At 40.7% G+C, this 288,358-nt stretch overlaps 1 protein-coding gene and 1 pseudogene across 3 annotated transcripts; both read left to right on the top strand.

Annotated features, from left to right (window-relative positions):
- Positions 1 to 42,762: 42,762 nt before the first annotated feature.
- On the top strand, positions 42,763 to 43,497 carry LOC125409836 (nuclear distribution protein nudE homolog 1-like; annotated as a pseudogene).
- Positions 43,498 to 92,623: 49,126 nt separating this feature from the next.
- Positions 92,624 to 243,398, top strand: Cttnbp2 (cortactin binding protein 2). Of its 3 annotated transcripts, XM_087901736.1 has the most exons (24): positions 92,624 to 92,798; positions 105,948 to 106,055; positions 157,706 to 157,927; positions 172,390 to 173,859; positions 178,329 to 178,368; positions 179,805 to 180,008; positions 181,281 to 181,380; positions 183,293 to 183,443; positions 186,377 to 186,628; positions 197,308 to 197,425; positions 201,691 to 201,966; positions 203,855 to 203,950; positions 205,136 to 205,215; positions 212,204 to 212,290; positions 212,373 to 212,472; positions 219,207 to 219,359; positions 220,201 to 220,388; positions 226,431 to 226,609; positions 230,075 to 230,280; positions 230,620 to 230,796; positions 233,055 to 233,118; positions 234,745 to 234,877; positions 236,133 to 236,219; positions 242,486 to 243,398. In XM_087901736.1, the coding sequence occupies exons 1-24, from the start codon at positions 92,718 to 92,720 to the stop codon at positions 242,726 to 242,728; spliced, it is 4,815 nt and encodes a 1,604-aa protein (XP_087757862.1). In that variant the 5' UTR covers positions 92,624 to 92,717; the 3' UTR covers positions 242,729 to 243,398. The 3 variants fall into 3 exon arrangements, with proteins under 3 accessions (XP_087757862.1, XP_087757861.1, XP_087757863.1); XM_087901735.1 differs by lacking the exon at positions 178,329 to 178,368 and having other exon boundaries at positions 172,390 to 174,022; XM_087901737.1 differs by lacking the exons at positions 92,624 to 92,798; positions 105,948 to 106,055; positions 157,706 to 157,927; positions 178,329 to 178,368 and having other exon boundaries at positions 173,720 to 173,859.
- Positions 243,399 to 288,358: the final 44,960 nt, after the last annotated feature.

The following is a 288,358-nucleotide window of genomic DNA, read 5'->3' as shown; positions in this document are numbered from 1 at the left end:
TATGTGTCTAGAGTGATTCAGAAAGAAATTTCTTCTGTCTGTCTCACTTACACAGAGAGCACTGTGTGACTGCTTCAAAGATCCCAGTATGCCTGATGATCAGACATTCAGGAACTTTGGTGATGTTTCTTCAAGACATGCTGTGGATCTGAATAGAGTTTGATTGAAAAATGAAATTTTAAATTGTTACTGTGAAATAAACAAAACACCCATTGATGGGTAAAAAAAAAGAACAAAAGAGAGAGAGAAAGAGAAATTATAGACTAAATTTTCTATGAAAATAGACCCAAAAATCTCAATAAAATACTTACAAACCAAATTCAAGAATACATCAGAGATTATTCATCATAGTCAAGTCAGCTTCATTCTGGAGATTCGGGGATGGTTTAACACACATAAATAAATAAATGTAGTCAACTATATAGGCACAAGGATAGAATCCATAAAGCATGCCCACTGGTACAACGGTATCATGAACGTGATGAGAAAAACCAACCCCTTTCCAATTGGATTTAAAACCCAATCCATGAGATGAAACACATGCTTGTACCAACACTAACTATGACAGAAATCCCTGATTCGTTAGATCATGGTCCTTAGGGAAGCATCCAATACTGTTATTATACAAAATAGACATAGTGTTAAAAGCTGTACCTGCAAGCAGGAGGGAAAGAGAGTGCACTCTGGGGATGATATAGGACTTCCGAAACCTCAGAGTTTGCCCCCAGTAACACACCTCCTCCAACAAGGCCTCACTTCCTAATCTTTCCCAAATTGTCCCACCAATTGAGGATCAGTTATTCAAACATATGATCCTATGGGAGTCATTTTTGTTCAACCCACCACATTCCAATCCCTGTCCCTGTAAGTTTATGGCCATATCATAATGCAAAATACATGCAGCCCAACTTCAAAAGTCCCCATAGTCTTTCAATCTCGAGAGTATTTAAAAGCACCAAATTCAAAGTCTCTTCTCAGGCTCTAAAGAGCAACCCTTGTAAAGTCAAAAATCAAGCTACATGGTTACCACAATGTCACATAATATACATTATTATTTAAGGAAGGAGGAATTGGGGCATAGGGAAGAAATGCTTGGATCAAAGGAAGACCAGAACCCAGGAGAGAACATTTGAAATCCTGTAGCTCTGGATCTTATGGCAATTGTCTTAGATGTCTCTGCCTTCCCAATTTTTCAGACGGCAGTTCTCTCTTGGGCTGTTTCTACTCCATATGTGTAGTTTACCTTAGTGGATATCCCATGACTCTGGCATGTCTAACATCTTGTGGTCTCCAACACAATCCAAACCACACTTTCAGAGCTTCATGCAGTGGCCTCTCGGGACCTTCACGTGGGGACTTCTTTGACATATACCTGGACTCAGCAGCTCTCGATAATCATGGAGAAAATTTATCTGTCCTCATTACTAGTCCTTCCTCGGAACTCTAAATCCAGAGCCACATGGCCAATACTGTCAAGTTCAGTTGCCCACTTAACGTAGAGCCTGGCTCCCTGCATTTGTAGCAGATTTCCTTCGTTGTTGTTTTTAGGAGCTGAAAATTCTTTTACTTGCACAGGATGGAAGCTTTGCTGGGTGGGGTCTTGACCTTAAAGCACACCTCCCCTTATTACATTCAGGGCCAGGCATCTCCTTAATGTCCTCAACTCTTTCAGCGTAAACCTAAGATGCAGCATTCAATTTCTTGATGCTCTTTTTCTCTTTGAATTTTACATTTGTTATTTCCTTGTGTCCCACTTGCTCATTTTCAGTATAGACCTACAACAGACAAGTGATTACTAAGAACAATGTGACAGAGTGGGCATTACTCCGCCTTGAAATTACCTCTGCCAAAGAACTTAGTACATTGTTTTTTAATTGAACCTTGGGGAAAAAAATTCTCAGAACAAAGGCAGAAAACAACTACATTGTTAGCCCAAATATCACAAGAATGGTTTCTAACCTAGCTGCTAATGCTGTTTCCTTCTGAAACCTCCTGAACTGGGCCTCCACAGTCCAGATTGCTCTCAGCATTGCTACCTTGTAGGCTTCTATAAGGACAACCCATTAACCTCCACTTATAGCGTTCAACCACTTTTCTAGTCCAAAGTCCAAAAGTTGTCCACATTCCTCAAGCTAAAGAAATGAAAAGAAAACCAACAAAAGTTTCTGGTCAGGTATGTCACAGCAATAACCTTTTCCCTGGTACCAACTTCTGTCTCAGATAACTTTCTTCTGCATAAAATACCATGACCAAAGCAACTCATAAAATGAACCATTTAACTGAGCTTACAGTTTTAAAGAGTTAGAGTCCCTTGCCAAGGCAACATGAGCAGCAGAACTTGCATCTTGATCCATGAGCCTGAGACAGAGAGAACTAGCTTGCTGGGAATAGCACCGCTTCTGAAACCTCAAAACCTTCCCTCAGGGCCACACCTCTTCCCACAAGGCCACACTTTCAAATTCTTACTAAACAGCCCTACAAACCAAAGATCAAGTATCCAACATGTAGCCTATGAGGGCCATTTTCATTCAAACCACCTTAAGCACGTGCTGCTCTTGAGGAGGAGCCAAATTCAGGTCCTAAACCCTATGTGGGCAGTTCACAACCACCTGTAATTCCAGTTTCAATTTGGCATCCTTGGCTTCCACATGTACCTGTCTTTGCCCAGATAACCACACATACCCATAATTAAAATAAAAAATAAATAAATCTTTTCTTTTAAAGTTGGAGATTGCAGTAGTAGAGGATACAGGGTGAATTAGAGTCAGGAGTGAAGGGACTAAGGAGTGAAGTTGATCAAAACATTTCATGCGTGTACGAAGTTCTGAAACAATTTTAAAAAAACGATTAGATTTTTAATCTCCAAATAGGTCCTTTTGAGAAATGGCTAGTTTTCAAAATATGATCTTGTTTCAATTTCACCTATTGGGAAAAGAAGAAAGCAAGTATGTTCTGGTAAAGTCTGTATTATTCTTAAATTTTTTCCTAAATGTATTTCTAGAGGTTTAGGCAGCCTGTATTTCTTGTTCCAAGTCTAAGACACCTTCTGAAAATGTTTTGGTGGTGGTTTCAAAGGCCAGCTGCTTGGACTGTCTTCCTGGAAACATTTGAATAACAACACTTTCTTACTGCACCCTCACCTCTCGTCTTATGAACATTAAAACTACCCCTAGTAATTTCCTTGTTTTTCTTGCATTGACTGGAACCGAGGGACCATGTATTTATGGTGTAGAGACACATCTTAACTGTTATTTTGGCTGACAGAGCAGCTTTGTTCATGTGCTGTATAACCTCCTACTCTGATAGCGGACCTTGAGGGAGCTGCATATATCATGGCAGCAGAAGACCCAAGAACACTGTTATTGCTAGAATGTGACCTTAGTAGAAGTTTAATTAATTTTTCATTTCTTTGACTAAAGAAAATGAAAGCCGTATTAAAGCTTGAATGTTACTAGAGAAATCAATAGAGATCATGCTGCAGTTATCTTTGAGAAAGAATGGCAATCTTTCATCTGGTAATGGTAGCTTTAGGGCACCATCAGTTTTCTGTCATGATGTTTGCATGGCTTACAAAGAGTGCGAAAGTTAATAATGTGTGCCTGTCCTGAGGGAGGCTAGATAAACATGGCTAAACAGTAAATTGTTTTCTGGAAAAACCAGAATTACTAGATCACAATTTGCAGGCTCAAGCACTATGATTATACATATATGGAAGAAATAAAGTTGTAGGCATCTTTCCTTTACTGAAAATAGCTGTGAGTTTCAATTTTTGTTGATATGTGCTGAGGGACTTTTACTATGTAAAGACTTGTCACTTGTATTAATTTAGTAAAATGCTGATTGGTCAGTAGCCAGGTAGGAAGTATAGGCAGGGTGACCAGAACAGGAAGTATAGACGGGGTGGCCAGAAAACAAAAGATGTAGTCTTCAGTTGTGACCCAGCCACAGAGGAAGCAAGATGAGAATGCCTCACTGATAAAGGTACCAAGCCATGTGGCTAACATAGATAAGAATAATGGACAACTTTTAGATGTAAGAATTAGTTAATAAGAAGCCTGAGTTAAAAGGCCAACCAGTTTATAATTAATGTAGACCTCTGTGTGTTTCTTTGGGACTTAATGACTGTGGGATCTGGGCAGGACAGAAATATCAGTCAACAAATTAGGTAACTCGATTTTAAAAGAGACAAAAGTAACATTAAATCTCTTAACAACTAAATAAAAACCATAAATGCTAACATTTTGCTTCTTCTATACAACCATGCTGTTTGAGATATTTCTGGATATCTATGGGAAGCAACAAATGATTTCAAATGTTGCTGTTGGTCTACTACTCAATATGCTTATAGCTTATCCATGTCATTTTTTATGATTCTGTGCTAAGAACATAAAAATAGGTACAGCACACATTTTTTTATTCTTTTAATTTATATATTTTTTTCATACAATATATCCTGACAACAGTTTTATCTACCTCTACTTCTCCCAGATCCCTGCCCTTCACCTTCCCAGGGAACCACCCTCCGTCTCCCATAAGAAAAAAGCAGGCCTTCAATAGACAAAAACCAAACAAGACAAAGCAAAACACAATAAGACAAGGCAAAGCCCTCACAACAAAGCTGAATAAGACAGCCCAGTAGGAGGAAAAGTGTCCCAAGAACAGACAAAAGAGTTAGAGACACCTCTACAGCCACTGTCAGGAATTCCACAAAAGCACCATAAGACATTAGAGGGGAGTTAGCGTGGACCCTCACAGGCTCTGCAATTGTCACTTCAATCTCTATAATCACCCATGAGCTCTGCTTATTTGATATCTCAGTCCATGTTCTCCCTGTGTCTTCAACTCCCCTGGTTCCCACAGTCTGTCTCCCAACCCCCAACCCCACTTCCCCAGGATTCTTTAAAGTTGAGGGGACGGGGGACTGATGGAGATCTCCAATATGGTCTCAGTCTCTATCTAATGTTTGGCTGTTGGTCTCTGCATCTGCTTGGTGTGGGAGATCCCTCTGTCTATGTGTTACTTTTATTGGATAATAAATAAAGAAACTGCCTTGACCTGTTAATAGGGCAAAACTTAGGTAGGCGGGGAAAACTTAGGTATGCTGGGAGAAGAAAGGCAGAGACAGAGAGACAGAGACAGAGAGACAGAGACAGAGACAGAGACAGAGAGAAACCATGGAGCCACCAGAGACAGATGCTGGGAATTTTACCTGGTAAGCCACGTGGCAATATACAGATTAATATAAATGGGTTAAATTAATATAAGATTTAGCTAATAAGAAGCTAGAGCTAATGTGACAAGCAGTGATTTAATTAATACAGTTTCTGTGTGATTATTTCTGGTCTAAGCTAGCCGTGTGACCAGGAACCAACAAGCAGCTCTCTGTCCTCCAACATCTGATTTCATCAGCTGCTAGAGACACTCCCTCTGATGACAACTGGACAAGGCACCAATCTATGAACACAGTAGACCATCATTAGGAATAATTTCTTTCATTTGTTTGTTTTGGCAGTCATGTTTGTTTCCATCTTAGGTCTATGAACTATTCAGCCTCTGGTTCCTGGTCATCCAAGCAGTGTCTGGCATAGACTCTCTTTAATGGCATAGGCTTCAAGTTAGACTAGGGACCAGTTGACATCTCCCACAAGTTCTGTACCATCATTACCCCAGAACATCTTGCAGTCAGGAACAGACTGTAGATCAAAGGTTCTGCGGCTGAATTGGTGTACCAGTCCCACCAATGGGAGACTTGCTTGGTTACAGAGGAAGGACAGTTCAGTCTCCATGACTTTTATTACTAGAAGTCCACTATGGACACCCTCGTAGTGTCCAAGAAGTCTTCCACTGTACAAGCTTTACAAATCACCTACCAATTGCCCTCCAATCCCCAAGACACTAGGTTGTGAAAGAGTCAAAGCTAAAGGCTGGAGCACAATCATCCCTTTAAGGAAACATTCCTACAGCCTACCTTCTTCTCACCCAGGTCTTACCGTTTTTCAATAGCTTCACAAGGTGATAATCATGCTTTTAGCACAAAGAGCATTATGGGACAGTTATCCAACCCCTAGAAACTGTTCTCCAGGAATATAGGTTAGGAGAAGACATAGATACACGTCATTTCTTTCTAAGGAATATTGATGACACTTAATATAGAAAAACAGGAGAAAGGAACATATTAATCATCAGCTAGTATGCCCTGGGAAGCTATTCAGAGAAACTTTCTTCCACCTGATTTGATTCGGACCATTTCCCATCACTGCTGAGAAGCTCATTACCTTGGCTATAGATAAATTGAATTGTGTTGAAATTAAGATAAACCAGCATGACAACATCAAGTCTTAGACTATCTTTACTCCCAAGAAGCACAAACATTCTATACTCTTAGTCAATGTCTGGTTTTGTAAGTCAGGCCACCCCTCCCCTTGAAATGTCATAGTAAACAAACATTGCTCCTGGCACACCAGGTTCAGTTATTGTCCTCTTAGACCTGGATGTTTTAATGTCTTCTTTCCTCCTGGATATGTTTGTGAGTTAACCCAAAAGGGTAATGATACTTGTTATCTGCATTTATCATTACATGGGATTGTGCTGGGTGCCTGAATGATAAAGTCAAATCTGCCCTTGATGATATAAAAAATAAAGCTAGGTATGCAGCCAATAAGAAACTTGATGAGGACAGGACCTGCTACTAGGAATACTACCATCCTGGATGGTACTCAGATTGCGCATCAGGTATCTAAGTGGTGAATTTTTTTCTTCTAAAAATAATCAATAACAACCAAAACCAAACCAAACCAAAACAACAACTACAACAAAACAGTTCTTTATATAATGGGAAGAAAACTGGCAATGGCAAGAGCTCAGTACACTGATCTTCCCAGAATGAAACTTCTGTGCTTCTTAGCCCCACTCAGTGCTCTTGTCTATAAACAGAGAGGAAGCCTCTCGCCCGAAAACACACTGCTCCTGTCCCAGTGCTTCTGAAACCGCCAGACACAGAAAATTAAAAGCAACAGCAGCCATAATACTATTCAAGCAGATATCTTCTCTACAGAAGTTTCATTCCTTCTTCCTCTTTCTAAGCCTGGTATCCTTTTCTAAGGAAAGTAAGAAACAATCTATGCCTTAGAGACAAGGGCTTACTTGGGTGCCTTCTCGGTCTGACACTTCATACTTTGCATATAACCCATACATCTACTGGACAGGATCATTTCCAGTTCACGGGGGAGGGCCTAGAGGCTCAGAAAATGGGCGTCTTCAGTTCACACTTGAAATGTCTCACTCAAACCCTGAACACATTCCCAAAAGGCAGCCATGCCGTAGATAAATTCAGGATAATAGCTATTCCTGAATAACGTCTTACCACGAATGAAAAATATAATATCATCTCCTGTTAAATTTTGTGATGGGAGTGAGACACAATTCTGGAGAAATATAATGAAAGAAGCCAATTCAACCTACCAAAAGCAGAAATAAAGCCACGAGGGAGTGGCTGGTTAACATTCAATACTATGATGGTATGAAGCCATTGTGTAGCATTCTTATGCTTTTGTGGGCTAAAATGTTAAATACTATAATGTTCAAATCTACTGTAATTTTCTGTAGGCTTCTACACTTATTCTGGAACTTTTCTAATAGTACCTAATTGCCCTGATGTATGTGATATTTCCCTGGAGTCTGGCCAAGCTAGAGCTCACGAGCAGGTGGTTTCATCTATCCTTGATCCTGCTTGGAGTGGATTTGGTTTTCAGCCTCAAGTCCCATCTTCTCCAACACATATGTGTGCTGTCACAGAGACCACTTAAACTTTCATAACTCTGCTGTGGAATTCCTAAAATAGATTATAAATCATCTTCAAGTCTTTCAGAGCTATAACAGTTGGTGTATGTTGCGGTGTGGGACCATGGTCTGTATTCTGTCAATTATGTTTTAAATAAACACTGATTGGCCAGAAGCCAGGCAAGAAGTATAGGCAGGACAACCAGAAAGGAAGTAGAGGTGGGTCAAGGAGAACAGGAAAATTCTGCGAGGGAGGAAGCCCATTCCTCTACAGTCCAGACCAGCCACAGAAGAAGCAAGATGTGACTGCCTCGCTGAAAAAGGTACTGAGCCATGTGGCTAACATAGACAAGAATAATGGGCTAATATATGTTATAAGAGTTAATACAAAGCCTGAGCTAATGGGCCAATCAGTTTATAACTAATGTAGGCCTGTGTGTGGTTTCTTTGGGACTTAATGACTACAGGAACTGGCATGACAGAAAACTCAGACAACAGAAACCCTCAACAACAATGTTGTACTATAAACTTCTCTTTATGTTTGTTAAAACAGATATGTCTAGTTCATTTCAGTAAGTACAAAACAACTGTAAAGATTCTTTATAGCATGATTAATAAAAACCCAGAGACAGATATTAGAGTTTAACCTGAACACCAGAAAAGCAACACAACCAGCCACTGGATCTTACCTCTACCTTAGTTTGAAAATGGCAATCCTGCCTCTAGGAATTTCAGAATGAGACTGTGATTGAAACCTCTCTTCTCCTGTCTTATATTCCTCTCTAGTGCTGGGATTAAAGGCATGCAACACTACCACCTGGTTTCTATGGCAAACTAGCGTGGCTACTGGGATTTAAGGTGTGTGTTACCACTACCTGGTCTGTAAGGCTCACCAGTGGGGCTGATTTATTTTCTGATCTTCAGGCAAGCTTTAATTTATTAAAATACAAATGAAATATCAGTACATTTTCCCTTTTTGCCTAAAATAAAGGCAATAGCTAATTAAAAAAACTATATACAGGAAGTAAAATCACTAGCTCATTTGGTAGAGCATGAGACTCTTAATCTCAAAGTTGTGGGTTCAAACCCCATGTTGGGTGGCAAATGTAGCACGATTAATAAAAACCCAGAGACATACATAGGTGTTCAACGTGAAGATCAGAAAAGCACAGCAGCCAGTCACTGGCTATTACCTTTTCCTCATTCCAAAAATGGTGATCCTGCCTCCAGGAATCCTCAGAATGAGACTGTGCCTGAGAGCTGTCTCCTCACATTTTATATTCCTCTGTAGTGCTGGAATTAAAGCCGCGCACCACTACCACCTGGTTTCTATGGCAAACTAGTGCGGCTACTGGGATTAAAGGTGTGTGTTACCACAGGCTGCTCTGTAAGGCTGACCAGTGGGGCTGTTTTACTCTCTGATCTTCAGGCAAGCTTTATTTATTAAAATACAAATGCAATATCACTACAATTCTTATTTTTTTAATCAAGTACCTCCAAAATTTCTTATTTGATGGATTTTAAACACGGTTTTTAATAAAACAAAATATAATAAAAATAAAATAAAATAGTTATAATAAAGCTAACAAGTATGACTAGTAAATATGAGACATTGAAGTAAAATTAAGGAAGTAGGTGGGATTTGTCCCCTTTTCTTCCTTCTGTCCTTCCATTTTATTTCTTTCATGAAGTCAAAACAAAAAAATAGCATTACTAACTCTGTTTTCTGGTTTTTAAAATACAATTCTTCTAACTTTTAAAGCTGTTTTTAGTTGGCAAACTTTATTTTGTTTTCTTTTGTCACCTTGTTCTTGTCTTCAGAAGAACAGATCAAAATGGCCTATCTGTATCTGATGTTTTTGTCTGTCTCTTTCAAACCCCTTTCTGTCTGTCGCACCAATCTCTTGCATTTATTTGCCTTGGGGGTGTAAATATTTACTCATTATTTTGTGAGATGAAATGCTGGATTCTAGATTTGAATGTGACTAACTAAATCTTCAAATTCTAATTGTTCCTTTGACCCCCAGAAGTCCAAGTGCTGTGGCACCTTGTCATGTCATGACCTCAGGCCTCTTTTCCTTTGAATAGACAGGCTTTTGAGAATAACAGTTATTTACACCCCACGCCTTCCTCCCTATTAGTCTCACCTTACATGCCTTCAAATTCAGGGGCTCTTTTTAGTTGCCGTGTTTGTGTGCACGTATGTGTGCGTTCCTAAATGTACAAATACAACCTGCTCAGTCCATGTCACTTGTATGAATGTTTTCAGGGCTGAAAATTTGGTATTGGATAACTGATTGATGTGTCCTTCCCTTGGAAAGGTTATTTCTACCTTCTCACCATTCCTTGGTTGTCTATAGAAAGTAGATGTTATTCTGAGGACATGGTAATTTTAATTTTATTTTTGCTAGCTTAATAAATAGGTTTTGTATTTTCATTTTTCTTCTGTCATACAAAAGTAGTAAAATTAGGTAATTTGATGCACACAGACATGCATGTATTCCTTCAGTGTAAGTAAATAGCATTTCTTTGTGTTGAGGACCTTTAAACTTCTTTTTCCTAAATATTGATATATGTGTATTATAAACTATTATATAACACATATTATATAACATATATTATATATAGTTTATATATATATTTTATAGTTTATATATATAAATTATATGTGATGGTCACTTACTGTCCTATTCAACATTAGAACTTATTCTATATACCTAAATATATTTCTTTATTACCTAAATCTCTCTGTCTCTTCATATTCCTTCCTTTTCAAATCTTAATGTTTGCTATTTGTCTTAATGAATCTTCTTATTCTAATATATATATATATATATATATATATATATATATATATATATTTAAAATCCCATTTATTGTGACATAAAGGACAGGATCTCATTATTTTGTATTGAAGAACAATTTTCACTTTTTTTGATTCATCTATTGATAAACACCTCACTAAATTCCAAATTTTGATGATTGCAAATAGTGTTGCAATAAACATGGCACTACATATATTCAGTTTTGTTTGTTGTTTGAGACACTGTCATACACATGTATCTTAGGCTGGCTACAACTCACTATGTAGCCGAGACAGGTCTTGAACTTCTGAATCTTCTGCTCCCAAGTGCTGGGATTATTGGCATTGCCATTATGTCTGACCTTGTTTCATTTTGAAGCACTGTTTTCCAGACCTAAAAGTTTTATTTGTACATAAGCTATAGAATAGAAATCTACTTTTTAAGTCTTAAAGGCTGTACACAGGAACCTAGAATATTAATTCAATTAATACCAGGGATAAAGAGTAAAAATAAAATATGAAAATCTTAATGTTTTTATTTCTCTTTTTCTCCTTGCATTGTATTTTTTTACTTTCCTTATAAGTAAAATAAAAATATTAAGAATATATCCACACAGTCTTGGAATATTACAAATGTTTTATATCCTATGGAATTATAATTAGATGAGGACTACATTCCAAAATTTTGTCACATAGGACTATAGTTACCTATACTCCATAAAATGTTGCATGCATGATTTCATGTCAACGTACTAAAATAAACATCTGTATCCAGGTGCTATTTATAAGGGAAAACTAGTATGCAGTAAAGAATTAAAAATTATTTTTTTCTTTATGTAACTGAAGTTTAATAGACAAATTGAGGACTGTAGATTTTACTAAATTTCAATACAAATTTCAGATTAAATTATATATCTGCATGTACGCTACACAAACGCACAGAGAGTCTAGTTGCAATGTTATTTTATCTTATTGCAAGTCTGTTGTTCTCTTGTTTTACTTATTTTCTTTAATTTTTGTTCATCGGGGCGTTCTGATTAGTTTTATGACAGAAGCTGGAGTCAAAAGAGGATACATGGTACTGTATTTTATTGTCATGGGAAATGGAAAATGCACATTATTTGTATAGCAAGAATGCAAACATAATGCTGCTTACTGTATGAATTTTATGATGTCTTTTGTAATCTAGAGTGTATTGTTTTCATTCATAGTGGAAATTTACACTTAACAATCTTTTCAAAACTTGTTTAAAACCTCCATAATAGTAAATAAGCTGTAACTCCACCTTTTACCCATCAGTTCTCATTTATTTTTCTAAATCAATTTTCATTACATACAATCCTTTGCACATGGCTCTGTTTTCCTGGATATTTTCATGCGAGCATAAATTGTGTGTTGAGCATAGCTATACTTTCTCCTGTACTTTCAGTTGTCTACCTTCATTGCCTGGTAATTGGCATTGAGTTAATGTTCTGTGCTGCTAAAATATATAAACTAATTTTTAATTCATTGAATTGCCCTGGATATTTTTGAAATAGGTAACTTTTCCAAGATAAATTTCTCTTTCCCAAATTATTTATTTCCCAAGTGAAATGAGAGAAGAATGCTGTTGTTTAATTTGAAAAGTACATGTTGATTGGAAATAATTTAATGAGCTAGTGTTCTAAATTTACTACTAGGTTATATCATTATTGCTTTAGTTTTGATTTTTTTATATTTTTATTTTATTTTGTGTATGTGAGTGTTTTGCTTGTATGTAGATATGTATGTGTATCACAAGCCTGCTTGGTGCCCATAGAGATCAGAAAAGTGCATCAAATTCCCTGAATTGAAGATGGTGTTGAGCTGCCATGAGTTTGCTGCAAACTGAACCCAGTTTTCTTCAGAGCCATTTGCTTTCTTGATCATGTTCTTTTCTTAATGCTTGTTTCTCTAATATATAAAGCAGTTGTTGTGATCTGAGGTATACACTGTACTTAAAGATGGCTCCTGATAGCGAGTTCATACCAGCATGCCCATAGACACAATTATACCTTGACCTCAACGATGATGCAATTAACAGTCTAATTGTTAACATTGTTCCAGGTAAAGTTATATCTTAACTTTCTAGCGATGTCACTCAAAAAGAAATTTCATAGCGCTAGAGGTGTACAGGTAAAAGCAAGAAAAATGGGCGAGAGAAAGATAGAGGGGGTTTAAATGTGTTCCATGTAGATGCTATAGATAGTTAAAGAACTGAGCATGTTCTATATAGACATTTAGAAATTGTATTTACGTGATTACTCCCATTCTAACTGCTTGCATATTGTTTTCCTAAATCAGAAAAACCTGCTGGAAGTATTCTTTCATCATCTTCTAGTCTCCTCTCTTTAAATCCATTTTTTAATATTAAACCACAACCATTTTTATACTGAAAATTAGTTAGTTCATTATTTTTCAGAAATAAAATGGGACTTTTTCAATATTAAATGTTTTTCCCTAGGAACATTTAATACCGGGAACTAGAGTCGAGTTTTCATTGATTTATTGATATAAGAAGAAGTATTGAGAAACTAGAACATGCTGAGAATGCTTGCTCTTTTCACCATGCTGTCTCTATACAGTCAGGTAGGACTGTAGCTTCATTAAAAAACTATCTATGAAATGAATATGCTGATGGTATTGAGTAGGTTCGAGGTTGGGTCTTCATAACGCCATGAAAAAAATTTCCAGGAACTGGCTGGTAAGCGAGTAAATCTGAATCAAGTAAATCTTTACTGTTTTCTCAGGTGTTACCTTTGGAAAAAGGAGCATTTATTATTATTATTATTATTATTATTATTATTATTATTATTATTGCAAAAGCTAGCACTGAAATGGCAAGCAGTAGGAGAGTTAAAATAAGGTATGGGAAAGGAAACATATAATAGGCCATGACTTCTTGAAAGGTGAAGCATTCACATGAGATCCCATCTTCAAAGGGACAATATTTAATGCTCTGCAGCCACCACCTTGAAGTGCTGTTCTTTTTCTTTTTCTCTTTTAGATTTACGTGGTATATTTTTGTGTACTAGTGCTTTCCCTGAACGTATGTTTGTGCACCACTTTCATGTTCACCATGTGCATGCTCCAGAACCCACGGAACTGAGCTCACAGGTGGTTTGAAGTCATCATGTAGGTGCCAGGGACGAAAGTCAGGTCCTATGCAAGAGCAACAAGCTATCCTAACCACTAAGCCCCACATCTTGGAGTTCCCAATAAAATGTTAATAGGATGTCCCTACTTCCCATTTCTCACAGGACCATGCAAGTAGTGCTGTCTCTGCTGTCCCCACTTCTCTTCGCATATCTCCATGTTTTTCACTCCTCTCCAGTTGACTTTCCTCACCATCCCCCACAGTCTTCTCCTTGAGTCCACTGCTAGGACCTGTTTTTTTGTTTTTGGTTTTGTTTTTGTTTTTTTTTTCCCAGAACACATTTTGAGGGTAAATATGGTTTGCATGTTAAATTCTTCTGGATTCAATTTCCAACAGATGTATTAGGAAAAGCAAGGCAGGATTGCACAGCCTGCCCTTCCTGGCTTGTAGTATTTTTGAGGTCATGTTTTTATGTCAGCTAATATCGATCTACTCCCTTTTAAACATTTATTTGTGAGGTGGTGGTTGCAGGCTTGTCATGGCATGGGGGTTGAGGTCAGAGGATAACTTGCAGGAGTCAGGAATCTCCTTCTGCCATGAGGTTCTAGGGTTCAAACTCAGGTCGTTATCTTTTGGCCTCAGTGCTTTTGTGTGGGGCCATCTCACCAGTGCCCCTGCTTGTCCCCTCTTTTCTTAACGACTGAAAATTTTCCATGAAGCACAGATGCTCCGCTTAAAACCCCTTTACTCCCAGAAACTTGATTGTATCCAAACCCCAACTCCAGGCTGGTGTAGGAGGGTCTTCTGTCTGTGTGTTACTTTCATTGGTCAAATAAAGAAGCTGCCTTGGCCTTTTGATAGGCTAGCCCTTAGGTGGATGGAGTAGACAGAACAGAATTCTGGGAGAAAGAAAGCAGAGTCAAGCAGATGCCATGGCTCTCCTCTCCGAGATGTACGTAGGTTAGATTCATCCCAGTAAATCACAGTCACATGGTGATATACAGATTATTAGAAATGGGTTAATTAAGATGTGAGAGTTAGCCAAGAAGTGGCTAGATATAATGGGCCAGGCAGTGTTTAAATGAATACAGTTTCCGTGTAATTATTTCGGGTGTAAACTAGCTGGGAGCCGGGCAGCGAAAAGCAGGCCACTCCTTTTACAACAGATGAATGAGTGGTGTGGGATAATTGTCTATATTCTGTCAATCATGTTTTAAGTAAATGCTGATTGGCCAGGCAGGAAGTATAGGTGGGAAAACCAGACTGGAAGTAGAGGTGGAACAAAGAGAACAGGAGTATTCTGGGAAGCAGGAAGCTCCCCCCAGACTCCTGCCCAGATTACCGAAGAAGCAGCGTGTGACCTGCCCCTCTGAGAAAGGTACCCAGCCATGTGGCTAACATAGATAAGAATAATGGGTTGATATAAGTTATAAGAGTTAGTAAGAAGCTTGAGCTAATGGGCCAATCAGTTTATAACCTAATGTAGAATCTCTGTGTGATTTTCTTTGGGGGCTTGTCAGCTGTTCGGTACCGGGCAGGACAGAAACCCCAAAAAGCATGTCCCTCATGTTACACCAGGGCTTTGACAGAAATCCTGTGATGCTGGCTGGTTCTTCACTGATGTTCTCAGGCTCCTCTCATGACCTGTACATGCTGTCTACATAGGTGCCTCTGCTTATTTGTGCTGCTATGCAGCCTAGGATGGAAGACTTCCATGGGTTCAGTGACTCATAAAGTGCAGGTTACAAAACATTGGCCATTTTCGATACACATTTTACTGACAATTTGGGAATTCCAGGGCTGACAGGAAAATCTCATTTTGGGGGACTCAACCTTTGCAGCAACCTAGATTGTCCCTGCTTTTCCCACTGGTCTCAGAGCCTCCTTTCTCCCAAGGAACAGGTTCATTTGTGCTTGTTTTACAGTACAAAGTTTTCAGTAGCATGAGGGTCTCACGTTCAAACACAATCCACATCCTTAGGGAAATGTTGATTTGAATCATTTTATAGCAATGCTTTAAATTGTTGGCAATGGCTTTCCAAGAAAAGATGAAAAATCAGAAGTTTTTTCTTTCATGTTTTATACGTTTGAGTTGTAGAATTTTTATGCAACAGATAAAAATTGACATTCAAGTGGCTTACAGTTTTCAATCTTAATATTTATTCCAGATTTGGCTGCCTCACTGTGAAGTTCTTTGTTTTCATTATTATTGTTTCTGCCTGCTCCAGAAAAAATTTTCAGCTACAAAAGAAGTTTTGTTTTTCTAGGTCACAAAGAAACATATTCTCTATTTTATCTTAAAGGCAAGTGAAGTTATACTATTTTCAGCTGGAATCTTAGGTGCAAATGCATATTAAAACTTTAATGATGTCAGAAAACACTGGGCCCAAAACATGCCATCCTTGTGTGGATGGTAGCTGGTGTTTTATAAATATATTTTAAGAGATGATTTTATAAAATAACAGCATATTCTCAATTTACTAACCGCTTTTGCACGAATTTATTTAGACCACACAGATGTGAACTGCTTAATTACAAACATGCATTTGACGATATATGGTTTGAACCTCATTATGCAAACAACCTCCCCAGTGCAATTGTTGAGTAGAATCCAGCAGTCTGCCGAGAGTCAATATGAATGATTTACATACTGGTCTGCATTGAGCAATACTTCATGCATGGTCATTAATTTCTTTCACTTAATTAAAGAGTGGCCAATTATCCTATACATAATTAGTTTGAATATTAAACAAATGAAGTATTGATAGAAATACTATATAATATGCTACCAATTGAAATTAGCTTCTAGAATATAGAAGTTCATATTGTACCTTACCTCATATACAAATAAAAAGGAGAGGTTAAAATATTTTTGTTTGGTTTTAGACCTTTTTTGAAACAAAATATTTTACAGCTCTTAGATACAACATTGAAAGCATAAGAAATACAATTTCAAAAATCAATAAATTAAGCATCACTAAAATTTTACATTTTTGTTATCTGATGTTATCAATAAATGAAAAGATAAAGCATAGATGGAGAACATATTTTGAAATCTGTAGTCATTTATAGACTAGCATCTACCATTGAGGATACTAAAATTTTATAGTAAAAACACAAATAACAAACTCAATTCTTTTAGTATCAAGCAGAAGCTTTTTTTTTAAATTGCACATATACAAAGTGGTCTGTCTTCAAGTCATACACACACAAGAGCAGAAAATGTATATGTGTGTGCATGCACATTCACATATGTAATAAATATAATTAAACATAAAGCTATCTATTTGAAAGTAAGGTGGCATGGGAGGGGTTCAAGGGAAAAAGTAGCTGGGAAGGGCTGGAAGGAGAAAGAGGAGGGGGTGATGCAATTCTGTTCTAATTAACAATATTTTTTAAAAAAACAAGATGTTTAAATTTTTAAGTTGTACAGAATACAAAGGAGTACATATTAAGATGCTGAACATCACTTGTCAATGGGGAATGTCAATTAAAGCTTCAATGGGCTACCTCACATTGTATTCTTAAAGATGACTAAAGTTAAACTGTGTCCAACCAGAAATACTTCAAGATAATTATAAGCATAGTAGCATTGTATTTGCCTAAATATCTAGACCTTTTCTCTCTACATAGGTCAAAATTCCAAACTCCTTACCCAGACTTCCTAAACACATTCCTAAATACCTAAGGACCAGTGCTCTCACTGATAACTACTACTTAGTGGTAAGTGGGCATTTGATAGCAAATGGGCTAGATCTCATTATGCAAATAATTTCTTCCATGCAGTCTTTTAATAGAATCAGGCAGTCTGTTCAGAGCCATCATTAATGATTTACATGAGGGCTTTTTAGGCTTCCTAAAACTATAAAGAAAATGGCGTGTGTGTGTGTGTGTGTGTGTGTGTGTGTGTGTGTGTGTATGTGTGAATGCGCACGCTCATGTGCACTTCTTGCTGAAATAGAAAGAGAATTGCTTTCAAAGGAGTCACTTAATAATCAGTTAAGGATCTCCAATAACCAAATAGGCTAGCATGGTCAAATAGAACATAGGACTGAATGAAGCAACCATAACTCACTGAATATGAATCAATGTAGGTAAAAATAAGTTCCCTTGAAAGAGAAGCTGGTCACTGATTATTTTAAAGTCTGCAAGGAAATTCATGTCATGTGAGATCTCAGAAAGACTCATATTCTGAAAAGAATTCGCAAACGATAAAGTATCAACAAGATAACATTCTGTTTAAAATAAGTGTACTAAAATCAATCAAAAGTGTATTTAAATCTCAAACATCAGAGTAAGTAGAATCCAGATTCAAAACCATATCTACAGTGCTAATAAGTAATAAACTAGATGTTCAGAAAATGGAAATTATTAAAAACAAAGAAACAGTACAGCCTAGAATACATCACAGAAAGAGGAAATACTGGAATAGCATGAGTCCAGGTGAGTGTCAGATTCCTGGCCCTGTTGTTATAGGCAGTTGTGAGTTTGCCAGGAACTAAATTTTTGGGACTGAGCAGCACATGCTCATAATCCCGGAGCCATCTCTTCATCCATGAAGATATTTTCATTCGTGTGCATGACTACATGCATTCTTTTTCTTTTAAAGTTAGTTTATCTCAAAAAAAAAAAAACTTCTCATCCCTTCAAATCATTTCCCGCTCCATCTATGACACCTTAGCCAACTTCTGATTGCAATTATGTAGAATTGTGTGCTGCTGAATAATAAAGTAGGGAGAGGAAAGGAGGAAAGTTTTAGGGAAACCCCACAATTAGGAGTCTCTGTAATGTGACTTTATCATCACTGCTTTCTACAAGGAAAAATCTCTATATATGTACCATTGTCTCAAAATCATTTTCTATTAAAAAAGAGAACATTTTCCATCTTTGACCAGAGTTTAAAACTTTTCATCTGGCAGAACATTCTGACTGTCACATGTATGCATTTCCTATAAATTGGTTGGTTAAAATAGAAAATACAAAATCATCACATTGCATAGTCATTACAAATCAAGTAGAGAAGACAACATTTTCATGAACCAAGATGATCTACTAAACAGCCATGAAAAATAACAAAATTAACTTCAAAAATTACGGAGTGAAGCATTGAGCTGATGGTTCTCTGCCACTGTTTGTAGGATGGTAAGAGGACTGGCATTCAGGGAGGGCTTGTTAGCTGTTTCCCACCCACCCTCTCTTCCCTAAAGCTTTTGCAACCAGACGATTTAGAGAATACAGAATACCTAGGAATAAGAAAAGGAAAACAAAGAAACAGCAGACATTTTCTTCCAGATCTAGGACAGAATCCCCAAATTAAACACATTCATCATATTGCTATTTCTGCCAGGAAATGTATAAATAATTCACTTGAGTGGGAAAAATAAATACTATAATTAGATTCATATTCATCCAGACCTGGTTTTGTGATCAAGAAAGCTAGATCAGGTATTGGCACCACGTGAGTTATGAAAAACTCTGGTTCTCAAAATTGTGGGCAAGTTTGAAGCTCTGTGTTAGGTTTAGGGAAGTGTGGTTGAATATAGTCTGCATTTTTTAAGTTTAAAAAAAATACTCACTAATTGTCCCACCGCAGAACATTGATTACCCTTTTTCCTAAAATATGCCCTCAGCATAGTCTAGATCATCTTCAGTGGAAGTTTTAAGAAGCAACAATTTAATGAAACTGTTCTTCTTTCTATAGTTTTATTGCCTACCCATGAATCATGCTAATTATGTTCAAACTGATTTAGTAAATTAAATATAACAAAATTATATAAGTAAAATAAAAACAATGTATATGTGTAATATAACCATACTTATTGAAATTAAATATTTGTAACTATATTTATTGATATTTTCACTAAGTTACAGTTTCATTGTTCATATTAAACATTATAGTTTAACTGTGACCTTCTCTGGTCCTACCTCTTTTCAGTTGTTTTTTTTTTTTTGCCAAGTAATGGAAAGAACATCGAAGAGTCTATAGGAGATCTTTTTCCATTTAAGCCTGAATCGCTTCAATATTTAAACTCTCTCTAAGCATGATAAAGTGCCAAATAAGCATAGCTGTAGCATATATATTCTTAGGTTTATATTTCTGGTTTATAATAAGTACTTTATAAGCAAAGAAACCCTCAGCAATTCTTTCTACAGAGGATACTCTCCTATCTTAAGAATTTTATCCCCACAAAAAAAAAAAAAAAAACATGAACTCAAGTAGGTAAGTCTCATCAAGTAAGTTTTAATATTTTCAACCTAGGCACTAAAATTCTTTTTAGAATTGCTAAGAAGGTTATTATCTCATCCCATCATGAAGCAGAAAACAATACTCTGGAAAATTATACTCTTCACAAGCCCCTTGATCAACACAGGGAAGAAGAAAGACAATGCTCAAAAAAAAGCTGGTCTTTAGTCTTCTTTAGGTATTTTTTTTTTGTTTTTTAAGACAGGGTTTCTCTGTAGCTTCGGAGTCTGTCCTGGAACTAGCTCTTGTAGACCAGGCTGGCCTCGAACTCACAAAGATCTGCCTGCCTCTGCCTCCCGAGTGCTGAAATTAAAAGTGCGCACCATCACTGCACAGTTTTTAGTCTTATTTAATCCAAAAGTGTTCAAGAACTTAGGTTCAAAAAGTAATAGCCTGTGACACTGGTGTGGGATGGGTTTGCCAGAGCCATAGCTGACTTCTCAGAAGCTGGAGAAGAAACAGTTCTCTTCTTTAAGAGTAGATGTCTTGGTTACAAGACTCATTTCTGGTGCTTAATGAGTCTGTCATTTCCCCGGAGGAAGCATTCATCCGTGAGATTAATTAGGCACAAGGGCTTAGCATGAGATAGGTACAATTCTGTGATGAGACAATTATCTTGGACACTGGGTAATTTCTTTATGGCCCTCTCTTAGGCCCTAGTTAAACTCAAACTTAGGCCCTTGCCCTCTGAAGTTGCTTAAATTCTGAAAATTCTGGAAAAGTGTGTCTCTTCCAGTTAAGGTCTTATACTAGACACCATGATAACAAGAAGTAATGACCTACAGTTTCTTGACAATTTATGACAAATCATATTGGACCATATATGATAATGTGTTTATTTTAGTCTTGTATGTTTTTTTTAAAATTTTACTTATTTTACTTGAATTTTATGTGCATTGGTGTTTTGCCTGCGTTTGTACCTGTGTGAGTGTGTTAGATGCTCTGGAACTGGAGTTATACACAATTGTCAGATGCCATGTGGGCACTGGGAATTGATCCTGGGTCCTTTGGAACAATAGCCAGTGTTCGCCATTGAGCCATTTCTCAAACCAATACCTCCCCCCTCGCCACCCTGTTTGTTTTGTTCTAATGTCTTCATGCCTTTATTTACCTGACTGGCTGAAAGTCTTAAGGTAAACATGACAGAACTATGAACTCTGCTCAAGAGAATCGCTCCCAAAAGGAGTTATGAGCACATTTTAATATCATTACATATTTGAAAGCGTTTTCTTCATATTTCAGTTTCTCTTGGGAAAAGATTCATGTTCATTTTGTGTCTTTAATATATACATACATCCTACAGGAAATGAGAGTAAAAGAATAAAATTCCTCAAGGAAAGTTCAGTCTGGAGGGGACAAAGGATTCATAACTAAATTGTGTTATTACGTAATGGCTATAAGATAAGAATGTGTTTCCAAGGTCTAGAAAGGACAGAGAACATAGCAGGTGGGAGAAGATCAGGGCTCAGACTCAAAAGTAGGAAATCTTATAGTATGACTAGAGCATGGGGTGTTGGAAGGCTGCGGATGGTCCAGTGACCAGAGATGAGGAAGAAATCAACCAATAAAGCAAGTACAGCGTGTCACCCAGAAGTCCTCCACACACCAAAGTCGAGTAGTGAGGCTAAGGATGTGTGGTTTCGTGGCAGCTCTTTCAGATGGGTAAGTCAACTAAAAGCTAAGTAAAAAGTTTTGGGTTGGGGCAAGTACTTTTAAAGGCCTTCCTAAACAAAAACAGAACAATGGTTAATCAAATTGGTAAACAAGAAGCATATACAATTTATAATTTTACATGACAAAATAGCATTGTTATTTATGGACCTGGTTTCTGGAGTGGGTTGCTAGGGTTCACATTCTGGCTCCAATACCACCTGCTGTGTAAAGGGTCAGTGTTAAGTGTTTCGTGTGTTCTCTGCTGATCTATAAAGAAAAAAAAACAGCATGTCTCTCAGAGCTGTTAGGAGACTCCAAAAGTAAAGTATTGTGTCATATGTCATTCTCTGTCTGACAAATATTTAGCATGGCAGAAGCATGGCAAAGAGAAGGGGAGAAGGAAGGCGGTGGAGGGTCCAATCAGTTAGCTAAGAGAAAAGCTCACTGTCCCTGGGAAAGTCAGACAGAAATATCTAAAGGCATCGGTTCATTCTTCCTCCAAGTTCCACTTGCGTATGACTTCTCTAGATCACGTGTTGCCTCCACATGAGCAGTGCAAGGGGCCAAACCAAGTGACCCAGACAGCTCCAGATGCTTACCATGGTTTGATTCAGTTCATGGAAGCAGCTCCAGCTCTTGTGCTGTACTGTGTCAGTATTTTAGGGACTTTTGTCCCCACTCCCTGTGTGTGTTACTATTCTCAGAACTATTCAAGATTTTTCAGAGAATGAGAGCTATTTCAGCCTTTAGTGGGTTTCCTTTCTTTTTTCTCTTGAATGCTTGAAATTTCAGGAAGCTTGAAGACCCTGGAATCTTACCCAGAGAGATCTTGGTATGAGAAAAGCCAAGTGCCACTGACCCAAGTAGTGGTGTGGCAATTAGAAGTACTCCTTTTCTGGGTGTGATTACTCTAATAAAGCCAGCAGTTTGGATTTAAACAGATGACTAGGCTCTTATTTACTTGGAATAAGCCACTGTTTTACAATCTTTGATGTTTTAAATTTACTTAAAAGGAAAAGGAAATGGAACTAGGATATTAAGATAAAAACATGATTCCATTGTCCTTGGTTTCCGTATTCGTTAACTACTTTACTTCCAGAGAGTGAGACAGGTTTATGAGCATGATGTTTGCAATCTGAAGTCAGGTTTGGATTCCAAATGCAACTAATTATTAATCTAGACTTGTATAAGATCTAAACTTCTCAATTCATAGGTGAAATTATATCGACCTTATTGCGTTTTGTGAAAATTAATTAGTTAATTAGAGAAAATAATAAATGTGAGATCCGTAGGATATAATGGATATCCAGCAAAAGTTGAATCTCCAAACATACCTGTCTCTTTTGTGAGAGATGAGGCTTTAATGAGTACATCAGTTAATTCAACACTAATACTATCACTTCTTTATTAATCATTTCCTCTTAATGTGAAAGCTGATAGAGAACTCATATTTCCCTCTGGATCTACTTCAGGACTTGTAAAGTAAAGAAGATTATATCTAACCTCTCTGTCCTTCAAAGTCAAGAATAATTGGCTTCTTCCCAACCTTCCTCAGTGCAGGGAAATAAGTGCGGTTCATTCCAGCCATCACATTCTCTCCTCTAGTGAAGGAGAACATGCTAAAATGTTTGAGGTGACTGGGGGAGGGCTGTTCTGCAATTCCTTCTCTATGAAGAATTTTTGTCTGTTTTGCCAACTGCAAAACCTGATGCTGTCATATGCCTTCTTATTATTACCTCAGTTAGCCCTCTGAGGTACAAGTACTATATCCGCAGATTCTACCAAGCATGGATAGAAAATATTTGCAAAACAATTACAATTATATTAAACATACATGTATTTTTTATTCTTTGAGCAATACAGTATAAAATCTATTTCAGGGGGCTGGAGAGATGGTTCAGAGGTTAAGAGCACTGACTGCTCTTCCAGAGGTCCTGAGTTCAACTCCCAGCAACCACATGGTGGCTCACGGCCATCTATAATAAGATCTGGTGCCCTCTTCTGGCATGTAAGCATACATGGAAGGAATGTTGTATACATAATAATAAATAAATAAATCTTTAAAAAATCGATTTCATATGATGCATATTAGAAAGAGTTTTAGTAGCCATCCTTCAAAATTCTTGGGACAATAAATGTTTTTAATTTCATAAATGTGTATGTGTATCAAAAACCTAGTGTGTGTGTGTGTGTGTGTGTGTGTGTTTGGCATCTACATTTTTACTGCAATCCATCAAACCTATGTGATGTGGCTTTCCCTTGTGACATAATGTCCCTCCCTGAAAGTTTCAGCTTTTAGAATGTTTCAGAATGGAGAATTTTTTGATGATTTACAGTGTATGAAACATGTGGATCGGTTATGCAGAGATAATGCAACCCTTTCTATATGGACTTGATTTTAGTTTCTACAGGAATGGCCCTGGAACCAATTTCCCAAGAGGCAACTGTGTGACTATGACTCATCATGTTTGTTACCAATCTTATTACTCTGTTTCTACTCTTCCACAAGGGGAGGGGAAAGTAGGTACTTCATACACGAATAAACATATAGATACATCACAGAAAGTATTACCACACACACACACACACACACACACACACACACACACACACACCCCTCTGATTATTGTACTGCTCAGAGTTCATATTCCATCCTACCTCTATCAGCCCATTCTACCCACTCTCTTGTTGTCTTTTTTAATGTGTAGAGTAGTATTAATACCTCATGATAGTCAGGGGTGAGAAACTCAAACTACTGCTTCTACTTCTACTATCATTGAAAAGACCGCTTATGCGCTATTGCCTGACAAGAACTCCTTAAGACCTGATGTATTGTCTAATTGAACTGAAAATTATCTGGCTCCCCGGTGATCATCTGGCTTGGGTGAGTGGCCAACTTAGAAGAATGAAAAGTATTGTCCAATGGGACAGATTTTAAGCAATGGAAGGACAGAGGGGCCTTTTGTTCATCTCTTGCTCCAAGTCTTCCCTACGCCCAGTGATTCTCTTGAGGTGCAATCCCTTCATATCTCTCCAGAAATGTCCTCCAATAACTAAGAAAACAAGACTATCTGTTCTCCAGTGTGATCATCTTGAAGATACACTCTGTTTGTTTGAGTTTCATATGGTTATATTTCTTGTTATAGGTTATAGCCATTGGGAAGCAGACCTTGAGGCAAAAACTACGTATTGGCATGCAAAATTATTCCTGCAACCAACACCTGTAGAAGAAACAAGGAAAACATTATGAGCAGCAAAATAAAGCTGTAATGAGAACATGGTAAAACGAGCATAATAACAGAGCGCAAAATCACGAACCTAGTACCATCCACTCCTAAATGTCTTGATCAATTTCTTATTGATTTTTGCCAAGTGTCTAAGCTGTCATGTATACAGACAAACTATAAATGGTTCCAACATCTTCACTGAATAATCTATTTGTTGTCCTATTGTCTATGTTCTTCCTCAGGTCTGGATGAGTACATGCTCATTTTCACAGAAATAAACATGTTCTGATATGTTTATCTTTCTTGATGTGTTTTATATTTCCACATGATACACAGATGAAATTGTGTTTGATTCACTAGCATGAGTTATGATTCACTATTACGTGAGACCAAAGGGACCTATTTAACTGAAAAAGAAGTGCTAGAAATGGTATAGGACCATTGTCAAATATAATCCAGAAAGTGCTAGCCTCAAAGAGCAATGTATTAGCCTGGTACTGTATCTTCTGGGGAATTCACTTGGAGTAATACTGCATTGAGAGATTCAGAAGGCCTATGTCTCTTTCGACTATATGTAATGATAGAAGTCAGGAGAAATAACATAGCCTTGGTGCAGATTCAATATATAGTTTTCTGCCATGAATTTCTGAGGAAGCAGATTGAGACAGTGATCACCAAGAAGAAGGTTTAAGTGTGATCCTGAGTAGGGGAGGGAGAAGGGACAAGGGGTCAAGGGAGTAAGGAGGCAATGATAAACCACAATTGAGACCCAGCTGACTCCATGGTAGCTCAATTGAGATGAGCCTTTCAAAGCTACCTTGAACAGAACAAGGGAACAAAACCATTGCACTGCTTTTCTGTTGATTCCGTTTGTGGATAGCTCAAGAAAGACTACGTTACTGTCTTAGGCATCTGCCATCACCTGAGGCAATACCTACAAAGTGCCTGCAACCTAGGATTCCCTCCTAGTGGCAATTGTCGGCTAGAGGAGTGACCCTATCACTTCTGAAGCAGAGATCGAGGCACATCAATGTTTCCACTAAACATTCCTTCCTTTCCTGCCTTGTCATTTTCATTTACCTTTGTTTTTCTGAGGTTGCACAGACAGGAAAATATTAGCAGCTAAGACTTTTCCTCTGTTTTTTTTTTTTTTGGGGGGGGGAGCATAGGTTAAGAGATAAAAAAGAAATATATGTTTCTTTTCTGGGTATATGGGGGGGTTAAGTTTTATGGCTTTAAGTAGACTTGCTCCAAAAGGGGAACCCTCTACTACAAATAGTAAAATAACATTAATGACAATGAAAGTGCATTCACACACACACACACACATACATGAACACACACATGCACACATACACATACACACATTTTCAAACACATAAATATATCAAGAATATTTAAAAGAAAAATTTAGGTAAGAACACTTTGCAAAATCACAAAATTCCTATCAACAAATTCTGTTATTTTCTCACCTTATTATGCTCCAAGGATCATTTGTCATGGTCTTAGGATTCATGATCCTTTACAATATGGTGATACTACAGTTATAAACTACCAATTCAAATCATTTTTTCTTGCTCCCTGCCAGGCTTCTCAGTATTTGCCCCTGAGAGTGAGGCTCTTCTCCCAGAAAGGCTGTTTAATCTTTCAGGAAAAGCAACAGATTGCAGTGTTGCCCTGGCAACATAACCACTTGAATCTCTGACTGAGGTCTCATGGGTTAAGCTCATGGACCCACAGGTAAATAAGAGACCAACAATAAGCCGAGAAAAGAAGGAAAGCTATTGAGAGGAGGGGTAATGAGAGGGGAACATGCAGCATGAACCCAGGGATGGCGTCACCTATTTCTTGAATTCAATAAGATCTGACCATGATTAAACAATAGTCATGTGTCCACCGAGAAGCACAAAATCATACACTATATATCACAGATAATTTAATCATACCCGTGCCAATCCTGCCTGTGACATGTCCTTTCCTCCTTTCTTCTGAGACAACCATTGACTTCCTTCAGTGGGATTTGCTAAGGTCTCATTTGTGACCTGTATGTGAGATGGTAATGCTCATCATTATTAGAGTAAAATTTTAGTTCATTAACTTAAACCTTGCAATTAGAAAGACCTTCACTCTGACGAAGGACAAGAAACTAGAACATGACCCATTCTTGCTTAATTAGATCCCAATTTTTCTGCCATGATTTAATTCTGACAGTCTTTTGAAACACATCATATTAAAAATGAGTTCTCAAGAAATCTCGGGGGAAGGACAGAGTAAAATCTTTTTGTGAAAGGAAAAAAGTAATGGGAAAATAATTAGAGGAAGCATCTCTGACATACTAAAACTAAAACAAAACACATGTTGTAGCAGAGAACTTTTCCTAGAAGCCGAATAGAAGCTGCAAGGATGGGTCTGGTCTAGACCCAGAGGGCTAAGCAGGACTGGCCTGATCTGTCAGGGACTCCTGACCCCAATGCAATGAATGGCTGTCTGGTCCTCAGGGGCTGCCACTGAGTTTGCAACTGAGCCAGCAGCAATTACAGGAACATTGAGCACTGACCTACTTTCCAGTTTTGTGAACCAGTAAATCTAATGTAGTGCTCTCTTTTCAATAACCAGATTTCATTGATTTTTTTTCTCCAACAGTTCAATGCCTGCCACCCTGGACAAGGGGAACACTGAACAGTCCCCAAGCAGGTCTGCTAAACTGAACCCAGTTGCATGAAGCAAACTATGAGTTTCTATAATATATTCTGTATGGGATCTATGCATTCACCTGGAAAGGAAATCTCTAGAAACCACCATAGTGACAGAGCGCTGCTTATAACATATCAACTGGAAAGAAATGGTAAGATGACATGAAGCCAGACAGGGAACTAGATAGGTGATAGAAATTTTGAGGAAGTGTAGAACAACCAAATGTTAATTCTGAGTGAAGTGGAGAATCATAAAACGCATGTAGAAAGGACTTTGCAGAAGTGAGACTTTATACCACTATGAAACTGGGTAGAATTACAGGTTAATTCAATGCACTAGTCCATGTCATTGACATACATAAGACACTAACATGTGTTAAAGTGAACTGCAAGTACGTAAAAACTATAAAATTAAACTTTGTGTTAATGTCACTGAAATACACTTTTGAAATATTTCATAAACTTCATGAGATGAAGTCAACCCGCAACTGTGACATTCACTGTCAGTCGAGAAGCAGTTTTGTTCACGGTCAGACACAAATGATATCAGTTTGTCACTGAAAATGATTTATTGTTAATAGAAAACTCTTCAGTCCACATTAAACTGCTTGCATTCATTTAAAAAAGTCAGGAGCCTGTCCTCTATGTGGGTTACTACATACTTATTGCATCCACCATCTTAAATAAATTTTATGGAACTGGCCAGTTTAATAAACTACTTTATAGTTATGCAGTAGCTGTGTCAAAGTAAGAGTCTGGGACAGTGCAGAAATGTCATACATGCTTGCTGGCATGAACTACTGTTCACTCATTCCTTTGTTTATTCACTCATTGATGAAGACAGTAATCATACTTTAAAAAGGAGAATTGAGTGATCCAGGAATGCATTCAGCATACATGAATACTGCCATGTATGCTGAGGACTAAGGAGTTACTCACTCTTTGGAATCTGTGGGGAACATTCTCAAAATATAGATACAGGTTCACAAGAACCTCCTGTTTCACCCTGAGGGAGTATTAAAAGCTTGGAGGAGTTATAAGCCTTACAAACATTTTAAGCATTTATCAGGTAGCACTGATGCCCCCTCCGTGGTTTTCTTAAAGAAGTCACTGTTTAAGAAAAAAAATTGCTAAGTCTCATGGACATATAGCTTACAGAATGTCAGGTAGCTAGCAAAGTGGAGGACTGGTGGTTCTCACCCACACTCTGATTCCAGGTTCCCATCTCAGAATACAATCAATTTATCCTTACATCTAAGGATCAGGTATTCTAGTCGTGTCTTCACCTCAATGTCCCACTGAGCTGTTACTAGATTACAAGATTCTTCAAATATAAAGGCTTTATATACAAGGTTGTTTTCTTTAAAAATAAGTATGTAATTTGGTTGAGTGTGCAATTCAGTGGTAGAAGACTTAGTGTGCAACTTGTGCCCAGTCCCCAGTGCTGAAAAAAATACTTTAACTAATTAAGGGATTGGTCACGTTTTCTTGCAATCTGATAATTTATGCTGTATTACTGTATTGCAATGATGAATTGATGAATAACATTGCCAAACTTAAGTGTTCTAATTACACTATCCATTTTGTTTTATTTTGCTTTCTATACTTGCCCTTTGGAAAAAAGGAACAATAGTTTATTTATAAATTGTGCTTTCTATATCTTTCCACTTATTTATTATCTGTACTTTTTTACTCCTGATGTCCTCACGTGTTTTAAACAGTTGCTTAAACAGTGTCTAAATAAACAAATTAATTTTAAAGCATTTAAGTAAAGGAATACCCAATGTTTACCTACATATTTCCCATTGCTAAGATTTTTAAATTACTTTATGCAAATGCAAATTCCAGTTGTTCTCATTTTTCTTGTGCCTCAGCAATTTTCTCCAGTGCTTCTTGTCAAACAGTTAAGATGTGCTGCAGCCAGTTCACACAGGCTTGCAAGAGCCTATCGCATGCATTTCGTCCATTTTCTGTCTTCAGGGCTGCATTGTTAGTTGATATCATGAAATTAGTCATTGCTGGAACATTTCCCACATAGAAATCAGAAACTACCGTAGACCTGGTCTTTCCTAGTAAGGTGGGTTTTTTTTTTTGTTTTTGTTTTTTTTTTTTAAATTAACATCCCATAGTGCAAGTTCATGCCGGTTTGGAAATAAACTCTAAGATTTTATATACTCAAAAATACCTTTACATCACTTAAATTTTTGATAGAGCAATACAGCTCATATAAGAAAAATTTAAAGGACATAATATTATAGTTTATTATGTTTAAGTTACTAAACAGTTAGAATTCAAAGAAACTCCAAAAAGCTTCCAAAGTAAGAAAAAAACATAATAATAATGACAACAAATGATTCATCAAAATCATTATAAGCCTGAAGAAAATGGAGCATTGAACTAGATCATTTCTTTTTCCTTTTTAATATGCAACTATTGAATATATCAACCAATGAATCAACAAGAATTATTCTGTAAATTGCTGAAATAAATAACCTATAAGTCTAAGATTCTATATCCAGCAAAAGTTATCTTTCTAAATTTAAAATATATATACAATACAAAAGTAAAACTACTCTCTAAAAAAGAATTCAAAACTATATTGAACAGTCTGAAAATTTTTGCGCAAGTCATTGGATATGCTATTTGCAGGAGGGATGAAGAAATTTTGACCAAACACAGCATTTAAGAAAACATGAAAGTCATTTGATCCCGTAATAAAGCTAATGATAATGGGGGCTGTCTTAGTTTGAGTTTCTATTGCTGTGAGGAGACACAATGACCATGGAAAGTCATCAAGGAAAATGTTTGGTTGAGGTTGGCTTTCAGTTTCATAGGTTTAGCCCATTATCTTCTTAGCAGAAAGTATGGCAGATTCAGGCAGACATAGTGCTAGAGAAGATGTGAGTTCTGTATCCAGATCTCTGGATTAGCAGGCAGCAGGAAGTGAACTGGCTTGAGTTTCTGAGACCTCAAAGCTCACTCTCACAGTGACAGACTTCCTTCAACAAGGTTGCACCTCCTTATAACGCTACTCCCTGTGGTCCAGTTATTCAAACACATGAGTCTACAGTGGTCATTCCTAATCAAACCGCCACAGGGGCAAAGACAATATCTTAGATAGATACTTTTCTATTGCCATGATAAAATACCAACTTATAAAAGAAAACATTTAATTTGGAGGATCACGGTTCCAGAGTATTAAAGTCTATGACCATTCTGTCATAGTATAAGGGATCGGTAATGGAAGCAGGCGAGCATGTTGGTGAAAGATTACATCTAATCCAGAAGCATAATGGAGGGAGGGAGAGAGGGAGAGAGGGAGGAGAGAGAAGAGGAGAGGAGAGGAGAGGAGAGGAGAGGAGAGGAGAGGAGAGGAGAGGAGAGGAGAGGAGAGGAGAGGAGAGAAGAGAAGAGAAGAGAAGAGAAGAGAAGAGAAGAGAAGAGAAGAGAAGAGAAGAGAAGAGAAGAGAAGAGAAGAGACTAATTGAGGAAAAGTGTGAGCTTTTGAAACTTCAAAGTCTACCCCCAGTAACATGCCTCAACCAACAAAGTCACACCTTCTAATTCTTCCCAAACAATTACACCAACTGGGGAATCGAATATTCAAATATATGAGCCTATGGAGGGGCATTCTCATTCCAACCACCGCAGGCAGTAAAGATATCAAAGACACTTAGATTTTTCAATGGTACCATCCTTTTGGGGTTCATATCTGGTACCAGTAATAATAATATTGATCTAACTGTGACTTAAAACTGAGAGATACATTATCTCAAAATTACAGTGAGATTTAGGGATTAATAAGGCTCTTATTGACATTCTTTGAAAAGAGCAAAGAATACTAGAAGAACTGGTAAACATCTACCCTCATGTAATTGTGCCTCCAGTTTGTTTCCAAACATGTATGAGATTCACAAACAAGAACCTTTAATACTATTATCTGTCTTACCAATTATTTTCTCATGGATGCAGCCAACATCTACTGAGTGCTCAGATAACTAACTGAGATTATTATTCAGGGTGTTCCTTGAATTATGTTCCACCTGTCTAGGGTGGAAATCAGAAATTCCTTCTAACCTTTCATGGAGCTAGTATGTGATCAGACATACAAACATGGGACTTATAGATAGAAATAAATCAGAATAAAGAATCAGAAACCAATGGGGAATATCTAATGTCTGGAAACAACAGCAAAAGAGACAATGACTTAAAGAGATGACAGTAATGGAAGTTCCAGAATAGAAATGCCAAGTGTCACTAACTTTTGGATTAGTATCCAAGTGTGGTTTGAGCTTCTAAATCCCATTTTCTGGACTTCTCAGAAGAATACCAGCAGCCTGATCTAGCAAATTCCTGCATGTGTAAACTACTATGTTAATGTTTGTGTCATTTTCATCTAAGACGTTTAGCTGATAGTTCCTACTAGGTCTTCATTTTCATGACCATAATTACTATCGCCTCAAACATTACAACACTTATTCACCTAAATGCTAAAAGTTCAGTACTGAACTTTGCATACTCACTTGCAATCTAAGAAGACAAAGCCTGATCTATAAAACTCTAAAGAGCTTTATAAGTCCAACAAGTTCATGCTTTGCAAGCATGGGGAACTGAGTTCCATTGCCAACATATAAAATCCTAGTATGGTGACACATGCTTGCTATCCCAGTGTTTCGAAGGTAGAGACAGGAAGATCCTTGATGTTCACTATTCTAATTGGTCAGCCTATCCAATTGGTGAAGTTTAGCCTCCACATCGAAGTACACAGTTATTCATACCTACATACTACCGTGCATCTTTAGACACATATAAACATGGGCATAAAAATACTGTCTTCTCATCTATACTTTATGAAAAAGACATTTGACTAGTGAGAATTTTATTGTTCTCTTGTATATTCAGGGCACCTTGTCAAACATCCTTTCTCTAATACAAGAAGTACCAAAGGTACATTGAATAAAATATTTAATAATTTAGTCATTAAGCAGCTAATAACAGTCATTTCAACAAAATATTCTCCACATTAGAAAGAGAATAATTCATAATAAATTCATCTGGAGTTCTCCTATGGACAAGAAAGAATTTTTTACCAAACAAGCTATTGTGTTTTGTGCATTCATCTGTCATTTCTGATATTAAATTCTTACTCTATTTTTACAATTAGGAGATGTCTTTGACATGAGGCTTTCCTTGCCAGGTTTAAACTGGGTGATCATATTGTAGTTTTTACAACAATAAATAACTGAAGTTAATTTCATTTACGTCTTTAGCAGTGTTTATCCTTGGAATTGTCCTTCTGTAAAGACAATCATTTTTACTGAGTTGCCCTTTCTCTACCACTTAAGATACCTACTATTTACTAAATTAGACCCCTGGAAATTGAGGAATAGATGCATTCAATGCCTACATTTTTAACTGAAAATGCATAGCTACTAATGCTTTGATGGATGTTGGCATGTCAACTGTAAGGCAAATGATAAAATGATGTGAGCATGTGCTTATGGTTTTCTCATACGCTCTGTCATTTTATCCCTTATCAAATTGGTCTCTTCTAGATCATTATAAACCCTGGAGGGCAACGATTACACATTCTTAAAACCATCATGTCTTTTTAGGAGAGAGAAAGAGAATAGAATGTGTATAGAATTCCAGGAACAATTTTCTATAAGCAAATTGATAACCATTGAATAGAATGTTAATTTTGACCTCCATATATCACTGCGCCATGCCAACGTTATCACGTTTTCCTTATGTAACAAGAATTATCCACAAATGTGTGATGAGTTGGGACATTTGGTCTACTAAGATTTCTTGGACAAAACAAGACGTCATTATTTTTTCTGCAATGTAGTACTCCATTGTGTAAATTATCACATTTTCCTTATCCGTTCTTTGGTTGAGGGGCATCTACATTGTTTCCAGGTTATGGCTATGATGAACAATGCTGCTATGAATATAGTTGAGCACATGAACTTGTGGTATGATTGAACAGTCTTTGGATATATACCCAAAAGTGGTGTTCGCTGGGTCTTAAGGAAGGTTGTTTCCTAATATCTTGAGAAATCGCCACAATGACATCCAAAGGGGTTGTACCAGCTTGCATTCCCACCAGCCATGCAGGAGTGTTCCCTTTACCCCACAACCTCTCCAGCATAAGTTGTCATCAGTGTCTTTGATCCTTGCCATTCTTACAGATATAAGAAGGAATCTCAGAGTTATTTTGATTTGCATTTCTTTTGATGACTAAGGATGTTGAACATTTCCTTAAGTATCTTTCAGCCATTTTAGATTTCTCTGTTGAGAGTTCTCTGTTTAGGTCTGTACTCCATTTTTTTATTGGATTATTTGTTCTTTTGATGACCAATTTCTTGAGTTATTTGTATATTTTGAAGATCAGCCCTCTGTCTGATGTGGGGTTAGTGAAGATCTTCTCCCATTCTGTAGGCTGCCATTTTGTCTTGCTGACCATGTCCTTTGCTTTACAGAAGCTTTTTAGTTTCAGGAGGTTCCATTTATTAATTGTTTCTCTCAGTGTCTGTGCTACTGGGGATATATTTAGGAAGTGGTCTCCTGTGTCAATGCGTTCAAGTGTACTTCCCACTTTCTCTTCTATGAGGTTAAGTGTGGCTGGCTTTATGTTGAGATCCATTTGGTCTTGAGTTTTGTGCATGGTGATACATATGGATCTATTTTCATTCTTCTACATGTTGATATCCAGTTATGCCAACACCATTTGATAAATATGCTTTCTTTTGACCATTTAATGTTTTTTGCTTCTTTGTCAAAAATCAGGTGTTCGAAGGTGTATGGATTAATATTCGGGTCTTCGATTCGGCTCCATTGATCCTCCTGTCTGTTTTTATGCCAATACCAGGCTGTTTTCAGTACTGTAGCTCTGTAGTAGAGTTTGAAGTCAGAGAGTGTGATGCCTCCAGAAGTTTTTTTTATTTCACAGGATTGTTTTTTAGCCATTCTGAGTTTTTTGATTTTCCATATGAAGTTGAATTATGTTCTTTCCAGGTTTGTAAAAATTTTTGCTGGGATTTTGATGGGCATTGCATTGAATCTGTAATTTGCTTTTGGTAAGATTGCCATTTTTACTATGTTAATTCTACCTTCCCAAGAGCACGGGAGATCTTTCCATTTTCTGATGTCGTCTTCAATTTCTTTCTTCAAAGATTTAAAGTTCTTGTCATACAAGTCTTCCACTTGTTTGGTTAGAGTTACTCCGAGATATTTTAGCTACTTATGGCTATTGTGAAAGGTGATGTTTATCTGATTTCTTTCTTAGTGCATTTATTATCTGTAGGAGGGTTACTGATTTTTTTGAGTTAATCTCGTTTCCTGTTACATTACTGAAAGTGTTTATGAGTTATAGAAGTTCCTTGGTAGAATTTTTGGGGATCACTTATGTAAACTATCATATCATCAGCAAATAGTGAGAGTTTGACTTCTTTTCTGGTTTGTATCCCCCTTGATCTTCTTTTGGTGTCTTATTGCTCTAACTAGGACCTCAAGAACTATATTGAACAGATATGGAGAGAGTGGACAACCTTGTCTTCTTCCTGATTTCAGTGGGATCACTGTGAGTTTCTCTCCATTTAGTTTGATGTTGACTGTTGGCTTGCTGTATACTGCCTTTATTAAGTTTAGGTATGTTCCTTGTATCCCTGCTCTCTCCAAAACCCTTATCATAAAGGATGTTGTATTTTGTTGAAATTTTATTTTCTTTGTTTCTATTTTGTTGATTTCAGCTTTCAATTTGATTATTTCCTGCCATCTAGTTCTCTTGGGTGAGTTTGTTTCTCTTTGCTCTAAAGTTTTCAAATGGTCTGTTAATTCACTAGTGTGGAATTTTTCCAGCTTTTTATGTAGGCATTTAGTGCTATAAACTTTCCTATTAGCACTGCTTTCATTGTGTCCCATAGATTTGGGTATGTTGTGTGGTCATTTTTATTGAACTTTAGGAAGTCTTTAATTTCTCCCTTTATTCCTTCCTTGACCCATTAATGCTTCAGGTGAGCATAGTTTAATTTTTATGTGTTTGTGGACTTTCTGAAATTAGTGTTGCTGTTGAATTCTAATTTTGAGTCGTGGTGATCTGGTAAGATATATGAGGTTATTCCAATTCTTTTGTATCTGTTGAGGTTTGTTTTGTTGCCGAGTACGTGGTCAATTTTTTGAGAAGGTTCCATGAGGTACTGAGAAGAAGATATATTATTTTATGTTTGGATGAAATTTTCTATAGATGTTTGTTAAGTCCATTTGAGTCATAACATCTGTTAGTTCCCTTATTTCTCTGTTAATTTTTTGTTTGTCTGACTGACCCGTCTAGTAGTGAGAGTGGAGTGTTGATGCCTCCCACTATTAGTGTGTGAGGTTTAATGTATGATTTAAGCTTTAGAAGTGTTTCTTTTACATATGAGGGTATGCTTGTATTTGGGGCATAGATATTCAGTATTGAGATTTCCTCTTGATGGATTTTTCCTATGACTAATATGAAATGTCTTGAGATTTCCTCTTGATGGATTTTTCCTATGACTAATATGAAATGTCCTTCTTTGTCTCTTTTGATTGATTTTAGTTTGAAGTATATTTCATTAGATACTAGGATAGCTACACCAGCTTGTTTCTTAGGTTCACTTGATTGGAAACTTTTTTCCCAACCCTGTACTTGGAAGCAATATCTTTCATTGAGATTGAAGTGTGCTTCTTGTATGCAGCAGAAGAATGGATTCTATTTTCACATCCAATCTGTTAGCCTGAGTCAAGGTGAGTTGAGTCCATTTAAATTAAGGGATATCAATGACCAGTCATTGCTATCTCCTGTTAATTTAGTTTTTGTTGTTGCTGATGTTATTATGTGTGTTTTTCCCTTCTTTGGGATTTGCTGCTGTGAGATCATCAATTGTCTGTATAATTGTCGATGTAGCCAACTTCCTTGGGTTGGAGTTTTCCTTCTAGCACTTTGAGTAGGACTGGGTTTGTGACTAGGTATTCATTAAATCTGGTTTTGTCATGGAATATCTTGTTTTGTTCTTCTATTATGATTGAAAGTTTTTCTGGTTCTAGCAGTCTGGGCTGGCATCCATGGTCTCTTAATGTCTGCATAACGCTTGACCTGGAACTTCTGGCTTTGATTGTCTCCATTGAGCAGTCAGGTGTAATTCTGTTAGGTCTGCCTTTATATGTTACTTGGACTTTTTCCTTTGCAGATCTTAATATTCTTTCTTTATTCTGTATGGTTAGTGTTTTGATTATTATGCGGCAAGCGAACTTTTTATTTTTTGATCAAGTCTATTTGATGTTCTGTAAGCTTTTTGTATCTTCATAAGAATATCTTTCTTTAGGTTGGGAAAGTTTTTTTCTATAATTTGGTTGAATATATTTTCTGTGCTTTTGAATTTAACTTCTTCTCCTTCTTCTACACTTGTTATTCTTGGTTTCATCTTTTCATGGTGTCCCATATTTCCTAGATAATTTGCTTTAAGCTTTTGTTAGATTTAATGTTTTCGTTGACTAATGAGTCTGTTTCCTCTCTTGTATCTTCAGCACTTGAAATTCTCTTTCATCTCTTGTATTCTACTTTTTATGCTTGCATTTGTGGTTCCTGATCATTTTCTCATGATTTCTGTTTCTATAATTCCCTCGGCTTGTGTTTTCTTTATTGTCTTTATTTCAGTTTTCAAGTCCTGAATAGTTTCTAACATATGTTTGATTTCTTTTTCATGTTTTTTTAAGGGATTTGTTGATGTGTTCCAATTTTTTGTCTTTTCCTCCATTTCTTTGAGAGAATTTTTCATTTTCTCTTTAAGGGTTTCAAACATTCTCCTAAAGTTAAAGTTATTTTTATATCATTTTCTTTTGCTTCAGCTATATTTGGTTGTTCAAGTCTTGCTGTTGTAGGGTCACTAGTTTTTACTGGTGCCATATTGCTCTTTGTGGTGTTGCATGCGTTCTTATCTTATCTACTCATCTTTTTCTCTGATTGGTGTAGTTGGGGCTGTCTACGATTCTGGTGACCAATCTTCCAGGTGCCAGTGGATCCAAGGCTCAGATGGTGGCTCCTTGTGGTGTGGTCATGGCCACAGTTCCAGAGCTTCCACTTTCTAAGTACCCTTTTCATTCATCAGGGCTCAGCTCAGAAAGTCTTGTGAAAAGTTAACACTTGCTATTCTGTATGGCCATAGGACTCCAAACACTGCCATTCAACTTCTACATGTTTAACAATAAAGTGCAAGTATCTGTTTCTAATGCGTTTTCCCTCAGTAGACAAGGAATTTCTCAGGATAAGGAACAAGGGTTGATATAGCCTTTCTTTGTTCTTCACCTGTACAGCTTCCTACATGAAGAGCTGAGTTATAATCATATTAACTGAGGAATACCACGGACACAAACTACACTCAGAGATAACATGTACTACACTGAAAATTGAGCAGATTTTTAACAATGCTGAGTTAAACATTTCATGGTTAACTTCTATTTTATAAATGAGAAAACTGAGATGCATAAAGGTCAGATGGTTTGTGCACAGTCAGAAAACTAGTAAGAGATAAATACCTAGTAAATCAATAAGCTAATTTCTATTTGTTTATAAAAAGAATTTTGTGTATATATGTTCATCCTCACAATTAGCTGTGGCGATCAAATTCAAGGCCTCATGACTGGGAGGCAAATACCTGAGTTGCACCCCAGATGCATCAAAACATTTTTTATTTGAGCATCACTCACCATTATTACACTGCAAAAGTCAGTCACATGGTAAGTTTCATGGACCTGAGCAGTGTGTGTGTGTGTGTGTGTGTGTGTGTGTGTGTGTGTGTGTGTGTGTATATATATATCTTTAAAACTTATGAAGCAAGAATTGACCTGAAAGAGCTCACCTGAGTGAAAACTCTCATACTATTTCTATTTCTCATGGACACTTTGGCTTTTTTTCTTTTTTTTTTCAATTCAGTGACAGCTGTTAGAAGGAAATGAGACAAGGGATTTAGGGGCAGTCATGGACTTAAAAATAGAAAATTACATTTTTACAGTATGCAGTGCCTTGTTTCCTCCCACACTATGGGATACAACCTTTGTAATGACAGAGCTGTCACTTATCAGAATTGGACAGTCATCATAGAAATGGTAGCACCTGTTCATGCTTAACACAGAATAGTTGGATTAAAGATTGTCATATTATCTGGCACACTCAATTCGCCTACATTACAAAACCGCAGGATTTACTAAATCATGTTGCATTCTTGTAACTAATTGACTTTGAGTGGCTACAGAGACAAGGTCTGAATATTTATACTCACTGGTCTGGGGTACTATACTAAATTTCTTTATAATAAGCCAGGAAACTTATCTGCAAAGACCCAAAAACATAGACTACTGCTATGCTTCTTTTTAACAAATTCTTCCTGATATTTATTTCTTTGCAGTAAAATTACCTTCCCTTATATAGAGATAGAGGGTAGAGAAAAATTTCTGCCATTCTCTCTAGGGTCATTTTAATCAGCTGGCCGCCTTCATATTCACAATACCCACCGCAATCATTCTGGGAAGTTTCTTGTGGTCATACTAAATAAATGAACCATTCAAAATGCAATCAGGGATGATGAGCTTGGGTATTGTGGACAGCCATGCTGTGAATATTGATATTTTTTTATAAAATCATATTGCTCGGTTAGAAAAAGGCTATATATTAGCAATATTAAAATGATTATAACTTTAAATCTATGTAATTTCCCCTTTAATCTGAAAACATGTGAGAAAATTGTCAGTGACGAAGCGATCTCTCAAAGAAGACTGTTTTCATTAAACAAAAAGAAATCTATTATGTCTTCAGCCTTCAAATTGGTAATAACGGGCCTAAGGAAAGTAAAAAATGAATTTCAAGGGTGATTAGAGTCGTCCCTTCCTTAAATAAGTGAAAACCTCTGGCTTCAGACCAAGCTGGAACTGTCAGTCAAAAACCAAGGATGCAAAGAGGTTTTTTTGTTTGCTTGCTTATTTGTTTTTTCAATATACATTTATTGTTGATTTTTTATTCAATTTATTTATTCATTTTACATTCTGACTGCAGTTTCCTCTTCTTCCTTCTTTCCATCCTTTCCCCCACCTCTCATCTGCATCATAACTCCCTCCTAACCCCAATCCCCTCCTCCTCTCTTTCTGTTGAGAAAGGTACCGGCCTCCCATGGACATATCAAGTTGAGGTAGAACTAAGCTCCTCCCCTTGATTTAAAACTGGGCAAGGCAATCTCATTACTAAAATGAGGAATTGGTTCCCAAAAGACAGCCAAATTATTAGGGACAAGCCCTGTTCCCATTGCTAGGATTCCCACAAGTAGACCAAGCTACACAACTGTTACCAATATGTAGAGGGCCTAGGTCAGTCCCATGAAGGCTCCCTAGCTGTCAGTCCAGGCTCTGTGAGCTCTTATGAGCTAAAGTTAGTTGTTTCTGCGGGATCCCTTGTGATGACCTTGGCCCCCTTGACTCATACAAACCTTCCCTCCGTCTCTTCAACAGGATTCTGAGCTCTGCCCAGTGCTTGGCTGTCGGTCTCTGTATCTGTTTGCATTAGTTACCCGATGAAGGCTCTCTAATGACATTTGGAGTAGTCATTAATCTGATTACAGGAAATGGCCAGTTAAGTCTACCTATCCACTATTGCTAGGAGTCTTAGCTAGGGTCATCCTTGTAGATTCATAGGAGTTTCCCTTGCACCAGGTTTCTACCTGACTCCAAAATATCCCCGATATGAAGACATCACTTTCAGTACTCTCCCCACTCCATCTACTCCCAATCTGACCCCTCATGTTCCCATTCTTACCCGCCCCACAGCCTACATAGGAGATGGCTTCTCTTTCACCTTCCCAGGGAAATCCAAGCATCCCCCTTTGGACCCTCCTTGTTACCTAGCCTCTCTGAAGCTGTGGATTGTAGCCTGGTTATCTTTCACTTTACAGCTAAGGCAAACACGGTATGTACTCACCTGTGTGTGAAGAGTTTCACATCCATCTGCAAATGTTCTTAAAATCACTATGTAAGCCACATTTATTGTCTTTTTTCTGACTGTTGTTTGCTCTGTGTGATTAAAACCCTTAGAACTAGGTGAGAAGCATAGAAAGAAAGAAATAGGTACAGAAGAGTCCCAAAGAGACAACAAGTATTGGTAGTGTTAACTACTGCTGCGGCAAGCAAAGAATATAAACTTTATTTCCAAAACAAGACACCAAGAAAGGAAGGCTAGACACTCTGAAGCTGGAGCTAGTATTGGGTCACAGGTAGAATTTCTTCGGCACACTTGCCAATAGATACATAAATGTAATAAAAAAAATTAAATGCCCAATGTTTTCTTTAAAAATTAAGCCAGACTTGTAGGGTTGGCTTTGGGGTAGGGGCTAGACTTTTGAGGGTGATAAGAGAATTTTGAGAATCGCAGATTAAATAGAAAAGATGTTAATAATAAGAATTTTATATAGAAAAAAAATTATGTCCCAATTGCAGTTTACCTTTCCCCCCCACTCCTCTAAGTTCACCCCCCCCACGGCCCCACCTCACTGTTCTCCCAGATCAATTGCACCTCTGCTGCCTTTAAAAACAAAACCAAAAGCGAACAAACAAAAGGTTTAACTGAACATGGCCCTAACAAGATACAATAAGACTAGACACAAACCCTTATATCACAGCTGGGCATGGCAACCCATAAGGAGGAGAAGAGCCCCAAGTGCAGTCACCATAGTCAGAGACAGCACCCACTCCCACTGGTAGGAGTCCCCGCTACTCAACCATAAGATATGTGCAGAGGACCTAGCTCAGACCCACACCCGGGGTCCATGTGTGTTGTTTCAGTCTCCTTGAGCTCTTATGAGCTTTGCTTAGTTGATTTTGTGGCCTGTGTTCTCCTGGTGTCCTTGACCATTCTGGCTTCTCCTTCAGGGTTTCCTCTGGCTCTGCCTAGTGTTTGGCTAAATCTGTGCATCTGCTCCCATCAGTTGCTGGATGATACCCCTCTGATAACAATAGGGATGAGCATCCATCTATGAGTATAGCAGAATATCATTAGGAATCATTTCATTGACCTTTTGTTTTACCGGTTTTGTTTGGTTCTTTCCTGGGTCCTGGACTGTCCAGTATCCAAGCAGTGTGTCAGGAGTGGACTCCCTCTCCTGGCATGGGCCTCAAGGTGGACCAGTCATTTGTTGGCCTCCCCCACATGTTTTGTGCTACCATTGTCCCAGCAAGTCTTATGGACAGGACAGATTGTAGGCCAAAGGTTTTGTAGGGGGATTGGTGTCCCGGTCCCACCACTAGGAGCCTTGCCTGGATAGAGAAGGCAGCCAGTTCAGGCTCTTTATCCTCCATCACTAGGAGACTTCGCTAGAGTCACCGTCACAGATTCCAGGAAGTTTCCACTACACTAGGTTTCTGCATTGCTCCCAGATGCTCCCCTCCCCCCAGCTCCAATTTCACCTGCTGGCCTACACTTGACCTGTGATTGTGGCCCCTGGGTGGGACATCAAGCCACAGAAAGAGTAAGCTCTTGCCCATTTTACCATGAAGGACTGAAGAAAGAGCTTTGGATCAGGGGAGGAAGAAACAAGCTATTGGAGAGACCTAGCCAGGACCTACAGGCTCTGAAAGTTCCAGGAATGTTGACAGAGGTTTCTGTCCCGCCCAGTCTTACAGCTGTTAAGTCCCACAGAAACACAGAGAGATCTATATTAATTATAAACTGGTTGGCCTAATAGCTCAGGCTTCTTATTAACTCTTGCATCTTAAATTAGCCCATAATTCTTGTCTGTGTTAGCTGTGTGGCTTGGTATCGTTATCAGTGAGGCATTTTATCTTGCTTCCTTGTGACCACTACAGACTGAGCCTTTCCTCTTCCCAAAATTTTCCTGTTCTGGTTGCCCCACCTATACTTCCTGCCTGGCTACTGGCCAATCAGCATTTTATTAAAACAATGTAACTGATAAATCTTTACAAAGTACAAGCCCATTGTCCCACAGCACAGGAAGGAAGCTGGGAATAAGAAGTTGAATTGGAGACTCCGAAAAACAACTGCCTTCGAATGGAGATGGAGACTGTGGAGGAGACATTTGAAATGCAACATTTAGTTAGCAACTGGCAGATCTCAATCTTGGAGGACGACCTGGCTCTGACAAAAGCCGGTAAAGATCAAATCCCAAAACCATCTGGGAATTGAAACAAGCCGATGACAACCTGTAGAGATCCAAATGACTAGAGTCATGTCCCTAAAAGACTTTAAGCAGCACTGAACCAAGCCATCAAAAGAAATGCATTCCTGGAGAGCGAGTTGGAGGAGATTAATCTTCTAGAATCAGTTCAGAGGATGAAGGATAAAGCCAGATATCTGTGGCAGGAATTGGTTGTGCAGCAGACACAAGACAAGCCCCAGACACCTATGCCAGGCTCAGGGAAAACTGAAAGGGCAGACACAGCTATGCTGGTCACAGGCTCTGTGCCATCCTCTCCCATAGTTCATCGAGGACCCAGCCATGGCTTGAACACACTGGGAACATTCAGACGTGATCTGGACAGCTTCAACAGTGGGACCCTACTCACACCTGAACCGCAGACATCAGCCCTAAGCATTGTTGGAGTCCTGCTTTGGAAAGTCGGGGCCCTAGAGTCCAAACTAGCTTCATGCAGAAACAAGAGTGCCAGCCTGAGTGTGAGGAACCAAAAGCAGAGATGGTGTTGACAGACAGGCAAGCAGCCCCAGTGTGAGAGATAAAGGGAGAGAAAATTGACGCTCTGTGAGACTTGCTCCCACAGCTGACGTTCACTTTTAGAACCCTGGGGGCCCTGTGCTAGCCACTGGGATATGGCTGTCTCATCTGGTAAATAGGGTTTGCTCTGTCTGAAGGCCAGGGAAACACTTGGAGTTTGGGAAGTCAGCCTCACAGCTCTCAGCAGCAGCGCCGCCATCCACCCAGGGTGTGGTCAAGCTTTTGCTTTAGGCTCAGTGGGAACTGAACCCTCACTGTCTTCCCTCTATATTCATCTTTTTGTTGTTATATTTTCAAGTTGGTTTGGGAAATAAGAGCCAGCATCACCAGCATTCACTTTGTGTTATACAACCCAAGCTGACTAAGCCGGTGGCTGTGGACTCAGCATCATCCCTATGATATAGCCCAGTTCCCGGCAGTGCCTGTCACAGAAATGAACTGGTCCCCTGAGGCAGGTCTAAGATACAGATGATGAGGTCACTCTGTCATTGGCTACCTAGAGTTTTAATGGCCTTCAGACATGTCTTGAATACCCATAATCTTCTTCAGGGGGAAGTAGAGTTCAGCTCAGGAACTCTCCTCTTTAGTTTTCCAGCTGGAGCTTTCTTCTGGAACATTCTCCCAGTGGTTTTACAGTTTGATTCAATTGTGTCTAGGACTTGGAGATTACAGAGACATAGGGCTGTTTTAAACTATGGTCAGGCACCTTTGACACTTTTTTTTTTGTTTTTTAAGACAGGGTTTCTCTGTGTAACCCTGCCTGGCCTGGAACTCGCTTTGTAGACCAAGCTGGTCTTGAACTCAGAGATCCTCCTCCTCTGCCTATAGAATGATGAAATTAAAGACATGTACCACCACTGTCCAGCCCTTTGACACTTTGAATCTGCCTCCCATAAAGGTTTCCAGAGGCATTTCTGATTCTTAGGTAAGTGAGAGATTATGTACTATAGATAAACCCTGCTTCAGTCTTTATTGAATCCTCTGCCCTGATGTTGGGATGACATTTGCATCTGGGTCCTGAATGACTCAGGGTTGGAATGGTCTTTATTATGCCATCCCTAAGAAAAGAACTTCATCCATCCAGGCATGTGGAATAATCAGGCTGACTAAAGCATGAGATTGAGATGTGTGGAGGACGCTCCTTTCGGATGTGGAGAAATTGGCACTGGATTGGCAATGCCAGGCTCTCCGGTTTCTGTTTGGGGTGAAGCGCTTCCTCACACTTGGGTGCACAGGGAGAGGCACGCACTAATTTCCAGTCTTGGCACCCTTCACCTTGCTGCTAATTTATTTTCTAGTAGATGGCACAAACCTGGCCTGGAGTTGGACACAGAACTTCCCAAGTGCTGCTGACATTTCACAAGTTGATTTTCAGCTGTGTGACTATTTGTTCCCTTGAGACATCTATCCTGGGAAAGCATAGACTTGGTTTTTTATAAAAATTATAAAATCAAAAGAAATGCTTGCTCTGTCAGTGTGTGTCTGTCCTTCCACGTATGTGCATGTCACTGTGAAGTTTGGTTTTTGTTTAGTCAAGTAATAAAATAAGGGGGGGTGGGGCAGGGAAGATGGTGGTTTCTCTGAAGGAAGAAAAAAATAAACATAACATCCCTGGGCAGCAGAGAAGAGGGTGGCTGAACCAGCCTTGGCCCATAACCATACTGATGAATATTTTGCATGTCACCATAGAACCTTCATCTGGCGATGGATGGAGATAGAGACAGAGACCCACATTGGAGCACTGGACTGAGCCCCCAAGGTCCAAATGAGGAGCAGAAGGAGGGAGAACATGAAAAAGGAAGTCAGGACCACGAGGGGTGTGTTCACCCACTGATACAAGGGGACTGATCTAATGAGAGCTCACCAAGGCCAGCTGGACTGGGACTGAACGAGCATGTGATCAAATCGGATTCTCTGAATGTGGCTGACATGGGGGCTGACTGAGAAGCCATTGACAATGGCACTGGATCTTGTTTTGTCTGCATGTACTGGCTTTTTGGGATCCAGTCTGTTTGGAAGCTCACCTTCCTAGACCTGGAGGGAGGGGGGAGGAACTTGAACTTCTTACAGGGCAGGAAACCCTGACTGCTCTTAGGACTGGAGAGGGAGGAGGAGAGGGTGTGGGGGGAATGGGAGGGTATTGGGAGGAGGGGAGAAAGTGAAAATTTTTATAAATAAATAAATTTAAAAAAATAAACATAACAGAGAAAGACTTTGCGTTCTTTAAGAACTATATCACTGGAAACTGGAGCAAAAAATCTCTGTTACATAATATCAAAAATGATAAGGTCTGAATTTTCTGTGATTTTTTACACTTGTGTGAAAGGCAGAACCAAAAGTAGTGAACTCAAGTTTGGTGAAGGAGAATTCCATGAAAAGTGTTGATTGTGTAGCTTGGCTTTCTTCTTGCCACTTACAGTAAAAATGCGAGATGAGAGGGATAATTTCAGACAGTAACTAGCAGGCAAGCAGAAGCCAGCATCTGATGACTTGAGAGGTCTCCACCTATCCAGATATCAAACACCCCTACCACTAACACTTTACCATTGAAAACTCAGGCTTTGAAGAAAAATCTGAGTTTGACTAAACATTCTTTTGGTGACGTATTTGGCTGAATGTGTATAAACCATGACTCGACTTAATCATCTCAGCAAATCTAAAGAAAAAAGTCAAAGAAAGATCATGAAAAATTCTGTCATCTAACGGTCCAGATCCCTCACAACACATCCAACAAATCCACAATATTTTTTAAATTGCTGTCCAAACAAAAACACTTGTCAAGCTTGATTTAATGGGGGAGATGAGAAAAGGGGCCTAGAACTCCTCCAAACTTCAAACCTATAATAAATGGACTAGATGGAATGAATCTGACAAGATAGCAAATGTCAAATGTCGTGAAAATAAAAGTTTGATGTTCAGAGACTAGAACTGTGGTTCAGAGGCTTGCAGAGCTGCTATAGAGACAGAGGACTGATTCTTAAATCACCCACATTGGACAGAATTCTCTCTACTGGACTTCACACTTGTCTTAGCTGGATATGACTGTATTTCTTCCATTGGTGTTTTTTGGGGACACAAATGTCTTCTGGGCCTGTTCCACTAGTCCATCTCAGAAGCACACAAATTGTGTTCTGTATCACAGGCCCATCCATAACTAGGAATTTGGCTCCAGAATCCAGAATCTTACCTACACACGAGCAGAATTTTTTTCCATCATAAGATTAGAACTTCTGGAATTGATGATACACAGATGAGGGCTTCACATTAGAGTTTCTGGCATTAGTGGGCTAAGAGGCCGAAGACTGCTGGGAGAGGCGAAAGGTGCAATGTGTATGACACAGATGTGACTTTGAACAGAACACACAATGTGCTGCAGCAGATTGAATAGTGGACTCCAAAAGGGAATTGTTCGTATTTTGATACCTAGATTATTTAAATGTAACCTAATTCAGAAAAAGACTTTGTAGAACTGATTAATGGTTTTGAAATGATATCCTCTGTATTATGCAAGTGGGTCCTAAATTCACTGGCGTGATCCTGACCCTTTTAGGAAAGACATGGAAGAGAATCCCATAAAAGTAGAAGATGATATGAAGATGGGAACCTAGTGGGTGCTGCAGCCAGAATGAGAAACCACTAGAAGTTTGAGGCCAAGAAGGAAATAAACTCTCTAGCCTGGTCTTGCTGACACACTTCAGACTTCTTGCTACTAGAACTGTGAGAGTCTGGGTTGCCATCGTCTTGAAAGCTACCCCATTTGTGGCATTATGTTATAGCAACCCTATAAAGCCAGCGCAGCAACGACACTGAGAAAGACTATGCATATGCTGCTCCCTGGTGCACTAACCAGGATGTGCCAGAGCCACACAAATGAGAACTTCCCATTTAAATATGTTTACTACACATTCTTGAACCTATTTTTAAATTCTAATATTAATTGATTTTCAAAGGACAATAATTTCCCACATACACATGGAGAATATACAAAATATACGCACACTGTCTCTCTCACACACACAGAGAGACAGAGAATTAGAGGGGGGAGGAAAAAAGATAGATAGATAGATAGATAGATAGATAGATAGATAGATAGATAGATAGATGATGCATTGATAGATGGGCAGACAGTGGGGAGAGAGAGATTTTTCTCTTTGTTCCTAAATAAGGTTTGACAAAACTGTTTGGGCATTGAAAACATACATATAATATCCAAAGATGACTACTTTTAGTTTAACTTAACGAATACTTATTTAGCTTTTTATGTGGGAGGAACTATACAGGGCTTTAAGTAGGAGTGGTTACAAGGAAATGAAGAAAATATAAAAGTACAAAATAAGAATCATGTAACTTAAGAACAAAATATATTCGCGTGAAGTATATATAAACATAACAATTATAGAGAAAGAAGGCATGGGCTTGAGAGGAGGATATGGGTCGGTGGACACAGGAGGTTTTGGGGGTGGAGGAGGAGTGAGAATGATGAAATACATTGTACTCATGTGAAATTCTAAAAACAAACAATAAAAATAATCTTAAAATTCACGGGAGTCTTCATGGAGAAAGCAGACTTAGCCGTCGTGGACTTTTTTTAAATGATGAGATAGAATCTAATTACAGCTGTGTACTTCAATAAAAGGGACCATTCCGGATGGGAAGGACGGCATGGACGCAGGCTCAGGAAGAGGGACGCGTTCATGGGAACGCCAACGACTGTTTGACCAGAATATAGAGAAGAATGGGGTCACACCAGAAACAAAATCCCAGTTCTCTGTATGTCACAGACACAAAGTTGGCAGAGTCACGCTTCAGGGGGAATTAGTGGAGAGGTATTGAGTGTAGTGCTGGAGACCTTGTGTGAGCTCTGGACTCGCTTCTCCAGAAAGGGGCACATGTGTGGTAAACTTCGGCTGGGAGGACCACACCTGGAGCACCACACCTGGAGCACCACACCTGGAGCACCACACCTGGAGCACCACACCTGGAGCACCACACCTGGAGCACCGCACCCGGAGCACCACACCCGGAGCACCACCGGAGCTTCCTTCCCTGGAAATTCCCTAGACGTGAAACGTTTTGAGAGGTGCAGGAAACGGTTGTCTTGTCTTACTTTTTTATTTCTCCATCTATGATCAGAATGGCAAATTAGAGGGATGAAATTTCTGACCTCCTGAAGTTTATCAGAAAATATGAGCCATAATATGATGACCAATAGAGCTTAGACAGGAGGTACAGTCAAAGTCTCCAGTATTGGGACCAGGTGAAACGCAATTCTCATTATTCCTTTTATTTTTGAGAATATAATATAGTTATGCCCTTTTCCCTTCCTCTTCCTTCTTCCAACCCCTCCCATAGATGCCTGCTTGCTCACTTTCAAACTGACGGCTTAGTTTTTCATTGTTACATGTATACAGGTACGTGCAGGTACACATATATAACATATTCCTAAATACAACCTGCTCAGTCAGTATAATGTTACTTGTATATATTTTCCCTGGGCTGACAATTTGTCACTGGGCCAGCAGTGAATGCGCCCTTCTTTGGGCAAGGCTTTAACAGGTGCCCTGCTGACTGGGATGAGCTCAACTTGGGGAGAGAGAGTGATGACAGTGAACTTTGCTTTAGACTTTCCATCATCATATGAAACAGACATAACTGAAGCTGGTACGCATGTGTGCGCACGCTCACGCGCGTGCGCGCACATGTGTGTGTGTGTGTGTGTGTGTGCGCGCACACACACAAAAGGGTAGATTTAAAACTCCAAAATTTGACCAATTCTTCAATTCTCAAGTCATTCCTTATAGTTTGTACCAGTTTACATCAAGTTCAGCAACAAAATGTCAGGACTCCAGTTACCCTGGAGAAAGATGTCTTCTTTAAATTAACCAGAACATTTAAGAGGAACAGTGGTGTCATACGGTCCTGGTGCTAAAAGCCTCTGATGGGTCTCAACAGGATAGGATAAACAGTCATCCTCCCTCACCTTAAAATGAGCGCCTGCTGTAGTGCAGCCAGAGCAGCGTCTGTTCCGTTTCCCCCTGAAAATGGTCCAGGGTTTTAGTTACATGTCAGTCAGTCTTTCCAGGAAGGATTCTCTGAAATGACAGTAATTGGCAAAGCTCTGGAATTGGCAGGGGCTGCTGCTTGTCAGAGTTTATGGAGGTCTGTCATCTTTTTGTTTAGCAAAACAGCTGCCATGGCTGCTCTAAAGACTGCAATTGATTTCTGACAATCCGGTTCTCTTGTTCAGACATACCACACGTTCAATCCTGGTTAGGAAAGAATCTTTTGTGACCTAATATTAAACTGCCAAATCAATGTATTATGCTTGCTGATTATTGTTTAACAAGGGGGGGATGACATGCAGATTAATAAATGTTCTTAGACAAAGCTATCAGTCTTATTTTCCTGACATTTGAACCTGCCCACTGAATATTTATACAGCAGGCTCATGTTCTATCTGTATGCCAGTGTTTGCTTTATTTGCAAGTAAGCATTCACAGCCCGTGCATAAATAACTATTTTTTCCTTAGGCTTGGCAGTGTACATTTATTGCTGTGGACTTTCCCACTTCTCTGTTTCCTTCATCTTATTCCTGCACACTTTCTTCTTTCAGTGAGTTCTTCCTTCCCTACTCTAGCATTGGGTTTGAGAAGAACTTTTCCATCAGGGAACTCTTCCTTCCTCCCAAAGTTGTCAATCCCATTGTATTGCCTCATCAGCAGACCAACTGCTGATCTGGTAAAGACACAGTCATAGCTTTTTCCTAGAGATATTTTGAACTGGTGCTCAATTACCTAGGAGAGCCTTGACAGGGACATGCAGAGGAGGCCTCTCCTCTCTGATGCTGAAGCTAAGGATGGGACTCCAAGGAGGCTGGCAGCCGAGCAGGCACAGGGAGAATACAGGAAAGGACAGTGTGCCAGCAGCTTCCGTTCTAAGAGCCACCCTAACAAAAGTACTGACATGTGAAGCAACTGAAATGTGACTAGTCCATATTAAATTGCTCTGTATATGTAAAGTAATACCAGAGTTCAAAGACTGTCTGAAAAGAAAAATGAAAAATAAGTCAGTAATGATTTTCATAATTAATATATTCCATATTTTGAATGTTCATCTATATAATAAGCATGTTAAGTTAATTTTATCTTTTCCTTGTTTAAATATTTTATAATAGCTCAAATTTGGTATGAGTACATCATTTTCTCCTCTCATCTCTCCTTACCCTTCCTTATGCCCAATCTTGTTCTCTTTCTAATTCAGGGCCTATTTTGTTTCTTTAAGAAAGTACAACCTGCTTAGTTCATACACTACAGTGGCATGCATATGTTTTCAGATCTGGGTATTCTATCACTTGCCATGCTTTGTATTTCATAGGAAAACTTCCTGCACCAAAATCCAGTTAGCTGCAGCCGGAATGGGGAAGTCATATCCTCTCATTATCCCCAAGGGACTTCCATTGACAAAGGACACAATCCTTTCCTCAAATAACCACGCAAGCTCTGAGCATCTAGGGCAGAACAAAGCTTCATCCTTATCATCATTACCATCTGTGTATGGGTAGACATCAATGTCAAAGGCACACAGCTAGACTCCCTTAGAGTGACGTTTTTAACAAGTTATCTCCAAGGTGAGCTGGCACTTGAGAAGAAGGCAGGTCTCTGAAAACCTCACGCTTGCACTTCTGTATGCCCTTTCTCACAGCCGACAGGGCTGCAGAAGCTACAAAGACCACGTTGGATGTTTTGTGTTGAGGACAGTCTTCTTAAGCTATGATGGATACATGAATTTCTATCCTCTTGAGCCTTTGTGTGCTTGGTTCTATTTGATAACACTGCCTAACCTTGTTAGGCAGATCCTCTCAAAATACTCTGAGAATCAAAAGGATATAGGGCAAAGGAAATAGGAAGATACCAACCAGGGGGACCTAACTGAACTGATGACCACCCCTTGCTATAGGGAAATGTCCACAAGAGTAACAGGCTTCCTTGTCTAGCAGGACGGGATCGTGTCTTTTTGTTGCCTCCTTGCTCTCCTTCCTTTCTTAGGTAATAGTATTTTGAAAATGGAATGTTTTCATTAAACAGAGCAGGTGTATGTTAAAAACTTGATTTCTAGATATAGATATAATTTCTGGAAGATTTTAGAATTGTAACAGTACTAACTCAATTCCTTGAGGGCCCCATAGAGGGAAAAACAGTAAAGGGAGGGGAACACTTTGCTGGTGCATGAACCTTCAAACACTGGTGGTTCCCCTCATCTTGTTCTTAGAGATTTAGAGTCAGACTTAGAAACTCAAGTTCATTGAAGGAACTACATCTATATTAAAGATCTGTAAAGCCAAGTAGGATGACATAGATGGATCTTAAGTTGGAGGCCATTCTGGCCTCTGTGATAAAACTGTCTCAAAACAAAACCAAAAACTACTCTGCAATGCTTTTTGATAGTGGCAGACCACAGGAGTGTGATTGTGGTGAGATGGAAGTTGTAAATCACATGATAGAATTCTACTACATTGGCTTAGTCCTTTTAATAGCCTCACTATCTTTCTTTCTATTCTATTCTAGTTAAGTAGAGTCTGCTCACCTCTACTCTGTTCTGTTTTTTGTTGCTGCTGTTGTTAATTTTTGTTTGTTTTTTTGTTTATTTCTTTAGTTTTTTTTTTAGATAAGATCATGTTTGCAGTGCTGGCTAGTCTGGAACTCAATATTTAATTATGTCAGCTTCAAACTGATAAGTAGACCTCATGCCTTAATCTCCTGCATGCTAAGATTATCTTTAACATATCGCCCAACCATCTCAGAACTGTTTTTATCCCTTCTAAGGACTGTACATACATCAATATAATCACCTTCCACTTGGCCTTGCCTCTTAAGGTGCCACCTCAGAATCGTTACACTGAGGACCAAGTTTCCTATGCATGAACCACGAAACAATTCTGACAAACCATACCATCCAAAATCAGATTAAAGTAAATTCAAATAAAGGTAAACCTAAACAAAACGCATTGAAATCCAAAGATTCAAAAAATAAATCCTTAAGGCTGCCATGGGAAATAAATATAAAATGCACAACCACATGTTTATCATTAGAATGAATCTAGAAGACAGCGACACATCTTAAGAACAGAAAACAAAGGAGATCTCAACCTAGAACTTGATAGGCAATGAAAATATCCTTTACAGGTAACAGATAAATAAGCTTGCTCTCATTCATAGGAGAACCAAGAGAATCCATTGCATGTCCACCTGCTCTAAAAGAAATGCTGAAGTTACTAAGCCTGAACATAAAAAGAAAAAAAATGTTCCTTCAGGAATGAGGCCAGAGTGTCAGAAATAGGGTGAGGGCAATAGTTAATAATAGATGGCATTTCTTAAAATAGTTAAGACATTTTTGAGTAAAAAACTCATTATCTGGAGCATCATTAGTATATGGACAAGTCATAGATGCTACAATATACCCTACACTAGGTCAATAAATGCATGAAGTTAGGTGTTCCGTCTTTTACTAGAATGATAAAATATTAACTCTTTGTAAAGAAAGGCAAACTTTGTATTAAAATTTCTAGAACACCTTGCAATAAATGCAAAGAAAAGTAGTCTCAAAGAAATAGTTACATTGTGCTGGAATGTTCAAAATAAGTGAATAAGCGAAACTCACCATCGTTTAAGAGAATGCTGGACCTGAAGAGCAGAAAAAATACACAGCAAACAAAAATTTATTTTTAAATTGGTGATTGATTTAAATTCATCTGTAACAATAATTACATTAAATATAAATGACATGTAGACACTAAATAAGAGGCAGAGACTGTTGTGTTGAGTGTGTTTGTAAAAAGACTTGGTATAAGCTGGCATATGCTATCTATGGGAAATTTGCTTAAAATGTAACTATATGTATAGCTTCATAACAAAATGATGAAAAGATAATATATATATAAAACTTAATCTATGAAAAAACTAATCAAGATAAAGAAAGCTAGAGTTATTCTGTTAATACCAGAATGAAGATTTCAGAATAAGATAACAGCAAATATAAATATGGTACATCCTAATAATGTAAGACTTTATCCATCAAAGTCAGAACCATCTCACAAGCCTACAGTCAACAGCAGTTACAAAGCATATGAAACAAATACCAATGGAGGTGGCAGGAAAAACAGATCATTCCAAAATTCTTCTTCAAAACATCAGCGCTCACTCTCAGTATTTGATAAAACAAGTAGATGCAAAATTACAAAGCATATGGGAGACACGAACACTATCAGCCAACCTGACTTAATTGACATTTAAAGGCTGCTTCAGCCAAAACCAGCAGAACACGCATTATCTTTAAAGTGCATATGAAATATTCAAAAGAACACATCCATAATACATAATACAAACCCGAACAGATTTAAAGTAAGTGAAGTCATGCAAAGTATGAAACGAAAATAAAAACTCATTACTGAAAAATATTTTTGAAATCTCAAAATATTAAAAAAATTAACATATTTCTAAAGAAGTCTGAAGCAAAATAGGATGTCTCAAGGTAAATTTTAAAATATTTGAGCTGAATTTTAAAAAAATATGTTTCAAAATTGATAACTTATAGTTAAGGTTTTCCTCAAATGAAATTTTAGGGCAATAAAAGACTATTTTAGAAAATGAAAAAAAATTTCAAACCAATAATCTAGGCTTTCATCTTAGAGAATTCATAAAATCCAATTAAATGTAAGCTTATAGAACAAAATCAATGATAAAGATAAAGTTAAGAACCAATAAAATCTTTTAAAAAAAAGAATAATAAAGTAAATCAATACAAGCAAAAATTACTGTTTAACTTGATAAAAACTCTTGAACTCTACACAGGCTGACCAGGAAAAGGAGAGAAGCTGCAAATGCAGGATCATAAGTAAGGAGGCATCTCTATGAACAAGGTATTAAGGGACTAGAAGATTGACTGCATGCCTATATGTTTTTAACTTCGGTGAAATATAGCATTTTGTTTTTGTTGGTTTTTTGTTTGTTTGTTTGCTGGTTTTGTTTAAGACAAGGTCTCTCTACATAGTTCCGACTGTCCTGGACTCACTATGTAGACCATGCTGCCCTCAAACCCACAATGATACCTTCCTCTGCCTTGCAAATGATGGAATTAAAGGTGTGTGCCACCATGCCTGGTTGAAATACAGTATTTTCTTGAGAGGCTTAAGGTAATCAAGGTTACCTATCAGTGACTAACCTGGGCAGTCTTCTAGTTTTTAGATAACTGCAATGCATAGCTGTCTCAGTCACTGTTCTGTTGCTGTGAAGATGCCATGACCAAAGAAACTCTTAGAAGGGAGAAGGGTTCATTGAGTGAGTCTGCCTTAGAGGTTCAGCGCTCTGGTCCATTATCAGCAGCAGCATGGCAGGAAGCATGGCAGCGCACAGGCTGACTTGGTAGCTGAGAGTTCCACAACCGGATAAACAGGCAGCAGGAAGAGAGAGATGGTGGGTCTGGCCTGAGCATTAAAAACCCCAAAGCCCAGTAACAAAGCCCAGTGACACACTTCCTCCTACAAGGCCAAATCTACTCCAACAAGGCCACCGGTCTTAAGCCCCCAAGTAGCACCACTTCCTAAGGACCAAACATTCAAATGCATGAACCTATGGGGGCCATTCTTATTCAAACCGCCTCTGTAGTCGACAAGATTTCAAGAAATAAATTTAAACAATCAAATCCAGGTTATTTTTCCTAAGGGTGGGTTCACTAACATTTGAAAAGAGAAATGGCCAATTCCACAGGGTCTCTTCTAGAAGATAACAGAGAAGTACTTCTCAGGTCATTTAATGGGAGCAACATCGTCTCTTCTTTGCAACCCTGTGATTCTACTCCTGGGTCTCTACCCAAGTGGGAAAAAAAGGGTTATCAGTGCAAAACATTTACACATGTATACAGAATACCATTTGTAATCATCAAAACCAGAGAAAGCATTAGATGCCCTGCCATTGGGCAATAGACATAGAAGTTGTGCTGATTTCATATAATAGACTTAGAAATAAAAGAATACGTACATGCAATAATGTGATGAACCACAAACACGTTGTACTAAGCAGAAATTCATTGTTAAAAACAGATCTGGAAGGGATGGCACCAACCTATAATCTTGCGATTTAGGTGGCTGGACAGGAGAATGACAAGTTTAAGGCCAGCATGGATTATATAAGAGATACAAGGCAGACTGAGCTGTGTAAAGTCACCATGTCATAAATGACAAGAATGTGGGCTTGTCTTATTGGAAAGAAAGGGGTGTGTGTAGAACAAAGTGGGTGGGAGGGAAAGAGAAACCTGAACTGCAGGAATAGAGCATGGATCAGAGATTTCCAGTTCTCAAGAGAAAGAGATAGATTGAGCTAGACTCTATAAAGAGTCACCACAGTCAAAAGGAGAGTGTGAGGTGCACAAAAGAAAGAATGAGCTAGACCATAAAGAGTCATCACAGTCAAAAGGGGAGTGTGGAGTACACAAAAGAAAGACTGAGCTAGACCGTAAAGCACTATCACAGTCAAAAAAAGAATGTAATGTGCATAAGAGAATGACTGAGCTAGACCATAAAGACTTACCACAGTCAAAAACAGAGAGTGAGATGAGGAAAGGCACTAGCTAGAAAAACTGAGTTTGATCCTCAGGTCCCACAAATTAGAAAGAGACAACTGACTCATCAAGTTGTCCCCTGATTCCACACAGAAGCTTAAAACATATGCACACACACACACACACACAATTAATTAATCAATCAGTTAATTAATCAACTTATTAATGTAATGAGTTTTATTTAAAAATCATTATATAACTATTAGGAAGAGGCAATTTTATTAAATAAGGCCTCCAAATTAAAAATCGATGCTAAGAAATAAGAATTAAGATTAACAAATCTGACTTCCTCATAACTAGGAATCTAATTTATTAAAGGACACCAACTGAGTAGTAAAAATGCCAGTCACAAACTGTGGAAGATATTTATAAGACTTACAGTGTGAAAATGATTATGATCTGGAGCACATATATTTTTTAAGTTCTTCATAGCACAGTAAGTAAACAACAAGCAACCAACTGGAAATGAGCAAATACGTAGGTAAACATCTCTAATTGGAAAAGAAGACAAGTACCACGTATTTCTCTGTGTGTAATACTGTGTACTATTTATGCATAGTCTATAAAAATATACCTATGCAGCCGGGTGGTAGTGGTGGTGTACACCTTTAATCCCAGCACTCAAGAGGCAGAGGCAGGCAGATCTCTGTGAGTTCGAGGCCAGCCTGGTCTATAGTGCAAGTTCTAGGACAGGCTCCAAAGCTACAGTAAAACCCTGTTTCGAATATATATATTATTAAGGATAAAAGCTGCAAGAGGAAACCTAAGAAATCAGTTAAACACTGGCATCTGTGTGTTCTCTCCCTCCCTCCCTCCTTGCCTCCCTACCCTGCTTATACCTCCCTTTAGTACATACTCAAACATTCTCTCTCTCTCTCTCTCTCTCTCTCTCTCTCTCTCTCTCTCTCTCTCTCTCACACACACACACACACACACACACACACACAAACACACACACACACACACACAGGTAATATGCTCCCTTTGGTGTTGAATGCATGCATTAACTTTATCTGTGATTTATTTTTGACAGAAAGATTTCCTTTGCTTTCTATCACTACAGACTAAGGGGAAAGATTAGCTAGTAACAAATGAGTAAGAGATTCTGTCTACACGATCGATTATTTATCTGAAATTGTTAAAAAAAAAACTTTCTGCTTTGTTTTTGAGTCAGTGTGGGAGCTAAATATTCAGATTTAATTTTCCTTTTTTATTCCTTAAGTAGAACAGAGATTTGTACCTTAAGGCAGAGCAAGTCAGGGGAGACATGTCATCGTTTCTATAAACGTTTATTGGGAAGCTGCCAGGCCTGTACTGTGTGCTTTGTGCCGAAGCACGGGGAGGTTTGAGAGCACATCTGAGTAGTGGCAGAGCCCACAGCTGGACAAACTCCATCTCCAGGCACTGCTTGGTCCTTCTACATCTATCCAAAAAGAACAACGATATCTTCAACTGGGCTTGCCATTTTAAAAATCTAGAGGAACGTTTTAAAGAGCCAGGAAAGTGAAGCGCACTCGGGTCTGAAGTTTTCCTCGCTTGTGACTGTGATATTTTTGGAAGAGAAACATGCCGTTATTCAGTTTTGACAATGACCCTGCTGTGCTTGGCTTTGCTTGTTGCTTTCACTGCTGAGGTTCACAGTGGTCATGTTTTCATTACCTGTATTTGAGTCTGAACTGAGACACTGCAGACCAGGACTGCAATTCCAAACTGTGCCAGCACAATGCCAAAACTGTCCGAACCCTTTCTGAACCTTCCTTGTTTGGTGCCACAAATAACCAGACACCTTGCTTCCAGAGTTGAAGCAGCATTTACATAGATGCCCTCGCTCTTAACCCTTACAGTTTATACGGTGAGGCTTAGCTACGAAGTACAAAAGTAGTCTTGATGCCTCTAAAATGCCGTTGGTCTGCTGAAGTTTATCTTCACGCTGTACTAATGGCTTAAACCATTCCAAATATTTATATGAACCTCAAAATATATATCTAGATGCCTCAAATCAGAGAACAAAACACCGTGGCTCGTGGACCAAATTGGAACCCAGCGATGTACATTGGTTTGCACATCGTCTACTGCCGCTTCTGGGTCACAATACCACAATTAAATAATGGCCAAGAGAGATACAACACAACCACAAATCAGGGTTGCCCCTCTCCCCTCAGGTTTTATGAACCTTTGCAGAAGAGGAGGTGGAAAGATTGTAACACCCAGAGCCTTGGAAAGACAGACACACACAGGAGCTCACAGAGACTGTGGCCACATGAACATGCCCTGCACAGGCCTAAGCCAGATCAGGTCCCCGCTCTGAGAAGAGAAAGTGGACGTGAGTTCCCCTCCCTAACCTGAATCTGTCTTCAGTTAGCAAACAGCTCGCCCAGGTAGAATGGGTTTTCTCCAATGGAGGCTCACTGGGTATACAACCCACTCTGAAGCGCAGGCTCCGTGCTGAGCAGCAGATGGCCAACACCAAACAGGACTTGCATATTCTCTCAGAATATTTTGTGGGTTTTTTTTGCCTCTGTACTGGTCTTGTGCTTAAATATTATTCTTTCCCTTTTTGTGTTTTGGGGGTGTTCCTGTGTGGGGGTCTCTGTGTGCATATATGCTTCTCTTGCTTTTGCTTTGGTTATTTCGGTCCCCTCTGTTTGTTTGTTCTGTGTTATTCTGGTTTGCTTGTCTATTTGCCTGACTCTTCCCTAAACAGAGAGAGAGAGAAAGCATGTAGAGTTGGGTGGGTGGACAGGTGGGGAAGCTCTAGACAATAAGGGAAAGGAAACTGTGATCAGAATACTCTGTAAGCAAAAAATTCTATTTTGAGTTTATAAATTTTTTGTCTTTTGTTTTGTCTTCTGAGACAAAGTTTCTCTGTGTAGCTTTGGAGCCAGCCTGTCCTGGACGTCACTCTGTAGACCAGGCTGGCCTCGAACTGACAGGGATTCACCTGCCTCTGCCTCCCGAGTGCTGAGGTTAAAGGGGTATGCCACCACTGCCTGGCTATTTTCAATTTAAAAGGAAGAAAGGAAGATGGTTTGCCAAGACGATTTTATGTGAAATTGCTTTGTTTTCCCTTGTCTCTCAATAGCAAGCTTGGGAATTAGAAAGCGTTTCCCTGCTCTTTCATTCTCTGTGGAACGCTCAGCCTTTCCACACGATTGTTGAAGCTCACTCGCAAGCTCCAACCGCTCTCACCTGCTGGAAGTCTGCACAGCAACGCACACACAAGACATATATAATGACGACAAATAGAATTCTGAACACGCAGAGTGTGAGGCGATTCCCAAGGAGCCCGCCTGATTGACTTCCTTCCTCCCGCACTTTCAATCACGTTTGGGATGAGTTGGTACACCACGAATGACGGGCAAAGTTGTGGAATCCGACCTAAGTTCAACACTTATGAGTTGGCTGTGTGTTTATTCTCTGCCTGCTGCAGCTTCTTCCTGGATCACCTGGAAATGATAATGATCTGGTCATGGGGCTGATTGGATCAAATTTCATTTAAAATGCCTATATGCATGGAGCCTGTGGCCAGCACAAATCTTCACACTCTGCCGTCTCTCGTTTCAGATGAAAATTTTAAAGACCTCGGAAGACCCAGGTGGTGGTGGCACAGACCTTTAATTCCAGCACGAAGGAGGCAGAGGCAGGCGAATCTCTGTGAATTCGAGGCCAGCGTGGTCTACAAGAGCTAGAGCTAGTTCCAGGACAGGCTCCAAAGCTACAGGGAAACTGTCTCCAAAGACAAACAAACAAACAAACAAAAAGACCTTGTGTTAATGACATCTAAAGAAAGAAGGTACTCTTCTGCTTTGCTGAGTCACACTTCAATCACTAGGGTTAAGAAATATTTTGGAGAGATGGCTCAGCGGTTAAGAGCATTGCCTGCTCTTCCAAAGGTCCTGAGTTCAATTCCAACCACATGGGAACCATCTGTAATGAAGCCTGGTGTCTTCTTCTGGCCTGCAGACAGAATACTGTATGCACAATAAACAAATTAAAAAAAAGAAATATTTTGCTGCCTAGAAACAAGAGCAAAACTTCAATATGAGGGCTTTCATAAATTAAATTATTTAGAAACATAAGTGATAACATAAGTAATTGCTTCTTAATTTGAGCAAGTGAAATTTGTGGAGCTGCAGATGTCTGATTCCTACCCAGGGCTCCTTCAAACTTAGTGACTCCTGAATGGTGTGTGAACTCATTCACATTACACGTATAGACATAAGCAGCAGCTGATCCCACAAACTCTGGAAGAATATTTGCTTTTAATAGAAATGAGCTCCTGTTCGGAAAATTGTCCTGAAAACCTATTACCGAGGCGAACTCATTGTCATTTATCTCCCTCGAGGAAATGGAGGCTATTTGGAGCACGGAGGCCAGTGACTCTGAAAAACAGGTATTGTCTCATTTACATGTAGAAGATTCATTTTCATTTAGGCAAAATATAGCAATATTTTGTAAGGCTTGTCATGTGCCCAGAATTTAATAATTGATGTGTCTTTGTACAAGGAAGGTAAGTAAAAAAAACAGAAAAACTTCACATGGCATTGCAGAAATCACAAAACCCTAAGGCTCTTGGATATCTGTTATTTAGCTCATTTCTCCATTTGGTTCTTTGTTGAGTTAACAAATGGTTATTTTAATTCTTTCTGTGTGCTAGATGCCGTAAGCAATGCAGATCCATAGAGGGAAAAACATTCCTTCTGAGAATATAGCATCTCTGGGTGGAATAGAGGCCCACGGAAAAGGTCCTCCTTCTCTAGAGAGGACAAGCTGTAATGGTCTGCCGGTTAGAGACAAGCTAAGCTGTCCGTGATGAGAATCTCTCCCTGAGCCTTGTAAGGGTGGAAGGCAAGCAAAGCAGCGGGTTTCTAGCTCAGTGCAAATCGTGAAATGCTATGGGGGTGTGTTCTCTATACCTGGAGTATGAAATGTTAAGCCTGGAGAGGAACTCGGGGTGCAAGCACAGAAGAAAGCCAGAGGCTGGGCGGGGGCCGGGTCGTGGTAGAGGTGGTCAAGAAAAGCCCGTGATTTTGCCTGAGGGCAGACACAAATGCCTGACATACTCTAGAGATGCCGCTCCAGCGGCTCTCTCTCGGAGCAGTAAGGGAGACCAAAAACAAAGTCTCAGAAAGGCGGCTGCTATGATAGTAGGCAAATGAAACCATTCCCTAGGGCATGAGATGTATATATGATGTGGAGCTAGACATGGATGGTGGGGGTGGGGAGCAGGAAAAAGATTACCCAGGAGTAAGGGTAATGGAGCACGGGGAAGGGCCGCATGCGGCTCTGAAGGAGGAGCAAGTCTCAGGTTGAGGCAGTGGCGAGAGTATCATTTATGGCCCGGAGGTACGTGGGAGCCCACAGAAGTGGGTCCATTCCACTTCGACTTAAGGTCAAAGAGTTCGAGACTATTCTTGCTCTTTCAAGACCATTGACAGGAGATTTGACTTAAGGTATGGATACTAATAGGATTTCTTGACCTATGTCATTCTTTCTTAGCTACACAGCAAGTCTGGGACACGTGAGACCTTATCGAATTAAAAATAAATGAAAAGGTAAGGGAATAAAAATCACAAGATGACAAATTGAAGAAGAAAAGATTCATGGAAAGAGGATGTGGGATGACGCTAGAAGATGGATTTCCACTACTCTGGATTCTCTCAGCAGATGTGAGAACACAGAAATGAATTGTTGGGCATCAAGAAAGAGGATCGAGGCTATCAGGCAATTGAAGTACTATGAGCATCAATGGAAACACATGAGGAAAATATAATAAAAGGAGAGAAAAGGAAGTAAGCACTGAAAAGTTTCATAAAGAAAACAACACGGACAAGTAGCTGAAGAACTGTGCCTAGAACACCAGGTATGGTGTTAACATGCCTGTAGTTCCAGCATTTGGAGTCAAACATTTGTGGGATTTCCCACAGGTTCAAAGCCAGCCTACATAATGAGTTTTAGGTGGGTTCAGGCAACATAGTGAGGCTGGATCTCAGAAAGCAAGCAAGCAATCAAACAAAAAAATAGCCTCTAGGGTTCTACCACTGACTGGGGGAAGTTTTGTTTCTGGTTTGCTGTTCTTGATTTGGGGGATAGGGTCTTATGATTTATCTTTGTCTGGCCTTGAACCTGAGATCTGGAGCAAGGATATAATGACAGGTTAAGTGTGTGTGTAGAGTTGAAAGTAGCTCCAAGAAACAAGAGAGTAAGAAATGACTTTGAGTAGAGGATGTAAGGGAACATAGTATGAGAGAAGGGTAGTTTTTTAGGTGATAGAGGGTATGTCAGTGAAGAGAGAGATTGAAGGGTTAAAATAAATGTGTCATACTGATCAGTTCAAAGTCCTCCAAAGCATGTAAGTTAACTTATTTTTATTAAAAAGGCATAGCTAATTTAAAACTCAATAATTTCAGGGTGGGATGAATTGTGGGTTGTTGGACCTGATGTTACAATCACACCGAATGTCTTCATATTTTTGACTTGAAGGTTTTGCCAAACACCAGTAGCATTCTAAAATTAAATGAAATGAAGAGCCAGAAAGATGATCCAGTGGGTAAAAGTTTTGCTTTGCAAGCCTAATGACCTGAATTCAATCCCTACGATGCATGGTGAGAGGAGAGAACTTTCACATGTGCACCATGGCATGTGCAGGCTGCCACATAACACACACACACACACACACACACACACACACACAATTTCTTTTTAGTAAAAAATAAAAATAAAGGAATTGACAGTGTTGATTGGCCAGAGCATCTAAATGGAAGACATCTTCTGAGTTAAGAAGAGAGTGATCACATAGTTTGCTTTTTTTTTTTCCTGGAGCCCATAAACTGGTTTTATGTAACACAAGATCTAACATGATCTTGCTGAAGCATGACAAATTAGCTTTTGATTTAGAGTTACCCTTTAATGAGTGCGTTTAATGTGAGTGCTGATGCTTCCCTGTGAGGCCTCCAAGAAGTAATTCAACAAGCCAAAGACCTAAGCGAGAAGATGCTCAGGACATCTGCCTTGCCTTCTCAGACCCGCTGCTACTCCAGTCATGTCACAGTGCTTAGCCCTCCCAGAGCAGAGATACCAACGCATGAAGACCAGGGCAAACTGCATAGCCAAAGTCTTGATTTATTTTGTTTTCTGTTGCTGTAATAATATACGCTTACCAAAAGCCATTTAAGGGTTTGTTTCAGCTTAAGAATTGCAATCCATCATTGAGGCCAATCATGGCAGGAACTCAAGGCAGGAACCTGGAGGCAAGAAGCAAGGAAGAATACTGATTCCTGGTTGGCTCGCTGGTTCGTGTTCTATACCCCAGAACCACTTGTCTAGTGATGCTGCAACACGCAGTAAACTGGGACCTCTTGTGCCAGTTAATTAAGATAGCCCAAGCAAGGTGTGGCAGTACATGCCTTTAATCCCAGCATTCCGAAGGCACAGGCAGACAGATCTCTACGTGGTCAATGCTGGCACAGTCTACATAGGAAGACACTGTCTTAAACAAAACAGAACAGAACAAGAAAGCCCCCACAGAGAGGCCCACAGGGCAAATGGGTCTAGACAATTTCTCAATAAAGACTTTCCTTTCAGATGGCTTTACACAATTAAAGCTGACCAGGACAGCTTCCCAGGAGCCAGACTACTTACCCAGGTAGTTCCAAGCCCTGGAGGGAAAATTCAGCGAGGAATGAGTTACAGCTGGTGCAAAAAGGAGACAAGGAGAACCACGAAGGAAAGGCAGGAGCTATAATTCCTAGAAATCAGGAAAAGGACAGAGGTGCAGCTGAACCACAAAGGAGCAAGACAGAATAAACAAAGCCACTCAAACATCAGGAAGCCCGATAATGGGGGTGAAGTCACCTTCTGGGGTGGGCTCAATGCAACCACCTATAGCACAGTTGCAAGCCCAGAAAGGCAGACCAGATGTGGTAGGAAAAGGGACCTAAGATTTCTCGTGGAAATGCATTCAATGGTTGAATATATAGCATGCCTATATGGCCACCCCACAACAAAAAAAAAAGATTTGGGTATTGAATAATGGTGTCTATATCATTTAATATTCTTTATGAACTTAATATTTTGGATAACACTTGTCTGCATCTCCTGATAAATTTTTCTAGTAAGTTTAAAACCAGTTCACCATAAATAATGGAATCTTTTCCTCATTTAAGTTGGACTAAATATTCTTCTTCTTCTAAAATCTCTCTCTCTCTCTCTCTCTCTCTCTCTCTCTCTCTCTCTCTCTCTCTCTCTCGTGTGTGCGTGTGTGTGTGTGTGTTATTTTTGACAGATTAGATCAGGATTAGGATTCACAATTCACAGTCTAGTGACATTATTCTTTATGGCAGGCAAAAGAATGACTTCTTTTTGAGAAGAAAAACATAAATCTGGGTGAAGATCCTACTGTGCTTCCATCTAAACTTGATTAAATTCAATTTATTTTTGTAAATTGAATTCAAGGATATGAGAAAAATATATAAAAAAATTCTTGACTGCTAAGGGTGGGCCTCAAGCAATAAGAAAACCAAATTAATACACAGTTACATGTTTCTGGATGACATGCGATGTGGACGTTTGGTATTTCAGAAGCTGGAAATGGAGAACCAACTTTGAAAGTGACATCTGGAGCCTCTGAGGCCCAGGGAAATGAATGTAAAGTATTTGCATCTCTTTTTCTCAAAGTTTGGTCATGAAAACAGAAGGAAAGTACAAAAGGTCTTTGCTAACCAGTTCTGAGCATTTGGTGCTCCTGTAATAAATCATATCTCTAGGACATTTTTCTTATTCAAATTCTAAGAATCCAAGCATATGGAGAAAACCACTCTAATTAATGGAGAAAGTTAGAAAATCATGTGGTAGTGAGGGAAAGATGTGGGCTTGTGTCTGCTCACACATTCGCCTGTCTACGGTGATAAAGTGAGAAATATTCTATTAGGGCTACATGCAGAGTTTTAATTCTCATGAAAGGTCGCTCAAGTAATTTACAGTGCCAGGCAGTGTTGCTTGCTAGATTACCTGGACATATTTCCAGCTTGTCAACCAGCCTTCTGTCCTTTCTCATTCAGCTACTACTGTGTCAAGTGAATAGCTCTGCTTGCTTCATTTTTTTTTTCTTAGCATAAATGTTTCTTTTTCTCAATGTGTCTGGATGTTCTTCTCTTTAGTAAAGCCAACCTTGTAGGATTCTGGGCACATCATTGGAACTGCTCCATTATTGGAGACCACAGAACTTTAAGAGCAAATGGGTCCACCAACACGTGTGAAATTGATCTAGTGACTGATGCAGTGTTAAATGTGAGCCTTGCTTTGGAGTAATTCAAAGAGAAGAGAATATAAAAATACAAGCATGATAAAAATCAGTGGTAAGCTCATGCTCACAGAAACAAAAATACTAGAAAGCATTAAAACTGGATGGATAGCATGCAGCCAGCCGCTATCACCAAGCAACACAAAGCGTTTGAAATCAGCATGCTATCCCTGGGCCATGGGGCCATATTGTGCTGCGTTCAACCTAACTAGTGGAAAAGCGTTGGCTTTCGTGGATCTAAGAGAATTAGCTTCCATGTAAAGAAATAAGTCCTTTTGTAAACAAAAATGCACGACCCTCGTTCTGATAGACTCAATTGTACTTGAAACCAACCCTCTTATTTGGTCTGATATTCCAAATGTAATTAGCTTCCAAAGCTCTGCTGTTTTCACTATAACAAACACAGCCAAGAAACTGTATGTGTGAGTGTGTATGTATGTGTGTGACTAGGATGTATGTGGCTGTAGTGTGTATGGCATGTGCACACACGTGTGCACGCAGAGGAGGGCAGGGTTCTTGTTAGATCACTCTCTTAGCTTCCTCCCTTTAGCAGGGTCTCTCACTGAACCTAGAGTTAGATGGCAGCAAGCAAGCTTTGTTTCACCTCCCACCCCTTGGATTACGGCTGTATATTTGCCCATCTCACTAGCCCCTGGAGTTGCTTTTAAAAGTTTACATTATCATCAGTCAGCTAAAAATATTATTGGCAATGAGGCAGTTTCTAATCACACCAACCGTTGATACAGCAACCTCCTGAGATGAAGGAATGGAACTGTCACATTTTAAAGGCACAAGGTTTGCAAATGATGTCAAGGCCGGCACCCTCTTGTTTATTTTGGTCTTAATATCGACAAATCATACATGGGTAGTTGATTCCAGCTAACACTGTCCGTGGTCTCTTCGGTGCCTCCCAGCGACCCAGGTTCAGAAGTGAACAGTCTGCACAGGTTCACAAGCTGGGAATGGGAAACCTCTGCACATGGCCAAGTTACGACTCCTGATCTCATTGTCACCCTTCCAAGAGGTAACCAGAGAGCTGGCTGGAGCCAGGGAGCCAGCTAAGCTGTGCTAGGCGTCACAGAAGTCCCTGACGTCATTGGAGTGTGCTGTACTATGTTCAGTTTTAACAGATGGATACACTGAGGGACATCAAATACGGAATGTCATACCTGGACACCTTTTTGCGTCCTCTTTGCAATGGCCAGAGTCCTTGGCCCCTCAAGGTGCTGTTTTTCTGCTCCATTGCTCTGTTTTACTTGCAGAGGCTTCAGGCAAAACTCTCCCCGTGAGAGACCTCTTGGAGCACATGGGGTCCCAGTCTGGCTTTCTAGATGCCCTCTTTTGCTGACAGTTCTGCAGTTCAGAAAACAATCCCCAGTGACAAGATGGGGGTGGTCAAATGAGACAGGGTGGGGTTGGGGGCTTCATACGGCAAAGAAGCAACAAGGACCTGACGTGCTGGGGTGGGGGTTCAGAAAGGCGTAGGAAGTCCTGTAGGCAGAGCAGGGCATTGTGGATAAGGGAGCCTTCGTGACTTCTAACACTTTGTACTGTGCATTGTTCCTGCTTGTACAGTGTTTTACCGATAATGTGTGTCCCTGTAGGGTCCCAGACACCTGACAAGATGACAAGAGCACAGAGGGCGAAAGGGACCCACTGGGTTTAATGTATATGATTTAATTCTGTAGTTCATCTACTGGGAGTAGATGTCACGCAAGAATTCTGAAAGCCGTGAGTGGGAGTGTGAACACAAGAAATGAAGAAAAATTGACTCCCATGCTCAACAATTCCGTTCTCCACAGCCAGGAAGGCGGCTGGAAAGAACACAAAGCTCTGCTGTACCGTCACCCTGTTTTCTTTAAACCTGCAATCGTATAACTAGTGCACGTGGCTGTACTAGTCTAGAGGTCATGCTGGCTGCACCGGGCTTGACTCTTTACATAAATACACCGCACGGCACAGAACTTGGGAAGAGGAAATGACACCCTTAAATGAAGAAGCCTCTGGACACGCTATGTTCCTTCCTGGAACTTACCAGGTAACCCAGCAACAGAAACATGGTGGTGCCTATTTCCCTTCTGTGACAACATGCGAAAATCACCCCAGGACTCCCCTTCTCCGAGCAGGGAACATGGTAAAATCTCTGTGCTAAAGAACTAATCTAGGCAGAACAAAATAAAGGCATTCCTGGTGAACAGTACTTTTATAAAAAGGTTGTCAATCAATTTTCAGAAAGCGTGTGGTACGGGAATGCATCAGGAGAGGTTATTAGAAAGAAAGCTTCAGAAAATCTTTTGTGAATACAGGCATTTTCTGTCGGCACAAAGTCCTGTGTTTTCTGTTTTGAAATTCACCTTAGTCTGACTTTCTTTCTTTAGTTTTCTAATAGGAACGTGTGTTTGCCACTTTGTGATGATATTTTTATAATAAGTAATCCTTAAGGACCAAGAGTTGTCTGATTTAATTTTAGGCACTTCCCTGAAGCTACAGGGGATGATTGCATCATTGCTGGGGCATGGGCAGAAGGGCAGTTCCCTGGGCCTTGTGTCACACTGCAGTGCTAAGGTGTGACTGCAGAGGCGACTCACAAGCATATGGGCGGGTTCTCTATAGCTCTTCCCATTGCTCTACATCAGGATGTGTGGAGTCAACTCTGGTTTCTTTTTAAAACCTAAGAGCAAGGTGACGTGTCGAAGTGGAGGGCTCTGGTAGGAAATCTCTGGGATCTGTTGGTCAATCCACTTGGAAGATGTGAACCTAGGACAGGTTGAACTCAACATCTCTGAGCCTTGGTTTCTCACATTGGAAGTGAAGCAAACTGAGCCACGGATACTGGCATATACCTGCAATTCTAGCAATTGGAAGGCTGAAGCAGGAGGGTAGAAATTTTAAAGCCAACCTGGGCTACACAGCAAGACCTTGTGTCATTAAAAAAAAATAGTCAAGGGGTGACGGAACGAAGGAAAGAGGCAAGGAGAAAGGGAACAAGGAATGGAAGAAAGGAGGTAAGGAAGGAAAAAAAGATAATATTACTTAATTTGGATGCTGTAAGCATTGAATGAAGTTATATGCATGAATCCAGACCTAATGGACCCTCTATTTGCACCTGCATTGTAAAAGGTAGAATTATAGCCCCCAAAGATGCCCATATATGACAGAATTTGAGTATTAGTTCTCTCCCTCAAAACTCATATCTAATTTAATGTTCATTGTGTGTGTGATATTAAGGAAGAGAAGAACTTAATCCAAACATAGTGCTTGTGGCTGCTGGGAGCTAGCTAGGATAGGCAAAATCATTAACGCAGAACCTCCATAATAGAATACTCACAACTTCTGATGCAGAGGGAGAGAGATCCACGAAGACACAAACACAAAATTCATTGCTCTTGCTGTAAGTTCCTTTGCATTTCCTCAGGCCATGGGCCAGAACTATGACCCAACATAAACCACTTTTGGTTTTGATAAACTCAGTCTGTGGTACTGTGTTCTCAGCAACAACATGCAAACTAATACAACATCTCAACTCTGGAATCCTGTGAATATTTTACCTCACATAGAAAATAGACCTTGCGGCTCTGATTACGTTAGTGCTGCTGTGATGAGGACATCTTCCTCGAATATTAGGGTGAAGTCCATCATAGTCACAAAGCCCTTACAAGAAGAACAAATGAGACGGAGGGGAGAAGAATGTGGAGATGTTATTTTGCTGGCTTTTGTAGCATGAGGGCCGGCTTGTTGGGGTTTCTATCCCGCCCAGCACCCCACAGCCGGCAATTCCCAAGGAAAAATCACACACAAGACTCCATAAGATTATAAACTGATTGGCCCATTAGGTCAGGCTACTTATTAGTTCTTATAACTTATGTCACCCCATTATCCTTATCTATGTTAGCCACATGGCTCAGTACCTTTCTCAGCTGGGCAGTTTACATCCTGCCTCTTCGGTGGTCTGCGCAGGAATGGCAGAGGGAGCTTCCTCCTCTCTAGCCTTCTCCTCTTCTCATTGCCCCGCCTCTACTTCCTGTCTGGTTGACCCGCCTCTACTTCCTGCCTGGCCAACCAGCGTTTTATTAAAATACATGATTGACAGAATACAGATAATTCTCCCGCACCAGGCTTTAAATATAGAGAAACAAGGCAAAGGCCTCCAAAGAGTCAAAAGGGATGAGAAGCCGATTCCCTTTGAGAGACTGCAGAAGGAATGCAGCCTTGCTGGTCCTTCGGAAATCACTTCTGATTCCCAAAGCCGGAAGAGAATAGGTTTCCGTGATTTTAAGCTACCCAGCTTATGCGATTTGTCACAGCAGCCACTGGACACTGATGGACATTCTCCCGCTCTCCGCAGGAGATCACTCGCTTCTCTGCAGGAGATCACTCGCTTCTCTGACACACACCATCGGCTGCCACTGTGTTCTCTCTGATATTCCTCTCCCATAGTTGTCGCTTGATGGAGGGCTGTGCTCTGTCTTGATGAGACTAGTATATTTAGGAGACAGAGCTCATCATAGTTCTTTGTTCTGAGAAGTGCCTGGCACACAGTAGGTGCTCAAATGATGTCTGAGATGCATATTGAATCCAGGAAAATTCCGGGTTTCTGTGAGGCACACCATGCCTGTCTGGAACAAGGCGCAGGGCAAAGGCTACGTCGCAAACACCTTCCAGGCGCATCTGACGTACTGCTCTCCTCTGCCCTTGAGGTGAAAGTGCAAAAGCATCGTCTGCTTATCCAAGGATAACAGGCAATACCATTTACTCCCCATGGCATGATGTCAAATGATACTCTGTGGGGTGTCTCAACGATGTCTAAGCTGTAAAAACGCATCCTTTCTTTCCCAAAGATCAAGGATGCTATCTTCTCACCCCATTTATAGTGGTCAACAGAGTCTACATCAGGACCTTTGTGTCCACAAATACCATTTTCGATATAACATATCTTTAGGACTAAGAGATTAGCATTCCCGTTTCTGGTAGCAGACAAATGTTAACTACAGAGCTGGGATTTCATGGACAGCTTCCATTAGTATTTCTGGGGCTTCCTGTTTCTATAGATGGGGCTCTGTTGCCTCTGCTAAATTCTCACCGGCTTCCCCATTACCTGATTGCAACTTTCACTTTGGCCTACTCTCACAGTTATGTCAATGAGGTTGCCCATCACTAATACATGGATTTTTTTTTCACTTTATCCCTATTGCTTGGAATGTCCCAGGATTATTGCTCATTAGCAATTCATTCATTGTATTGTTACTGCTTTCGCCGGAAGAGCTGACTGCTCTCATCTGCAGGGCAGTTTATTCCTGGAATTTGCTGACAATGATGTCAGCAGTGAAGGAGACCAAAGCCATCTACATCCACTGCTGACCTCCCACTGTGACTCCCTAATCTATTCATTGGTCTGTTAATTCATTAAATGGTTGCTAAGCACATGCCAGCTTGGTCCAGGGGATAGATAGTAAGTCAGACCCATCCCCGTCTTAATGAATTGGACAGTCCAGAAAGAGATAAAGACAACAAACGATGAGCACACTGAGCCGACAAGAGAGAAAGGCAGGAACCTAACAGAAGGCGTAACCTCTTAGAACTCAGCAGTTATCTAATTAGCAGAGTTACTTTGTACAAGAGGTGTTTTATTAGAAGCAAGGATCTTGACAGAGAATAAGACGAAGTGTTCCCAAACTTCTAGAATGTGTGCTCTCTTAGAGGACTGGGAAGCAACAAGCAAACATTGTGTCAAAAGCTCTGATGAAGAAAAGACAGAAGGATGAAATGGTGAGCGGTAGCAACAGTCACCCACCCAGGGAGATCCTTGCTGCACTGGCCTCTTCCCAAGCTTATTGAAAAGCAGAAATGCCCATAAATGTTCAGGATGGTTAGAAATGCCACTGTTGTCATTAGCTTAAGACAGGGCTTCTCTCCATCCTGTACGTGCTGTTCAGGTTCCTACTGATACTAAGTTTGCGAATCCTGTGGTCACACAATAAAAACATAACAATTCTATTTCTCTAAAGAGCAATACTATAAGTTGTTTTTTTTAAAATCAACAACCAGGACATGAGAGGGGACACAGCAGTTAAAAGCATTTGCTGTTCAGACAGGGTTCTCTGTGTAGTTGTGGAGCCTGTCCTGGAACTTGCTCTGTTGACCAGGGTGGCCTCGAACTCACAGAGATCTGCCTGCCTCTGCCTCCCAAGTGATCTGATTAAAGGCATGCCCCACCACCGCCCAGCCGTATTTGCTGTTCTTACAGAGAACCAGAGTTCAGTTTCCAACACCCCTGTCAGGCAACTCACAGTCATCTGTAATCCAGATCCAGGGCATCTAATACCCTCTTCTGGCCTCCACCAGCACCATAGGCATACACAAACACACACACACACACACACACACACACACACACAAAGAGAGTAAGAGTGAGAGAGAGAGGCACATGCACATACATAAATAAAAATGAAAAGGCAATAAAATATATCTTTTAAAAACTAAACAGCTATCAGACAAGAGAGGACAAGTTACTCCTGAGAAAAAAATTAGAGTGAAATCTGAGTGGTAAAATGAGAGATAAAATCTTTCCTAATCTCTTGAGAAACTGCTCCCAAAACAAATTCCTTCCACGTTCATTTGAAGGTGACCAAGTGTGAAGTCCCGGACAAAGGAATCCTGTGATGAATGAGTGATGTGTTTGGGTAGATATGTAGATGCAGTAGATGTTTGGTGAACTCTTCTTTCCTAAATGTCCAAGGGTGGGTGTAGTGTGAATCCATGAGAGTCTTGCACAAGTTCTCAAGAATTGATTTAGGTATAAAGTAGAGGTGAACTTCTAAGTTTATCAGTTGTCATGCAGGCATACAAGACCACGCCTTTGGGTTTGTTGCCCCAAAAGTCATTGGCTAAGTGGATCGGAATCCCAGAACAGGTAAGACTATAGAAACAAGAACCTGTGAACTTTGACTACTACTCACCTTAGGGAATCTATGTCTTAGTGCCTGATCCCTGAGACAGTTATGTTTATGCTTCTAAATCCAGGACAGACACCATCTCTCATTTATGCCCTACTCTGGGAAATATTTTACCAATCAAAACCCATGGACTGCTTCCTCCTGTGTTCTGTGTTCCTATGAACCAGTAGCTGTGATCTTACATCACAAAATTGTAGCTGCTCGACAATTTGCCCCCTTGAAACAGCCAAGGCTTATTCAGCCCTTATTCCCCACCCTTCTCTAGCTCTTCCCAACCTTTCTTCATGATAAGAAAGACCTGGAGTTATTTATTAAGTATCTGGACCATCCTTACTCTCTCTGCAGTTTGACTGTGCTGTTCTGGGTTACATCTTTCTAATCTGTTGTCCCAGTAGGCATCCCAGGTGATCTTTATCAGAAAAAAAAGGAAACATTTGTACATAGTCCATCCAAAAAAAAAAAAAAATGTAACTGAGTATAAAAACTTAGAGATGAACGAAGCATTCTCATGCAGATTAATGAGCCAATAAATACAGTAGTCCAGAACTCCATGGCTCCCGATGTTGATGACATTAAGAAAATGTAAATGTAATGAGTCATTGCCCTTCCTAGGGTGTGAGCAGGATAAATAAGCTGAGAGTTGCTGCTGATAATGTCTAAACACACTGGGTATACATTAAGCCATGTTTTCACCTACGTAATTTTTCCTTGCAGGGAATATTTGGCAATGTCCGAAGACATTGGTTATAAAATCTATAGAACAGAAGTGAGATGCTAGTATACATTCTACGAGATCAGTCATCCTCAAAGAAAGGCTATTTGTCCCCAATGTCCGTCTCTCTGTGGTGGAGAAGCTTATCTGGAAGCTTTGGCAATCCTCACACAGGACCCACTCTCCATACCAATCGCCTAAGAGCAGCTGCAGAAGAGAGAGCTGGGTATCAGTATTCTATAAAGCTCCCAGGGAGGTCAGTTTGCACTCAGGCCTGAGAAGCATTATAGCCATGTAGGGTGCTAGGAAAAGATGGAGGTTCTAGAACTTGGTGTTAAGTTGAGGTCTATTTGCAGCATGCTCACTGGGAAGTAAGTTATTTAGCCTCCAAGTTACTGTTACGTCACCTGTAAAATAGAATAATGCCAACATCAGATGGTTACTATAGGGATTAAAAGGATAATGCAAGTGTCGGGACTTTGTAACTATAAAAATATAAGGTATCATTACTGCTCCCTGTTTGGGCAGCATTCCAGGTAGCAGAACTGGGCAGGTTACTTGTGCAACATCACAAATAAGTTCCAGCCTGTAAATTTGCCTTTACACGTTTTGCCTAAAGTACATGTGTATGTGCCAAAGAAATGAGAAAGTATGCACACTTAAGTGCGCTTTCAAATGTATGGAATAGTCTTCTCCTCCCTCTTCCCATTTGTTCTGTTTGATGTCCTTAAATTCATATAAGGTTTAATAAAGCAATTCCTGTGGCTTTTGAAAAAAATAAAAAACATTTCCTGCATGTTCAGTCCTCCGATGAGAAGTCTAACAACAGTGCACTCTTGGAACAGAGCCACTAATGATTTTGTATAGCTGAAGTTGAAATTAACAGAAGGAGAAGCTGGGACCAGTGAAAAGGCTCAGAGGGTAAAGGGTAAAGGGTGATTGCCACCACGCCTGATAATTTAAATTCAGTCCAATATTGGTGGGAGGGGAGAACTGAATCCTTCAGGTTGTCCTAAACATGTACTTGTCCCCCTTCCTAAATAAGAAAAAATTTTTTAAAAAATTAAAAATGTAAACACAGAAGAGGCTCCTAAATGGTGGAGCATGGAACACGGCTCAGATTGATAGGTTAAGACTAAGCATTATTTAACATGGTATTTCCCAAGAATGTGGTCCATGAAACATCAGTAGGTTGATGTTACAAATGCAGAATCTGAGGATCTATCTGACACTCCAATTTAATAATTTTAATAATTTTAATAAAATTTTTAATTATTAAATTAATAAGCTCCCATAGTGAATCGTTGGCACATTAAGTTGACAAGCATTATGCTAGCAAATCATACATGGAAAATTAGACAGTTCTCCCAAACATCAAATATGCCCTGGTCCTCCAAATCCATGCTACCTTAATTCCTTGCATTTCTCAAATGGAGTCATATGGCTGCCAAATGCATACAGAGAAAGGCCATCGATTAGTAATTGGACTGTGAGGTGTCACTGTAGAGTGTCAGGTAAAGATCTGAAGGATTTCCTTCATGGGTGTAGCCAAAAGATAATCATTCTTTTGTTTCTTGTTCCATCCAGTCACCACTTGAGATATAATATTTCTATTTTCATTACCACATAAATAAATAAATAAAACGAAAACAAAAAACATTTGGCAATAAACAGGTTAACTGATGAGCTGAAAAAACTGGTTTGTTTTGTGCTGAGAGAACTCATCCTTCTTGCTGAGAGAGGCGGTTAATCAGTGTATACAAACCTCTGATTGATGGGACTTAACTTCAAAAGTTGCATGGTTTATTTCTCAATGAGAGGAGAGCGTTTACTCCCTGAGAAGCAGGCCCTGGGAGGGCTGGCATGTAGCTTTATGAAGGCCGCTTTCTTTCATCTTTTCTTCTGCTTGCTTGGCTCTTTCGGTTTGAAAAGTCTACAACCCTAGGTCTACAGCTTCTAACTGCGGATTCTTGGTGTCTTTTCAAGGATATGCTTGTGTTCATGGGAGAGCTTGTCTTACACAAAGACTATAACCTGTAAAACAAACATTCTCCGTGCGCTTAAGGAGGAAAAGACCTTATTCAATGCGGTATTGGTGTCATAGTTGAAGAGAGCACCGTAATAATCTAGCAGCAAAGAAAGGGTACGGCATCAATAAAGACAAGTGAGGATTTACGCCCAAGGTGCATCTTGGGGGTCACCAAATAGAAAATTACCAAGAGAGTATATCTTGGGTAAGCAGGCTAAACTGAACTAACAGGATTTTTGATGATGGTAAGCCAGGATGAGTAGGCCTTATCCGGGGGACAGTGGAGGCTATCAAGGGAGGTCAGATGTAGAGGGAGATTCTGGTTAAACAGGTATAGCAGCATTCTTGTTAAAACTAGACTCTGCAGAGGTGAACATGGGAGTCCAAAGGTAAATCCTAGTCCAGGAGAGCTCAGAAGTTCGGACAGACACAGGATCCAGGGCTGTTTCCCTACCTAATATTTAGACCCATCTCAAACCAGTTAAGAACTCCCTCCTCTTCACATCATAAGTACCTGTGCATCATCCTATCAACAAACTGCTGTTATACGCCCATGCAGACTCAGATCTCTACCATTCAAATACATTTTCACGTTATTTGGTAGCTTGTTTCGAGATGGAATAGTTCTGGTGTGAAGAGAATGCATATTTTATTTGAGAGAGTCAATCTGAAAATGGCTGGTTCAAAGGGGAAGCATAAAGCATCGAAGAGCTTTGGGGGAAAATGAGGTTAAGTTTATCAGGAATTAAGGGCTAAAAACCAGACTAGATCTTTAAAAAACTCAGTTTGTGGGCGGTCTAGAAAAGGGGCTTTGCTTATCGTGGCACTGTTTGGTTTATTATAGCTTTTGGCTTTTGTGACAGTCACCTACTTATAGCCCAGGCAGGCCTTGAACTCCCATCAGCTTTTCTGCTTCAGCTTCTCAAATACAGGCACCAAGACTTTCATCCTTTCCTGAAGTAGCCTAGGCCCCCACGTTACTTATGAATTCAACCTCTGCTTAAATTCCTAGCTAATAAGCCAGTTTTAAAAAATGCCAGTGAGATTACCTTCTCCACGGATTACATGATTTTCAGTTTGTACAGTTCAGGAAACAACCAGCCTTTAAATATAATCAAGCCAGACATGGTGGACACCTATAACTCAGGAAGGGGAAGAGGAGGTAGGAGATCGGTAGTTCAAGGCCAGCTTTGGTTTTGTAGTATTCTGACTAAAAATACAACAACAAAAACCCACAATGAAGTCAACAATTTCTATGATGTAATTGTGTATTACCATTCAAATGAAAGGTTTTCTACATTGTAAGTAATATTAAAGTGTTAATAAGTATAACAGGTTACCTTAAAAGTCATACTTGAGTTTAAGAGTTGAGTCTCATTATTGTAAAGTCACAATTTACAACTGTTTTTTAAAAAAAACCACGAAGCCCCGAAACACAACCACTAAGTTGTTACATAGCAGAGTTCATCTTTTTATTTCTTGTTAATTTTGTTGAGTTTATTTGTTTTTAGACAGAGTCTCCCATAGCCCAGGTCAGCCTCAAAATCATTTTGTGTTCCAGAATGAACTAGCATGCACCATCACCCTGCCTCCATCTTCCAGGGCTGGGATTACAGGTCTGGTTGTCTCCACACACAATGTATGTGGTGTTGGGGATTCATTTCAGAGATTTGTGTTATTACTGGTATAAAAATGGGCATATATAGCAAGAAAATAAAATAGAGGACCTACACATAAACCCATATAGCTATAATATCTTATTTTTGACAAATATACTAAAAGTATACATGAGAGGAAATGAATGGTTTTAGCAAAACTAAATAACATATAGAGAATGATATTAGATATCTATCTTTGCACCTGCTTAAAAATCAACTGCAAATGAATAGATAATAATGATGGTGATAATAATTAAAATGATATGAGACCCAATACTCTGAAACTATTAGTAGAGAAAATACTTCAAGATATGTGCATAGACAAAGACTCAACTTTTAAGAGCTTTATTTATTCTGTGTGTGCACATGCACACCTGTGCCATAAACGTGTGGTCCTGTGGAGGTATGCGTGCCAGAGAACACATAGGAGTTCTCTCTTTCCACTTGGATTCTGGGAATCTAACTCAGGTCACCAGTCTTGGCAGCAAACTTATTTATGTTTGGAGCCATCTCACTAATCCATAGGCAAGGACCTATCGAATAGGACACCAGTTGCTTAAGAAATAATATTTAAAACTGTCAAATAGATTTTATGAAATTAAATTTTTCTGCATGACAAAAGAAACAGTTAACAAAGTAAATAATCAGTCTACAAAATGGGAGAAAATCTTAGCTGAATATATGCCTGGTAAAGGATTAGAATCTAAAATATATAAAGAACTCAAGAAACTAAACAGCAAGAAGCTGAACAATTCAGTCAGTAAATAGACTGAAAAGAACAGACAGTTCCTCAAAAGATGAAATGCATATGGTCAATAAATACGAAAAAGATAAACTCCACTATTCATAGGAGAAATGCAAATTAAAACTAAATTGAGATTTTATTTCATCCCAACCAAAATAATAGTCATTAAGAAAATGGAAAACTGTCTAGTCATAATGGCACATGACTTTAATTCTAATACTCTACAGGCAGAGGCAGGCAGATCTCTGAGTTCAAGGGCAGCCTCACCAACGGGGTGAGTTCCAGAAAACCTGGAAAGAACCCTGTCCCAAAACAAACAAACAAACAAATAACTAATTATAAAAATAAAAAAGGAGACAAAAACAGCATGCTGGGGAGGAGGTGGACAAAAGCAGGAACATTTACCTCTGGTGGGACTTCACACTAGTCCAGTAAGTATGAAATCAGTATGGACCTTCTTCAAAAACCAAAACTACACATGTCAGATGAACCAGCGCTACCCTCCTGGACACACTTTAAGGCAATATATGGCACAGATACTTGAACATCAACACTTATTGAAGTTGTAATCATACTTCAGTTATGGAACCAACCTAAGAGTTAATCAATAGAAAACTGGATAAAAAAAATGAGTTGCTTATTATTATCAGGTTCAATATATCTGGACTTATATTTAAGTCTTTGATCCATTTGAAGTTTTGTTCAGGGTGATAAGTATGAACCTGCTTGCATTTTTCAACACAAAATAAACTCAATGGCCTCTTTGGAGAATCTTTGCTTCATATTTTGCCAGGGCAATTTTTTTTTAAATTACGGGTCCTTTGGGTGTATATTATGGATTCCAGCTTTCTGTTTTTATGGAATTCCTGTGTATACAAATGTACATTTGTGTCTATATGTTTTTTTCTTTGGCTCTTTATCTTGTGTTTCCTTGTTTTGGCCTATTCTGTTTTTTATTTGCTTATTTTGTTTTTGTCTTAAATTATATCATTTTATTACTATTTTTTAGTTGCCTGGTTGTTTTCTAGTGAGTGACAGAAAGGGTGTGTGGCTGGAGATGGGGAGGAAGGTAGGCAAGATCTTGGAAGAATTGAGAAAGGGGAAACCATAATCAGAATATATTGCATCAAAAATATCTATTTTCAATAAAATAAAAGAAAGAAAATGTGGTAGCTATACACAATGGAAATTTTTTCATCCATGAAGGCTGACGTTTATATTCATCTGAAAGAAAATGAAGGCCACTGGAGACAATCAGTTTAAGTGACTTGAGCCAATTTCAAAAAGTTAACATCGCATGTTTCCTCTCATTTATAAGTACTGAATTTTACACACATACATAAAAATCTTACCTGTACACATGACATGTAGGATATAGAAATGCAGCATTATTCAAGAACATGACAGACTAACCCAATCAGGAGTGGGTGGATGTGGGAACAGGAAAAGTTAAGGAGTATTGGCTGAATAAACTCAAAGCACATTATTTACTTGCATGAGAAGTCCTTACGTGACTCACTACTATATATATACCCTTCTTTAAAAAGCTATTTATTGGAAACTCACTGGAGGGAAGCCTGATTGAGTGAAGTGAATGTGTGTTTTGGCATGGACATGGCCATGTGAAGGAAACCAAAGGTTTCAGACCCATAGAACAATTGACAAAGTCAATACCTATACGGCCCAGGCTCAAGAGAAATGGCAAAACTTTGCTCATCAGTCAAGGTATTAGTGCTTACAAACATGAATGATTGATCAGTGTGTGCAAAGATTAACAGCTAAAGCTTTCTCCTCCTACATGCTCACCTACAGAAACCTCCTACATAGGCTAGCTCATCCCCAACCCCCCACCTCCATGTTGTACCTGATCAGTTCACTGAGTTTCCAAGTTGTGGTGGTACCGGTAGCAGTAGAGGTTAGAGAATCCCACCTGATCCCAGCTTCATTACAAGTGGGTCCTTCCATCTGCCCTTTCTTTATTCCCTCACTGTCCAGCTAAGATTCTGGGATCCAAGCTGTGTAGCACACCACACCTCACTGATGGAAAATAAACTGCAGAGATAGATGCTCATGTTGAGGAGGAGCCTCGTGTACAGTAATTTAACATCCTTTTGTTTCTCCAACACAGAATTTGAGATAAGGGGACAAGTGACATGATTTTACACTTCATGCATGATACAGATTTAAGTCAGCATCAGCACATTGAGGTGGACTTTACATGGAGGAATGCCCCTGGAGTCTAAGCTGCTTCCATTTGCTTTTGGCTACCTGTTGTGATCTCTCTTTCAGGAAGCTGAGGTCAAAAATGTTGTCTATAAAGTCAAAGAGTAAGCATATTAGGCAATGTAGGCCACACGGTCTCTTACAAGTATGCAACTCAGTGCTGTGGACATAAGCAGCTGTGTAAATAAATATAAGTGGGGATGATTGTACATAGGATTTGTAATGTTTTAAAACAAAAGACCTACATAAAAAAGATTTCTTAAGATCAAAGGAATTTGCTTGGTATTCTCAAGGGTCTTGAGTGAATCCCTAGCACTAGAATATACACATACACATAAAAGGAAGAGCAGAAAAGAGAGAAAGAAAAATAAATACGTTCAAAAATGTACAATCCACTTCTGAAAATTCATTGCTTAACTAAATACTTTTTTGGCACTCTAAGATTAAGAATCATAAAATTGTATTTTAATATATTCCTTCATTCAAGTGATTATTTTTTTTTCTTTGAAACAGGTTTTTCTATTTAGTCCAGACTATCCTGGAGCTATGTAGCCCAGGCTGGCCTCAAACTCACAGTCCCCCAGCCTCAGCCTCCTAACTAATGGAATTATAGGAATGTGGTGTCATAACTTACGCAGACATCTAGTTATATTTTATTTAAAACTCAGCTTTGCTATTTTATAACTTTTTAAATGTTAGAAAATCTCATACATGTACATAATGTGTTTTGACCAAATCCACCCTCCATTCCCTCCACGCCAGTTTCTCCCATATCCTTACCACTACTTTTCCTTCCTAAGTCCGTGTGCGTTCTGCCTTTGTAGACATACTGCAGCTTTGTTATTTTATTTTAAGCATCAATTTTCATTTTCTTTGGAATAGATGCAGTAATACTGCAGTAAAATCTAACCCACATTTCAGACACAACACAGTCAGCTCCCTGGGGATGGCTCTCTGAGGCACAGTGACTCAAGGGTCCACTTTATGGATTTGGGATGTGAGTTATTGGTATTTAGATTCCTGGGAAAGGGAAGAGAGATGGATGGTTGCCACTTCCTATGCAGTGGCCTAGAAATTATGTGTGTCATTTCTCTTTATAGCCAAGTAACTAGCTGGTCACATAAGTCAAACTTAACTAGCCGTGAGGTACAGTCACCTTCCCAGGTAACCAAATATCACTCAGAGATGGATGAACAATATTTCCTCACCCATCCTTTCAGTATGAGAAAGGACCATGAAAACTTTAATTATGGTACTTGACTGAGGTTAAAGATTGATATAGGGCAAATAAAATATTCAATATAACTTTACCAGTACATAAAGACATAAGATAAACACATTAAAGAAGAAAGACTATTACCCAGTTTTCCCTCAGTTTAGACAGCTGTATCAGAAATAACATTAGGCCAGGGGAGATGTGTGGCACATGATTTAATCCCAGCACTCAAGAGGCAGGAGGACTTCTGAGTTCACAGCCAGTCTGGTCTACAAAGTGAGTTCCAGGATGGCCAAGACTACACAGAGAAACCATCTCAAAAAATTAAAAGCAACAAAACAAAAAGGAAATTTCACTTCTCATACCAGGTCCTTGATGACCAACCACAAATGCTACCTGGCAGGTAATGATATTTATTCTAAACAAATCAATATAAGAATTTAGTGGTCATCTTAGTTAGGCACAACTAAGAAAATAAATATCCTTTGTTCCTACTATTTTTTAAAAAATATTAAATCACAGTTTTGTTAAACCAGCTTAGATTCTCACACTTTGGCCGTCATCACCACTGATAGTACAGGGCTGTTGCTTTAGATGAGAGCTCTTCCTATTATTTTCAGGATCTTTGATACCTTCAAGTATGCTCATATTCTGAGATGACTTTAAGCCCCACATCTTTGTCAGTGGTCCTGGGGGTGTTTTCCTTCCCTCTTATGAAGTATGTAAGATTATCTGCCTGCTCTGGCTATGACTCGAGAAGGAGCCGAATGTTCCCATAATCTAGCCCCTCTCGCTAATCCGAGCCTCCTCACTCTGGACATTTACTTCAGGTTTTCTGCCAGTTTTACAGCTGCATTCAGTAACTTTGACTAAAGTTTCCACCAGGGAGACAAGGATTTCTGAGTTTGGCCGTGGGCGTAAAGCATTTATAGCAAGGGAAGGCAAATTTATTATAGCCATGCAAAGTGATATTTTACAAACAATTGTGTTTGCAATTTAAAGCCCTACTAGTAAATTTCTCCCGTGTTAGCTGTTGGGAATGCACAAATGTTTTAACTGCCATGGAGGTTGTGGCAGAATCCATTTCTGAACCAGCAAGTGATCATTGTATCTACGGCAGGTTGTTTATTTGCTTGCTTGCTTCTAATTGAGGAGGGCAAAAATCCAAGAAGAGCTCCTCCATTGAGCAGGAAAATAGGAAAGTGTGACGTGGTAGTGTGATCTGAGGAGAAGTGGATCCACAGAGCCAGCAAGAGGATAATGCCAGGCAGCTGAAAATACCCCAGGAAGCACTTCAGAGCAAGGAGGGTTTGAGCCGTCCCAAGTCTGCGTGGGATGGAAGGGCAGATTATTTTATTTGCATGTTAGCAGAAGGCTGATAATGTTGGAATCACTGGAATTGCATTTATGTTTGGAGAGATAACATGGGATCTGCCATGGAGCCAAGATAACAATCCCATCTGGGCCTTACTTGCTTCTGTATAGTCAGAGGGTGGATGGAAGCCAAGACCTGTTTTACTAAACACTGCTGGCATCTTCAGAGATCTTCCTCTGCAATAGGTGGAATGTGAAATATCCTTCACAAGCTCATGTGTTTGAACACTTGGTCTCCAGCTGCTCACACTGAGGAGGTTCCAGAACCTTCGGAACATGGTAGAAATAAGTCACTGGGGCTTTGGGGGAGTTACTGCTAACCTCTGCTCCCAGTCCCTCTCCCTCATTCCTCATCCACTGGGATGTAAAGCAGACCCACTGCCAGCTTCTACTGCCATGCCTTCTTCCCTGACATGACAGACAGATGTCCTCTGATCTTACAAGCTAAAATATTATTCTTCCCTTAAATTGTTTCTGTCTAGCATTTTGTCACAGAAATGAGAATCATAATTAATCTATTTCTCCTCTAAAAGAAACTGATTACCTAATAACCAATGAATAAACATTCACCCACTCCAACTGCTTGTCCCAACCTTGTGACTAACTTCTACAGGCATGGGGGCAAACAGAATATAGGCTTTTCTATCTGAAAAAAAGAAAATTATCCTGTCTTTGAGAAGACAAATTGTAAATAATGCCCCAAAGTAGATCATTTTATATCAGACGATAGCCAGGAAAATTAAATTCTTCACAACAATTTTGGCCCAACACCTGTTTTTATACATGAAATTCTACTAAAAGGCAACCACATGCCTTCATTTACATCAATATTTATTTCACATTGAGTGGCAGAGTTGAATAGAACTATGATAGAATAGTCTATCATCCTACTGGAAATATTTACTAATTAGAATCTTATAGGAAATGTTGGTCAATACTTGTATTAGAAAAGTCACAAAATGTCACTAGATAAACAAAGACATAGTCAGTGAAGTTCAAAGGACTAATCAACAAGAGGACAGACATGTCCTGGAGATACACCAAACACAAGGAGATCACAGGTAGTTTCCTCAGTGGAGGGTGAGGAAGGGGAAGATATTTACTATAATTTATAAAAAAAAATCTGAAAGTAGTTGTTGGTGCCCTTTTTCCCCTTTTCTTGATGGTTATAAACTATTACTGACCCCCAAGATGACAAATTTGAAAAAGTCTAATTTTTTAATATATTCTCTATAATGTTTTCCTCAAATCATTACTGGTTAAAAGTTCATCAGTCTTCTTCTGAGACACAAGAAATATTGCGTCACAGATACTTTTAATGGGTACAATTCAATCAGGGGAATGTATAAATGAGTTGCAAGAAAAAGTAAGAGAGGAAAAACCAGAGTCACAATTAAAGTATCAATATTACTGTGTTTTCTCGAAATAATTTTTCTTACTGTTTATATTTAACTTGTAAATAATAACTTAATGTGACAAATTGACTTGAAGATTATTGACAATTGCAACAGTTTCAGGACATAGTTCTTTTCCATTGTATATGAAAGGAGATCTTAAATCTTGACAGCCATAGGAAGAAAGTGAGTTAACCTACCTTTGTTGACTATCTTTTTAGGTTAAGATGGGGCATTGAGATACAGAGGGACACACCCCCTCAGAAGACGCCTGCATTTGCTGATGGGCTCTGCTCTGATGACTCTGAGCAGCGCTTGTTCAAATGTGTAAATGATTAATGCATGCTGCAGATTAAGCAACCCAAGAGTTAATTCTCTGGTTTGCAGCATGCAGTGTTTACAGTTTGAAAACTGATATCATGTTTAGATTTCACTGACATGTATTTTTAATTTGAAAACTTCACATGAACATTTAATTTCTTCTTTTTTTGAAAAAAAATGGGTGTTCTGATAGCACCAGGTTTGTATTTCTTCTTTCAATATATTGAGGGATTTTTTTTCCTTTCCTCTATGTCTGTCTTGGCCCACATCTTTTTGATTCCTCAGCCACTTAATCCTGACTATTGTTATTCACATATCCCAAGTACCTGGTCCTTGCAATCACTGATTCAATCATTCTGACCTAGATTCAAGCAGATAATCATATTTTTAAGGGAAAAACTCAGCAAATTTAATCCAGTTTATTTGTGCCCCAGGAAACATTTTCAGGCAGTGTTTCATCTGTGTCTAATTTCTGAGGAGGCTGACGATGTACAACTTGGCGTCCTTGAGCAGAGAGTAGTCAAGGGCTTTGGGGCAGATGGGACAACAGTCTTGTAGCTCACAGGGGTTCAGTTTAGGTTGCTGAGCAAAGATATTAGGAAGTAAAACTGAAATTGTATTCCTTTCTAAATCTAGCATTTCTATAGCAATTGTCACCATGGTATCTCAATGTGTTCTGACAGGGGAAATCTCTCTTTTAAAAAAAATGTGGGAATGAGGAAGAAAAAAACTCTATGTTTTAACCTGGGAACCATTTCCTTAATGAAGAACTCAGAATTGTGTATGTACTTAGGACAGAAGGTTCAGTGTAGCCTACCTCAACTCAGGGTGGTAGAATTCCTTAAGAATGAGACTGGCAGTGTTCGGCCAAAAGACTCTTGAATGTGAGGCTTCGAAACACATCACGTTAATAGCTGTGTATGCACGTAGCTCTTAAGTATCCGGGCACTTGTACTCATTCATCGTATTTACTCCTCTCAACTCTCCTGTAGAATAAGTAGTCAAATCATTATTTGCATTTTATACAGACAGAAACCAACTTGCTGAACATCAGGGATTTGCTTAGAAAACCACCACCACCAAGGGAGCAAGTCTTCCAGTACAAAATTCCCTTCACTTTGAATGATCAGAGTTTTTCAGGGTTTTTTTTTGTTTTTGTTTGTTTGTTTTTTTTTTTTTTTTTTTTTTTTTTTTTTTTTTTTTTTTTTTTTTTTTTTTTTGGCCAGCCTTCTAGTGAGCTTCTCAGGTAGAGGAATGCATGTCCATATCCATAGACAACCAAGGCGGATGGCAACCCCTGGAGCTACTGAGTGTAAGTGTTTCGCGTGCTGTGAGATTGATGGAGAATGTTGGGGTAGCAAGTGCACTGTTGGCACAAATGAGACCTGCTAAAAGCTCTGAGCAGCTCCGAGTAGTAACTCCACCTCATTAAAGCCTAATTGAAAATCGAGGTAAGGAAACGACACAGAAAAAATGATTTTCAATCTTCTCAGATTCAGAGTGTCCTCCTAAATCTGTATGTTGAAGTAGTTTCGAATGTGTCATTAATTGAGGAAAGAGCCATTGAGACTAACTAGGGTAAGATTAGGGTGGTGGTCCAAAAATGTGAGCCTGTTTCCATGCTGACCAAAAGTCAGAGTTAGAATTTACCTCTATTGCTTCAAGATTATTGTGTTTATACCACAAACAAAGGTCCCACCTGGATTTAGGTCAGAGAGTTCTGCTCTCTGAAGGTTATTGTCAATAGGTGTAGCTAATAGTCAGACCTTGTATTTCAGGAGTAGAGAAGTAGATATGTTTCTCCCTCAAATAAAAGTCTAAGGATCCAACTAAGGGACCAGTTCCTTTATGGAGATAACTTTGAATTCCACCCAGGGAGTGGTTTGCCTACAGAATGTTTGATCTAGGGTGTGAGCGTGACTTGTTTTGTTCTAGCAACAGAATGTTTAGCTATGGATGTAGCCCGCAACCTTCAACTGGTCTGTTCATTTCCTTGTGTCATATTAGTGCAGTTTTTTTGCCTTACTCCTACCTTTTGGGATCAGGGGTATTTTAAGCAATTGGAAATCAAACATGAGCAATTTCAGTATTCACTGGAACTCCCTCCTGGTACTATTCTATGTGTTTCTGTTTTATTATTATTAAACGTGTCTTAGTTAGCATTCTTTACTATATTTCTAAATCCCAGTGCACCTACCCTGGCAAGAGGAGGAACAAGCAGTTCCTCCTACTACACTCATATATAAATCCATAGTTCTGTTTTTAATCTCAAAAATCTGACTGGGATTCTGTAGTCGAAGCAGAACAATGCAGTGTGGTTTGAAGGTGAGATGCCTTCACCCACTACTCATGCTTAGGAATCTGGATCCAGTGGTAGAGGGATGATGCAAACAGAAAGGTGTTAGGCAAAGCCATGTTGTAATGGCACCATGTGGGCTGGATGCTCAGTAGGAGGGTGACATTGAAAGCTGACACAGGGAGAAAGCACAGAGACATCAAAGGGGAGGAAAAGTAGTGATGTCATCTATATTTCAATTGAATTGATTCCTTCGAAGACATTAATGTTGTAACTGACACACAATAAATGCTAGGTGATAATGATATCACAATAAAAGGGGGTTAATAGCTGGCAAAAGGTTAATCCTGATTTCCATAAACAACCATATATTATATTGCTAACATAAAACATTTTCAGGAGAAAAGTGTTGATTCCCTGGTATCAGCTTATTATCCTACAAATGAATTCATCTTCCCCAGAACCTAGAGATACCAATGCCATTTTTTCCTTTCAATTCTTGAATCACAAATATAGTTAAGTCTTCAATTCTAACTGTGACATTGTTTCATAAATATTATGAATTAAGTTGTATTTTTTATTCATTGATTATTCAACTTCTGTAAGAATATTTATGTGCTATTTCCTCTAAAATAGTGCCATAACATTTCCAAATGCTTTAAAATGAGACTGGTTAATATGAAATGCTTAACTTTTTGCTTTAAAATGAGACTGGTTAATATGAAATGCTTAACTTTTATTTGTTTGTTTGTGCCTTGAAGGATAAAAGTAAGTATTGCCATAAATTGAGATTTGGGGCAATGTACATTGAAATTTATGCCTCAAAAAATCCAACGTGTTAGAAATTCCATTAACTATAAATACACAAATTGTGTTATTCTAAACAGTACAAAGGTCTCGGTTCACTTTGTAATTTTGTGTAGAGCTATGTATCTGTAGCCCAAGCAAATAATTATTGAGTCAAGCACAAGCATTTTCTGCATAATCATTAATATTGAAAAGCATCATCTTTCATTTTCTTTTAAATTCTTTGAGCACTGCATTTGCTTTTGTATTGAATAGCACATATCCAGCATTAAAGGGAAATTTTAAGGTTTATTCTTTTTTAAAAAAAAAAAAACAGGCTCTGCACTTCTCAATCAAAGGCAAGAGAGGCCGGATCTCACAACATATTTATAAAGTTTTAAAACTTTCGAAGAAAAATACAGCTTTGCTATAATTAATGCCTAATGGTATAAACACTTCTGCTTTCATGGTTGCCTAGTAACTCCATACAACAAGCTTGTAGGGTGACTGAAGAGACTGAACAAGTGGAAAAGCTCAGATCCATTTCCAATTCAGATAGTTGAGGGGCAGCTGTGGGCAAGATTCTTTTGTTAAAATTGTTTTTGTACAACGGTTTTGCACTAAACATCCTTGTGCACCACAATTTGTAGATAGAAATGTAAACTAGCAAGTAATGATAGAAAAGAATTCAGTAGAATGGACCAACTCTACCTGTGTTTTCTGCATTGGTCCTGGTGCCTTTTAGAGGGACTAGATCAGGGGATGGCATTCCTTCATATCTATATTGTTTGTTATAGGACGTTGTTAGTTCATTTCCCAGCTGCCCAGACTTCAAAATAACCATACAGAAACTATATTAATAAAATCACTGCTTGACCAATCACTATAGCACATTCCTAGCAAGCTCTAACATATTAAATTAACCCATTTCTATTATTTTATATTTTACCATGAGGTTCATGGCCTACAGACAAGGTTCCACCTGGCAGCTCACGTCTTACCCCTTTGGCAACTACATAGAGTCTCCTAACTCTGCCTTCTTCTCCCAGCATTCAGTTTAGTTTTCCCCGCCTAGCTCTGTTCTGCCCTGCTATAGGTCCAACCAGATTCTTTATTCATTAACCAATAAAAGCAACATAGAGACAGAAGGACTTCCCACACCACTATACCTCAGTAAAATCTAGTTTCTGAACTGAGTATGAAGCTTACACCTGTAGTCCAAGCCCTTGGGAGGCTGTGGGTGGAGGATCAGAAGTTCAAAACCAGCCTGAATTGGAGGACAGTTTGAAAAACACAGTCAGGCCTCTTCTCAAAAGAAAAACAAACAATCAAACAACTGCTCCCACAAACCCTAGTATTTGTGTCAATTGAATGATCCCCAAATATAAATCCTGGTTTAAGATGGCATGATGACTGATCTTTGTTGTCAACAAACTACACCTGGATCAGTTAAAACCTAGCAGCAGGACATGCCTATAAGGGACCTTCCTTCCTTCCTTCCTCCCTTCCTCCCTCCCTCCCTCCCTCCCTTCCTCCCTCTCTCCCTCTCTCCCTCCTTCCTCCCTCTTCCCTCCCTCCCTCCTTCCCTCTCTCCCTCCTTCCTCCCTTCTTCCCTCCCTCCCTCCTTCCTCTCTTCTTCCCTCCCTCCCCCCCCCCTCTCTCTTTCTTTCTTTTATTTTTGTTTGTTTGTTTTTTGCTTGTTTTTTTGAGACAGGGTCCTTAGTGTATTAGCCTTGGCTGTTCTGGAACTTGTTTTGTAGACCAGACTTGCCTCAAACTCACAGAGATCTTCCTGCTTTTGTCTCCTGAGTGCTGAGTTTAAAGATGTGCTCCACCACATCTGGTGGTGGGGAGCTTTCTTGATTCAATCATTTGAGATAGGAAGACCCACCCTACACCTGGACCACATATTCTGGTTGTAGCCCACACAAAAGGACGTGGAAAAGGGAAGCTTTTGCTTTCTGTTTGCTTGACTTTACTCTTTCTAGTGAGTTCATCTGTTGCTAAAATCCTGTTCCTTTGCTGATATAAGAACCAACTTCTTAGGAATTCTAATGAAGATTGAAGACTGATGACTGGAAGTTCTCTGGGAATCCTTCGGAATCTCAAGAGCAATCAGGTTGGGATTGCTGAGATCTCCAGTTTTACACACTGAACAACTACCATATCCTTTGCCTTACAGTCAGAAGACAGTCATTGGTGGACTACCTGGACCATAGCCTATAGAAAGCTACGCTAATAAAACCTTTTTGTGTGCCTGTGTGCATGTGTCTACGTTATTCCGTCTGTTAGTTCTGTTCCTTTAGAGAACCCTAATATAAATAGTATTAAAAGGGCTAGGGGTGGTTACAATTTTCATTTAGCTTTCACTTGCTTCCTACACAGCAGATTTCATTCCCTAATTACATTTTGCTTTAGCTTAGGTAACATCAGCTTGCATTTCCTTGGCACACACCAACTACAGTTGGTAAGGTCAGATCTAAATCCATATGTGGTTGACAAGAATGGCTAACTAGATTCAAATTAAATTTACTGAACAAAATCTACAAAAGGCCTCTAGCACATGCAGATAATGACAAGTTATCTATGACGAAATGTACTTAGGTCATATCAAAACCCATTTCCAGCAATGCCTTGACTTCAAAACCATGTGTTAGATAGGGTGCTGGGGAGCTAGTCCTCATTCTTTCAGAGTTCCCGAAGTTAAGATTTGGGGCTCCCTATGTTGGTCGCTTCATGAAGACAGGAATAAACATGGGAGGGTCCTCTTAAATTGTCTAACTATAGTCTTTGGAGCATAGTCAGAAATGATTTGTTACTCGGTAATTTTGTCGTTTGGCAAAGCTAAGACATGCTAACATATGGTTTCCTCTCTGAGATTATCATAAATGTTGTCATTTGACTGAAGTAAAGGATTTTCTTCCATGGGGCTGGTTTTAGAATATTAGTATGTTCCTTTGTCTTTTCACATGAAAGGAAACCTTCCCTTGCATCATGATGTATAACTCTCTGAGCTCTTGGCTTTGTGGGTTGGAGGATGTGGCTGGTGAGACCAAGAACAGGGTTTAATCAGAAAAATCACTTGGTTTCCCAACCGCTGTCTCCATTCCTAGCCTCAACAACTTGTTTCTCTGGTCTTAAAAAGAATCCTTTAAAGCGTATCCTATAACCCAACACAAACACCTCTGTTCCACAGCTTGGTAAACAAGGAGCCTCGGATTCTGTTCTCAGGAAGATATCACCATTATGCACAAAGGAAAAAATTAATGTGAATTATTTTCCTACTTGCAATATATTCAGTGTCTTTCCTCCCATCTAATGTGGAAGAGAACCTGTGGGTTAAGAACCTGGTTCATTTCTAGTATAGGAGTTTCCTCTTCCTGTTATCCTTAAACTTTCTACTTCTCCCCTGCCTTCTGGAAGTTTTTATTCTGGCTTGAGATGTCTTCCATGGTTATTATTATTTAGCTGCTTAAGGAACTGTTAAAAGGCTTATGTTCAGGAGCCATCAAATTACTGTCTTTTTAGATCTATTTGCTCTAACTGCAATAGAGACAGTCTTTGTGCAGAGTTAATCTACAATAGCAATGAAAGCTAATTCTCAGGAGAGAATTTAAAGCAAGTGTTCTCCAGTGGAGAGGCAGCTGCAGGCCAGGTCACTGGTGTGACAGTTAACTCTTCCGGAGGCACCCCTAGGATGCTCAGCTAGGCCGCAGGGTGGGAGTTAACTCTTCCTCTTCTGCAGGCATCCCTTGGATGCTCAGCCATGTCCCAGCAATGACTGTTTTAAAGTAGAAGTAAAAGGCGTGGATCCTCCTTCCCATGTCTTGGATTTTGACAGCCAAAGCATGTGCTGTACTATGGTTTTCATGCTTGTGCATTTTTAATTTACATACATACACATACGCAAGAGGGCAAAAAAAAAATCAAGAATTGACGCCCTTTCTGACAAGAATCTGTTTGAGTTTTATATATAAAGAAAACAAACTGTTTTTTTTCCAATGGTGCAGTTAACTTTTTGATGTTATTATAAAATACCTTCAAATAAACAAAACATTTAAAAATGTAGCCGCATGTCTAAGTGCGCAAGACCTGTTTCCCAGAAATAAGGAAGAGACCCTTTCTCTTAACTCCTACGTGAAATATATCACTTTATCCTCCCGCCTCTCCCTAGATGTGTGCCAGCTAATTTTTCAAGTAATAACTCAACATCAGGATTAAGAAAATTGATGACCCAGTGATGTACAAACATGAGTTTTGAAAAGAATAAGGAATATTTTTGCTTCAAATTGTAAATATTTACCATCAACTCAAAATCTTTTACCATCAAATGCTTTTCTTTCTTCTTATAAGAAATCTATATAGTCTCCTATTGGGCAATTTCGGGAGAATATTTGATTAGATAGAAGAAAGTGGCCTAATGTACAAGCCAGAGGATCGACATTAGCCATCAGAGCGAAGCCACAGAGAATGAGCAAAGGATAAAGCCCAGGTAACCTGCAAGTGGTTCCTAAACTCTGTCCCCAGATCTCAGCGTTCCAGGTGAAAGTTTCTTTAACCTCTCTTTTGAGGGTTAACGGTCTAGATTTTGTTGTCCAGTTCCTTTCAGTGTTTTTCTAGAAAAGGTTTTCTCTGATGCATGTCATATTCGGGATGCAATCTGGAAAGCCAAGCAGCTAAGGTGTCAGAACTTCTCATTAGGAACAGGCTGTTTGTTTAAAGGCTTTGATCTGTCTCCTGGGACTGAACTTTCCAGTCATTTATCTTCCAGAATTCCAAGTGTGGGATTGGGTTGTCGGTTGACTTGACGTCACGAAGACACAGTTTGAACGCCTCCATTTGATTTTGTGCTTTCAAAACATCTTTAGGGACCTGGAGTTTTGGGGGTGTCTGTACCATATGGTCTCAATAAGGTGATAGATTTTCAGATTCTGGGAGTTGGCAGGAAAGGGAAAGTGCTGAATTAGAGGCAGGCTGGGGAAGTTTAGTGCCTTGGCCTAACTCATTCATGCAAACTCTGCCGGCATGCTTTCCCATAGGATCATTTTGGCAAAGGGTTGGGTGCCTATCCTTGTGTATTCACACGCACAGAAGTTGCTGTTCTCTCGAAAGTATTGAGACATCATTGCATACTGGACGGTTTTCAGAATAGACCTCAGGCTTGGGGTCGGGGGTCTCCACTTTTCTCGAAAAGAGAACTGAACAGAAAGGTTCCAGCTGAGGGGTGCTAAACACAGCAGGGCAGACTTTTAACGGAAGGTCGATGGCTTTAAAGAGGACTAAGCAGCGAAGATGCACTAAAATAAAGCCTGGTGTTTATAAACCAAGAGGACAGGCATGTCCGGGAGAGGACGGTTGGGAAATTCTAAGAAAGCTACTTCGTTGGAGCTAATCGAACTGAGGAATGGTACTTTGATCTTAGGTCTGAGATTTAACCTTCAGGAGCCTAGCATCCAGTTCGGTTTGTGTCCTGCTGCCTAAGCAAAGAGTTTGCCAGCCCATTGCCTCCAGAGAGGAAGCTTATTTTCTTTTGTATTTCGGGGTATCTGTCTCCCCAAGAGCAGCGAAAAGCCACGCGGCTGGCTGACTTGCTGGTTCTCAGGCCCGTGGGAGCAGCAGCTGCGGGCGAGCGGGTGGGCGGGGCGCCGGCGTCTCCAGCGCGCAGAGGGTTAAGCGTCAGGGGCGGCGCGGGGAGGCGGGAGGGGGCGGCCGGGCTCCCGGGCTGAGAGCGCCGCGGCCGCAGCCAGCAGCGGGTTAAGCGCCGCCCGCGCCGAGAGAGCTGAGCCCGGCCGCCGCTCCGAGCTCGCATTCGGATCCGCTAGAGCAGGAAGATGGCGACGGACGGCGCGAGCTGCGAGCCCGACTTATCCCGCGCCCTGGACGACCCGGCGGGGGCCACGGCGGAGACCGAGGTAACCGAGTTCCCTGGGCTCCCGGAACGGTGTAGATGCGGGCTGGGGGTGGTGCCCCGATCCCCGCTGGACACTCCCCGGGGGATGCCCCGTCCTTCCCTGGAGTGCCCCCTTACTTCCTCGGGGTTCCATTTCCTTCCCTGAGGCATTCCTTCCCAGGGTTTCCCCTTCCTTCTCCAGGGTACCCCTTCCTGGTGTGCCTCTACCATGGATACCCCTTCCTTCCCCGGGGTGTGCCCTTCGGATCCACCTTCCCTGGGGTGCTCGCTTCCCTGGCGGGTTTGAGTAGGGCGACAACTACCCCTCCCAAGGTGCTAGGGGCCCGTCGGTCCTTCTGGAGCTTTTTGCATGCGTCCTTGGTGACCCCTTTGCCCACTCGTGGGGTGCTCTGGGAGGATCTCAGCCCCCATTGTTCAGCTCTGCCAGGCGCGGAGGAAATGCTAGTCTCAGTCTCGGGGTGCCTGTCACCTCTTGGGACACCTGGGGAAGCAGTGAGGAGAAGGTAAACCATCGCTAGGCAAATGTGGAGATGCTCTTTGGGGGGGGGGGGGTCATGTGTCTTGGGGCTGCCAGTGGGAGAGGCACGGTGCCCAGCTGTGGGCGCTGCTGCAACTGAGCGCCCGCACTTTGGGTCCTAGCTGCCTGCTGCTTGGTCGTCGGTAGGGACGTTCTTCCCTAGGCGAAGCTGGATCGAGCTAGGATTTCTGAATCTGGTGTCAACACGTTGCTCCCCTTCCTTAACGTGCTGATTTGCTTAGGCATATACCTGCTCCCTTCTTTCGTGCTCTGAATGACTGCATGCACAGGCACCCGCGGGTGGTTCCCACTCTCTCTTTGCCCTGCTTGGGGGTCTCAACCCACAAAGCCAAGTTGGAAAACATTCACAGGTCTGGGAAGCAGCTATTTCTAGAGCTGCAAAGAGCTGCAAAGAATGGAAGGTCTGGGAGCATCTCACAGTCTTGGCCAAATCCCGCAGCTCTCCCGGAGGATGGGACCCGGTGAGCTGAGCCTGGCATGGACGCCCTCTCCGTGTGTCTCCCACCTCCAGATCCCAGTCCAGGTTTGGGCAACAGAGGGCAGGACCAACCAGGTGTAAACAACCGGGGCTGTTTAATTTCCTCCCACCTCCGGAGGAGGTTGGGCTTGCTAGAATGAGAATGAGGAGCTGTGGAGGAAGGAACTTAGGGCAGAAGCTGCGAAAGGAGAATGGGAGGGGTGGGTTACTAATTCCCACTGGTGAAAGGGGAAGACTGTGAGCTAAAGCTTTTGGGAAACTTGAGTTTTTCATTCTTTACTAATAAGAACTTGAAAAATATTTTAAGTGAAACCTTTCCACTGGCAAATTACTTTCGTTCTGTGGGGGACGACGAAGAAAGTAGCTATCAAAGCACAAGCCCCGCTGGGAAGCCGAAATTATTGAGTGGCCTGTTCTCCCTGAGGAAAAGGGAGAAAGTGGAGGTGTGGGGGAACTTGCTTCTTCTCCCTCAGGAAGGTGGAGAGTTTGTTCAATCTACTTAGAATCCACTGCTTTGTGCCCGCACGCTATTTCAACCACCAGACAAACCAACGCAAGCATGCGGTTTGTGATGTGTGATATGTAAGATTGTGAACAAAATTGCATTGTCAGTAATACGTCTGTGCCAACAAGGTCGGTGTTCCTGTGGTCTGTTTAACATGGCAGGAGCCTGATTCAAATGCTGATAAGCTGGCAACTTGATTATTTTACTCTTGTAAGGGAGAATAGTCAGGCAAAAATCTCCCGGGATAGGACCCCCTCCATTATTCCCATGGGATGTTGTAGGCTTCCAACATATGGTAACAGCGCTTTCTGAATGTGGTTACTTTTTATTCAGTAAAACTGGGCGGTTTTTTTTCAAATAATTTGAACTTGAAAAGGGGACTCTAACATTAGCTACTTGAGTAAACAGGCAATTTATTTATTTATTTATTTATTTATTTATTTATTTATTTTGAGGGTCACATGTAGCTAAGGGTATCAGGAACTCCTGATTCCCCTAACTCTGTTTCTACCAAAGCATTGGGATTAGTGCCCTTATCACCACCCGACTTGACTTCAGGCGTTTGTCATCATCATCATCCTCGTTGTCATTATTATTATTGTTATTATAGAGAAGCTAGTTAGAGAAACCCTGTTTGTCGTACTTGTTTTTCATCTAATGGTGAAAAATTAAAGATATATTTTGCCAGCAAAAGCCTTAATATATTTTTTAATTATAGTGAGCAATTCTCTTTTTGCCTTGTAGAGATTTATTCCATTTCAAATTGGTTTACATCTTGTGGAATTTTATATATACATTTGGCAGATTCAAGCTGGAGAGGCCGCCAAAGCAGTCGGCTATTTTTGAAAGTGCATGTTTTTAGAGGTTTTTTTTTAAATTCTATTTAGATTGTTGCTTAGGAACCGGTTTAATTTATAGTTTGCAGTTTAATATAATTTCCAGTGGAGTGTTTTAAATTTAGTTTGTTATCCTTGTTCTTCACTGTTTAAATCCTGAAAGCACCTCGAGTGTATAGCTGGCTAACAGCTACATTATTCAATAGGATCATACTAATAGTCTATTCTGTGAATCATGCCGGGAGCCTGGGTTATTTTCAGCACCTTAGCCAAATGGGATGACTTTTATAGGCCATATTGCTATTTTTGCCCAGAATATAACCCTTATGGTAGGCAGTATGGAAAACAGAAATCTGCTTTTTATTGTTGCTGGAATTTGGGAGTGAGAAGAAAATGGAGATCCATTTAGAGCTGTATTTGGGGAGCCAACTAGCACTCTTTTCCCCCTGGGATTTCCGGATTGGCTGATATACAAAGCCTAGGTATAGATCTTGCTGTGACAGTGACAACCGTGGCGTTGTTTCTGTTAAAGATTGCACGTCAGTGTTAAATTTAATGGGTGGCTCCTGGAAACTTTTGTCTTCTGGGTAACAGTATTGAATCTGAATGCAATAGACGGGATCTTCTTAGCCCATTTTGCTTTTGATTCTCGACAAAGTGAGACTGTAGCTATACAGTAGCTGTTGAATATTGAAAGTCTGATAGAATAATTTGAAGAAGGAGTAACATGAACTGAACACACATCACTCACCAGTCGTGAAGGGTAGCATCTTCCTGCCTGCCTTTAACCCCTTCAGGCATGACTGTAGTAGCCTTCGAGTACCCTGAGGAATCAAATCATGACAGACACAAAGAATGTGGAGACAAGTTTTTAGAAATAACAGTCAGAGAGAGGGTTCCTGGTGGAAGGATCTGGAAATCTTCTCTGAAGGCACTAGAAATGTTCCACCGTGGAGGACAGTGGCCATCAGGGAAAGGTTATGAACAGAGATGTCAGAAAGTGGTGTGCACCCACGGCTGATTTTTGAGATTCCTTCACAGAAGTCCTAGGTTGGAGACTCCAAAGATGAGACAACACCGTCTCGGCTATAGCATTGAGATCCTAGCTTAGGTTTCTTTTCAGGCTTTGGGAGATTAGAATGAGGGTGTTTTACACCCTGTACATTTTAAACAACGGCTTGCATATTCCTGTTTGCACCTGTTCTGTTTATTTTTATTGCCGTTGCCACTCTTGTTAAATTTGTCATAGGCGCAATTTTGTGTTAAGAAAAGCATTTGCCCCATTTGTGACTGAATTCATTCCAAGGCCAAATAACCCATTGGTTCCATTCTCTCGTGTTTCCCATAAGCCTATGCATTGAGAACGCATTTTTTGCGGCCTTAGTTCCTCATCCGCAACAACAGATATAAGCCGTTGTTGGCCATGTGACCATCAAGGCTGTGGCCTGGAGAGAGCAGAACCCGTCAAGGAGAGTTGGTGAACTGATTTCTTAAATGAGACTCATTAGAAGCCACTATAATACTTAATGTTGATTGGCTAATTGGAAAGTATACTGTGTTATAAGATTATAGTGCAGCTGTTGGTCTGTGGTTTATGGCAGTTACTATTGCAGATGTTTCGGGCCTTGAATCAACAGACTGACTTTCTTTCCATGTCTCTTTGTCAATGCTGAAGTTTGGACATGATAGACAAGTGCTCTGCCACTGGGCCACATCTCCAGCCCTTTGGATTTCAGTTTTGAAACATCCATTTCTTACTGTCCAGTGGAGGGGAGATGCGCATGCCACAGCTCATGCGTGGAGGTCAGAGGACAGCCCTGTGGTGTTGGTTCTCTCCTTCCATATCAGTGTGGAATCTGGTGATCAAACTCATGTCGTCGGGCTTTGGAGGCAAGTGCTTCTATCGACCAAACCCAGTTTTCATTTCTATATTTCCCCCTTTTAAATTGCTTTTGAGAGTGGCATATCAACTGCTTTCCAGATTTCTGTTTTCAAAATTTGATTTTCCACATTATCAGTGCTCTTTTCAATTCCCTATCTCAGTCTGACGACTAAGGCTGGAGACAGAATGACCATAAGATGGGGCCATACTACTCCCTTCTGGTACATGTCCAACATTGAAGTCAAAGCTATGTCATTCATGAGGATGTGGAGGAGGGGACGGTTGAAAGGATAAGAGAAATTCCAAGAGGTTTGGGCACTGGAAAAGACTGGGCAGGAAGGAGGAGATTAGGCAAGGCTTTGGAATAGTGGGCAGGGGCATGGAATGTGGGACTGGAATTCGTCTTTAGAAGCACCTAGCTGGGGTAGAGCCATTTCCCTGCCCATGCCTCATAGGTTCTGCTACCTCAGCTCATTTGAAAAGAGATTTAATTTGAAGACACCTGAGTAGATTTCTCTACCGATTCCCAGTTGTAAGCCTTATATAACAACAAAAATGGTCTGTCTTGGCCATTGTAATATTGTAGTAATATTGTAATCAGTCATGAACTTGAACACTACTCAAGAATGCCCCACATAGCGATGTGCATTTCTTCCAGGGAGGCAGAGAACAGACGGTTTCTTGCATGACTAGCTGATGTGGGATTCCCCTCTGTATGCTGTGAATACCACTGGTTAATAAAGAGGCTGCTTTGAGCCTATTGCAGTGCAGAATAGGGCAAGGTGAGAATTCCAGGTAGATAGAGGAGGAGAGATTAGGTAGAGTCAGAGAGAAACTATGTAGCCACTGCAGGAGATAGATGCCAAACATCAGACAGAACCTTATCAGTAGGCCACAACCACGTGGCAATACACAGATGAATAGAAATGGGTTTAAGACATATGAGCTAACCAGTAAGAAGAATGAGCTAATAGACTAAGCAGTGCTTTAGTAATACAGTTTCTGGATGATTATTTCTGGTATGTGTAGCCGGAAAATGAACAAGCGGCCTCTGTCTATAGCCAGACATGGCCAGCCAGGCTCAATCTTCTTGGTGGGGTTCAGACCAGTGCTACACCTGTCTCTATAAACAAGCTGCCAGCACCCAGGGAGTGGCATCCAAGGTTGGCCTTTGGTGTCTACACGTAGGTGCAGGCATGTATATTCTCTCTCTCTCTCTCTCTCTCTCTCTCTCTCTCTCTCTCTCTCTCTCTCTCTCCCCCTCTCTCCCTTCCTCCCTCCCTCCCTCTCTCTCTCCTCTCTCTCTCTTTCCCTCTCTCTCTCTCTCACTTTCTCTCTCGCCTTTCTGTTTAGGAGTTATTGAGGGTAATGTGGATGGTAGAATTAATGATGAAGAATTGGTAACATTTTATTCTATCTGTTATAAATGAGTTACACAAAGACTACTAATGTTGTGTATGTCATGTTGTGGTCCATGTAGAAATGATGGTTTGAGTGGAAAAAAAATCTTCACTTTAAATAAATAACTACACCGGGATCCATTGGAAGGCTATGGTAGACGCAGTATTTCTGGAATGGGTACCTGGTTGTTAGTGTTGTTGTTTTTGCGTGTCTATATTTTGCCCCCCAAAGTAACAAGATGATGCCAAAGATGAAAGTTCTCCTTCAGAGGGGCTTGGTAATTCCAAGACTATAGTTTTTGCCTTCTTTGCCCTGGCTTATCTGAAAATCAGCACATTGGCATTTGTCACCTGCGGCTAACCAAGATGGTATTCCGTGGTGTGTACAGATTTGTTAATGGCATTTGTTAGATGCAGGAGGCTTCTCACTGATTCAAGTGTCGTGTTAGGCTATATGGTGACTGAGTTCTGATGGAAAGATATTTGGTTTTTTGTTTGTTTTGTGTTTTTCTGAAATGGTGGTCCTTTCTTTCCCTGAAGAGGAAATGGAAGAAGAGGAAATCTAAGTCACAGAAATGAGTTTAATCCATCTGGCCTGAGCCGCTTTTCTGTTTTTCCTCCAACTTTCTCTTAGTTAAAATTAGGTAGACCCATTACGAGGTTTCCTTCCTGCCATTGTTTTCTCATCACTACTGCCTCCTCCAATGCAGAGCTGCTTGTCTTACGTGAAAGAATCCAGGCGATGCTCTCTGTCTAGAGGTCTATGGTGAGCTCTCAGCAAGTCATTGCTTGTCTTGTGTGAGTTCCTCCAAGCAACTGATTGAAGGTGCACCTACTTAGCAGCCTCTAGAGTAGAGTAATGTCTTAGTTGTCCCTGTAGCCCCTGTAATGTTGCACTTGAGACCTTAACATGCCTTCTCTTGCAGACTGCATGGAGGGAGGCCTGTTAGGTAAAAGCGCGTGACAATGTGATCTTGCTGTCTTGACAGCGAGTAAGGGTGAGGAAATAGATTTTCTAAAGATAAGTGTAATACTTTGGGGAAATGCATGAGACAGGATGTGATTAATTGTCACATGAAAAAAATGGAACCGACTTTTAAACTGAACCAAGGAGGAGGACAATTTCTGGAGTCTACATTAGCATACAGACACGAAGGTGGGCCTGAGTGCTGAAGACAGCAACTCCAAATGAGGGGAATGGGAAAGAAGGGTTGGAGAAAGCAAAAGAAAGGGTGAGGGTCTCTCCCCTCTTTCCCTCTCTTCCCCTCTCCCCCCCCTCCTCTATTCTCTTCTCCTCTTCCCTCTCGTCTGTGACACCCTTGTACTCCCCCATCCCACTCTGTCTGTCTCTCTTCTTTTCTTTCTTTCTGTTGCCCTGATAGATCTCACTGTAGCCCAGGCCAAGTTGTCTTCAAGATTTTAGCAATCTGGCTTCGACTTCCCAAGTGTTTAGACCAAGGACTGAGCTAACACACCTGCGTAGAGATTGAAAAGTGGGTTGGACTCCTGAGAACTATATGCTTTTTTTTCCCCTTGAGAACTCTTATAATTGACTAGATCCACACACTAAATAATTAGAAAGATGCACTTAATTTTTATTTATGTTGATATAACGTTTAATTGTTTGAAGCTTCACGACATTTAATTGATTTTCCTTCTGTTTAGCCTTAATTGGTCTTCAAAGAAACTCTTGTGCACTTACAGAGGTCTAGATGCAATTAGTTATTAGCACAAATTATGAAACTAGGAAAATACATTTCTCTAACTTTGAAGCAAAGAGGCAAAATCCATTTTCTTCAAGTACTTCTCAAAAGTTTTTAGTCTCAAGGAAAAAAAAAACCATAAATTTCTTCAATCCAATAATCCTGTTACCCTCATGGCACACAAAAGCAAGACATTGAGACCACTTAGCCTAATACCCCAGTTTAGAGATTCCGAAGTCCAGCACCCTGTTTTTTCTTTTGAGAAGTCTTAGGAGTCTGAGAACAAACCAGATAGAGGACTTGCTTTTCTTGGTGACTGTTCACTTGGCCTTTCCCCCACCTGTGTCCCTATCTCTGGCCTGTTCAAGCCCTCTTTCTCAGATCTCTTTCTACTTTTGTTGGAAAGGGGGAATTTGGTATTGAATGGGAGAACCAAACAAAGTGGTCTGGCTGTATGTTTGATTGCATTTTCATTGATGATCACTAATATGACTGATGTCTTTGAGCAAATGTTTGAGGGATATTTCAGCCCCTGTGGTTCCGAATATCCTTTGCCAGCTTTTTGGCAACTATTATGGTTAGCTTCAGCTGTCAACTTGACACAAACTTATAGTTATCGGGGAAGGGGAACTTCAATTGAAGAACTGACCTCATCAGATTGGCCTGTGGCCTTATCTATGAGGCATTTTCTTAATTGGTAATTGATGTAGAAGGATATAGCTCACTGTGGGAGGTGCAATTCATAGGCAGGTGGATGTAGACCGTATAAGAAACGTAGCAAACTGTGATCCTGAGAGCAAGCCAGTAAGCAGCTTTCCTTCATGATAACAGCTTACCACAAATTAACATATGTGACTTGTTATATCCCAGGACAAATACTTTCTCTCTTTGACTGGACCCTGTGAAACTGCCATACAGTAGGTGTTCAGAACTGTGAGTTTCCGGTATATGGGACTTTTCTGACAAATGAACTCAGTCTGACAGACCAGTTTCATCTTCTTTTTGTTGGCTTCATCGTTATTTTTATTTCCTTTGTGTCACTGAAAGGATGTAATCTGGATTTTGTTTTGTGGTTTTTTTTTAAATTAAGAAAATGGAGTTCATTAATAAAGCATAGTCTGAACATGTTTCTCTTGGTATTTTGGGGGAAGTCTTCTTGTTTTCATCAGTGCTCAAAAGATCTTCATGTTGCTATGTGGATAGCAATATTTTCTGTCATCTCTCTTTCTTTGAAAATTAGATTATCCATGGTATTTTTCAAATAAATATCATAAGATGTGGATAATTCATTTTAGTCTTAAACTAAGATGTGTTAATGATTTTTTTCCATATCTAAGTTCTTTGTGCTATAGGTATATGAAATCAAAGCCACGTTGAGTAAAAAAACACCTCCCCTTTCCCACTCCTCAGGGCTAACGGGTTGTTTTAGTTAGGGTTTCTATTGCTGGTGAAGAGACACCAAGACCATGGCAACTCTTATAAAGGAAAACACTTAATTAGGGCTTGCTTACAGTTTCAGAGGTTTAGTCCATTATATCATGGCAGGAAGCATGGCAGCATGCAGGCAGACATGGTGCTAGAGAAGGAACTGAGAGTTTCTGCAGGCAACAGGAAGTGAACTATCACACTGGGTGTGGCTTGAGCATATAAGAACTTAAAGTTCACCTCCACAGTGACACATTTCCTTCAACAAGGCTACATCTACTCCAACAAAGCCACATCTCCTAATAATGCCACTTCCTTTGGGCCCAGCATCCAAATACATGAGTCTTTGGAAGCCATACCCCCTTCAAACCACCACATAGACCCTACTTGTAATCTTAGCTACTCAGAATACTGAGGCAGAAGGATTGAAAGCTCAAGGTGTTCATGAGCTACAGAGTGAGTTCAAGGCTGACTGAGCCTCCTCAGTGAGATATTCTTTCAAAATGGGAAGTAAAGGGAAGGCTTGTGATATAGCTCAGTGGTAGAGCACTGGCTTGCATACATAGAGCTTGGGGTTCACCTCAGAAGTAAAAATGTTTCCCCCTTTCTTTTTTCCCTTTAAAGAAGACTCTTAACATCATTTTACAAATGCCTGTATGTGTGCATATATGTATGTATATGAATAGATTTTAATGAGCACACTTAGTAACGATGTTTCTTGTACAGGTTTAGTTTTATTACCCCACACTCAGCCCTCCTACCTTCTTTCCCCAGTGTTGACTTGAGAGCTTACTCACCTTATTATTTTATTTTTTGGTCAGAAGCAAAAAATAAAAAATTGTTGGAGTCTTTAGATCTCCATCATATTTTGGTGTACTTCCTTGTCCCGTTTTTCACTAGAATAAGGAAGAAAGAATCAGGTATTAGAAAATAACAATCTAAAAATAGTAATGGAATTTTACTGTTGGAAGCAAGTATTTAGTAATGTTTTGCAGAAGAAGCAGGGGTGGGGCTAGATGTAGTCAAGTAGAGAAAGCAGAGGCATTGTATATGGGAAGTAGAAAAAGACAAGATCTCCTGAGTAAATTGGGAGCATGGGGACCCTGGGGGAGGGTTGAAGGGGGAGGGGAGAGGCAGGGAGGGGAGCAGAGAAAAATGTAGAGCTCAATAAAAAAATAATATATCATTTGGTACTTGGTGGTAGAAGAAATTTTTTTTTAACATTCTGCATGATCCATTTGTGGTTCAGCAGGAACACTTGTAGTAGTGTTTCCCCCTTTAATGAATTTCCTTTTTATTGACATGATACATAGAAAAATAGAAGAGCCAGTTGCAGGTCACATGTCTCAATACTGATGATGGACGCAGGGCAAGCCTTCCTAACTCTTAACATGAATCAGAGTCTTGGCACTGCCTTTCATAATTTATTAGTCCTTAAAGTAGAGTGCTTTGCTCATGAAGCTTTGGAGAAGCAAGAACAATAAAACACACAATTAATTAAAATCTTTAGAATGAGCAGCAGCAGCACTGATAAAGCATTATCCTCTAAAGCACACAGGAAGTGCAGTCCCAGTGGGGGAACCAGGTTAAAAGTCTGTCTTTCATCATGGTCAATAAACTGAGTTTACTGAGCCTGGGTTTGTAAATTTAGAAACAGAAATAGACATTTAGGCAGGACCCTCCGCCCCTCTTCACAACACATCTCGGTTATTAATAGCAACACTGTCTATAGTCTGTGCTTGATTTTGCACATATGTTCTTGTGCAGTACTTGGAAGAACCGTACACAATAGGTGTTAGGGTTTTCAGTGTGTGGCTGAGACAGCAGATCGCTTGATGAAATGCTTCTCAAAGTGGGCTCCATCCTTCTCCTCAGCAGGAACTTGTTAGGCAAACTCATACCCACCCCCATCTTCCCAGAATCAAATTTTTAGGAGTGGAGCCCTGTTGTGTTTTAAGAACAAGTCTCACGTGTTCTATCCTCATGCCAAAGTCTGAAAACCATTGGGTTATATAACCGTATGTGATAATGCTCTGTTAGTGGAAACCGGATTTCAGATGGTATATTGGAGTTTACACGTACTGGAAGCATCTCTACAGGGGCATGCTGGACAGTGGTTTTCCTATACAGCTTTAGGTCTGCTATAGGTTTATTTCTCTCTCCCCATCCTTAGGTTCTGCTTTACCAGTAACTCCTCTGTTTCATGTGTGTGAAAAGAAGTCTTTTAACTAAGAGGAACATTTAAAAATCTTTCTTTGGAGAGCCATCTGGGTCTGGTCTCTTTCCACTGTAAATTGTGGTGGTTCTCTTTCCTAAAGGTTTCCTGGGAATGAGATAGGACTGGTTATGCTCATGTCCTGTGACAGTCCCTGAAGTCATGGGCTTTGCTATGCTTGCTTCTCTGTATTTGTAGAGATAGTCTGGTGTCAGACATATGAATAGCAATCCATTTCTCATTGGCTGATTGATAGAATGCTCCCATTTTATCTGACATTCACACAGCCCGTTCTGGACTGTTAGTGCTGGGTGCCACATTCACAGACAAGCCAGGCAGAGGCACAGCTGGTCCATCCCGGTTTAGTGTTTCCTCATTGCAAGATCCATGTTTGTTTTCAGACTCCTGAGTCATCGTTCTTCAACTAAAAACAGACGTGATGATATCCTATGTGTTAAACTTGTTTCTGTGAGAAGACTTCAGAAAACTGAGTGCTACACAAACGTGCACTGGAATTCTGGAGCGTCTTGAGGAACAGCTTCTGAGCTGAGGTGCCACGATCTTGCCGATGAACTAGGTTGTCTTCCCGAGGTAGGGAGTAAGAGTGTCTGAACAGAGTAGAAAGACCATGAGTGTTTTGTAGAGGACCTCAGACTAACACAATCAATCCTGGCTGTCAACATTCTGAATGATCCTCTCTCAGCTCCAGCCATAAAATGAATGTCAGACGACCTTCCTGTAAGTCACCAGGGAAGCATATTGAGGAAGAAATGTTAGAGCTAAAAGAGCATGGGGTATGGAAGAGGATTACCAAGGCCTTGTACAGACCCCTTGTAGTATACTTGGGTTTCTAAGAAGCCTAGTTTTCTATCCCTTGAACCATATGCGAACTTTCCTATAGACGAACAAGAAGCTACATAGGTTTATCTATCTCTCTAGCATGGTTACAATGTCACTGGACCACATATATGTGTGTGTGTGTGTGTGTGTGTGTGTGTGTGTGTGTGTATGATGGTTCAGGCTTCTTAAAAGCATCTCTCCTCTCTCTCTCTCTCTCTCTCTCTCTCTCTCTCTCTCTCTCCCCCCCTCTCTCTCTCTCTCTCTGTGTGTGTGTGTGTGTGTGTGTGATGGTTCAGGCTTCTTAAAAGCATCTCTGATCTCTGTCTCTCTCTTTCTCTCTCTCTCTCTTTCTGTGTGTGTGTGTGTGTGTGTGTGTGTGTGTGTGTGTGTGAGGAAGCCTTGACAATATGAAGAATGTCTTCCTTAGAAAGGGACAATTGTTGTTTGACTCTGTGGATTCCTGCCTATGGCAATGTAAATCTGAGAATGCCCAGATATCTGACTTGAAGAAAAGACAGAATTCTGATATTCTAGTAATATTTTCAGGTTTTTAACATTGGCTTAATGAGAAGTGAAATTTTTCTTCATGGTCCAAGCAACACATCTGTAGGCCAGATTGGGTGCAGACTGCCAGCCGGTGGCCTCTGCTGTAGAGTGTTCTGTAAACAAAACCTGTTATTATTAGATGCCCTGGAATTTATAGGAGCCTCCCAGGAGCCACTATGTCAGGGACCTAAGGAATACATCTGTGTTTCCTTGTTACCCTCCAAAACAGCCCCTTATCCCAAAGCCAGGCCTGTTTTGACATAGGCTCCAGGGACTTTTAAATTTGTGCTGCATAATGTGGAGAGATTTTAAGTCCAGATGTTTAGGCGGGTAGACAACTACGTCTCTTTTGAGGGGAGATTTGCAGAAATGCCATTACATGGTTTTCTCCCTCTAAGAGGTCAAGCATCAGTCTGGACACTAAGTCACTGGGTAGAAATGATCCATAGGTTGTCCATTTATTCTTCTTGCTCTCTTTTGTATATATGTGCATTTAAGTGTGTGAATGTACATGTATGTACACATGCCTCTGGAGACCAGAAGACAACCTTGGGCATCATTCTTCAGGCAATACAACCCCTTCCTCGTAAAGATGTGTTCTCTCATTGGCCTGAAGTTTGTCTAGGCTAGACCGGCTGGCCAGTGAACCTCTGGAAACAGCTGGCTTTCTCCTCCCAGTATTTGAGATGGATGTTCTGTAGCCACCATGTTTGACTTCAGGACTTACATCACTTTTTCAGGAATAGTTTTGTATTGACTTCAGTCTTCCATTTGCATTACAGAAAAAAGACTTTGATGTGGATAACCTGAGCAAGTCTGAGCTGCGGATGCTTCTCAGTGTGATGGAAGGGGAACTAGAAGCCAGAGACGTGGTCATTGAGGCCCTGCGGGTAAGAACGTTCTGGGAGTGTGTCCTTATCATTTCTCGGAGGGCCATTGGCAGAGGTGCTTTCCCTCTTAGTTTTTGAATCAGTTGCATTTAAAATGTTATATTAGGCGAATGTATGCTCCCCACTCAAAACATCAAACTGGAAGCTACATAAAACATACAAGTCATACAGATGTTGAGACGATAGAAGCTGAGAACAAACCATTGAGAATGGGGGACTTGAGAAGTCTACTGTGTTAGTTAGAGATCCTGACATATTTGTTTGAGCTTAGACATACAATTTTAGAAAAATTAGTATTTGTGGCTTGTATGTGTATGAAAGCTGTGGGGGAGAATTAAGAGAATCATTCATAAAAATATTGCTGATAATATATCTTTTTACTTCCCCTGTAAGTTAAGAAGGATGTTTTTTATTTTTAGAAATTCAGAGTTAAAATGGAAATGTTCATATCTTCAAATTATTTTTATCAGAGTTTTCAGTAATTTAAAATATTTCTATAATAGCTTGCAAAGAATATATCAAATGTCTCAATTACATTTTCTTTTTGAAGTAACGTTAATCTGTCTTGATGCAGTTTTATGGTTGGATTCCACTTCTTGACTTGCTTTGGTTTATCAGTCAACTATAAGTTTCAGTTTGGTTTTGTTTTTTCCCTCTTTTATAGTCATTTGTATGTAATCAGATATATCTTGATTCTCAGTTATTTGGCAAACAGGGATGTAATTATTACATATAAAGTGTGGGTTTATCTTATTTCACTAAGGATTATTTCCTTAAACATTGTTCTGGGGATCTTTTTTAACATGTGGGAATCTGTAAAAATGTAAAAATACAGCTGATTGTTGCCTGTGACAAGAACTTTTATGGTGAAGAAGGGATGGTCACATAGGCTGTATAGGGATGTAGCCTGTACAGGGGTGTAGAGAACTTGATCTCGAGTGGGAAAGGAAACCATTTCCTTACTTCACATAATGGAAACCGGTATATTATCTACCATCAGTTCAGTGACCAAGAACAATGCCCCCACAAACTGGGAGTCTGGTTGTGTCATCTGCAGGCCAGCATTGAAGTGGAGTTAAAGCTCTTTGGATAAGAAGCTTTGCTAAGTGGATATCTGCATAGTTTGGTTGTGAGTGTGGTCTGCCCTGTTCCACATGGAGGATATAGTATGACCATGTGTGCGACTGTTTCAGAATTCAGTCACCTCTTGAAACCAAATGGAAATGCATGGCTCAGCTTGCCCTGTTGTCCTGTTCTCTTCTGTATTGATGTACAACATGTGCTGGCCCTGTGCAACCTCCTGTCGCTTGCACAAATGTTTGAACACTTAGTAGATCTTTTGTTTTTATGTTTTAGAAAGCACACACATTTTTTTTTAATTTGATTGCAATATTTCCAATTGGAAGAGTACAGGCAGAGGTTCCCTAATGATCAAGTGGATGTCTTCTGTGGAATTTAAGTTTGAATTATAAGGAAACTTACACGGCATAGTCAGTGGTTTAAACTCTTATTGAATCATATTTCTCGTGCTCATAAAGTATTTCTTTTGTGTTTGGCTAGCCTGCCAGGGGTATTATGGATAATTGGATGTTTAAGTATGCTGTATTAAAGTAAAACATTAAAAAAAGTAAAAATCTCAATCGTGATATGTATTTCCTGATATCTAACAGAAAAGTAACTTACAGTAAGTGGGGAAGATCTTGGAGAAGTTAGGGGAGGGGAAACTGTAATCAGAATATATTGTATGAAAAAAATCTACTTGCAATAAGAGAAAAATAAAGAAAATATGATTTTTCCATTTATGTATGTTTACTAAAAGACAAGATGAACTTGAGGTCCGATTGCACTGATTCATAGTCATTGCTATAAAGGCAGTTGCAAGAGAATCCTGGTCCAAGCCTGCCATCATGTTGACTCAGATACAGTGAGGTGGTGAACGACTGCTGGTAAAGTCCCAATCAAAAGCGTGTGTTTAGCCTGGTGGTGCCTGCCTGTGAGGGACCTCAGCACTGGGGAGGCAGAGGCAACGAGATCAGCATAAGTTCAAAGCAACTGTGGTCTACATAATGAGACCCCATGTCAAACTAAACAAACAAGAAAGGAAGGAAGAGGAACAAGTAAACATTTACATGGGAATTCAATCTCTAGCGAATTTGGTTTGTTAAAATAATTTAAATAAGGTGTTTATTGATAAAAAGAAACTCCTCTCATGCCTCAAAATGGTCATACTAAAAGTTCTCATGAGGAGTAGTAAACTGAGGGGCATGTAAAAGTTTGGGGAAGACTTGAAAAATATTCTTGGTGGCAGGTGAATTGCAGAGTTCAAGGCCAGCCTGGTCTCTAGAGTGAGTTACAACACAGCCAGGGCTACAGAGAAATCCTGTCTTGAAAAACCAAAAAAGCAAAGCAAAGAAGCAAAAAGAAAGAAAGAAAGAAAGAAAGAAGGAAGGAAGGAAGGAAGGAAGGAAGGAAGGAAGGAAGGAAGGAGAAAAAAGAAAGAAAGAAGTAATAATCCTGGATGTGTGGCAGACTCACCCCCTGCCCTCTAAGAGCCAGTTAACGAGAAAACAGAACTGTTCTGTGCTGCTTCAGCATAGCCTGTGGAGAAGCGCTGGCTGAGACCAGTCTCCTGTGTTTAGAGACCAAAGTCAAACAAGCTGAAGGGGAGGCCCGAGAGAAGATGATCCAGCCAGGACCACACATGGGCTCACACAGGGGCCTTCTCCTTCGTTGTCACACTATGGAATTCAATGTGTGGGAGATCGTCTCAAAAGCTTTTCTAAAAATGATGTTTATGTTTTATTTAAATATTTAGATGATCCGGTTTGAAGAGTGGGTAGTAGTGGCGTTTTCACATACCTGTGGTACCTGGAATAGACTCAGCTGCCAAAATTTACTATGTTCCCTGTGTATTTGATGATGGAAACTACTCAGATATTTACCTGCGTTCAAATGTGTCATGATGTTGCCCTTTTCTTAACAGTGTAGCAGATTATGGATGATTAATGCCCCAGAAAGAAACTGAGAAGAAAAAGGATGTGAAAATTTTTATTCCATATTCCTAGAATTACTAGATAAACTTATCTATATATTAAAACCCAAAATTTCTTTAATAAATAATAACCAATATACCATGTATCTACAGGTGAAGCACATTTTGATTTTTTAAGTAAAAAAAAATGCTATTTGAGCTTAATAATTGAAATAAGGGATAACTAATTTGTACCCTGAAGTGTACTAGATTTGGAAATGATTGCATTGTGACTTGTCCAAATTCTTTATAATTTAAAAATGTGTTTCAGACCAAGCTGTTTCACTTTCTAAACTGCATGATCCTGGTGGTGGTTTTGAGTTTCAAGTCATAAAGATTTCATTAATCGTTGAATAAGGAGTGGTAGACTTCCGAGAAGAGTTCACAGAGGAAAGCTTGGAGGGGGTAAAACAGATGACAGTGTGTATCTTGGCATTTTTGATGCTTTTTTTTAAGGTAAAAAAAAACTTCTGATATAAAAAGTTCATAGCTTTGTAACAGTATTCACTTTAATAATCATTAAAAATATTCTTGCACATGGTCTTGCTACGTAGCCCAGGATGACTATGAACTTGTATCCCCAAGCCTGTGCCTCCTGCGTGCTGGGATTGCAAGCGTGTACCACCATGCCCATTTCTAAGAACATGCATTTTTCTTAAAACGAAATTTGTCTTTAAAAAAGAGCAGTCCTGAATTCCCCATCAGATTTTATGTAGGTCACTTTCCCCTCTTTTTCTATGAGATAAATGAAATTGTATGAAGGCAAGGCAATCCCCCTCTTAAACTTTCATAAATAAGCTCACTGTAGGAATCAGATTTTCCATTATTTGCATTTCTTTACATAGAAAGCACTTCTAGCTCTGGTAACCTTTCGGGACTATCAATGGACAGAAATGCCTATCCAAGGGATTGTGTGAACAGCTGTATGTAAAAGACCGAAATTGCAGTGGACATTTATTTCTCTCTCAGCACCATGAAGATGAGCGATGGGAACCGGAGAGGCAGCCCTGTGCCAAGTCTCAGCTAACTGCCAGGGTTATTTTTGTGTTACTCTCCCCGTGAGGGAGGTGGATTCCTCTGAGTGGTGGAAGCCTGGTTTAGGGTAACCCTGCAGGGTGATGTACAGTAAAAGGAAAGAGAGGAGGTGAACCGCAGGTTTTTTTTTTCCAGTATGCTCAAGGTTTCTTAAGCTCAAAGGGGTAGCAAATACTCTAATTGCAGTATAGGAGGCTGAGGCAGGAGGATTGGGGTCTTGAGGCCAGCTACACAGTGAGGTCCTGTCAGAGAAAAGCAAAAATATAATCTTTGAATACCCACTGAATACCAGGCAGAAAAGTGAAATTAAGGGGCATTAAGTACAGGCTTACTACTTCAACTATTTCAGAAAAATGCTTTATCCCGACCTTATATATTTTAAAATTGATTTTTCCCAGTAGTGTCGTTTAGGCCAGACCTTGCTTCTTCTCAAACTGTCACCGACTGCATTCAGAGTTTTCCTAGGTTGATCTTCCTTTTATGATAAAGTAAAACAAAAGACTGATCTACTCATTGGGTCCAAATTGCAGAAAAATTGAAGGCTTTTAAATGTTACTCTAAATTGAAACAGGTTTTCTCAGCCCCAGCCTCAGCCCTGTTGATATTTGGGAGTAGATTCTTTTGTGGGGCACGGAGAATATCCAGTTTCTTTCCTGGTGGTCAGTAACATTCCACAGTGACCTCCCTTCAGCCCATGCTTGTCCACAGCATACCTAGCGTGATGACCTAGGAAGGTCTCTTATGAGGGACACAATTGCTCCCATGGAGTCAACACCATTCTGAAGTTATACTAACTATTAGAAATGTCACTTTAAAAATTTTATTTGAAAAAATGAATGTAAGAACTTAAAATGATTTGAACCTATTGTGATAGTCTTTTCCTTGTGAAATACCGATACTTCAAAGCTAAAGGTTAATCTGAAGGCACCTATTTGAACAAATTTTATGACCCTTTCCAAACATGCCACATATTTTACTATTTAAAATTGCAGTATAGCTTCTTTTCCAGAACTTAAGTGCTTTACTTTTCTAAGTGAAATGTGCTTATGATTGTATTTTTCAGTACTGGAATCTTGATACAGAACACATGGTGCTGGGGAGTCAACCCAGAGCCTCGCAATGAATAAGCAGGCTCTCATCCTCCTTCCACTGACCTGGGAACCTTAGTATCAGACAGACTAATGTGTTCCACTCTGTTTTGAAAACTAGCTCTTGGTTAATGGCCGCATATTGTGAACACACCTTGTGTGCATTCGTGCTAAGTGTTGATGAAAGAATACTAATCTGGCTTTTCATTGGTTTCAACAGTAAAACATAAAGGGTTCCAAATTCCCCTATAATTGCTTGCGATTGAATAACCAAAGTGTGTGTGTGTGTGTGTGTTATTCATTTTACTGAATGGATCCGATGAGCATAGCTGAATACACAAAAATATAAATTGATGTTGGACGTCCTTCTGTCTCTGTGTTGCTTTTATTGGTTAATGAATAAAGAACTAATTTGAGCCTATGGCAAGGAAGAACTTAGCTAGGCAGGGAAAACTAAACTGAATTCTGGGACAAAGAAGGGTGGAATCAGAGAGAAGCCATGGAGCTGCTAGAGATAGACACTGGGAACTTTACCTGGTAAGCCACATGGCTATATATATTATATATATATATAATCTGTGTATATATACACAGATTAATAGAAATGGGTTAAATTAATATAAAAGTTAGCCAATAAGAAGTTAGAGCTAATGGGCCAAGCAGTGATTTAATTAATACAGTTTTTGTGTGATTATTTGGGTCTAAGCTAGCCAGGTGGCCGGGAACCAACTAGCGGCCTTTCTTCTCCTACAGTAAATTTACTGTTTTCCTTTCCTGATCAATGAGATAAGACTTTTCCATGTCTAGAGAAAAAAAAAAGAAGTATTGATCAGAAATTATGTCATTTCTACAGCAAAATCAGTTTTCACAAAATACAAATAGGCACTGATTTTACCATTGTATTGGGCTGGAAAGATGGCTCACAGGTTAAGAACACTGACTGCTTTTTCAGAGGTCCTGAATCCAATTCCCAGCAACCTCATGGTGGCTCACAACCACCTACAATGAGTTCTTTTGCCGTCTTCTGGTGTGCAGTCAAACATGCAGACAGAAACATTATATACATAACAAATAAATAAATAAATCTTTAAAAAATACTATTATATTTTGCCCATAAGACAAAAATGAAAACTAACAATTCTATTTCTTTCTGTGAAATTTTATTTTCTTTAGTGACTAGCTATCATTAGTTTTAAAAAGATGAAAGTCTGTTCCATATTCTAGGATATGCAGTTGATGTTATAAGCACAGGTCTGAGTCCAGTGGTCACCTACTGAAGTTTCTTGCTTCTTGTGTCCCAGTGAAGCAGTAGTTCCAAACCTTTCTAATTCTGTAACTCTTTAATACAATTCCTCATGTTGTGGTGGCCCCCCAACTATGCAGTTATTTTCATTGCAACGTCATAACTATAATTTTGCTACTGTTGTGAGTGATAATGTAAATATTTTTGGAGACAGATTTGCCAAAGGGGTCATGACCCACAGGATGAGAATGCTGGGGCCACGTGATGATATGGTAAACATAGAGATGATATTATCACGAGACCACAAGGCTCATGAGTGAGGTTTTTTTTTTGTTTTTTTTTTTGTTTGTTTTGTTTTTTTTAGCTCATTCACATAGCATTCTGTTTCTCATTTCTGTGCCGTGGGCTTTTCTCATACCTGATGGGTTTGTTGTGTACAGACAACGTGGACGAGGGGTTCCAGTCCCTTTCGTCATATGTCAAGCTATCTGCTGCTCTATCTGCCCCCCACTCTCTTACCACAGTGATGATGATGTTGCCAGTCCGGGCTCAGTTACTGAGCCAGAGAATTAGCTGGGTGATGCTTCCTTTCCGAATGTTAACATATTATAAAAAATATTTGTGAGGAAAACATTCTGCCAATAAGGCTTGCGGAACTCAGTGATGCACCTCTCCAAACTGGGTGCAAGACATAGGCACAGTTACATATAGGAAGGCAGGAATGTGGGTTTGTATGATTTGAAGGTATTGCAGTTACAGGACCATCTGTAGGAGGAGGGCCTGCTTGTTCATCCCGGCCACCTGGCCAGCTTAGACCCAAAATAATCACACAGAAACTGTATTAATTAAATCACTGCTTGGCCTATTAGTTCTAATTTCTTGTTGGCTAACTCTTACATATTAATTTAACCCATCGCCATTAATCTGTACATCACCATGAGGTGGTAGCCTACCAGCAAAATTTCATCACTTCGATCTCCTGCTCCATGGCATTCCTCTGACTCTGCCCTTTTTCCTCTCAGCATTCAGCCTAGCTTTTCCCACCTAGTTCTGTTCTTCCCTGCCATAGGCTCAAAGCAGTTCTTTATTCATTAACCAGTAAAAGCAACACATAGACAGAAGGACCTCCCACACCAACTATCCAGTCAGTGTGACCTGAAAACACGGGATGTTCTTTCTGGCATTCCGGTTATATTATAGCTGTATTGTCTCAATGCCCAAAGGCTAAGGAACAAGTTACGGATTTGTATAAGATGTTTTTTCTTATCATATTTATAATTAATTCTCTAGCCTGATTACAAAAAGATATTAGGGGTTTGAAATAATTCCCTCAAAATTCTGGTATTTTTCTTCTCGTTGTAATATTTAGGGGAAAAAGAGGTTTCTGGCTCTAGCTTTCTAATTTTCTAAGTCAAACTATAAGTGGGTTCTTTGTTTGTTTGTAGTACTGGGAATTGAACCCGCCCTAGCATATCATTCTTGTTCGTTTTTAGAAGCTTTGATAGGGACCATGAACAAAAGCAACATGGAAAGGAAAGGGTTCATTTCATGTTACATCTAACAGTCCATTATGAATGGCAGCCAAGGAACTTGCCTTAGGGTTTTACTGCTGTGAAGAAACACCATGACCATGGCAATCCTTATAAAGGAAAACATTTAATTGGGTTGGCATTATTGTCACAAAGGGAAGCATGGTGGCATGTAGGCAGACATGTGCTGGAGAAGGATCTGGGAGTTCTACATCTGGATCCACGGGGTAGCAGGAGGAGACAGTGAGCTGCTAGACAGGCTTGAGACTCTGAGACCTTAAAGCTAGTCCCCAGTGGCACACTTCCTCCAACAAAGCCACACCTATTCCAGCAAGGCCACACCTCCTAATAGTGCCTCTCCCTGTGAGCCTATAGGGCCATTTTCTTTCAAACACAGAACTCAAAGCAGGAACTTGGAGGCAGGAACTAAACTGGAGGCCGTTGAGGAGTGTGTCTTATTGGCTTACCCCCCTGACTTGCTCAGTTTGCTGTCTGATACAATGTAGGACTACCTGTCCAGTAGTGGCACTGGCCACTCCTACATCAATCATTAATCAAGAAGATACCCCATAGGCTTGTCTCCAGGCCCATTGATAAGGACATTTTCTCAGTTGAGGTTCCTCCTTTATAGATCCCCCTAACTTGTGTCAAGTTGACAAAAAAAAATAACCAGCATGTTACATGAGCACTTACTCACCAAGGTGTATCCCCAGCAGTACTTTTATGTTCTTCGAGTCAGAGTCTTGATTTCTTCCCACTGTCTGTGAGTTTGTGATCTTCCTGTCCCAGCCTCATAAGTAGCTGAAATCATAGGCTTGTGTCACCATCTGCAACAATAGGTTTTTGATTAAATAAAATTAGGATAGCAATAGCCTATGGCAATTGAAAAGAGTGGAGAACAGAATCAGAAGACACATGCATTCATTCATTCAGCAGGTGTTTTCTATCTTTTTGATGTTCTTTTCTTGTCCCAGACATCAAGAGTACAGCATAAAAACAAAGGCCTGATTTCCTTCTCTTGGATCTTAGATTCCAGGGCAAGAGATGGGCTCTTGACTGACAAGAGAAAAAATGAGAAATATTTGAAAGTTTATTTGAGAAAAATGATGGCTTATGAAATGAGTAACCAGAAAAAGTTCAGAGTAGCTACTGGGTAGTCTGGGCAGAGAGTCTTTATAAACAGAACAAGAAAGTAAAACTCGGAAATAGCCCGATTGGTTTCAGCTAGTTTGGGTTTCTTTTTTTTTAATTGAACATGGATGGGTTGACCAGTTGGCAACTAGTGGTTGACTATGACTTGATTGTTCATGACTGGCTGACACACAGTTGTTTTCTTCAACTAGATTAAGTATTCAGTGTGTTTGTAGGTGTTATTTACATGGGGACTCGACTTCTGGAAATAGCTTTATGCTAGAGCACTAGCAACTGGCTTGTTTTAAAAATTAAAATGAAACTATTGAAACCTAGATTATTATGCTATAGGGAAAAGATCAAATGCTATGACAAAGAATGAAGGGAAGATCTGAGTTCTCGCTTGTATTAGAAGAGAGGATGGGATACCCCTCAACCTGATCTATTGTGAACTCAGCTGGAAGCAAAGGTTCAGGCAAAGGCTTTCATAGAGGAAGGACAGTGGCTGTTTCTATCAGAAGATCTGAGGGAGAATGAATGCAATTAGATGAGAAGGTGTCAGGCTGAGTTGAGACAATGACAGAAATGGTGTTTGAATTGCATCCTCCGATCATGGGAGAAGCCACAGGAGTGTTTAACTATGGGGGGTTAATGTGCATTTTCTAAATGATCCTTTTGAAAAACCATAATGCATTGAATCATGCAATAAAAGTTTTAATGTTTTAGACATAAATAATTTAACTGCCTCACCAATCCCGAACTGTTGGGTGGGTTTAGGAGAGCCGGAGTGCTTGCTTGCACAGCAAATCTTAAGGGTCACGTGAGAATCAGAAGTCTCTTGGACCCTTTCCCAAGACTTCCAAATCATGGGTCGTCTTCATCATTTTTATTGCTCAGCAACAAAGTGATTTTCTTCAGAACATGAAGATTTAGCTGATTGTGAGTGTTATTAGAGATTGGTTTAAATTAAGATTGATATGGAAAATTCCCCAATAGGCATCTTTTGAAAGACAACATTCTGTCTTCAATTTAATTTTCTCCAAATCTAGTTTACCTGAGTCCAGTTTAGATTTTTAAATTATATGGGTTTTATTTTTTCATGCCTCTACCTAAAGAATATAAGTCAGCTATATATTCCAGAGCATACTTGTTTTATCCAAATTCCTTTGAACTCCTCTGTGTGGGTTAGGGCTAAATGGCAGAAGGTGGCTTTACACAGTACTTTTAGGAACCTGACAAGAGTAGATGGGATCTTCCAATGGTGTCTGAGTTCATTCTGTCCCCAAGCGTCCATCCAGGCTTGTTTGAGTCGACCCCTGGAGTGTGTTATCACTTACTAGCTCCACACAAGCCATACACATTAGAATAAGCAAGTATTTCATCAGTCTGGAATCCTCCTGATGAATCACTCTGGGAAACACAGCAGAGACCCCACTTGGTCTCAGACACGGCCCCAGGTGTTCTATCTCCATCAAAATTGAACTGCATCTCATATTGGCATTGTGATCCTGTCAAGAATCTTGTCCTCATGTTTTTTTACTCCTTTGCTTCAGAGATGAGACCTCGTTATGTTTTTAGGCTGTCTTCATTCACCCAGGCTAAGGTTACCCTCCTGCCGCAGTCCCCCATATACAGGAAGAGTGTAAACATAAGCTATCAGACCCAGATTGGCACTAAGTTTTAATGGTTAAATTTCTGTGAATAATAATATTAATTTGTAGTGTAAAACAGATGTGGTTTATATATTCAAGTCTTGATACAAAATTTTTATTAGTATATATTAAACATACAAAACATTAAGTTTCATTATGTTTTCATGAATATATGAATATATTTCTGTCTTTTTTATACTTCCATATAGATTTCCCTCTTTAACATCCCTACCTACTGGTATCTTTCTTCCCTACAGTCCCTTCCCTCTTTTTCTTATCTTTTGTTTATTATTATCATCATTATTAAATATTATTTTAGTCTTTAAATCTAGTCCTGCATATGAGCTATGCAGTTAAGGTAGCCTTTAAATGCTTACACAAGTAGGATGGAGAGATGTTTTAATATCACAACTTCTGACTGGTCCCAATGCACTATGCTTGTACTATAAGGATTAAATAGTGTTGCAAATCACAGGACACAATCTATAGTCAAGTCCATGGTACTTAAAAATACTTATATTTCCAGATGTTTGGGTAAGAAGATCATCCCCTCCCTACTCACAAACCTTTCCTCTCAGTGCACTATGAAAATTGTAGGGCAGATCTTGGTTCCTTTCATTTTTTCTGATTACTATAGTGGGTATTTTCTCCTATTCCTCTTTGTAGAATTAACACTTTGCCAAGTCAGAGTGGCAGATAAGAGCCAAAACACAATCAACTTGATCCACATTTTCTCACAAGTAACAAGTCTGAGGCAAGCTGGGTAATAGCTGGTTCTGTGGAACCCGACAGGCATCCTGGAAGGTTACACCAAAGGCTAGAAAAAGCAAGGGCCAGCATCACTTCCACAGGAGGAAGCAGCTGCTGTCTGGAGGCCTGCTAGTCAGTCAGGAGAGTGCCTTTTAGGAAGAGTGACTTGTTACAGTTTGTCAGCCAGCATTTTTTAAAAAAACAAAACAAAACTATTCCCTTCCTAGTAGGACTTAGGAATTTTGAAAAAGTTTAGAGTTGGCAACTTGTGAAGACCAGCACAGAGAAAATTAGACCAGTGAATGACTGTAGATACTTGTCTTTGCCTTTGCCTGGCTACTCTGTTCCCCACATGCCTACAGCTAGGGTCCTGTACTGTGTTAGATCCATCAACTTTAGTCACAGTGAAATTAGTCATGTTAATTACTGTATGTGCTCATCCTCTAGCCTGTCACTCTGTTCCCCACATCTCTACATGTTGGGAAGATACTCTATATTACATTAGATCTTTTGATTTTTTGATGGGGTGATTTTCAAGTGTGCATGAATAATTCTGTTTGTAACTACCACCCGCTAAAAGTAGAAAACACGGAGGGAGGTGTCCTGTTCTTTTAAACCAAAACAGTTTCTTTTCCACTACCTCTTTCTCCTATCCAGCCACAGTGCCATTGTCCGCTGGATGAAATTTAAGCATATGGAGAAGGAAAAAGACTTAACATGTTTAGGGTTTTCTTATAAGCAAACTCTTCCCATGCATTATCTCTTATCTCTGTGAAATCCCCTGAGATCGGTGATAGCACCCATGCTTTAGCAATGAAGACGCCACGACTGTGCGTGTCATTTTCAATCTGCCTCTAGCCTCCACTCTCACACGCACACCCTCAGCAGTGGCATTAGTAAAGTCAAGCATTCTCCTAGACCTGGCTCTTCGGCTCACTCTAAATGACTCAAATTTCTGGGCCATCCCCCTCATGCATGCCGTCAGCTGTGAATACCAAAGCTATACAGAAACCGTAGTGACAAAGACTTGCTAGTCTTCTGATGTTTAGTCATTCACTGATCCCCTTCAAGAGATTGTGGATCATTATTTATAAACAGAAACTAATTCTCAAGACTTCTAAGATCTTACTTGAATGGAAGTTCTGACCCTGTAAAAGAACACCATTGGTTATTGTTTTCTCCTCATTGGTTATCATATAGAGTTTGTACTTTTCCATAATTAGGATATGATCCTGTCACCCTTGGATGCGTGTGTCTGTGAGTGCTGCTCTCCTCTAGCGTACCTTAACGAAACAGATTTCTGTAAATGGACGCGAGCGCCTATAAACACTTTAGCGATGCTTCCATCCTACCCTCCGCCCACAGCTTAGACTAAACCTGTTTCCTATTGCTCTGTTTCATCTCTTTTTTCCTTTTTTCATATTTTCTCAACTTGGATTTAGATTTGAATTTGAAAAACATAACGAGAGAGAGAGAGACAGAGAGAGAGAAAGAGAGAGAGAGAGAGAGAGAGAGAGAGAGAGAGAGAGAGAGAAGCAGCCAATACATTGAGCTATTAAACGTGTGCCTAGGCTGCTTCCTATTGGAGACTGTTGCACAAGTTCTCTTTTCTTCTCTGAGAACTTTGTACACTAACTCTATACACTATATCTCTATCATCCCTACTCCCCTCCGCCCCATTCTGATGTTATATATCACCCTTTGATTTTTTTTTTTCCAATAGAGTGGCCATGAAACTGAATACAATAGGTTCCCATCTTGGGTGAATGCAAAGCCAGAACAAGCCTGGCCACAAAATAAGCGTAAAGAAAATGTATTGTCTGCAGCAAGTGAGGAGATGGCATAGGAGTTCTTTCCAAAGTAGGGCCTTTCTCTTACAACCTGTGGAGAGTTTATGCAGGGAGCCTATGCATAGAAATCACTTTTGGGTCAGGCCCTGAGTGCACTTCTTTAAGGAGAATATTCCTGAGCATACTCAGTACAAAGTCATAGTCCAAGAAGGAAAGACGCAGACAAAGCTTTGGGTTTGCTTAGCCTGGGCCCGCTTGGTCATGCTCCACTTCTCCAGAGGGATTTTAGCATAATCAAAATGAAAGCGTCCTTTGAAGGGGTGTTAAGTTAATCAGGAATCTCCCATAAAGCCATTGACCCCACTTAATGACTGTGACTGTCTAGGGAAGGTGGACGGTGGAAACAAGAGTCACGATGGAGGGACTACGTTGAAAACAGCTTGATGTTTTAAGTAGAGTATTAAAATGCACTTGTCGGTCACAAAATCTGAATCAATACAAATGTTTCTTCTTATTTTGTATTTTTTATCTTTTATTGTATGATATTTACCTGCATGTATGTCTTGCCACATGTACCTGTTGGTGGGGGTGGTGGGGTAGGGGGTCAGAAAAGGTCATCGATCCCCTGGAACAAGAATTAGAGGCAACTGTGAGTCACTGGTAATCGAACCCTGGTTCTCTACAAGAGCAGCCTGGGCCATCTCTCCAGACCCCCACCTCCAAGAAATAAGTTATGAAATATTTTTAAAAGTCTCCAAATAACTTCTGAAAGTGACCATCAAGTTGATGATGACTGGTAGTGGGTGGGTCCCTCACTCCTTCCTGGAGCGACACTCTGAAATGTGTCAGGTAACCTTGGTCATGCATACCAGTAACCCCAATACTAGAGGCCAGGGCAAGAGAATTGTGAATCTCTATTGTATGTCCAGATCCAAACAATAAATAAATAAATAAAAGGCACTGAACTTCCTGCTGGAGCGTCTTGACAAAGGAATATGATCTCACTGAAGGAATGAAGGAGCCACAGTCTCTGCCTGGCTGCATCAATGGCTCCATGGGTTTTCTTCCCATCTGGAAAGTGGTCATGAGACATCAGTTGAGTAGGGTGAAGGAAAGGTTGGCTGGGAAATTAGGGGAAGAATTTTAGAAAACCTTAATAGACATTGTTAATGTGTGAAATTCTTAATGAGTTTGAATTCCAAGCAGTTGACAGTTGAGATCCTCCTTAGGCTCAGGGGTAGGAAAAGGATATGGTAAAAATAGTGTTTTAGGGAGATTATGTTGTCCTCTTTTGGAAACAGATTGACAGAAGTGGGGGGAAGCAGCAAAGGCAGCAATTACAATTGGCATTTGTTAAGTGTGGCTCTGTGAAGTGCTGAATCGCTGGTAATGACTAAAGTGAAGGTGAAATGTGTGTGTGTGTGTGTGTGTGTGTGTATGTGTCTGTATTTGTGTGTCCGTGTGTGTGTGTGTGTATATATGTGTGTCTGTGTGTCTCTGTGTGTGTGCCTGTGTTTTCGTGGGATTAACAAGACTTGAATAGACCTAGGATTGTAAGTAAAAGTAATTATTCCTGTGTATGTGTGCATAGGCTCCAGTCTTCTAAGAGAAAATGGTGCTTCATGAAGCAACTTGATATGAGGGCAAAAGGTTTTGCTTTTGTTTTTCCTTAAGGACTTTTTATTTGTGTCTCCTGGGGAAAAAGTCAGGTGTCTATTCTGGTTGTCCCAAGAACCTTTTAACAGTTAACACTTGTTATTCAACATTTAACTAATAAACGTCCCTTCAGGGTATACTCCCATATTTGGTGCTGTGTGGTGTGCTTGGAAACTGGCACACAACTAGACAATCCTTTTTGTATGGGAATTGCTACCTAGGAAAGGACTCGGACTATGATTAATAAGTTCCACCCTGATAAGGGCAAGATATTTTCCCGCAATCCTGACCAGTCAGGCTCTCCTGCAGACAGCTCACAAGGCTTTTATCTGAGAATTTCACTCCACCTGACTGAAAAGGTAGAACCTTTCTTGGGTTAAAAGAAATTCTTTCTCAGAAAATTGTATATCTTCTCATGCAATGAGTTCCCCAAGCAGGCTTTTCCCTCCAGAGATCCCTGAACCCTGCGATGAATCCTCTGCAGGGTTCGGAGCTGTGCACTTGTTCTGCTTGAGGAAAGAAAGGATGATGATGTATGACCAGCTGCCGGCTTTGTCTTTCGTTCCTGTGTGCTAAAGCACTCCCAGGTGTCATGATTTTAAACAGTAAGTCACTAACTTTCTGGGGAAATGCGGTTTTGGCTGGGCTGAGTGAGGACAGTTTAGCGCCTGTCCTGTACTTGGCAAAGGGCCTATGTTGGACTATTTACATTCAAAATAGCTCCTCCATGGGTTTTCTGTCCCCTGCGAGCTTAGGAAAGGCTATGGGCAAGGGTTTCTCTGTCATACAGTAGCAAGGATCCAACAGGGAGCCTCCTTGGGGGCAGAAGGTAGGCTCTGCTTCTTCCTTAGCCCAGACCAGTCCAGTTGTCCATCTCATTCTATTGTTCAAGCTGTCAAAGCCCTGGGATTGAAGGTAGACAGAGGCCTAACCTCATAGGAATGAGGACACTTAATACCTTCAGGAAACTGCTGCCATCTTCTGCAGAGACCTAGCTCTGCTTAGTACTTTATGTGAATTAGCTCATTTAATCCCCACAAGCACCTTCAGAGAGGTGTGCTATTATCCCTCCAAGGCTCACGGTCAAGGGTTGTGTTCACAGAGCAGAGAGTCTAGTAAGCTTGACTCTGATGTACCTTCTGTGTAATTAGGGGGAGCGCTCTAGGTAATAACTACTAATGCTAATGCAAGACAGGCTTGTGGAAGGGATACAAAAGTACAGGTGAGAGGGTTCTAAGGGAGGTGAACTGAGAACGGCTTCTGGGAAGAGGTGGGTTCCGGGAGACTGTGAAGACTGAGTACATTAGAGACCAGTGAGACCTGTGTCTGGATAGGAGCAGCCTGATCCGGGATGCTTGTGTGCTCACAATGGAAAGGAAACAGAGTCGAGCGCAGGGGATGGGTTGATTCAGCAGCCTGGCTGTAGTGGTGCAGACCTTGACGCCTGGCAAGCCTGGCTTAGGTGAAAGGATTAGACATTGAACCTGGGCTACATAGTATGACTGAGTCTCAAAAGAGAAGGGGTTGGGGTCGGTAGGGATGAGTATGATCAAAATACATTGTACGGTTGTGTGAAATTCTTAGAGAATTTTTAAAATACTGTAGGGAAAGAGAAGGTGTTAAACACCGTATTGAAGCTTCTGTGTGCATGGTGTGGTGGGCAGGGAAGTGTGTCTGGAAGACTTTTAACCAGGACAGTGGACCATCTGAGCCATTCCTTCTCCAGGGTGGTTTCCTCACCAGTAGCAGGTGCCTTGCCTGGGAACTTGTTAGAAATGCAAATCATAGACTGCCCTACCAGCTGACATGGAGACTCCAGGGGCGGAAGAGGCCTTGTTTTTACAAGCCCTTCCCTGTGGCTCTGATGCCTACTGTTCTGAGCAGCATTGGTAGGAGGCCTGGGTGCTAGGTAATGGCACTGTGCTTGGCTTAGCCCGACAGCTCATGTGCTCTGCTCGAGAAGAAGGCGGTCAGCAGCAGGTGGCGGGAGCTGAAAACCAGCGCTGGAGGGAGTCTGAGTGGAAGGGGCAGCTGGTGGTCCCTCACCATCTCAGGACTGCTCCCCAAAAAGCCATTACCTCTCACTCCTGAGGTGGCACACCCCAGCGTCAGTCAGGAAGGAGCTTGTGGAGGTAGTGCTGGGGGAACACCCTTACTTGCCTGGCTGAAATAAAACATGGATGTGAAGATGTCATCCTGTTCTGCTTACTTGTCCCCAGACTGTTCCACAGAAGATCTGAAGAAATCCAAATATTAAAAACAGTGTGTGTGTATACTAATATATATATATATAATATTTGTATATTTATAAATATATGCACACATATATATTATAAATATATTATATAATATATAAATAATTATATGTATAAATATACATAGTATATATATTATAAAAAATTAGGGACCAGAACAGACATTTCAAATCTTTTAGACAGCCTCCTTTCCCTTTAAAAACATCTTCTTTGAGGCCCAGGACAAAAACCGTAAGTTGAATTGCTGCCCGGCAGCAAAGGATGGGACTTTATGCTCCATGACCAGGGAAAGAAAACAAGAACAGGGCCAGTTAGTGATCTGTGTTGTTTTAAACATCAAAAACAGATCTACTGCTTTAGACAACGCAAACTCCAATTTAATTTCTTTTTCTGCTCCTTTTCAAAATGAAGGCGGGCACAGGCAAAAATGTCATATCTAAGGATAAATGGGTGCTTTTGCATATTGTTTATGGGTGTGAGAGGCAGGTTGGCTGGGTGAAGGAAAGGTGAAGGGTGGGCGTTAACCAGGGAGGGGCATCACTCTTAATGGTCTCCATTGACCTGGGTCTGCAGGAGGCTAAGAAAGCAGACGGGCTGTATGCCTTGCAGTCTTTGGCCAGTGTGATGCACTCTCCTCTGCTGTTTCACTTTCCAGTGGGTCGTTGATATTCAAATACGGTGAGGCAAAGCAGTATCTGTAATAATTTAAACACGGAGCAAAAGCAGGACAACAGTTATGTCAGTGTTTCTCGAAGAAAGTGAGACTTGATGTCAAATGATTTCAGCTCCTTCCTAACCGCTTTCCCCAGGATGTATGATGGCTGCCTTGATGCGGATATTTTCATACTGTTGATTTATGGATACACTTAGCGTTTAAGCTTTGCTGCTTGACGTCAGACCAGTTTCCTATGCCAGTGAAATGGTATTTTTAAGTATTTCCTCAAGTCCCCTGACTTGGATGTGGAAGTTCATGGGTTCATTTCTGCTTTTTTCCGTGGACTCATCTGTGCACTCATAAGCTCCCTGTGTGCTTCGACTGTTCATGGCTCCCAGAAACAGCCTGGGTTGCATTTGTTCCTGGCACCCTTCAAAAAAAAGGAAAACGTTATCAGCTCTTTGTTAACTCTGTCATCTAGAAGTTTGTTCTTCACCTCTTTCTGCCTCCTGGAGGATTGTGTGTGCCTTATGCAGGGCCTCGTTTATACATTTCTGCAGGTCTTTATCAGTCTCAAATTTTCTGTAAGTCACTTTGTTTTTACACTGTGAGGAAGTGTAACTTTTGGTAAACTTTGGCAACCATTTTTTTTTCTTAACACATTAACCAGCCCCTTTAAGATAGGAACACTTTCATGAGATGATAAATAAATTTCACAAATATTTGTCATAGAAAAAGGTCATAGTCTTGAAGTTTGCCTTCAAATTCTGATTTACTTAACTGAGGGATGGAGATTGCCATATAACAGCAGTAATTAAAAGCTTTAATATTTTTATTAACAAAAATATTTACGTTAAGAGAACATTTATATTTTCTTGATATATTATAGCGATTTAATATAATTGTAGTGATATATACCAGCGATATAAATGTTTCTTGTTAATATTCTTAACTGGAAAGAAAAAATTATTGGTTTTTATAAAGATGTATTTACTTTTTTCTTACGAGCGTTTGTCCGCATGTATATATGTGTACCATGTGCTTGCCTGGTGCCTGTGGAGGTCAACAGAGGGCATCAGGTCTCCTGAGCTTAGAGACCTTTGTAAGCTACCATGTGGGTGCTGGGAATGAAGCCCAGGTCCTCCACAAGAGAACAAGTGTCTTACACTAAGCCATTCCTCCAGTCCTAGTAATGTGATAGTTTAGAGTCATGCCTCCCAGTTCTCTCTCTCTCTCTCTCTCTCTCTCTCTCTCTCTCTCTCTCTCTCTGTGTGACTGCTAAATTACTGACTTAAAAATTCTTCTGTAAGCTTAATTATCATTTTCTGATTGTTACCAGCTTACCTATTAAATTTTGTTTTGTTTGTTTTGCTTTCCAATCAAGCATTTAAAAATATTTTATCTTTCAAAAGCTTAATATTTCTATTAGTTCTCTGAGAATTTCATAGAATGTGTTTTGATTAGATTCACCACTCCCCCCAATCAGAGTCTTCATAGCTATCTTACCTTTCTTGTGGCTTAAGAATCAACCTTATGCCAGTCAGAGGTAACACACGCCTTTAATCCTAGCACTCGGGAGGCAGAGGCAGGTGGATCTCTGTGAGTTCGAGGCCAGCCTGGTCTACAGAGCAAGTTCCAGGACTGACTTCAAAGCTACTGAGAAACTCTGTCTCAAAAAAAAAATAATACAAAGAAAAAAAGAGAAAAAAAGAATCGGCCTTACTAATCCCTATATTTCCTTCTCAGATTTTTCCTGTTAGCTGTGAGAATTCTCAAAATATTAGTAACAAAGCCCGCACAACCATCAACAGATCAGAAAGATGGCTAACTAACCAGCATGCATTGTGTCTGCTTGTGTCAATGTCAGCAGTGTGCAAACTGATGAGCCTCAGACTTCCTACAGCTATCTTTTCTCTCCTAAATTAAACTTCATCTTTGAACATACCACACACGTACATAATACATTCTGACCAATTTACCTCAAACCTGGCACTTCTTGTCCCTGTTGTCGACTCCGCCTTTCCCCACAAATACTTTTCTCCTGTTTGCATCTTTTTGTTTTCTGTGGTGACCCCCCAAATTTAACCAGGGCCATCTCTGTGGTTATGGAGTTGGTAGATAGGGAAGCCGAGACAAACACTGGCTCTCCTCCAGAATTTATCAGTAGCCAGTGGTGCAGGAGGAAGGACTATGGCTCTGTAAGCCCCTCCCCTGTTGACAGTTGACGGTTGACAAGTCCAGTCTTGAGCAGGCTCGGTGCAGACAGCATCAGCTGCTGTGGGACGATGATGATCAGTCAGTAAGGTCTGGTATGGAGACGCAAAGCCTAGTCAGAGGCATCTGCTTCTGTACATATAAAATCTCATATCTTAATGACTGGTGATAACACCCGCCTTCAACATTACGGCCACCTGAACGAGGTAATTTATGGGTGTGCAGTTGTAATTGGCATAATTTTCTAGGAACCCTACCACCTGTGCTGTTTAAAAAAACATCTAGAGTTTTCCTCTAATTACTAAAATAATAATCTTCCGTGGCACTAACAAGGGAAATTTCTATCATTCCAAAGTAACCCCCCCCCACCATGCATTAAGGAACACAATATCTCTCTCAAAACATGAGACTCCTTGCCTTTTTTCTCAATATATTTTAATGGTGCCTTTAGATGCTCTTTAAGACAGAGACTTTTAATCACTGCCCAACATTAATGAAGCCATGATTATCTTGGCATTTCCTCCCTCCTTTAGATGTCAAGAGGGATTGCTTCAATCGCTCCTTTGAGGATGCTCCAGTTCTCCTGGTCCTCACCAGGCCAACCCTGGGACTTTGCTAAGAACTCTGCCTACTTTATGTCCATGGCCATAGGGTTACATAAGGATAGAGAAGAACTGCTCTCACTTTAAATCCATGGTCCTGTCCCCTTGTTGGCCTTGTGTGCTAGTTGGCATTTGGATGACATTTCCGGGTGCTATTACTCATCCCTTTCTTCCAGATTGTTTTACTTTCTTCTCCTGGGACCTTCCGCGCCTCTTCCCTTTGTTCTGCTCTCAGTTGATGCAGTTTCTCTGCGCTTTAAGTCAAGGAGATGATTCATCCTTTGGCCTTTCCCACTCTCACATTTACCAGTTCGCTTTCACCTCGGCTCACATGCTCCCATTTCTTCCTGCTCTGGGCAGACCATCCGTGCTAAAATCTTGGGTTTGGCCAGCCACTGGTTCTTCACTCTGTACGCCTCACACACTTAGGGAGTCCTCTCAAGCTGTTTCCTCCACAATTCTGTGTCATCAAACTTTTCCTCAAACTCACTCTCCTTCCTTCTAGCTATTGCAGTGTTTCCTTCTGTATCAAAACAAAACTCATCGACATTGTTTTCTGTTAACTGTGCCAATTCCATCTCTTCTACTCTTCTTGGATCTATACTAATCAGGATTTTGTCAATCCCGTTCTAGTCAGAATACATCCATCTTTGTATTTGTTGAGAAAACAATATCTGTGAAGACTTGGTTTCTCTATCTTATACTTCCCATCCAACCTCTTTATAAATCTTGTTGATTCTATTTCTCACGTACAGCCCTGATTCTACTGCACCTTACTCTCTCCAGTGACATTACTTTGTATTAGTCTTCATTTGCTGCTGTAACAAGCTAGGATAAATTTAGCAGCTAATAGACAACACAGACATGTTATCTTAAAGTTGGAAAGCACTGCATTCATATCTGCATTCTCATTTTCTAGTTTCCCCAGATTCTAGAGGCTGTCTACATTCCCAGATTTATGGTCCTTGCTCTGTCTTCAGAACCAACAACAAAGTACTTTCCAATCCTCTTGACCTTGCCCCCCCCCCCCCCCCGTCTCTCTCTCTCACCTTGTCTTCCTCTTGCACGGTCCCTTGTGATAACATCTGGCTCCACTGCAATAGTCTGAGATGGTCCAAGATCTTTAATTTGATCGCATTTACAAAGTCCTTTCTGCCTTGCAAGAGGGCTTATTGACAGGAACTAGGGATTAAGGTGGACACTGGGGGTTGGGGTGCATTGTTCTGGCTATTCTAACACCTAATCAGGATTGTTTTTATAGTATCCTAACTAGTCTCTCCTAATGGGGATTGTTTTTATAGTATCCTAATTAGTCCCTCCTCTGTTGTTGCTTCACTACAATCGCTACATATTTTCACAGCCATTGCAGTGTTAGATAGTCTGTGACTCTTGCGAGGAGCATTGTCAGCCCAAGTGGGTAACTTTGGCCCAAACTATATATGTATGCATGGGGTCACTGTGATCCTGTTTAAACATAAATCCCATCATCTCACTCTTTAGCTCAGAGCTTGTACGTGTCTGCAATCTCTCTCTGAATACATGACCCAGGACTTTTAGAGATCTCACGGTTAGTGATTTGTTTAGTACCATCTTGGAAGACCTGGTGAGAAATTTTGTTCCACCCGAGGTGGCTCCCTCCCTCCCTGATCCCATAGCGGCGAACTGCTGTTTCGTTGGTCTTTGGATTCTAGCACTGTTTAGTGGTGTCCTGCCGTTTGCTGTCCTTGTTGTAGATTCTAATGGCAAGTTTGTCAGATTCTAGCACTGTTTAGTGGTGTCCTGCCGTTTGCTGTCCTTGATGTAGATTCTAATGGCAAGTTTGTTGTCATTGTCTTTGTTCTTTTCTGTTTTATGCTTTGACCTTCTGTTCTCTTAAGCATTTTATTCTATTTTTTATTATGTATTTATGTGTACATGTATGGATTTGTGCATATTAGTGCAGTGTCCACAGAGGGGGAAGTCAGATTCCCTGGAACTGGGGTTACAGGTAGTTGTTAACCAAGTGTTATGGGTACTGGGAATCAAACTCAGGAAACCCAGGATGTGCTCTTAACCTCTGAGCCGTCTCTTCAGCCTGGCTTTCTCTTCTTTTTAATATCCCATAATTTTTCCACTGGGACCTTTTAAGTGATTATACAGCTGATAATGTCTTTATGTGTATAGCGTTGTAATTATGTTTTCATCAAACCCTCTTCCCCTCACAGTTCTCTGCAGAAAATTACTAGTGAGTGGGAGGGGCTCTGTGTAAACATTCAAGCTTTGCATTGGAGACTTACTTTGTCTTTCACAAGATCTGGGGTACTTGCCTTGGGTCCTGAAGCTATGCCTACATTGACAACTCAAAGTTGCTGTTCTTTGGTTGTTCTTCTGGCACAAATTAATCAAAGACTTCTCATTCTGATGGTAAAACTTATTCGAAGCTGAAATATTCCTGGAGGTTTAGTAGAAGAAAAGATGGGATTGAAAGAAAACAAACACCGGAGAACAGAGACCAGAGCAGTAACCCTCAAACTGTGCTTCAAGGTTCTGAGGGGTCCTAAGGCTCTTCTAAGAATTCTTTGATGTCAAATGGGTTTTCTTAATAATAGATGCATTATTTTCTCTTTCTAGTATCGCTCTGTCATGAGGGAACACTGTTATTTTCTAGAGGATTAGAAAAGAACTTTTGCCTTTTATTTAGACAGGCAGGCATTAAAGACATATGCAGGAATGTAGAGCCGTATCCCTTTTATCAGTAAAGTTCTTTGAGGTAGGAAATAAACAATTATTTGTTAATAACATGTTTCCTAGTAATGTGTGTCAAATTGCATTATTGTTTAAAATAATAAATTAGCTTAAGTTTTTCAGTTTTATTTTCTAACAAGGTGATTGCCATTATTTATTACACAAATAAAAATTACCTCTTAGTGTCCTGTGTGAGTCTTAAGGACACAAATGGGTCCGGAGAGCAGAACACGGTGGGGAACTCTAGTCCCTGGAACTTTGCTTGTAGAATGCAGCTTGCTCAGATTCAGCTGCGGCCCTGCCTGGGCCCATTCTTTCTCCAGAGTCTTTGCTGGGCTGTTTCTGTCCTCCTCCAAGGATGGCAGCAGTGCTTCTGATTGCGTGGGATCAGCACTCACCATTCAGGGTTCCTTCTGGAGAGCACAGATTTTTCTAGAGAGACTAGCAATAGTTGGTGGAAAGGCCTAGATCCTTCCGTGTACCCAGCATTCTTCACGGGAGGTGGTACAGTGCATTGTAGAAGCATTGCTGAAGGGAAGGGCAAAGGAAATGTTGTAAGGTCCAGGGCTGTATCTACCCCTAATTTAATGTCAAAGCTGCACACAGGAATAGAAGTGTCTCCTCACCTTAGAGTCTTTTTCACAGAGGAGCTGGTAGTTGCTGAAGACTCTTCTTTCCTACAAGAGATACTTTCTTCCTTTTGATGTTGTACTGAATTTAGGAAGGTTTCAAAAGTCCTAAAATTTAGTAAAGTTAGTTGCTCAGTTATGGTTTTGCATAGTTGTGGTTATAATATTTGAAAAGCTCTTAAATGTGCTGTGGAAATGTATAGATTGTATTGTTCTTTTAAAAAATAATATGATGATGTTGGGACGTCCTGGGCGGCCTGCGAGCCAGGCAGAGGCCGCCGCCAGAGCAGTGCAGGAAATATACCATATAAATATGTGTATGGCCACATAAATCTAGAGTAATAAGTCCTTTAAGAATTAAAATACTAATTTGAGTCATAATCAGAAATTTTTGCTAATTTGATTTTGTTACTTAGTTTATTATTTTTAGAGTGAATCGTTATAAAATATTTGTCAGATAATATTTATTTTTAAAAAATCATTCAAAGGAAAAGGTTTTAAAATAAACATGTTTTTCTGTGTGGGATGGTGAGGTCATCAAATGTAGATAGTAAAGCTGAGATATAGAGAGGTGGGTTATGTAACCAAGAGGCCCCGCATGTTTAAGACCCCTTCAGGAAGAAGAATCAGGATGATGCTCTAGGTTCTTACCCTTCTACTATCTGCTGAAGTCAGCCATTCAGCCTTCAGCATGCTCTTCGCTCTGGTCACAACTGATGTTTTCTTAGATGTCTGATGGATGTTGAAAACTCAAAACAGTACTGAACCATGTGTATTTCCTTGCATACATACCTTTGAAAATATGATTTGTTAATTAGCATATAGCAAGATTAAAAATAATCACTAATCTTAAATTAGCGCAGGCTATAAACAGTATACGTAATGCAAGTTATTTAAAGACTGTGGGTTGTTTTTATAATTTTCCATGTAGTGGTTTTGGATTATGGATATCTGAAATTGTGGGGAACAAAACCTAGATAAGAGGGGCACTACTATATTTATTGCTTAGAGTAACATCTATTTATTTATTTATTTACTTTCTTACTTTTTTATTTTGAAGACAGGGCCTTGTCATACAGCCCAGCCTAGCCTCGAACCCACTATGTAATCCAGATCAGCCTAGAACTCACGTTGATCTCACCACTCTAACTTTCCACCACTGAGATAAGAGGCCTGCACAGGCATGCCAGGCTAGAAGTAGCATCTTTATTAAATTAACCAAGTGGTCAAAATGCTTACAGTAAGAGACTAATAAGGCTAAATGGCATAACTGAAATCAATATTAAATTGTTATATTAAAGAAGTAGTTTGCCATTTTATAAGGATGCTGAAGAATTTTGTTTCCTCTGATCTTTTTAGCTATCAGGAGATGATTTTACTGAACTGTTAGATGCGTTGAAAGGCAATTCTGACGTTCTAATATATGACATTGAGACCAATAAGTATGATGAACTTTGTGATATTAAAAATCTTTTTTCTTCTCAAGTCTCTATTAACCATTCTAACAATTGGCATAAAAATGACTGAATGTGGCCAGTACTCAGCAGGGAAATTTCCTGTCACCGAACCTGTAGCTGATACGATATGCCTATTAGACCTGGGGCTGATATGAAATGCCTATCAGAGAGATTAGCTAGGAATACTTACAAACTGGTGTAATTTTGTGTTCAGAGAATAACAGATTCCTACGTCACATAGCCTGTTCAGGGAAAGTCTTAAATTGGACATTTGCATTTCTTTAGGATATGACTAGAAATCTATAGGATTTCATTTTGGAAGTTTTTAAATGCCCTAATAGGATCATTTATGTACTTTATTAAACGAAAATGTAAGACACACTTTAAAGATGTATAAAACGAATTGTTATGAGGTATTCAGCTGCCATATACATTTATATTACTATATGGCAAATTGTAAAAGCTCGATTTTAGTGTCTGTTGCTTATATTTCATATGCCACTATTTTTATTAATATTCATAAAAAGGGAAATCACAATTTATATATACATATGAATGCCTTTATATATAACTATGTAGAAACTATAAATATAATTATATAATATAACATATATATATATATAAATTTGTGACTGAATCTGCTTCTATTGTCTAAATATCAAGAAGTCTCAAAGATTCTTGCTATAATTAACATAGCTACTATATACTAATGAACTTAATAACTACTTATTTTTAGCAAGTTGTCTTTGTCAAGAAGAACTACTTGGGACCTTTCTAGGTCACCGTTAACAGGCTGATTACCTCCCTCAATAATAATGGCACTAGCAATAGGGACCAGAGTGGTCAGGTTTTCTCCTGGGAATTCATCATATAATAAGTACTGTTTTCCTGCATCGGAAATGTAGTGCTGCAAAGATCTGGTCATTGGATGTAAACTGTTTCCCGTCTTGCTGCTATTTCCCTATTTTCCCTGGTGCTTGCTAATCATGGGACTTGCTGCTTGGGACAGTTTGGTGGAGCCATAGCGCAGTCCCATGTTCCCCTACCCTGTGTGTTACTTACCCTAGATGAGGTCTGTCTCCCCTTATGGAAATACATCCCTTAACTGGTGGTTTCAGAATAAAGAAGCCCACGAACACAGAATAAAACTCCATCACAACCATAAACTGCTGAACATTCGTTTGTTAGTAGGTTTCTGAGTTGACTGGGCTGGGTCAGGTCATAAGAGAAGTATATAAGAGGCCAGAAGATGCAGGTCACTGTATGAAGCCACAGTTTGAGGTATATGTCACTTTTCTGGTAGTTGGATGTCCTTGCCTGGGAGAGACTGGTTTGGGCAAATGTCAGGAAAAATGTTAAGCAAAAAAGCAACCAGGATGTACCGAGAGTAAATATCAATGTCTGGCGGGGCATTGTCAGTCAAAGCTGCGGAGAAGGAGCAGATCAGATGCCTGTAGCACTGGGAAACATGGTGCTCAAGGCCTTATTGTTAAGGTGCTTTTGGATGAGATTGTAGTTGGTTGTTTTTCACTCTGTCTCTTTGCTCTTGGGGGCCCGCCACCTAGTTCCAGAATAAACACACAGAGACTTACTCTTACTCATGAATGCCCTGACCTTAGCTCGGCGTATCCCCTCTACCTCTTGCCTCTGGGCTTATATACCTTTCTTTCCTTCTTAATCTGTGGCTGGGTGGCTGGCCCCTGGCATCCTCCTCTCCTCCTTTTTCTCGCCTCTCTCTCTCCTTCCTTCTATTCATACTCTCTGCCTGGCAGCCCCACCTATTTATTTTTCCTGCGTAGCTATTGGCCAGTCAGCTCTTTATCAGATCAATGAGGTGTTTTAGACAGGCAAAGTAGCACAGCTTCACAGAGTTAAACAAATGCAACATAAAAAATAACAACAATCTCTGCACCATTAAGCAAATATTCCACAGCATAAACAAATGGAACACATACTGAACTAATATTCCTCAACACAAGACAGTCTAATATATCTCAAAAGAGACCCTAGCTCATGTAATTAAAAATTTTCAGGAAGAGTTTGTAGGTATGGCCAGACTATGGGGCCCAAAATAAAATGTCAGTCAGATCTGATTCTTAACTCCCTCGATCTCTCAAGCCTTGTTTCTTTTCATTGAAATACTGACCCAGTATCTTCTATAAGTACATTGATAGGATTGCATGATTAGGGTATTTTGTCCTTTCAGTCAATTTAATAAGGGATTTAATTTCTTTATTAAATTAATAAAAATAACACATGATAAAACCATGAAATGATTTTTAAAAAAAAGTTAGCAGTTGTTCCTGGCTTACTGATCTAAGGCTACGGCTTGTGTTTAGCATTACGAAAGCGTGACGACGTGGAAACCCCAGCCTTGGCAGAGAAGCCTAACCAACCATCAGCTCAAACTGAGTGATTCCTAAGTAGCATGCCAACCACATTCTCTTCTGAAATGTGACAGACATGGACATTTCTCATGACATCCATCAGCACACACTCTGCACTGAACATCCATTCTTTGTTCCTTAACATTCTTGTGCCTTGGGAGTCATTCTCTGTTTTGCATAGGAGAAATCAAGGCTCAGAGTGGCTAGCAATTTGACAGACATCATTGAACTAAGATACTGTAGAGCCAAACTTGAAATCTAGCCAGGCAGGAACCAGAGCCCCCATTCTATTCCCAGTCTCTTCCCAGCAGCTCTTTAAGTCAGATGGGGTCTGTGAGTTACTATGCATTTCTGTCATGTGGTCGGGAGCCTCTGGTAACTCCACGCAGGCTTGGTTGTTGTGAGAGAGAATCGCTCTTGTGGACACCTTGAAGATGCGGTTGCATGTGTACCGGTGTGAGCTGGGTATTCAGAACATCCATCCGCACGGCAGCTGCCACACTCCAGTTTAAACTCCCCCTGAGGATGTACACATTGGAAACTTTGTTTCCTTTTACTGAGGCTGGCGGTTGTCTGAAGAAAGGAGGAAAATCGAAGCCCTTCAGGACTGCTTTGATACACTTCCAAGAGGCACCTCTAGATAAACAAGCAAAGCCCAAAGTTTCTTGTTTGTGTTGTCTTTAAAATAGTTGGATTTCTCCCTTTAGGTTTTGGAACATAGGTAACCCCAACACAGCACTTTCCATGTAAGCTGATATGTGCATTTGTTACATTTTTTAGAGCCCTTCTGAAAGTTGAAATAGGTGCACATTCTCTCTCAAGTGGTGTGCTTGCCTAGAATTCTGACAGTTTGGAACTTAATTCTTCAGCTGCCTTCCACGGGGATGGAGGCTTCGAGTTGCGCAGTATCTGCCCTAAAGAGAACAGGCTGAAATAGTGTCTTAAGTGGGGAAAAATAAGGGAAATATAGCATGGCAAATCCAATACTAGGCAAATAGTTCTGTAATTGAGAATTATTTTGATATGTATGTGGTACGGGAAAATTGTCTGTATTCTGTCAATCATATTTTAAATAAATGCTGATTGGTCAGGCAGGAAGTATAGGTGGGAAAACAAGACAGGAAGTAGAGGTGGAGCAAAGGGAATGGGAGTATTCTGGGAAGCAGGAAGCTCGCTCCACCATTCCTGCCCAGACCACTGAAGAAGCAACATGTGAGCTGACAGCTGAAAAACATACTGAGCCACATGGCTAACACAGACAAGAATTATGGGTTACTGTAAGATGTAAGGGTTAGTTAATAAGAAGACTGAACTAATGGGCCGATCAGTTTATAACCTAATGTAGACAGTGATTTTCTTTGGGACTTGCCAGCTGTGGGATACTGGGCAGGACAGAAACCCCAACAAGCCAGCCCTCATGTTACATGTATGGAAATATAGGGCTTGCTTTCATTAGATGTGTTAGGACATACAGACATCAATGTATCCTGAGTGACTTTTTTTTTAATTTTGCAGTTTATTTATTGATACCTTATACATATATTGTTTGGTTGTAGAATTCTAAATTCATATTTTCAAAAATTTATCTCAAATCTCAGAATGATTATATTAAAGGAATACATTAATCATTCAATTTTCTCCTCAATGTGTTATACAGTGAATTATTTGCTCATTTGGTAAACATTACCCCATCAGCTTCTTCACCTTCCTCACCATAATCATTGTCATCATCCTCAATAGCTTCCCCAGTAAAGTACAGTACTGATCTTGAAATTATCCACTCCTGTAAAAAGTGACCACATTTTTATATGAAGGAGCCTATGTGCAGAAAATGCTTCCCTAGCACCATGTGGAGACGTACCAGTAATAGAAGAGCCAGATCCTTTGATCATGATTCAAATGGGAAGGAATTGGTGAGGCCATACACGCAGACTTAGGATTGACCAGCAGGCTCCCATGTTGTATATAGGTGTTATTCTGTCTGTTGAATACTTGGCCCCTGAGTGATTAAGGCAAGCACATTGAGTGATGATGCCTGGGAATTCAGTAAAGGGGAAATAAAGAAAATGTGTGACCATAGATTGTCTTGCCAGACAAACCCAGGCTGGATGCAGAGGTGATTTCTATCTAAGAATTGGCTAATCCTGTAGCGACAATCTCTTCATCAGCTATTCCCTAGTGCCAGAACATGGAGAATGCAGAAAGCGGAAATACAGTTCATAAAAAGCTCAGGAGGTGAAGTGGAGAAGGTGGTTACCCAGAAAGCCTTGCGGAATATTTGGACTAGCTTATTGAGCGTTGAGGACTCCTCCAAAATTGAGAAATGTAGAGTGATCCTGTGTTGTGAGTCCATCATCCCCTTCAGCGGTGAAGATGCTTGACTAGAGAGGCACTAAGTATAGAGATGTGGAGACAGCAGTGGATGGTTAGGAAGAATGATGAATAGGGTCAGGAGCAATGATCAATGGGATAGGAAGGGAAGGATAGCTACAGGCCTATGTAAACATGCCTTGGCTGCCTGGCTGTGGCTCAGAGGGTGGGAAGTGACCTCTCACTGAGGCCCAGGCTGCAGGGGAGTTACGGGCAGAGTCACAGTCGGAGCACAGAATCTGGAGGGTAAAGGTTGTGTAGTGAAACAGTGGCAGATTCAGTGGGGACCACTTGTTCAGGATCAAGGTGAAGCATTCAAGGCAAGATATTTAATTGACGTTAAGGTTCTGTTACTTGCACTTGAATAGAAAGTACTGCTTTTAGAAACAGGGAAAAGGGGAGAAGAATGGCAGGGTACAGATGTAGTTAGTAATGTTAAAGAGGGGGCAGGAGAGATGCTAATGGAAGGAGCAGAGTGGTGAGGATTCCTGTGCAGACTGGTCTGTGTAGGGCATGAAAATGGGTTCTCAGCAGGAGGAGGAAAGTGAGGTTAATGTCAGCCATATGGCCCTGAAGGGAACTGATTCTAAATTTCCCTGTGAATATCAGCATTGTTGGGTGCTCACATGATATTTTTATATAATCTATATATGCTTCTGTCTGAACATTAAATCATTTCTGTAAGTTAAATTGTCTCAGGGTTATGTACCTAATATGGTATAAAATACTGTACTGGGCTGCTAAGAAAATCGTGACAAGGAAAAGAGCCTGTGTTTGTTCCCTTTCAACCTGAGGGAGATTGATACCTATGAGTGGAGGCTGCAGGCAGGGAGGGCTAGCCTCACCCTGAATGTTTGGAATGTCATGGAATCAGGAACCCACAGATAGGGATGTGTCTGCCTCTGACAGATATGATTTATGAAGCTATTCTGGCCTTGGCTGACCTCAGGTCCATGGTCTCTCCAGATGTGTTGCTGGGTGCTTTAGTAAGAACATTGGCGGTAGATGGTGTGTGGTCCCCGTCTTAGAAGTAAGAAGAGGCAGTGGCTGAACACTGAAATCATCTTCAGAAACATGAGCTCTGCAGTAAATGGAGAAAGTAGGTGGTGGAAGATGAGGCATTTTGTTTGTGACGATAAAACCCCGGGACGTGAGGATTCTGAGAGCCAGTTCCAGTAAAGGTTATTAAGAAACTATGAACTCTAAATTTTTCTGCTTACCTATCAGGTTCAGAGTCTCTTGGGTAATGACATTGTTCTCAGTGAGTTTGTGGACTCAGCTTTATAAAAGTCATTTTATGTTTTATCAGTCTGTAAATTGGGCTCCAGTAGCTAATAGCTTTTCCTTCACAATGAGAGTTACACTTCCCCTCATTCAAAGATTTATTTACCTTAAAAAAAATAACAAACCAAAAAGCTTATCTAGGGAAACATCTTTAGTGTTTTCCTTAGCCAGTGAGATCTTTTTGACCATTAGTATTCTAGGCACTTCATCCCCAAAGGGCAGTTTAAATATAAATACCTGGTGTGACTTTGCAAAGCAGCAACAATCATTACTGCTTTAATGAATTCAGAAAGGAGGTGTGCACTTCCTGGGAGGAGCAGGCAGCCTCTGTAATAAGAGCCAGTGAAGACTCCGGTTTACTCACTACACTGTAGAGATGAGGAAATCACAATAAAGGAAGAGCAATCAAATGCTATTACAAAGTCATTAGCTGCTCAGATCCCACCTTCCGGGATCCTTTCCCCATGGGGTCTCAGCTCTGAGGATAGCCCTCCCTGGCTGCCCCCACATCTGGCTCTCTAGTTCTTCACTGTTATTGGCATTGGCAAATGATTTCCAGTGTCCTTGACATTCAAAGAGTGAGGGGGAAAGAGTGGGAATGCCAGATGCTTTGGCTGGATCTGTTGCTGGTCTGCTTGCTCACGCAGACATGAACTAACAGATTTGCTGAGCCTGGAATGGATGAATGGATGGATAAAGGGATGGTGTTAATGGATTTCTCAACCTTGGATCTCCATGGAGCCCTTTCTGTTTCCCTCATGATGGAACTGGCCTTGCAGACAGGTAGCAAACCACTGTGACACAAAACACCTTAGAGAAACAAACATTTCTTACTTCTCCTCAACTCCTGAAGGAGAATCTGGTTGTTTGTTGTGTCCTCTGTGCACATTAGGGAGGACTAGTTCACCTCGGCAAGGCAGGTAATTGCAGCACTTGGGGACAGAAGAAGGAAGCTAACCTTAAGTTGGAGATTAGTCTGGTCTATGTAATGAGTTCCAGGCCAGTCTGGGTTATCTAGCAAGCTATTTGTTATAAACATACTTACTTCAGGCGATTGATAATGCTAAATCAGTTCCGAAGCTATTATCTGTTTCGAAAATTATCTCTGAAATAAGCTATTCAGATATTTATATAAGTTGATTTTTGCGTGCTTCTTTGTTGTCATTTTGGTGAATTCTCTTGCTATTTATATGGAACAAGTTTGTTTCTATGTAGGCCAGGCACTGTTCCCAGGTACTCGTTACCCAGCTGCAGGACCACGTGTCCAGTCCCAGTTTTCAACAACAGTTCACAGAGGCCAGAGCAATCTTTGCAGAATAGGACAGCAGGATCGTGTGACTGCATGTCTGTTCCGTGTCAGCTCAGGCGTCCATCAGGACGTCTTGTGTGCTCTGACAGTTCTCATGTGCAATTGGGTCTGTCGGTCTGGGTATGGGGTTGTGTGACGAGAGCCAGAGCTGTGTTTTCTGTCTGGGGGACTCAACTGTTTCAGGAGGAGAGTTACGTTGTATCCTTGTCTTTGTCTGCCAGCCAAATGGAGATGGGGGTGTGTAGGAATGGGGTAAGAGCAAGTGGGCAACTTCCTTGTCTTCCTGCTGCATTCCTGATAGTTCTACAGCATCATCTCACTGATACAAAGAAAATGTTCTCAAGTAAAATGAGGGCTCTCAGGTTGCACCAAAGAAAATGTTCTCAAGTGAAATGAGGACTCTCAGTCTGAACTAATTGTGCTGCCTGTGTGGACTGACTGTCCACTTCTGTGTAATCAGGAAAACTTTTAAGAACTGGCAGGATTGAATCAGATGATGAGTTCCTTAGTCCCGTGCTTGCATGTTCCGTGTTCTCAGGATCCATGTGTTCTGCAGGAATATTAATGGGAGACTAAGGCAACCATAGAACAAAGGCAGACACTTTCTGTTACTGCCCAGCATGGAGCAGGGACGGAAACTCAGAACCCTTTCTCCTGCAGTGAAATTCAGCAAAGCTACAATAAACCTCCCACACAGAAGAGTGACGTCATCCCCTCTCTCGGCACCAAGCTAACGGGCTTGAGCTCCACATTCAGTGGGAAAGTGGGTGATGTAACTTGGAGATGGGAAAGCAGATGCTTCCAAGACGAGACTTGAAAAATAAAGTTCAGGTTTCCTCTGTTGAGAACCCAGTTGCAACCCAGTCATAAATCATATCCGAGACTCAGGAAATGGTCCCCTTCCATCTGGGACCGTGCTCTTCTGAGGGAGGTGCTGCGTTAAACCGTTTTGCCATGTGGAGCATATGTTTGCAGCAATCTCTAATTTATTCACAATCACAGATGATTTGAGTTCTAACACCCCCCTTGCCATTCTGCTCACAAAAAGCAGAATAAGAAAGACAAGAGGAGCTGGATACTGGAGAGAAGAAGTGTAGATATTGCTTGATACATTCATTGCTTGGTAAATAGATGAGGTAATGTAAGACAAAAAACTTAGCAGAAATAGACTCGTTTTCAAGGACAAGAACAAGCATAAACTGTCCAGTGACAACTGACTTGTTCACGTTAATATGAATAATGTTCAAAGCGTGCGCACTGCACTTGGTTCATAAAGCATTTCTTGTAGCTGGTATACATCACAAACCAGGAAGTAAGACAAACTGTAAACTAAAGTGGATTCTTTCCAATTCCTGCAAATAATTCTTGTCTTGCCCTGCTGAGATCTGTCTATGCCTGGAACTAGATCAGGGCCACACCCTTAGCCCAAGTCCCTGTGCCTCTGGCCTGAAGGCAGTTGGGGTGCGATACTCATGCCCCCACATTTACCTCTGTCTGAAGGTGACATGTTGGATTCATTGTAAGTACAGGATCGAGTTACTTGCAAAGGCTTCTGTTTAGCCCATCTGTGTAGAGCATCACTTCAAGCAGTCTGCCAAGCTCTCTGGTTTGCCCTGGGGAGCAGCAGGAGGAACACATCCTCTCAAGGACTGGGGATCATTAGGTGGTGGTAAAATTACTGGCAGACTTTGACTAAAGAGTGCATCCAAACCGTTGACATTCCTTTTCCCTTGATTGTTTTTCATATGGTGACTCATCTTCGACTGGTACGGGGTGGGGCGGCGGAGTGCTGGCTGGCTGTTTGATCCAAATGCTCAGCAGTCCTTCTGGCTGGTGAGCTCCTAGTTGGTAGGTCAGGATCAGGATAGCTCTGTCAGGACTCAGAAACTCGGTACCTCAGTGATAATGAGATGCCCACTTCTATTTTCTTTGTTTCCTAGAGAATTTAATTTTTTTCAAGGACAGCTTGTTTCCCTAAGCTACATTTTTAAAATTTGTAATCATAAGGCCTGCCCAAAGAAATTATCTATATATTATCTTGTAGACATGACACTGCCCTTATTGAATTTTTTCAGTTTCAGAGCACTTTTCCTGTGGGGATATTTAACTTAATGTGGTTCCCACACCCAATGCTATTTCCATATTATTTCCCAAATCCAAAAAAATTAGGAGTGTCCAGAATTATTCCAAGGACTATGCCTTGTATTCCCTTCGAGTTTTTTGTTCTCTTGTTCATGTTGAACCTGCTGATCATTCATATGAGCAAGGCCTTTGTAATTGTTGTTGTTAGTGAAAATGTCCTAGATGCTAAAAGCAAATGCCTCTATGGTGTGACATCCTGGGAAGAACATGCACAGAAACTGCTGGAAATTTTTAGGATAGAATTTGGCCCAGTCAAATCCACCAAATTCCTGAACACTTGATCCAGGGATATTCAGTTCCCCAAAGGTGGCCGTTATCTCCTTCAACACTTTCTCAGTCTTCAGAAGTCTCCTTTTCCAAGCACTAACTGCTAATTCAAAGGGCAGTCCGAGACTTGGCCCTCAGTTTAATCCTTGTCTACCCAATCTCTGGATTGCTAAATAATCTCTTCATAAGAACTACTATTGTGTTTGCTCAGTAAATGGCACAGGTTTTTCTAAGTTTTATGATGGTATCATTTGTGAGAAAATTGTCCCAATTTACTCAATATCTAAAAACTGTAGAAAACCAAGCGTATGATTTAGAATCTCCACAATGAACAGCTTATGTTCGATTGTTATTTTAAAACTACAATCAGTACTTCTGTGTCTCTCTCTAAATTTGCTCCGAAAGCCGAGAAACACATCCAGTACTGAGGCAAGGCTGTGATATCAGCAGCTTCACAAAAGCTTCCTTCTCTAAATGTGATGCTTTAGCACGCATTGTTTGCCCGCGTTTGAACTGATCTCATGTATTAAGTGCTGCCGTAAAAACAGAATTCTGTTGCTGTTTGTCCCCAGTGTCTTCTCGTGACTCCACAAACTTCCTCAAAATTATCTCATAATAAATTTCTTGTTCATTTTTCTCTGAGCACAGTTCATATTTGTGCTTGCTTCTCTAAGTGTTAGGCTATGAGGTTATGTTGATTACATCTTACTGCGTAAGTAGTGGTGGCTCTTCTTGACTGGGACATGGAAAGACTTCGAGCCGTTATAGACTAACCAGCTAAGTGCAAGCCAGCTGTAGAGCTGACATCATGATACTTGAACTGTGTAATTTAGTGTTTTACTCTTGAGGTGTGGAGTAAGGCAGGGGTCCAGCTTATACCAGATCTGTTACACATTGTCCTGGATGTCACTGTCATTTCAGCATGGGGCTAATGAGGGTACAAGATATACGCATTCACGTCACATTAGAATGATATCAGTGCTTATGTGAAACTCTGAAGGAATTATCCAAAAGCGATGGCTAAAATTAGTAAGCCAAGTGTCAGATTCACAGAAGCCAAAGTTTTGTTTATTTTTACTGACATTCATTTACTGACAGACATTCACTATATAGTCTAGACTACCCTCAAATTTGTGATTCCTTGCTCTGCCTTCCTGAGTTCTGGTATTACAAGAATGTACCATATCTAATATTTAAATATCCCGAAGCTAGGTAATGGGTGCATGGATATTGGTTGTATTCCTTACTTTTGTGGATGCTTGAAATTTTTCACAAAAATACAATGTAAAAACTTAGTTTATTTTTCTATATTAGTAAAAAAGTAAATGAATAGAAATTGGAAAATTCCTATTTTCAGTAGAGATACAAATAACACAACACATAGGGAATTAACCTAACAAAAGATTGCTGGCACAGAGCTATTTTAGTGGGGGAAAAAACACCAAGACTATAAAGGCATCCCCAAAGCAAATAAATATTGTAAGAGGCTTTTAAATACAAATTGATGTATTTAATTAGAATAGAATGAATAGAGATAATCCTGGGAAGACAAAGGCATTTCTGAAAGAATTTTTCAAGGAAGGACTTATCTTGTCTGATTGCAACATTTATTATAAATCAAGCAAATAAATGAATGCATCAGCAGGATGAATAAAGAACCCAGAGACTGATCCACACATGCAGTTTACAGAAAAGCATCAGGAAAGTAAAGATAGCCCTTTTCACCAAATGATTAAAAATTGGAGCTGTATGCGGAGAAATGATACATCAAGACCCTTTCATGTAGGTTTGCTTACCCTGACACTGAGGTAGAACCCGGGGCCTTGTGCATGCTAAGCACACACTGTGCCACTAGCCACCTCCAAGGAACTGCCTCCCCCAGTACTAAAGGCATATGTTAGATCAAAATGGGTGAGTATGAAATCATACAAGTTCAAATATCTTTATATGGACTGAGCAGGTTTTTTGTGTGTATACATTTGTAAATGTATACATAATGTGTATACACACACACACACATATATACAACTACATACATACATTAAAAAAACAAATAAAGAAACAGACACCATGGATTTGAGAGACAACAAGGGGGCTTCAAAGAAAGTGTTGGGGAAAGGAATGGAAAGGGAGAAACAATTTAATTATGTTTTAATTTTAAAAGCTTAAATTTTTTAAACTGATGAATATAAGGTCTAAACATATAAAACTTTAGAAGAAAATATTCAGATGTCCAATAAAGTAACGGTTTCTTTGGACACAAAAAACATGAAACTTAAAAATATTTAACACAGATGAAAAACATCTTCAAAAGTCATATCTAAGAAAATTAACAAGTTAGCTCTAGAGTTGAAGACAATATCTATGAAACATATAATAAAGGACATATGTCCAGAATACACAGAGAGTTCCTAGAGCTTAACAATTGCTAGGTGCCCCTGTTCCAAAGAGAAGGGCATATACCTCACTAAAGACAGCTAAAGACTAAGTGAGCCAGATGTGGTGATGTAAGCTACAGTTTCAGCTCTCAGAAGGCTGAGGCAGGAGGCTTATGACTTTGAGGTTGTTCTGGGTTACAGAGGAATACTGACTCAAACAAAGCCAGTTGTCCCCACAACAACCATCACTACCACCACTGACAACAGCAGCAGCAAACTAGGTGAAATGGTTGTGGCTGGAACAGGCCAAAGTGTGAGGCTTAGTCAGTGTCGTATGTAATGGATAAACTCACAGTCTCTAAGTCATGGAAATATGCTGCAAAAAGCTTGAAAATATTTTCATTCTTTATTCTAGTCATATCACATTCATGGATTTCTTCCTTCCTTCCTTCCTTCCTTCCTTCCTTCCTTCCTTCCTTTCCTTCTTTTTTGGTTTTCTGAGACAGTGTTTCTCTCTGTAGCTTTGGAGCCTGTCCTGGAAGTAGCTCTTGTAGACCAGGCTGGCCTGAAACTCACAGAGATCTGTAACATGAGGGGGCCTGTTTGTTTGTGTTTCTGTCCTGCCCGGCCCCCCACAGCTGGCAGACCCCAAAGAAAATCACTCAAAGATCTTTGTAAATTATAATACTGATTGGCCCATTAGGTCTAGCCTCTTACTGGCTAACTCTCACATCTTGATTAACCCATTTTTCTGATCTATGTTAGCCATGTGGCTCAGTACCTTTTTTAGTGGGGCAACTCACATCCTGCTGCTTCGGTGATCTGGGCAGGAGTGGGAGGAATCAACTTCCTCCTCCCCAGAATTCTCCTGCTCTCCTTGCATCATTTCCACTTCCTGTCTGGTTTCCCCGCCTACACCTCCTGCCTGGCCAATCAGTGTTTATTTAAAACATGATTGACAGAATACAGACAATTCTCCCGCATCAGAGATCCACCTGCCTCTGCCTCCTGAGTGCTGAGATTAAAGACATGCACCACCACCGCCAGCTTCATGGATATCTTTTAATAATTTATTTATACACAGGTTTGTTAAAGCGGTTAGAAAACAACCTAAATGGTAAATAATATATAACAATTTTAATATGTTAGAATGTTATTAATTTCTCTTTAAAACATTGAAATAGGTTAACTTTTAAATGAATCATACTTAGACAATGCAATGCGAAATAAAATTGTCCCTGAAGTCCTCAATGATGGCTTTTAATATATCCTTAGAGAAAACAGCCTGAGGAATACAAAGCTTGACAGGAACCATGTTTTGATGACTGAATTGTTAATGATTTTGTTCTCACTTTATCAATGTTTTCCCAAGTTGTGTAGTAAACATATATTATCTTAAACAAAGACCTTTAAAACATCTTAAGTTTTAAACAGTATAGAATGCATTTCTTTTGTTAATATTAAATAATTCCTGTTATATTTAATTACGATCTCTAATATTAAATATTCATATTAATTTTAGGTAATTATTAATTCTTCTACCATCCTTATAAATAACTGCTATGTGGAGAGAGTCATAACAACATGAAGGAAGTAGAGCTGTAACTGAGATAAGAATTCCGTACTCATGGCAGAGGGATCTGCTCACCCCTATCCCAGATCTGATCAGTGGGGAGTGACTGCTTGGTGTGATAAAGTTAGACAGAATTTGGAACAATTCCTGTCTTCATCTTGCTAACTTAGACATATTGACCCTTGGTAGGAAAGTAAAAGTGTAGGTTACATGTTTGCCATCCTTGACCAAGTATGGAGCGAGGGGAGGTCATTGCTTCTACAGATGAGCAGGTCCTGTGTGTTCAGCTGCAATGAGCCCTATAAAATGTGTACCAGATGATGTACAGGCAAAAGGAAAGCCTTGGGAGAAGTCAGAATTGAAGATTATATCTGTTAAAACAATCTCATTCATAATTTCTGTTAAAATGGGCTGCATAAAAGGCATGGCTCAGTGAAATATGCCTCCCAGAGTTTCACCTCAGAAACCAAATAAATGAAGTCAGAATGGATTTCTGGTTTATAATATGCACTATGCTATTTATACCATAATAATGACCATCTACACACACAATGATGTCTTCAAGCAGGTGGCAGAAAGGCTGTGTGGCAAAGGAAGATCAGAGGCTGCAGTTAAACACTTGCCTCTTCCCTAGCCTAACCCAGGATTGCATCTGACATTCATCGGGGGCAAATGCCAACCCCCCTTTCTCTTCTATATCTTCTCTATGTCTTCATGCATGGAAGCATTGCCTCCAATGGAATCATGGGAATGAACTCCTCAGGTAATTTGACATTTTACTCATAAGTCCACAGTTTAATTTCTTTGCCTACCCGGTGAATTTCAAAGCGTTTTGATCATTAAAGGTTGGTAGCGATCCTTTTCTAGAAACTTTGCTCTTCCTGTCTACCATCACCACCCCCTCTGCGCATGGCCGCGTGAGTGGGAAAATCGATGTGCCACGCCTCTCGGAGGAATAATTTCTGAGGGTCCCGGCTTAGGTCTGCTCTACTCTCTCTTGCCTTTACAACCAACATTTTCACCCCTTTCTTTTCTCAAGAGCTTATTGTTTTTGTTTGATTTTGCTGTACTTGAACTCCTTGCCGTGAAGACACATTTAGGTCTGCATGAATCTAATTTTGATGTCAGTTGTTTGGAAAGAAAAATCCGTGTTTCCCCATCTCAGTTTTGAATCATAATAGCTCCGGCTTTGAGAATGAGGCAGTGTAGAAGCCAAGAGCCTCTCTGACTTGTAAATCCCCATGTTCCGTTTAGTGTGCATGCTTCCTCAGCCTGTGTTAGAAGCACAGCCAGACATGAAAATTTGATGCCAATTTTGTACAACTCATTATATCTTGGACATAGCGTTGGCTCCTAAAATCTTTGTCATATTCATTTCATTTGGCAGTATGTACAAATGATAAAATATTTTAAAATTTGAAACTGAGAAAGAAAATCAAAATGTTGTATATAATTGTGGGATGTCCTGTGGTGGTTCCTTTAAATATGAAATGCTTTTAGATATTGAAAGAACATAATCATGCCTCTGTCAATCATGTCTTTGAGGCATCCCTAGTCCCTCCACTTTTGTTTCAGTCTATTGATCTTTCTTTATATACTTCAGTGAAAAGTGAGCCCAGGAGAACAGGCGGTGTCCAGTTCAAACATCTGTCTATTAGTGAAGCCCAGAGTTGAGTGGAGGGTGTGTTTTTTGGGGGCATCGGGTGGCAATTTCCATCGACCTGTTCACACTTTGCATGGACTCTTAGGTAAAAGCATTGTTCATACTTGCTTCTTGTTTTTCTTTTCTGATAAACTTTCTCTTATTTCTGATTCTCTGAATTCCCCCCCCCCCCGGTCAGGGTAGATCATCAGTTCAGTCATCAACCCTGACCTATTAAGCACTGGTACCCAAGGCAGTGACTGTCATGTGGCATTGTTCAGAGCAGAGGACAGATATTCCCCACAGTCTTCAAGCAGTATGACACATAATACTGCCGGTGTCTGGTGGTTTTAATTTTGAAGTGATAAGAGCTTTAGGGGGAAAAAGATGTCTAAAAACAGCTTAATTGTCAAGTTTTATTTTATACAATGTGTGTTATTTACTGTAAGTCTTAAGAAAACTGGCAGAGTCTGATCAAATCTGTTACCAGGTGGTCAGAAGGACAACAGTCACACAATGTTCTAACCTCTTGAACACTGTCAGTTTCTGCCTTTCGAACCTTGTTTTGTAGTGGTTTGAGACGAATAGTGTATGCCATCTATTTTTGATACCTTTTTCATCTTCCCAAATATTCTTGCCAGAATTATCTTTCGGTACTCAGAAGTGTGGGCTTTGAATAAAACTGCCTAGATGAAACACCAGCTTCTGTTAAGGGACTAGGGCTAGTTGTTCTAAGCCTTAGTCTGCTTTCTATAAAATGTGAATTAGGATATGTAGGCCTTGTGTTTGGGGGAAATTAATTAAATTAAGAAACAGTAAATATTAAGCGCGCAACAAGATTGTCTTTTGTTACTTTTAAGTTATTGTTTTATTTATGTATGCATTGTATAATTCTAACTTTTCATAAGATGAATTGATTTAAGTTGTGTATGCTTTTAACTGGCTCTGTGATACCTTTCATAACATTATTGTACAGCTGACAGAGTAACTTTTAGTTTCTTTTCCTAGAAGGACTGCAAGTCCGTCAGCTGTCTAGCGTTGTACTGAAATACTTGAGTATTTCTAAGAGGAACAGTTTGCTTTACCTTAGGGTTTTAGAGGTTTCAAGCAGTAAGTAGGTGAAGTGGCATTTCGTTTGTACTTTTAATAAATAAAGCTCTCTGAAGGTCACAAAAGTAAAACAACCAGCCACTGGCTTTTACCTTTACCTCGGTCTGAAATGCTGATCCTGCAACCAGGAATTTCAGAATGAGACTGAGCCTGAGAGCTGCCTCCTCCATTTTATCATTCTTTCTAGTTCTGGGATTAAGGGCATGCACCACTACCTTCTGATTTCTATGGCAAGTTAGTGTGATATTGGGATTAAAGGTGTGTGCCATTGCTGCCTGGTGTCTAAGGCTGGCCAGTGTGGCTGTTTCACTTTTCTGATCCTCAGGCAGGCTTTGTTTATTAAAATACAAATGCAATGCCACTACAAGTAGGTGAGTGGACCCATTGCTTCTAGACCTGTGGAGTAGCACAGGGCAGTGCCTCGTGGCTGGAGTGTATTATATAGTGTAATATTCACTTGTGGTCTCATTCAAAGCATGCCATGCCATGCTATATTAATTAAGTCTCCCACAAAGCCCCTCCTCTTAAAGTGCCTATCATTCCCCCATCTCACCAAGCTGAGAACCAAGCCATTAGCACCTCTGGCATTGGGGAACATTCTAGGTGCAAACCGTGGCAGTGCACCAATAAAAAATCTGAACATTTTCAGTATTCCTACTTTTCTTTCAAGATAGTTTACCTGATTGTTGGAGCAATGAAAAGCAGAGGAAGATTTTCCACATTAACAATGTCGATTCCAATAATAGCAATGGGTGGGGTTTTCCTTCTTGCCTGTAGATTTCTCCCCAAGATTTCATAAAACATCATCTGATGTTTCTTATCCATCAGATGTAGTGCTTCGAATGAGATGTCCATCATAGTCTCAGGGTTTTGAATGTTTGGTCACCAGTTGGGTCTCCCTGCTTGTCAAGGCTGAGGAGGTGTGGCCTTGCTGGAGGAAGTAGTCACTGCGGTGGGCTTTGAGTTTTCCAAGGCTGCTCTCTCGGTTTCCTGTTTGTGGTTCTCTGTGTGAGTTTTTAGCTGCTGTCTCTACCACCATGCCTGGTGCTTGGTGCCTGGCTTCTGCTCCGTGATAGTAAAGGACTCTTGTCCCTCTGCAACTGTAAACCCAAAACGAACCCTTCCTTCCTGAGTTGCCTTGGTCATGGTGTTTTTAATCACAGCAACAGAAAATTAACTAATATACTAGATGTCAAAGTGCCTATATGAGAGTAATCATGTAACTATTTAGTCTTTGTCTTCGTAATGATTCATTTTCTTGAAATGCATTTCACACTCAAGTAACTCTGAGGCTTAATCCAAGAAATTACATGTGCGTTAATGAACTGTTCCTCCTAAGAAAAAGGCTTCCTCAACCCGATGCAAAATCCCCTTCAAGTCATTTTATTCATCACATGGTCTCTTCATACATAATAATATATATTCAGTATTGTAGTATATGTTTAGTATTCTTTATTGCTGGCATACTAATTGCTCTTTTAAAAAATGAGATCTATGTTACCACAGTCAGGGTCAAACTCCAGAGCTCCATCAATTCTGCCTTGGTCTCTTGAGTACTAGGAGTCTTAGTATATGCCACTGTACCCGGCTGTCGTTCTCCCATTATTGGAAATAATGAAATAGGGGCTGGGGCTGTAGCTCCGTCGGTAGAGTGCTTGCTTAGCATTCAGAAAGTCCTGGGTTGATCTCTAGCATACCCGTTGTGCTGGGATGCACCCATCACTCCAGTAGTTGGGAGTTCGAGGCAAGAGAAGTTCAAGATCATCCTCCGCTATGTAAAGAGGTCAAGAGCTTCTTAGGCTATGTCTCAAACAAGACAGACATTAAAAATACTCTGTTATATAGGTCAGTATCTTAAAAACGGTAAACTTTGTATAAGAATATTAAGATGGATAAGCATATTTGTGGAAAAGTAGGTTAAAAAAATTTTAAATGACTTGGTTATTCATACAAGCTACAAAAGCTTGCATAAATTTAAACCCAAACTCTGTAAATTTTTTAGATATGTGGAAGAGAAGGCAGTGAGCAGGAACCATCAGTAGGAGATACTTGAGGTGGCAGGGAGAAGAAGCTGTCCCAAGCAGCTTAGGGATAAGGGTGATTATGAAGATGCAGTGTTGAAGTCTCATCAGAGAGACTGCAAAGAGTCTGTTGTAGAAAGACTACACTGGCAGAGTCCCTATTACATTGGATCTGCCTCAGGAGTGCAAAGAACAACAAGACAATAAAAAATGTGACACAGGGAACAGATGCTTCAATCCCCTCTGGTGTTTCTGAAACTGTTTTTATCTGACATCAGATAAAAATTAGATCAAAGGCTTGCATCCTTCCTGGGACCCCCCTGGCTCTGTCTTAGTCAGGTGGTAAACATGTCCTCACTTGCCACTGTCTAGAAATAGTTCTAGGGTGAGGATTCTGACTGTGACCCTGTTTCATGAGCCCTTTCCTCGGGAGGCTTTGGGCTACATATTCTGTTTGCTTAAGTCTGTTAAGTGCTACTTTTAGCCATCCAAGAAGCATGCATTATGAATGTGTTGTTTTCCTTATGCTGGGTTAAAGTGTGTCACGTCTATAAAAGCAATCCATTTGAGAATAGCTCCAAGGAAAACGCTAGAGGAACACATAGCCCCATGAGGCGTACAGTGGGTAGATTCTTTGTAGAAGTTAGAGCCTACAGACTGGTGTCCTGCTGGCCAAACCAGGTGAATTATGTGTGTGATGCAACAAAATGAACCACACCTTTTTATGTTTGTTTGTTTTACAGGCTTGAACGCCTTTTGTCAATACTACTTCACCAGAAGTTTGCCATTCCACATTGGTCAATAGCCTGCCAAATGTACCCCCAAGTTTGCTGCTTAGCTTGTTAGGCATTTGAGTAGTCAACGATACCTACCAAGCTAGTAGTGAGGTCCCAAAGTTTCCACGTTACCAAACCTTCCCAGCTATCTAGTTAGAAGCAACCATGTTCTAACCCCACCTGGAAGAAAGAAAACTCATTCATTTTTGATAGGACATGTGGCTATCGAAAATTATTTTTACAGTTCTCTTACATAACCAGTGGAAAAAAGAAAGACATTTGTTATGGTGTGAGATGGCCCTGTATACTAAAGACTTCATCCCCAGCTTGTTGATTTATTTTGAAAGGTTCTGTGGCTTCATTGGAGGAAGTAGGTCACTAGTGCAAGTCCTTCGGGAATTTACCTTTTCCGGGGTCATCCTTCCTTCCTCTCTTCTGTCTGCCAGAGATGATCAGCCTCTGGCACATGTTCTCACCACCATGATGCTCTGTCTCATGACAGGTGCAGAATGAGCAGAGCAGGGAATCTTTCTGTGAAACTGTGACCCCCAAATAAGTCTTCCCTCCATGAACTTGCTGTCTTGTTGTCTTGTCATGCCCCCACAAATCTGATGTGGCATTCTAGTACTAGATATATGAAGATATTTCATTTCAGTTGTTGAGTGGATACTTTGCTATACGTCGCTGGAGGAGTGCACTAAGAGTTGATGTCACATCCTTCTCTGCCTTTTGGCTAAGGTGAAGTGTAGCAGACACTGTGGCATATTTTCCTCAGTTTATGCTATTATTTAATCTGTGACTTCCAACTCCTGGATCAAGGTGAACAACTGCATTCTTAACCAGCCTTGGTCTCAGAAGTGCCTTTTTCATCAGAGAATTACCTACTTCTGGAAACAGTGCTTATAATCATAAGATCGGGATATAAGAATTATTGAGTATATATAATTAATATACAAAGGCATTTTTGTATGTTCAGAGAATGACATTATTACCTGAAAATGGGAAATGTCAGTGGGAGTTCAGGAGTTAGTTTAGAGAACACATATCCTTTGTGATTGTTTAAATGTAGCTGGCTTCCATAATCTCATGGAGCGTGGCATTATTAGGAGGCGTGGCCTTGTTGGAGGAAAGGTGGTCATTGTTGGGGTAGCTTTGAGGTCTCCTGTGCTCAAGCTACGCCGAGTGCGCCAGTTGACTTCCTGTTGCCTGCAAGGTGTAGGACTCTTCAGCTATCTCTCCAGTACCCTGTCTGCCTGCATGCCACCATGCTCCCCACCATGATGATAAGGGGCTGAGCCTCTGAAACTGCAAGCGACTCACCCCAACTAAATGTTTCCTTATAAAAGCTGCTGTAGTCATACTGTGTCTTCACAGGAAGAGAAACCCTAAGACACTTGGCCCATCTATGATTTTAGGAACATGAAAAATGTGAGTTAGATTGGGGTCTAAATGCAAATTTCTCACAAGACAAATGAGTTGTCCTGATTTCTCTCATTTAAAATCAGTAGATGTGAGGAATATGGATAGATAGCTATTTAGTCACGTAAACTGCCGCTGTTTCTGTCATTAAAGGAATCTAATGTTTGTGTCTCACACTCCATTGCAAGGGTTAGTGACTATTCATATTTATAAAGCAAAATAATTAGCATTTCTATTTTATGATTTTTCTTGTAAATAATTATGCAACATTTTCAGAAGGAAGGTTTTTATCATTCTAAAATGCCACAAATAGGCCATTAAAGCTGAAAATCTTTACATCTTTATTTGATGCAAATTATTGTGATCTTAATGGGAGACTTTTTGTTGATTTGATGCCTATACATAGCATGTTACATTCAAATCTGATAGTTGTTTATGCTTTCAGCTCTTACATATTTATAACTTCTTTGCGCTGGGAGAATCTTTGAACTTCTGTCTACTAGTTTTTTGGGGGTTGCATAATTCCTACAAACTGTCCTCAGCCAGCAGTGACTACAAACGTGACTACAGATCTTCTGCCTACCTCTCCCTACTTTGACTCTCATTGTTACTCAGCTCGTCTCAATGTCACTGCCCGGTTGCCTAGCATTCAGTGACCACTGTTCTGCTCCATTCCTGTTTTAGCTTCAGTACATCAGTGTGAATAAGGAGTTTTTCTCTACTTCTAGCTCACGTCATGCAATATCTCACAGTGGCAGCCACACTGCCACAAATGTCAAATGTTCATGTTTTATGGCAAAATAATATATTTTGTATGCAATTGTATATATCACATTTTCTTTATTCCTATTATTTATTTCAGAGATACCTTAATAGATTCCATATCTTGCTATAGTGGACAAAGCTAACAATTTTAAGATAAAGCTAAATCAACAAAAACCACAAAATTATTTCACAGTAGCAAAAAAATTGTGTGAAATATTTTCAGTTTATAAAGGTTATTGGGCAAAACTGGAAATGTGTTCTTAATAAATATATTTTATATGATTCAAAAATTATTTTTAGCTCAATAATCAAAAGGTCACTGAGATTTAAAAGTAGGTTATGTGATCAGAAATTGCTTTAGCTACTATTAGGAGTAATGTATAGTAATAAAAAATAGATGTCCAGTAATAAAAAATAGATTGGTAAAATGTCATTTGGGGATCGGCAAAATGCCTCAGTGGTAAAGATACTTGCCAAGTGAGCCTGAAGACACGGCTCCTGTTCCCTCAGATCCATGTGGTAGAAAGAGAGAACCAAGACCTGAAACTTGTCTTCTCACCTCCACAGATACAGCATACATGCCCTTCCCTCATAGGCCAATAAATATATTAAAAATGTGTCTAATCTGAGCAGGGAATACATAGTAAATATTAACTGGAGAAGTGACGAACAAGATGTACGTTTTCAGAAGAAAAATTTGAAATCTAGTTTTGATTTTTCAATTGTATTTGCTTTAGCAATATCAAACCATATAGTTGTTAGAGATTAAAAAGGAAGGGTTTTTGTTGTTGTTGTTGTTGTTGTTTGGTTTTGAGCATGAAAATGAAGCCCAGGATCTCACAAATGCTAGGCAGGCACTGTGCTGTGGAACTGGATGTTCACCCCTAGAGTAAGATTTTTACCAAAGCATCATTTCTCTTCTGAGAGTTGTGCTGTTGGTCCTGCGTCATTTAGTTGCCTCTCCGTTGCTATAAAATGCTGTTCACGCCCCTCATCAAGGGAACTTCTCTCCTCAGCAGACAGAGACCACTGAAGAAACCCAAAACCCATCAGATCTTGGGGCAGGGAAAGAAGAGGGAGAGGCTGATTTAAATTAATGAAGAAGAGAGAACATAACTTCAAGAATACAATTTAGATGGTCATGAAGGAGCAGAACCATTCCTGGGTTCCTGGCTGTTGGGAGACTGAGAAGAGTTACAAGTTCAGGGCCAGCCTGGATAATTTAGTGAGAACTTGTTTCAATTTGTTTTTAGGGCTGGGGATATAGTTTATGATAGAGTGCGTGCCTAGTGTGTTCAAGGTCCTGGGTTCACCCTCCAATAACATACAAAACACTCCAACTTAGTGACTCACTGCAGACGCTAGAGATCTGGTGGGCCAGGTGGAGGAGGAAGGCTTGAGCCAGCAGCTATTTTTGTGGAAGTGGAAAGTTGGCTCCTGAGGTCATCTTATAGAAACTATGAATTCTTGTTTGAATAAAGATGAATGAGTATTTCCCAGAGACCAGGTGGCATGACAGCATGGGAGTGAAGCTGCTTCTCTTGGCTATGGCAGCTTGGAGAGAGCATGGGCCTCCCTGCCGCAGCAGAAACTTCATCTCAAATGCTGCACCATAAGGAGTACAGGCCGAGACTGCTTCCTGTCTTGTAGCCCCCACACTCAGAAGAGCCCCACACTTAGTTGAATGCTATGACATTGCCATCTTCAAATTTTTCATAGCCTTTGAACAAAATGTCCCATTTCGTAATGAGCCCTGGAGATTAGGTAATGTGTCTTAAATCATGGAATACACCGAGGGACTGGGTGGAAGTCCCAATGGAGGGAAAGGAAGGGTCCTTTAGAATCACCAAGTACTTTGGAAAGAAACCTAGGCAGAGTTTTCATGTTCAGATGCTGAGGAACCAATCGTGGAACATGTACCTCCCTCATCTCCATAGGCTCCAATGCTCTCAACTTAGAAAGAGCAAAAAGGAGACAGGGCAGCTTGGATAAAAGGAGAGAGACTGCCCTAGTGCCGCTTTCCCATATAATGGCTGTCGGCTTGCTGTGTGACGTAGAGATGACTGCAAGACTTCCATTGAATAATGGCAATTAGGAAAAGCCCAGGGTTATCCAGGGTTAACCAGGGGCGATGCATCACACCAATAGTAAGGGGGAAATGAAGTACAAAATGGCTTTGGTCTTGAACTTGTATCTCTGACGTGATACTTAACCTGTGCACTGATTATATAATTGGCCTTGAAGAACCTAGAAGCATGGAAACTTTTAGCTCCCAGACCTTGTTATTTTTTAAATTTAAAATCATTTCCTGAATGCTACTGAAAGGTAGTTTAAGGAAACGGAACTTTTTATGCTTTTTTACTTTTTAATCTAATTTGGTACTAGAAAAAAAAGCATGTTAGATTTCCCCATGTCAAGCCTCTTGTGTTTATCTGGTTTTGGCTCGCTGACAGTCACCTAAAAGTGGAAACTCTGTGCAGTGTGCTGCAGTAGGGAGCTGTGTGCAATAGTTCTTGAGAAAACATCTGACATTTGAGAAAATTAGCCTTGATTTATTGTAATTTTTTTTAGTGTCATTAGATGTCTTTGGTAGCTATTTCAGAATGACCTGCATCAGGGAAGTAGGTAGTCTTCGATATATTTCCATTTTATATACAGACCATCATAGACTATTTATAGAAAATTGCATTTGGTGTTCATTACATAAGTGTGAAATTAATTTTTGTCACTGATGAGCTGACATTTGGAGTAAAACGAGGTTGCATTCTTTCCTGGGAATCCGAGAACTATATTTGTTAATGCCCTCCAACAATAAGGGTATAATTTTATTTTCTCAATTATTCTGTAGGCCTTTAGAGTTGGATAAACTTTTACAAATATATTTTCTTATATAATGAATTTTACAGATTATGTTATTTTTTTCATCAAATATCCTTATGATGCCTTTCTGGCTAGGAACAAAACACCAAATTTATTTGTGGCTGTTAGTTAGCTTGATTACCACTTGAGATATAAATTCTGTAAATATTGAGGTACTTTTCCTAAGGTTAATTTTAATTATCAAAACTTCTAATTTGGCTTTTTCTAAATTTTTTCAATTATAGAAATTTATGACTGACAATATAATAATTTGATACATCAGTATAGTTGGCAGTGATCATGAATTTTACTTTACTTTTGTAAAAAACGTTCTAAGTATTTTGTCTATTAATCTATCTATATCTATCTATGTTTTTAATGTATGGGTATTTGGTCTGCATGTATGTCTGTGCATCACATTTTTGCCTGGTGCCTCAGGAGGCCAGAAGAGGGCATTGGATCCCCAGGAACCCAAGTTAGAGAAGGCTGTCAGCTGCCCTGTGAGGGCTGGGAATCAACCTTGGGTCTTCTGGAAGTGCAGCCAGTGCTCTTAAGTACTTAGCCATCTCTCCAGCCTCATGGATTTTATATAAAACTGCAAAGATTTTATCTATATAGTTCAGATTCTTGGAGGAATAAAGTATTATGGGAAAGTTCTATTGATATCAATTTTAGTGTAAAAGGCATTCATATTCTCTCTCTCTCTCTCTCTCTCTCTCTCTCTTTCTCTGCGTGTCTGTTCTCTCCCCCTCTTCCCCCTTTCTCCCCTCACCACATGTGTATTACATATACATGTATATGTGCATGGTTATGTGTACACATACAGAGGCTGGAGGAGGAGATTGGGAGCCTTGGTCTATTGCTCTCTGCTTTATTCCCTTATTCCCATAGTTTCTGCCCGAATTTGGGGTTCACCTTTTGGGCTAGGGTGTCTGAAAAAGAAACAAAACAGATCCTGCTGTCTCCGCCCCTCCCAGTGATGGGGTTTTGGTTTGCATGTTGCTCTCGTGGCTCATAATGTGGGTGGTAAGGACTGAGCTCATGCCCTCCTGCTTGCGGAACAAGCACTGTTAACCCACTGAGCCGTCTTCCAACCACTGAAAACATCATTCCAATATGCCGTACGTTCACCTTCAATAACCAGGACAAAATATCTGAGACAATCAAGAAGAGCAGTGGCTGGCTGTGGATCACAGTTTCAGAGGTCACAGTCTCGGGGGTGTGGTACGTCAAGGTGGGACTCTGCTATGCAGGAGACTTGATTGCCTCAGGAGGTCAGCCCGTGAAGTGAACAGGGGAGGAAGGATCTTGGTCCTAATACCATGCTCAATCACATAGTCCCAGTAGTCTGATTCGCTTCTACCTCCTAAGGCAGTGCTTCTCAGCCTTCCTAATGCTGCGACCCTTTAGTACGAACCTTTAGTACAGCTCATACCATGGTGACCCCCAAACATCAAATTATTGTTGTTGCTACTTCCTAACCGTAATTTTGCTACTGTTATGAACTGTAATGCAAATACCTATGTTTTTGGATGATCTTAGGCAACCCCTGTAAAAGGGTCACGGGACCCCACAGGGGTCATGACCCACAGGTTGAGAACCACTGTTCTAAAATTTCTGCCATCTCCCAGTAGCAACAAACCCTGGGACCCAAGCTTTCTGTATGTGGGTCTTTGGGGAAACCCAGTATCTCAATTACACTGAAGAAACTTTGGAAACAGGCCAAATGGCTTGCCAGGCTTGTCAGACGTGGGCTCCTTCTGGCTTGGCTCACCATCTGACAACATTGTCAGCCTTTATAGTGACCCTGAGTACCGTTCCGAAAAGAAGTCTCAGAACCTCTGGGTTAAATATCTTTCCGTTAGTGCCATTTATTCCTTTAATGCATTTCTCCAATTCTGTTGTAGGCTCGCAGGAAGGAGGTGTTTGTCCAGGAGCGGTATGGGAGATTTAACCTAAACGACCCCTTCCTGGCACTGCAGAGAGACTACGAAGCAGGTGCTGCTGACAAAGAGAAGCCAGTCTGCACCAACCCACTCTCCATTCTTGAAGCTGTCATGGCCCACTGCAGAAAAATGCAAGAAAGGATGTCCACACAGCTGGCTGCCGCTGAGAGCAGGCAGAAAAAGGTACTGGGACAGTCAGTTGTTTTTTTTCTGCAGCGGTGTGGAACGAACCCATCTCAGATGGTGACTGGTTTGCTAACATTACATTTTTAGGAAGGAATACAGTACATTTTTCTAAGTACATAATGTAACTAAAAATAACCAAATCATAAAAGTATGACAAATGAATATTTTCATGGAATATTTAATATTTTATTTAAAATATGGATCTGGTGACAGTGGACCTCATTTCTCTAGGGCAGGGAAATGTAATTAGCCACACAGTGGCTTCTTTCTACAGTTCAACCAGGGCCCTCCAGTCACGTGCAAGCAACCCCACTTAGTTTATCTACAATCTATTTAAAATACTTCTCAGGCAGGCATGGTGGATCATACCTGCAGTCCCAGGTGTTGTGAAAGCTGAGCCAGAAGGCTAGAAAGATGAAACAATCCCGAGTAATGATGTGGAATGCACCCATTGGGGAGAAAGGCGAGTCAAATAATCCTAAGCTAACTCTGAATACAGTATTCTAAAGTTATTCTTTATTAAAAGGGAAAACTCATGGAACAGGAACAGAGATCCAACATCAAGGCGTGGACCAAGGAAAGAAGAGGCGGAGCTGAGCATGACCATGGCTTTTTGGTCCCCTAACTCATGCCCCAACCTGGTCCAGCCACTTAAAGGCCATTGGCTAAAGGAGGTTCCCCATCACCTCCCCATTTTGTCTAAATAAGAGAGTTTCAAACCCAGTACAAAACTGTATACACTAAGAACAGATATCAAGTATAAAAGATAGAATTACAACCAGCATAAACAATGTTAAGCAAGGAGCATATGCTAAATGTTAATAATAATAATAATAATGTTAATAAATGTTTAATAATCATTTTATCCTAAGTAGTCCAAGTCTTGTATTAGAAATGGCTTGACTAGATTATAATAGGAAGGTAACTACAACTATATAATCTTCAACCCATTGAAGGCCTGAGAAGGGAGATAATATTACTTGAGTAGGCATGAAATGTAATCAAGAACTTCCAAAATGTGTGGTAGATGGCAGAGACAACTGGCTACCTGGGCAATCACCCAACTTCTCATTAGCAAATTTGAAGCAATCAACTTTGGCTAAGGCCTAGAGTAACTGACAGACCACTTTCTGAGGCAGGAAGATTTTCAGAACCATCTTACCTTGCCTTGGTGAGGTTTGGCAGTCTTTTTTCTTGTACCCTACTTGTCCTGTCCAGACATCGAGCATTTTGTCAGTGGTTGAGGCATGGGCAGTTCTTTGATCAAAGGCCAATTGTGCCAAGAAGAAAACAAGCTCCAAGTGGAGCATCTTCGGTACTCAGTGTTCTCTCGTGAATAGATGGGTGCTGCCAGGAACAATTGTATCTCACGTTGGCAGAGCCCTAAATCATTTAAATGTGATGTTCTACAGATCTTTGAAGTGGTTGAAAATTACCTAATTATGCAGACATAATTATACATACAATCTCTATGTAGCTAAAGAAACTAATCTGACTGTAAGTATGAAAATCATGAATGACTATTGACCTATAATACTTAATATCTTTATAACTTAAAGACTAAGACTTCATATCAGAATATTAAACAATCTTTAAACAACTGTGGAGTGAATGAGGACAATGACCTCAAAATGTAAACAATGTATAATTATCTTGATTAGAGGTATAAATATATAATATAATATGATAAATATATCCTAAAATTGTATCAATATACATAATGTCTTAAACAGATATAGAAACATGCACGCATACAATCTGAGAAAATAACTTCATAGGTATACAAATATTATAAACATAAATAGAAGAATATTCAATATAACAAATATCATTTGAACTTGTATCAATATACAAGAATCTATACCAATATAAATTGTCCATAAATAATAGTTCATAAGTATTCACTCTATTAGTCACTATTATTATTATTAGTGTGAGTAAGGTCACACTAGTCTATCTATTATCCCATTCAATTTTCCCTCCTTTTTTTGAAGGAGACCTCTGGGCCTACATAATTTACTCCCAACCCCCAGCCCTATACAAGTAATAATCAACCCCTAAATTATGTTCCTAACCCTAAGGACAAACTTTGTTTGGAGAGGGGACATCGTCTTCTAGAATTGCTTCCAGCTGTCATGGGGGTGATGTTCTTTGTTTGGAATCCTGTAAAAGTAAAATGATGGTTAACTTTCAAAATTACTGTCTTGTATAATTGCAAATGGTCTCTGAGTAGCCATCTGATAGGGTTTTTTGTTTGTTTTTTCTGTTTGTTTGGGGTTTTGTTTTTGTTTTTGTTTTTTGTTGTTGGTTTTTTTTTTTTTTTTTTGAAGTTCTTATTTGGAGTTCTGGCCAGAATGTTGTAAGAAGGTGCACCATTTGAGCTAATGAAGTTGGAACCATCTTCAGGAGTTGGTACCCAAAACTGGTCTTATAATAAGTAGCGCTGTTAGCATTATGACATCATATCAACCAGGTGGAGTCATTGATGTGGGGCCCCATCTTAACACGAGTCAAATAATTCCAAGCTAATTCCGGATAGAGTATTCTAAGGTTATTCTTTATTCAAAGGGAAAACTCACAGAGCAGGAATGGGGATCCCACATCAAAGTGTGGAGTGAGGGAAGAAGAGGCTAAGCTAGGTGTGACCATGGCTTTTTGGTCATGCCCTAACCTGGTCCAGCCTCTTAAAGGTCATTGGCTGAAGGAGGTTCTCCATCAGAGTAATACATAATGATCTAAAACAAAATCAAAATTTAAGATGTTTTTACGAATCGAACTTTTTATTATTTTACTTTCTATTATTTCTGAACAGAAATGAAAGCAGCTGAAGAGAATAGAATGAGAGCGTGGTTGTCACCAGATGTCCTCTTAAAGCCACCTATAGGAATTGGTGGCTACAGCACTCTAGCTGGCACATCTTCACTTAAACCAGTTCCTCCCTCCCCACAAGCACACTCACTCTTCATAGAAGAATAATTTGATAACACACACACACACACACACACACACACACACACACACACGCATGCTGTGGTCGGCTATAAAGAGTTGGAAGTTCCTATTTTGTACTGCTAATACCATTGTTCCCTTTCTGAGTAGACTCAGGAAGTCTGAGATTCTGCTGTTCTTTGCTATAATTGGAATTAGGATGGACAGTTTCTCCCTGCCATCATTAAAGCATAAAGCAGTGTTTTTCCCTCCCGTCCTTTTAAAAGAATTCCTTGCACCTCACATTTAAGACCTGGTAGATAATAGCCTGAATGTGCCTAACTATAAATATTTATTATGACATTATCACTTAAGCTGTGTGTTTTTGCTATTGTTCTATTTTTCATTAACATATGAATGCCAACACGCTCCTTATAGACATGGGATAAAAGCAGATATTTTTATCAGAATATTACGTGGCAGAAAACTAAAGCGCCTGGCAAAAAAGCAAGGCGGAGAGCAGAATGCTCCCTGATCGGAAACAAACCATGTTTCCTCTGGACATTGCAAGCCCTGCTACCAATCCCTCAAATAACCACCGGGGCCCCTGGAGGTTTTCAGAGCTCTCCACAAACCACACAAGCAGAAGCCAGTGCAGTGTGGCTGATGTCACTGAGTCTCATCCATATTTCTTGGAGAGGATACATTTTAATTATGTTCTTAACGTGCCCAATGGGCTGGATAGTAACAAATGATCTCTGCTGGATTTTCTGCTGCATTATCAAAACTTAAGAAAATATTTTGTTTTCGTTTATGACGTGAGCTGTGTTATTTTCAAAATTCTACTTATATTTTGCAGATTAACATTTTGTTTTCAGGAGAACATGAAGGACCTCTTTGTAGTTACTTGAATGAAAGATTTTATTATTTAGCTGACTCTTTTTTTTTTTTTAATCAATGTACATCCTGTTTGTTTCTGAATGACTGGGTCCTTTCCAACCTGGCTGGGAGGGAAAGGAAAGAGTTTCTGTCCTATGGGCCCGGAGAGGCTCATAGAAAACGAGCCAGTGGGCTTGCCTCCTCTGTATAACGGGATACAGGAGTCCTTTTATGGTCAGATTCATTGGCTGTGAAGTCTCAGTGAAGGGCACTTGGGTGGACATTGCTGCTTTTTGTGTTTAAAGAATATTCTGTTCCAGCAGATTGCAATGTGTGAAAAACACTTATATTTTGTATTCTACCCTGTTTGTTATAAAGAAAATATTGATAAAATCAGAAACCCCAAAGTTATCTTTTCTTTTCTTTTCTTATATATCACCTTTAATCTGGAAAGTAAACTTTTTTTTGATTCTTATTGAACTCTACTCTACTCCCCTCCCTACCTCTCCCCTCCCTGCTTCAATCCTCCCCCAAGGTAAGCAAATGCCTTCACCTCCCTCTGTATAAAGTAAACTGTCCTTTGAGAAGTTCATTATTCTTATTAAGTCTCACTCTTAACTTTGCTATCGTGTGGAAGTCCCCGAAGGCAAATGCCTCATGATCTGCAACCCCAGTGTGTATTATCTGACACTGGCATGTCTCTTTGGCGATTCTGAGACATTGGCCCATGTACTGCAAGGCCCAGCAGAGACTCTGTGATCATGCGTGTGCTGGCTCTCGCTGAGACTGTTAATAGGAGAGCTAACTGTTTGGTAGTTTGTGTGCCAGGGAAATTTGGGCAGGAGTCAATTTGGCAAATAGACTGAGCCTTTAAAACCACTTGGAATAAGCTAATGAGTAGCCAGCATGGGGAATTTTGCCTGGAGTAATCTACTCCATGTCCTGTGCCAGGAACATGGGGTGAAATGAAATTTGGGGTCTGTTTTTTTTTTTTTAATCTGGTTCTTCATCTTTTAATAGATCTTTCATCCTAATGTATTTAGACATTTGGGAAGAAAATAAATCTATGTATTTTCAAATATATACGTTGAAAGTATGGTTTCTAGCCCTGGAATAGAACGTTTGAGCAAAGCCTTTAAAAATACGCCTAAATCATGTCTGGAGAAATTCAGAGAAGTGATATCTTGGCCAGTGAAAATTTAGCTCTATATTAGCTATAGTTTCTTCAAGGTGGCAGCTGTGCGCAATCAGGTCAGTTTCATAGCATTGGGTGTGCATAGCACAAGCCTTAGCTTGAGGCACATGACACCAGGAGGCCTCGTTTGAGGCAGAAAGGGTAATTGCATGTATTGACTGGTTCACAGAATCGTTAGTCCTTCCACAGCAGGGTTCAGTATGGTCAGGATATTAGGACACATGCTCTGATTAGCCAGAATCATCTCTGTAGAGATGGTCGGCAGCAGTTGGCTCTGACTGGGAAGCTGGCCCCTAGGGCTCGCTCCTCTGCCCTGCTGATGCAGAAGGGCACTGGGGATTCACTGCATCAGGTTCTGAGTGTACCTCCCTGGCCCCATCCTTCTTTTCACCTACTTCGTCCTGGAAGCCCACAACAGTACGCGTGATTGTCAAACGTAGGTCACATTCCCTCTCCTCAGCCTCACGGAAGATCAGGAAAATAATTGGTAGACATGTTCAGATGCTACAGAGTAGGATCAGAAAGCAGAGCATTTTCTGTATGAAGTGATTTCTAATTCTAGACGAAGAAATAGCAAGCCCCCCACCCAAAACCAAATTATTCTGTTTACTTTCTTTCAGGTGCCCTTTCTTCTGTTTTGCATAACTGCATTTTATTCTGCCATTTGTATTCAGTGCTGTTTCATTGGGAAATGGTTAGCTTATCACACGTACAACTGCCTTTTAAATTGCTTTCTAGAGGTTTCTCCATCACTAACATGGGGGACAGCCATCCATAACAACAATTTTAGGAAGAGTATTTACCATACTTTGCACATGAAAGATAATTGTAGCTCACTTCTTTTTGTATAATGTCTTATTGCATTTGAAAATAAATTTTGATTTTGATGACCCTGGAACATTGCAAGGCAACTATGAACGGGACCCAGGAGGCTCAGATCTGTGGGTTTGAACTGAGATTTTTTTTGCATGAGTTATTTTTAACTCAACCATGAATCAGCAAAGGCCTGGCTACCAGGCCTTGCTTTCCCTCTTGTGGTAGGTTTACAATGAAGGAGTTGCTGAAAAACTCCACGCTGGCAACCATAGGCTTGAGGAGACAGGAAAGGAAAAACAGAGACCTTTAACGTGTACAGCTCCATATTCGTTTATCAGCACTGAGAAGTCAGGCAGGGCAATAAGGTAATGAAGAGTAGGATTCAATGAGGGTTGGACGATTTAGATGGTAGAAAGTCAAAACGCATAGTCTGCCTTCTCCCTTCATAAATGGCACAGTTGTCTCCCCTGCCGTGCTCCTCTGTAAATGAGAGACAGTTGCCTTCTCGTGGCTGTTGAGTTCACAGCTACAGAGTTTCCCATTCCTCCTGTGGTACACATGCTTGGTGCCTCCCCATTCGTGGCTTCAGTCTGCCTACGGTTCTTGGAACCACCAATCGGCTTTCTCTGTGAGTCCTAACGACTCTTCCACACGGTGCACTGCTGTGTGCTCAAGAGCCTGGGGTGCTACTCTGTGCAGCTCCTCAACCCCTACCCCAGGATGATACAAATTGGACAACAGCGGAACTAAGGAAACTGGGCACTTAGTTTCCTTTTAGTTTAGTATATGGTCCCAATATCTGAATCATATACAAATTTTTATTAGATCTAATAACAAAATAAATGGAGTTGAGTAGTTCCTATTTTCTTAGAAGTAGCAAGCCTTTGGGCACCATAGGTAGTTAAGTGGATCGTTTCCTGTTTGCACTGAAGTGTAGGGACATCAGTAATAGTCAGACCATTCACATTTAAGCCAATATACATTTGCCACTGAAAATATGTTTAAATGAGGGCATTTCATTGATAAGATGAAAAATTAGTATAGAACAGAACCAAGTATCCTTGGAGAGGATGAGAAGGTGAGGTTTCAGGACTGTGGGATGGACAAAGGCTTAAAAGACTCTTATGAGATACGATATGCCAAGACAGCATTTATTTAGTGTGTGCTGTGTCTTATATTATTAGCTCATTTGATCTTTAGCATATATATTTGTCGGTGTTTTATAGAGGAACAAACATATAGATACATACATACACACGTTTATGGGGATTTATCAGAATGTCTTAAAGGCTGTAGTACTACTAGTTCAATAATGGCTGTCTACCCACAGAAGGTCCTAGATCCAGTAGTTGTTCAGTCCATGAGGCTGGATATCATGCTAGAATCCCAAAGAAGTAGGCTCTAATAGCAATAAAGGGATAGACTTGCCAGTAAGAGTGGGAGCAAACAGGAAAAGAGAACGAGCTTCCACTTTCTGTGACCTTTATATAGGCTGCCAGTAGGTGTGGCCCAGATTAAAGATCTAGATTAAAAATGGGTCTGCCCACTTCAAATGATTTAATCAAAAAAAAAAAATCCCACACAGGTGTGCCCAGCTGCTTGGGTCTTAGTTAATTCCAGATGTAGTCAAGTTAACAATTGAGAATAGCCATCACAGCATAGGATGAAGTGATGGTGCTATCACTTCCCTTTAGATATACAGAGCATCCCCAGAACTCTGCCTACTGGTTCAGGTACCAGCAGTCTGTGCTTCCAGAGGGCATGATGCTCAATCACCTCTATGCTGTGTTCTATCTTGAGGCCTTACAGACATCTAGGGGTCTCCTGCTCTGGAGACTTGTATATTCTCTGTTTACTGAACTCATCTTTGATGCTAGAGAAAGCAAAAGTCTTCCGTAGCTCAGTGTTTTTCTTTGATTAAGTTGTCATTTCTTAAGACTTAAGGAAGTTTTCATGCTGGGAATTGAACCCAGGTCCTCAAGCATGATGGCAAAGTCCTGGTGCCCCCTCCTGCAGTTGGGTAAGTCTGGTGCCAGCAGGATAGGGGGTGGCCCCATAGAGGGGATGCACAAAGGTCAGTCACATCAAGTGCTAGTGGCTTTCTCCCTGCCCATATTCTTCATTCTTCTCAGGAACCCTCAAATTATCATAATTTTTTTTCAAGGACTCATTATTAATTTTTGTAAAAGTGCTATCTGAGTCAGCTGTACTTTTCCATTATTGGCAGTAAATCTTCCTGTAATGTGTTTTGTGATTGTCAAAATATACCTTGTCCAGTTCATTTCTAGATCTATCTACCTGTTAAATGTGGTCCGTTCTCTAACTTGTAGCTTCAGTAAGAAGAAAAGCGTGCACAATCACATATCCCTAAGCAACATGACTACCTGTTCTATTATGAATTGAAAACATGCTTTTAAACCTCTGGCACCATGCTCACTACTTACATGTACAGAAGTATAAAATTACAGGGATTTAGTTTAATATTCTTAATTTTGTTTTCAATTCTAATTTATTCTATAAAGATAGAATGAGTGATGGATGGCTGAGTAGATGAAGGTTGTTTTATGGCCAGAGAAAAAGTAAAGAGAACAGAAGCCATTTGGCTGCTCCAGAGTTAACTTTCCTTGGAAGGTGAGAATGGGAAGTTGATAATAGGCAGAGCCTGTCACTCTCCTTCTCTCCCTTCCTAATGGGCAATGGTGATTGGGTCCACGGTCTGTAGAGTGCTATGCACATGTTCTTTCTGCCACTGAGCATTTGGTTTTTGTTTCTTTTATCCTTTATTTTTGGAAGTGAGATCAATAGGTCAGTTTTCTGTTTATCGATGAGGAGTTGTACTGTGTCTCCCGTTAGTACAGGACCCTAAAACACTAGTCTTTTGTGATTCCTGTTTAATATAAGCACACTATTGTATTCTATTGTGCAAATAAGGGAACCACACAGAACCAGTCTTTCTAGTGATAACTTATCAAGCTCACATGATTAAGAAGTTTGGAATCAGACTGGACACTGCATGTTCTCTTTGCTGAAGCACACACACTGCATGGGAGTGTGTTCTGTTCCCATGGGATGATTTACAGAGCAGATGTTTGACATTTGCATGGAGAAATGTGACAAGCAATGGAGCAAGTACCAGAGGTGACTGGGAAGAATCAAGCTCATGACTGAAGGAAAGTCTAATGTTGGACAGATAGGAACCATTCCCTGAGAGAGTGAGTGCTCTTGGCGGAGGAGTCTGTGAAGGTCTACCAGGCGTCCTCTGTGAAGCCATCACTAACAGTTTGTCGCTAGCGCGGAAGATCGGAAGTATCTGTTGTAGTGAGAGGGAAAGGAAGCTGAGAACAGTGGAGAGGAGTGAGTGATGGTAGCCTTGGGGCCTGTTGAGCTGTTGTCCTGCAGTCTAGGTGGAACTGAAGGGGCACTCCTGATGGAAGAATAGCAATTACAAAAGACTCATGAGCGCTTTTATAGTAGTGGAGTTTGGGCTATAAATATCAGAGATTAGATGCATGTTGTTTATTTATATTTTTTTTGGTGCAAAGGCTTTTTAATGAATATATTTTACGATTACACTGGAGAATCATACAATGGTGCCGGTGTTGAATGCAATGCTGGGCCACAAGTCTGCACATTCCTTAGAGGTTTCTCATTTGATTCTGAGGGAGAAGATGAACGCCATACAAGAAACAAGGTGTGGCAACTCCTAGTGAAGAGACACCAAGGTCAAGAGGTGCAGTTCCAGGAGAACTGACTTTGGTCAGGAGAGCAAGTCAAGCCCTGAGTGCGCATCCTGTTGTGATACTAGTTAGCAATGAGCTCAGGAAGGCACTCCGTTTGCCCTCTAGCTAGCGGTTTTCTTAAAGCAGGGGCAGCTCTTCTTTTGCTCCTTGCAAATGTTGTAGACGTATATAATGTGTTTTCACCACACCCACCCCATTCCCATCCCCCAGCCCTCCCTGTCCCTTCCGCCACATTTAACTTTCAAAATACTTGAGCATTTTCCTTTGACCTTCAGAAATAAATTAGAAAACTCATATTTTCAGGATGAGCTGAAAATTGACCTAGCTCTTGTCTTTTTAACGTTGCCATAAGAACTTTTAATTGAAATTAGTATAGAGGGTATTGTTTTTTCTGTGGATAGTGCTGGGATTCATCCCAGACTTTTTGTCCTCTCTTTACTAAGGATTTTATTATTGAACCACACCCTGAGTCCCTATTATTTTGCTTATTTTTAATTTACTTACTTAATTACTTTTGTCTGTTTTGTTGTTGTTTTTGGATTTTGAAACATAGTGTTTTATAGCCCAGAATGAGCCTCCTCTTAAATCCACAATCCTCGCTCCTCCCACTGCCCAGTGTTGAGATTATAAACATGCGCCCCCAGGACCATTTTCTACATTCCCTTAATAGTTCTTGGTGCTTTCTCATGACAATCTATTATTTTGTAATTTCACATGATTTAAAAATACATTTGCTAATCATGACTCAAATTTTCTAAGAAACACCCTTTATGAATGAAATAAACCCATTAATATACTAAAACACATCACTATTGCTCCTCAGATTCTATGTACGCTACTTAAAAATCCCACCTCCAACATTTTGTCCAGCACAATAGAGCATGCTGTTATTCTTTTTGTTGTTTTTTTCTGGGGTCAGAAATATCAACTTGGGTTATCACGCGAGGCTCTACCACTGATAAAACCCTAGTCCTCTCTTCTGCCTTTTGTTTTGAGACTGGGTCTGCTAAGCTGACCAGGCAAACCTTAAGCTTAAGCCCTCCCTGACTTATCCTCCAAAGTAATAAGAATTACCGGTCTGTAGTACCCATCTTAGCATGTGTTGTTCTAGGAATTAACTGTGCGGCTAGTCGCCAGTGTGAGAGTCATTCTTCAGTACTGTCCAGGAGCTGCTTTTTCATGAGCAGAGAGAGCTCCTCAGCACCAGCGAGTCATACTCTGGGGAGATGGAGTAATGAAGCTCTTCCTGGGCAAGCATGAGGAACTGAATTCAGTTCACACCGCCCATGCGAAAGCCTGTCATGTGTCCTATGCCTTTAATCCCAGCACTCGGGGGAGATGAATCCGTGGGCCTCACCGGTGAGTCAGTCTGGACCGATCAGACCGATCAGATTAAACCTGAGTTCCAGGTTTAATGAGTGACTATCTCAAAAAACCTAAGCTAGACGATGCGTGAAGAAGGCTCCCACATCGACCTCTTGTCTCCACACACGGAATACATGCACACCCCCATGTAAACATTTACACATAGAACACACACGAGTGTGCGTACAAACACACACACACATACACATACCACATATCTGAAACAACAAAAACAGGTAATCCCTGTGGCCTCTGGTTAAGCATAGGTCTTATGGACTCATGACTCTGTCAGAGCAATAGACTAGTGGTTTCTCCCTGTAGGGGCTCAGTAGGGCTGCCCGAAGTTGTCAGTCCTTAGCACATCGCCTTCCTCTGCTGTGGGTGGCTAAAGTTTGACTTGAGCTAAGCGTTGACTCTTCAGGTTTGTGTCTAAGTCACGAAGCTGTAGGTAATATTGACAGAACAGTAACAGAAATCTTTTGACTTCCCAAAGAATGCAAGCCTTTTTCTGCTGTGCTGTAGTCTCTAAGTTTGTGTTGTATCTAAACACACTGTACACAACATGAAATCTGAACTATTGGGAAAGGAAGAAATAGTTCCCATAATAATGTTGTTTACTGCAGGCTTGCCATAGAGCTTCAGTTGGTAAGCCCCACAGTATCTGTGAATCGTAGTGATACAACACGCAGTAAGTTATACCCATGTATTTCTTTTCAACATCTCGAGACGATAAAATGGCCTTTTTTCATCTCTAAACAGCTAAATCTACTTTAACTTCTATGAGCCATGAAGCACCATCTGGTCCAATAGGAAAATAGTCTTTAGTTGGACAGGTGAAGTGGGCGGACCAACCTGATTGCTGCATCCTATCCCGCGGTGTACCCTTTACCTTCCATAGTTTCATGACACATACTGCTCAGTAGAAATTAAGCAGTCTCTGGGACTCGTGAGAATAATGTAACTGGCTGATGGCCCTGAGTGTGTGATCCCTGGAGGGGTCTGAGGTGGCATACAGAACCTCACTTCTCCTATCACCGCAGCGCTCCTCAGAACAGCCGAGACGTGGAATTGGCCTAGGTACCCATTGAGGAATGAAGGGATAAAGTAAATGTGCTGTATGTAATGTATAATATTATCCATCCGAAAGGAGACTGGAATGATGTCATGTCCAGGAAAGTGAAGTGAACTGGAGAGCCTGAAGTCGAACCAAATAAACGAGCTCAGAAAGACAAACCTTCCACGTTCTCTCTCTCTCCTGTAGAATCTGGGTTTCTGAAAAATGAGATAAAAATCACGAGGGAGACAAATATTTATTTCCTTTTCCCATTTCTAGTACAAGATTCTTGACCAAAGCTGTTCGAAGGAGAAAGGATTTATCTGAGCTCCTGAGTTGAGGGGATAGTATCTCTCCTGTCCTGGAAGACAAGGTGGCAAGCAAGAGTGGAAGGCAATCGGACACATTGTGCCCACAGACAGCTGGCTTCCCCCTCCCCCTGTTTGATTCAGTCTAGGACCCCAGTCCATAGGAAGACACTGCCTGCTCAAAGTGAGCTCTCCTTTCTAGCACCACCGTCATAGCTGTGTGCAGAGTTGCATCTCCTAACTAATTCTGAATCCAACCACGTCAACATCAAAGCTTCACTTGACGAGAGCTATTTAGGGAGGGGAAGGACCCAATAGTGGGGAGGTTCCAAAAAAGATAAAGGGAGGTGAATTGGACTAGCATGTGTTATATATACATACATGAAAATCCCATGAAGCTCATTATCTTGTATAATAAATAGCCATTAATAAAAATGCAGCAATAAATGTTGCACATATACTCAAAAAGACTGTTTATTTTAGGGAGCTGTTAAAGAGCAGCTGTGCTCACATCATTCATTCATGAAACAATGTATTAAGTACAACCCTGTGCCGGTCACTACTGTAGGTCTAGGGGGCATAGCAAATGGTTTTCAGTCTTCACCCTCATGAAGTCACTATAGAGAAGGCAAATAAATACTAAACAAAAATGATACAATGGGAGAGGGACTTTCTCTTCTCCATAGGAGATGAAAGCAAGTATCTCAGTTAGGGTTTTTCCTGCTGTAAGGAGACATCATGACCACAGAGCAGCTTGGGACGATGTCACAGTCTGTCATCCACAGAAGTCAGCATAGGAGCTCAAGGCAGAAAACTGGAGGCTGAAATTGCTGCAGAGGCCCCGGAAGAGTGCTGCTTACTGACTCGCCCCTCTCGCTTTGCTCAGTTCCACCAGCCACCAGGTGGCGCTGCTCACAGTCACTGTCAATCTAGAAAAGGCCCCGCGGGCTACAGGCCAGTTTTGTGGGGGTGCCTTCTCAATCATGGATCCCTCCTCCCAAATGACTCTGACTTGTGTCAAGCAGACTTTAAAACTAGCCACTAGCCAGCACACGAGGCCTCACTGTAAGGTATAGTTGAACAGAAGGGAGTAGCCAACTTCCTCTACTGTTGGGTGATTTTGTGAATCTCACCTCAGGGTTGAGGTGTAGCTCAGTGGTAGCACACTTACACCTGCATAGAATCCTGGGTTCAGGGCCCTCTCTGGAGATCTGGAAACACAAAGGTTTTATAAGCTTGCTCTCTCTCTCTCTCTCTCTCTCTCTCTCTCTCTCTCTCTCTCTCTCTCTGAGTGTGTGTGTGTGTGTTTTCTGAACAGCCCCAAGCCTGGGTCCCATGGCTTCATGAGCAGCCAATACCTTTTTGCTGAAGGAAAAGGCAGGTCAGCCCCACACATAGGCATTTTGATGAGCAGGCAAGCTGGAAGGTTAGCTTGTGCTTACTTCTGTGAAGTACATAGCATTCTTTGTGAAGGAGAGCCTCCCGAAGGTGTGTGATGGAACTCTAGGCAGATAAGGCCAAGTTCAAGAAACACCAGGCAGGCCAGAGTAGCCAAATTGAAAAGCAGGATCCAAGTGAAAGCCAAGGTCAGGCTTTAAGTTCACTAGCGTTGACAATAGTTCTAATGGAAAAATCTGCCAGCTCTTTAGAGTCTTAATTTAAAAAATCCCTTTACATGGGATTCCATGACTTCCAGCCCATCAAAAGACACTCAAAGAGGTTAAATGGCTTAGCAATATAATACCATTAGCAAACATGGGGCTTGCAATATAAAGTACTCTGTGTATCTCAAAGATCAGTTCATAATTTCCAGCTATTGAACCTTCATTAAATGGCACCCATTCTCTCACTGATCTCTGCTCATCAAAACAGCCCCCTTTGAACTCTACGCTGTGATTTGAAGCATCCTACTATTATTCTCTCGCACTGTAGTTAACTTTAATAGATTAAAACAATTCCCTTTTGTTGCAATGTAGGTATTTTTCAGGAAGCCATTTACACCAATTTTCTCATTTTAATGAGTCTTTAAATATTGTCTTTTTAAAAATCATAACAAAATGTGGCACTTTTGCTAACCCAAATCATGCTGTTGTTCGGAAATTAACAAAAAGCCCTTCTGTGATACAAAGACTATTGTGACTATTAATCCAGGCTTCCCTTTGAATATCTTCCAGTTGGAGATGGAGAAGCTTCAGCTCCAGGCCCTAGAACAGGAGCACAAAAAGCTGACAGCCCACCTGGAGGAGGAAAGGGGCAAGAACAAGCACGTGGTCCTGATGCTGGTGAAGGAATGTAAGCAGCTCTCGGGCAAAGTCGTGGAGGAGGCCCAGAAGCTGGACGAAGTAATGGTGAAGCTGGAGGAGGAAAAGAAGAAGACAAGCGAATTAGAAGACCAGCTCTCAGCCGAGAAACAGAGGAGCGCCGGAATGGAAGCTCAACTGGAGAAACAGCTCTCTGAGTTCGATACAGAACGGGAACAGCTGCGTGCCAAGCTGAACCGAGAAGAAGCACACACGACTGACCTCAAAGAGGAGATAGACAAGATGAAGAAAATGATGGAGCAAATGAAAAGGGGAAATGACAGCAAGCCAGGCCTCTCCCTCCAACGGAAGACAAAAGATAGGCATCTGGCTTCCGTATCTGTAGCAACAGAAGGGCCCGTGACAAGGTCTGTTGCTTGCCAGACAGATGTAGGGACAGAAAGCACTGACCCTGTGAAGAAGTTGCCTTTGACTGTACCCTTAAAGCCTCCCACAGGGAGTCCCCTAGTTCCCACAAACACCAAAGGGAATGTGGGTCCCAGTGCTCTACTGATCAAACCAGGTATTGACAGGCAGGCATCCCACAGTGACTTGGGTCCCTCTCTACCTACTGCCCCACCACCAAGTGCAACTAGAATTGAGGAAAATGGACCAATCACGGGCACCGTCCCCGATCTGTCAAATAGCACCCCCTCAACCCCCAGCAGCACTGCCCCTGCCACTGCCCAGACCCCAGGCACAGCTTCCCAGAACCACTTGCCAGCTCCCCCTGTGCACAGTTTACATTCACCGTGTGCCAACACACCTCTGCATCCAGGTCTCAACCCTCGAATCCAAGCAGCTAGATTTAGATTTCAGGGCAATGCAAATGACCCAGACCAGAATGGAAATACCACCCAAAGCCCTCCCTCAAGAGATGTCTCTCCTACAAGTCGTGACAACCTAGTGGCCAAGCAGCTAGCCCGGAATACTGTGACCCAGGCACTGTCAAGATTTACCAGCCCTCAAGCAGGTGCTTCTCCAAGGCTGGGAGCATCTCCAGGAGGGGATGCTGGCACCTGCCCTCCAGTTGGTCGAACGGGCTTAAAGACTCCCGGGGCAGCAAGAGTTGACCGAGGAAATCCTCCTCCTATCCCTCCCAAAAAGCCAGGGCTCTCCCAAACTCCTTCTCCACCACACCCCCAGCTGAGGGCCTCCAACGTAGGGGCCAAAGTCGAAAACAAAGTTGTGGCTTCACCTCCCTCCACTTTGCCACAAGGGACCAAGGTAGTAAATGAGGAGACCGTCCCTAAGTCATCTTCCCCTCAGCTGCCACCAAAACCATCCATAGATTTAACTGTGGCACCCGCAGGCTGTCCCGTTTCGGCCCTGGCCACGTCTCAGGTGGGTGCCTGGCCTGCTGAAACCCCTGGACTGAACCAACCTGCATGTTCAGACAGCTCCCTTGTCATCCCTACCACCATTGCCTTATACTCTTCCATAAACCCTGTTAGTGCCTCATCCCGTAGCCCCGGTGCCTCAGACAGCCTCCTGGTAACAGCATCAGGTAAAGGGATTGCAATCTTACACACTTTTCAAAGAACGGGGCCTATTCTCTCGCTTGTCTCGATTTCTTTCACATTTTCTCAAACGTTTTTAATCCTCCTCCTCCATTCCCCCAACTATTTCTTCTGCTTTTATTTTGCCTTTTTTTTTCCTTTTTAATTTTCTTTAAGGCTCTGGGGTAATGGTGATTTATCTTGCTCTATGAATTGTGGTTTCATCATGCCAAGTGCTTTTCTTGAAAATTAGCCTGACAATAGTGGTTCGAAGCACCACAAAGACCATCCCAGGGGTGGAAAGAGTATCCCTTCTTATCAAATATTTATCTCACGAGGCCTCAGTATTAATGGACCATCCTCAGTGTGCATTCTGTTTGTGCCTTCTAGGATAGCGCAAGAAAAATCTTTTTGCGTCACTGTTCACACCGTTCTAGATCAGCAGGTTGATGGGATGTGTTCTCTGCTTGATAGATTGGAGGTTAATATCGGTTTAGTGTGAATGTCCCCTTCTTACCCTCAGCAAAGGGCCATGAGTGTTTGAAAGTTATCAGTTTAGTTTATTTCGAATGCCATGGACCCCATTTGAAGGTGTTGTCTTCTAAGACTTGAGCAGAGGTGGCCTCTGCGCCACGTGGGCCATGTTGAAGTTCCCCCTGCATCAGTGCATCCTGAAGTTGCCGGTGTGGGAGCTGCACAAAGGATTAGTTCTTCTCTTGTCGGTTGTATTTGGTCTGTGAAAGCGTTGCTGTTTTATTAGCATGGCTAGAGTGGATCCATGCTTGCTGTCAAAGCTCTGTTAGCCCTCGGAGCCGCTGGTGCTGTCATCATACGTTAGGGCTGGTAGATCCTCTGGGCGCTAAACACAAGGGCTTTAAAAACAAAAGAAAGTCTCAATAGCATCACATCTATAGCTTAAAGCATGCAGCACCGTCACTGAGGAGGTAACTGCTTCGGATTGCGCGCTTCTAAATGCTTCTAAACCGGCTGTCCCCCATTGAAATTCAGCTTTGCGGCAGGTTGTTTCCATTACCGAGGGCAAAACTGAGAGCCAGAAACATCGTGGACTTTGGAGTTATAGATCAGTGTTGGAGGCGAGGCGCTGTTGTATATAACTGTTTTGGATGATTCGTCTCACACTGAGCAAGCTTCCTCTTCCTGAAGTTGGAGTGTGTACTGCTCAGAGGAGGGTATCTGGAAGGAGTCTAAGACACCATCAAGGCATGGCATTGAACTTGGGGCAGCATGAGTAATTATAACCTAATTAATAGTGTTGCTTACAGCACCTTAGAGAATTTGCTTTAGGATTGATCTTCGTGTCATTTAGCACTTGAGATTCCTTTTTTTTTTTCCTCTGCAAAATAGTTACATCTCTTGGTATTGCTTGGAATTAGGTTAGCTTCCCCACTAGTTAAACCTGCCCCCAAGAAGGGAGAGATTTGGTACCATCCAGAAGAATCTAAAAATGGACCTTGAGTCATTTAGAGCCACGACAGTGCTCTGATGTAATATATAGACTGCGTGATAGACAACACTTCCCAGGGCATATGAATGTCGTCAGCTGGTTTGTTTATAGCTGTAGAACCATCTGCTCTTTGATACCTTGAGGCTCTGCCGGCTGCTGCCTGGGTAGGCGCTCCGATCCCAAGTCCAGCTGCAGACACTCTTTAGGGTTCCAAAGAGAAGCCCCAGAACCAGCATGGGTGACTGTGGAGCTGACTTTTGAGTTGAGTTTTTTTAAAGGATAGCTAATTCTTAATCTATTAATTATTTGCCGAAACAACCTATTTTGTGTTCGGTGGAATTCTAGATAAAGAAGACAGGACCCTGAAAAAGTAAGTAAGTAAGTAAATAGATCAAATGCCTTTTGCTCCGAGGTGCCAAGGAGGATAGGAACAGAGATTGTGATGAAACAACCGCCATTGAATATATGTAAAAATCAGTTTATTTTCTGTTTTCCAATTTTCTGATTTGGCCATAGTGTTCTCAGAACTGCAGGAAGACCCTTGGTGACACAGCAGGCTTCTGTTCCGATTGATTATAAGGTGTGCCTCTTTAGGGCAGAAGGGTGGCACCAGAGGTTTTCCTCCTTCAGCAGGTGTTCAGCAAGCACCTCCTTATGTGCTCCGAGAGCAAGCACATAGACTGATGCATACCTGTATAATTACAGAATTCAGCTACAGGTGGAGGCCACCCTCAACTTCCCAAATTAGATGGTATTTCACCTGCATTGCCTTTAGTTTTTCCAATTCTTCGGTTTAAAAGATTGTCTTGGGAGCTCTGGGGATAAAATCCAGAGCCTTCTGCATGATAGGCAAGCGCTCCACTCTGAGCCCCACTGCAGCAGCAGCGTCTGCCACTTTACCCTTTTCAGCTAGGAAGCGCCAGAGCTCCCTCCATTCTGCTTCTTAACCTGGCTGTGCGTTGGTGAGCTTGTCCCTCTCCAGGTCATGAGCCCATGGGAGGTCATTCAGTTTCCCCCAATGCCGTCGCAGTGTTTAGGAACCAGGCCAAGGGACAGCGTGTACCTGCCAGGGGCCCGGCAGATATCTGACCTTTTGTGTGACCATGTGAGCACCAAACTGAGTTTCAAATAACAGATTTAGTAGTTTCTGCTCTTTTTTAGTTCTAATCCTGTAGAGACATCATTTCTAAAGTTATTAGCCTTTATAACTTTAAAATTTATACTCTTTACTCTTGAACTATTTAAACTCTTGAACACAAAATAAAGATTATTTCCCAACTGACTTATTCAAGGGTGTGCTGACCTATCCTTATGTGGGTAAGACTGTTTGCTATCTGGACCGCCTTGCCCTGGACCCCAGGATCTTTCTCTTGAGATCTCCTGTGTCCCTGTCACATCTTCTATCTCTACTAGTTAAGTGACATGAAGGCCCAGAAGAAAGCTGGGATGGCAGAAGGGTCCCATTAAATGGATTGCATTGTAAATGGTACTAACCAGAGACAACTTTGTGGCAAGCCATGAACTTTTAAAATAATGTTTGAAATTCTAAATGAATTATAAACGCATTAGAACTCAATTCCTCCTGAACTTGTCGGAGGAACATACATAGTCCAGTGGTTAGATGAAGACACTTAAAACAATCTTCACTCTGGGCAACCAAGTCCCCAAACCCTTGCACATTTTTCTGCTTCTTTGTTGCTCTTGTTTTTCTTGTCACTATTATTTATTTTATAAATTTTATTTCATTTGATTCAGACTTCTTTCTTTCCTTAAATATATCCTTTAAAGTATCCCCCTGTATGATTGGCTTGAAAGGTAAATCAGCAAACACGAATGGTCTGGGCTGTGACCTTAACTCTCTCCCCCCTCTGAAGCTGGTGCCAGAAGCTGTCCTCAGCGCCTCTTCTCCCGCCACCGCATGTTCCCGCTGTTTCGTGGCCTGCTTTGCAACGTCCTCACCTTTACTAACGTTTGCCGATGATGCTGCGTACTGAATGACTTTCTAACGTCGTAGAGTAGCTGTGTGGGTCCGGGTCTACTCTGTCTTTACTAATCCAGTTAACACGCTATTACCATTTCTCTCAATGTTGAGAATTTCAGATGAATACTGGTGCTGTGGTGAAGTTTTCATTTTACCTCCCCCATATTTGTAACAAGATTTATTAAGATGAGTTGTGCTAGGAAGAAATTGGAAATGATAGTAAAACATAGAACGTTTGAAGCTGAAGAGTGTGTGGTGTTTACAAAAGCATATTTCCTCCGGGAAGATTTACAAATAATACTTTTCAGTCTTCTAAAGAAACAGAACTACTTCTGAATATGACAAGAACGATGATGCTTTATGGCCGAAGACTAAGAACATTTCCCTTTTACATCAGTGGGGTCTTCTAGAAAATATACACATAATTGAATATCTCCATATAAAACAGTAGAAATGTGAATTTGTATTGTCTTCTCTAAAGCCTAGAACAAAAGAAAAAAGAAAACAAACTTTTAAAGAGTAGCAAAATTTAGCATGTACACATTGGTATTCATGGAAGAGTATCAAGAACCTAGATTCCTTGAATGAGATCTAAAGAGATGAGAAAATGAGTGTGCGTGCATGCACATGTGTACACATGTGTGTGCATGCGTGTGTGTGTGTGTGGGTGGGTGTGTGCAGAAAGCATGAAGCAGACCCCCTGCCCCGTCCTGCTGGGGACAATAGTGTGATGCCTTCCTATTGCTTGTGTTTGCTTTACAGTCAAGGTGTCCAGCCTTGGTGTTTATAGTTTTCTGTCTATCATCCATTTCTAATAAGTACTGATTTAATTTTTGTGGGCCTGTTTTTTTGTTTGTTTGTTTTTAAGAAAATACAAAAGGTAAAATGTACCAGAGAGGAGCCTTCTTGTAAGTATGAAGTAAAAATACTACTTTTCTAAGAAGACCTTATAAGTATCATGGGGAAATATAATAAAGATTTGAGAAATATTGAATTTTATAAAAATTTTAATCTTGTCTGTCATTGCTGTCTTGGTATGATAAAACAATAAATTATCCATGGATTTAGATAATGGGTTATAAAACTATAATCTCAAGATTTTAATATTCAGTATAGTTTTAGTTGGATAAATGGCCTCTTTTTGATTTATTTTTATAAAGAATTTTAAATATTCTGAGGAATTTCTTTTATATGTAATTTTTATTATATCATGAAAGAATTTGAGGCCAAAAACTTGACATTAATCATAAGAATTGACTATTGAGTTCATATTAGTATAACTAATACCTCGGTTCAGGGAAATTAAAGTGTCCATCCATTGAGTCTTTCTGTAGGGATTGTCACATATGCCCATGGGAAGTCTGCCCTGAGAAATGTGTTTGTGTACCTATATTCAGCCCTACTTAAAAGCACTTGGGCTTTCTAGTGTATTTAAGCCAAAAAAATACAAATACCAACTAAATAAACATTTGTATTTTACTGTTTTTGCAGCCCTTTGATCAAGGAAGGATTCAGAAAATTTTCCAGGCTATATGCAGCCGACTTCACACTCTTAACAGATTCTCTTCTAAAGCTGCTAAATCCTGATGAGAACTATCTAACCATGATAACTCTCACAATCTTTGTTAAAGCTGTATGATAGAGTGCCCTGCTTTGTTGGCCAAGTAAAAAGTTCTTTAGTCCTCCTGGGAAGATGGCAAGAGGTGGTAGTTTTCAAAGCTGTAATTGCACCGTGTGCTGTTATATCATACAGCCAAATAGATTTTTTGTATTTCTGGTAGCTCTTAACATCTATTATTTGTTTCCCAAATAAGGATATTCAAGGAACATAATAAACTCCTTGATAGAGTAAGACCCATCTTCTAGTTTATGCAAAATAATAATCTTGGAAACATTTTTGAAGAAACTGTTTCTAACTATTGTGCTATCTTATACCTACTTGATTTATGTTTCCATATTACTGTTGGAATTGAGGTAACCTTTACATAATTTAAAAATTCAAAATACTTTTAAAATTGAAACAGAAATCAGTGTATGTAATGTGTGGCATCTATCTTAGTTACCAACCATTTAACTAAAGACCAATCATTTAACTCTTATCTGTGCCAGACTGACAACTAAAACTAACTTGTCACATTGAGCGTAAATTAGCAGCAGATAGAAGGTATAAAATAACATTACGGATTTGTGCAAAGTAGTCACAGATTGATAATGATAGAAACCATGTAATTAATCTTCTAGGGATTCATGTTCATGTCTCTGTATGTGTGATTCAAAAAGGAATCGTAGTGTCTGTCTTCTCTCTCCCTTCCTACTCTCTAACTACGGTCACTTTAACCTACAGGCTGGTCACCCTCCCTAACCCCTTTGCTAATGAGTGGTGGTCCTGCCCCCCTGGCTGGCAGGCCCACCCTTCTTCAGCAAGCTGCTGCCCAGGGAAATGTCACTTTATTATCAATGCTGCTTAATGAAGAAGGACTGGACATAAATTACTCCTGTGAAGATGGCCATTCTGCCTTGTATTCTGCTGCTAAGAATGGACATACAGGTAAAAAAATAAAATAAAATACAAGATCTTACCTCACCCCACACTTACAAAGGTGATTAATTCACTGTTGTGAGAAGAAATTCCACTTGAATTTCACTTTTAAAAGGAGCAATGGGTAAATCTTCTTTATATAACTTTTAAAGTCTTATGAATATTTAAGGGCCTAATTATGTAGTTAGTTAATGTAAAAGGTAGAGCTAGTAACAAAGAAAATTTTCATTTATGCACACCAAAAATGTATTGTCCACATAGAAATTATAAATCACACTTTAGAATCAAGCTGTCTGTGTGGGATCCCTCTTGTCATGACAGAATAACCCTGCTTTATGCTATGGAAGCAGAGCAGAGAATCCGGGCTGTTAGGATTAGGGTGTGGAGTGGGTGCTGTGGTGAGGTTTTACTAGATAGGAAGGGTGCTCTTGGGATAATCTGTGGTTATTTAGGGTTTTTTGTCCTTATTTTTTGAGAACTGAAAAGTTATGACACTATAAATGATCTGTCAGTGGATACTAAATTCTTTTTACTCTTTAAAATGCAAATCCCATAGTTAAATATACTAAAACATGTGGTGCTACAGAATAAGACATGCTTATTGCAAGTCCTAAGTTAACAGCGTATGTTAGCCGTAGACGGGTGTTTCAGATAGACATAGTATTCTCCTAGGCAAAGAAGACTCTAGTTTTAAAGCTTTGGGGAATTCAGAAGCACTGGGAGAATTTTCCCTACTGTAGAGAAATTAAATTTAGATCACGCAATATTATGTATGATACTTCTCTGTTAGTGATATTTATTTCTCAGGTAACTTTCTGTGGGCTTTTCTTGATCTTCAAGTGTGTAGGATGTGCCACAAAGAAGCACTTTGTTGATTAAATTAGCACCAATCATGCACTAAGAGTGTGACTATATACATGCAAGCTGGTAAGTGGATCTGGTTCTCTGCCCCAAGACATAATTTTGGAGAAAATCTGATGGAGAGTCTAGCAAAGTACTTTCTTGGTATATGGTATTCCTTTGTACCCATCAAAAATTCTCCTGAAAATATTTTTAGAACTTGTGTCTTGGTGACTTTGGAGATAACATGCCTTCAGGAAAAGGGATGACTTTCCTTATGAAAGTTCATGACTTGCCACATCCAGCAGGACATAGCTGTCAGATCAGCTGTGCCGTGGAGAGGCCCTCGAGCTGGTAGGATCTCTCCACAGCTTACAGAGGACTTGGCTCATCATAGCACCACGTGGAGAATTCCAGTGACTTTCTGTTCAAAACCCACAGACTGTGTGCGATTGCTGCTGAACGCAGAAGCCCAAGTCGACGCTGCTGATAAAAATGGCTTCACACCCTTGTGCGCTGCAGCTGCTCAGGGACATTTTGAGTAAGTGACGTTCTCCATTCATTTTTTTTTTCCCCATGAAAATGACCCCTTTTCATATACCTGCACGGACACCTCTCCTGCAAACTATGGAAATGAGCGCTTAGCTTTGATTGACAAATAAATCCACCAGACACATTTGAGGGTTCAAAATCTAAGCAGGACCCTAGATTTGTTCTTTGTAATGGTAGATAAGTGTTGTGTCTGAAGGAAGTGTGCATGTGTCCGTGTCTGAACTACACACCAATGGATTTGCTTTTGGGAAAGGTCAGCTGAGCGTTCCACTGGAGAGCCAAGTAAGGAATGCCGAGTGCTTCATTGCTTCACCTTTTCTATGAAAACCTTTGTTAGAGCTACCGTTGAAGTGAAACAGAATTATATGACTTACTATAATCCTATTGACCTCTTGTGACTTATGTGATAGGCCCCCATGCTCATCTTGCTGCATTCACAATTAAGAGAAAAGTTAAAGCAGGACTTTTACATACGGAAAGTACTTCAAGTACAAAGGGAACTGGCTAATTAATATGCACATGACTTTAACAGTGATTTCTAAAGGAGTTCAAAGTCATTAAATGCAGGGATTACTTTTCAAAGCTAAAAGTTATATTTTAATAATAGAATATAGCCAAATTGCTGTCCTGCTTGTACTGAGCTGGCAGATTGTGCAGACTATATACTGCTGTCACCTTTAGAATCCATCTGTCCTGAGAGAAATATTCTTGAACGGATTACAGAGTCCATGGCATTTTGGTTTTGAGCCTTAGTCTTCAACAGCTGAGCTACTTCTCCAGCTCAAAATGCACAGTTATTAAAATAAAGCTTTTGAGAATTCGCACTAATGTTATTAATTACAAACATAGTCTCTAGTATTCCAAATGCGTCCTTCGGTGTCTAGTATCGGCTTCCCTCGCATATCTAACACACCTCTCATCAGCCTGAGTTTCGGTTTGGAAACCACAGGTGCTGCTTTTGCTGTTTCTTATGGTTATATTCTGTGTCCTACAAAACACATCTCTCCTCCCGGTCTGCGCTCCTGCCTGTCTGTGTCAGCTCTGTGTTACCAGGCTCGCTGTGAAGCTCCTTGTGTGGAGAATGTAACTGTCATAGAACAGAGACATTGATAGCTTTTGAAGGAGGAACCCAGTGGGAATTCAGGAATCAGTAAATTTAAAGAACATGTTACACAAATATGTCGACCTGTCGTTTATTATGTCAGCCAAATACTGAAAAAAAAATCACACAAACAACTGGACTTTCCCTAATTGAGTTGAAGTAGTCACTACGTCACAGTCTTGGCGTTACCTCCTTTCCTTTGTCTGTGTAGCTCTGTGTCCTCAGAAGCCAGTTACCACCCAAAGAGACAACCTCTTCCATCTTCCTCCCAAGGCAGCTCATTCCCAGCCCGCTGCAACTTTTATAGAGGAGGCACGTGGTGCCCGGCTGTCTATGCTATTTATAATCGGTTTTTTTTTTTTTTTTGGGTGAAAGAAAAAAAAAAATCACAGAATGATTCAGCAGCCCCATGCTTGTTTTGAGGCTCCATCTATTTTGAATTGCAAATAGTATGTAGACCGAGTGTGATTGAACCGTTTTACCCTAATAACTCAAACTTGTTCCAAGGACAATACCTGTAGAAGTTGGTTAAAAGTATCATGAACTAGATTTGAGCATTTGTTGAAGTACAGTTTTCTAAACTTTTATAAATGTTGTGACTAAAGTGTTGTTTTTAGTCTTATGAAAGTGAAAACAATGCAATGAGGCCCATAATCGCCGACTTGGTCTTAATAAAAAGAGGTGATGCATGTTAGTACACAGGCCTGCGTATGCACATCATGTGGAGTTGGATCTGACCAGGGAGCACTTCCAAGCTGCCCTCCCGTTTCTGTGTAACTAATGACAATCCTGTGTGCAGATGTATAGAATTACTAACTGCATACGATGCCAACATTCATCACGCTGCTGCTGGAGGACAGACACCTCTGTACCTGGCCTGTAAAAATGGAAATAAAGAGTGTATCAAACTCCTGCTGGAAGCTGGCGCCGACCGGAGTATGAAAACTGGAGTAAGTACCCATTTGGGAAGGGTGTGCAGTGACGTTCGTCATTCATACTGTGTCTGAAAACAGTATAGGCTCATAAATCATATACTTGGGTGTTCTAGCGTAGGTGTGTATAGGTGACATGTGCAGACAGTTTTCTTTGTCACTGCTCCCTAAACGAGGCCGTATAGAAGCTAGTTATATAGCATTTGCAAGGTAGGCGGCATTCTAAGTAATGTGAGAGGATTTCGGAGCATGGAAAGATGCGCATAAGCGCTGTGTAAATGCTACAGTATTTTTCACGAGGGATTTGTGCATCTTCAGGGATGTAGGGGCGAGGCCGGGGTGGGATGTAGCTATGAAATTGTTTCCCCATAAATGCTAAAGGAGAGCTGCACACTGAACCAGACTCCTTAGCTGAGCTTTGGCCTTCAGGATATTGACTCGGAAAGGGGCCTCTGTTTTAAGTTTCTAGCTTGCTGATTAAAAATTATGTCCATTTTGCCTCATCAGTCATTCCGGTTCAGAGACTATAAACAAACAAAAAAAGATAATGGTGCTGTTAGTCTTTCGGGACTAGAGACAGTGGAAGTGTAAGCTTTAGTCATTGAACAAATACTGTTCTTAGACCTTCGATGTTATTACATAATCCACCTGAAATGAACCATTTAATACCTACCAATAGAAGCAAAGATAATGAGGCCAGGTATCCATGTTTTCCATTGTGGGTTATTGCTAGAGTTTAAAAAAAAAACCCTAGAATTGTTTTTATTCAATTTTAAATTTTTACTGGATTTTAAATTCTTATTATATGTGTATGGGTGTTTTTCCTGCAGGTATATCTGAATCCTTTACATACCTAGTTCCTGTAGAATCCAGAAGTCATCAGATTCCATGGAACTAGAGTTACAGGTGGCCATGACTCGGCTGTGAGGGCCATGTGGGTGCTGAGAATCAAACTCAGGTTCTCTAAAAGAGCAGCCAGTGCTATTAGCCACTGAGCTATCTCTCCACATCCTGTTTGGTTTTGTTTTTAATCTGAAAAAAAAAGTAATTTAGTTGTACATTTCCTTGTTATTTTATGTATTTCATTCAAAAATATATGGCATATATATATATATATATATATATATATATATATATATATATTCACTACAAACTCCCACCTTATAAATGAAGGAGAAATAAATTCTGTTTTATCAACTAAGAAGTGCAACATGGGAGATTAAACCACAGCCTGTCGGGAAAGCAGATCCATGACCTCTAGCTAGCTTTGTTGAGTTGAACAGAATCTTTAGAAATACGGAAATGCACAGTACAATTCGTGGGTGGTTCCAGGGGAATAATTATGTCTTCTGGTTTTCACAGCAAGGTAGCAAAAGAAAGTGGAATGTTGAAAGGTTTTTCTCTTGTATTGCTTTTTCCTAGAGGGTCTGTTTGGCCTCTGGGAACTAGCAAGGTCGTCAGCACTTCGTCCCTGTGGCTTCCATAAGGTTGAGGTCCTAACACTGCAGAGGAAAGCAGGATCCTGCTTTACCTGACTGGAATACAGACTGTACCCTGCTCTAGTTACGAACTGTGTGAGTCAACTGCGCTTTAGATCCAGACGCAGAAAAAGGCCCGTTCTAAAGAGTCAACTTTGGGAAAGGATCACAATACGCAGTGCACATGAGATGGTTCCCATTTACTGGATAATTTTCTTAGCTTTTACATCATTCCTTTAAAAATAGTGCTATGCTGGTATATGCCTGTGATTAGATCACTCAGGAGGCAAAGGCAAGGGACCTTATCAAGTTCATGGCCAGTAAGAGCTGGATAGTGAGACCTTTCTCAAAACACACACACACACACACACACACACACACACAAACAACGCAGAAAGAACATATTATAATGCACTGAAATGTATTTAACATAACCATATGGAATTCTATATGAAAATGATGTTAAAACTGTAATGTAAAGGTAGGGGGAAAAGCCCCCAAACAAATCAATTCTTTGGCAAAATCTTTAAAGACAAACAAAGATTCCTGTGGAGGGGGCAGACCCCCCCCCCCCGTGGCAGAATGAGAGGGAACAGAGGGTCTCCCTAGAACAACGCTTATCAGGTTTCAATCCATCCAGTTCACTTGCTGGCCTGTTTGATGAGCTGCTGGGCCTTACCCACTCCAGTGTCAGAGTCCCTTGCCTAGAGAGAGGCTGGAGGACCTGCATTTTTAACAAGGTCCCAGAGGGCGCTGAGGCTGCAAAATTGAGTACCCCTGCCCTGAGACTGACAGTGGGCAGGGGGAGTTGGGGGCAGGCGGAGCCGTTTATTCTTGAAAATAGACTCGGTGATTTTGGTGGAAAATTTTCTAAGGAAGTACATGTTAGATCTCCCTGCCGTCAGCAGTCACTGGGCAGAGGACCATAGGCGTCAAGTAAAACAACTTGGCTTTGTTTTTCTTGCATTCCTACCTCTTCCCTGTTACCCAGAATCTTTCCCGCTGGAAGCATTGGCATAAAAGCGTTCAGATTATTCGAGGTTGGTCACTGGTCTGAAACTGGTTTGCAGCGGTGCTCTTCAGCTTATTACTATTTACTCGTACCGTGATTATTGCACATAATTTAAAAAAATCTCATTAGGATAAAGTTCTCCCCATTTTTAATATTAAATTGAGATTCTGGTTGGTCAAGCGTCATGCTCAGGAGACTAGGCAGTATCTGCTCATTCCAGATGGTGACTATTAGGTGGAAATGGTGGTTTAACAGCCAACATGAATCACCGTTGTGGGAAATAGCGTCACCAGTGAAAGTCAGAGAGCTTAGGTTCATTAGGAATACGCAGGCGTGGGCCACCTTCATTCTTTGGTACAGTGGCTCATGACCGAGAGCATTGACAGGTGGACTTTAAAATAACACCATTCTCCTCATTAATGCTGTTATCATCGCTTTCCCCCTGGGCGATTTCTTTTCAGGATGGCTGGACACCAATTCACGCAGCGGTGGACACTGGTAATGTGGACAGCCTCAAGCTCCTTCTGTACCACAGAGTGCCAGCTCGTGGGAACTCTTTGAGCGCGGAAGAGCCCAAGTCGGGCTCGTTCACCCTGAATGGAGGCGAGAGCCCAACAGGTGCATCTAAGCCGGTCGTTCCTGCAGACCTCATTAACCACGCTGACAAAGAAGGCTGGACCGCTGCCCATATTGCCGCTTCCAAAGGTTTCAAGGTGCGTCTGCTAGCAGCTGGCCGCGTCACCCAGTTGGGAATTTGATGTGTGGCACAGCCATCTGCAATTGATCTGGTGCATTTAGACCGGGTAATTGGAAATGGAGTAATATCATTGCCAAAGACGATGAGCTGCTTGCTGCTGGTACAAACTGACACTCATTTCTCTCCAGCAGATGTTTATGGTTAAGGACATAAGAGAACTTTCAATTTTCTTAAAACATATCTCCTATGTGCAGTCTTTCAAAAAAGAAATATGAGGGTAATTTCAAATGTTTTGTTTCATCTGTGTTAGGAAGGAAATATCAGTATTAATTTCGTTTCATGGGTGGTTTACAACCAAGGCCACATACTAACTAAAGCACTGATATCTAGAGGGAGGCTCGGGTTGTAGGTTATATTCTTGTGCACTTTCTGATACCAACAGTAGGCCTTACAAATGAGAGGTATCAGGACGCTCCTGAATGCAGCTCACTATGCATGCTAATGTCTGAAGAAACACTTTGCTCTTAGCTCTTAGTCTAGTGGCAGGTGTACAAGTTACAAGTGTGGGATAAAGAGACAAAAGAGAACACAAAGTGATGTCCAGACATCAGGTCAGCCTCTCAATGACGTGGTAAAAACAGAGATTATGTACTTCAAAGAGTACAGATTTTAGTAATAGTCACTTCCGGGATTGTTCATTTTAAAGGAGGTAGAAATTCCTTTGGGTCCTAGAGACCACTGGAGAGAATGGTAAAGGTGAAGGGCCAAGCAGAACAGACTTAGAAGCAGTGACTGACAGCCCCCACTGAGCTAAGGCAAAACAGAAATAAAGTGACAATAGGATTGTCATTGTTGGTGTGGGGGTCTTTACAAAAATTTAATAGGGGGCTTGTTCTAAAAATACCCATGAATATGCATAGCTAGTGGAAGGCTTTAAAAAGCTAAGTGGTTATTCAGTTTAAATTATTTAAGTTAGCCATAGGATTTATACCCTCTGGGATATGGAAGAAATTGATAGCTGAAAGAAAAAGGCAAAATGGAAGGTGGTAAGAACAGTGGTAATAATGGGATTATTAGACAGGCATATTCAAGGATGTCCAAAAGGGAAGGGGGTGAGAACAGTGGTAATAATGGAATTATTAGACAGGACTGTTCAAGGATGGGGCTGAAGAAAGTTTAGTGGTAAGAGCTTTTTGCGTAAGCGTGAGGAACTGAGCTTTGATAAACAGTACCTCCATTGAAGCCGGGTGTGGCAGCATGCTCTTGCAACTCCAGGACTGAGGTATGGAAACAGACAGATCCCAGGGGCTTTCTGATCAGTCAGCCTAGCAGAAACCCTGAACATCACACTCAGGGAGGAGTTTGCCTCAAAAACCAAGTTGGAGAGCAATAGAAGAAGACACCCAAAGTCAGTTTCTGGTCTTCACATGTACTCACACAGGCAGGCATGTACGCACACATACGTATATCCCCCACAGAAACATAGACATGCATACGCACAAATAAATAAATGTCTAGGGATGGAACATGACACGCGTGGAAAAGGAGTGAAGCTGAACGGAAAAATAATATCTTTCAGGAAAGGGCGAAGAAAAAGCATTGATTGGTGCGGTAGAAGGTGGTTTGGGTTATGCTTGAATTAAGAACTAGATTCATTCCGCATGTGTGTGTGGAACTGTTAGATCTCCTGCAGGCACCATGTGCTTCACAGTTTTAAAAGAGAAGGAAAAGAAAAAGCATGATTTTGTTCAGAACTTAATTAGTCTTATGTTTCCTTCATACTCTTTGACACAAAAGAAATAATTCTGAGAACTGTGTGTGTGTGTATGTGTATGATACATGTGTATCATTTTAGTGGTATTCGTATGTGAAACTGCTGAGCTGTTTAAATAATAGATTTTTTATAGATTTTTTTAGTTCTGGAGTGGGCATTTAATCTTCCATTTTGACCTTGTTATTTTACGATTAGGACATATAAGCCTGAGAGGGTTTAATAGATAGTCGCTGGGAATGAAGCCCAGATTTCCTGCTTCTGTTACTCTTTTTCCCTCTACAGTCTTCCTTTCTAGTAAAAATTATTATAAAATGTATCTGCATCACTCGTCCGAAACAATGTTTTCATTCTGGTCAAAACTGCTTTCTCAGATTATCCATTTATAATATGTTACAAAGGCCAGTTTTCAGAAACAATAACTCCCAACCATCACTGTGCAGTAGAATCATTCACTCTAACCACAACAGGGCCTTAGAAACCGTCTCAGTTGGTCACATAGCTGTTCTAGTTTGTATAAGGCTGGTGGTTCTGCCCAAGACTCGGAAACATCCATACCACATAGTCTCTCCCCGCAGAGCCTAGATTTTTACTGATAGATGCATGTGAGTGTGGGTCTCAGTTATTCAACTGGGAAAGCGGCGCTGCGACGTAGATCCAAAAGTCAGGTCTGAGGATATGCATTTGAGACTTGTTGCTGCAGGAGCCACAGTTAGAGCTGAAAACTTGATGAACTTTTAAAAATCAGGAAACAGCCGTGCAGGAGGCAGAGGCAGGCGGATCTCTGTGAGTTTGGGAAGCAAACTCCAGAGGGAAATATGAGATGGGCATACTGGTTAGTTTTGTCAACTCCATAGGTATTAGTCACACAGGAAAAGGGAGCCTTGGTCGAGAAATGGCTTTCATCAGATTGGGCTGTGAGCCTATGATATATCTATAGGGCATTGCCTTGATTAATGGTTGATGTAGGAAGGCCCACCCACCTATTCCTGTCCCCCTCCTCCACCCCTAGGCAAGTGGTCCTGGATTTTACAAGACAGGAAGTTGAGCAAGCCTTGAAGAACAAGTCATTGGTTGGCCACTCCTACAATTTCTTTGCTACCTTTAAGGCAGCACATCTTGTAGGGAGGACAAATTGTAGATCGAAGGTTATATGGCTGGGTTGGTGTCGCAATCCTTCCACTGGAAGTCTTGACTGGTTACAGGAGATGGAGAGTTCAGGTTCTGGACTGGGGGCAGGCATCTCAGGGATGAGCTAGAAACCTAGAACAATGGAAACTCCCAGGAATCTATGAGGATGACCCTAGGGAAGACTCCTGGTAATGGGGGATGTGGAGCCTGATAAAAGAACCTCTTAGCATAACTCTCTTTGCTGTTGTGGGGCCTTTGAGAAGCTGAGGTCCTGCCAAAGAAATGAGGAGACTGAATTTTAATTTCACTATCACTGATAAAAGATTTTGTTCCCAGACAGATCTTGTTTATTCATTTATCTATCTTTCTGGGTGGGTTTTATTTTCAATCCTTTTGTTCTTTTTCTTGTTGGTGGTGGCTTGTGTGAGATATGGTCTCTTCTAAAATTCAGATTGTTTTAGAACAGCATGTATAGCCCAGGCTAACCTTAAACTCACAGAAATCTGTGAGTTCTATCCTTCCATGTATTGGGGTTACATATATGGCCACCATGGCTAGTTTCACAAAGCATTTTCTGTTAGGGGATTGTGTGAGAGTCTTCTGTGGGTCAGTCAGACTTTTAATTCATCTGTCCCCCAAGTCTGTGGCTTCCTATCACTCCTACTCGTCTGAGGCTCCCCTACCTTGTTTAATAGTTTTAGCATCCAATGCAGCCCTCTTTTTCCTGGACTTCTAATACAGCACCGTCCTTGCTTCCCCCTCTGGCTATGCTCTAGCAATTCCCAGGATCCATTCGGGGCTCTTTGTTTATTTGTATTTTATTAACACTCTCATCTGGTTCTTAGTTTCCACTGTGTCTTCTGCAAGTAACTAATCACAAACTCATATCTTCATGTTAGACTTTTGTACCTGTCTTGTATCTTTTCTTTCCAGCATCCCAGAAGTCATGTTTAGGCAGCCCCAGTGCCCTCTGGACAGGAAGTGGCTCATCTACTGTGTCTCTGAAGTATCCTTGCACTGGGATAGGATCGTGGCCTGTGACTTTGCCAGGCTTTCAGCCCTAGGAATATCCGACAATTCCTTTTATCTTATAGCAACCACTGCTGTTCTTAAAGTGGCCAGGATGAGGTATGAAAAGTTCGTAGGGGACCCAAGATTTGTATTTTTCCTACATAGGTCATAGCTGCAAAGTAGAGGTCACTGGAATTTTTCCTTTTTGGATGGACTCATGCAATAGGTTTAAAGAAGGGAAAGTCAGACAAAGTATCTAGGAGGCACAAAACCAAAACAAGATGCCATTTAGAATAGATAGAAATCTATCGTTTTAATTATGTGAACATGTGTGTATTTGTATGTGGGAATGTGCACATGAGAACAGGTGCTCATGGAAGCCAGAGACTTCAGATCCGTCTACAGTCTGGAGTTTCAGGCTGTTGTGAGCTACCACGCATGGGTGCAGGGATCTGAGCTCAGTCCCTCTACAAGAGCAGTAAGAGCTTTTAACAGTGAACCTTCTCTCTAGCCCTGAAATCTCTTTATTTTTATCTTCTGTGATTATTTTTCTTTTCCCCTTAATTTTTAGTGAAAAATAGTAATGTCATACTACATGTAAACAAAAGGAAGGATTCCCTTAAGTTTTCTTTCCAGAACATTAGGTGAAGGTCAAACAAATGCTTGCTTATTTGTGGCCGCAATGATTGACTGGCAGAAACATAATGAGGACAATAAACATCGCTATAACCAAGCTCAACCCCTCACCCAAAATGTGGAACTGTGGGGTCATCTACTTGCAGCTGTCACGTGCCTGACTTTAAACACCTTTTCCGCTCTCACCCTGTACTGTCGTCATTGACATCCCACAAATAGAGTCTATCAGTAGTTCAGAACCTTGTCTTTATGATTGCTGAATATTCTGAGACTGTTCAGAAAAGCTATTCAAAGCTCTCAGCACATCTCTGTGCATCTCCAAACATTCTGTTCATCCAATACAGTCCCATTTATGCGTTTTATCCTGGTGGAACAGTTAATTGCAGGCATTTGCTCTTCGAGCATCTCAGCATAGAGGTGTCCATGGCAGCCGTGGGGATGACCACGTTTCCCTTTGATTCACCATGGTGGCAGCTCTGTTTGCTCACCTCTTCACTTTCCTGAGCTGAATGCAGTGCCAGGCTTCTCTGTTTACCTGTCCATGTTCCTTACTCCACAAGTTCAAATTATCAGCACAGGTCTAGGTCTTATGTCTTAGTAAATTAACTTTGATTGTTCGCTTCCTCACTTACTCCATGCATCCTGTCCTTGTGACTTCTCATCTGCCCTTTTGATACAGTCTGTACTCTGGTGCCGTCTCCAGTTTCTTTATGTAGCCATGGGTAGGACCTACCTCGCAGCTAAATATGGTGATACTTACTTCATACCCATTTGTGGCTAAATATAGCTTACTTGCTTCCTATCCATTTATGGCTCTGTCACCCTCGAGTAGGATTTCCTAAAGACAATGGTTAAGCACCTCAGACTGCAAGCACATGTCAACTTTCCTGGTGTGTGCTGTATGTAGCCCACATGCCTGACCAACCTCTCCCTGGCTTCACGGCTACTGTCCCCATAGTCTCAAATGCCATCCTCTGACCTTTTTTGCCTCGAAAATATCTTAGTAGACATTTCAGACTCAGAAGTAGGGTGTTCCCAAAGTACCTCCTCACATTTCGCTGACATAGTCTGTGCTGTAATTGTGTGCATGTACCTGTCCCTTCTTACTCCTCTAGGCACATTTCTTCTTCATCTTTGTGTATACTGTTCCTAGCAGAGAATCTGGTTCAGAAGCAGTTTCCTGAGCCAATGAGTGAATGAACAAATACAGTCCTCTTAGAACTTTGTCTCCTCGCTCTCTTCCTTTCCGATACCTCTCTCCCGTGCATTCATCAGCTTTCCAAACAGAGCTGATCCCAGCATTTTCCTTCCGGCACATAGTCACGTGACTGCAGAGGTGCACCCACGCTGCTTAGCAGGCAGCCTTATAGCTGCCCTCTGACAATTCTGTTTTAACCAGTTCACACCTACGTCTACCTACTTGCTTATGCCAGCGTGTCTATCTTAATAGCTTCTGCCTCCCCTGCCTGCAGGGTAGTGGGCACACCCATGCCCAAAGACTGTTCTCAGCACTTAGCTGTGCATTATCTGTGCAATTGTAAACCTTTTCTTTCTTTCTTCCTTCCTTTCCTTCCTTTCCTCCCTCCCTCCCTTCTTTCTTTCTTTCTTTCTTTCTTTCTTTCTTTCTTTCTTTCCTTCTTTCTTTTCCTCTGACCCTTCACAAGTTCTGTGCCTCTGCCAGGAATTTGATTTTATCTCTAACACTTTGAACTTGGGATTTGTATGCTATATCCTTGGCACTGTTCCCTTGCTTCTGAGTGCTCCTTAAATGACGGTGGAAGAGATTTCTCATCATCCTTGTATCTCTTCTGTTCATTCTCTGTGATCATGAATCCCTACATTTTGCTCTGGGCTCATGGTCAGAAATGAAGATTCCGTTCTGACAAATGGAATGTGGGTGAAAATGAAGCCCAAGATACCAGGGTTGAGATCTCTGGGATAGCAGATGCATCTCCAGAAGACTCCAGTTTAAACTTGTCCATCTAGTCGCCTGGGTCAGACATGCTGCTCACTGTGGCCTACTTCCAGAAACTCTATCAGAGCATGCCTCCTCTTCCTTCCGCCCCTCATGGGGGGATGGAAAGGTAGACATTTTCTCCATTTTTCTTTCTTCCTACTTTTCTGTAAAGCGAAAATTCCCTGCTGTCTCAGGTATAGCTCTCTTGCTGTGTTTGAAGCATATGTTTCCCAAAGGCAGTGGAAACTTTATGAAGTGGGACCTAGTTAGGAATCCTCTGGACATATAGGATTATTGTTTTGAAGGGGATATTGGGACCCTGACCCTTTCTGTTTCTTTCCTGTGCTTCCCGGTCAACATAAGATTCTCAGTTTTGCTCTCCCTCATGCCCCTGTCATTATCTGACACCTAGGGAAGAGCCCAAGGCAACACAAGCAACTGACCAAGAATGGGAATTTCTGAAGCTGATTGCAAGCAAGCTTTTGTTCTTTTTAAGTATTTCTGTTGGGTATTTGTTACAGTAATCTAGCTTGCTAGCCCTTTCTTCTTACTTTTCCCCATATGTAACATAAAAGAAATTTTCTGTGTCTGTGCACTGTGTGTGTATGTATGGTCATGTGTGAGAGTATGGATCCATACATGACATTAATGCATGCAGGCATCGAAGCCCAACTTCAGGAGTTGGCCGTAGCCTTCTCCTGTTAGTTAGAGATACCCTCTTACTAGTCATTGTCTACACCAGTTTGACTGAGATGCCAGTGAGTTCCTGGCTCTGCCTCCCTCCTTCCTCCAGGAGTGCTGAGATGGATACTCCCATACCCAGCTTTAGATGGTCCTTAGAGATCTAAAAGGTCCTCACACTTACTAGGCACATTCTTTATTGCTGAGATATTTCTTAGCCCCATATCAAACTCTTTATGGCTTTTTTTTTTTACCTCTCCATGATACATGGGACTGGTTCTTTATTTATCTTTAGAACCTGCAGCCTTAACATAGTGCCTGGTATAGCACTTCATATGTGTGTGTTTTGATATTTATATTAACAATATGACGACCACACATCACATAAAAGTATTTCAGTTATTGGTTCATGAAATACATGATGATAGCAATAAACTTATCCTACCTAGTGACCTTCAGCCACCTCAGTGTATGAAAGTGCAGTCTGTGATGTTTGGGTGGCAAGAATGATCTAATAATACATTTTTTTTTTCAGAAAATTGCATGATTCATGACTATTCTTGCAAAATGTCAGAAACTGCCTGGATATTATCATGTGTTCAAATGTTATATAGTAGCTGTAGTTGTTGGAAAGGACCTTCTGAGTCAAAGTCTTCATTTAGTTTGTGTTTCCCATGAGGCCTGCACACCACCATAAGATTAGGCATGTAGCAGTGTTTGAATGCCTGTTCTCATCAACACATCTTCCAAGCTCCCTTAAAGAAAAAGGAAATACTTTAATATTGCATCTCACCGCCTTACCTGCACAAAATGACAACTAGAAGCAGCCCACTTTGAGGGTCAGGAATCAAAGAAACTTAATTTGAGAGACTTTCACATTTCTATCATGAAAAAATAAGTAATTTAAAGGTTACATCACCTAAATTATCTTGAGACTAACATTTGCTGTGTGCACTGATACCTTATCAACTCGCTAACTAGGATGTTTTCCAACTGACAATGACTGTAATAAATTACAGCTGCTAGTAAACTCGGGAAGCTTAGTTTATGCCGCGTATCAAAGGACTCTGCAATTTTTGTTTGAGTCACATGGCAGTCCTACCCAAGACAATATTTGAAACACATAAGGAAATTGAAGCAAGAATGTTATAAAAGCCATGCAATGCTTTTAAATATGATTGTATCCCTTAGCACGATTCAAATCCAGGTCTGCTTCAGCTTTTGCTATCTCTGCCACAAGTACTAATTACAGAATAATTGTGGTTTTTTTTAAAAAAAAAAAAACCTATTGTGATCCTGGACTTTGCAAAATTTTGTTCCCATTCTATATTCTATGGAAGCCTATTTGAGTAATGTCTCGGCTCACATTGTCTTAGTTTCTTATCAGCTCTTCTACTCACTTAACTGGCTTCATAGTAGTTTTAGAAATAATAACTCGGTAACTAGTTTATAAAATAGGTGTTGCTCTCAGTTAATTCTTCAGCTTAGTGGTTTTCTAAGGCTGATCCGTTGACCCATGACAGTCAGACTTTGATGATATGGCCCCTCCACCCTAAACCAGAGCCAGCAGAGAAAAGCAAATGCCCCAGTATATTTTTTTAAAGGCAAGCAGAATTTCTTCACTTACGGGTCTGCTAACAGAGTTCCTCCAGTTTGTAGGTCTAGTCTTGCATCCCATGAACATCCAAAAGAACCCTCTATATCACTTATGCCCTGGGATCAGCAAGGCTTCTGGTCACATTCCATGTTAATTGGTAGTTCCAACTTCCTTTTTGCTTTTCTTGCTGGTTCTTAGAAATTCCCTGAATTCGTGCACTCATTGTTGTATTTAAAAGCGAACTTTGGAGGCAACAGGAAGCAACTAGAACTCGTACATGCTCCTCCTGGGAGTGTGAGTCGGTACAGCCACTGTGAGCAGTGCTTGCAGTGTGTCCTAATACAACACAGACGCTTGGCCTGTTCTGCAGCAGCCCGGTGCTAGTGCATATACCCTCAACTGTGCACCACGGGACACTCCCTGGAAAGTCCAAGACAGACCCCAAATGTGCATCAACAGAGAGGGAATGAATCATTTGTGGCATGTTTAGGTCCAGGAATGCCACACTCTAGTACTTTTTAAAATCACGTTCAATTATGACTAGTAATAAACGGATGAATATTAGAAGTTATTTTGAATAAAAGAAGCTAAATGTAAAAGTGTACCTGCAGCCATTTATGCCGAGTTTAAAGAAAAGCTGGAGCAATCACTAATGTTAAACATCAGAAGATAGTTCTGGAGGTAGGGGTAGCTAAAGGTTGAGAAGGAGCATGCAGCAGCAAACGGTTCCTTTCAAATTAGATTCACTTTGCGGCCATGTTTCCACAATACACAGCTGTGTGCTCTTTGTGGGAATGTTGTGTTGCAAGGAGACCATTTTACTACTATTAGGAAGGGAAAAATGTTTTTACAAAACAAAAAAGTAAGTCCTACGCCAAGAGTAGAGAAGGCTTGGATGAATGTCTGGCTGACGTTGCTGCAGAGTGACTGGATGCTCACTGCCTGACATACTAGGAGATTCAAGGGCCGGGGGTGGGGAAGGAGCTTGCTGCCGTATGCAAGCCCAAGACTTCCTCCTCAGTCCTGCAGAAGAAAGAGAAAGAGGGGAAAACTTCACAGGTACAGATATTTCAGTTCCTGTAACTCAAACATGCAGAGTCATCTCAGATATATCTAAATGTGTGTGTGTGTCTGTCTGTCTGTCTGTCTGGTCTGTCTGTCTGTCTGCCTGCCAGCCTGCCTGTCTTGCTTGTCTATATACTTTTCTGTTTGCTTGCCTGCCTTTGGGAATAATATTAGGAAGAACAATGCCTAGTTTGCCTTCCAGTTTCTGGCCCACGCGGTGTTCTCATTATTCTTATAAAAAAATAATAATGATATCCTACCAGGAAGCAATAAGAAGCAGCCAACCGAAGCAGAAGTCTTCCTGTTTTGTATTGCCAAGTGTTATGAGAGGGATACGGTCTGCTGAAGTGATTTCATTCTTTATTTCACTCTGTAAAACAACTGCTCAGTGAGCGCGCATGCGTGGGTGGAGCTCCGAAGACAGCCTTGAGAGTGGATTCTCTAATTCCACCAGGAAAGTCTTGAGGATGGAACCCATATCATCAAGCTTGGCAACTGGTGCCTCAACTGGCTGAGCCATCTTCACTTCCATTTTTGATTCATTTGTGTCTGTTTTTCTTTTGTTCTTTTCTCTCTGGCCGTCTCTCTGCGTAGCTGAGGATGGCTTATACCATGGTGCGTAAGGGCAAGACCACATCAAGCCATATATATCCCAGACAGGTCCCAAACTCCTAACACTCCTTTCTCCGCCTCCAAGGTATGGGTATTACAGGACCTGCCACCAGGCTCAGCCTCTGACTGTGAAGTTTTGATCAGCTAGCCACAGGCGACTGACTTTCTCTCTGGGGTTTTGCACACACATTCATTGACTTGGGCATGGATATAACAGTGCTCTTGTCTTTACAGAACTGCCTAGAAATCTTGTGTAGGCATGGAGGACTGGAGCCGGAAAAGAGAGACAAGTGCAACCGGACTGTGCATGATGTTGCCACTGATGACTGCAAGCATCTACTGGAGAATCTCAGTGAGTGATGTTCCAGCCTCTTCATCCTTGCACACCGCGGGGGGGGGGAGGCCTCTGGGGCACTGGGAGAGGTAGCAGTGCAGCTCTAAGGAATTCACCCTCTTAATTGCTTCTGACTAGCCTTAGTTAGAGCAGAAACACTTTTGATTATGTCATGACTTTTTCCCTCAAGTAAAAGAAGTTTTCAGAAGTCCTATGCCGTACAAATAGCGCTAGCTCTTCCTTAGATTGTATTGGCTAACCCAAGAGAGCGACCTAAATGATTGCCCCACCCCAAGTTTCTCTGGAGACTTTAGACTGCCAAGAGGCAAATCCCCACTGTGTGCTCTGCATCAGCTGGCCCTATGAGCCTGGCAAGAGGGTCGCCTCCCAACACTTGGTTACCTAGCAGTCTTTGCAGATAACTATGATCTCATGGGTCCACTCCAACTCTCCAAGCACATGATTTTCAGTACCTTTCATGGAAAGTTCCCTTACAGGCTTATGAATATGGAATGCCAGATCATAGAAAATATTGTAACATATCTATTATCTCTCAACCCGGCCATTAAGCCAGTTGTTTAAATAATTACTCTTTAGGATAAGCAAAAATTTAACATCTAAAATAATGCTCTAGTCTCTAATTATACACTCAGATATGGAGTCATTCCCTCCCTTGCGTCTTCCTTCTTCTGTCCCTCTTTCCCTCTTTCGCTTCCTTCTTTTCTTTCCTTCCTCCCAGAGCTTCTCTATGTAGCATTCCCTTCCCAGAAACTCGGTGTGTATAGCAGACCACCTTCAAACTCAGTGATCTTCCTGCCTCCACCTCCAGAGTGGTCATAGGTGTCAACCATTAGACCTATGTGGGACATGTATCCCAGATCCCACCCCTGCTCCTGAACCCCTCTCCCAACTTAATAACATGAATGGTGTAATATGTACTCCCCACATGTACAGAGGCATGTGACACCACCGGACCATGTTTGACCTACCAGAGACGAACCACATCCTTAAAGAAAACTGACTTTCCCTCCTGAAGCAGCCTACAACTTCTAGGGGTGCATTCCCATAAGCCCCTCCTCCATAGATGATGGACTGTTGACTGGCTTGCTTTTGTGTGGGTTTTATCCAGGCAGCCACTGTGAATTCATGAGTGAGGCAGTCCTGTCATGTCCAGAAGAACCTTTTGCCGTGGTCCTCCACTTTCCTTCTCTCTTTCATGATGTTTCCTGAGCCTTGGGGTCTGAAAAGAAGTATGACAAAAAAAAATGCCTCATTATGATTAAGTACTCCAAAGACAATCATTCTTTTGTCTTTGACCAGTAGTGACTTCTGTATTGACTTATGCTGACCTCTGCATAAAGAAAATTCTCCAGTGTGGTCTGAGATACACACAAACTTGTGGCTATAGAGATAAAAATTTCAAGGTCCATTTAGTAAAATAATAGGTTCACTCCTGGAGACTCTGAGTTTTCTAAGGCTTGTTGGTCAGATTTATAACATCAGCTGTATATTTTCTCCTGTGGAGTGGGCTCTATATCAGAAAGTAATTTGATACCAAAGCTCTTCAGCTCGGGGTGGGTAACTATAAGTCCCTCCTCCATAGATGATGGACTGTTGACTGGCCTGCTCTTGTGCAGGTCTTATCTAGACAGTCACAGCGACTATGAATTCATGGGTGCATTCAAAATAGGCATTGCCTCTATTGCACCCAATAAATGTATTGTCTCAGTTTGACTATTATTGTAGCTAGCACGTTTGGGGAAAGGGTCTGTATGAGGAATTATCTAGATTAAGTTGGACTATGTGCATGCCTGTGGTGGGTGGTTGCCTTGATTGTTAACTGATATAAGATGACCCAGCCCATTGTGGGCAGCATCATTCCCTAGGCAGAAGGTGGCGAGCAATACAAGGAAGGAAAACTCTAGCTAGAGCAAATAAACAAGGATTCATGCATTTGTTCTTTGTTTGCTCTTGACTGTGTATATTAGCGGGAGTTCCTGGGTTGACTTTGCAGAGAAGAAGAAGTGTATTATAGAACTGCAATCCAGAAGGCCGTTTCCTCTTCATGTTGTCCGAGCAGCAGAAATGAAACTAAACAATCATCATAAGGCCTTCTTGTAGCTAGAGAATAGCAGATGGTATGAGTGGCGGCTCTCGGAAGCTACTTTGTTGAGAACAGAGTGTGCAAAGTCATGTACAAAATCAAGGACGGCTGTCAAAACATAAATCTTTCAATAGAACGGTAAACATCATGGGTCATCCTGAGGATTATAGCAGATGGGCCCATGAGAACGTGCATGGGATCCAAAGATGCAGAATGAAGGGTCATAAGAACACCGTGATGAACAAAATGTAGAGTAGAAAAGAGGGAAATCATGGCTCCTCCTAAGGGATCTGCCTGAGCAACTGCAGGATACAGTTGTCACCACACATACAGGGAAGGCTATCAACGGTGAAGCTGACTTGGCTAATAAAGACCAGGAGTTGTTTGGAGGCATGAAGTTGAGATATCTGTGTCAAGTCAGCAGAACTCACGGGGAAAGTATGACCTAGATATGTGTGACAGTCAGCAGTCTGTCAGAGGTATTTAAAGTTATAGGCCTGAGATGGGCAGAGGTCACTGGGGGAATGGCACAAAAGACAGAAGACAGTTGTGAAACAGTCTGTCATTAGAAAGCCTTGACCAAACAGCGGAGCCAGCGTAGGAGCAGGAAGCCAGGAACGCCTCTGTGTGCATCAGAGGTCACTGGCAACCTGAAAGTAAAGTCATGATAAATAAGGGAAAAAGACATTTCAGAAAGGAAAATGATACATTTGGTTTTATATTTGAATTATTATATTAAAATTAAGATTTTACATGTTGGTTGTATGATTTTTAATTAAAGAGTTTCACACAGGCCTCCAATGTGTTTTGATCATATTTCACTCAACTCCCAACTTACTCTGGGTAGCCTCTCTCATGTCCCCTTCCCAACTTTCTTTTCTTTCCTTTTCTTAATAGCACACCAAATCTAGGTAGTGCTGGCCTTGTAGGCACGGGTATTCAGTCGTCCTCTGAAACATGTGATTTTAGAACTAAAGCGTATTTCACAAGTCTTCACCATGTGTAAAAGTGTTCAGTAAGCTTCTGCTCATTGAATTTTGTGCATTCTTAATTAAACAAAATATAACCTTGTTATGTCCTCTATGACTTCAGTACTTGAGCAATTGAGCATATGTAGGAAGTCAACTCAAGGCAGTATCTGTGTAGAGACTATTACATTTTTTATAATTCATACAATTGCTTTATTTATACCTCATTAGGTAAACATTTTTCAGCAATTTCACTGAATATCTCTAAAGTTTTCCACTTTGTTTTTATACTAGGAGTCTTTCTATTTCAAGAGTGTATTGAATATTTAAATAAAATGCATTCATCATAGTGACTAGAACATCAGACACTGAAGATTTAGGAACAAACACTAGTGATTTTTGAGTAAACATAATTGACTTCTTGAGAACAGAAGCGCATGGGTGCCAACTCCAGGCATTTGGCATCATGCGGACTGGGAAGATCACATGAAGCCTCTACTGTTGGGGTGAGAGGAGAGCTGAGAGGGGACTGCTCGCCCACTGGGCACTAAGAGTCACAGTTCCTGCTGCCTGCGACACTGAACACTTACATCTCACTGGTGTTCATGTGTAACACCATGTTGAATTCATTGCAGTCCTTACTAACATAAATTAATTTACTCTCCATGACGATTCTCTGTATATTTTCCACATTTTCTGGAAGAAATTGAGGGACAGCAAGACCAGAGACATTTACCAAGTTCACAGAGCTAAGAGAGAGCTGAGTCTGAGGCTTAGACCTAGGGCTCTGTGACTCTTAGGGGACTCTTGTAAGCCTATTGACCTTCGGAACTGTATCATAACCTGTCCGTGACATTGTATATAAAGATAAGGAGAATACAGAGAACTCTAGATAAAAGGTTTCTGATCTTCCTGAGTGTTTTTGAATAGCCTGAGAATCTTTCTGAAGGAAAAAAAATCATTAAAATAGAAAAGGCTGAACTACAGAAATGACAAACAGTTTACTCTCTGTGCTCCCAAAGAAACCGTGGTGAGACTGGGAGGCCAATATCTGTTCCGGTACCCGAAGGCTCAGTTTCATGTGGATAAGATAGCTGTTCTTTGATGTACTTTAAAAACCTTCATAGATGCTTATTTTATTTGGTAGCTTTGCTTGGTTTTTTTTCTATAAAGACTGTGTGTAAACTTCCATCTCCCTCTTCTTCTAACAGATGCTCTCAAGATACCTTTAAGAATTTCCGTGGGTGAAATTCAACCAAGCAACCATTGTTCTGACGACTTCGAATGTGAGCACACAATCTGTGCTTTAAATATCCGCAAGCAGACATCTTGGGAGGACTTTTCCAAGGCAGTGGCTCAAGCTCTGACCAATCATTTCCAGGCCATCTCTTCTGATGGATGGTGGAGCCTGGACGATGGGGCACTGAGTAACACGGCCGACGCCTGCATCGGTCTCGGCACCAGCAGTATACAATCCATCACGCTAGGTATAAGCAGCCTTGAAGTGAAAAGAAAGTTAGGCGTCTGGGTTTATTTATGCTTGCGGGCTTCATAACCTTACAGCTCACTGATAAAATACATTCCAGGCTGGGCTTGTGGCAGCTGCCAGTATTCAAAACCTTGAGCCGTCACAACGGGCTGTTACATAATGTAGCCTGTTAATATAAAAATACTTTTATGTCTCAGATAACGTTAGGGAGTAAATAACTTGAAAGCCTTTGATGGGACTTTGTCATTACTCTTGTGTTTGAGGTAAATGCAGGCAATTAAGCACACTACAGATGCTTGCTCATATACAGTTTCTGAACATAACTCCAGATTTGCTCTCAGGCTGGGACAGTTGCGTTGTGCTGTGCTAACGCCTTACCGTCATGACAGGGTCCAGTGCAGTCTCAAATAGAAAGACATCCTTTAATGAAGATTCTAAGTGCCCACATGGGATGGGTCAGAGTGGTAACTGCTTATTTCTACTTGACAGGCATGACAACTTAAAAAGACGAAGTCTGTTTTCTGAGCTCAGTAAGTGCTCAGAAAACATTTCTTGCCCCTGGCTGGCTTCTTTCTCCTTTGATCCAAATTAACATCAATGAGAAATACACTTTGCAAGATTTGTGCTCACCACTTTATGAAGAGTCCACACCAAAGCCACACTGTACAACTAACTAGGTATTAGAGGGTTTGCCAAAAGGCATAAGACTAATGAGCAAAGAAGCCAGGATTCAAATCACAGGCTCTCTGAGAGAGAAGCATGCACATCCAACCATCCCATGTTTAAAAAGAATGGTCAAAGTGAAGGAAAGGCAATTTTTTACTATTGCTCTTATGTATCTGCTTAAAACATGGTGGGTTTTTTTATGCTTGCTCGTAAATGCAGGTTACATATTATATATTCCCCATAAATATAAATATAAAAATATATTCTCCATATCTTGAGAGCAAGTTGCTTATAACAACATTGGCATGATAGTTAAAATATTGTTATGGAACCACCAATGTGTAGTTTTAAAATTACATTAAGAAGATAAGGCATGAGTGATTCTCAGGAACACATTTTGTCCCTGCCCCCCACCCAGCAGTGTGGGGCAGAGTAGGCTCGATGCCGAAGTCTGACACGTAAAGACAGGAAGGGGCTGTTCTGAAAGAAGTGGCCCTGCAGCTGCTGTTGTCTGGCTAATCTGGAGGTTGGTGACAGTGAATGACATCCCAGCAGCCAATGAGTGTGCCTCAATGTGGGTGCCAGAGGGTTGAATGTTCCTCCTTATCACAGAGATCACAGAGTTGTAGCATGCCTAAGTAAAATTTCAGTTCCAAAAGTCACTGAGTTCTGTGACCAGAGGACTTAGCTTAGTGCCTCTCTATAACCAGTCCTTCACTGACGCTAGTCTAATGTTCCAAGAGAATTTTCTGAGGCCACGACATAGGACTTGAGGTCAACTGAGACGCAGAGGGTTGTACAAGTGTTGAGGTCAGACTGAGATAGATAATCTTAAATAGATGGGCTGAGGTTCTGAAACAACACTAAAAAGTTCTGAACATCTCTGGAGAACGGATGGTGAAGGAGCAGATGTTCTCCCAAGTCCCCGGGCTCCATGAAGCAGGCAGTGCTTTAAGAATCTGAGAATTTTGAGAACTCGATCTTGGAAATAGTCTGGCTCATTAGATTTTCTAAAAACTACTGTTTTGAGAAGTCTGTAGAGTTAACACCTTTCCCTTTAACCTTTAACAAAATGTCGTTGTGGAGTGACTTCCCCTTTAGGTGACCTTTGACCTCAGAAGCTCTAAATTCTTTAGCATCTCACAGAGGAGAATGTGTTTGCCATTTTGGAAGCGTCATTTGGGCTCTCCTTGACCTTCTCTTTCCCCTTATTCAACTAGGAAATATGCCATGGTCAAGTGGCCAGAGCTTCCCCCAGCCGCCCTGGGACTTCATGAAGAAGAAGAAGGTAGAGCAGGTCACCGTGCTTTTGTCAGGTACCGAATGAGACCGCAAAGCTGAGCGGTGCCTGAGCGTGTGTGCCTCCCTCACACCTGGCTCTCGGACCAGTTCCTGACCCTCAGTAACGCTGTCCTCTTGCTCCTAGCGGTGCTTTTGCGACTCCCGCAGTGAGCTGGTTAGATATTTCTGAAATGTCTGATTGAGGGGAGGGGAGATTGCAAAGTCGTGTTTCTGTCACCCTTGGTTATGTCTGCCTGGCTCACAGATTCCTGCGGCGTTCATTGCGTCCCTCCTTAGAAACAACCTAGAGGCAGCCTGGCATGCCGCTAGGAGTGACAGACTGTGAAAACAGAGATGGCTGCTGTTACTGTCGACTATGGTCTATGCCTGGTCTGATTAGTATAATGGCATCCGGTAATATTGAGAAAGCATCTACTGTTTTTAGGCTACGTTTGTATTTATGACGTAGTACAAGTATGGTGTCACGCAGAGGTCATAGCAGTCCACTAAGCTGTACTTCTGCTTACTTCTAAGTTATACACAGTTCTGAGTTTCAGACTGATTTTCTTCTGCAATGCCAAGTTATTAGCATATAGTGTGTTTACTGTTTCTCAGCCCTGAACTCTAAAAGGCTGCTGATCTCTTCATGTATTTTACACACGTAGGGATAGACTTTTTTTTAAAAAAGTGTTGACTAAAAGTTTTGTTATATAAATTATATTTATGGCAGTTTTTTTTTTTAAAAGTTGAGTGTCCACTCTAGAAAACTTCTTTCAGTTCAACCAATGTGTTGAGAGCGTGGTAGAAACTGGGGTGGGGACAAAACCTAAAAGGAGATCCTGAACTTTTACATTAATATTGGGCAAGGCTGAAGGTTTGCAAAGACTGGGGATCTGTGACAACTTTTGCTAATAAACAGTGATGCGCAGAGCCCAGGAGTCGCAGGCACAGCTCCGGGGTTGCAGCTGGGCCCCGGGGGGCCTAGCTCTAATTGCTAAAATAGTCAGTGGGCATTCTTGGGGGAGACAAGATTTAACTGTGGAGTTGTGGTACTAGCTGTTTAGTAACGAGTTAACAGGTATCAAAGTCACTCTGAGGCTCCTTGCCCGAATGTCAGCTTCTACAAATCCACAAGGGTCCTGTTTCTTTGATGCTAGCTTGCATGGTGTCTTGATTAGAAGGAAAGGCCAATTTCCCTTCTCTGTGTATATTTCTCATAGGTCCCCAAGAAGGCTGCCTCAGCAGTGTGTCTTATACATCTATGATCCCACTTCAGATGCTGCAGAACTACCTCAGGCTGGTAGGTTGGCACTGCTGTCATTACTATTGCGACATCCATCCGGTGGTCCATGTAGACAAGAGTGAGCCTCCTCCACCATGCATTCTGGGGTTATAATGTTATTTTCCCCAACACCCTTCTCCTATCCATCAGTGGCCTGGATTTCTGTCACTAGGATCCAGGTATCCATTTCTTTGACCCAGAGAGACAACCAGGAATTACTAAAGTGTTTTAACTTGGGTAGGAATGTATTACCTACCCCTTAACAAAGATGTGTCTTCAAATCATAGACATAGAATGGAATAAATGTGTATATCAAGATGACTTATTATGAGCGTTTATAATTTAGCATTGAATAAATAAGTTTACACCAGTGGGAATATTGATTTGGCCTCCTTTCCCTGCTTTCCAGAAACCAAATAATTAGCGCTTAGACAAGACTGAAGTTTGTTTGTTTGTTTTTTTTCCACATACCTAATTTGCAGCAGGTGAGAGGTCTGGGGTGGGGGGGCAGTTAAGATGACAGATCCAGGGACCTACCATATCCTCATGTTGCCAGAACTTTATTGTTTATAGTTGTCATGCCCCTACTGAGCTGGCAATTGTGTCCTGTTGTGTGTAACCAGGTCCCCTGTCGAAACTAGGCAGTGTGTTACTCACAGGAGGAAGAGAAATGTGATCACTGAGGAAAGCCATAGATTTAGAGAGAAAACAGCCAAGCCTTTATGTTGCATTCATTACACACATCACAGATGTAGATAATATGGCAAGTGTTGTTTATTCATAATAGCCCTGCAAGACTGAGAGTTACCTCCATTTTAAATGAGTAAGGCAGAGAGAGGTTGAACAACACACATAGAGGGCAAAGCAATACACATAGGCACTGATGGAACCCAAATTCTGGAGGTGTCTGAGTGAGGTCTAATGAAGTGAATATAAATAGCATAAGACATATTTAAAAATAGTTTGACTGAGCTTTTTGCACAAGCTGCTTTCATTAGATGTAAGCGAATGTTTTTGTGAAGCCATTTCTTGATAAAGCTAGGCTCCTAGTCTGGCCCACCTTGTACCAGCAGGCAGGTGGGGCCTAAGCTGAGGTCACTTTTCTCTCCTCGTTTTTCTTTGTTCCTCCACCTCCCCCCCCCGTCTCCCCCCCTGCCACCCCTTCCTCCCCCCCCCCCTGCAAAGCATCAAGTGAGCCCAAGAGAAAGAGCTCCAGCTTTTTCCTGTACTTAAAAGAAAGATGAGGGTGTGAACCCCATCATTAGGAATATGAGCCGCAGGCTGCGAGTACAGCCTCCTCCTCCCCCCTCCTGACAACTCTGTAGGAAGCATGGTTTTAACCAAGTGCTGAATTGTTCCCATCTAAAACTATGACAGATTTAAATACCCTGATAGTTTTTATGTCTTAGTTAGGCCTGCTGTTGCTGTGATGAAGCACTGTGACCAAAAGCAGTTTAGGGAGGAAAAGGGTTTATTTTACTCGGTTTCATATAATAGTTCATCATCAGAAGCAGTGAGGACAGGAGCCAGAAGGCAGGAGCTGCTGCAGTGGCCATGCAGGAGTGATGCTCACTGGCCTGCTCAGCCTGCGTTCCTTTAGAACCCCAGAGGATCAGCCCAGGAACGGCCCCACCCACAATGCACTGGGCACTCCCCAAGAATCGCTAACTAAGAAAATGCCCTACAGACATTCCTACAGTCCCCATCTTTTGGAAGCATTTACTTAATTGAGGTTCTCTCCTCTCAAATGACTCTAACTTGTGACAAGTTGACATAAAACTAGCCACGGTGCTTTATTTTTCTACACTTTATTCCATTAACTAGATAAACATACCGGTGAGCTGACAGGGGAGGATGGTTTTGTAAACACAGCTAAGGCAAGAGGATTGCTGTAAATCCAAGGGCGGCCTAGTTTACAAAGGTGAGACCCTATTTCAAAACAGAAAAACAAAACAAAACAACAAAAAACAGAGAACTGCTTTTTATTTAACATTAGTGAATAAATACTGGGTTTCATAATTTCGGTCCACTAATATGTATACTGTGTGACTTTGCTCATATAAATTGTAATTTCTCATGTGCTCCTTTTATGTCTTTGTATCTATTCTATAAAAAGGGACCTCAGAAAATGGTCCCAAATCATAAAACACAAAGGAATCCAGCTTTGTTTTTCTAACATCCCAAATGCCATTTTTACAGACTTCTAGATCATTACATATGTTCTAACTCCTTTGGTAGGTCTTCTCACATTTTAAGTATTACCAATTATTGATATAAGTTTTTAATCTTTCTCATCAAATAATATACCTCTTCATTATTTCAAATCTGCACAACACCTACCTGGGGGTGACTTCTGAGCGTGGTGAGAAAAGTTCAGTGGACGTTTCCGGGACAAAGTTGACAGTGACCACCATGCATGCCTATACGACAGTAAACGATGCCTTGAAACTATGTCAGAAGAGGCCAAAATGAAATTCCTAGCTGAAGTGACAGCTATCCCAGTTTTATTGGCACAGTAAAGTCCTTTTGTTTTTCCATTCTCTTTTGTGTTTAATGTGTCCACATAGTTGGCCTGAAACTGTCTCTAGGCTGCAGCTCTTACTCGGGCTGTCTATGACAAGTGGAACACCAAACAAAAATTGCGGTTTTATTGCCATAAAATACCACAAATCTGAAGCCACACCTCAGTTGCCACAGAGACGGTTATGGAGACCACAGATCTTATATCAACCCCCATTCGGTGGAGAAACACTGTAGAGAGGGCGGAATGACAGAATGGACGGGCCGTTGTTCAGGTTGCTCATTTCCAGGAATCTCTACGTCTCACAAAGCCCTGATTGACATGTGCTGTGCTGCTCCAATAAGATCTGAAGCTGCAAGAGTAACACGGATTCCTACCAATCACAATAATGAGGCCAGTATTCCTTTACTAATAAGCAAAAGTGCCGCAGCATAGCAGAATAATATTGTTGACCGTGACTCGGGCTATAGTTTTAGAAGCTGAATTTTATTTCATTTTTCAAACAGATTTCCTTTCAGCACAAAAACCTTTCTCCCACCAGGGCCACCCCAAACAGCGTTAGCTCACTTCTCACTCTTTCCAGCTGCAGAGCCCTCTGCTGGCAGCATGAAGCATGAAACACAACTTGACATTATGCCTAAGAGTCTGATATTGGAGAGATGTGAGATGATAGCTCTAAAATGGATAAATAGTTTTTTACGACCAAGTTTTTTATGTGGATAGCAATCTCAATGGATTAACTATAATTTGCTTCAATAATTAATGTTTGTTTAAGATTGTAAATGATAATCAATATACCTATATATCATTTGGTCAAAGAAAAAAATAGCAAAAGAATTGATAGTACTTGAAATGAGAAGAGATTATTACATGAATGTATGTGTTAAAACACAAACAATTGGGGGCTCTGTGTGTTTGTTTTCTCTTTACCTATGTAGTAAATGTGTTTATCTTCTATTGCACTTCATGGGGATATCATCGAGTTTAAACATAAGGAGTGTTTTGCTAGTTAAAGTCCCTTTCAATAAATTCTGAATTGCTTCCTGCCCTTTGCTCCCTAGAAACGAGTTTGTGAGAACAGATGAGGTGTTGATGTTGAAGATAGCTTATCTCTGAAGCTAGATCTTTTGCTGCTTTATGATTTCAGAATCAGCCTTCAGGAAGTGTAGACAGCTTGACAGGAGAGTCATAATGAATAGAACACTCTTGTTTTCAGAAGTAAAACAAGATTAAATTCCAAGGCCAGTTGAAAATCTCAGGGGTAGAATGTTCAGTAAATCTGGAAATCTGTATCACATTTCACTGGTGTGAAACAATCCATTCCTTGTGAAAGAATTTCTGTCCAGCAATTCATAGTGCTTTGGGATTAATTTGGAGAGCTGAGAGTTCTGGTTTAGAATTGCACCTGGCTAGCAATTTCTAGTCCACAGTTTTCCGCTAAGGTGATTTTTGAAAAGTGATAAAACTTCAGAAAAACAGAACTGAGGTCTCTATTATGCCAGATTTTCTTTTTCTTTTGGGTCACCAACTGGCTCCCAACTTAAGACACAGAGACTTCTTATTAGTTATGAATGCCTGGCCTATCTTAGGCTCACTTCTGGCTAGCTCTGTGAACTTAAATTAACCGATTTCTCTCCATTGACCTTTTCCTCGGGGCTTTTTACTTTTCTTTCCTTCTGTATATCTTACTTTCACTGCTTCTTGTGTCTGTCTGTCTGGTTTATGCCCCAAATAAGTCTCTCTCCTCCCTCTTCTCGCCTTCTCTCCTCTTGTTCATTCTTTTTAGCCTAGATTTCTCCTCCTACATATTATCTCTGTCTGCCAGACCCTCCTATCCTTTCTCTGCCTAGCTATTGGCCATTCAGCTTTCTATTAAACCAATCAGGTGTATTAGGTAGGCAAGGCGGAAAAAAAATGCAACACATCTTTACATAAACAAATTGCAGCATAAACAAAAGCCTCTATATGTAAAGCATAACACACCTTTGCTCAGTTGCAGCATAAACAAATATAACACATCTTTACATAAATATTCTACAGTACTCCGTTAGCAAGAATCCAAGACTTCCCCTCTGCCTTTAGAGTATTAGGCTCACTTTTGAGGCCTCCCTGAAATCAGAAAACACTGTCACCCCTTTCTTGTTCCCAGTTCCCTGTTTCCTGTTCCCAGTGATTAAAGCAACTACAAGATTAACACCAGTGAAAACCTGAGGAGCTAGGCTCAACTTTTGCCGCACCATGGAGTCTCCTCTTCTATGTCAGTGTGAATCCTTTCATATCCATTAGGAAATTTAGAGACACCTGAACACCAAGTTGATGAAGATTGGCGAGACCGTGTTGAGTCCTGAGAGGTGCTTACTCATGAGCACTTCTGCAGGGCAGGAGACAAACAACATGAGCTGTAGTTCATCCTTGTGTGCTTATCTGTCTTGTTGGGCAACGGATCCTGCAGTCATTGCTGGATCCTATAATTAGCAACTTACAGACAGGAGCCTAAGGGGGCTCAGCTAGCAAAGTGAATCCAGTCATGGCACCCACTTCCTGCCTTTTGTAACAATTTCCCCCATAGTTTTAGAGCGTGCAAACAATGATAAAATGTCAGTGCTATCTCTGTAGCAGAATACTATCGTTCTGAATATGCTGCTTTGACAATTTTCATAGACTAGGTGACTTCCAACACATACTTGTGGTCACACTCTAGAGGCCAGAATGATAAGATAAGAGCACCAGCAGATGCAGTGGGGTGAGAATTTCCTGGTTCCAGATAGTGTCTTCTTACTGTGTTCCAATATGGCAGGAGGGGCAAAAGGTTTTGCTCTGCTACGTTTATAACTGCCCTGATACCCCGTGTCCTAACTAAGGTTACTATTGCTGTGTGAGCCACCATGACCTCAACAAGTTTGGGAGGAAATGTTTATTTTGCTTACACTTCATGACACCGTTCATCAGTGAAGGAGGTCAGGGCAAGACCTCAAACAGGGCAGGAACCCAGAGTCAGGCGCTGATGTGGAGGCCATGGAGGATGCTGTTTACTGGCGTGTTCATTGTGACTTGTTCAGTCTGTTTTCTTATAAAGCCCAAGACCACCAGCCCAGGGGTAGTACCACCTACAATTATTCAGCTGTCAAGAAACTGTCCTACAGGGTTGCCTATAGCCTGGCCTTATGGAGGCATTTTCTCCATTGAAGTTCCATCCTCTCAGATGATTCTAGCTTGTCTCAAATTTGACATAAAAATTAAGCATCCCACTTCTTAAAGCATCACTTCCTAATTTTCACCTAGATCCAGTTAGCATTTCTATGTAGGAATATGAGGGGGCAAGATCTTAGCCACAGAAAAACCAGATCAAAAAGATGGGCGGTTCTCCAGAATGCAAAGAGATAAAAACCGAAATCAATGCAAGAAAATTAGTAAAACCTGGCCGAGGATGATAAAGAACAGCACTGGAAAGAAGCTGGACAAAGTAAGGAACTAGACAGTGAGAATGCTGCAGTGTAGTGAGTCTGTGCCCAAGTCCAAGAGGAAAACCGAGATAGTGAATATCCAGAGTCGTAGGAGACTAACTCAAGGTGCTCTCAGCCTGAAGGCTAGAGGCACAGGGATAGGACACGATGAGAGATGTTCTCACGAAGAACAGAGAGAAGTATTGCTGGCCTTCCTTAGAAATATAGAAAGCCATTCTATTTAAGATGGAGAGAAACAGGTCATAACTAAACAAATCCTATCAACATTTTTAATATAATCCCATACATTCTTCAGGATTTCTAGTCACAAATACAAGTGAGAACAGTTTTACCTCAGTAATATTCTTTGATTATCACTTTTCCAGGATTCTTACAGTACTGTAACACCTCAGCCTCAGCTGTACTTCCTAAAATAGTCTCTCGTGTTTCTGGAGGAGTCCCTGCCTTAGCCTTGGTCCTTGACGGCATGTCTGCCGTTAGCTTGATTGGCCACCAATACCGCGGAAATCAGCCTTGTCACGGCTGTGATCATCCTATGGCTTTTAGATCCTTACACCCACCCCCGTGGCAGTTAGAGCCACCATCGTGCCTTATGTGAGCCTTAGCAAGTTCCTATTAAAGGTTTACCCATAACAGAATAATACTTAACTTCAGAGAAAATGTACTCATGGCTAGGAGAAACGTTGTCTTTCATACTATAGCACCCAGTCCCAAGCTTGCCAACAAGGGGACTCTAAAGAATGACCTTTTTAGCCTATAGTGTGGCACCTTGCAGGCAATCCTTGTCCATTTCCCTACCCTGAATATATTATGTAGCTTCTGTGAGCATGTCCTAGTTTCCTGGGGAGGGGAGGCACAGTTCAAGTTTTAAAAGGCTTTATATGCCTAGTAAATACTGCTAAACTTAAATAGCTCTATTCTTTTGGAAGCCTAAGGATAATTGGGAATTCTGTCCTTGGGCGCCACATTTTCCCTTGTCAAACTAACACCTTCCCCTGGGCTTCTTCTTGGTTCGGAACAGGTTGAGCAATATCATAATGTCATTTTCCATGGCCCAGAAGGAAGTTTGCAAGACTACATAGCACATCAGCTTGCCCTCTGCATGAAGGTATTGTGTATTCTCACACCATTTCGTTTTCTTTGAAGACTGGGAAGAATATAGAGTTAATGAACCTGCTTTGTCATCACAGCACAGGCAGATGGCTGCAGGATTCCCCTGCGAAATAGTGAGAGCCGAGGTGGATCCAAGCTTCTCCAAGGAGCGGCTAGTAGACGTGTTCATCAGTAGCGGTAAGGCCTTGCGGAGAACTGGCGTGTGGTGACTCAAAGGCATGCTCTTCACTGAGCCGTTCCGGGGAAATCTTTAGAGTCGTGATGCTTTTTACTTTCTTCCCGTTGATGAAATTAAAAATTGACATGAAAGCTGGAAGCCCAGGTGAACAATTAAACAGCATTTCTGTCAATGCCACTGTGCTAATTGGTCATCTTGAGTTTTCTTCTTTATTTTTATAAACCACTGGCTGTTCTAACATGTGATTTGGCTGTCTACAGTAGTATAGCAAGAGAAGAGGTAATGGAAGCAGTAGTAGGCTTGCATATTGCATTTTGACATCACCTAGAATTGCTGCTGTAAGGTGATAAAGCAAAAGAAATGGATGTGTAGGAATCTTTGCCATTCACACATTTCCTGCGATGATGTATTCATCATCCTCATACGTGGAGTAAACTTCTGTCTGACCATTGGTGTGCCATTGATTAGCATTTTTAAAATATATTACACGCACCAATTAACTCATAGGATCTCTACAACAGTGCTCTGCCAGTAGCTCTCACTGTATCTGTTCCCACAAATAGGGTGGCAGAACCACATGTAAACATTTAAGGTGAATTATTCATGAGGCCTTTCACAGCTTGACACTCCAAGTTCACCACAAATGCGGTCCACATAACCCTGCATGGCACAGCTGTGACACAAAGCTGAAATGGGCTCAACCTCAGTGTCAAGACGGTCTACCCACAGGCATAACTGTGGGAGAAACAATAAGATTCACAGAGAAGTTGAGGCATTCTGCATCTGAATAGAGAGGGCTCTTCTTTGTCTTTGGAGCTGTGTTGAACGGTGTTACCCCATGGCTCAGAACTCAGCTATAAACCAAGCTTAGGAGGATAGAAACTAACTTCAGTTTTTAAGTCATGAAATAAAGTTCAAAACAAATTTGGAGACCAACTAAGGCTTCTTTCAGCCTCCAAGCACCCTTTGGAAATAGGAAAATCTTCTAGAATGTTAGTGTCTGTCCAATGCACCAGAAACCAGGAAATAGATATAGAACACTATTTTCTTACATACGATTTCAAACATAGATAACATTTGTTAGTTTCTACTCTTGCATGTCCTATACTAAAATTATCTTTGTAACTGATCATTCCGTGTCCCTGCTTAGTAATCTGGAAAGCATTTGGGATGATGTTGTGGATTCTACCCAGGGATGCCACAGCAAGAGCAAATACAGAAGGAAATCCTGTATTTGGCTTAGCGATCTGTAAGGATCAACAGTTTTCTTCAATTTTTAATAGCAAAGTAAAGATCAAAATGGTGATGTTTGTCTGCTGTGCCTTTGACTACAGTGACTGTCAGCAGCATGAGTAGTTTGGGTCCCTCAGTGGCCTTTCCCTCGTGGCTCTAAATTCTGCCAAATCTGCTCCCGCTACCGCTGCTGCTGTTCTCTAGACCCCCTCCCTGCCCCATCATCTCTTGCTCAAGTGACTCAGAGGCCTCATCAGCCCTCATCATTTTCCTTGCTGCTGCTGCTTCACCACATCCTCTTCAGTGAGTTTTGGAGGATCACTCTAGGAGACAAAAACTTTCCTGGTATTACACTCTAAAGACTCAAGAATAGAAATTGAAATTCTTACAATGCTATGTCAAGAACATTGTGTCTGGCTTGTCACCTTGTGCCTACTTCTCTGGATGCTTGCAACTCCCTTCCCCCTGCTCTTTCTTTCAATAAGACCCACTGCGTTTGACTATGGCCAGTAAGGAGGTGGTGTGGAATGCACTTCAGTGAAATAGGATGGGCTACCATGACTTCTGAGCCGTGCAAAGCATGTCCTGTGAACCCCAAGGGCTCATAGGTCTATGGGTGTCTGTGCATTCTTTATGCAAAAAGAGATATGCAAAGATAATCTTTTGATAGTGGGGGGCTGATAGAAGGCCTCAGGGGAAGGGAAGGTGGATCTATACAACTAAAAAGGCTCCCTAACCTGTTGTACCCTAGCTTTCAGAATAATGGGGTTATAAGGCTTGTCTGTCAACTGCACTGTTGCCTTTTTATTAAGAAGTGCAAGTGATCAGATGGCATTGTAGAGGCACACACTGATTTCTCACAGATGTTCTGTGTGCCAGTAGGTCTTAACCTTAGATAAATCCCTTGGATTTGACCAGCATTGGAATGGTGGGTTTTATCTTCCACCAAGCAATGCATGTATTTATTCTTGCCTACATGTCTTTGATTCATTCACAAAGAATGAATCAAAGAGCAGAAGGGCAGAAGAAGCAAGAGGGGCAGAAGCTGACTAAACTTAGCTTCAAGAATCCAAAACTTACATCGAGAATAAAATGGAGGCAGTGAAGGAAGGAGGAGGAACAAAAGAGCTCCAGGAAGCATGAAGGGGCTCAGAGAGTCGCATAAATCACTTGTGTAGTGTCGTTCACGATGACATTTTCCTTCTCGTTTTACCTTTCGGGAGAGTCACATCCCATGACTCTGTTGTTTGCTGGGAGGGTGTGAATGCGTACTGCCACTGGCTCAGGTTCCTCTGCAGTGCAAGGTAAGAAGTGGAGTCATCGAGACAAATGGGATTCATCGAGACAAATGGGATTTTAAATTCTTTGTGACACAATGTGGGGAACAAAGAAAAACTTAAAGGCTAGATCAGTATTTTCAAATAACACTTTGAATTCCTTGGAGAACTCTCCTGTTTAGAAGTAAAAACTGAATGTTATTACTGTAGTAATGGTAGAGGAATATGCTAATCAAAGTCTCTGTAAATGAATCTACCTCATTGGGCCCTGCATCACCGGAGACTCTTTGAAGGCCTTGCCTGCAGTCAGTTCCCACCTTGTCACACCAGAGCATTGTCCCTATAGGGACTGGAGTAGGCAGTATACAAAGGGGGTTATTTTCAGTCCCCAAAGGGGTGATTATAAACTTGGGGTTTAGCTACTATTGTGGTATGCTATTTTCAGACTAAGCAGTGCTGCTGTTGAAACAACCATGTAGGATTTTAATTGAAAGTTATCCAGAGCAGAGGCTTAGATCTGAACCCCAGCGTCCAATTAAGATTGCCAGTCTCTACAGGAGAGGAACCGGGCCGGGGCAGTTTACATTCAGAAGGTATAAAGAATAGTTTCAGAAATGAGCTTTGAAGTAGCGTAGAGCGAAGGGGTCTCAAAGGGTCGGGTTTCAAGCTCCAGGATAAAAGGAGTCCACAGGCAGAAATAAAGTGTGTGAGGGGCTTTCATTCTTGTCTCTGGAAATCTGCCAGGCTGGAAAAACCTTCAAACTCAAGCTTTGGTATTGAGTTCTCACTCTCTTCTGAGATTCATGAATGTTTAGATATGCAACTGCGCTAAGTGATCTGAGCTAGGTACATAACTAGGTACATGCTGCTTCTCTAAGAAACCAACTTGGCACACCCCGGACGAAGGAACGTGATCACAGAGAGAAGACGGGGGCTAGATGGCCAGCAGTGTTAAAGACACTTTTCACCAAGGGCACCCCCACCACCTTGATGGGACCCCATGACAGACGAAGGTGGGCTGATGAGGAAGACACCTATGGACAGCGACACTCACCCTTAGTTCCGAGAGTCTGCTATAAATGAAGTCAGCAATGCAATCTCTCCTGGTGGATCAAGAAATTGAACCTGTCCTTCCCTGCGAGACTTCCTGTACCCTTGCACGTCTACAAATTCAGTTTATTTTATTGCCAGTGTGATTCCACCTCCTTACTCCCTCTTTATTTCTCTTCCACGGCTGCTGCTCCTCAGTTCGGGAACCTCAGGCCTTACACCCCATCATCTTATTTGCTTTCCCGGTAGTACAGTGGTGGCCGTGTGCTCACTGCCTCTATTAGCTATACAGCCTCTTCTTTGGTGGGAAATGCAAAGCTGTCTTTTGTGTTTTCTCTATGCCCGTCTGTGAACGTGGAAGGCAGACTCACTGTTTTGTCTCCTAATGCCCTTCCACTTTTATGGACCTTGGTAGAGGCCTCTTCTTTTGCCTTCAGCACATCAGTTAGAGATCTTGTTTCTTTTCCCTTTGTCTCTTTCTTGCAGCTCTCCTTACACTGAATGAGACCTCAGAGCAGGAGTCAAACCCTCTTTACCCTCATCCTGAAACATTTCTTTATCCCTAATCTCAAACATTTTCACTGATCGTCAGCAATGCTGATAAATACCCTCACAACACATTCTCTGTCTTCCACAGCTCATTTCTGTCCCTGGTGGGCAGTGCAGCAGATCTAGGCCCTGGCAGGACCTTCTTGTCACAGGGAACGTTTAGGAAGTGCCAGTGTCCAGTACATCTGAATAGAGATTCATCAAAATCACTGGTAATGCAGGGGGTGGAACCCCAGTGATTAGACCATGAGCACAGAGTGCGGAGCAGCTACGCTGTGTGGCTGCTCACCACAGACGTGAGGTGGCTGCTTGAGCCCATTGAATTAGTGTGACACTTTTCGCTCTGTATTCCCCACCCAGTCACTTTTCTCTTGGTGTTGATTCAATACACCAGTCCCTTCTGAGACTAAAGTGTAACCAGCCAACGGAATTCTATGTCCGCCATTTCTTAAAGGTAGATGGCCTTCTCACATCTGTCCCCTGTTAAAATGCCACTCCTCACGCTAGCCCTCATCCAGAATGGCTTCCTTCTTCCACTCCCCCAAGACATAACCATTGAACCTGTAGCACCCGTCACAAGGAAACACTTGGATAAACATTTGTTGAAATGCAATCAAGTTTTCTTGTACATGCTGGCTAGCACAGCAGCGTCAGAGCCCTTTGACAAAGCCTTATACCTAACACAAATCGGAGGAAATCTGGACTTACTCAGTCCCATGTCACAGGAAAAGATATGTAAGCCATTGGATAGATGGGTTGTGGTCTTTTTGGTTTTTATTACTAAATAGAAGAGGTCTATTTACTGTTACTATTTTAACCAATTATAACTTTCCTTTTTTCCTTCCTTCCTTCCTTCCTTCCTTTCTTCCTTCCTTCCTTCTTTTCAGGACTGGGTTTCTCTGTCTATCCTTGGCTGTCCTGGAACTTGCTCTGTAGACCAGGTTAGCCTCAAACTCACAAAGATCTTCCTGCCTCTACCTTCCTGGATGGATTTAAAGGTGTATGCCACCACCACCCAGCCCAATTATGATTTCTTATACTTCTATAGTATACACACATGTATGTGTGCATATATTATAATTATTTATTTAAGAAAGGCTCTCACTATGTAGCCCTGACTTTCTTCAAACTCTGCCTGGGCCTCTAGTGCTATTCACATACATGTATTTCTGAGATAATGTTTGAATCTTGAGAAGCACCAGTTGTCATTGTTGCCATATAGAAGATCACATCAGACGATACTGTGATGCCCAGCCACTAGTGCAGAGAAATTGAGAGATGGCTCTTATTTCTAGCCTGGTTTTTAAAGATTTAGCTGAAGACGTTTACTTACATTGTTCAGAGATTCTTTTGAGAATGAAAATCCATTGCAGCTATAGTGATGAGAAGAAAATACAAAAGTTTCTCCCATGAGGGTTCACAAGTAGAGTGTTCCAAAAGTGCTTTCAATTGGTTACTCCTCACTGAAGTTTAACTTGACTAGGACCAAAATTTCTGAAGTGTTCTAAGAAGTTAAATGCAGTCATTTCTTATTAACTGTCATTTAGGAATTGCTGTTTTTACATTTTTACTAAAGCAGGAATGGCATGTGAGTGCCTGGTAGTTGCCAGGCCTTGTGTTGAGTGGGTTTTGTATGCTGGCTTATTTGCTCCGTTAGTAGAAAGTTCCCACTGAGCTCCCATCTTTCTGTTTGGGTAGATATATAGTCATCTCTGCTCATCCTGAATGGGAGGAAGGCTAAGAACGGCGATGTTGGATTTGACTCCCTCCTCAACTGTTTCTGAAACCTTAATCTGATCACTTCTGAGGACTAGGCCGTGTTTACTTCTCCAAAGCCTTGCCTATTCATGCTATGATCATCTTATGTATGCATTATTTAAAGGACATTTAACGTTTTTAACCTTTGATATTATGAAACATACACAAAACACCACATAAAGATAAAGATCAAAGTGTAATTTTGACTAAATTAACCATTTAGCCACTGAACAAGCCGAGAATTTAAATACCTTCAGCTTCCAGAATGTGCATACATGCCTCCTCTTGCTCACAAAGCCTTGCTTGCAGCCACATCACTATCATTTGTATAATAATTTTTTAGTATTTTTGGAAGTGTTAAGGAATGAATCTAGGGCCTCCCGTTCACCAGGAAAGCATTTTACTGTAGAGCCCCACCTCATGCTCTAAATGTGTTTTTATGGTCTTGTTTCCTGCTTATAAATCCACAGATTAAACATTTTTCAAATTTTATATAAGATGAAATCATATTGTATATATTCCTTGATGACTTGATAATGTATCATTTGTGACAGCTTCCTGTGTTCTCAGAATTGTCATTTCCAGTGTGGGAATGACAACTTTTATTTGCCCGAGCCCTTGCTAATAGTGGTGGATGGATGCCCAGGGTTTGCTATGTATGAGGGGTGGCATGTTGTGTTCATTTTCAGCTGTGTTGCATAATGCTGTGCAAGTTCCTGGACCTGCAGCTGTGAACCTCCGGTATTTTCAGAGCATGCCCACCACACGACATTTTCTGTGAACACTGTCTTCTTAGGTTTGCATCTCGTGCCAGTTTGTGTAGGCTTTGCAAAGGTATTAACCTCTAATTTTGCTTCCGACTGCAGCTTGTCTGATCCCAGTGAAACAGTCTCCTATTAAGAAGAAAATAATCATCATCTTAGAAAATTTGGAAAAATCTTCATTATCTGAGTTACTGGGGGACTTCTTGGCGCCTTTGGAAAACCGCAGCACTGAAAGCCCGTGCACTTTCCAAAAAGGTAAAGGGTGGGGCGAGCTCGCTAACAAGCCAGGTGTGGCATCCTCGCCGCTGGTTGGGCCTAGGCTTCCTTAGAGGTTCTTAGCGTTTTATTGGGGAATGGAAGAAAAGCTCACATGACTCACAGAGTGGTGGGGACACTTTGCTCAGAACCAGTAGTGTAGATTAGAAAGGATACATCCTCAAGATTCCTGCTGGGCCACATGCGTGAAGCGCAAGGGTCCTGATTGTTGTTTGAGGTTTCTTTTTATGAAACCCAAGAGAAGATTGAGCTTGGTCGCTAAGGGGGGTGGCGTGGGTAGTTTTCTGCTTTGATGAGAAGATTTGGAGTATATAAGCCTTTTCTCATTCTGCAAACCCCTTCTACAATGCATCTGATTTTAGTAAGAGGCTCTATTATGCATAGGTTATGAGAGAGTAAATAGAGGATTCTCCCTAAAAGTTTACCTGACACCTAACGTCCTGTGCAAGCGCCCCAAACCATTCTAGGCTGAAGCTGGCTTTGCTCGTAGTTCTCGGCTGGTGTTCCAGGATGGGTTTGGATAGGAAAGGAGCTTATCATGGGTCCTGCTAAGGAGAGTTAGTTCCATTATTTAAAGCAGGTATAGAGCTGAGGACAGGTTCAGGTTCTAGGTTGTTCAGCACGTTGTTCTGAGAGGAGTGTGTGTCTAGCCCAAGCCGCGGGGAGTCCCAGGTTGCTAAGTTTTTCCATGTGCTTACACGTCTTGGTGTGTCTCCAATCTTTCTGTCCTCAAAGTACAAGTTATGTTCCCCATGTTCTTGATTTGCACTGGCACCAAGCATAAATAGCTGAGGCTGAATTATGGCTTGGCTTCTTTTAGGAAATGGAACGTCCGAATGCTATTACTTCCATGAGAACTGCTTTCTGGTGGGAACCCTTGGCAAGGCCTGTCTCCAGGGTTCTGACCTGCTGGTTCAGCAGCACTTCCGCTGGGTGCAGCTGCGGTGGGATTGCGAGCCCATTCAAGGACTGCTGCAGAGGTTCCTGAGAAGGAAAGTGATGAACAAGGTAACGGGCCGAAGCTGCCACCTGCCAAGGCAGGAGAGGGGCTTTCTACCTGGGCTTGAGTTCTGCGTACAGTGTGACCCAGGCTAGGATCCTCTGTGAGCCTCGCAGGGCTGAGTGCAAGCAAGGATGTGGAACTCGCAACAGCTTCTGTACCAAGCCAAAGACAAGAACATGGGGATGGGTTCCATTATTAGAGAATGTATGTAGAAATAGTAATGTTTTGGGATAATATCATGTATAAGAAAAAAGTTAACAGTTTCAATAATTCTCAAAGAATCTCACCAAGCTCTAGAAGCTATAAGTGTTAGATCTGAAAATTAATCACCGTTCTTAAAGAAAACTAACTGATGCCTTAGAGCCAGAGGGCATCACCCTACTGTTTATGCCATTTTAATAGACACCTTTCACACAGTGGTGGGAAATGGTTAAGTGTGCTTGTTTTAAGAATAAAAATATTTATTTTAAAGTTTCTCATATATAAGAATAATGCTGTGTTGACCAGATGTAAAATATTATTATTTAGTCTGTGAGTGGACCGACGTCTGAGTATCAGAGTAGATTTATTACAACAGAACTTCATTAGGTAGAGTTTTCTCACTTAACCCCATGCACAGGCGGTGTTTAGAGAGCATCGTTATTTTAACAATATCATATTCTAAGCCACTGATAACAAAACAGCTCTCCTCACCCAGGCGGACCTTCGACTGTCCTTTCAAGACAAAGATGATACTTGACACCATGTCGTCAGGTCAGGGTGTGTAGAGGAGGAATTAGAGGAGAGTAACACGTCATGTCAACTTCTTATTACCATGGAGAAAAGCACATCTTCAAACGATCCGCAGAATCCTAAGAAGTTTCTCCTTAATATTGCAGTGCCTACCCCATAGTTCTGGGCCATAACCAGAGCTCGTCTGCAAGACCAAACCTCTCTCTGCAGTACTTACCACAATCCTGTCTGTCAGTGTGTGGATGTGCACACTTAGTGAGTGAGTGCGGGGAGGGGCAGACGGGAAGATGACTTTTGGTGATTCAGTGATGTGAACTTTCATCTGAAATTCCTAGTTCGAGAAATCTTCTGCCTCGTCATGAATATATTCTTTCCGCCGAAGCAGCCACTAGGTGACCTCAGTAAGAAGAAAGAAAAGTCGGGGGGGGGGGACCCTACAATCTGAAGTTTTTCAAGTTACTAATACTTTCATTAATTTTAGCACTGTTAATAATCATGTGCCTTATTAATTAGAATAATTAGTTTAATTAATTAAGATGTATGGTTAATAATTACTAAAGGTAGTTTTTAGTAAGTGGTTTATTTCTGTAGCCTTGACACACCCCTGCCAGCTCTCTGGTAAACACGGCAGCAAAGGAGCTCTTGCTGCCCTCGTCCACAGCACTTGAAAGTGGGGTATGGCACAGAGGAAGGGGGCAGCCAAAGAGTGATGTGTTTCGTTTCCCAAGCATCACTTCCAAAACGAATAAAATAGATTCCCTGCAGTGAGCACACAGTGGGAACAAGCGATCACTCCAAAATCTTGGAGTGCAGAAAGCCGACCCCTTGCAGGCATGCGGAGGCGGGTTTGTGCTTGATAATAGTCTCTTCTCACAAATCCTTCAGAGATGCAGGAAATAGATCTTTCAAGATTCTAGGCTTCTTACAAATATTTAACAAAGATAATTATATTTTTAGAGAGAAATCAACATTTAACTCTAATTGCAATGCTGCTGTTAGGATTCTTGCTAGAAGGATATCAGAGAAAGTGGGGGACAATAGTTTTGGGTTTTGGGGGTTTTTTTTGTCTTTTGAGGAGGATGGAAGTCATAATGGAGGCAAAGCTACAAGTAGCCCAGCGTAGCAACTTGGCTGAACTACTGTTAACCCTGACAAGCTCTTTCCATCTTCCTTGGCCAAATCATTCCCTTCATGTAGAACTTACCTATGTTTGCGTTCACCTTCTGTAAATGATACTTATTTGTTCTTAAAAATATTCAAAATTTAAGCAATGTATTTTGATCATATCCATCCACCACTCCCTCTCCCATCTCCCACCATGCTTCCCTACCAACTTCCCGTCCTCTCCTTTCTTGTTAATAACACACTCAGTGCTGCCCATATGTTTGAGGGGAGGGGAGGGCCATCCACTTGGGTAGGGACATATCCCCAAAGCAGAATGATGTGTCTTTAACAAAGGCCCTAGCAAGTCATCATCCTTGCCTGGTGATGGAACCATGGTGGACAGTTTTCATTCAAGAGAGATTTTTAAATATATCACTTGATGTATTTTAAATGTAAATATCTAGTGATATATTTTAAACCATACTCAAGTGAGTGGGAGTCCACCTACCCAGATGGCTCTAGGTTGAAATGCCTAAACTCTTGTCTTTGTATGCATAAAGTTAGTAAGATTTCATAGTTGCTTTAAGGGATGTTTTATAGCTTAATTAAATTTTCTTAAATAATTTAGTTGGCCTTTAAAACTTTAAGAATTTTTGCTATCTTGCAAATAAATCTTCCTAAATACTCAATTAATGCATAAAAAGACCAGAAAAATTAAGATCACAAATCCAGTAATTCAAATGTTTTCCCAATTCTTGTGTTCTTTTTATAGACAATAAAGTTCTACTTTAGCCACACACCAAAAGCTCAAGTCACTACTGCGAAGTGGCAGCCTCCATTTCAGTCAGAGAGCTTGGGGAGGGTCTATGATCTGAACTCAGATCTTTCTCAATAAAGCAGGAACCAGGAGAGCTGCTTCAGCAGTCACTGTGTGGGTCACTTGCCTGAGTGCATGCATATGTACTGAGATTACCTGACTCTCATATTATAACCCCTGACTCTTGGCACTTCACCCTGGACTAAAGTCAGCTGATTAAGATGTCACCCTTCCTGAAAGGTGGAGCTATGACTCCGATGACCACTCCCAGGTTAGACTCAGGGCTCAGTGCTGACCAAGTGGGCACAACACGAAGATGTCCATCCTAGCAAACAGTTGGGTGTGGAAACATAGGAGGCGTGCTCTAGGGCCGGTAAGCAGGAAGGCCTCTCTCATGGAACACTTTTGGGATATACTGATCTGTGCTTTAAACCTAGCTGAGACTGGGGAGGTGGGGCTCCAGGCAACAGAACTGCAAATGCAGCAAATCACGGTCAAAGGAGGAACTGTGGTGGGGCTTGAAGCCCAATATAACAGAGGAGAGCTGGCACCAAAGCAGCCAGCTTCAGCTGATAGCAGGTAGCTTGGGCATTTGTGGAAGGTCATCGCTTTTTCACCCATTTGTGTGTGTGCACGTGTGCGTGTGCACACATGGAAGTCAGAGGTCAGATTTGCTGCTATTCTGTGAGTGGTGGTCACTTTATGTTTAGAGACAGACCTGAAGCCTTTACTGACCTTGGGTCTTCCCAGTAGATTAAGCTGGCTGGACAGCAGGCCCAGGAATCCGTCTGGCCGCGGCTCGCCAGAACTGGAATTATAAGCACATAGCACCACACTTAGACCTTTCTGTGTGGGTGTGGGGATTGAACTGAGGTTTCATGCCTGCATGGCAACCCTTTCCTGACGTCACCCAGGCGCTTCACCCATTCTGCTATTTGGCAACAATACCAACAATCATCCTCCCAGTTCTCTATTCCATATAGAGCATTAGTTCAGACTCTCCCAGCTAACAAGTGTCCTTCATATCCTGCAAGAGATCAGCTTAAATTCCATCTCATGTTTAGGCTTCCTAACTGCACCGTACTTAGACGATTCTTCTTTTGCATAATGATACACAAAGCTTGAACCCGTATTTAAAGATTGCAGTCTGGAAGGGATCTTGGACTTAATGAGCCTGTCCCAGATAATTTATTTAACAGATGGTAAAACGTGTCAGCAACCACAGAGGGAAGGTATTTGGAGTGTGGTGTATTGCTAGCTATTCTCCCTCATACCTCCCACTCCCAGAACTGATGGCTGACTGCTGACTCCCTAATAGCTCAGGACACACCTTTTCTTTTGTTCTGCTCTATAGTTTCTGAGCACGCAAAGCACACTGAGGTGTAGCTCAGCGGGCAAGTATATGGTTTGTGTGCAGAGGCTTGGGTTCCTAGCATCCAAGGTAATGAAACCTGACTTTACAATGTTTTATTTTCCTTAGACATGATAACTAGTACTTATAAACAGAAGGCATGCAAATATAAATCTACTGTGACATCTAAGTTTCTAAGCATCTCTACCATGTTGTGGTTATGCTAAATGAATATGCATTAAGGAAATAAAAATATATAATAGCTGTAAGACTGATTTGTCAGAAAGACTCCTGAAGGAAACAGCAGCCTTTAATGCACTATCAAGTGATAATCACGTTCCCATGACAGCCATTTTGCAAACTGAGACATTTTCTATAAGCAACACGTACACTTTGGAGAGACAGATGCATACCTGTTTCTTCGGTTTTTAGGAGTAGGCAAATTCCATTCTCCTTTTGGAAATTATGCTTCTTGATGGAGGTATATAACAGTGGGATCTTAGGAAGCAGTTTGTAGTAAGAGGAGGCCGCTTGTTTGGTTCAGGCTGCTCAGCCCCAAAATAATCACACAGAAACCATATTATTTAAATCACTGCTTGGCCCATTAGCTCTACCTTCTTATTGGCTAACTCTTACATATTAATTTAACCCATCTCTATTAATCTGTGTATCACCACGTGTCTATGGCTTACTGGCTAAAGTTCCCGCGTCTGTCTCTGGTGGGGCTATATGGCTTTGCCCTGGCTCCACCCTTCTTTCTCCCAGCATTCAGTTTAGTTTTCCCCGCCTACCTCTATTCCCTGTGCAGGCCCAGGACAGATTCTTTATTAACCAATGGCATTCACAGCATACAGAGGGGAATCCCACATCAGCAGTTTATTGAATAGACATTAAGAAACAAAAAAACAACAATAACAAAAAACCCTGGGAGTGGGGGTAGAGTATGTTTCCATATAGACTCTTCCCTCCTCCCCCTTGTAGCATGTTGTCCTGAGGAGGCCACGAAGGGACACCTCCACTTGCTAGCTGCTGGTCCCCCTCCTCCTCCCCATACAGTTAAGTCTGGCCCCTCATTGCTTTCTCATGATGGAGCACAGGGGGCATAGCTTGAGCAGAGGTCAGCAACAAAGCTGAACTTTGGGAGGAAAAGGACTGCCTGTATCTTAGTGATTATCAGTAACATTAATAGCAATTTTATGAGATTTTTCTTTTATGTGTGTAGGTGTTTTGACTGCATGTATCTCAGTGCACCACATTCACGCAGTGCCTCAGGAGGCTCAGAGAGGGATCCCCTGAGACTGGAATTACAGACAGTTGTGAGTGGCCATGTGGGTACTGGGAATGAAACCCAGGTCCTCTGTGAGAGCAGCCAGTGCTCTTAACCACGAAGCCATCTTGCAAGCTCAGCATCTTTTTACATATGATATAACCCTTTATTATTTCTACTAAATATTGTGTCCTAATATCATTTTTCTTGCTATTAGAAATAGATGTGTATAGTTAATATATACTTGAAATTTGCTGAAAGTTTATCATAAATGTATTGACCTTTAAAAGTATTTCATGTATATGAGATGGTGGATATGCTTAGCAGTGTGAACTAATCATTTCACCATGCATACATATTCAAAATACCATGTTATGTTATAAATAGAATTATTTTTCAATTGTATCTTAACATAAAATTTTGAATGAGCTCTAGCCTTGGCTTTGCCCCTCTTAACTTTGTAACCTTGGGTAAGGTTCTCTTTGTGCCTCATTCCCCTGATATGTAAAATGGGGCCAAAATGCCCAGCCTAGTCTTGTGGTGGAAAATGCTGTGAAACACGTATGACACTGACATGTGAACACATCTAGAGTGAACGTGGTACCCAGTGGACAATGTTTGCATTTACAGATTCCTCCTCCATCCACCCCAAGCAGAGGTACAGTCAGATTCAGCAAGATTTAGATTTTATAGTTTGTGTTTTTAATTTTTGACTTTAAAAGCAAAATAAAAACTTTTTTTTCTAAGCCACAACCCTGTGTTCCACCCGTCTCTAGTTCAGAGGTCAGCCGCCCTCACCCTGTGACCCCGTGTGTAAGATCGTGTACTGGGCTCTGTCCGTCTGGAGGCAGCTCAACTCTTGCCTGGCCCGCTTGGGTACACCGGAAGCACTTCTTGGACCAAAGTATTTCCTGTCTTGCCCGGTCGTCCCAGGACATGCCCAAGCAACAGTGAAGTAAGTGCCAGTTTTCTTATTTACCTACTTAAGTATAGAGTCAGTGTGCTTGTCAGCTTTCCTGGTCAACTTGCCACAGGCTAGAGTCACCTGAGGAATCCTTGACTGAAGAATTGCCAAGATTAAATGGGCCTGTGGACGAGTTTGGGGGATTATCTTAATTATTGGCGCATGCAGGAGGGCCCAGCCCTCCATGGGTGTTACCGTCCCTAGGCAGGTGTTCTTGTACAGTGTAAGAAAACTAGCTAACAAGGTTGGAGAGATAGCTCAGCAGTTAGGAGCCTGACTCTTCTTCCAGACCTGGGTTTGATTCCCAGCACCCACATGACAGCTCACAACCATCAGTGACTCTGATTCTCAGGGACCCATCTGGTTTCCATTGGCCTGGCACACACATGGCACCCGGATATAAATGCAAGGAGAACATCCGCATACATAAAAATAAAATGAGTCTTCAGAGGGAAGTTAACTAAGAAGGAGCCAGTGGGCAAGCAAGTAAATAGCATCTCTCTCTTTTTCCTGATTTAGTTTTCTGTCCTGCCTTCACTTGATGATATTGTGACCTAAGAGTTTAAGTAAACCCTTTCCTCCCCTAAGTCCCATGATCACGGTATTAGCACAGTAACAGGGGAAAAACAGGACACATGGCAAATTTAGTATGCTTCAGACAGAGACTGTTGGCAAGACTGTTATAGCTACCTCCTATCATTAGCACAGATGTCAATTCTGGACCCCTGCCACAGAGTGACCACAACTTGTCTGTTATATATTCTTTCGCTAAGATCATTAGCAGCTATTCTCTGTGAGCACAGGCCGATACACAGCACACCCCTTACTGGAGTCATTTATAGCTAGCCACTGAGCCTTCTGGCAAGGTCTCACAGAAGAAACTTCAAATACTTTCAGCATATGCTCCCGCCAAGCAAGCAAAACCAGCATTTAAGGAGGAGTTGACAAACTTTCTACCTTCATTGATTGACCTTCACTATGCCTTCCTTTGAAGCAACATATAAGAACTATGCTTGTCAAATATAAGCCTAATGAATTAGAAAAATAGGGAGATATGGAAAAGAGGAAGTAAATGGTCACCATTCAGCTCAGCTTGGGAGTGTGTTTGCTTCTGAGAATTCCAGCATGCTGAGCAGAATTCTGTTTGGGGAAGCACAAGATGCAATGAAGTATCTGCCAGTTGATCATGGCACATGCTTTTAATCCCAGTACTTGGAAGGCAGAGTCAGGTGGATCTTTAAGTTGCAGGCCAACCTGATCTACTACAGAGTTCTAGGACCGTGAGGTCTACATGGAGAACTCTGTTCTAAGTAAACATCTCTCTCTCTCTCTCTCTCTCTCTCTCTCTCTCTCTCTCTCTCTCTCTCTGTGTGTGTGTGTGTGTGTGTGTGTGTGTGTATGTATGTATGCATATCTTCAGTGTTGTAATAAAAGCCACCAATGAAATGAGTTAGTTTGGGGAAAGGAGGGAGGTATTAAAATAGACACAGTACATTAACTGGAACTTTCTTTGTAGACCAGGCTGGCCTCAAATTCACAGAGATCCACCTGCCTCTGCCTCCTAGGTGCTGGGATTGAAGGTGTGCACCACCAAACTGAAATCTATATGTTTGTATAGGTGATAATTATTCCATCGTCACAATTAAATGGAGCCAGGATTTGTGTTGTTGCTTTATTTTGCTCTGACATTCAGAGCCTCAGGATTTTCAGGAACCAGTTTTGGCCTTTCCCATGTGGAGTGTAGTCTTTGCACAGGAACTGTGTGGATATGGAGATCCTGTCTCGTTAGCCATGTGACGCTACGTCAGCTTTCTGTGGTTAGGATATTGGGTGAGAGGCATGTCATCACTCACAACCAGTATGCAGACTGTTGTATGTTTAAATTGATTTCCCTTAGGTCCTCTGAGTGACATATAGTGACTGAGCAATGCTGTGTTTGCATTATAGCTCTGAACATCCCTCTCCTCATGTTCCAAAGAGGAATGAGGGACAATTTGTCCTCTCTTTTTCCTGGAAAAAAAAAGCATAACAATCTGTCTAGCTCTTTCCCTGTGCTCAGAAAGAGACATTATCTAGACTTTTCAAGTCTCGGGGGATAGCGCAGAACAAAAGATGATATGAGATGTACAGAAAGGCCTCAAATGATTGTCACCCTGCCTTTTTCCAAACCTATCTTGAGACATTCAGCACTCTTGTAGACAGTCACAATTTTGAGTACTAGAATCTCGGAGACTGAAGGGAGGGTATTTGCCTAACACATTCAAGGCCTAGAGTTGGGAAGGGAATGCTTGCCTAGAATACCAAGGGTTCACCTGTACGCTTGGTTGTCTTATTATTTTTCTCAAATTATCTGTAAGTAAGCATTAACAGATTCCTACAGTAAACCAGTGTTTTAATAGCTATGAAGAATGCCTGAAATTTTATGCCAATATCTCATAGCTCTGAAAATGTTTCTATTCTTGGAGATATTGTTTCTACATCCTAAAAATTATATTAACTTCTGTTGTTTGTTGTTGTTGTTGTTGTTATTGTTCATTTTCTGTTACTAGGTATCAAACTAGATTTTCATATAATGTTGGGCAAGTTCTCCAGCACTCGTAACTTTTAATGCTGTGAAAACATTGACATTGTAACTTGCGCTGATTGTTCCAAATTCAGGCACAGTAACCATGGTTTAGAGCTAAAATACGGGAGGTACCTGAAGCTGCAGCAGGATAAGCCCAATTCTCTGCAGGGCTGAGTCATGTCTGCATACATGTGTAGTGAGGAGCCCCTGAGTTGACAGACACATTTAATTTGTCACTGATACATCATCCCAACTCAAATATTAAAATACATGTGTTTCAGCCTGGCAGTGGTGGCACACACCTTTAATCCCAGCACTTGGGAGGCAGAGGCAGGCGGATCTCTGTGAGTTTGAGGCCAGCCTGGTCTACAAGAGCTAGTTCCAGGACAGGCTCCAAAACTACAGAGAAACACTGGCTTGAAAAACCAAAAACATAAAAAAAAATACATGTGTGTCTTATTAATGAAACATATCCACCAAATATAAGACATTGAGACACAGGTTTGGTAGAAATATGATTTTTGGAGATATACTTTCCAATTTGCCTTCATTTTTATATCTTTATCATACATTGAGTCATTCTGTAGATACTTACTATTAATTCTAGGATTAAGGCAGTCATGTAAATATCAGTTTTATTTAAAATAATTGTTCTTGAGATAAAACTGTTCTTGTTCAAACTTCTTTGGTATTGGATAATTTTATTTCTTTGGTATTGGATAATTTTATTTCTTTGGTATTGGATAATTTTATTTATTATGCCACTAGCCCCCCAAAAGGAAACCAACCCAGAACAACATGCCAGGCAATTTTCGTCAAGGTTTTCAGGCCTGTCTCTTTGGTGAACTTGCATGTGGTTCCTAAGCGGCTCCTTCTTCCTCTCTGACAAGGTGGATGTCGAAGCTGTGGAATGCCGTCATTGCTCCCAGAGTTCAAGAAGCAATATTGTCGAGAGCCTCTGTGAACAGACAACCTGGCGCTGGGCAGACAGCTTCTAAGAAGCACTCTAGCCAAGGACAGCAGGCTGTGGTGAAGGCTGCTCTCAGCATCCTGCTTAATAAAGCCGTTCTGCATGGCTGTCCCCTCCCCAGGGCAGGTATGTAGGGCTGTGCGTGAAAGAGAGGAAGTTTGCATTCTCTCTGTCACTGTTTAGAATTTGTTGTGATGAAGTATTCTTTTGTCTCCTCGTAACTAGGGAAATGAATGTACCGCTCATAGCACTGTACCGGAACTCTTTCTGTTTCTAATTACTGGCACGTATTTGAATTCTAGACCTCCAAGTACGGTTTGTGCGGGTCCAGACAACTCCAGCTTGGTTACTGTTAACAAGCCTGTGATTTAAGAACGGCTCGTGTATTTCAAGTTACACTATGAAACGGTGTTATCTCCCCTTCTTCTTAGGGAAAAAAACAAAATGTGGTTTGTGTTGTTTCAGAGCTGGATCAGCATCTAGCGGACTTCAAAGGGGGAAGCTTCCCTTTGTCCATCGTTTCAAGTTACCGGAAGAAGAAAGGGGACAGCGGTGCCTGGAGAAAGGTGAACACCAGTCCTCGCAAGAAGCCTGCGCATTTTTCCTCACCCACGTGGAATAAGCCAGACCGGAAGCAAGAAGGTAGCGGGCGGGAGGCGTGCATGACCCAGTTTCCAAATGCAAGAGGGCTTTCATTCTTAAAACTGAGTTTTGTCAAAGCCTTGAGTTCTTCAGCTCATACTTTAACGGAATGAACTGAGTAATAGTTTTTCAAACATAACTGGGAGCCTTCTGTCTGAGAGACACCGCTTCCGTACTAGAAATAGAAAGTTCATCTTCAACTTGTTCATTGGTATTTTAAAAATTAATTTGTTTTCTTGTTCTCTATTTAAAATTGAATTTATCAGCTTTACTAAATTTGGCTCCTTTACATATGCATCATTGCTTAGTTGAACTTACTTTAAAAAAATATATGTATAAGTATATTTGATGTAATGTAACGTAAATGTAAGGCATTTATGAACGAATCAGCTCAAGTCTTGTTTTCCTGCATGGTGCTGTGTACAGGGTCAGGTGCAATTTTAGGTACTGGGTATGGAGCAGAACGAACAGCCAGAAACTCCTCATGAACTTTAAAAGAAACTAATAGCTTGGAGTAAATAATGACCTGAACCATAAGCTTTGTCACCATTTGCTGTAGCGTTGACAACCAGAATGAATACAAGAAATAAGGAAGCAACACTGTGGAAATAAGTGACTTAGAAAACTCAACTCTTCACTTAAGCCATCAATTAAGTGGCATGTGTCTTTAATTCCAACTCTGCAGGGGCAGAGCCCAGCAGCTCCATGACTCTGAGTCAGCCTGGTTTACATGGTGAGCTCCAGGGTCAGTCAGCTATCTAGTAAGACTCTGTCTCAAACAAAAGTTAATTTAAAATACAAATCATATAATTTCATTGATTTAGACTGGCTTGTGGTAGCAAATATGATATACTTCAACACATGAAATTTTGTAAAAGATTAAATAAACAGTGCTTCAACATTGTATTTACATTGATGTCAGCATAGAAGTTTCTTAAACGTCTGTTTTACAAAACAAATTTTGTAAAGTACGTAACTCATTGATAAGCACTAGGTCTTTTTTATTTTTATTTTTATAATGATAAATTTTCTCAAGTAATTGCACTGGATGATTACAGTGCTTGAGTTGTACATAGTTCTTGCCCACCATGTGCAAGTGGCCTGCAAGTGCAAGTGACTGAAAGGAAAAAGAACCTTCCAGATCATTCTGGAAGTCCATGAGATGTAGCGAAGACCCCCATTTCTCTCTAGACCGCCCATCAAGGTCAATGATGTTGAATGACAGGCTAACATGCAACAGTGCCCACCATGGTCCTTAGGCAGTGACAAGGGCAGTGCCACCATTAACTGCCACCACTCAGAGAGCAAGATGAGTAAAGAACCGTGCAGTGACCTTTGGGGACCTGCTTTTAATAAAGCTATTTTCAGTTCAGTTTATTTTTCAAAAACTGTTTTCCTTGCTGCTGTGTGTTCAAACCCAGGCTTCAGAGCCTGCTGGGCAAGCACTATACCGCTAAGTTACGATCTAGCATGATACCACGTTATAGAAACTTTTGACCAGCAGCATTCACGTAATTTTCAGCTTCACTCAGAAATAGCTAAGCGTTTTCGTGTGTTCGAAGAGTTAAAGGGCTTTGCCGTGTTTCTCCTACAATTCTGATCATCATCTCGTAGGACATCCCGCACATCACAAGTTTGGCCCAGTGTACGCCCAATGCAAATTAGAGTTGTCATGCAAGAATGCATGCACCCTGAAACTCTTTGTTTGCCTGAGTGGGCTATGATTTGCAAATTTAAAAATGTCTGATTTGCATGGCCCTTTATATACTATTCCTAATTTCTGAACAATGCATAGTTACTGAAAACGAAATTCTTACAGGTGCACTGCTGATGTCACATGCGGTAGTACATCAAAGTCTGCATGTGGTTCTAGATTAGTATCATGAAATAGCAGGGACTGAGCTCCTCTTTTGCTACTTTGGGAACAAAACCCTAAATAAATCAACAGGCCAACTACTGAGTAGGGGAGTCATGGATAAAGACAAATGTCAGGTTTCCTAAATTGAGCTTTGGGTTGTTTTAATTTTATTGACCTCAGCATAAATTTCCATAAGGAAATCAATTTTTCCCCGACCTCCCAGCCACTCCTGTGTTGGAAATTACACTAGCATCACTGTTCTGAGAATATTTCCACACAAGGTGGACGCTAACCCATGCCCTGGGCTGCAGAGTTAGAGCCTGTTTGTGAAAACACAGAGTTCTGAATGCACACACAGGGATAATGATCCCAATTTATTGACAATGGCTATCTTTCACAGGTCTGAGAAATAAGACTATACCACATCTGAACTGTAGTGGGAACACCTCTCTGTCAAAGCAACAGTGAGTTTCCTTTCAAGTTTCACTTGCATCAAAGAAAACTTGAGTTTAATAATTAACTTTAATTATTTTAAAGTTACCCATGTACTGCTAACATTATATTGTGCAGCTGTTATACCATTAGTATGATTTTAGAGTAATAGATACCATTAACTAAAGACAATGCCTTAATAAAACCTTTCAATGAAGTCTTGTGTTCAGTTCCAGAAGCTTAATTTAAAGCCCATTTTGGTTTTAGTTGGTTGAATCAAGCTAGAGAAATAATTTCACTTTTAAAAGTCAAACTTAAGCATTTATCAGATCTCTACCCAACTCTTGTATTTGTGAGATTTCGGCATCTGTGGATGACTTTTTAAAGCTAGATTTATACAAACAGCATGATTTGTATGTCTGTCAGTACTGTATGTATAATGATTGTTTCAGCTCTATTGCCCTGATGGTATTGTTATTTCAGCTACACATATTTTGAACTATAAAGATTTAGTAAGTCATAGGATGGAAATATTTTGGTAGTTTGTACCCCGCTGATCCCTCTCCACAGAAGAGAGGTAAAGGAAACTGAGTACCTCTAAGAATTCTTTTTCAAAGAGAACTCAGGGCCTGAGCTGCTAAGGGGAAAATAATCTGGCCAGACTTGGCTATATTGCTAGTGCACAGCAGCTTCAAGTTTGAAATGAATATTTATGCCAATGTATCACAGTGACATGTATACCCCCCAATAAAGTCCTGCTTTTTATTAAAGTGTTTTACAATTCTGAGATTAATACAATTACCCATTTCTCCCTTCCCATTCCTTCGTCCCTCCAAACCAGTGGTTCTCAACTTGTGGGTCGTGACCCCTTTACAAGTTGCATATCAGATATCCTGCATATCAGATATTTACACTGTGATTCATGACAGCAAAATTAGAGTTATGGAGTAGCAACAAAATAGTTTTATGGTTGGGGGTCAGCACAATATGAGGAACTGTATTTAAGAGTCGCAGCATTAGGTAGGTTGAGAACCAACCACTGCTCTGGACCCTCACATGTACCACTTTCCCACTTACCTTCAAATGTACAACCTCTCTTTTTTAATATTCCTAAATATAACCTGCTCAGTCTGTATAGTCTTACTCATATGTGTGTTTTTAGGGCTGACATGCGGTGTTGGATACGCAATTGTGGGGTCTTCCCTGGGGAAGACTGTTTCTCCCACTCTCCGCATGCGTTATGTGCCCGCAGTTCTGAGTGTAGGATAGGCTTCTCCCTGTCCCCTGTGGCATGTCTGCTGGTGTGTTCCTTGTTCAGCCCACATATGGGCAGTCATGTTGGTGAAACTTTAGGGGTACTGCTTCCTTTTGGCTGACCAGGGAGAAGGAAAGGAGAATGGAATCGTTTATACCTGTGTAGCTCTCTTTGTGAAAAACAAATGCTATTTTACCAAGTTACTTAACTGGAAGTTGGTGACATTTTGCTCTTGGTATGGGGTTGTTGTTGCTCTGGATGACATTTATGAGATACTTGGAAGGGATGCTGAAAACTCTTCTCCACCTCAAAGGAAGTTTAGAAGGTACAGTGTCTAGATTTCCATATTTGATAACTGACTGGTTCTCATTTTGAAAAGCTCTCCTCTGGTCTTTGTAAACAGGCCCTTAGAGGATGATCTCTCACTGACATTGACTTTGGACCACAGACTCTCTTTGGGTTCAGATGATGAAGCCGATCTTGTCAAAGAACTCCAGAGTATGTGCTCCAGCAAATCTGAGTCTGATATAAGCAAGGTAAGTGGTCCCAGGGGCAAGGGCGTGATCGGATCTGGAAGCCACATACTGAGCTCATCCCCTTATTGAAATGTTGTGTTGTGTGTCATTGCTGATGCTGACAATCAAGTCAACCTTTCCTTTGCTCAGAAAATCCATTTTCCCCAAGGCAAATGGATGGTAGGGGCTACGTGTTTCTCCTCAGAAACACCTGGACTTAAAATTGTATGTTAATTGTATAAACACAAATCAAGCCACCATATGTATATAATACTATATATTATAAATAATTATAAAACATGTTTTATATATATATATATATATATATATATATATATATATGGCCTTTTGATTTGGAGAGGGTTTGTATTTGATATGGGCTGTGAAACCCAGGGTTTTGCATATTAGACTGTTGTCCTACCACTGAGCTGCGTTCCTGCCCTTACTTTTTGATACAGATTCTCCCTGGCTATGTTAACTTAGGCTACCCTTGACCTCAGTGTCTGTATCCATAAATAGCTTTATATAAAAGCCTAAATTTAAATTTTTCAGACATTATTATTGCCAATTTTGGTACATAGGCTATCAGAAAGAAACAAGCTTCATGGAAGATTTAGGTTACAGACAGAGTTACAACCATTCTTTACAAATAAGAAAAATAAAAGCTCTGTATAATATGTATTGTCATCGTCTTTAAGCTATGAAACTTGAGAACCAGATATAGAAACCACTTACCCGAAATGTCAAAAAAAAAAAAAAACCCACTAATAGCATCAAGTTGAACCTGTTTTGGCACTCTGATATCTGCAGTGCATTTGACCATGCCTCCTCCATAAACACGTTCACTTGGAGAGGAGCAAAGTAGTCACAACATGCCCAGGTTCCAGTGAAAGACTCAGCTATTTTAGTTGAACAGATGAACTCTAGAAAAAAGGTAAAAGTTATTGCCATTCCTGTCTTTGCTGGAAACGAACTGAAATCCTTACCTACTGGAAAAACGAGGTAACGACTCAAATATTAAATTTTTCTCCTTTTTTTTTTAATCTTGTCAAGTGGCTGGGGTTTTTTTTCTAGAAAGTTCTTCTATTCATGTAAGAGATGTTTTTAATAGATTCTCTTGTCTTTAAAATCTGTCTTTGAGCAGGGCCGTCATCTGGAAGCATCTTCTCTAGAGGTTCCAGGTTGAGGGGATGGGGGACAGCTCTTCCATGGTGCACTGCAGGTGAACCCTGGTGTGACAGTGGGGACCTCACTCAGGAAGGTGTGTGTTTTGCAGATTGCCGACTCCAGGGAGTTTGAAAGTTCAAGGCCCAACCCTGTGTCTTCAGCTCCTGTTAATCTGAGGGCGCCAGTGCCACAGAAGGTAAAAGGTTCTCTCCCCAAAAGGAGAGGGGAAAGGGCTCATTGTGGAAATGACGTTCTCAACTCAGCTCAGCAGAGAAAAAAAAGCGTATATGAATCAATTAAGATGTTAAGATATTTGGATAATATGCTGACCTAAGTGTTTTTCTTGATATTTTGTTTTGTTTTTCTTGATATTTTGATATTTCAAAATTTTGGTTTTTTCAAGGTCTTCCTTTGTTTTCGTTTTTGTTTGACACATGGCATAAGATTTCTTGCATTTGGCAAATCCCGAGTTAAATATAGATCTTAGACACATTAAAAATTTCTCATTTCCTTTGAGTTTTAGTGAGAGGCAGTCTTTCAGAGTCAGGTCAGAAAGGCATAAATAAAAGAGATGAGCTTCATGTAGATTCTCCTCACCCATGTTGTTCAGGAAACAGTGCAGCTTGGTCTTCAGGAGAACTGGAATGATGGATCGATGGATGCAGTCCTGTCCATCACTCTGTGAGGATGCAGAGGACCTCGAAGTGCTTAGTACCATGCGGTTGTTTCAGCAAGGCCTTATTCAATCGCCATTTCCATTCTGTTCACATCTACTCACACAATGGCTTACAAAGACCTGTGTACGTGTGGACAGGTGGCGTACAGAGAGCAGGACTATAAAGTCTGCATGGCATAACTATTAAATAACTAAAGTTAAGCTAGTTATTGGGCAGTCCTGGATTCACAGCTTCTTCTGCCCCCATTGGGTCATTAGATTCCAGTTCTGGTTAATGGTGTCTGTATTGAAAGGAGTGAAGGGAATTGAAGTCCCTAATAAGATACATAACATGCTATAAGACTTCCCCGTCTACCAGGGGGAGTTTAGCTGTATGGCACAGTCCTGAGCATTTGGATTTGAAAGTATTTTGTTCATAGGTTGTCCTTCTGCCATCTTTAAATCCTCAATTCACTGTCTATGTGTGGTAGCTTCTCTGAGCTTTGCTTGATGCCCTAGACCCATTCCTTAGGATTCCTTGTACAGTATAGAGGACGAGCACATGAGGATCTTGGGAAACAGAATAACAAGCAATTTTCCCTGGGGTTATCGTCAGTGGCAGATTGCTTTCCTAGCTCCTCCAACTCTTCAGGCTCAAACTCCTGCACTGAAAAAAAAATATTTGTTAGATAACGTTGCTTTTTGATTAAATGTTTGATAGTGAAACTTTATTTTTCTATTATACAGCCCTACTGAACTGTTTGCAATAAGCTGGTGTACTGAAAATATTAGCCACAGCTAGTTTTAGAAGGGAGCCTTAGAGACAAAGGTGTCCTTTATCCTTCCTGGCTTCTTAAGAACAGCATAGTGCTTTGAATGCGTTCTTGGCTGTGGATGGTAGGATAGCTGCCTCCCCGGCTCTGTGTTTGTAGTGAAGACTGTTGGAGGGGCTCTGCCCGTCCAGGAGATGCTGTTCTTAGGAGCTGCCAGCAGAGGGCAGAATACCACAGCTGTCTGGAAGCTGGCAGCGTCCTTCCTGTTCTCTCATATTTACAACTCACCTAGCATTTCTTGGTTCCCTGCCCAGTTTCTCCTCTTATCAGGAAATACCTCCCTTGAGAGGCGAGAGTGCTGGGGATTAACTGAAATTACTTTCTCCTTCATGGCCAGAAGGCATACTCCATCAAGAACTGTCTCCTCTTGCCCCGGTGTAACCGTCTCTGCGCTGACAGCGAGGGACGGTACCTGTTCCTTAATCAAAACAGCAGAACACGTAAATCATCGATAGAAGCGACAACGGCAGTAAATGCTGTCCTCTTATCTAGATGATGTCAATGTAGACTGATCTTTCCTTTGGTGGCATGTGCTTGAAGGCTTTGGTAAATCTTTACTTCCTGGACTCTGCCCTCTAAATGTTCTGGTGTGATTAAACTGAGGTACAGATGGGACCCCATGTTCTCTTGGGTAGCCAGGCATAATATCCAATGCTCTGAAATGTAGCTCTCATCTGTCTCTACTTTCTACACCCTTTCTTCATCCCCAAATGTATTTTTAGAGAGGCTACTATACCTTCATCTAACTTTTCTGTCGATGAATCGTGTTCCTCTCCCTGGTGTCCTTTCCTTCTTCCTCTTACCTGCTTACCCTGGACCCAGTCCTATGTGCTGGAGGCAACACATCTCCCCACAGCTTCCCCCTCTTCCTGTCTTTAACATCTAGAAACATCATCATGTCTTCTTACTGCGCAGAAAATGCTTAGTAGCGAATGAAAGGCTTGCTCTGATTTAAAAAATACTTCATTGGAGTTAAATCTTGAAAACAACTTTAGTAAAATAATTAGAGTTTTTGTTAGAGGGTTAAATGGAAAACTTGGGAGTTTTAGGCCAAGAAGGATTAAGCAATCCTTAAGACTCCTGCTTAAAGATCATTGGGAACGATAACCTTAACACCTATGCTTGGCTGCCAGGGTGTTGGGAATCTTTACTGTCCATAGGCAAACTTTCTGCTTTGCGTACTCACAACTTGAATTTCTGTGACCCACACTAAGCCCACGTGAGCCTCCGTATACTTAGCTCCCTCCTCATACTTCCAGAAACGGACACCCCAAACATTAGCTGTTATGGAAGACTTTTTAGGAATTTGTGTAGCCATCCTGTTTGTCCTCATGATTCCGTCCAGAGGACAGACTTGAAACTAATGCACATTGTCTCCTCCCCTGCTGTGGGCCTTGGCCTCAACCCAGTGCTTTAGCAGAGATAGTTCAGCAAAACCTGGTGGGAGCACAGTCTTCATTCTGAGTTAGACAGGTGCTACCTTTATCACTGCTTTAACATGCTCCCCCTCCTTTTGTTATGCCAGGGAGGCATTCCCGGCCCTCCCCCATGCTAGACAGTGGTGTACCACTAAGTACCATATGTAGTCAACTGTATCTTCGTCCAAATTATCACATAAAGCTAGTCCCCAACTTATAATCTTCTCAGCTTCACTGAGTCTAGCACCAACGTGGAAACACCCCTCTGTCTTGTCTGTGAGGGTGTTTCTAGGAAGGTTTAAGTGAAGAGAGAGAGAGAGAGAGAGAGAGAGAGAGAGAGAAAGAGAAGACACACATAGGAGGTGGACAACTACCCACCGCCCATGACCTGGCCTGAGTCTGTGGCCTGACTGAAACAGAGAGAGTGAGCACCGGATCACATTCGCCCCTACTTCCTGACTCTACGTCTCTTCCACTCTGAGCCGTAGGAACCTCTCCCATCATTTGCCCGGAATTTATCACAGCAACCAGAAGAGTAACTAGCGCACCTGACTGGGGCAGTGATTAAACCGTATGACATTAAGTCCTGGTGTCTTTACTGCGACTTTAGAGTCATGTCTCAGCACACGATTCTCGCCAACCAATACCCAACAAGCCGGGCCCTCTAAGTTTTCTTTGGTGTCACTCTGACCAAATACCTAACCAGGAAGAACAATGGAAGGGAGGAAATATTTGTCTCATGACTTCAGGGGTTTTAGATCAAGGTCACTTGGCCCACGCACTTAAGCAGAACACCATGAACACCGTGGCTGGGGGAGTGTGTGGCCGAGGAGAACTATTTACTTCCTTGTAAACTGGAAGGAAAGAGTGAGACAGAAGGTTGCCAAAGACAAGCATTAAGGACACACCCTTAGTGACCTAATTTTTGCTACCTAAACCCTACTTCTTAAAGTTCCTAGAACCTCCTCCCAAACAGTACAGAACCAAGTATTCTATTCATAAGGTTATGGAAGAATGCCTCATACTCAAACAATAATATAAATTCTCATGTCTCGCAACTTGTCAGCATTAACAGTTTTTCAAAATAAACCAACCATGCTAAGAACATGGTGGTTGTCTTTCAATTTTCCTGCACCGTTAGCATGTTGTGAGCCACAAGAGAACCCAGACTGGCACATGGGTAGCTCAGCCCTTCCCAGGCTTGCTTATAGGTCGTTGGTCCTAAAACAACAGAATGCAAATCTTTAATGATTCCCTAAAGTGCAAATTCGTCTGAAAGAAAGCTCTTTCTCTCCCAGGCCTCGTGCAGCCTGGCCTTCTTTTGCCTACAGATTGTTCCTTAGACTTCTTATTGCCCCTCACTGCTTTTCATTCATTAGCAAAGTGTTGAAAGCTCCAGACAAAGGTTTGTCAGCCTTCCTTGCAGCTGCCTTAGCATTTGGATTAGCTGGGCTTGGCAGTTCTTTCACCAGTAGATTTCACTTCAGTAATTTCGAGGTGGTTCAGTGGTCATATGGGGGACTCAGTAGAACTTTCCTAGAGCAAAAATGGGAGGCAAAGGAGGTTTCAGTTGGACTTAGGAAAGGGCCTTTAGTGACATGCCTAGGAGTTTGGGACTGTAACACACAGGACTGTAACACACACACACACACACACACACACACACATTTTTTTCTCCACCAACACTGCCATGATATTGTAATTATTTATCAACTTTTGTAGGCAACATTACATTAAGAGAGAAAAGCAGATATAAGAAACAAGTGGGGACTGACTCCTATTCCGTTGAAAGAACACTGCTAACCTGTAATATGCCAAAGGAGGCGCCTTAGAAAGATTAAATTAAAAATGCAGGTTAAGGAGCAAGGTTAGTTATGTTGATTTGGTGGGTCGAAACGCCATCCTTCAGCATAACCCAAAGCTGAAGGTGGGAGCTAGTTAATTAGTGACAATGCACGCAGAGTGGGCAGTAGGGGAAAGACCTTTGTGACTTGTGTGACTAGAGAAGGCTCAGCTCTGTAGCTCAATGCAGAGAGGATCCTGAAGCACTGAGGTAAGTTTTTAACTTTCACTGCCATTTACACACGTGGGAGATGTTTTAAAGCCGAGTACCCATGCCCCACCCAAGTTCAATTAAACCTGTCAGCGCCGCCCAGCTGATTCCAGCATTGTGGCCAGTATCAAGAAGCCCTGACTTCAGCCTTTCTGGAGTGTACCATGGCCAGGTTAAGGCCGACTCTTGCTTTCCACTCCAAGTCATCTCAATTTGACTTGTCAAATTCTAGGTTTAAGCCTTTCAGTGACCACACTGCTGTCTGGTTGCCGTCCACCGTCTCGGAGCTCTGCACAAGTTAACACAATGCGGGCCAAAGGACCTGGGGTGAAAGTGGGGAAGCGCTGGGGAATTTCCAACTTCCTTGTTCTGACTGTACAGACACTCTCGGCTCTCTTGCCATCACAGTCTGGGAAAGTGGGAAGTAATGGCCAGGTGATTATAGGGACTCTGCAATGCTAACAAATTAGAACCGAATATGACTGTGTACAGACGACTTTGAGCACTTGGTCATTGAATTGCTAAGCAGGAGCCTTATTTTAATAAAGTGTGTACTCCAGTAGAACAGGCTGGTTTTTTAGGTTCCTTGTGGTGTGCCATACAACTAGGACAATTTACCTTCCAGTAAAGGCCTAAATCTTATTGTTTTTAGTATGAAAATGTGACTTAGCCAAGGTAACAAAATATGAAGGTCCATCTACGAAGTGCTTGGTCGGTGTGTTAGCTTTTTTCTTACTATGATGGATTGTTAGAGAGAAGTTATTGAAAAGGGTGAAAGATATGTTTTGACTCAGGAGTTCAGTGTTTATAATCCATGATAGTCAAGAAGTCCAGAAAGAGACTGAAGCCCCAATATGCCCAGAACCTGCATGGTAGAAGGAGAAAACTGGCTCCTGCAAGTTGTCCTCTAACCGCCACTCACGCGCTATGGTACACTGATATGCACACATACATGTAAATAAAAATTTTAAAGACATGCATTAAAGACACATGTACATCCAACTACCTACTTCCTCCAGTGAGGTTCCACCTACAGTTCACATCGCTTCCCAAGAATTCCATCAAATTACAAACCCAATGAACTGATTATGTCAGAATGTTTGTGATCCAGTGACGCTCAGTGATTGGCTCCACCAGCTGGGAATCAAGCCTTCAGCATGTGAGCCGTTTTGGAGGGGAAAATATAATAAAACAGACTGTGACAATTGAGCTTGTCCAGTTTGATGTTCTCAGGCCCAAAGTCCTGAGCAATTCCTATTGATGTGGGTACTTAGATTCTTTGTCACGTGTCTCCCTGATGGCTGCGTTTATTTAAGAGTGCAGCAATGCTGGGTAGTAAGTCTCGTGAAAATCAAGTAGAAAGTCGACAGTAGTCATTTGGCAGCTTCTTCCCATACAGGGAGAGACTCCTGCAAGTTTGTGTAGACACAGAGGGGACAGAAGGAAGGCTGGCAACTCAAGTGGGCAATGCTAATAAACCTGTCGGTTTCTCCTGTCTTGTAGGAAGCCAGTCCTCCCAGCAGCCATCAAACCACTGAATGCAGCAACAGTAAATCAAAGACTGAGTTGGGTGTCTCAAGAGTCAAATCTTTTCTTCCTGTTCCTAGAAGTAAAGCCACTCAGTGTTCCCAGAACACCAAGAGAAGCAGCAGCAGCAGTAATACAAGGCAAGTAGAAATCAATAATAACTCCAAAGAAGAGAATTGGAATCTACACAAACATGAACAAGTGAAACCTAACAAATAGGCCTGCCTACAACAACATGATCACCTTAATTTCTTTTGTATATTTCATGCAGAAACCAAGGACCAGAAAATGTAAATACCTCCTAACAAATAAAAACCTTTTCCTATAATGTAAAGGATGAGTGCGGGACCACTATTCAATTTTTTTGTAAAGAATGTATTTATAACCTTACACTTTTCTGTTAATTCCGTAGGACTAAACTTCAGTCCCATGAAGTTATGGCAACTTTCCAAGTAGTTTTATAATAGAAATATTACTTTAGTTTTAATCAAGATGTTCAGGGGTATTGCAACAGAAATGTCTGTGTACTGTATTATATTGTTCTCTGTACATATGTATATATGTGTATATTTATAGAAGTTGCACACCCATGTACAAGGCTGGATTAGATAAAAAGGTACCAATGTGAATGGAGATGGTAGTTTTATGTTCACCTGGTGGGGAATGACTCAAATGGGGCAATAACAAAACATTTCTAAACAGTTATTTTCCATTAAAAGCCATATGAAGTATTTTGCCTGTTAAAATTCTAGTTTTACATCTTGGATCTTTTGGTGATGACATTGCCATCTGGTTGCATCATGTAGATATATTTATGCTTCTGAGTTTGCATTATGACTTGTAAAATATGAAATTATAATGCAATAAAGGTGTTATCTTTCTTACAAAACTTTTGTACCGAAGTGGATATAGAACTTATCTGCATAAAAATGTCAAAAATGAGTTTGGAGTTACCTTCTTCAGTATACTTCTGATAGCACACTGATAAAAAAAAAAAAACCAACAAAACCTAGTATTTTCCAGAAATGTGTCTTCTAAAATTAATGGTGAAATTACGTATCCAATTCACAGTTAATATACATTCACACCAAATAAAATTTTGAATTAGTGAAATCACTTTGCTGTGTTTTCCTAGCAGTAGCTACACTTGGTTGCTTATTTATACCACAGCTTTGCGCTCCACCTAGGACGATTCACAAACTTACCCTGCATGCTGCCGTTTCACTTACTAACCACATAGTAGCTTACCCTTACAATATAGTATTAGATATTTGGCTGGAATAGAAGCAAACAAAGAAATCCAACTATCAAAAAAAATACAATTTTCAAACGCAACATCACTTACTCATCTAAGGGTCTTTAAAGCCCTCTGAGAGGTCAGGTGGGTATTTACATTCAACACACATACATAGATACTGTTTTAAACTGTACAAGAATATCTACAAATGATGGAGACAATGTGACAGTTGTGGCAAGTTGGGTGAAGTGAAAATTGCTAATTTCATTAGAAATTAACTAGAGTTCAACAAGCGTCGGTATTCTTTGGGGGTTTTCTCTCTGTTATACAGTCTTATGGGGTATACGGTGCCAACCTCACAAACAGAAAAACGTGCAGTGATCTGAGAGAGAGGGAGAAAAAGTCAAAGAGCTGGAGGAAAGAGACTGGGAACTGGGCCTAGACTTGAACACAATAATTATCTTGAAATGGACTTAAATTCTGCATGCCAGGTAGTATTTGATACTCACAAATGTTTTCATTAAAAGGTATTAATCTTGGGAGAAAGACAACATAATCAAATACAAAAGCTGAGAAAACAGAATCAAATTTGAGAAACACTAAGGTGACCTGGAGTAAGTGATCCATGCTGCTTTGTTTTGTCCAATTCAATGTGTGCTTTTTGTAATTGGATGGCTGGTGGCAAATGGTCTAAAAAGAGCATTTAGATCAAGTGCTTTCAAAGTACAAGTAGAAACCTGCTGGTAGGGCGTGATATTTAAAAATCATAGCTCATTAAAAAAAAACACAACATGACAGAATTGAAAATGTCAAGGTCATCGCAATAAAAGAACTGTGAAGAATTTCTCCAGTTATGTGGATTATGAATGCATATCCATGTAAATTGAATTATCACCGTGGGTCATGGTTCTGAATGTTTAAATGTCAATAGGATAGAGTAGAACACAGTGAAACCTACATTTAAGGTAGAGTCTATGATAAGCTAGATACAGTCATAATGAAAATTGACCTTATGGCTGAATTAAGCACTGCTGTTCATTAGAAGCTTCTGTGGTGGGCAACAGGCTATGTAACTTATAGCAAGGTGAGGATCGCAATCCCCATTAAGACTGTGAAGGAACATTACATCAGTGTGCCGTAAAGCAGCTTCTCTGGCCTTATTCATAAAATCAGTATTGAGTCAATGGCTATGAGCCTAGCTGGATTTGGTAACTGATGTGTACATAATTTTAGCGTATTGGAGGCTAAAACATCACCATGCGTTTGAGGGAAGCTTGGGCTAGGGGAGTGATGATCTCAAATTTTTTTTTTAAAACCTATTTGTGGCATTGTGTATATGTATAACGCAAACAATATGACGGGAATAGAAGGGCATATATTGAAATTGGGAAGCCCATGTTCAATAATGCCCAGGTCATCAAGACAGACAATCAGCACAGAGACAGCAGGCTAAGGTTCTTTAGGCCAAATAAACATGCAGAGAATGTTCCACCTCCCATAAAACATTCTCCATGATAGCTAACTGATAAGCCACAAGGCATTATGGGAGAAAATTAAAATCATCCCAAATATTCTTGCAACCCAATGGCATGAAACAAGAAACCAGTAATAGAAGAAAATTCAAAAGAACAACCCTCAGAAATACATAGTAATTAACATTCCTAAGCAACCAATGGATTAGGGAAACTAAAAGAGAAGTGGGAAAATAAAAAAGATCTCACGGTCACTCTACATGAAGAGATATCTCAAGGCCAGACATGTGACCCGCACCTATAATCCCAGAACTTGGGATGATCGTGAGTTTGATGGAAATGAACAAGGAGACATCCTCAACCTAACATCCAAGGGACACTGTAGAAACCAGCAGATCAAGTTTTAACCAACCTAAGTCCAGAGTTAGTAGAAGGGTAGGAAGAAGAAAATGCAATGATGACCAGAGCAGGTATTTGAAAAGCAACCTTTATGGCATTACTATGTTTTCCTGAACTGTAACAGTTGAAGTATCAGTACTGACAGCTACATTTCAAGCCTTACATCCTTAAACATCAGTTCTCTGAAATAACCAGAAAGCAATTTTTCACTTTCGTTCTAACTTAAAGGCAAGTTTCTCCAGAAGAGGTCAATACATCTTGTAGTGATTGTGTAAATAGAGGTATATATTTTACCCTACCTTGTTACTAGTGAAAGTTGCTAATTTTGATGGTTACTTTTACACAAATGGAATGTTTCTGTGCAGTTGATCTTTTAAGGGAAACCAAATTCCGTTGACTAGTCCTAGTCTTTATTTAATCAGTTACCTTTAAGGACAACCGTCTGCCACAGAAAATGCCCCTGTGGAGTCACACAGTCATTTCTGATTTCTATTCCCCTGCAAGGGCCGTTTTTCCTCAAAATAGTGAATAGCTACTCTCTGATAATCTGGTTTTTATTAGATCAAATAAACATTTGTTACAGACAAAAGACGCTTGCTAAGCACTGAGAAGACATTGCACAGAATGCAGAGAGGGAATCTATACATGACATCTCTAACCTGTTTTAAATGATGAGGAAGTGCAAGTTCAGACTCTTCCCACCAAGCTAGCACAGTGACCTCTAACAACTCAAGATTCTTCTGTGCTAACAGAAGAAAACAATGCATCTTCCTAGGAATTCCCCAACATTGCTTATTCTGCATTCCTAGTGCTGTAAAGACATGCAATCAAATCAGCAAAGAGAAAAGGTTATTCAGGTTATATTTAAAGGTAATCAAGAATTTATTTCTCCTGAGGTAATTCAAATATATACATCTATCCAGCGTGGCTCCAAACTTTATTGTTCAGTCACTGAAGCTCTAGTGTGTCAGGAGCTGAGATCAAAGCATCAGCGCTCATCAGACTCCTCCGATCTGACTTTACAGCCTATTAGGGCAAAGCAGTGGCTAAAGATTATTCCCAGGCATGATGGAGCCCAGTAAACATCATACAGAGGGAATTGCTTTAGGGTAGGACGGTCTCCAGGGACCTCACATTCATCTGACATCTGGAGAATGCAATAGATCCAGGCACATTTGCGGCAGCAGAAGTTGCGGTATCAACTGTTGTTCATATGCCAAGACCAATGCGCTTGCATTCAATTTAAAAGCTACTTCGTGGCAAAAGAATAAATCAACAGCGTGAAGACATAACCTAGGGAATGGAAGAGAATCTTCACGAGCCATTCATTTTTTGGTATCCAAAATATATAAGAAACTCAATAGAAAGAAAATAAATAACTGAATTAAAAATGTGGGAAAAGGCACCAAGAAGGGTTTTGAAAATGAAAGTGTCAATGCCACTGCACAAATTACACCACAATGAAATAGTAACTTACACTGTTCAGAACAGCTGTTATCAAGAAAGCCAAAGATACCAAATGTTGAAGTGAATATGGGGGAAGAAAAGAATTTTTGCTGAGTTAGATGTGCAACACACTGAAAATCATACTCTTTGGTTTATGTTTATGGAAAACACTATGGAAGCTTCGTAAATTAAAAGTAAAGGGCTTAGCAGATAGCTCCCTGGGTTAAGACTGTTTTCTGAAAAAGGGAGATCTGAGTTCAAATCCCCAGGGAGAGAAAAGTTGCATATCCCTGTAACCAAGCAGTTGGAGGAGAATGGATACATATTGTGTAAGTTTGTTGCCCTCAAAGCCGAGCTGAAATACCAAGCTTCAGGCTCAGTGAGAGCTCCAACAATAAGACAGTGATTGAGGGAGATGTTTAATATTCTCCTTTGATTCTGCATGTGCACACAGGCACACATACACAATTTGAAAATCCAGATTTCACCTTATCCAGAAATGGCACTCCAAGGAGATGACACCCATCTTCTGAAGAGACAGTCCGCGCACTGTAGCATTCCTAGTGATAGATAAAATCTGAATCAACTTAAGTAGCAACTAATAAGTGAATAAAGAAAACATGGTAGCTGGGCAGCGGTGGTGTGTGGCTTTAATCCCAGCACTCGGAAGGCAGAGGCAGGCGGATCTCTGTGAGTTCAAGTCCAGCCTGGTCTACAACATCTAGTTCCAGGACAGGCTCCAAAGCTACAGAGAAACCCTGTATCGAAAAAACAAAAGGAAAAGGAAACACAGTACAGATATAAAATGGTAGCTGAGGCTGTCTTAAAGAAAAGGAGGTCCTGTCATTGGTGGCAATGTGGATGAACCTAGAGACGTTACGTTAAGGGGAAAGACGCCATGTTAAGGGGAAAGACGCCAAACGCAAGAAGCTAAATGCCTTGCGTGTGCTCAGCGCTATGTGGAACGGAATGTTATCCAAACAAATACAGGGAGCTCATAAAAGCAGAGAGCAGAACATATTTGCGAAGCGGCTGGTCAAAGGGCTGAGACATGTCAGTTAGGAAGAATTAGAACAGGAGACTTTTTGTCTAACACGTGGTGAGTAGGTAGTAATAATGAATTCTTTTATTGAAGATATCACCAAATCTTGGACTTAAAGCGGTCCTAGCCACAGTCCAAGTCAAGCTGCTTTCTTAAAAACAAGCGTGAGGAAGCCAGAGACCGACAACTTCCCGAACACACAATGTCTCTCTGAGCAGGAGCATCTCATGACTCTTTGAACTGGTGAGAGCAGACACTCATGTCCGTCTGATGTAAAACGGAATTGTTTTCTGTACTGATCATCCCCTGATTTCTGTACTTCCCCGGGGGGGGGGGTCTCTATTTTTTATTATTATTATTTACAGAGAAAACAGACAATCTTCATTTAATTCTTAGCTCTGTGCGGCAGGGGCTGAAACAGCCTTTTCTTCATGGTAAATCTTAAGGCGCTTACATGCAAGTACATTACTACTCCCGCTAAACACTTTTTCCGTGAAAGCAGTGTGCAGATCGCGGTTCAGATCTTTCTGACAATTCATCTGGGATTTTCAAGACTGACCTTGTAAGTAAGGAAATAGGATCAAGCATCGCACCACGCAGCTGTGTGGTGTAACTTGAGAAGTAAGATGTTCCTGCCCCAGTGTCTTTCTCTTCCTTATTTCTGAATGACCTTAGTAAAATGTGATACATTGTGGTATTTTGTGATACAGTAAATAGAGCGTAGCAACTGGTGTAACAAAACTCCTTATTTCCCCATTCAGTGATCTGTCATTGATCATGTGACAGACACAGATCATTGATCATGTGACAGACACTTATCCTTCCTGGGCTTGGGTTTTTAGTGTGGGATGAAGGTCCTGGATAGCTTTGCTTCTGTCTTTCACCAGATACCACAAACAGCCAACAGTTCTTTTTTCTTTCTTAAAGTAAGAGGGGACAGAATCTAAATCCTTGCATTAATTTAAAAGGAAGAGACCATATATAGTCCAGGAAACATTATTCTTTTTTTTATTTTTAATGTGTGTGTGCTTATCTGAGTTTATGTGTACCACATGTATGTCTGTAGTGCCTACAGAGATCAAAAGAGGGCATCAGATCCCCTGGAACTGGAGTACCACATGGCTATGAACAGTCACATAAGTTATGAGAACCAAAGCCACTCATAGGAATTGGAAACCTAAAACCACAATTTCCATGTATCTCAATCCATCCTAGATTCTCTTAGAACTTTGTCCTGTTTCCCTCAGAAGACCTTATAAAACCTAAATAAACCTTTCCATACCTTCTTGGTATATGTGCATATGCTCATCAGTTTTGATATCTGAACTAAACGTTGGGTGAAAATTTCCAGGTTCCTCTGTGAAATTACAAGACTATCTTCTTTCCCATCATATGAGATGCTAAATATTGAACTATAATCTCACCGAATCCTGCAAACACACATTAAGTATCTTTGTCTTTAAACTTAATATTTACCCAAAGTACTTGAGCATTACTGTACTAACTAATCTTTTCTGCAATGTTCATTACTGGAAGGTCAAGTCAGTCATAGAACTCTTGTGGTTTGTGTTATTTCTTTCTGAGTAAGCCTACACCCTGCTCAACCCCAATCTACTAACTTCCCTTTGAGAGCTTTGATAGCCAAGATCCATTATCAGTATGTTGCTTCTCATACTTAATTTAACATATGTACCTCATCACCTCCTTTAGATCTTTGAGAGAAGGCCTGTGATTATCAGTTTAAATGTCTACCATCTACTTTTTAACAGAGATATACCTCTCATCAAGAATTAGCACATTTATGTTCTGTAGAGTGTCAACAGCAGAGTGTTTCTGAACAGACATTGACAGGTGTATGCTTTGGGAGTCACCACTTACATAGAATTCTACACGACTGGTATTTACTTTGGGCTGGGTAAAACCCCCTCCTTCCCAAGGAATCTGTAATTCATATCCAAACTGATAGAACCTGCCCTCAATTTCAAAGATTTTGCTTTAAATTCCTATGTGAGTGATTCACCCACATCATAGAGAGCTCAAAGTCAAAAGACCAACTTGTGCTGCCAAAATCGTGAATAAAGTATGTGAGTTTGGGTGGGATTTACACAACAGTTGGAATTCTTGATTTCAGATTGATGTGTAAGTCTCCATAATCTGTGAGGCACTCACATATTTGAATTTTTATTGAAAATGTAGAAGACAAAAGGCCCAAATCATGTGTCTATACCCAAAGTAGCTCGTGTGGCATAAAACCCAGAAGATGCCTGGTTAGTCCATGAGCTAACCCAGCTGCCTGTTAGTTAGTGAAGACAGAAAGCAAGTATCTTAGATCCTTTGTCTGGGAGTCCCTCAGTTCTCATTCACGTCTGCAGTTCTTAACTCAGAACGAGAGTGTGTCTCCACACCCGGTTTCAGCAGGTATCAAAGGGGTCAGTTGTTCTAGCTCATTATTATTGGTCCTTGCTATTTCTAGGAATCCGCTGGTTCTCTGACGGTTTCAAAGATTAATATAAGCATTAAGAAAGTGTTAGAAACATCTTGATATCTAGCATGGCATTTCTGTAAAATAAAAAAGCTAAAATTTCCAAAACCTTTGAACATCTGTGTACAGCTGGGATGGTTCAAAGATGACTAGAAAGCTTGCCTGTGTTTGGTTGGTAATATTCACTATCAGATAGTATACAATTTCACAGACTCCGACGAGGAGTATTTTTGCTGGAGGACACAGTTATCATTGATGAAAAGTATACTACTTGCAATAAAGGAAGCCAGGCTTACTTGGGTCTTCTTAATGCCAAACTGTCCAAACTGGAGGTCTTTCAGGACTTCTGTATTTCTGTAACTATACTGTATTGGAAGTTGAGACCTAATAAGATTAGGTGATTTGCTTAAATTAATAAAAATTGATTGGTGGCAAGACTAAACTAAATGCCAAACTTCAGAACATGACAAACCAGTCTTCGATCACACCATGCTTCTGCCTGCTCCTCATCTACCCTTTGAATTACTTCTGGTAACATATGAAGAGTTCCCTTGGGAAATGACTCCTTTCCTTTTTACTCAAGTGCCCCAATATAAAGCATTCCTGAATATAAAACATTCACGTGTAGTCAGGCGAGGCAGAGTCAAAGATAAACCATTCTGAAATAAAATTTCAATTCAATCAGAGGCATCTTCTCCATTGCTGATATCAAATGGCTAACTGGTAGACCTGAAGCATCTTGTCAGCTCAAGAGAAAGCCTGCCTTAAATGGGGTTGCACAAAGAAAGGTGCATAGATAGGAAGACATAACCTTACTGACAGATTGGGGGCGGATGTCATCATTATTAATTTCAGGACTGAGCTAGAACAGTACCAAAGACACTGTGAGCTCATCACATGAGCTAGACTGTTCTCTTTTCTTTAGTTTCGTCAGTCTTTTGGTTCTCCTAATAAAAGTAACAAGAAAACAGCCCTACCACCCTATGGCATATTTGACGGAGATTTGTAAGAAGGAAAGACTGTCTTAAGCCCAGAAAGATATCTTCACTGTACTAGGGGGTGGGATCTACTTTCCTTCTCAGTGGTATGCTTCAGGATGCTATAATGCTTTGGATAGTACAGTTTGTTCTGCCTGAGTTGTGTTCGATTATAGCTATTTTGCTAATCCTGAAAGCGGAAGACAAAAACTTATATCTGTCTCTTCACCCCATGGAATTGGGAAGGGGAAATTTTAAGTGATAAAAAAAAATTTTAAAACTTAAAAGTAAAAAAGCTTCCCACTGAATATAAAACTCCTTAACACACCATATGTAGGTAGAGACAGAAGTAGATGGCCTGTTTCTTAAGTCTTGAGGGCATGGAATATGACTGTGAGTGTTAAAATGTATAAAGTTTCCTTTTGAAGTGATAAAAATAGACAAATATTATGTTTTCTTTCACTGTAAAATTCAGTATGAATATTTATGTATATAGATAAACTAAGTGTATATATGATATTAAAATAGAAGTAGGGATTGTTTGGAGAGAGGAAGAAGATCAACACGAGGGTAGAAGAGAAATGAGAAAGGTAACAGGGTGAATATAGACAAAGTCTAATGATATACATATATAAAATGCCATAATAAAACCAAGTATTTTTTTAAATTAAAAGAATTTAATAAAAGATATTCTCAAGTTCATTTGGGAGATGGCTGCACTAACATAATTATACTAAATAGCTATGAGCCTTTTCGATAAATTTCTTTTTAAAATGGAACAAAACCCACTAACAAAAAAATGGCAACCTACTTAGTGTCTTCTAAATAAACCACTTATAAATATTTTATTCTGATCTTGTGATGATATAATATGTTTCATAGAAAACAGGGTTGCACAATCTTACCTTTAACAGAGGTATTTAAATTTTGACTACTGATCATAATGAAAAGATGTTTTTAGCTCCTTTGTTAACATTTCGTCATCAAACATCCATCTAGCACAGTACTTCTGGGTATCGACAAAGAGAGCCAGCTGACCATGATGGCAGAGCCACGGTAGTTTTGATGCGAGTATAACTTCTAATTCATTCAGCGTTTACTCTTTGGGTTAGAAGACACAGCTTGAGTCTAGACGAGGTGCACCTAGGCCAGGTTGAACTCTTTAGGAGTAGAACTGACCCCAGTGCATCAAGCCTTGGAAAGGAGTGTCCTATGTCTCTAGCATGTTGCTGTGGCTACTGTATCCTCCTTCATCCTTTTAGAAAAGAGTCAGAACAAGCAAAATATCTAACTATGTTCGACTCATGGTGAATTCCATTGATAGATTTCTAACTCTGGGCACTGAACTATTTATTTAATTTTAAAGGTCTCCCCAGAAATGAAGGTAAAGGGAGGGATTAAATCACCCAAGAACTTGCCTCAAGAAAGGTCACAGTTAAATCTGGAGATGAAGCAGCTCGTATGCTTCAGTGACAGACTGATGAGTTCAGGACACCAGCCAAGGGGTCCTTCTGTGTCTTGTAGGTGGGAAGGAAGCCCACACCTGGCAGTGAAGCATCAGCCCAATGCCGCAGCTGATTCATCAGGCATAAGCAGACCTTTGAGGTGATTGCAATGTGAACCTCCTAAATCGTGGGGATATTAAATGACTCAGATTTTGAATGTTTCCTTGCCAAGGCAGACGGAAACCCCTTGGCTCCGTGTATTCACCTGGCACTTACCTAATGGTTGTAAGCATTGTTTGGAAAATATTTTAGAAAGGACTGCCAAACCAGCGTCCTAGAGGACTGTTGGCTAAAAAGTATAATTGCTTGATGAAATAGGCTTCTGAATCGCCACTGCCTACAGATTCAATAGCCAGAGACTGAGAATTTTCAACTTACAACCTGAAAGGCTTAACTCTAAAGGAAGGTCCCTTCTCCAGCCCTTAGGGGAAAAAACTGAAGGGCAAGTACATGTTTGGAGTTTGACTTCAAGGAAAAGGACAGCATTTTCAGCTGAGTATTCTCACCTGGAAATTTCCAGAACATCAGAAAGAGAAAACACCTCCCTCAACACCCCCATGCCCTTGTATATCCCCGTTCATGACAGAAATGTCCCTGTCCAGCCCTAACACACCATGGACTATTTTTTAAGTAACAACATTCTAGCCTGCTGCCTAAGGATAGATACATCTCCATAATCCTAAAGATAAATATTATTACTACAAAAATTGCACTAAAGTACGTCTGCTCCATTCTGTTCACTTTGAGAAGGTTTCCTCAAAGATGGAATCTTTTCCGCTAATAGAGTGCCTAGCAGACATGATGGTAGAACCTCAAGCAAGATTTGGTGTTCCTGTCCCCCACAATTTGCTTCTGGAGATCAGAAAGGATGGAAAATCACTAACTACGAAACATCTAAGAACTAGCTGAGTGAAATATATCATAAAATCCCCCTTGGGAAACTTGATACTGTTGGATAAGAGTCCTGTGATTTTTTTTTCATTTACATGTTTACTGATATCTTTCACAGAACACTGAGAACCTGAAGTAAATCAGTAGACCATGGAAGGTTTACATGCCTTATCCAGACTGAAGTTTACTGTTTAACACCACTAATGGCAATCACAGCACCAGGAACAGTTAAAGAATGGACTACAAAGAATTTATCTAAATAACTTACACCTTCTTGGAATAATTGCATTATACGATATTGTATAATTTTATATGTGCTTATTATATAATGAACACAGTTCATTATTATTTATTATTTATTTTATTATTTATTATTTACAGTTCATTATTATTTATTATTTATTTTATTATTTATTATTAATAAATAATAATATTTATTAATATAAATATTATTATAATAATTTATTATTATATAATGAACACAGCAACAAATCAGAGAAAGTGCTCATTGTGTAAACATGAAGATCTGAGTTCAAATCTCCTGCACTCATAAAACAAAATAAAAAAACAAAAACCAATAACAACAACAACAACAACAAAAGCAGGGCATGGCACCATAGATCTGTTATTACAGGATGGGAGGTACAGACACAGATAGGTCTCTGCAGCTTCCTGCCCAGACAGTTTAGTCAATTGGTAACTTCCAGATCCAGACAAGCAACATTGTCTCCAAAGACAAAATAGAGGGCTAGAGAAATGGCTCCCTGCTTAAGAGACCTTGCTGTTCTTGCACAGGACCTGAGTTTGGTTCCAGATTCTCACACTGGACAATTTACAACTACCTATTACTCTAGATTCAGGTTTCTGATGACTTCTTCTGGTCTCACAGAAATCTGCATGCATGTGGAGCATATAAGGCAAAGCAGGCACGTGTACATGTGCATGTGTGTGTACACGTGCACACACATGAAAACAATTAAAATTTAACCTGGAAACAAATAATAGAAACATCTGGCATGAACCTCTGGCCTCTGCATAAACATGCATCTGTACACTACACTACACACACACACACACACACACACACACACACACACATTGTAAATCACTTTTATTTTATGAGATAAGGCCCTGACTATGCAAGTTGCTTTTTATTTCCCAGGATTTTTTTTAATCTATTATTGGGATGATAGAATGTAAACTAATTACAGATTACTGAGAGGTAAAAGTATCATTTAAATGACTTCTTGGAAACCAATATAGGCAATAAGTGAAGAATCAGTACTCAGGGTTGATTGCCTACTGTTGAAAGAGGAGATATATATATATATATATATATATATATATATATATATATATATATATATATATATATATATATAGAGAGAGAGAGAGAGAGAGAGAGAGTAATATAGTAGGGCTCTGTCCCTTTCCAAACCAGGATCCTGAGTACCTAAGACCACCACCATATACCAACACTACTATGTACAAGCAAGTATAAATTCCTGCCCAAGATTATAACCCTGTAAGGCTATCACAGTCTATCAGAAGGAAAATGTTCACTGCAATAGGTATTATACAAGTGTGTTAACACATTGTATTAACACCATAGTATTGGTTATATATATACTTCAGCAGAGAGATTCCTGGAAGCATCTCATATGCACATTGCGATTTACTCAGCTGGGTTTATAATCAAGCATGCGACAAAGCAGATTCAAAAAGCAAATGAGCAGCTCATTAACAGTCTAGGGAGGAGGTCTTCACCATCCAGCTCAGAAGAAGACCCTAAATAGGGAGAACAAAGAGGGAAAAGAAGCAACATTGCCCCCAAACCCTATTGTACAGTGAAGGTAAGAGACCTGTCACAGTCGCCCCCTCTCTGTGAGGCAGTCACCTCATGGCTGTCCCCTCCCCTCCATCTACTCGGGTCCTCTCTACTTTCTGGAGTTCCTCTACACTTCTCTGATGCACTGATCACAGTTTCTCTTGCAGCGTAGGTATGGCCTCAAAAACTCATCCTTCTGACTATTTTATACATCCCCAATAAATGTGTTTTTGCCTGTGTGTTTAGAGACAATTCATTGAAGTTTTCAGAATTATAAAACTGGGGCAGCCTTGGGACCAAGAGTAGTGGGGATAGTCAGGTGTTGCTTATAAAATGCATCTTCTTTATTCCTGATATGTCCATCGGGAGGACAGCCATACCCACATCGTCCTCTGGTCGCTACCTATCGCGGTCCATCACAGCTTCCGTTTTCAAGACAAAAGTCTTTTCTTCTGCCTCTGCTGTTCCAAGCTCCCAGCATGCCAGTTCTTCCTTGCTCTGTTTTTTGAAGCTTTTGCTGTTTTCTCTCATTCTACCCAGACTAACCCAGAGTGTTTCCCACTTCCAAAATAAACGCAGCCACACCCTAGACACACATATTTTCCTGTATGTTTCTTCCTTGATGTCAAAATGCAGTTACGTCAGCATTTTCGGGAAAAAGTACCACCCAATTTCCTGATGTCACCAACAAGGTTGATGGCTCCCGTTGCTCCCTTCTGGGTCAGGTTTGATTTTCAACTTCCTGTTATCAGTCAATGACTAAGCATGGATTATGATGCTTGCAAGAACTGTGAGCAAGGCATGAGACATTTTTAACCAGACTTTGGCACTCCATCGACCTGCCCCGAAACTCCTGTAGAGCTACATTAAACCTCAGAAGATAAGGTTCCCAGCCCTCCTTAATCCCAGACTCCTTCACAGGTTTCTATCTTCCGCTGAGACCTGAAGGACCCACCACCACCACAGTCGTCTCTCGTTATGCTCCTCATCCTTCACAAATGTTCTTCCCCAGGAGATCTCGAGCACATCTCCTCAGATCTTGTAACTGCTCCTTGCATGGCACATATTTCAGTACTTGCCAGGCTAGATGGAATCAACTAATAATCCCTTCCCGAGGATAAAGCAGAGGGATCAAGAGTTCAAGGTCAGGCTGGCTTACACCAGCAAGCTCCGGTCCACTGTCAACTGTACGTAAATATCTTGTTTCAAAAAAAAAGAGAGAGAGAGAATGTTGCAACCACACAAGACCTCATCATCAAAGATCTGACTTTCCCTTCCATTTGGTTAGTGGGTGTAGAATTTGCCCCTTCACTCCTGTCACTTTGATGCTCTCCGTTAAGCCTCCATGTGTGCTTATAAAGTCTCTGTGAAAGAAAACAAAAACTTATAAGGATCCCAACCTTCTAAGAAAGGGCGTTTCTTTCCATGTTACTTCATATAGTCATTCTGTCCTCTCCTCTGTGCCTTAATTAATAAAGTGTACTCTGGGTTCACTATTAACCAATAAAGTGCATGAACGTGTTCCATACACCTTCAACTTTAAACTGGAAGGCCATCCAGTCCCTATTCCACCTCTGGGCAGTGTGGAAATATTATCCTTATCTCAAATTTAGGGACACACAGCTTCCACCCGGAGTGGTTAATTTATAGCTGCCAAACAACTCTGTTTTGAAGAGAAACCAGGACTGCTCTATTTGTGCCGCTACCAGCTGCTACCCGCTGCTACCCGGGGAGCGAGGAAGGGAGCACATGTCTTACAAAGAAGGCTGTCCTGCAACCATGGGACACAGACCATGTAGAGAACTCCTCACTCCACGTGGCTCTCAGTTGTTTTGTGACAGCCCAGCATCTGTATAAACACATCACAGCATAAACTTCACCTTTTTGCTCTCCCCACCTGCAAGAATGTCACCTCCCTGGATAACTGACTCCACTATCTCTCGTGTGGCAGGCTGTTTGTGGGTGAGTCATTCCCCTAATCATCACAAGCATTTATGAGATTCTTCCCCAGAGCCTCTTCGTTGTTTCGGGGACACTGGCGGGGGGATCGCTCGCTGCTTTCACTCGGCAGCACGAAGCGCAGAGAATTGCATGCAATCAGATAAAATGTGACGATTCCACCCGAACAATGGAGCCAGAGTGCTGAAGTCATTGACAAATTCAATTTTTAAAAGCTTATCGCGTCTCAACAATGTTGAATAGTGGGAATGCCACATAGTCTCGACCTGGAACAAAGCCAGTCTTGAAAATAAGCACACTGCATTCCTCTGTTAGTCATTGAAGGGACTTTTGGATAAAGATGGGAATGCTCTGAAAGACGAGAAGGAAACTCTGACCTACAGCAGTGTAGGAGACAAAACACTCTCAGCTGACGGAAGGACCGAGTGAAGTGATCCATTTATGAGCCAAACAACACCGACCCACCAAAGTAAGAAATATAGGGGAAAATCTTCAGAGGACGCATGGTTCTGCTGGTAGCTAACTTAGTTCTGAACTTTCAGAGCTATGAGAGAATACATTTCTGGTACTCCCATCTGCTCAGTTTGTGGCACTTTGTAATGGCAGCCTACAGTGTGTGTAACCGTGACAAGTTGGGTGTGCCATCTAAACTCACTGTGCCGCCGGCTCTGAAGTGGGAAGGATGCCCTCTCCAACCGTGATTGTCTCACAGTGTCCTCCAGGATTCTTTGTCTGGGCCCGGACAAACCTAACTCAGTGATTGGGAGGGACCAGCACAGTCAAACAGCCCAAAGGCACAGTGACCTTGAGCAGAGTTAGGAGGTCTGCTCCTTCCTACAGACCTGGAAATGCCTGCAGTGGGAATGGGAGGCTAACCAGCAGCTTAGTCTTGGAGACGTCTTGGTGAGAAGAGTTTTCTCTGTGTGCTAGCAACTCCATCATAGTGGGCTCAGCATAGCATCTCCAGCCGCTTCCTGGGGGCTGTTTGTAAGCCCCAATCAGATATCACCGCTGTCTGCTCCCAGGCTGTCCAGTTGCCTCTGCTTTGACTTTTGTGGGATAAGTACTTAATAAGTCCAACAAATCAAGCAAAAAATGTTGGCTATTGTAGATTATTCTCTAGACCAGTGGTTCTCAACCCATGGGTTGAGACCCCTTTGAGGGGGGGGGTAAAATGACCCTTTCATAGGGGGTCACAGAGCAGATATCCTGCATAGCAGGTATTTGCATTACAATTCATAATGGTAGCAATTTTATTGCTGGGAGTCACCAGAGCGTGAGGAATTGTATTAAAGGGTCACAGCATTAGGAAGGTTGAGACCACTGGTCTAGACCATGGAGAACACAGCCCTAGGAACCCAGCACACCATTCTTTTATGGGCTTTCCTCCATCCATGTTAGCGTGGCCATTGGGGTCCTCTCTGTTCAGCTCCTGTTTAGGCGGTCAAGTGAGACTTTTTGAATATTCACAGCAGACACTATCTCAGCACCTTCCCTGGTCCTCTGACCCTGCAACCTTCCACCCCTCTTTTTGATCTAAGTCCTGAGCAGGAGCCATCTCATAGATGTATCTATCAGTTGGAACTGGGCTCCACAACTCTGCATTTTGATTGGTCATGGTTTTCTGTAAATGTCTTTGTCTGGTGCGGAGAGAAGCTTCCTTGCAGAGGATGAGGCCTCTACTGACAGGTACATCGAAGGGCACATGTTTAGAATGTGTTGGGAACGACGCTGGCTTAGTAAAGCCCGCCTGACACTCTTCAACAACAACAAAAGGCCATGATTTTTAACCCGAGATCAACCCCCATGACCTTGGTCATGCTGATCAAGTCGTCTGCCACACTGCTAATCTCTAACACTAGATAACTAAACACTTCTCTTGGTTCGGTTAAGGCTGGGAAGATAGTTCAGTAAATAAAGTACCTACGCTGTGCAAACCCAGGGACCAGAATTTACTCCTAAGAACCCACAGGTTAAAAAAAAAAAAAGCTGCACATGGTGACACATTTTTATAATGCCCAGACTTGTGAGACCTGGACCTGGACCTGGAGCTGGAGCTTGCTGGCCAGTCAGCCTAGCCAATGGCCGTCAAGAAACCCTGTCTCAAAAATCAAGGCTCCAAAGGAACAACACTAGGCTTCCACATGCTCACCCCACATGCTACAGCAATAAGCTCCTGCACACAAACATACATGTGTAGCCACAAAGATGTAATTGTATCAATGTACCAAAAAAAAAAAAAAGATGCTAAAAGTGTTTCCGCATGATCTGAAAATTCATCCTCCATTAGGAAGGTTGGGGATTTCGTAAAAGACAAGATGGTTCAGGGGAAGGAACTAACCTGATCTGGTCTGGCTTCTTGAGCCTTTGTCTGAAGAAATTAGAAGTCATTTCCCATGTCAAGGATTAAGAGATTATTTTAAGAGCAAATAAGTGAGAAGGCACCCTGTTATTACCTCAGCGGACAGGAAGCCCATTGTCGGCGTGTAGTTCATCTACACGTTGTGAAGCAGGTTTAAGAGAGTCAGCATTTATGTTAAGGTAACACAACATACCCAGGCAGGCAGAACACATTACACAGCATTTTTTGAGGGATGATGCTTATTTGGCCTGCATCCACAGTCAAATCTTAACTGCAATATTCAGTCGAAAATATAGGTATCCCTAAAATACCTGACGGATTTCTTTAGTTCAGGCACTGGGAATAAAGAAATGAGAATGACGACATCAACACTCTGTAAAACTAATTTATCCATGTAGAATGAAATCAATATCCCTGTCGAGCCACAGTGGTCAGATATCAGTGCTGTCTTCAGCTCTATACATTCTGCTTGGAATTTGAGGGTGGGTGGCTTTCTTCTTTGCTCCTTTTCTGACAGAAGAACCAACCTCCATATTAAATACAAGGTAAGGATTTTCTTAGTATGCCTACAACTATTAAATAAGACCGTTGCTTTTAGCATGGGGTTAGCCCTTGCCCCTTTCCACAGTGTTCTTGAGCAGGGGTGCCTTAGTGTAACTAACAATTAAACCAAGCTAAGGTGATGATACTCTTCTACATTTGTTTTCTCTACCTCGTGTTAGGGCTGATGTGATGTATCTCCCAAAAAATGCTGACACTATTTTTGGAGGTTCTGGAAACTTTAGAAGGTAAAGTTCACGATCACTGCAAACTTGTGTTTATGAGCTATACCTAGCTATACACACATACATACACTTATACTCACCCTGTTCCCTCTCTGACACAAGGTGAATGACCTCTGCCACATGACCCTAGTGCCAAGACATTCTGCCTTGCTCACTAAAAGCCATCATCAGCAGAATTGAGTACTATGTACTGAAACCTCTAGAGCCATGAACCGAAGCAGAGCCATCCGACCTAAGTTATATCAGGTAGAGTACAATGTTAAAGTAACAGGGCATATCACTTTGTCTCTTTTGAAAGCTGTTTTAAGTCTGTATTTTTATTTTATAAGTGTTTTGTTTGCATATATGTCTGTGCACCAAGTACATAACACCCGTGGAGGCCAGGAGAGGGCATGCAGTCACCTTGGACTGGAGTTACACATGACTATGAGCTGACAAGCAGATGTTGGGAATGGACCTTGGAAAATCATAGCCACCAGTGCTCTTAACAACTGAGCCACCTCTCCAACCTCGTATGATTTTTGTCTTTAATGCAATTGTAAGTTTTCTGTATCATTTTTGTTAAGATGGTTTTTGCAGTTTTAAGAGCCTAATAGTTTCTTCTCCTCAAACTCTTCTTCCACTCAAGTAGACACAACCAGATGCCCCCATCTACCTGGCACAGCCCTCTGTAGGTAGACAGTTTACATAAGAAATCTCATTGTTTCATATAGCTCATTAATCCATACTGCCCTAATCTAGCAAGGCACAGGCACATTGGTTATGTTCATTAGAAGAAAGAAAACTTGATGTGGAAATGGGTGGTTGGCATGACTCATTGTTGTTGTTGCTGTTATTGTTGTCTGCTCTTGCCTTCGTATCTAAGTATTGATGGCAGTGACCTGTTTGATGTAAGGTCCCCAATATTCCAAAAGGATGTAGGTGACCACCATGCAGATGACTATCACCTAGGAAGCAGCTATACTGTAGAGGTGGTTTTTGCATTCACATTTGTTAAGGGTATGTGGTGACTCCTTCACTTAGTATTACCCAAACCCTGAGCTACTGTACACTGTCCTCTAGAGAAAATACCAGCCGTTCTAAGGGCTCTTACCCAGGCCAATTGATCTACTCTTTGATGTCTTCTGCAAGGCAAAGATTCCTTCTACGCAGGACAATGATCTTCCATTAAGCAAGAGCCACAGAAAGAGAGTCTAAGTAGGATGTAACAAGATAATTAATTTTTTTATTAAAAATTTCCACCTCCTCTCATTTCCCTCCCCCTCCCCCCACTCTCCCTTGCCCTCCCTCTCCAGTCCAAAGAACAGTCAGGGTTCCCTGCCCTGTGGGAATTCCAAGGTCCTCCCCCCTCCATCCAGGTCTAGGAAGGTGAGCTTCCAAACAGACGAGGCTCCCACAAAGCCAGTACATGCAGTCGGATCAAAACCCAGTGCCATTGTCCTTGGCTTCTCAGTCAGCCCTCATTGTCAGCCACGTTCAGAGAGTCTGGTTTGATCACATGCTCCATCAGTCCCAGTCCAGCTGGCCTTGGTGAGCTCCCATTAGATCAGCCCTGCAGTCTCAATGGGTAGGCGCACCCCTCGCATCCTGACTTTCTTGCTCATGTTCTCCCTCCTTCTGCTCCTCATTGGGGGTGGGGTGAGGTGGGGGTAAGGGGAGAGGGGGAGAGAGAAGTGAGAAGGGGAGGATGGGGAGAGCTTGGGGGAATGTGACAGCTGGGATGGAGGAAGGGTGGATATGGGAGCAGGGAAATATAGATCTTAATTAAGGGAGCTATTTTAGGGTTGGCAAGAGACTTGACTCTAGAGGGCTTCCCAGGTGTCCAAGGAGATGTCCCCAGCTTGTTCCTTGGGCAGCTGAGGAGAGGGCACCTGAACTGGCCCTATCCTATAGCCACACTGATGAATATCTTGCATATCACCATAGAACCTTCATTTGGCAATGGATGGAGATAGAGACAGAGACCCACACTGAAGCACTGGACTGAACTCCCAAGGTCCAAATGAGGAGCAGAAGGAGGGAGAATATGAGTAACAAGATAATTTAATGGAAGCTCTTCTAGCAAAGTAGGATGTATAGACAAGTAAAAGAGAGGAGCCAGGCCTCTCTGAGAACAAAATGAGCAGCAATCTAAATGGCAAGATCTGAAGAAGAGGCAAACTGCCTTTAAAAGGCTAGGAAGTAGCTATTATGCCAGCTGGTTTTGTTTGACTTTGCCCCTTCATACCAGCCGTCTCATCTTGCTTCAATTTAGACATCATTTGAGCCTCTTCCAAGTGCACCGTGAAGAGTAATCACCAGGTATTACGTGCCTCTACTGGATTATAGTCCATGTTTATATGAGAATGATAAGATTTATATCAGCATGTTACAGGATATTGGCTTCTCTTAACTTCAAAGGATAGAAAAATTGTATTATAAGACTTGGATCCGAGATGTGCAGACAATGCAAATAAATGTTCTAAATGCCTTCTCAGTTTAAAGAGAAAAGACTAAAATGTTCTTTTTAAAGAGTTTGACTTTCTGAGATGAAATAAAGGGTAACTTCTTGCAAATCACATTGCAATTAGCATGATCCAGGCTCTAGGAAAATTAGAAATAGGTCTGGATTCTAGCGGTCTAGAGCAGTGATCACCTCTGTTCAAAACATCTTTGTCTAAAAGTTGTAAGACTCTTATGATACATGTTCATCAGAGTATCTCTGGAACTTTTCTTTGTTAGCTAAGCAATAAATGCTGTTTCCTCACCTATTGATTTGGGTAGGTGTTGCTATTTAGTTCCATTGCACAATTAATAGCATCAGGTTCAATTTGAACTTCAACCTCCTTTGTTTTCTCCAGCTTAGCACCTTAGGGCCCAGGCATCCCTCTAGTTACGAAGGTCTTTGGTTTATGTTGAAAAGTCAGTGGGTTGCTTTAGGTTAACTTTTAGTAAGTAAAAGATCGCCGTGTCACCTACCTTACTTTAGTAACTGAAAACCTTCTCAGAGCTGGTGTTCATTTGTAATTTTGCTGCTGAATGGACTGAGAGCAATTGGACTTGGGAGCACTGAGAAACCTCGTGAACAAAATGAAGTTATCTATGTTGACAGGGTACTTGACCAGCATGCACCAAGTCCCAAGTACCACATATGCCAGGCAGGATGGAGAATGCCTGTACTTCTATCATTTGGGAGGAGACAAAGGGGGCAGAAGATTAAGATAATTCTTGGTTATACAGGAGGAGGCCAGCGTTAGGCTCACGGGAAACTTACTCAAAAACAAGACATTACGCTAGGGGAGATCATTAAAATCTCATCTTAGGTAGAACTTGGTTAGAATTTTGGACATTTTTAGCTGTTCTCCAGCCCTCAGTGTTTTTGTAAAGAATACTTGTCAAGTTACTGCTGAAGTCATACAGGTCACCAAGGATAGATAGACTATAGAAATCCATAAAAGGAACCCAAACATACTGAAAAAGTATTGGCGTCCACCTGCCCCTTCCCTCACACATATGCAGTTGAAAACACTTATATCCAAACTGAGGCTCATGTCCTGATATCAAAGAGTGAGATGGATGAGGGCTGTTTATCAGTTAGATCAATACTGTAATCAGAAAGCAGTTTGACGACTGTGGGAGTTTCTTCCAGGAAATGCTACCAGGATAACTTATCGCAACACCGAGGATTGAGACCAGAGTCTAATTTCATTTCTTGGCTTGATCATTTGGAGAAAGTCTCAAGAAACGGTTAAGGAGTTTTCTTGGCTAGATTATTGAGAAAATACTTTCTGTTTCCAATGAAGCAGGTTTTGTGAAAACTGATGTCTGGTAGCCCCCAGGCTTGTCTGGAGTTGTGCATGCACTACTAACCATAAGGCCAATAATAATGGCTGACTCCTTCCTCTGTTACATCCTGTTAATAAAGTCTTATTCCCATGAGGACATTTTCTTCCTGGGACCTTTTCAAGTGGGCTGCTTTCTTCCCACACATTCTTGACCACCAAAACTTGGAGGAGGAGGATAACAGTTTCTGTGCTCCTCAGCATCACTTCCACACATTCAAGCCTTCTCAAAAATGCCCTTCAAAGCTCTCACATCAGAATCTACCACTACATTCTGCCAGCTTTTACTTCCTTCCATAGTCATGTACTCTATAGAGTTGCAGGGCCAGCCACATTCATTCATGTGTTAAAATTTTTATTTCCAAAGTTCATTGTCACTCTCCAATGGCTTTATTTTGGGTGATTTTTAACACCAATGGTGATAATGCTTCATGACACTTCTTTCTCTCCTCATCAGCCTCTTTGTTTGTGATACCCTAGCTTTTCTTGCCACACAGTCCTTGAGATTGCTATTCCAGTGCCTGCATCCATCCATGACCTCAATTTGAAGCATTTTATTTCCTGATAATTTCATTCTGATACCCTCACTCAAAAACAAGTAATAATCCAATTAAACAAACAAGCAGTGAATGATCAAAAGGACAGGCATCTCTAACTCCATCACCCCCCCCCTTCTTCCTGTTACAATTCCTAGGCATACCACCAATCCAAGTTAAACCCACTTTACTTGTTAGATGACTGTAATTGTTAAAAAAAAAAACACCAACAATTCTGCCCAATCTCAGACCTATGAATTTTATCTGCATGGATGCCTTCATCTGTCTGCCTATCTCTACATAATTCAAAGGCATTTCTTATTCCAAATTTCCCCAAATCATGAGCCAAGCAGAACCAGAATGCCAGATGATACTGCTTTTTTCAGCTATGCATGCACATAAGCAGGTCTTATGTCAACAACAACAGCATGCCAGTTGCCAGTACAACAATACTCTACCCACCCACAAATATATACATAAACACACTTTTTTGAGACACAAACTCTCTGTGCATCTCTAGATGTCCTGGAACTCATTTTGTAGACAAGACTGTGGTGTAGGAGGTTCTTCTGTCTATGTGTTGCTTTCATTGGTTAATAAAGGAAATGCTTTGGGCCTATAGCAGAGCTATAGGGGAACAGAGTTAGGCAGGGAAAACTAAACAGAATGCTGGGAGGAAGAAAGCAGAGTCAGAGAGAGACTCCATGGAGCTTCCAGAGTCAGACATGCCGAATCTTTGCCAGTAAGCCACTGCCATGTGGCAATATACAGATTAATAGAAATGGATTAAATTAATATAAGAGTTATCCAATAAAAAATTAGAACTAATGGGTCAAGCAGTGTTTTAATTAATATAGTTTCTGTGTGGTTATATTGGGGATAGGCAGTCAGGAATGATCAAGCAGCCTCTCTCCCTCCTACAAATTGGTGCCTAACCCTCCTCTTCCTACAAGACTGGACTTAAATTCAGAGATCTACCTGCCTCTGCCTCTGCCTCTGCCTCTGAGTGTTGGTATTTAAAGCATGCACCATTATACCAAGCTTCATGGTCTTTAAAGTATTTTTTTTACTAAGTATCTTGAATTCCATTAAAATGTTTTTAAAGAATAAAGGATGACTCTCACATTGCTAAATCCATTCAACACTTCTCAGTTCATTTAATTGACCTACAACATTTAAATTGATCACTTCCCTCTTCTTAAAACACATTCTTAACCAGGTTTGAGCACCTCCTAAGTTCTCCTTTCCATAACACCTCAGCTTCCATTCTGTCCAAGTGCATTGTTTCACACCTTCTCCACCATAGTTACTCAAAGCCTCAGGTATCTAACCTAGCTAGGCTTTGTAGAGTCAACAGATCACCTCTGGATCATGATAAAATATCAGCGCCAAGGACTGGGGCTGTGCCCAGGGAAAGTGTGCGTGAGCCCCCAGGTTCAACTTTAACTCTTCATCCCTCTGTATCCATGCACCCATAGCTTGTTTTGTCAGGTCACCCTGAGGTGCACAGAGAGATGCCAGACAAGCAAAACTGTTGATATCAATTCAGTATTCGTGGACAAGCACCTGGGCTTCTGCCATTCTCATCAGCTCCCAGGTGATGGCAATGGAAAAAGTAGCAAGAACCTGGTCCACGCCTCAAGTGTTAAACACATTCTGTAGACCTGTATTTTTATCATTTGTATTTCTGTCCCTTCCGAATTCCTCCCAACTTTGGGTTCATATGTCGATTGGCTGTTTGTCATTCTATGTTGAATTCTCTAAGTTAACATTCTTAGAACATTCCAGACCTTAAACCCCAGCCCTGTCTTCTCTATTCTTCACAACCTCAAAACATTCCACTCTGATAACTTCTCAGACCAAATCTTCAGCATCATCCTCATGTCCTCTCTTTTCTACTCTAGCATCATTGGCAGATTCTGGTTTTTTATCCTTGATCTTGCTCCTGATTTGGTGTTGGATGCTGTAATCCCTCAGATCCAAGACTGGGCGGGCCCTGCTAAACTGCCAAGACAAGCTGAGATGGGTCAATTCAGGGCTATGACTGAAGACTGCTGTCTCTGTAGAACTATTACAGTAGACTCCTAGGTGGTCTGCCTGATTTCATACTCCACTGGTGTCAGCTTTCTCTTCTCTTCAGAAGGGGGCAGTTAAATGTGCCCTGATCTCTTCACTGTCTGCTGGAATTACTCCTAATTTCACCACACATGTAAAGCTAGTGCTCTTAATGAGGGCCATGTCCTCCCACGCCGCTCTGCTGGTCCAGTTCTCTCTTACTCTCTCATCTGGATGCAGCACCTCATTACTGGTCCTTTACCATACCCAGTCTTTGTATAGGGCACTCTTCACGACTCTCCCTCTTCTTTCCTACCCACCATCCAATACTGACATCAATAAGTACAGTTTGACTGATTTATGTCAAATAATTTAGTTCCCTCGCTTTCCTTTCCTCTGATGTGCTACAGGACATACTTTAACTAATCTCCTTTCTTTCTCCACCCACTGGAATGTGAACTCCTTGAGCTCAAGGACTCAGCGTTCTCATCGTGCTGAGCCATTCCGACACCTAAAACACAGAGATGGCATCTGTTACTCACTGAATGTTTGGTTTGCAATCCCTCCTTGAAGTCACCACTACCTTTTAAAGGAACACCTTTGAAACAGTCTCCAGAACAAGGTACAGCATACCATCATCAGTGGCTGTCTCCCCAGCTCGTTGAGCAATATTAAAGATATGTTACAGTTTTTATGCTGTGGAATATTTGCTTAATGATGCAAAGATGTGTTGCATTCTTTTATGTTGCCTTTGTTTAACTCTGTGAAGCTGTGCTACTTTGCCTGTCTAAAACACCTGTTCTAATAAAGAGCTGAACAGCCAGTTGCTAGGTAAGAGAGAGAAATAGGTGGGGCTGGCAGGCAGAATGAATAAATAAGATCAAGGAAAGGAGAAGGAGAGGGGGATGTCAGGGGCCAGCCACCCAGCCACACAACCAGCAATGGAGTAAGAAGCAAAGAAAGGTATAAAGAATAAAAAAGGTAAAAGCCCAGAGGCAAAAGATAGATGGGATAATTTAGAAAAAGCTGGCTAGAAACAAGCCACGCTAAGACTGGGTATTCATGAGTAAGAGTAAGTCTCCACTGTTTGAGACCTGGGGGGTAGACCACAAAGAGCAAAGGGTGGGAAACCAACTACAGTTTACATTATATGTGCGTGTGTGTGTGTGTGTGTGTGTGTGTGTGTGTGAATATATTAACTAGATACTACATACAAGAGAGAGCATGCAGAGTTTTTTTCTTTACTGAGATTATGTAAACTCATTAAATACTTTACATTCCAAATCTATCCATTTTCTCTAAAATCTTTTAGTTGAATTGTTCTTTAGAGCTGAGTAGTATCCCATTATGCATATGTGTGTATTTGTGTGTACATATACACCAAATTTTATTATCTATTCATCTTTTGATGGGCAACTAAATTGTTGCTTTCAGCTCTTTCTATGGTTAAGCAAATGACCAACCATTTCGACAGATCACGGAACAAGAGGAGATTTCTCAGCAGTCATTTCTCCTGCACAGTCACTTTTCTGAGCCCTTTGGAGTGAAGATTACCAACTCTGACATTTATACAATGGGTGAGGATTTAAGTATATTAAAAAAAAAAAAACTCTTGTTTTTTTGTTAATGCGAATGTGGCTATGGCTTTTAAAAGTCAGGAAGAATGCTTTGAAACACATTTGACTAGTGTCGACATTCACTGCCCTCAGGGACCTAGCAGGCCACGTCAGCAGCCAGAGTGTCTCCACTAGGAGAGCACTGTCCCTGTGCACAGGGGCTGTATCCCTTTATCAAAAGCAAGCCCTCTCTTCCTTCCTCCCTGACTCAGAGGCCGCCTCTGCACCACCCACCGATAAACCTCCCACGTGGGCCCTGTCGCATGATGTGACTTTGCGGTGCCCCTTGGCTCCAACCCACAAGGTACCTTTCTTCCGCCACTAAATCATTACAGCTGATTCTATCGTATGAGATTCCTCCCCTCCCTCAAATATAAACTAGAAACTGGCTATGAGGAAATGTATTGTTCAAACATCGATAACTCTAAAGCTCTGTGGAAGAACATGAACCTTATTACATCTGTGTCTGCTCTTGCACAGATTAAGGAATTTCAAGAAATAGTAGCTTTAATTAACAATACAATGTATAACAGGAGAAGATACATTGGGGCATTGGGATTTATTCTAGTGGCTCAGACCTTCTAACTTCACAGAGAAAAAAAAAGAGGGAATTTATTTTCTATACGTGGATTGCATATGATTACAAATTTGCCTGTATAACATGTTTACGGTATATTAATAAGCACCTGGTACCTGCCCCTCTAAAAGCACAAATAAGAAGAGAGATGGCTGGAAAAATAGTCTTGCTTATAGTTAGTTTACAGAACTTAGGCTAAACAAGTTGTGACTATATATATATATATATATATATATTCTTTATTTTAATAAAGCAAGATATATTTCTTTACATTACAGAATGTGGGGAGAGACAGCTAAACTTGAGGGGTATTTAAAAGATGACATGGAAAAAAGTACTGTTTCTTTATTTTAATAAAATAGGATATATTTCTTTGCAATACAATACAAATTATTTCTTTAATTTCATAGGTTGATTCCAACACATTTTAAAAATTTCATTGTAAAAGCATCTTTCTGCCAATACTTACCAATCAAAATTTAATTCAGTTTTGATTGCATTTATCAACCTATCCTGTATGTAATAATCAAAACCCATTCTTTCTATAGCCCATGTCAGTGACAGAACATAAAGAGCAGTTTATTGCCTCCACAGCTCTTCAGGCTTCCTTGCAATGCACAAGATGGCTCAAGGGCAAGACGTCATTCAGACTCATTAGAGTAGGTGTGAGAGGTGCTATATATATATACTTTTGTGGCTGGCGTGTGTGCCTCTGGGTAATTTCCTGTCCTTAACAATTGAGCTGACGAAAAAAAATAAATAAAGTGGATCTTTATGAGTTCGAGGCCAGCCTAGTTTCAGGATAGGCTCCAAAGCTACAGAGAAACCCTGTCTCAAGAAACTAAAAAACAAAACAAAGAAAGAAAGAAAGGAAGAAAGAAAGAAAGAAAGAAAGAAAGAAAGAAAGAAAGAAAGAAAGAAAGAAAGAATTGAGTCGAATCTCCAGCAGGGCCAGTTCTTGAAGACAGAGCTGCATTTTTTTGTACAAATTTCTTAGTTTGATCAGCGGTTGATGTATTTGACTTGGAAGGAAATTTTTGACTCAGGAAAACATTTAGAATTATTGCTGCATTCCTTTATTTTGCTAAATGAGACGATGACCATTAACATATCCAGTTAAGAAAAAAAATCTCATTTCACGGTGCACAACGCACATTTCGCAACACAGGACACCACTTTACAAATAGAGAAAAGGAGTTAAAAGCAAAGGAAGATTCCTTGGAAGGAGAAACCCGAGTCTTTGCCATGAAACCCACGAGTACCCAGACATCAACTCCATGTTGCCTATGGGAGACAACGGCTCTGCTCTCAGGCTCCTCACACTGAGAGTACTATCGTGTCCATCCTAGGGCTTCAGAATTGTCAAGCCCAAATTCATCTCTATTATATGTATACTCTCTTCCATTGTAGCTTTTTGTAAGGACTTGCAATTATCCACACCTACCGTAGCAGGTCAAACAGGTTTTCATACTGAGCTCTTAGGAAACCCTATTCTAAACTGTCTTCCACCGATTATTTGAGGAGCTTTTTCTAGTCAACTACTGAAATATTTACTTTGGGGGTTTTATTGGGCTTTCACTCCAGTAGGTAGCACTTTCCCAAGCCTGGAATGTCCCTGGTTACCGAAAGAAATGTATCAGTTTCAAATTCTTTCTTCCCCCCTCATAATGGGGAGAAAGTGAACGGGCTGAGAAATAAATGAAGAAAATGTGCCTCAGAAGCAAGTGAGCAGGTCAACCTGAAACTCAACACTTGCGGGGAGAAAGAAAATGGATAAAATTAGCAAGTCTATAATTAAAGTTTTATTTAAAATGAAAAGAAGGAAGAAATGAGTCTAGTGCTAGAACTGACCTGGCAGAAATGAAATAGTTTTCTTTCTTTTAATTAATTATTTACTATTTAAAAAACAATCTTTTTCTCATTTCACATAGCAATCCCAGTACTCACTCCCTCCTCTCCTCCCCTCCTCCCACTCTTTCCACCTCTTTCCCCCACCCTATTCCCCACCCACTCCTCATAAAGGGTCAAGCTTCCCATGGGGGAGTTAACAAAGTCTGGCAGGACCAAGGCCTTCCTCCTATATATAGGCTGAGCAAGGTATCCCTCCAAAGAAAATAGGTTCCAAAAAGCCAGTTCAAGCAATAGGGATAAAACCTGGTTCCACCGCCAGCAGCCCAACAGACTGTCCAAGTCACACACTGTCACCCACATTCGGTGGGCCTAGATTAGTCCTATGCAGGTTCTCCTGCTGTGAGTCCAGAGTCAGTGTGCTCCCACTGGCTCAGGTCAGCTGTTTCTGTGGCTATCTAATGGTCCTGATCCCTTTGCTCACATTATTGCTCTTCCCTCTCTCGACTGAACTCTGGGACTTCGACACAGTGCTTAGCCGTGGATCTCTGCGTCTGCTTCCACCAACTGCGGATGAAGGTTCTATGATGACAATTAAGGTAGTCATCAATCTGATTACAGGAGAAGGCCATTTCAGGTACTCTCTCCACTATTGCTTACAGCCTTAGCTGGGGTCATCCTTGTGTATTCCAGGTGTCTAGCTAGCCCCAAAGGGCTCCCTCAATCAAGATATCCAGCTTTCTGTCCTTCTCCCATCTCGACCATTCTGTTCCCCCATTTACTCCTCTCCTCTCTCCTTCTCCACTCCCCCTCCCCTTCTACCCTCCCTTCTCTTCCCCCACGCTCAAAATTTTCTAAGTAGATCTTGTCTATTTCCCCTTGCCAGGGGTAACCATGTATGTGTGTCTTAGGGTTCTCCTTATTACCTAGCTTTTCTGGAAGTGTGGACTATAGGCTGGTTATCCTTTGATTTACATCTAATATCTACCTATGAGTGAACATAGCGTGTTTGTCTTTCTGGGTCTGGGTTACTTCACTCAGAATGGTTTTTTTCGTAGTTCCATCCATTTCCCTGCAAATTTCAAGATGTCATTGTCTTTTATTGATGAGTAATATTCCATTACGTAAATGTACCACATTTTCTTTATCCATTCTTTGGCTGAGGGTCATCTAGGTTGTTTCCAGATTCTGGCATTTACAAATGATGCTGCTATGAACACAGTTGAGCAAATGTCCTTTGTAGTATGATTGAGCATCCTTTGGATATATGCCCAAGAATGGTTTTTCTGGGTCTTGAGGTAGATCGATTCCCAATTTTCTGAGAAACAGCCACACTGATTTCTAAAGTGGTTGTACAAGTTTGTACTCCCACCAGCAATGGAGAAGTGTTTACTCCTCATCCTCTCCAGCATAAGTTGTCATCAGTGCTTTTAATCTTAGCCATTCTGACAGGTATCTTGGAGTCATTTTTCTGATGGCTAAGGATGTCAATCAATTCCTCAAGTGTCTTTTGGCCATTTGAGATTCTTTTTGTTGTTGTTGTTGGGAATTCTCTGTTTAGACCTATATCCCAATTTTTAATTGGATTATTTTGTATTTTGATGTCTAGTTTCTTGAGTTCTTTATATATCTTAGAGATCAGTCCTCTGTCAGATGTGAGGTTAGTGAACATCTTTTCCCATTATGTAGGTTGCCATTTTGTTTTATTGACTGTGTTCTTTGCTTTACAAAAGCTTCTCAGCTTCATGAGGCCCCATTTATTAATTGTTATTCTCAGTGTCTGTGTTACTGATGTTGTATTTAGAAAGTGGTCTCCTGTGCCCATTCATTCAAGCCTACTTCCCACTTACTCTTCTGTGAGGTTCAGTGTGGCTAGATTTATGGTAAGGTCTTTGATCATTTGAACTTAAGTTTTGTGCATGGGGATAACTATGGATCTATTTTCATTCTTCTACATGTTGACAAACAGTTTTGTCAGCACCATTTGTTGAAGATGCCCTCTTTTTTCCATTGTATAATTTTAGCTTCTTTGTAAAAAATCAGGTGTTCATGGGTATGTGGATTAATATCAGGGTCTGTGATTCTATTCCATTGATCTACCTGTCTGTTTTTATGCCAGTTCCAAGCTCTCTTCATTACTATATCTCTATAGTAGAACTTCAAGTCAGGGATGATAATGTCTCTGTAAGTTTTTGTAAGTACAGAATTATTTTGATTCTCCTAGACTTTTTGTTTTTCCATATGAAGTTGAGTATTATCCTTTCAAGGTCTGTGAAGAATTGTGTTAGGATTTTGATGAGGATTGCATTGAATCTGTAGATTGTTTCTGGTAAGATTGCCATTTTTATTATGTTGGTTCTACCTATTCAAAAGTATGGGAGATCTTTTCATTTTCTGATATCTTCTTCAATAGACTTAAAGTTCTTGTCATACAGGTCTTTCACTTCTTTGGTTAGCTTTATCCCAAGATATTTTATGTTATTTGTGACTATTGTAAAGGGTGATGTTTTGCTGATTTCTTTCTCAGCCCTTTTTATCATTTGTATATAGAAGGGCTACTGATTTTTTTGAGTTGATCTTGTATCCTATCACATTGTTGAAGGTAATTATCAGCTGTAGAAGTTCCCTGGTAGAATTAGTGGAGTCACCTATGCGTACTATCACAACGTCTGCAAATACTGAAAGTTTGATTTCTTCCTTTCCAATTTGTATCACCTTGATCTCCTTTTGTTGTCTTTTTGTTCTAGCTAGAACTTCGAGTACTATATTGGAAATATAGAGAGAGTGTGGACAGCCTTCTCTTGTTTCTGATTTTAGTGGAATCGCTTTGGATTTTTCTCCATTTAATTTGATGTTGGTTGTTGGCATGCTGTATATTACTTTTATTATGTTTAGATACTTTTCTTGTATCTGATAACTCCAAGACCTTTATCATGAAGGGGTGCTGGATTTTGTCAAAGACTTTATCAGCATCTAATAAAATAATCATATGTTTTTTTTCCTTCAGTTTATTTATATGGTATACATTGACATATTTTCATATATTGAACCTCCCCTACATCTCTGGGATGAAGTCTACTTGATCATGGTGGATGATTTTTTTTTATGTGCTCTTGGATTCATTTTGCCACAATTTTATTGAGTATTTTTGCTTCTAAGTTTATGAGGGAAATTGGTCTGTAATTTTCTTTCTTAGATGACTATGTGGTTTGGATATCGGGGTAACTGTAACTTTGTAAAAAGAGTTTGGCAATGTTCCTTCTATTTCTATTGTGTGGAAGAATTTGAAGAGTTAAGTATTAGCTCTAATTTGAAGTTCTGGTAGAATTCTGCACTAAAACCATCCTGTTTTGGGCTTTTTTTTTTTGACTGGGAGACTATTAATGACTGCTTCTATTTCCTTAGGAATTATAGGTCTAGTTAAATTGTTTATCTGGTCTTTAATTAATTTTAATATGTGGCACTTAGCCCAAAAATTATCCATTTTTTTAATGTTTTCCAATTTTGTGCAGTACAGGTTTTTGACCTAATGATTCTCTTGGTTTACTCAGTGTCTGTTGTTACATCCCCCTTTCATTTCTGATTTTGCTAATTTTAATATTTTCTCTCTGCCTTTTGATTAGTTTGGATATGAGTTTATCTATCTTGTTGATTTTCTCAAAGAAACATCTCTTTGTTTCTTTATATTTTATTTTAGAGGAAAAGGTTTGTTTCATCTTAAATATATAGTCCACTACTGAGGGAAGTCAGGGCAGGAACTCAGAGTAGGAATCTGGAGCAAGGGAATAAAGCAGAGGCCATGGAATAGTGCTGCTTATTTGCTTGCTTTCCCGTTGCTTGTGCTTTCTCTTTTTTAAATTGATTTTGTTGAGCTATACATTTTCTCTCGGTTCCACTCCCTTCCTCTCCCTTTCCCTTCAACCCTCTCTCATGGTCCCCAAGCTCCCAGTTTACTCAAGAGATCTTGTCTTTTTCTACTTCCCATGTAGATTAGATCCATGTATGTCTCTCATAGGATCCTCGTTATTGTCTAGGTTCCCTGAAATTGTGAATTATAGATTGGGTTTTTTGCTTTATTTTTAAAAGACACTTATGAGTGTGTACATACGATATTTGTATTTTTGGGTCTGGGCTATCTCACTCAATATGATATTTTCTAGATCCATCCATTTGCCTGCAAATTTCAAGATGTTATTTTCTTTTTCTGTTGCTTAGTACTCCATTGTGTAAATGTACCACATTTTCCTTATCCATTCTTCTGTCAAAGGGCAATTAGGTTGTTTCTAGGTTCTGGCTGTGACAAGCAATGCTGCCATGAACATAGTTGAGCACACATCTTTGTGATATGATTGAGCATCCTTTTGGTATATACCTAAAAGTGGTATTGCTAGATCTTGAGGAAGGCTGTTTCTGAATTTTCTGAGAAATCGCCATACTAATATGGGGCTGTACCAATTTGTATTCCCACCAGCAATCAAGGAGTGTTTCCTTTACCCCACAACTTCTCCAGCATAAGTTGTCATCAATGTTTTTGATATAGGCCATTCTTAAAGGTGTAAGATGGAATCTCAGAGTTGTTTTGATTTGCATTTCTCTGATGACTAAGGATGTTGAGCATTTTCTTAAGTATCTTTCAGCCATTTTAGATTCCTCTGTTGAGAGTTCTCTGTTTAGGTCTGTACTCCATTTTTTTATTGGAATTTTTATTGTTTTGGTGACAAATTTCTTAAGTTCTTTGTATATTTTGGAGATCAGTCCTCTATCCAATGTGGAGTTGGTGAAGATCTTTTCCCATTTTGTAGGCTGTCACTTTGTCTTGCTGACCATGTCCTTTGCTTTACAGAAGCTTTTCAGTTTCAGGAGGTCCCATTTATTAATTGTTTCTCTCAGTGTCTGTGTTACTTGGGTTAGAGTTAGGAAGTGGTCTCTTGTGCAAATGCGTTCAAGTGTACTTTCCACTTTCTCTTCTATGAGTTTCAGTGTGGTTGGCTTCATGTTGAGGTCTTTGATCTATTTTGACTTGAGTTTTGTGAACGGTGATAGATATGGATCTATTTTCATTCTTCTACATGTTGATATCCAGTTATGCCAATACTATTTTTAAATATGTTTTCTTTTTTCCATTTGATATTTTTTGTTTCTTTGTCAAAAATTAAGTGTTCAAAGGTGTGTGGATTAATATCCGGATCTTCTATTCAGTTCCATTGGTCCTCCTATTTGTTTTTATGCCAATACCAGGCTGTTTTCAGTACTGTATCTCTGTAGTAGAATTTGAAGTCAGGAATTGTGATGCCTCAAGAAGTTCTTTTATTGTACAGGATTGTTTAGACTATCCTTGGTTTTTTGCTTTTCTATATGAAGTTGAGTACTGTTCTTTCAAGGTCTGTGAAGAATTTTGATGGGATTTTGCTGGACATTGCATTGAATCTGTAGATTTATTTTGGTAAGATTGCCATTTTTACTATGTTACTTCTACCTACCCAAGAGCATGGGAAATCTTTCCATTTTCTGATGTCTTCTTCAATTTCTTTCTTCAAAGATTTAAAGTTCTTGTCATACAGGTCTTCCACTTGTTTGGTTAGAATTACTCCAAGAACTTGCTACATTACTGAAAGTGTTTATGAGTTGTAGAAGTTCCTTGGTAGAATTTTTGGGGTCACTTATGTAAACTATCATATCATCAGCAAATAGAGTTTGACTTCTTCTTTTCTGCTTTGTATCCTCTTAATCTCCTTTTGTTGTCTTATTGCTCTAACTAGGGCCTCAAGAACTACATTGAATAGATGTGGAGAGAGTGGACAAGCTTGTCTTGATCCTGATTCAAGTGGGATCGCTATGAGTTTCTCTCCATTTAGTTTGATGTTGACTGTTGACTTGCTGTATATTGCCTTTATTATGTTTAGATAAGTTCCTTGTATCTCTCCAAAACCTTTATCATGAAGGAATGTTGAATTTTGTTAAAGGCTTTTTCAGCGTCTAATGAGAAGATCATGTGGTTTTTATCTTTCACTTTGTTTATAGTGTGGATTACATTGACAGATTTTTGTATGTTGAACCATCCTTGCATCTCTGGGATGAAGCCATCTTGTTCATGATGGATGATTTTTCTGATGTGTTCTTGGATTCGATTTGCCAGTACATAATTGAGTATTTTTGCATCAATATTCATAAGTGAGATTGGTCTGTAATTCTCTTTCTTAGTAATATCTTTATGTGGTTTGGGTATCAGGGTAATTGTAGCTTCATACAAAGAGTTTGGCAATGTTCCTTCTGTTTCTACTGTATAGAATAACTTGAGGAGTATTGGTATTAGTTCTTTTTTGAAAATCTTGCAGAATTGTGAGCTGAAACCATCTGGTCCTGGGCTTTTTTTGGTTGGAAGACTTTTGATGACTGTTTCTACTTATTTAGCAATTATATGTTTATTTAATTTTCTTATTTGGTCTTGATTTAATTTTAGTAAGTGATATTTATTCAGAAAGTTGTCCATTTCCTTTAAGTTTGCTAATTTTGTGGAGTACAGGTTTTTGAAATATAACCCAATAATTGGATTTCTTCCATGTCTGTTGTTATGCCCCCCTTTTCATTTCTGATTTTGTTAATTTGGATACTCTCTCTCTGCCATTTGGTTAGTTTGGATAAAGGTTTGTCTATTTTGTTGATTTTTCTGGAAGAACCAACTCTTTGTCTCATTGATTCTTTGTATAGTTTTCTTTGTTTCTATTTTGTTGATTTTAGCTCTCAATTTGATTATTTCCTGTCATCTAGTTCTCTTGGGCGAGTTTGCTTCTTTTTGTTCTAAAATTTTCAAATGTTCTGTTAATTCACCAGTGTTGGATTTTTCCAGCTTCTTTATGTAAACATTTAGTGCTATGAACTTTTCTCATAACACTGCTTTCATTGTGTTCCATAAATTTGGATATGTTGTGTGGTCATTTTCCTTGAATTTTAGGAAGTCTTTAATTTCTTCCTTGACCCATTTGTGATTAAGGTGAGCATTGTTTAGTTTCCATGTGTTTGTGGGCTTTCTGGATTTAGTGTTGAATTCTAATTTTAAGCCATGGTGATCCTATAAGCTACATAAGTTTATTACATTTTTTTGTATTTGTTAAGGTTTTTTTTGTTACTTGTATGTGATCAATTTTTGAGAAGGCTCCATGAGGTGCCGAGAAGAAGGTATATTCTTTTATGTTTCAATGGAATGTTCTATAAATGTCTGTTAAGTCCATTTGAGTCATAATATCTGTTAGTTCCCTTATTTCTCTGTTAACTTTTTTCTGACAGACCTGTCCAGTGATGAGAGTAGAGTGTTGAAGTTTCCTACTATTAGTGTATTGAGTTTAATGTGTGATTTAAGCTTTAGAAGTGTTTCTTTTACATATGAGGGTGCCCTTGTATTTATGGCATAGATGTTCAGTATTGAGATTTCCTCTTGATGGATTTTTCCTGTAACTAGTATGAAATGTCCTTCTTTGTCTCTTTTGATTGATTTTAACTTGAAGTCTATTTTGTTAGACATTAGGGTAGCTATACCAGCTTGTTTCTTAGGTCCATTCAATTGGAAAATTTTTTCCCAACCCTTTACTCTGAGACAATATCTGTATTTAAGGTTGAGGTGTATTTCCTGTATGCATCAGAAGAATGGATTCTGATTTCATATCCAATATTTTAGTCTGTGTCTCTTTATAGGTGAGTTGAGTTCATTTATATTAAGTGATATTAATGAACAGTGATTGTTATCTCCTTTTATTTTAGTTTTTGTTGTTGGTGAGATTATTTTGTATGTTTTTCTTTTCTTTGGAATTTGCTGCTGTGAAATCATCTATTGTCTGTGTTTTTGTGGATGTAGACAACTTCCTTGGGTTGGAGTTTTCCTTCTAGTATTTTGTGTAGGGCTGGGTTTGTGGCTAGGTATTGGTTAAATCTGGTTCTGTCGTGGAATATCTTGTTTTGTCATTCTTTGGAGATTGAAAGTTTTGCTGGGTATAATAGGCTGGGATGGTATCTATGGTCTCTTAATGTCTGCATAATGCCTGGCCAGGACCTTTTGGCTTTTATTGTTTCCATTGAGTTGAGAAGTCGGGTGTAATTCTGATAGGTCTGCCATTATATGTTAGTTGGCCTTTTTCCTTTGCAGCTCTTAATATTCTTTCTTTATTCTGTATGTTTAGTGTTTTGATTAATATATGGTGAGGGACATTTTTTTTGATCCAGTCTATTTGGTGTTCTGTAAGCTTCTTGTATCTTCATAGGCATATCTTTCTTTAGGTTGGGAAAGTTTTCTTCTATGATTTTGTTAAATATATTTTCTGTGATTTTGAGTTAGACATCTCCTTTTATACCTACTATTTTTAGGTTTGATCTTTTCATGGTGTCCTTTATTTTCCGAATTTTTTGTATTATGTTTTTGTTAGAATTATATGCTTTCTTTTACTGATGAGTCTATTTCCTCTATTGTGTCTTCAGCACTTATGATTCTCTCTTCCATCTCTTGTATTCTGTTGTTTATGCTTGCATTTGTGGTGTTTGATCATTTTCTCATAATTTCTGTTTCTATAATTCCCTTGGCTTACGTTTTCTTTATTGTCTCTATTTCAGTTTTCAAGTCTTGAATAGTTTCTTTCATATGTTTGATTGCTTTTTCTTGGTTTTCTTTAAGAGATTTGTTGATGTCTTCCAATTTTTTTTGTCTTTTCCCCCATTTCTTCGAGGGAATTTTTCATTTCCTCTTTAAGGACCTTAAACATTCTCCTAAAGTATTTTTTAGGTCATTTTCTTCTGCTTCATCTACAATTGTTTGTTCAATTCTTACTCTCATAGGGCCACTAGTTATTACTGGTGTTGTGTTGCTCTTTGTGGTGTTGTGTGTGTTCTTACACTGTCTACTCATTTTTTCCTCTGATTGGTAATTAGTTGGGACTTTCTGTGACTCTGGTAATTAATATTACAGGTTCCAGTAGATCCAAGGCTCAGATGGTTGCTCCTCATGGTACAGTCAGGGCCACGGTTCTAGTCATCCCATGTGTTCCTGGAGGTCACTGGGCACTCCTGGGGGTTTGCTCTGCAATACCAAGGGTAATTCAGGCCTGCTCCCACAGAGATTGCTTGCTTGGAGCTCTTTCTGCGGAGGTGGCTGCCTTGGGCCTGCTCTGGAAGAGGTGCTGGCTCAGGCCTACTCCCCTGGAGGTCCCAGACTTGTGCCCAGACCCGCAGAGGTCTCTGGTTCCAGCCTACTCCCTCAGTGGTTGCTCCCTTATACCTGTTCCTGTGGAGTCCACTGTCTCAGGCCTGCTCTGGCCTAGGTTGCTGGCTAAGACCTGTTTCTATAAATGTCCCTGGTCTTGGCCTGCTCCTGTAGAGGTCTCTGGCTTGGGCCTAGTTCAAAAAAGACTCTGGCTCCAGTCTACACCCTCGGAGGTCCCAGTCTTGTGCCTGGACCTGCCTGTATTGTTTTGTTTCTATTTTATTGATTTCAGGCCTCAATTTGATTATTTCCTATCATCCAGTCCTCCTAGGTGAATCTGCTTCTTTTTGTTCTAGAGCCTTTAGGTGTGTTATTAAGTCACTAGTGTGATATTTCTTTACTTCCTTTTTGTAGGTACTTAGTGCTATGAAATTTCCTCTTAGCACTACTTTCATAGTGTCCCATAAATTTGCATATGTTGTGCATTCATTTTCATTGACTTCTAGGAAATTTTAAATTTTTTCTTTGACCCAGTGGAGATTCAATTGAACATTGTTCAATTTCCATGATTTTGTAGACTTTCTATAATTATTTTTGTTGTTGGATTCTAAATTTAAGCCATAGTGATCCAATAAGATACCAGAGGTTATTCCAATTTGATGGATCTGTTGAAGTGTGCTTTGTTACCAAGTACGTGGTCAGTTTTAAGGAAGATTCCATGAGGTGCTGAGAAGAAGGTATATTCTTTTGTGTTTGGGTGAAATGTTCTATAGATGTCTGTTAAGCCTATTTGAGTCATGACATTTTTAGTTCTCTTATTCCTCTGATAAGTTTCTTTCTGACAGACATGTCCATTGGTGAGGGTGGAGTGTTGAAGCTTCCTACTAATAGTATGTGAGGTTTGATGTATGATTTAAGCTTTAGTAATAGTTCTTTTCTATATATGGATGTTCTTGTATTTCAGGCATAGAGGTTCAGAATTGAGATTTCATCTTGGTGGAGTTTTCCTATGATAATTAAGGAGTGTCCTCCATTTTTTTAATTGATTTTATTTTTGAACTCTATTTTGTTAGATATTAGGATAGCTACATGTGCTTGTTTCTTAGGCCCATTTGATTGGAAAATATTTTCCCTACCCTTTACTCTGAGGTAGTGTTTGTCTTTGTGATTGAGGTGTGTTTCTTGTATGCAGTGAAAAGATGAAGCCTGTTTTCATATCCAAATTATTAGCCTGTGTCTTTTTATAGGTGAAGTAAGTCTATTGATATTAAGAGATATTAATGAGTAGTGATTGATAATGCCTGTTATTTTGGGGGGTAGTACTTGTTTCTCTTCTTTGGGGTTTGTTGGTGTGAAGTTATCTATTGCCTATGTTTTCATGGGTGCAGCTAACTTCCTTGGGTTGGAGTTTTCCTTCTTGTACTTTCTGTAAGGCAGTATTTGTGAATAGGTATTGTTTAAATCTGGTTTTGTCATGGAATATATTATTTCCTTCATCTATGGTGACTGAAGGCTTTGCTGGGGATAGTAGTCTAGGTTTGCATCTCTCATCTCTTAGTGTCTACAGCACATCTGTCCAAGACTTTCTGGCATTCAGAGTTTCCATTGAGAAGTCAGGTGTGATATTGATAGATCTGCCTTTATATGTTACTTGGATTTTTTTTTTGCAACTCTTAATTTCCTGGAGGTTTTTGAAAAGTTTTACGACCCAATAAGCCTTTCTGCCAATGCAATAATTCAAATCAAACTGAATTATAAATCCCAGGTCTAATGGATGCCATCTCTCAACCTGATGGCTGGGGAAGGGAGACCAAAAGACTATATGTTCATTCTCTGGGAGGCAGTTTGAATACTCTGTGGGAGTAGTCTTGAGTCTCTCTGGGAAGGGGTCACTATTTGGCAGACTTTCTTGGAGGTGAAGTCTGGACTGAGGCAACTCCCAGAGGAGGGTCCTGAAATGGAACCCCCCACCCAAACAATTCAGACTCCTGGGACACATGGATAGCAGGGACTGGGGTGAAACCCAGACCCAAACATTCCAGATTCTTTGGATATAAGGATGTCAGCGGCTGGAGTGAAGCTCCTGACCAGTTTTGTGTTAAAAATTTGTTGGATTTAACATTTTCTTGGACTGATAAATTTATTTCCTCTATCATATCTTCAATGCTTGAGAGTCTCTCTTCCATCTCTTGTATTTCGTTGGTTATGCTTTCATCTGTAGTTCCTGTTTGTTTACCCAATTTTCCATTCCAGAATTCCCTTGGTTTATGTTTTCTTTATTGCCTCTATTTCAATTTTCAAGTCTTGAACGGTTTAAACTGTTTTCCTCACTGGTTTAATTATTTTTTCTTGGTTTTCTTTAAGAGATTTATTGATTTCTTCCATTTTTTTGTTCGCCTTTTCCTCCATTTCTTTAAGGGAATTTTTAAATTTCCTCTTCAAAGGTCTCTATCATTTTCATAAAGATTATACTTAAGGTCATTATCTTTTCTCCTGGGTTAGGATGTTCAGGTCTTCCAGTTTTAGAACCACTGGGTTCTGTTGTTGCCATATTGCTCTTTAGGTTGTTGTATATATCCTTACACTGGTGCCTAGCCAACTCTTTTTTCCAATTGGCGCAGGCAGTGTCTTTGCCTCTTCGTTCAATTCTTGCAGTTGGTCTCTGTGTCTCAGGGATCCTCTCTTGGACCAATTGTTTCAGTTGCTGTCTGTGTCTCAGGAAGCCACTCTTGGTCCACTCTGTGCAGTCACTGTGACTCAGGGAGCCACTGAGGTCTGGAAAGATGGGTGGGTTTGGGGGCAGAGTGGGACTTGTAGAATACTGGGTATGATGAAGAGGTGCTGGAGCAGCCTGCCTGCAGGAGGTTTGTCTGCTGGCCAGCTAATGCTGCTGGGGGTGGGGCCTGGAGTTTTACCCTTGAGGCCTATGACCTAGAGACTGGGATGTCCATTTGTAGGAATGACTATTCACTTCTTGGTCTGTTTTGTGCAGTTGTAGTCTGTATCTCATGGAGCTCCTGAGGTTGCAGAGGATGGGAGGGCTTGGGGTAGAGTGGGACTTGTAGATTAGAGAGTCAGATGGGGGCTTCTGGAGCCACCTGCCTGCAGGGAGGCTTGTCTGCAGACCAGCTAGTGTTGATGGGGGAAAGGGGCCCAGAGTTTTACCTTGGAGTCCAGGGCCTAGAGTCTGGGTTGTCCTGCTGAGGGACTGGACACTCATGTCTTGGTCCACTCTGTAGAGTCACAGCTTGTGTCTCAGAGAGCTGCTGAGGTCATGGGGGATCAGAAATGAAATAATCTAAAGAGACACTTATGTCTCTTCATATGGCTATCAGACTATTGAAACAATGGACTCCCGAGAAATGGGAATTTCTCCAGGAATCTTGTGTCAGGAACAGGATAGGAAGTCGGCAAATGGGGAATTTGTCTAACACCAAGAGATGATGTCACCAAGTTCTAACAACTTGCTAGAGGAGTTTACAGGCTAAATCTCAGACAATTGGGGTCAGTGGTGGGTGGGTCTATACCTTGACAGAGGCTGCTTAGATGTGCATATCCTTGGCCCTCTATTTAATCTTTGATTTCATTTCAGAATCTGAAAGATTGACTTGGTAGTTTGCTGGATCTCTTAGTCCCTTGTCCCAATGAGTCTAGACCTGTCTTGGAGCACAAACTGTGACCTCCAAATTCAATATCAATGTAAGCAATGTTATTTCTACTTGACTCCATCTAGCTTGGCCAAATTCTTATCTAGAGAAGTAGACTATCTAAAAGGGCTGCCAGTACAGCCCAGTACCTACTGAGCTTCTAAGTTATCACACCATCCTAACAATGGAACAAATTGTAAAATGTACAAATGAAATCAACTAAGAGAAGTCATGAGCCAAACTACCATTACCAAAATTAGAAAATCAGATGGGGACAGAGAAATTCACAACCTCAGAAAACACTATACAAAATTCTGCCACAGTTGGAAAACCTGAAGCATAATTGGCAAACTGCAGGAGTCTCTGTGTGGGTGGACAATATGAAGTGTTGAGAGAGAGAGAGAGATAGAGGGAGAGAGAGACAGAGAGACAGACAGAGAGAGAGAGATATCAGAGGTGAAGGGGGTTTATTTTTTCTTGGGGCTACCTGGAGGATTTCTACCAACATTGGTTAAAACGATGTTAGCAGAAAGGTCCCTGTTGCATTTGCAAGGGGAGGGAAATGAACATTTGAAATATCCCACAGTACCCAGTTCTTAAAAAGGTCTTTCCTCAGAACAAGCCATTGTACTGGAAGCTAACCTGCTGGGGTTTTATCAGATTTCAATCTAGAGTGAAGAGAATTAACAGTGCACAGGTTTTCTGGCCCCTCCCTCCAAGAGAAGGAAAACAAACTAAGGTGTCCTGGTGAAGTACACAGTCTAGAGGCTTAGATTTATGAAAGACTAAGAACTAGTTACAGAACTGAGAGTGTGTTCTCTCCAAAGGTTACCACATCATTGAAGGTCTGTTCTCCACACTTTCTTTTCCCGGTAAACCATGCCATGCTTTCAGCAAAAACTGGTAGCCATGATAAGACAGGGAAAGGCACAGTTAGAAGAACATTTAGACATCAGAATCAGAGTCTGTATGGCAAGAAACCTGTAATTATCAAACAAGGAATTTAAAGAGAAGGCACATTGATATGCTGAGACTGTCGTGGGCAGCGTAGACAACAGGAGGAGAATAGGTGCATGGTGTAAGCTAGGGGATGGAATCCTAAATGAAAATAAAAAGGGAAAGCTGAAACATGTGGGATTCCCCTCTGTTTGCTGTCTTGGGACTGTGAAGGGCAGAATAGAAGTAGCTGAAGAAAAACTAACCTGAATGCTGGGAGAAAGAAGGCAGAGGCAGTGAGAAGCCATGTAGCCCCGCCAGAGACAGATGCTGGAACCTTACCCAGTAAGCCACAGCCTTGTGGCAATACACAAATTAATGGAGATGGGTTACTTTAAGATATGAGTTAGTCAGAAAGATACTTAAGCTATTGGCCAAACAGTATTGTAAATAATATGGCTTCTGTGTGATTATTTTGGGGCTGAATAGGGAGGAACAAACAAGCAACCTCTTACTACAGTTGAAAACAAAAACATTGAAACAACCCTCTAATAAAAAAAAAAAAGAATTGGGGCTGGGGATGTGAGGATGTTGACACAGTGATAACTTGGCATGCAAGAAGTCCTGGGTTCGATTCGAGCACCACAAAACCAATTCGACTGCCACAGGCTTGTAATCCCAGCATTTGGGAGTAGAGGGAAAAGTAGAACACATGGTATGCCTGATTGAGGACAGAATCTCTGAGATTGAGGATTTTATAATAGAAAGCTCAAACTTGAAAAATACAGATAAGAGAGAATAAAAAAATAAAACATAAAGGCAGCCAAAGGTGAGTAGCTAAAAATTGTGGGGCAGATTTTAAAAAGCATAATTTATGTATAGTAGGAATACCAAAAACAGAGAAAAGAGGCCTCTTTGAAGTTTAATAATGGTTAAGAAGTTTCCTAAAATTCATGTTAGACAGGAAAGCACAGAACCAAAAGGCTTAGGTAATATGAAGCGGAAAAAACACCATTAAAAAAAGTCCCAATAGACAAGCATATCATAGGGAAGCCACAGGTAGTCAAAGAATCCAAAGTGGGGAGAATCTCATCTATAGAGAAGGAAAGAAAGAGTTCCATCTTACTTCACAGAAATCATTCCAGCAAGAAGAGATTAGGGTGACATTTTCAAGTGTTGTAAAAGCGGGGAGGGCGCTCCATCTAGTTTTCTGCACACTGTGAAATAGTCTTTTAAAGGTGAAGGAGAAATGAAACTTTGATCAGACTGACAACTTGAAAGAACATTTTGTCAGTTTACCTGCCTTGCAGAAGGTATTAAATAGAAGATACTTTTTAGGGGGAAGCAAAATGATGATCAGAACTTCATTTATATTATAAAGGATCAAAACCACCAAAGAATGAATGTTGACAGCAAAATGACTTTTACATTTTTCCTTAAAGTTTTATAAAAAAAGCATACTGTACTTATATACATATATATATATGATTATGTATAAATAAAATGAATAGCAACAATAGCGGTAGGGACAGCAAGGAGGAATTCACATATTTGGGAGTTGTGTGCAGGTACACATGTGCATGGACGTATATGCACAGGGAGGCCGGAGATCAAGACACAACATTGTGTGTCTTCCTCAAGCACTTTTCACTTTATTTTTGAGATAGGGTCTTTCATTGAGCTGGAAGTTCATGAATTTGTCTAGACTGGTTGAACAGCCAACTCCAGGGGTCCTCCTGTCTCCACTTCTTCAGTACAGGGAATTACAGGTCCAGAAAATCCTATGGAGCTTTTTATGTGGGTGCTGGGAATCCACACTCAGTACTTGACATTTACACAACAGCCCTTTACTGAAGTCATTTCCCAGGTCACAATGGTTTGCTATTTTAAGGTACTATATTAAGAATCATGTCAGCCGGGTAGTGTCAAATTCCATAGCCTCCACCATCTTGCTCCTTTCATTGTAGCTATTTCCCATCTGGATAGAAGCTTGGCTGCTTTTCAGCCCTCTCCTTATTTGAAGTCATTCAATTCTCAACTCTCATTTTGAGCAATTCATCTAAGAATGGGCTCTTGAATAGCCAAAGTTTTCACCAACAAACTGCTTCTTCCTCTGAAGTCCCATCTCTTATACAAGGATATTCTGTGTTATTAGAGCCCAGAAATTTTATAATTTGGGAGAAATAGTATCTATTTTTAAAAGATTACAAAATTATGCATACAAAATGAGACATGGGACCTTGGATACTGTTAAGGTAGGTGCTAAGGTGAGTGGAAGTCTTTGAAATCAGCTTTGCTAGTATCACAGTAAGTCCACCTCAGGTCTTCCATATCCCAATGTCGTCTTTTTGATGGTCCTCTTGGGTCTTTGCTTTTTTCTGTTTCTAGATATGTCTCTGCTCTCCCGCCTCTCTTTTCTCTTCCTTTTCTTCTCTCCTTGCCTCTTGTCTTTCATCCTTTTCTTCTCTATTACCTTCTTCTTCTCCCTCCTCCTCCTATTCTTCTCCCCTTTGCAATCTTTCTTTTTCTTCCTCCCTCCCTCCCTGAAGTTTCAGCATCTTTATTCAAGATTTTTACAAAGAATAAGAATGAACCAAGAAATATGATGTCGTTCAGTCGGAAAATAAACTGTGGTATATCTAGAAGGAACGTTACCAAGCAGCAAAAATCAATGAGTCATCAAGCAGTAAAACCACATGGAGAAATACTGCATATTCCTAAGTGAAAGAAGCAAGCCTGAAAGAACCACATGCCCCACAGTTTCAGCTTCATCTAGGACTGCCTGTCTAGGGGTTGCACCACTCACAGTGAGCTAGACCTTCCCACAGCAGTCATCAGTCAAGAAAATAAACTGCGGACTTGCCTGTAGACAATCGGATGGAGGCATTTTGTCAGCTGAGGTTCCCCTTCCAGATAATTCAAGGTTAATTTGACAAACAACTAGCCAGCACATAAACCATTATCATTGGAGATAATGATGAGACAATGTAGACTCATTGTTAAAAAGAAGTAACACATTTATTTATAAATTTTGTGTGTGTGTTCTCTATGCCTCTCTTTAATATGAAACCTTCAAAGTTTACTGAGATGTCTGTATACTCATATGCATATTCAAAACATGGAATTAATTTGAGCCCATTTGTAGATTAATGGCTATGCAAAATATTATATAACACATATTACATTTTATATATAATTCCTGTCACTTGAATAAGAAGAAAAATGACATAAAATGTGACTGAGT

This window comes from Myodes glareolus, chromosome 25 (genome assembly GCF_982192425.1).
Source record: "Myodes glareolus chromosome 25, mMyoGla1.1, whole genome shotgun sequence".
Lineage (NCBI taxonomy): Eukaryota > Metazoa > Chordata > Mammalia > Rodentia > Cricetidae > Myodes > Myodes glareolus.
Note: the sequence above shows the minus strand (reverse complement) of the source record. Positions and strands in the feature narration are given on the sequence as shown.

Excerpts from the sequence above, each read along its gene's own strand:
- Cttnbp2 (XM_087901735.1), top strand. The coding sequence starts at position 92,718 with ATGGCGACGGACGGCGCGAGCTGCGAGCCCGACTTATCCCGCGCCCTG. Across the intron at positions 226,610-230,074 it reads CATGCCCAAGCAACAGTGAA|GTGGATGTCGAAGCTGTGGA; the intron begins GTAAGTGCCAGT and ends CTCTCTGACAAG. Across the intron at positions 236,220-242,485 it reads GGGCGCCAGTGCCACAGAAG|GAAGCCAGTCCTCCCAGCAG; the intron begins GTAAAAGGTTCT and ends CCTGTCTTGTAG.